We start from the raw sequence: 288,358 nt of genomic DNA, 5'->3' as shown, positions 1-288,358 counted from the left end.
TTGATTCTGGCCTCACCTTTGAGCCTCACATCCAGTATGTTGCCAGATCCTCCTGTAGATTCCATCTTAAAAACATAGCCCGCATCCGCCTCTTTCTTATGCAAGATACTACCAAGGAGCTTGTCCATGCTCTAGTAATTTCCCGCATGGATTATTGTAACCCTCTCCTGATTGGTTTTCCCAAAAGCCATACTGCACCGCTTCAGTCCATAATGAACGCTGCTGCCAGACTGATTTTTCTCTCTAGTCGGTTCTCTCACACCTCACCCCTCTGTCAGACCTTACATTGGCTTCCTGTGTACTATAGGAGTCAATTCAAGGTACTAATTCACACCTGTAAAGCACTGAACAACTCTAGCCTCTCTTATATCTCTTCACAGATCCATAGGTATGTCCCTTCTCAGTCTCTCCGCTCTGCCTGTGACCACCTCCTGTGCGTTGTTCGCACCCGTACGGCCACCTCACGCTTGCAGGACTTCTCGCGGGCGGCTCCCTTCCTATGGAATAGCCTGCCTACCGCCATCAGACTCTCCCCTAGTCTTGCATCTTTTAAGAAGTGCCTTAAAACCAGGGCTCGAGTCCTGCAGGAACGCGTGGGAACGGCATTCCTGCACTTTTTTAGTGCAGGAACGCCGTTCCCGTTTATGGTCCTGCAGGCACTCAGGGGGCGGCAAAAAATGCCGCCCCCAAATGCCCCCGTGTTCCCCCTGTCATGGGGGGGGGGCAAGAGGTGGCCTAATGGCCACCTGAAGGACCCCCCTGTAGCGAAAGCCACTTCGCCACTGTGGTTTGGAGGGGGCTGCTTGCCCGCCTCTTACCCTGTGACTACGGTCCCTGGGCGATTTGGCCCTTTATGCACGGTATTTGGGCATACTGTGGGTTATTGGGCTGCCCCAGGATTATGGGCCCTCTCATCAGCCCATACGAAACTTAAACCCCATGGCGTTTGAACTGTGTTTGTGGCATCTAAACGCTGTTTGGATATGTTGAGCGCTCAGATCCAAGCCATCTGGGGATGGGTTGAATGTGGGGGTTCTGTTTAGTATAACAGGAGTTATGTATTTTTATGTCTTTTGGTGGTTGCTGGTAACATGTGCTTAATGGAGGCTGTGTTTGTCCCTGGATATAATTAAATCAGCTTCTCCATTGTCTCCAGGATAGAGGATTCTGGGGAACTAGTTTGAGCTTCTAAAAACCATGCTTCCAGAAGGTCAAATGCACATTTGTACTAACTTTTGAACCCCTGGTCCAATTCGTATGATTTTTGAGTATGTTGTTCCCCCGAATGGATTGATTGTGTATATGTATTTTTATGCGAATGTGATGTATATTTTGGGAGTTATGAATGTTGTGTAAAAACTGTATTTTCCCTACCTAGGATAATTGTATTTTCCTGTGTGTACAGATAATTAGTTTACAGGTAGAGGGGAGGGCTATGTGTGGGATGTAACTATTGTGTGATTGGTTTATGTACGTTACTGTGTGTGTCCCTCCCCTTCATGGGAGCACCTAATAAAAAGGGCTGCAAGCTAGCAGCCAGAGAGTTCTATTTTTTACCCTCAACTTGAGTCCTGTCTCTTATTGGGGGAATCTGCTACAAGGGATTGCTATGCTAGGCATATTCCCTTGCTATAATCACTGAGCTCTTGTAAGAGCTTGTTCCTGCTTCGTTCTGAAGGGAGATAGCTGCAGCCTGCGGTGCTTATGGTGTCTGGTGGAGTGCTTGGAGTCCTCTGGAAGCGCTAGGAGCATCCTTTAACGGAGGTACCAAGTCGGGGTGCCAGGCGATCCGTTACATTGGTGGCAAGCGGTGGGATGGCGTCCTAGTGCGAGGAGAAGCAGCTCAGAGACACCGGTAACGTGTGGAGTTGTGCAGCGTCCCTATCTTCAGCAACATAATGGAACCAGCAGTGGCTACAGCAAGCATGGCGTATAGCTACTCCATACTAGAGTTTGGCACGATGGTAGGGTTGCGCCTGAAGTTTTACGGACCCAATCCAGAGGAGAAATACGTGCGGTTCGTGTGGGACATGGTGACCCGGAACCTACAACACAGGGCGTTGAGGGAAGGCCAGTGGGCACGTTGGGAGAAACTCCAGCCACAGGTAGAGTGGGACGAGGAAGAAACCGAGGTGGCCGGTGGAGATGGGACCGAGGTCTCTCTACCGGCCCTACAGGGATGCTGGGCACCCGGCCCAGATCCCCAGCGGCAGTATGTTTTACAGGGAGGGGAGACAGTCGGTCTCACTCCCCAGCGGCAGAATGTGTTATTGGAGGAAGAGACAACCGGTCTCCCTCCCCAACAGCAACCAGAGGTACCCGAGGTAGAGGACCTCATAGACTGGTCCTGGGAGGACCCCCTGCAGGCAGGTGGAGATGGGACCGAGATCTCTCCACCGGCCCTACAGGGATGCTGGGCAACCGGCCCAGATCCCCAACTAGAGCTGGAGTTACAGAAAGTGGAGAGCATCGACCTCCCCCCCCAGCAGCAGCCGGAGTACCAGGGGGAGGTAAGTGATATTTCTCCTCCCCAGTCAACTCCTTTGTTCCCTGACCCCCCAGCAGAAGAGCTGGCAACTGGGCAGAGCGCCGCTGGCCTCTGTCCTCCCTTGTTTCCTTCCCCTGAGCCTGACTTTCTACAGGCTGCCTCAGCGGAAGAGCTGGCAACTGGGCAGAGCGCCGCTGGCCTCTGTCCTTCCTTTTTTCCTTACCCTGAGACTACCCCAGCTCTGACCCCGGAGCAGAGCACATCGGGCATCTGGCCCCCAAGTACTCACAGCCATTTGCCCAGCAAGGCCGAGGGTGCCACAGTTTCACCCCACAACTTGGGACCTACAGGCCAGTATGACTTATTGTTGGGGGGCTATTCTGTGAATTCTTTATTGTGGGGGGGCTACACTGCTAAATTTGTTTTGTGGGTTAGACCCTCTGTGAACTATGTACCGTGGGTGGGCCATTCTGTGAATTCTTTATTGTGGGGGGGCTACACTGCTAAATTTGTTTTGTGGGTGGGCTACTCTGCTAATTTTGTTTTATGGTGGGCTGCCCGACTAATCTAGGTACTGACCGGCAGAAGGTCAGGTACCTGGTTAGTCTACCCCCGAATGGGAAGATATGTAGCGAAAGCCACTTCGCCACTGTGGTTTGGAGGGGGCTGCTTGCCCGCCTCTTACCCTGTGACTACGGTCCCTGGGCGATTTGGCCCTTTATGCACGGTATTTGGGCATACTGTGGGTTATTGGGCTGCCCCAGGATTATGGGCCCTCTCATCAGCCCATACGAAACTTAAACCCCATGGCGTTTGAACTGTGTTTGTGGCATCTAAACGCTGTTTGGATATGTTGAGCGCTCAGATCCAAGCCATCTGGGGATGGGTTGAATGTGGGGGTTCTGTTTAGTATAACAGGAGTTATGTATTTTTATGTCTTTTGGTGGTTGCTGGTAACATGTGCTTAATGGAGGCTGTGTTTGTCCCTGGATATAATTAAATCAGCTTCTCCATTGTCTCCAGGATAGAGGATTCTGGGGAACTAGTTTGAGCTTCTAAAAACCATGCTTCCAGAAGGTCAAATGCACATTTGTACTAACTTTTGAACCCCTGGTCCAATTCGTATGATTTTTGAGTATGTTGTTCCCCCGAATGGATTGATTGTGTATATGTATTTTTATGCGAATGTGATGTATATTTTGGGAGTTATGAATGTTGTGTAAAAACTGTATTTTCCCTACCTAGGATAATTGTATTTTCCTGTGTGTACAGATAATTAGTTTACAGGTAGAGGGGGGGGCTATGTGTGGGATGTAACTATTGTGTGATTGGTTTATGTACGTTACTGTGTGTGTCCCTCCCCTTCATGGGAGCACCTAATAAAAAGGGCTGCAAGCTAGCAGCCAGAGAGTTCTATTTTTTACCCTCAACTTGAGTCCTGTCTCTTATTGGGGGAATCTGCTACAAGGGATTGCTATGCTAGGCATATTCCCTTGCTATAATCACTGAGCTCTTGTAAGAGCTTGTTCCTGCTTCGTTCTGAAGGGAGATAGCTGCAGCCTGCGGTGCTTATGGTGTCTGGTGGAGTGCTTGGAGTCCTCTGGAAGCGCTAGGAGCATCCTTTAACGGAGGTACCAAGTCGGGGTGCCAGGCGATCCGTTACACCCCCCCCGGCCGGCTCTTGTCTCTCTCTGTCAGACGCAGCGTGGGAGCTGTGTCCTCTCTGCTCCCTCTCGCCGCGCCGTTTGCCGATGCTGGGTGCCGGAATATGATGTAATTTCCGGCTCCCGGCATCAGCAGACAGCCCGCGCGGCGAGAGGGAGCAGAGAGAGAGGACACAGCTCCCTCGCCGCGTCTGACAGAGAGAGACAAGAGCCGGCCGCACTGAAGCCCCACTGGACCCCAGGGACAGGTCCACGCCAGCTCTCCAGGTAGGGAGGCTGGGTGGACATTTTTAAATTTTAAAAAAATATACAAATTATTTTTGTGTATGTGAGTGTGTGTGTCTGTGAATGTATGTTTGAGTGTGTGTATGTGTCTGTGAGTGTGTGTGTGTCTGTGAGTAATACAAAGTACTATGAAACACAATTGGCCTTAGATCAGGAATAGAGCAGAGATTTATAAAATATACTATACATTAAAGGACCACTCTAGTGCCAGGAAAACATACTCGTTTTCCTGGCACTAGAGTGCCCTGAGGGTGCCCCCACCCTCAGGGACCCCCTCCCGCCCGGCTCTGGAAAGGGGAAAGGGGTTAAATCTTACCTTTTTCCAGCGCTGGGCGGAGAGCTCTCCTCCTGCTCTCCTCCTCCGATCCGCCTCTTCTCCTCCCCGTCGGCTGAATGCGCACGCGCGGCAAGAGCTGCGCGCGCATTCAGCCGGTCACATAGGAAAGCATTCATAATGCTTTCCTATGGACGCTGGCGTGCTCTCACTGTGAAAATCACAGTGAGAAGCACGCAAGCGCCTCTAGCGGCTGTCAATGAGACAGCCACTAGAGGACATAGGGGGAAGGTTTAACCCATTCATAAACATAGCAGTTTCTCTGAAACTGCTATGTTTATGAAAAAATGGGTTAACCCTAGAAGGACCTGGCACCCAGACCACCTCATTAAGCTGAAGTGGTCTGGGTGCCTAGAGTGGTCCTTTAAAGATATATTCTCAGTATAAACTTTAGAAGTCGTATGTCTTACCTAATGCCATAACATATCCAATACCTAAGAAATTGAATTCCTCCATCATTATTAAAAACAGCTGTGTCCTCTCTGCTCCCTCTCGCCGCGCCGTTTGCCGATGCTGGGTGCCGGAATATGATGTAATTTCCGGCTCCCGGCATCAGCAGACAGCCCGCGCGGCGAGAGGGAGCAGAGAGGACACAGCTCCCTCGCCGCGTCTGACAGAGAGAGACAAGAGCCGGCCGCACTGAAGCCCCACTGGACCCCAGGGACAGGTCCACGCCAGCTCTCCAGGTAGGGAGGCTGGGTGGACATTTTTAAATTTTAAAAAAATATACAAATTATTTTTGTGTATGTGAGTGTGTGTGTCTGTGAATGTATGTTTGAGTGTGTGTATGTGTCTGTGAGTGTGTGTGTGTCTGTGAGTGTATGTGTGTATGTCTGTGAGTGTGTGTCTGTGTATGTGTCTGTGTGTATGTGTGTGTGTCTGTGAGTGTATGTGTGTATGTCTGTGAGTGTATGTGAGTGTATGTGTGTGTGTCTGGTAGTGTGTGTGTGTCTGTGAGTGTGTGTGTGTGTGTATGTGTCTGGGAGTGTGTGTCTGTGAGTGTGTGTATGTGTCGGTGGGTGTGTGTCTGTGAGTGTGTGTGTGTGTCTGTGAGTGTGTGTCTGTGAGTGTATGTGTGAGTGTGTGTGTGTGTGTCTGTGAGTGGATGTGTGTGTGTGTCTGGGAGTGTGTGTGTGTCTGGGAGTGTGTGTGTGTGTATGTGTCTGGGTGTGTTTGTGTGTATGTGTCTGGGTGTGTTTGTGTGTATGTGTCTGGGTGTGTTTGTGTGTGTGTGTCTGGGAGTGAGTGTATGTGTCTGGGAGTGTGTGTCTGTGAGTGTGAGTGTATGTATGTATGTGTGTGTGTGTACGTGTGTGTCTGAGTATGTGTGTGTGTGTGTCTGTGAGTGTGTGTGTGTGTCTGTGAGTGTATGTGTGCACCTGAGTGTGTGTGTACGTGTTTATATATGCATGCAAGTTTTTTTTTCTGGTGGTGGGGTGACGGGGGAACTCGAGTGAGTTCCCACACTTTATTCCCCAGGACTTGACCCCTGCTTAAAACCCATCACTTTAGGAAAGCTTATGGCCTCCCAGACTAACCTCTACCTCACATACCTGTCTCCTGTGCTCTCCTAAAGGGCAGCACTCTACTCTCTCCTCCAGCTCTGCTTTACTCCCACCCTATTTGACTATATTTCCTGTCCTATTGTGTTTTATACCCCACCCCCTATAGATCGTAAGCTCGTTTGAGCAGGGTCCTCTCCAACCTATCATTCCTGTAAGTTTTTTGTAATTGTCCTATTTATAGTTAAATCCCCCATCTCATAATATTGTAACGTGCTACGGAATCTGTTGGCGCTATATAAATGGTAATAATAATAATAATAAGGGACAGGAGAGCACTAAGGGACAGGATGGGAGGAGAAAGCACTAAGAGACAGGAGGGAAGGGGACAACACTAAGGGACAGTAGGGGAGGGTGAGCACTAAGGGACAGTAGGGGAGGGTGAGCAATAAGGGACAGGAGGGGAGGGGAGAGTTCTAAGGGACAGGATGGGAAATCTCTAAAGGACAGGGGGAGAAGTGGAGTTAGGACCACTAAGGGACGGGGGAAGTGGAAGAGATAATTAAGGAATGGGGGGAGTGTAAGACACACAGAAAGGCTGAGGAGGAGGTGAAAGAGAAGCACAGAATGGCTGGTAGGGAAGACAGACACACAGAGGGGCTCAGGAAAGAGACACACAGAGTCGGTTGTGAGGGAGACACACAGAGAGGCCTGGGGGGAAAAGAGACACACTGATGTTCTGGGAGGAGTAAGACACAAAGGGGCTTGGGGAAGTAAGACACACAAAGGGGTTGGGAGGATGTAGGAGACATACAAAGAGGGGGGATAAGAGACACACAAGGGGTTGTAAGAGATACACTAAAGGGGAGTGTAAGACACAAAACTTAAGTCTCTCCCACTTCCGCCGTGTTACACATGTTATCTTTTTTTTCATCTTTAGCTTCAATTTAAAGGAACACTATAGGGTCAGGAACACAAGCATGTATTCCTGACCCTATAGTGCAAAACCCACCATTAAGGTGGCTTGCACCCCATTCACTCCCCTTAAAAGCATGACAAACTCACCTTATTTCCAGCACTGTGCTGGTCCGTCGGACTGGTCCCGCCTCCTTGGTGACATCATCAGAATTGCTGATTTTTAGCGGGAAAGCATTGGATTTGCTAAAACCTGCAAGGGGGTGGGGCCAATTTGGCCAATCAGCACCTCCTCATAGAGATGCATTGAATTTTATGTGTTTGCTTAATAAATGCCTGCATATAATGATTATACTCACCAGAACAACTACATTAAGCTGTAGTTGTTCTGGCCACTATAGTGTCCCTTTAATATTGTTGGATAAGCTTTTCAAATGACGTAATATTTTTGGATACATTTTTTAAAAACATTTTTTTCCAAAATATTAAATATAATTTTTTTTAAATACATTTATCAAAAGTATCAAAATATCACCCTATATAAATAATTTTCATAATATTAAATAATTTTAATGGTTTATGCTAAATATTACATCACTTGGTCCGACAATATTATATTGAGGTCTTAGTTGGTTAGTCTATGTACAGTATTTATTTAACCCCTTAACGCCGTTACGGCGTTCTATGCCGTCGCGGCTTTAAAGGGCTTTAAAGCCGTTGCGGCGGCATAGAACGCCGTAACGGCTGAAGCCCCCAGGAGGTAAGCTATACTTACCTCCGCCGCGATCCTCTTCTGGGGGTCTGCCTGAGAGCCCAGGCAGCCCCCCTCCGTTAAATGAGGCCCCCGGGGGCCATGTGATCGCTCTCAAAGAGCGATCACATGGCCCCCTATAGCTGGCTATGGATCTGCCAGCAGGGGGACTGTCTAAAATATTAGAGAGTCCCCCTGCTGGTAGGTAGTGTAAAAAAAAATTAAATACACATGTTAAAATAAAATACAAGTATTTATATATATATAATGTATGTATATATATTATATATATAATATATATACATATTATATATATGTAACGTCATACGTAATGTATTTTAATATTAATATTAGTATATATATTAGTATTAAAATACACTTAGAATGACGTTACATATATAATATGTATATATATATTATATATATAATAGATCTACATATATATATTATATATATATACGTATAATTACAATAATAAATAAATAAAATAATAAAATAAATAAATAAAATATTGAAACAAAATTTAAAATAAATTATATATTCATATGTAATTTCATTCTAACTGTATTTTGTTATTAATATATATATATTGGAAACAGAATACACTTAGAATGACATTCTATATATATCTATCTATATATAAAATACAAATAACCGCAAATATATATAGATAGATAAATACATATAATTACATGAAAGATTACATTAGTATACACGTAGAATTTAAATACCTATAAATGCATATATATTAAAATTCTACGTGTATATTTAAGTAATTTTTTTAACATAATTATGTCATTTAGTTAATTAAAATTTGATTGACATGCCTGACAACACAGGGAGAAAGTGCAGAGAATTTAATTCGCAAGCACTATATTTGACCCTGTAACTCTCCAAGACACCATAAAACCTGTATATAGGGGGTACTGTTTTACTCGGGAGACTTCGCTGAACTCAAATATTAGTGTTTAAAACTGGTAAATTGTATTACAACGATGATATTTTAAGTAAAAGTGACGTTTTTTGCATTTTTTACAAACAAACGGCACTTTTATGGACTATATTATTGTTGTAATATGTTTTACTGTTTTAAAACACTAATATTTGTGTTTAGTGAAATCTCCCGAGAATAACAGTACCCCCCATGTACAGGTTTTATGTTTTTTTGGAAAGTTAGAGAGTCACATATAAGGCTTGCATTTCATTTTTTTGACATTGAAATTTGCCAGATTAGTTATGTTGCCTTTGAGACCGTATGGTAGCCCAGGAATAAGAATTACCCCCATGATGGCATACCATTTGCAAAAGTAGACAACCCAAGGTATTGCAAATGGGTTATGTCCAGTCATTTTTAGTAGCCACTTAGTCACAAACACTGGCCAAATATTAGTATTTTGCTTTTTTCACACAAAAACAAATATGAACGCTAACTTTGGCCAGTGTTTGTGACTAAGTGGCTACTAAAAAAGACTAAACATACCCCACGTTCAATACCTTGGGTTGTCTACTTTTTCAAATGGTATGCCATTATGGGGGTAATTCTCATTCCTGGGCTACCACACCGTCTCAAAGGTAACATTACTAATCTGGCAAATTTCAATTTGAAAATGGAACGTTCTATATTTGACCCTGTAACTTTCCAAAACACCATAAAACCTGTTAATGGGGGGTACTGTTGTACTCGTGAGACATCGCTGATTACAAATATGTGCATTTTGTTGCAGTAAAACCTAACAGTATTATGACATTTACAGCTAAAATGTGAGGCGGAACTACAAATTGAAAAAAAAAATTCTAATTTCTTACAGTTTTTTTTTATTTTATTCATAATAAAATGAAAGCCCTGTTTCTCCTGAACAAAATGATATATAATAAGTGTGGGTGCATTTAATATGAAAGAGGTGAATTACGGTTGAACAGACATATAGCGCAAATTCCAGTTTTTGTTTACGTTTTGTTTTGATCAGAACGTGCACTATTGACTCCGTCCTGAAGGGGTTAATCACCACATCTGTCTGGATTTCTTATCTGTGTACTATCTCAATTGGTTAATCTATGTACAGTATTTTATTAGCTTGCTCTAGCCTTGACTACATGTACAAAAGCAAATGTCCTGAGATTGCCCATTACTAATGTCTAAAAATAACTAATTCTCCCGACCCTGAATTCTTGTAAAAAAGTTGCCAGATGTTGTAACAGAGGTAATATTCTTGTATAACAATTATTGCAATCATTTAAAAAAAATTGAAGAGCACTGTCACTTATTAAATATTAGCACAGCCTAATAGCAAACTAAAATTATGTGTGATAGGTTTTAAAAAAATCTTTATGGTGCATTTTATTTTATTAAATGTGCAAATTAGTTACCTCTTCCAAGGGTGTACAGTATTTTTTCACAAGATGCCTAAGCATGTACACATGTACCAAAGGCATCATGGAAATGCAAGACAGCACTGTTGTGAGTTTAGGGGAAGTACGGTAAGTAGTCTTTTCACTTACCTCTGCTACATGACTCAGATTCAACTTTATTATCACTGCACAGTATACATACAAAGTACTATGAAACACAATTGGCCTTAGATCAGGAATAGAGCAGAGATTTATAAAATATACTATACATTAAAGGACCACTCTAGTGCCAGGAAAACATACTCGTTTTCCTGGCACTAGAGTGCCCTGAGGGTGCCCCCACCCTCAGGGACCCCCTCCCGCCCGGCTCTGGAAAGGGGAAAGGGGTTAAATCTTACCTTTTTCCAGCGCTGGGCGGAGAGCTCTCCTCCTGCTCTCCTCCTCCGATCCGCCTCTTCTCCTCCCCGTCGGCTGAATGCGCACGCGCGGCAAGAGCTGCGCGCGCATTCAGCCGGTCACATAGGAAAGCATTCATAATGCTTTCCTATGGACGCTGGCGTGCTCTCACTGTGAAAATCACAGTGAGAAGCACGCAAGCGCCTCTAGCGGCTGTCAATGAGACAGCCACTAGAGGACATAGGGGGAAGGCTTAACCCATTCATAAACATAGCAGTTTCTCTGAAACTGCTATGTTTATGAAAAAATGGGTTAACCCTAGAAGGACCTGGCACCCAGACCACCTCATTAAGCTGAAGTGGTCTGGGTGCCTAGAGTGGTCCTTTAAAGATATATTCTCAGTATAAACTTTAGAAGTCGTATGTCTTACCTAATGCCATAACATATCCAATACCTAAGAAATTGAATTCCTCCATCATTATTAAAAACATTAACAGCCTAATAATACATGTAGACATTACATAGTAGTGCCACCAATATTATTATTATTATTATTATTATCCCAGTAAACTCTGAAATAGTTTCCTGGGGTGAAGGAACAAGAAACTGACAATTCTATGGAAGTAGCATGTGCTCTTTCATTTTACTGCTCAGAAATGTAATTTTGAGAATGCATGAAAAAAACAAAAAAGGGAAAAGGCCCTTTTCAAATTGAAATAAAATAGGTATGCATGAAATTCTAAATGAGTATTAACTGGTAGAAGTCAAGATAAAGAAAGAAAATCATGCATTCCTGATTTGCAAAGTGGAGATTTGGTGAGAGAGGATATACATTTTGGGTACTATTAAAAGCGAAACAATAGTGCAAAAACAAAATGACCCCTTAATTTTAAGGGTTAAATATAGATGCAAAAAGAAACAAAAAAAAAATAATTAAAAGTAAAAATAGCAAAGTACAATTTCCCTAGCAGCAGTTCCACTCATCATATTGTAACTGCTTTTTATATTAAATTATTTTCAATATGCCTTTTAGCATTGCGTGTATATATATATATATATATATATATATATATATATATATATATATAAAAAGGTGGAGCCTGTAGTTGTGGGGGGGCGGGGGGGGGAGGGTTTACCCGGCCTATAAATTCACAGGCCTCCCCTTCCTCTGGACTGAGACTTCCTGGTTCAAAGGTCATCAACACAAACTACCTGAACAAACAAACAAACAAACAAACAAGCTAGCTAGCAAGCTGGTCTTGGCCTAGTGAGGCCAATGCAAATATTCATTTTACCTAATTCGAGTAATAAAACAGCCCTCCCTCAAAGCTCATGGGGCACTGCCACATCCGGCCCAGCCTCAGCTTTTCCTATTGCTGTTCACATGTTTTTCAGCAAAACTGTAAACACGTATTCAGCCCACATTTGGCCTTTCACTAAGTATTAGCATTTCAGTCGGTATTCGTTCCTCATTCGGATATGGTGAATATTTCACTACTAACGCAAATACGGCTCACTTCAATCACAGCATCACAGTGATCATTTCATTCAGTTCATGCATTCTGATTACTGTAATCGAACATATCGTATTTTATAATATGCAATTCAGTTAGTCACCCTACGTTCTTTTGTATTATAAATGCTATGCCATATTCCATTTTCATATTTGCAGCTTTTGTTACTTATTTTCACCAGGCCTCAGTACCTATGTATTTTTCATGGTTGCCCTCTTGGTATTCAGGTACTCATTGGCCTACACCAGTGATGGCGAACCTATGGCACGCGTGCCACAGGTGGCACGCCGTGCCCTCTCTGTGGGCACGCGGCCACAGGTCCGCCATCACTGCAGAGTAGGCACCTGCCTGCCCGAAACGGCAGGCGCCTACTCTGCTTCCGTGTCGGGAGGCAGGGGAGGGATCTGTGATGCTGATCCCCTGTCCTCCCGCGCGATGCTGTGTGGAGTGTTGCCGAGCGTTACCATGGCAACGCTCCACACAGCATCGCGCGGGAGGACAGGGGATCAGCATCACAGATCCCTGCCTCCCGACACGGAAGCACTGCCTGCCACCACTGGACCACCAGGGATGACGGTACCACCACCGGACCACCAGGGGTGGCTGTATCCCCCCCCCACTTCATTAAAGGTAAGAAGGAGGGAGGGGGGGGGGATACTGACACACAGCACCCCTACCCCCCCCCCCAGAAGTACCCTTACCCCCCCAGCACCACCCCTATCTCCCCAGCACCACCCCTACCCCCCCAGTACCACCCGTACCCCCACAGCACCACCCACCCCCCCAGCAGCACCCTACCCCCCCAGCACCCATACCCCCCAGAAGTACCCTTACCCCCCAGCACCACCCCTATCTCCCCAGCACCACCCCTAACCCCCACAGCACCACCCCTACCCCCACAGCACCACCCTACCCCCCACAGAACCCCTACCCCCCCAGAAGTACCCCCCAGCACCACCCCTATCTCCCCAGCACCACCCCTACCCCCCAGCACCACCCTACCCCCCCAGCAGCACCCTACCCCCCCAGCAGCACCCTACCCCCCACAGCACCACCCCACCCCCCCAGCAGCACCCTACCCCCCACAGCACCCTACCACCCACAGCACCACCCCAACCCCCCCTCAGCAGTACCCCTACCACCCCCAGCAGTACCCCTACCACCCTCAGCAGTACCCCTACCACCCCCAGCAGTACCCCTACCCCCCACACACAGCACCCCTTCCCCACACACACACACAGCACCCCTTCCCCCCACACACAGTACCCCTACCCCCCCACAGCAGCCCTACCCCCCACACACAGTATCCCTACCCCCCACAGCAGTACCCATACCCCACCAGCAGTATCCCTACCCCCCACACAGTACCCCTACCCCCCAGCAGTACCCCTACCCCCCACAGCACCCGTCTCACACACACAGCACCCCACACACACACACAGCACCCCCCTCACACACACACACACAGCACCCCCCTCACACACACACAGCACCCCCCAAACACACACACACACAGCACCCCCCTCACACACACACAGCACCCCCCTCACACACACACACAGCACCCCCTCACACACACACAGCACCCCCCTCACACACACACAGCACCCCCCCAAACACACACACAGCACCCCCCCCCCACACACACAGCACCCCCCCCCCCACACACACACAGCGCACACACACACACACAGCACCCACACACACACAGCACCCCCCCCACACACACACACAGCACCCCCCCACACACAAACAGCACCCCTCATAAACACACACACAGCACCCCTCATACACACATACAACACTCACACACATGCACCCCCACACACACGCACCCCCCCACACACGCACCCCCCACACACGCACCCCACACACACACACACGCACCCCCCCCCCACACACACACGCACCCCCCCCCCACGCACACACACACGCCCCCCCCACACACACGCACCCCCCCCCACACACACACACGCAATTGCCGTGTTGGCACTTTAAGGAAAAAAAAGTTGGCATGTATTGCGGTTTGGGCACTCGGGCTCAAAAAGGTTCGCCATCACTGGCCTACACTGTCTAGTAATTATGTGCGTAAGTATTACTACTGACTGTCTAAATTCATGTCAGGCCAAACTTGGGCCAATACATGTGTTCAGCATTTATGGTACTGGCGGTTAATAAGCTGTCTTATTTCACTGTCTGTCAATACTTACATAGAAATAAAGAAACATAGAATGTGACGGCAGATAAGAACCATTCGTCCCATCTAGTCTGCCCAATTTTCTAAATACTTTCATTAGTCCCTGGCCTTATCCTATAGTTAGGATAGCCTTATGCCTATCCCACACATGCTTAAACTCCTTTACTGTGTTAAAATAGAAAGCATCATATTCTGGGCTGCGCACGGGCATAGTCAATCGTACTTTAAAATTGTCGGTCATAATTATGTCTGTTATGTGTTTTTTTTGTTTTTTTTCAATGTCTAGATTTTTATTGACATTTTTCCTCATATTCAACATAAAATGGGAGATATTGGGGTACAGAAAGAAAGAAGGGAGGGGGGGGGGAGGGGATACAGCCATATATTAAGACCAACGTTGATTCTTGATAACGCAGATCAAGTATTCAGAGTGTGTGCGAACCGTTGCAGGAGGCACCAATCGAGTCCAAAACATGTAAATATATTACAAGACAAATATTGTAACAGTAACAGATATTGTGACATTAATCCTTAAATCTGTGGGCAGATCAATACATGCAGTTAAGACTTAAACAACATATTCTGTAAGTGAAGGAGATTCGTCTGCCCAGTTCGGGGTAGAGATCCACCTGTAGAGCGACTAGCTACTGGTGTGTGGTGGTATGCCCTCGGAAGGCTCCTGTTGAGCTCTGAATTGAACCCATCTGTGCCAACGTGCAGAGTATGTATGTTCCCTACTGTCAAGGCGGCTGGCCATCTGTTCATACCTACTCGATGTCTGTTATGTGTTAACCAGTGACTCTGTCTTATTAACAGCCTAACTAATCGTTAACCATAGAAAGAAAAGGAAATTGGAATATATAGGGTAATCCAAAGCAGTAAACCCCAGGCTGAGAAACTATAACAGCCAGGAAACCAACAATTGAATATGAAATTGCCCCTAGTATATTATCCCTTAAGCCAAGTGCTGAGAGCCAATATGACAATATATAGATGATAGACAAGTATGCAGACCTAAATTGGTCCGCTCATAAGTAAAGGAACAAGTAGTCCCATATATAGGATACAGAGATTAGCCAATAGTATAGAAAAGATAGCTAAAACAAATCTGTAAATAACTGCTTCAGGGTAACCCCACATAAACTAGATATAGCCAGTGTGAAATAAGCTAAACACTGCTGCTTAAAGACAGCCTATCAACTACCTAAAATAGCCAATTCTAACTCATCTACTACTGCCTAAAAATAGAAGCTGCCTATTTGCCCAGGGAGATCGTTAAGATTTATAGTAATAGCAAGTTGCTAAAGTATGCAAAAGCTGTCCAAGTATTAAAAATGACCAGCATTTTGGCGCTTATATGTGCTTTTGTCAAGAGCTAAGATCAGACTGAAGTAGACTTTTTTTTTTTTTTTTCAGTGTCAGCTGCATATACAATTGGGCAAAAAAAGACGATGAGGGTAATTAGAAGCAACAAATTAACCCCTCCGATGCCAGAGGGTCATGAAAGCAAACAAATTAACTCCTCCAATGCCAGAAAGCATGTAAAGAATTCAGTCAATCTTAAAGTATATATCACTAATAGGGAGAGGAAAAATATTAAGAAAGTCTTTCAAAATTGGATGTCACCTGATCCCAGCCTGCATCATATGTTGCAATCATACGTGGTGAATTTGTGGATTGATCAGGAGGGCCTCTAAAGCCTCTAAAGCTCTCCTGTAAGCTTTTTTAAAGGCATTTGTTGAGGTAGCCCTTATCCTTAACTTGCTGCCTTAGGACCCTAGCTTTATTTTTTAAGTCCTCAATAGTGCTGCAATTTCTACGGACCCTGAGGTATTGGCAAGTGGGTATGCCCTGCCTCAGGGGTCTAGGATGAAAGTTATTCCAGTATAGGAGGCTGTGGGCTTTTTTAAAGGGGTAGTTTGAATAGTTCCTTGACTTGTTATTGATGTTGTTAAATCAAGGGAGTTCAAAGTTGAACTTCCGAATTCAGAAGTTTAAATCGTTGATATTGAGAAGTGTTACAAACAGATTAGAATCCTCGAAAGTACCTTTCCACAAAACCAGAATATAATCTATATAGCTGACCCAAAGGTGTTTTATGGGGATGTATGATGAAAATTTGTCTGACTTAATAATCACCTCTTCCCACCAACCTAGGTGTATACGATGGGGCACAAGTTGTCTCCATCGCATTGCCCCACACCTGGTGGTAAAATTTGTTGTTGAAGAGAAAATAGTTGTGTGAAAGGATAAACTCGAGGAGCTTCAAAATGAAGCTTGACTGTAATTGGTAGTCTGTCCCCCTTTATTCGGGGTAGAATTTAACATGTTGGATACCTCCTTCATGAGGTATTGAGGAATACAGAGATTCCACATCCAGACTGCAAAGTGCTGCTGATTCGGGCACAGTCAGATCAGAGAGAAGAGCCAGGGTCTGCTTAGTATTTTGGATGAACGAGGGTAGGGATTCTACATATGGTCTTAAGATTCTGTTGATGTAGATACTCCCATTCTGCGAAAGGTTATCAACCCCAGATACATTGGGGCGTCCGGGGGGATTTTGTAGATACTTATGTATCTTGGGCAAGCAGTACAAGGTTGCTATCATTGGATTACGATTTAAGATGAATTCATATTCATCTTTAGATAGCAACCCTCTACTGCGGCCCATATATAGAATTTATTTATTTATTTATTTATTTTTGACAATCTTTATTTTGGATAGCATAGCAAGAGGTAATATAACAATAACAAGCAAAAACATGCCATGAGTACAATTCACCAAGCTTATAACAGGTGTACATCAGATATTCCAGGGTAGAGAGTTTTAGTTAATAGGATACTGCATAAGATATTGAATGCGCGATATATTCACAACTGCTATACATATTTTGTTAACCCCTAGTACAGTCGAGGTGGTATGACTTTGTAGAACTCTCGTTTGAGATCACTGTAAGACATATCAGGCTATCTGGATTTCTGTGCAATGTTTAGTGTTACAAAGTTATACTGTTACGAAGCTACATGCAGCTCTCAACCTATTTCTCTCCGAGTCGATTTCTCATCTCATCCCTTTAGTTCCCCCCAGTAACATGTGGGACTTTCCGTGTGTCTGAAGTCAAACTACATGCCATCTTCGCAGGGATACAGGGCCACAGTGGGGTATCCATGGCTAGTCCATGTGATCTAGAATAGGACACTAGGTGTTAGAAAGTCATGTCGGTGGAGGGGAGAGTGTCTACCCTCTAACGGGTCTGTGAGTTCGTCACTCGGGACGGTCGAGAGCGGCTCTAGGCCGTACCCAATACGGTTCATTACAGTGTGGAAATCAGGGGGGGTGTCTCTACGGAGGAGTTAAGGAGTCTGACTGTCGGGGCTAAGGGGAGGGGAGGAGGGGAAGAGGGAGGGTGAGGGTGGAGAGGGTCGGGTAGCCCGTCTCCCGCCCCCCGCCCCGGCGGCCGATATGTGCCACAGCCATGGCGTCCAGACATGGGTACATTTTTCTTGTCTATCCTGCAGGGCCGCCGTAAGGGATTCCATAGTCCATCCACTGCCGGAGTGTAGGCGCATCCCGCTGCTTCCACATCGTGGGGATCAGTGATGTGGCTGCCGTCAGCAAGTGTTTTATCAGGGATTTTTTATAGGCAGTAAGCGACATGTCTGTGTGGTGTAGGAGCATGGAGAGGGGTTGGAGCGGTAGTGTAACATCCGTGATCTGTTGAATGGAGTCTCTGACCGATGTCCAAAAGGGGATAATCTCAGGGCAGCTCCACCAAATGTGCAGGTAGGAGCCGTCTGAGGCTCCACACCTCCAACAATCTCCAGGTATCTCCGCGTCCATACGGTGCAGAGTGTCTGGTGTCCTGTACCAGTGCGTAAGGATCTTAAAGTTCATCTCTTGGAATTTGGAGCTGATGGAGCATTTATGTGACAGAATGAAAATCTTTTCCCACTCCTGGTCTGTGAGTGTGGTCCCCGTGTCCCTTTCCCACCTGGAATCATATCTCGGGTGTGACAGGTGTTCGCTAGCTAGAAGATGTGCATATAGCCTAGAGACCCCCTTATCCGGGTGTGACCTGGCCGTGCAGAGAGTTTCAAACTGTGTGACGGCTCTGTGTAGGCATTGTTTGGCTGGGAAAGTCTTGTAGTATGCTTGAATTTGCAGGTAATGGAAGGTGTCTAGTCCCGTGGGTACCTTGTCCCCTAAGATGTCCGCCAGGGGTTTAAGTCGGTTCCCTTGTGTGAGATGATGAAAGCTGAGCCAGTCGGTGTTGGTGTATGTGCTGAGGTCTGCAGGTGTGAGTCCCCCACCCACCCCCGGGTTGTGCGTTATGGGCGTGAGAGGACTGTCCGTGGTCGTAAGTTGGTGTGAGTATCGCAGTGTGTACCAGATTTGCAGTGTGGCGTCGATCAGCGGGTTGCCAATTCGCAGGGCTCCCAGCGTTAGAGTGCTTAACCAGAGGCGTGAGGGAAGAACGCCACCCGCCTGCGCAAGTTCCATGGGGACCCACAGCTTGTTGGTTGGGCGGGCGTGCCAGTCCACTAGCCTGAGTAGGTGGGCTGCTTGATAATATCTCAGGAATGACGGGAGCCCTGCGCCCCCTCTTGTTTTTGGGCGTTCCAGTATCGCCTTGCTTACCCTACTCTTTCTCCCGTTCCAAACGAAGTCTCTCACCGCCGCGGAGATCGCTTGGAAAAAGGTTCTTGGCAGTGTAACGGGGACCGCTTGGAACAAAAATAGCAGGCGGGGTAGCACATTCATTTTAACAACGTTTATCCGGCCGAACCAGGAGACATAAAGGCCCCTCCAGCGCCGGAGGTCATTCTGTAAGGCCGAAAGGATGGGGAGGAAGTTTAACTGGTACAGTAGGGTCAAATTAGTAGGTAGCCAGATCCCGAGGTATTTGAGTTTATCGGTGCACCATGAAAAGCGGAATTGTGAGTGTAGGTGTGCGATCCCCTCCGCTGTGAGTGAAATCGGTAGGGCCTCTGATTTAGTCATGTTCAGCTTGAGATTGGAGATGTCTCCAAACTCCCTGAAGGCCCGAAGCAGGTTGGGGAACGACACTATGGGGTTGTCTATAAAAAACAGCATGTCGTCGGCGTAAGCCGCCACCTTATGCTCCACTCGGTGCACGTTGTACCCCGTAATACCCCCGTCCCGTCTGACCGCCTCCAGGAAGGGCTCCAGGGTGAGGGCGAACAGGAGGGGGGACAGGGGACAGCCTTGCCTGGTGCCGTTGCGTATGTTCAACGGGGCCGAGAGCGCTCCGTTGATCCGGATACGTGCCGTGGGGTTAGTATACAAAGCTAAGATCCATGAGCGGATGTTGGGCCCGAACTGCATATGACGTAGGGTAGCTTCTAGGTACTTACAATCCACCCGGTCAAAGGCCTTTTCTGCGTCTGTGGAGACCAGCACCATATTTTTGTTGGTCGACCGGGCGGAGTGGATCAGATTGAGGGCTCGGATAGTATTGTCCCGTGCCTCTCTACCAGGGACAAAGCCCACCTGGTCCGGGTGGATCAGCGCGGGGAGTATGCGGGAGAGTCTCAGGGCCATGGTCTTGGCAAATAATTTTAAATCTGCATTGAGCAGCGATATTGGTCTATAACTCCCGCAGTCAGAGGGGTCCTTACCATCCTTGGGTATTACCGTCACCGTCGCGTGTAAAGTGTCTACAGGGAACCTGCCACCTTCTAACAGGGAGTTGAGACCCTGCAGCAAATGAGGCAGCAGTATATTTTTGAATTTGCGCAGGTACGTGGTCGGCAGGCCATCGGGGCCTGGGGCTTTGTTGGACTTAGATTGTTTAAGGGCTGCGGCAAGTTCCTCCTCAGTAATCGGGCGGTCCAAGTCCTCGGCTACGTCCACTGGGACCTTGCGCCCCACGTACTCAGAGAGGAACGCCTCTATCTTATGCTGGTGTAGGGAGGTGTCCATGCGGTGTGAGGTAGCGTCAATATTGTACAGATCTGCGTAAAAATGCCTAAAAGCTTGTAAGATGTCCGGAGGTGTCCGTTTCACCGTCCCATCCCTGCCCCTTATCTGATGTACGTGTTGCTGTCTATGCCTCTGTGTCAGGGAGCGGGCCAACATTTTCCCGCATTTGTTGGAGAATTCGTAAAAGTGTCTATTAGACTTCCGGATAGTGTGTAACAGATTCTGTGAAAGCAAATCCCTGAGCTGTCTACGTTGGTCGGTGAGAAGGCGGTAGGTATCGTCTGTATGGTCTTTTTTATGTCGCGTCTCGAAGTCCGCTATCGTTCGTGTCAGTGTCTGGATCTGTGTGGCGTGGTCTTTCTTGCGTTGGGTGCAAAGTTTGATAAAATGTCCCCTGATCACACATTTATGTGCCTCCCACACCGTGAGGGGGGCCACGTCGGTGCCGTAGTTGTCAGCAAAGTAATGCGTCAAGGTCTGTGCTATTTGGGTGGTGAAGGTAGTGTCTCCCAATACACTTTCATTGAGTTTCCAACAACGCTCCCGGGGTTTGAAGAGTGGGGACTTAAGTGTGATGAGTACTGGGGCATGGTCCGAATCATGTTGTATCCCAATGTTGGATGTGAGGAGGAAGGGGAGGTATTCTTGGTCTATCCGGCTATATCTATTGTGTACTGCGGAATAGCATGTGTAGTCTTTAGCGTCGGGATGCGCCACCCTCCAACAGTCGACCAGACCTGATTTTCCCAAAGCTTGTTTGGCTTGCCTTAAGCAATGTGCGGGGATGGTACTGGTGCCCACGGATGTGTCCATCCGGGGGTCCAGCGGGATATTAAGATCGCCGGCTAGTATCAAAGTTCCCTCTCGGAACCTCTCCAGTTGTGTCAAGGTTTTCGTCAGGAATCGATGTTGTCCCTTGTTGGGGCAATAGATCGTGGCAAATGTGTACTTATGCGCTGCAATTACTCCCTTTACAAATAAAAACCTCCCCTGTGGGTCTGCTTGCGAGGTAGTGTTCTCGATTGGGACCGTATTAGCGAAAATAATGGCCACGCCTGAGCGTTTGGACTCCGGGTTGTTGGCGTAAAATCCCAGCGGGTACGTCTATCCCGTATCTGGGGGGCCTCGTCGCCTTTAAGGTGCGTTTCCTGCAGAAACGCTATCGAGGCTCTGTGTGACCACAAGGTTCTCAATAATTGTCGCCGTTTTTCGGGGGCATTAAGACCTCGAATATTATGCGAGAATAGGGTCAGGGAAGCGGGGGTGAAAGTGGTCGCCATGGCTGTTCGGGGCGGAGGGGGGGTGAAGAAGGGGAGCTGGGAGGGGAGAGGTAGGGGTACTATCCCTGTATGTGGGTCCAGGCCCGTCAGGGACTTCGGGGGGTTAGGCAACTAAGACCCTAGGTCGTGAGAGGGTGACCTGATCTACAGGTGGGTCGGTTGCGGGGGGATGAGAAAGTCCGGTAGGAGAGGTTCGTCCAAAGAGAACGGTGCCCGCTCTCCCTCGACCCACGTTGTGGGGCGTACGTCCCGACTATTAGTCGTCCGGGGAATGGGAATTCACGTGGTGGAGCGCCAGAGCCAGCATGTAAACAGGGCAGAGGGGGGGGGGTACCGTCCGGGTTGGGGCGTCTGGGTACTGGCTATGATAGTGTTGCCACCTCGCGTCATCAGCATACCCCGTTAACCTTAGACTGTTTGCTTATATCTCAACAGTGCTTATTAAGGTGCACGGCCCCGGGGTCCCTCCACTGAGCCATACCCCACCCACCATAAAATTCCCTTCAAGGGTGGCGTTCGAGGCCTGGAGCCCCATGCAGCGTCAAGGCCTATAAATCTGCTAATTCAATCGATGGGGAAGGGCCATATAGTGGCTCCATACTGTTGGTGCCATGCCCCGAGAGGCTCGAGAAGGGGCGATATCTCCTCCTAGTGTGAGGATCTACTGGTGCCCGACTCGCACCCGAGGGTCGGGGGAGTTGCTAATTTGACGTGGGGGGGCCAATGTGGAAAAGGTACTTAACTGCGTTGGCCGCGAGGAGACCCCGAGGCCGTCGTAAGAGGTCAGGTTGAACCCCGCCATTCCCGCCCCACCAGTGCAGATCTATAATTCAGTTATCAAAGTTATCCATAACAGAATAAAACAACAAAGGACCAAACATAACTGCTGTCATATATCATAACCGTTGACATACATTAACCTTTAAGAGCCTCGTGTGTTGGGGAGGAGCTACCCCGGGGCCGCAGTCCAAACCGCCCGCCACGGCATTGTAGAGACACCGCACACAGTATAATCGGGGGACAGCACGTGGCGCGAGCGGTTCAGCGCGGCCCCCGGGCCGCACCCGCCGTAATAGACAGACAGCCAGACCAGGTCGTCATTTAGTGCCGCCAGACCGCAGGCGTCGGCCTAGCGGCCCACCGCCTGCCGTGGGGCGGCATGTGCATCTAAGTCGGATAGGGTGACACACCATGGTATAGTACTAGCCCCCGCCCTCCAGCAATATTCATAAACTGCCCAAATACAACTACAGAACGTTTCTTCTGCCCCGTGGATGCCCCCTTGCCAAGTGTGGGCCAAAAGTTCAGGCTGGCAGGCCTTCGTAGGCAGCGTGTGAGGGTGGTTCCTAAACTGGTCCTTAAACTGCTGCCTTAAGTTAAGTTGGCCGCTCCCCAGGCGGAGGGGTACTATCGATCAAACTGAGCCTGCCCGCATGGGGTGGTAGGGGGTATGGAGTCTCAAATGCCCCAGGAAAGAAGGTGTTGGCGTTTACCCGTTCCCCACCCAAAATCGGCAAGGGCCTAGATGTAGCTTTGGAAAAGCCGCTACTGTTCACATCGCAACAAGTATGTAGGGAGGCCCTGCCGGCGGACTGTCCCGGTTCCCACCCATGTTATAAGCTAAGTGTTCTAGTGTAAATATAATCGTGGCAACTTATCTGTTATCGACGTCGCCTGGGGAGGCCTCCTCAGGTCGGCTCCTGCTGCTGCGGGACCAAGACGACGTGTTGCTTAACTGGTGACCAGTTGTTATTCTCCTGGGCCTGCTGGGCCCCCCCAGCGGACGAGTTGCGCATCTCTCCTAGGTAGATTACGGAGAGCCTCAGGACCTCGGGGTGGGATGGTCGCGGTGGAGGCTGGTCCAGGATCCAATTGCGGACAGTGACTGGCGGTAGATCGAGGGCTCTCAGAAAGCCGGGTATATCGTTAGGCCATCGCAGGGAGCACCACGTGTTGCCCTTCTTAGCCTGAAGGCTAAAAGGGAAGCCCCATTTGTATGGGATGCGCTTTTCCTGAAGGATGCCTGTCAAGGGTCGCAGGGCTCTCCGCGCGTCTAAAGTGAGGGCTGAGAGGTCTTGGTATAAGGAAATCGGGGCGTCCAGATAGGTGACTGTCTGCGTGCGAGCTGCCCTCATAATGGCTTCTTTGAGCTGAAAGGAGAGGAGGCAGCAGATCACATCTCGGGGCAGGCGATCCCTTCTCGGGGGCCGCAGGGCCCTGTGTGCACGTTCGATGTGGTAGTCATCCTGAGCTCTGTCGCCCAGTATACGAGTGAAAAGCTGTGCGAGGGCAGTACCCAGGTCTTCAGTTTCAGCTTCGGGCATACCTCTGATCCTGATATTGTTCCGCCTGCCCCGGTTGTCCAGATCCTCCACCTGTCTGCGGAGTTCTAGGAGTACTGAGCACCTGCGCACCTCCAGAATCTCCTCACGGATCGCCGCTCTCAGTTCCGCTACCATGGCAGTTTTATCTTGCTTGGTGAGCATATTAGCCGATATGGCCGTCAGTTCTGCAGTGATATGTGTTAATGTTTCCCCTCTTGCAGGGCTAGGCTCCGAGCCTGCTCCGCTCTCAGCACCAGGGGATGCCGCCGCCATTTTGTCTGCCTGCCTCGTGGCACGGTAAGCGTCGGGTGTGGAGAGAAAATCATCCATCGGGCCGGCCTGTTTTCTCGATGGGCTAGTACCCGATGGTCCTGGGGTGCCCTGGCGCCTAGTTTTCCCCATTTCACCTGCATGGTTTCGCTAATAATAGGGGCTATGTGGGTCGAGATCGCGGAGCTCCGAAAAGCACGTCTCACTCCATGCGCCGGCAAGCCACGCCCCATAGAATTTATTTGTATTCATATAAGAATACATTAGTGGGATCAGATTTTAAATATATATCCCTGTCCTCAAGAAACTTATGAGCCATCTCAACATAGTTTGCCGAATTCATGACAACAATGTTATCGGCAGGTTTTATAATGATTCCGTTGTCTTTTATGAGGGCCTACAGAGCTTTGTTTTCATGTTTGGTTACATTCATGTTTGGATAGAATTGCAAATCAACAGTTTTAATGTTCTCAATTTCAAATTTTACTGCCTCTAGAAATAGCTCAATATTTCGGAAGCTGACCATATTTGGGGTGAAACGGCTCTTAGGTTTCAGATCTGTGTGTCCATGAGTAGTAGTTTCATTGTTTTCTTCTAGAAGAGACATTAGACCATCATAGTCTCTACTAGGCAGGCCTAGATCGCTGGTCCTTCTCTCTGTCTGAAGTTTGTGGTATTTGTGTAAAGCAAGTTTCCTGGCAAACAAATGTAGATCTTTAATCCATACAAACTTATTAAAAGCTGGGACCGGTAATGATAAGAAAGGAGCCCTTTCTCTTCCTTTTATTTGCATATTTACTCTCACCCTCACCATATCTCCCCTATAATTATTGAATTTAATCCTTTTGTACTCTTCCCTGTCCCTTCCTTCCCTTCCTTCCCTTCCACCATGAAGGGGAGAGGGGAAGAAAATCCAAAGAAAGGAGTGGCTCCCTACAAAATAAATTCTACAAATTGTTTAAAAGTTTCTGATTGGAGAAACTTTTCGCATATGTGTCAAAATTAAGTTTTCTCTGAGCAAATGAATATCTCTGAGGTTGACCTATCTTCCAATACTTTAGAGTCTTCAACTTTTCTAACCCGTTCCTTTTACCTTGGCTGATTCTCATTTCTCAAATATAGACCTTGATTTAATATTGCTGAATATGTTTTTATTTCACATTTTTGGATAAACTTTGAAAATGATTTAATGTTATGAAAAATATTTTAATTTTGTAATATGTTAATATTTTCTAGATTTCTTGACTTTTTTTTATATATGATATATTTTTGATATTTGTATATGTTGAAAAAAATATTTTAAAATGTTATCCAAAAATATTAAAATGTTTGAAAAGCATATCCAAAAATATGAAATAGTTTGAGAAACTTCATCCAACAATATTAAATCAAGGCAATAGTGACATGAGAGACACTGCTTTTCAAACTGACAGAAGCCATACCATTGTGTCTCCAGAGAGGAGAGGGATATCAATCCAAAATGTGCATATGGCACACGTAAACTGCATGCACAAATTTGATTCAGGAAGCCAGATAGAAATTCTGACTGTCTTAAAAGCCACTATATGAGCTTCAAGTAAATGCATGATATGCTCTGCATCATAATTGTTGCAATAATGATAATTGGAATAACTTTTTAATCTGTACAATGTACAAACAGATTCAGAAAAACTTTAACCTGAGAATGTCCCTTGAGCCTGCATCAATGAGCCAATCTAAGGTGTTTGCATCCATTGTCACATTTTTTCAACTCTCTAATATCTCCATCTCTCCCGGGAGCTGGCAGAATGAAAACGCATTGGAGACTTGACAACGCTAATGTTGGCCTAGCCTGTTCAGCAAATGTGGAAGCTGTAGAAATAGCATGTAATGTTTGGGTATTGCATAAATAAAGATTGAGCTAAATAATACATTGACAACTTGCTTCAACTGCACATGACTGCTAATCCTTCTTCTTGTAAATGTTTAAATCAGTGTTTCCAACAACTATCTGTATTGTAGATATTGATGAGTAATATGTCTGTTTGCACCCAAATCCTCCATCTCCCAACATCCGTAATTATGTTGTCCAGCTATGGCAGAGGCACAACTATGATGATACTACATAAGGATGTCCAAGCAGTATGGTAGCTTTGTTCTCCGTTACGCACTGGAAAACTTACTCTAGGCTGTATTAGGCTTACTGTGTTTCTTGTTGCCACTACTACCCGAGGACCTACTCACTTATAGCAATGTCTACCTGTCCTAATCCCTAGTCTACTTTCTGGCCTGATCCCCCTGAATCCTCTATTGCTCCTTTACCATACAATATACAGTATAAAACCCTCTTCTTGGATGGTGCAACTGTGAGCAACACATTTATATGCCCTGTCACTGGAATTGTCTTGACTAAGAACTTTGTAGCACCAGTGACATGATGATACCTGATTTTTCTCTTACTATTAAGTCACAATAGGCGTAGTCATACAAAAAAAGATAACAGTCACAAACCCAATGTGTATTAAAACATGTCCAAAAGGGAAGGGAGTACAATTGTATAGTATTGATTGAGAAGTTAAAATTAGAAAAATAACACTCAATTAGTCAAAACTCAAGTGCAGGCATTAGATTTCTTGGTATAAAATTTGTGCTGGAATTCCAGAAACATGTATATTTTTATCTCAGGGACCTTCTTTTAATAGTTACATAATAATATAAGATGAAAAAAGGTTAAAGTCCATCACGTCTGGCTTTTTAATCTGCTGTTAATCTACAAAAAGATGAAAAATACAATTAAAGGCAATTTCCATTTTTGCCATAAAATTGGAAAAAATAATTTTGGATTTAAAAATGTAAAAGAGATTTCTTATTTGATCAACAAGTTGTTACTTGTAGCGGATCGCGGGTAACCCGGTGGGTTACTTCCGCTAATTCCCTTCCTTTAGCCATTCAGGAACTATTTCAGAATATCAGGAGACCCATTCCCGTCCCCCCAGTAACTGGACGACACACACAGTTCTGGAGGTACAACACAATTTTATTAAGCCACACTCAACTTTTATGCATGTCCCCGTGCAAGGGGTTTTCCTCTCAAACCAACAGGGGTCATATCCCAGGAGGATTCGTACCTGGGAGCCAAAGCGCGGGAAAGGGGGTCATTGTCCCTTTGTCTCCCAGGTACAGAAAGCCCACCACACATACAAGGGGTCTTCCACCCCAACGGACAGGGGGTCTTCATCCCAGGATCCCCTGTGTCTGAAAGCCAAGGCGCGGGAAAAGGAACTATTCCATTCTCTCCCAGGCACAGTAAAGCCAGCCAAAGTAGCCACACCAACCTCAGGTGTCCACACCAGGGCACCTTCTCTGATCAAAATCCATTCACAAGACTCCGGTGCTGAAATCTGCAAGGAAAGCGTCTCCTTTTGGGGTACAAATGCTACCCTTGTTAGGCGTTCGTCTATACGAAAGGCGGCCACCCAGGGGAGCATTCATTAATTACTTCCCTTGCGGTTTCTCACTATGTTGCCAGTGCGAATCTTGCGGTTTCACACTTATGTTGCAAGTGCGAACACACACAATATGGACGGGTCTTCACGAATAGGCATTGGTACTGCCATATGACCTATTAAAAGATCCCTGATGTTGTAGTTGTACCTTCCAAATGTTGATTTAGATTTTATTTTAAAAACTAGGTGGAAAATTCCACATCTTTCTTTTTTTTCCTGCAAATAACTTTTCCCACTGGTGTTGATGAAATCTCTTTTATTATACTCATAAACATATCAAGATTGTAACATGACCAATGACTACACTTATCACTTTTGTCCAACTTTATAACTCTTCTCTGCACTGTCTTAAGCCAATGTGCAAATTATGAACAATAATTTTCATCTAAACCAATTGCTATGAATTTGTACATTAACTATTTGTGTGGAATCCAAATAGACTACATAAACCACTGTAAGAACCTGATCTATACTTCTACTGACTTCTTTATAGCAAGCAAGCAAGTTAGTTTGACATGATGAGCCTTTAATGTTTACTAGTTATGACATGTTATTCCCAATAAATCCTGAATAGTATGCTTTAACAATGTTTCAATGACAGATATTAAGCTCACAAGTGTATAATTTCCTGACAGACATCTTTTCACACCTTTTCAATGGGGTCACTAAAATGGCTTTGGATCATTTAGCAAACATTGATAAAATGAAGGCTACTTAATAAAGGAATGCAGACGAATTTGACTTAGCTTAGGTTATTGGCACACAAGTGTAAAGGGAATCCTCCAGCATGTAAGTGTTAAAGGGATCATGTCTGGGAACAAAATCACCTTTGAATTAAATACTGGAAATAACCTATAATTTCTGTTAACCTTTTTCGATGTGATGCTCCATTTTCTTTTAATTGTATTAAAGAAAGTTTATATAAACAAAACTCCAGGGCCTGACGGTATCCATCCACGAGTACTTAAGGAACTAAGTGTAGAACCTCTGTTTTTAATCTTTCAAGATTCTTTTCTTTCAGTGTTCCGGAGGATTGGAGGAAGGCAGATGTGGTTCCTATATTCAAAAAGGGTTCAAAATCCTTGCCTGGAAATGATAGACTTGTGAGCTTAACTTCTGTGGTTGGGGAAATATTTGAAAGGATATTAAGGGATAATATTCAAGAATTCCTTGAGAAGAACATGGTTATCAGCAACAATCTGCATGGTTTTATGAAGCACAGGTCATGTCAAACTAATTTGATTGCGTTCTACGAAGAAGTAAGTAGAAGTATAGATCAGGGTGTTGCAGTGGATGAAAACTATTTGGATTTTGCCACGGCATTTGATACAGTTCCACACAATAGATAAGTGTTCAAACTCAAGGAAATCGGTCTAGATCAGGGGTTCTCAACCTTGTCCTCAAGGACCCCCTACCAGTCCAGGGTTCAGGGATTACCTGGGTGTGTCTAAAGTGTTTAGAATAAGAAAAGAAAACAGAGTCTAAGGTGTTTTTTTTCCTTTTTCTAAACACCTTAGACACACCCAGGTAATGCCCAAATCCTGGACTGGTAGGGGGTCCTGAGGACTGGGTTGAGAACCTCTGGTCTAGATGAAAATGCTTGTTCTTGGGTAGAACATTGGCTTCAAAATAGAGTACAAAGAGTTCTCATTAATTGTACATTTTCAAGCTGGACAGAGGTGGCAAGTGGTGTCCCTCAGGGTTCTATGCAACAATGTGCAATGTCAATCAGCAGTGGCTAAGGCCAGTAAGGTATTGTCATGCATGAAAAAGGGCATTCATTCTCGGGATGAGAATATAATTTTGCCTCTTTATAAATTACTGGTAAGACCACATATTGAAAATGCTGTGCAATTTTGGCCACCTGTTCTAAAGAAGGATATTATGGCACTAGAAAAAGTGCCGGGGCAGACTACAAAATTAATAAAAGGAATGGAACATATCAGCTATAAAGAAAGGTTAACAAATTTAAACCTCTTTAGTTTAGAAAATCGTTGCCTGAGAGGGGATATGATAACATTATACAAATATATTTGGGGCCAATACAAACCATTGTGTGGAAATCTATTCACAAACTGGACTTTACATAGGACACAAGGTCATGCGTTTAGACTGGAAGAAAGAAAATTTTGTCTAAGGCAAAGGAAAGGTTTTTTTTTGCTGTAAGAACAATAAGGATGTGGAATTCTCTGCCTGAAGAAGTGGTTTTATCAGAGTCCATACAGATGTTCAAACAGCTACTAGATTCATACTGCAAAAACAGAATATTCAAGGATATAATCTTTCAATGTAGGGTAATAACTGCTTGATCCAAGGATAAATCTGACTGCCATTCTGGGGTCAAGAAGGAATTTCTTTTCTAGCTTGTTGCAAAATTGTGCTTCAAAGTGGGGTTTTTTTGCCTTCTTTTGGATCAACAGCAAAAAACAAATGTGAGGAAGGCTGAACTTGATGGACACAAGTCTCTTTTCAGCTATGTAACTATGTATACTATAGATTTACTGATTGATATCACATCCAGGTTCAGACCTCCCAACTATGCCGATATAAGCAAATTTTAGGTCCTATCTCGCGATCCTGACTTAGTTGCCTGGTGTCCCACTTTTGGGGACACAAAGGAACTGTCCCCAACAAGCATAGCGTGACGGCACCAAAAGACACGCTCTCGCAATCTTCAGGGCACTAGGACACTAGGACACTGCAGAGAGCAAACAGTGGGCTGGCTTTAATGATTGGCAGGCAGCATGGTGTGTATTCACGCGGGCTGACCTGACACAGCCACAATCCACACTGCAGGATGAGAAGCAAATGAGATGTATGAAAGTGTTCTATTCTTAAAAGTAGTGCAAATATGTTATATATAAGTGAATAAATTACCAATGGAATGTGCCTGTTGGTCCTCTAGTTTCCATGGTGGGTGCCCTATTTATATTACTAATCATTTTTCCAAAAACAATCTCCTTCAATATTTTTGTTTCTCCTGATCTCACTATGCTCTCATTATGGTCACTATTCTTATTTTGACGATGATGACTCACATTTTAATTACGTAAAATGTCTGAGCTTATAAGAATGATTTACATGGAGGTGCCCAGTTACAAAGTAAAGGTATATATACTGGTATAAATGTCTTCATTTAATTTCCAACCTCAAGAAACATATTTGTAAGATATAGGGTTTAGCAAACATTACATTAAAATTCTTGTGAAATGATAGCTGCCTTTGAAATATTATCCTAGTTAATTTATATTGATTGACAGAGCTATGGGTTTAGGAGGGAAAGTCAATTTACCAATATGTTCATGCATGTTTTTCTTCAGCTCAATTTACTTATTTTGTCACTGTGAACAGAAGGCTGTGGAGTGAAGTGCCCCTTTAATCCTAGTTAAATCTAATATGCAACTGTTATGCATATACCAAATTCTATGTCAAATACCATCTATTCTTAAAAGTAGTGCAAATATGTTCAAGTGAGTAAATGTGAATGTGAATGTGTCTGTTGGGAAAGTGCACCGCCATGTTTATTATGAGGAAGATATAGATTAATGGGGCACGCATTGCACCACAACTACTTTAGCATCTGCAAGTCCCTTCATGTGGACAAGTTATCGGCGTGAGAACCAGGAGGTATAATTCCGGTATAATACCAGGAGAGATAATTCCATGCTCTCTGAGCTGTCAGTTTGACAAATCAGTTAAACAAAAAAGCGCAAGGACAGTAACCTGGTACTATAACCTAACAAACACATTTAAGTTGTTATAGTGTCTAGAATATTCGTTAAACCTTAGGCTCCTTTACTATTTCTAACAATTCTTAATGGATTTGTATTTGTGCATTGGTGCAAGGGATGGAGCTAGGCAGGTGCTTTCTGACCATATGATGCAGAACCAGTTTGACTTCTTAGAATGGGGATGGCAGTGATTGTGGTGTTTGGAGTGTTCCTTTAATGATATTTTATGGTGTCCGTTACATAGATGCCTTTATGTTTGGCAAATCCTGTACTATTATTATTGTTAGCATCCATATATAGCGTACGTTTTTATACAATGGAGATATTTAACAATAGCAGAGTTATTATTATTATTATTTTTATTATGATATTTATAGAGCGCCGTCAAATTTTGCAGCGCTTTACAATGGGTGGACGAACACACATGTAGTTGTAACCAGACAAGTTGGACACACAGGAACAGAGGGGTTGAGGACCCTGCTCAATGAGCTTACATGCTAGAGGGAGTGGGGTAAAGTGATACAAAAGGTAACTATACTATTAGACTAGTGACAGTTGCAGAAGAGGAATCAGTTGGGAGCTATTAAATTAACAGTTTAATTGATACGCTTTTATGAAGAAGTGGGTTTTTAACAATTTTTTGGAGGAGTGGAGACTGGGTGAGCATCTAACGGAGGAGGGAAGCGAGTTCCACAGGAACGATGCAGCCCTCGAGAAATCTTGAAGGCGAGCATCAGAGGTGGGAGTACGGTAAGAAGATAGACGTAAGTCTTCAACAGATCGTAAGGGCCTAGACGGGACATACTTGTGTATAAGGGAGGATAGATAGGTGGGAGCAGATAGATAGTTGAAAGCAAGAACCAGAATTTTAAATTGAGCTCTATATTTTATAGGAAGCCAATGTAGGGATTGACAGAAGGGTGAGGCATGGGAGGTGTGGGCGGACAGGAAGATGAGCCTCGCCGCTGCATTCATTATGGACTGTAACGGCGCAAGTTGGGAGCACGTAAGACCTCTGAGAAGCAGATTACAGTAGTCAAGGCGAGAAAGGACAGTGGAATGGACCAACACCTTAGTCGCATCTGGCGTTAAGTAGGGGCGGATGCGCGCAATGTTTTTGAGATGGAAATGACAGGAAATGACAGTTATTTATTAAAGTGAGCTAATTGTTCCAGTTTGGCTATTGTGATCTTAGATTTGAAATTCACCTTGAATTCTCACTTTAGTAAATAACCCTATTAAAAAATTGACAAATAAAAAAAGTATATAGTGATTAGTGCACATACGCTGCATACAGAATCAGCAGGCTAATAAGTCGACACGTGATTATAATGGCCCTGTTGTTCCAATATAAAATGTGTCCCTTTTTATTTTGTATTCACTTAGTCTTATACTTTTTGTGGGATCTGGGGAAATGGCGAGGGGAGACTTAAAGCGTTATTTTTAAAATCGAGAATTGTCTTAAATTCAAAGTAGATTCCAACGGAATTTCAAATTTAAGGCGAACATAGCTGAACTAGAAAGATAGCCGACTTGGAGAATTATTCCAGTGCATTTACTTTTTTCTTAAATTCCCTTTGAATTTCTGATGCTTCTTACTTTAGTAGAACTGTTTCTTGCTTACACAGAAAGATCTTTTAAAGGGATGTGTGGGACACACTACACAGTCTCAAGGATGCTTAATTTTGTGGACGCCTTCATCTACAAACATACACATTCTTTAAATACATACAGGGTTTTCCCCTAAACTGTGAATTGTAAATACAAAAAAAAATTTAAAAAACAGGCAAACAGTTGAACTTGAAAAATGTTGAAGATTAGCTATAATCACAGCGTAGTTATTTTAGTAATTTGCATTTTTTCCATTCAGATTTCAATTAAGTACGATTTAGAGTTTGTTGAATAAGTCAGATGAATATAAACATTTGAATAATAATGACATTACCCATATTGCGGAGGCAAACACTGACACACCATAAACAGACCATATACTGACACAGATACTGACACAAAGACAGGTCATAGTATATTTTTTGCTATTTTTACACAAATTACCCAAATAAACCCACAGAGTAATTCTGAAATTCTGAAAGGAGTGATACATGAAGTGGGAGAGATTGAGGGACTCCAGCAACCAGACACAAACCTATTTATATCCTGTGACAATAGGAAACTTGCAGTCTCTCTTTCAGCTCTAATTACCTTAAAAGGACAGGAACAGATCTGGACACAAAAGACAACACATCAGTCCTCATTATCCAGAGGATTAGTGATTGCTTCTTTGGCTTCATTGTCAAAGACACAAACAGGAATTCTGTAAGCCAGAAATCCTAGCTTTGTTTGTGGTTGTTTGCAATGTCCACTTTTATGCATACGAAGAACACTATAAATTTAAGCATTGCTTCTTTACATTAATGCTAGTACTGCATTAAAGGAACTCTCCCAGCACCATAACCACTACAGCACACTCCACTATGCCCTCTGTTAACTTTTCCCAGATCTAAGCCCTGCAGTGCTAAGCATCATCTAATTGCTGTCAGTTATTTAGTTAAATCCTGCTCTCTGTCTGATGTTGTGGATGCAGGGATGGGTGCCCAGCGGAACCCTAGGTAAGATGTAAAACCATTCTAAAAAAAATCTAACTTACTGACACCATAACCAATACAGTATGCTGTCCAGTATTGGGAATACCGTTTTTATGCACATTAGTCACAGAATGGGTCATTTAAGGAATATGATTTAACCCCTTAAGGACCAAACTTCTTGAATAAAAGGGAATCATGACATGTCACACATGTCATGTCTCCTTAAGGGGTTTTAAGGAATAGCAGAACAAAGTTAGATCTAGGCTAGGAAGCTATATAAAGTTAGGGATTAATTCAGTAAAATAGGAATTATGATGAATTGGTAATACTTGTCCAAAATAGTTGTTTTGAAAAATATATTCCAACTTGGCTTATATTTCACTCCAGTTGTTGTTGTCCTAGAATCTGCTACTGCCTTGTCAATTTTATTTTCCAGGGTCCCTAGTTTAGAAACATAGAAACATAGACTGTGACGGCAGATAAGAACCATTCGGCCCATCTAGTCTGCCCAATTTTCTAAATACTTTCATTAGTCTCTTATATCTAAGATAGCCTTGTGTCTATCCCACACATGCTTAAACTCCTTCACTGTATTAACCTCTACCACTTCAGCTGGAAGGCTATTCCATGCATCCACTACCCTCTCAGTAAAGTAATACTTCCTGATATTATTTTTAAATCTTTGCCCTTCTAATTTAAGACTATGTCCTCTTGTTGTGGTAGTTTTTCTTCTTTTAAATATGGTCTCCTCCTTTACTGTATTGATTCCCTGTATGTATTTAAATGTTTCTATCATATCCCTCCTGTCTCGTCTTTCCTCCAAGCTATACATGTTAAGTTCCTTTAACCTCACCTGGTAAATTTTATCCTGCAATCAATGAACCAGTTCAATAGCGCTTCTCTGAACTCTCTCTAAAGCATGGGTCGTCAACTTGGTCCCTACCGCCCACTAGTGGGCGTTTCAGGATTCCAGGTGGGCGGTAGGGATTTTCAATTTTTTTTTTATAAATTGGGCAGGCGGGCGGGCGCGAGCCGGCGGTACCACTGTGACTGGGTACCGCCATCACCACTTGCGACCCCGGCGGCAAACCGCCGGGGCCGCATATGGAGGGGTCCATCGGGTGGCCCATGCTGTCAGGGCCACCCGATGGATGTGGATTGTGAGGGGGCCCGGTCAGCGCTGTTAAAGCCCAGCGCTGACCGGGCCCCCTGTGATGACATCAAATCTGCTGGGAGGAAGTGATTCCCCGGTCACTCCTCCCAGCATACAGAGAGCCGCGCGGGAGGAAGGAGGAGGAGGGAGTCAGAGTGGGAACTCTGACTCCCATGCACCTGAGCCACCACTGGACCCCAGGGAAAGTCACCCTCCTGCACCTTAAAGGTAGGAAACAGGAGGGTGACTTAAATATAATGTGTGTTTGTTTGTGTATGTGTCTTTGTATGTATGTCTTGTGTGTGTGTGTCTGTATGTATGTCTTGTGTGTGTCTTATGTAAGTGTCTTGTGTGTGTATGTCTGTATACATGTGTCTTGTCTTTGTATGTATGTCTTGTGTGTGTCTTATGTGTGTGTGTATGTCTGTATATATGTGTGTCTTGTCTTTGTATGTATGTCTTGTGTGTGTCTTATGTATGTGTCTTGTGTGTATGTCTGTATACATGTGTCTTGTGTTTGTATGTATGTCTTGTGTGTGTGTCTGTATGTGTGTCTTATGTATGTGTCTTGTGTGTATGTCTGTATACATGTGTCTTGTGTTTGTATGTATGTCTTGTGTGTGTGTCTGTATGTGTGTCTTATGTATGTGTCTTGTGTGTGTGTATGTCTGTATACATGTGTCTTGTCTTTGTATGTATGTCTTGTTTGTGTCTGTGTGTATGTCTGTATATATGTGTGTCTTGTCTTTGTATGTATGTCGTGCGTGTGTCTTTGTATGCATGTTTTGTGTGTGTGTGTTTGTATGTATGTTTTGTGTGTGTGTGTGTGTGTGTCTTTGTATGTATGTCTTGTGTGTGTGTGTCTTTGTATGTATGTGTCTTTGTATGTATGTCTTGTGTGTGTGTGTCTTTGTATGTATGTCTTTGTGTGTGTGTGTGTGTCTTTGTATGTATGTCTTTGTATGTGTCGTGTGTGTGTGTCTGTCTGTATGTGTCGTGTGTGTGTCTGTCTGTATATATGTGTGTATGTATGTGTGTCTGTTTCTTGTGTCTGTCTGTATGTCTGTATGTGTGTCTGTATGTATGTGTGCCAGTCTGTTATAGTGGGATACCTAGCTCAGCCTTCCTACTGGGCATTGCTATAAGGAAGGTTAAAAAAAGGGGGGGGGGAAAGGTGGGGAGGGGAATTGAGGAGGGAGAAGAGGGGAGCTGACGCACAGATGAGAAATCATATTATGCGCAAACAGAGAAGTCGTCTGAATATCACCGAAAGAGGAGACCTTAGTTTGTTCCTTACAACCTCAAGGATCTCATTAATCACTAGTAAAGGTAATTTCAATTTACTTTATTGTTTTCTCATTAAACTTTTTATAAAGTTAAAAACATTATAAACATGCATTAATTGCAAATAAAAAGATAAATGTACGTACATTTATTTTTTTAAAAACACCCTCCTTTCGAAAAAAATATTCCGCACTTGCGCGAAAACTGGTGGGCGGTAAGGAAATTTTTTCAACCAAAAAGATGCATTAGTGGGCGGTAGTTAGAAAAAGGTTGACTACCACTGCTCTAAAGTATCAATATCCTTCTGGAGATACGGTCTCCAATCCTGTGTACAATACTCCAAGTGAAGTCTCACCAGTGTTCTGTACAATGGCATAAGCACTTCCCTCTTTCTACTGCTAATACCTCTCCCTATACAACCAAGCATTCTGCTAGCATTTCCTGCTGCTCTATATCTGCCTACCTTTAAGTCATCAGAAATAATCACCCCTAAATCCCTTTCCTCAGATGTTGAGGTTAGGACTCTATCAAATATTCTGTACTCTGCCCTTGGGTTTTTACGTCCAAGATGCATTAACTTACACTTATGCATATTAAATGTCAGTTGCCACAACTCTGACCATTTTTCTAGTTTGCCTAAATCATTTGCCATTTGGCTTATCCCTCCTGGAACATCAACCCTGTTACATATCTTAGTATCATCAGCAAAAAGACATACCTTACCATCAAGACCTTCTGCAATATCACTAATAAAAATATTAAAGAGAATGGGTCCAAGTACAGATCCCTGAGGTACCCCACTGGTGACAAGCCCAAGCTTTGAATATACTCCATTGACCACAACCCTCTGTTGCCTGTCACTCAGCCACTGCCTTACCCATTAAACAATATTGGAATCCAAACTTAAAGATTGCAATTTATTTATAAGCCTTCTATGTGCAACAGTGTCAAAAGCCTTACTGAAATCTAGGTAAGCAATGTCTACTGTACCACCCTGATCTATTATTTTAGTTACCCAATCAAAAAAAATCAATAAGATTAGTTTAGCATGATCTCCCTGAAGTAAACCCATGTTGTCTCTGATATTGAAATGCATGTATTTTTAGATTTTCAACAATCCTATCCTTTAACATGGTTTCCATTACTTTCCCCACTACTGAAGTAAGGCTTACTGGCCTATAGTTGCCCGACTCCTCCCTACTACCTTTCTTGTGAATGGGCACAACATTCGCTAACTTCCAATCTTCTGGGACTACTCCTGTTAACAATGATTGGTTAAATAAATCTGTTAATGGTTTTGCTAGTACACCACTAAGTTCTTTTAATAACTTTGGGTGTATTCCATCAGGTCCCATTGACTTATTTGTCTTTACTTTTGACAGTTGAAATAGAACCTCCTCCTCTGTAAACTCACATGTAATAAATTACATATTTGTCCTTTTTCCTAACTGAGGTCCCTTTCCTTCATTTTCCTCTGTAAATACTGAACAAAAATATTCATTGAGGCAGTCAGCTAGACCTTTATCCTCGTCTACATACCTTCCTTCTTTTGTTTTTAATCTAACTAATCCTTGTTTTACTTTCCTTTTCTCATTTATGTATCTAAAAAATGTTTTGTCCCCCTTTTTTTTTTACTGACTGTGCTATTTTCTCTTCTGTGTGAGATTTGGAAGCTCTTATAACTTGCTTAGCCTCTTTCTGCCTAATCTTATAGAGCAGGGGTTCTCAACCCAGTCCTTTAGGACCCCCTACCAGTCCAGGATTTGGGGATTACCTGGGTGTGTCTAAGGTGTTTAGACAAAGGGGGAAAAATACCTTAGACTCTAAGGTGTTTTTTTTTTTTTTTTATTAACACCTTAGACACACCCAGGTAATCCCTAAACCCTGGACTGGTAGGGGATCCTTGAGAACAAGGTTGAGAACCCCTGTTATAGAGCATTCTGTCTTCCTCACTCTATATTTTTTATAATTACTAAATGCTAACTTTTTCTTTTTTTACTATTTTGGCCACATCTGCGGAGTACCACAGTGGTTTCTTGCTTTTACTGACAAGCCTAATGAAATTTCCTGTTGCCTTCAGCAGTGCAACTTTTAAATAATCCCATTTCTCTTGGACTCCATTTAAATTGCTCCAATCTGATAATGACTCCTTTACACATATTCTAATTTTAGAAAAGTCTGTTTTATTAAAGTCTAAAACTTTTGTTTTTGTGTGGTGTGACTCAGTCACTGTTCTTATATTAAAGGGAAACTCCAGTGCCAGGAAAACAATCCGTTTTCCTGGCACTGGAGGGTCCCTCTCCCTCCCACCCCCCAATCCCAAGTTGCTGAAGGGGTGAAAACCCCTTCAGTCACTTACCCGGGGCAGCGACAGGTCCCACGTCGCTGCTTCCTCCTCCCCCGCCGCTCCTCCTTCTGGTTACGTCGGCCGGTGGGCGAGACTGATCTCGCCCGCCGGCCGAGGAGACCTAATGCGCATGCGCGGCAATGCCGCACATGCGCATTAGCGCACCCCATAGGAAAGCATTGAAAATGAATTTCAATGCTTCCCTATGGGGAATAGAGCGACGCTGGAGGTCCTCACACAGCGTGAGGACGTCCAGCGACGCTCTAGCACAGAAAACCTGTGCTATGAAGCAGGAAGTGTCCTCTAGTGGCTGTCTAATAGACAGCCACTAGGGGAGGACTTAACCCTGCAAGGTAAATATTGCAGTTTTAAAAAAACTGCAATAATTACACTTGCAGGGTTAAGGGTAGTGGGAGTTGGCACCCAGACCACTCCAATGAGCTGAAGTGGTCTGGGTGCCTGGAGTGTCCCTTTAAACCACACTGACTGATGATCACTGGATCCTAAACTTTCACCTACAGTAATATCTGATACCAAATCTCCATTTGTTAACACTAAATCTAGTATGGCCTCTTTACAAATTGGCTCCTGAACGACTTGTTTAAGAGACAATCCCAGTAAGGAGTTTAGAATATGTGTGCTCCTGGCACAAGCAGCTAATTTTGTTTTCCAATTCACATCAGGAAGATTAAAGTCACCCATGATGATAACTTCCCCCGTCATTGTCATTTTAGATATTTCCTCAACTAATAGATTATCTAACTCTTCTATTTGTCCTGGGGGCCTATAAATCACACCTACACGAGTTACTGTGTGATTACCAAATTCTTACGTAACCCAAACGGATTCTATGTTCGTCTCACTAACTTTTATTAGGTTGGATTTTATGCTATCCTTCATATACAGGGTCACCCCTCCCCCTTTCTTGCATTCCCTGTCTTTTCTATATAAAGAGTGTAACGGATCACCTGGCACCCCGACTGAGTACCTCCGTTAATGGATGCTCCTAGCGCTTCCTGAGGACTCCAAGCACTCTGGCAGACACCACAATCACCGAATCCGAGAAACCTTTAAATTCTCCCAAGCATATGAATGCTGTAGACCATTGAATAGGAACCATACGAATAGGCTTGTACTCCTAGCAGTCAACTGGAACAGCATGCAATAAATCCTTCCCCCAATAATGAGACGACACATCACTTTGAGGGTAAAACAGGAACTCTGGACTGGCTCATCCAGCCTGGCTTTTATTTCCATCTCACACATACAGGCCACACACAGGGGGAGGCATAAAATAACCAATCCGAGATATGGTACAACCCACACATCCCCTCCCCTTAGCCAGAGAGATAATCCACTTATTATACAGTTTAAAACATAACTTTTACACAATATCTGTAACTTCAAAACCATACATCACATTCACATAAAAATACATATCCACAATCAATCCATTCAGGGGAACAACATATTAAAAAATGGCATGGATCAGACCAGGGGTTCAAAAGTTAGTAAAGTATCTTTTAAAACCCCTAGCTTTCCAGGTTTACAGGGCCTTCTCTGTGCTGGAGAAGTAATTCAATTATCTCCCAGCACAGAGACAGACTCCATTAAGCACATGGGGACACAAAGACAGTAAAACACTTTAAAATACATAAATTCACCTTTTACACATAACACACAGACATTTCACCTATCCCCAGATAGCTGGGATCTGCGCGCACAAAACTACCGAATAGCGCGCAGATCCTACTCACACAGTACAATTGCCATGGAGCTAAAGTCTTTCCCATAGTCTTTCATTATATGAATAGGCTCCATGGTATAGCTATCTGGGGTATCACATTCCCATAAAGTCTGGTCCATAGTACAAAGGCAAGAGGCGGGCAATCAGCCCCCTCCAAGGACACGTGGCGAGGTCGGTTTCGCCACAATCCCAAAAAGTCCCAATATGTCCATCGATGATTTTAAAAGGGCCAGTAGCAGCAATATAAAGTACAATATGCCCCAAATAACCCAGGGGCCATAGTCAGCAGGTAGGAGGCTAGCAAACAGGCTTCTCCAGGGCCCAGTGGCGAGGTTGGTTTCGCCACAAAGAGTACCCTGGTATTGCTATGTCCCAGTCATTTTTCTCATTATACCATGTCTCAGTAACAGCGACTAAATCTACATTATCAGTTGCCATTATTGCCACAAGTTCATGGATCTTATTCCCTAAACTGCGAGCATTTGTAGACATGACTCTAAGCTTGTCATTTTTAAACACACTTGCTAAAGGCACCTTCTGTCCTTGTCTTGGGGGGCAATTGGATTGATGTTTTATCACCCTTTTGCCCCCTCCTCCTAGTTTAAATACATCCTAGCAAAACCTTTGAACTGCTCACTGAGAACATTAGGCCTCACCATAGTCTCCAAGCCTATCTCTACAACACCACTAGCCTGAGCCTGTCTCCACAACACCACTACCCTCAGTGCCTGAGCCTGTCTCCACAACACCACTACCCTCAGTGCCTGAGCCTGTCTCCACAACACCACTACCCTCAGTGCCTGTCTCCATAAAACCACTACCTTCAGTACCCGAGCCTGTCTCCATAACACCATTACACTCTGAAAGTGCAAAAAATGAATTATGTAGACTAACAGACTGTGCAATATGCCTTTTATCCACAACTGTAACTCTACCATATCCTACAGTAATCCATCTGCCACTCCTAGTACATCTCTGCGACAGCGGCTTTGCAGCAGTACCAGCCTGAGTTTGTTTACCAGATAATTTACAAATCTCAGACTTCAAAAATACAATCTCCTGATGCAAAATAGAGAACTGTCGAGGGGCGTGGCTTGGCGCCGGACGAGAATGGCCGCCTAAACCTCGCGCTCCGCTCCTGCCTGCCCAAACGCACAACTTACCAGCACAAACTGGCACCCATGGGACGCACCAGACGGTCCCAAATGACCCCCTCCACCCCGAGAACCCAGGGGAACAGCTCCCACCCCTCGATTAGGAGTTACCTCCACACGCCGGGCGACTTGCTCCCACAGGAGGAGGACTCCAACATGGCGCCCTCCTCGCCAGGCTCCACGATGTCGGAAGACGGCCCCAGCATGCGAGGAAACACACCGGCCCCACAAACACCGGACTGGTATACCCTCTTCACATCCCTGCCGAAAAAGGAGGATTTCCAGACCCTCATTGAGGAGGTTAGATCCACCCTGCGCACCGAAATTTCGGCCCTCGGCACCTCCCTCAAGGCACTGGAAGCGAGGGTTCAAAAGCTAGAAACCCAAGGCCCAGACCTGCATTGTCCTGCAATAACTGCCACTACAGCACAAACCAAGCAACTACAGGACCTGCGGCTCCACGTGGAGGACCTGGATAACCGCGGCAGACGGCACAATATCAGGGTAAGAGGCTGCAGGGAATCAGAGGCCCCAGAGGATACCAGAGCCCTCCTAGTGCCACTTTTCAATCGCATCCTAGGCCGGCCCAGGGAAGCCCGCATTCCAATAGACAGGGCTCACAGGGCATTAAGGCCCAAACCACCCCCGGGCGCCCCCCCCAGAGACATAATTTGCCATATACCTGACTTCCAATTAAAGGAGGACATCATGAGGAAAGCCCGCGCAGAACGCTCCTGGAGGCACGAGGGACAGGTGGTCGAGCTATACAACGACCTCTCCCACCTCACCCTGCAGGCCCGAAGGGCACTACGACCCATAACCGCCATGCTACAAGAAGCCCAAATCCGATATCGTTGGCAATTTCCCTTTGCCCTTACGGCCCGCCGGGGCAACACTGAAGCCACGATCCGCACACCGCAAGACACCCAGGCTTTTCAGGAGGCGCTCGGCCTCCCACAAATTCCCATCCCGGACTGGACTAGTTGCCCGGTCAATGAACGCTACGCAGGAAGACCTGTTGGCCGCTTCATACCACAAGGCCCTGACACCGACTTCACCCCCCCCCCAGCAAGCAGCACCTGAGGAATAAAGGGGACACTACCTACTCCCTACCACTCAAGATCAAGGATTGAGCTACGCATCAAAGGATCCGACCTACCCACCTTCGTTAGACATCAAAGTACCCCCCCCACCCCACTTCCAAGACTTTTTCATTCTGACCAACCCCCCTCACGCATTCTCTGGACACTGGACTTCATCCTGCTCCACCACCCCACCTGGACTGCCCCGATGATCTCACCAATGCCCAATTGGGCCCTGCAACATGGGCGTCTGACTCACCGCACCGAGCACCTCTAGACGGCCCATTGCCCTACCATTGCCAATACTGGCTCTTCCCACACCCCCCCATGGCGGGCTGGGGCACAAACACCCAGAGACTGAGCCCCATTTTCACGCCGGAGCTCATACCCGGTGCATTCCTGGACTTCCGTGGACTGCTGCTCTAACATCGCTCTTAACACCCTCTCGTAGAATGCGATGGGAGAATGTGACCAACGGTGCAAGTATATTACAGGGGATCATGGACACTGCAAACACACCACTAATCACACACACCCCATGAGACACCACACACAGCAACAACAACCTACTCACCCTTTGCTACATAGACCTACAATAGCATGACACACATCCACTCACCACACTTTTGCACACACTTTAAGGAACACTGACACTAGGGGGACAGGACACCGACACCTTGAGTCGCAATGGTTTCAATGTCACACTGCTAATGCCAATGTTTTTTATCTCTGTCATAACCTATGTACTTTCTTGAAAATGTAACATTTGCCCAAACAACAGCTCTAGGTTTGTTCACCGATACGAGACAACTGACCCTGCCTGACGAGAGGCCTGGAACAACACCACACAGTGCAAACGAACGACTAAGCTGACACCAGGGTGGGCAGGCAGACCACACAGGAGCATACGGGAACACGCAGACGACACTGTACGTACAAAGCAACGGGCTCAAGACGACCACACTAGAGACACCTAGAAACCCACAAGACACACACGAAAGGCAGACGCACCGACGTAAGTCATACCTCTACCAACACGAGACAGCCTAAGCTAACATAGTGTCAAGGCGAAAACCCAAAGGGTAAGAGGCGAATAGGCACACGTTTCCCCCTCCCCTCCTCCCCCTCATACCCGACTGGATACTCTCTGACAGGACACGCCCCCCACGACGCACACCCCAACCGACCGACGACGGAGGGCCATCTCACCTCCCGACATCACTCTGTATGGGCATGCTTGATGTGCTTAATCTGTTCAATCTGCTCGCCTAGCATAAACCGCCTGAAATGTTTGAATTGTTTGTATTGTTTAAAATGTTACTTAAATTCTTCCTGGGCTGATGTAGCCGAAAGTCCCCACCTCGCCCCACCCCACTCTCACGCCGCTCGAGGCACGAGACAAACCATCAAGGGGCTGAAGCGGACGCCTGCTCACACACTACACAGACCGTTTGCGCCCCCTCCTATGATCCTACCCTCCATGGGTGCCACATCAATTTACACCACAGAGCTACTGGGCAGCAGGAGACGGATGAGGGCCGACTGTGACCCACCTCTCACCGGGAAGTCACTAGTGGGCGACCATCCCTCACCCGACGCCACCAACCCCACGGGTGCACTGTCAACAAACCTGTGAGGCGGACCCACGGGACAACATCCCCGGACCTCCGCCTCCCAGCGGCACATTACCCCTACCTACTGTCGCCTTAGCGACCCAATCACACTCACTAACCCACACACCCCACTCCACTGCTCCCTCCCTTCCTCTCCCTTAACACCACCCAACCCGGGTCCGAGGGAGACCCAGCGGCATGGGTTCGCCCCCCCGCGCTCCCCGCGCCCCCGGCACAGGCAGAAAGGACAGCAACACCATCAACCTCTACACGATCAACGCAAGGGGCCTCAACTCCCCACACAAGCGGGCCAGAGCCCTACGGGAGATCAGGGCGCTAGGGGTATCGGTTGCCTTCTTCCAGGAAACCCACTTCCACGCACCCCAGGCCCCTAGGTTCTCCGACAGATACTATCCCACTGGACACTTCGCCCACAACCCCTTGAACAAATCCAAGGGAGTGGCCATCCTACTCTCGGCGGACACTCAGTTCCATCTGGAGGCGGAGATAAAGGACGCGGAAGGGAAAGGGAAAATAGGCGAATCGAAAATCACCCTGGCGAACCTCTACCTCCCGAACAAGGGACAGAAGCAGTTCCTAACCTCTGCCCTAAGAACCCTAGAAACGTTCGGAGAAGGCACCGTCATAGTTGGAGGGGACTTCAACGCCCCTCTGGACCCCAGAATCGACACGTCGAAAGGCACCTCCACGATACCGGACCATGTCCTCCGGGGCATGAGGTCCCTCCTCTCCGACCATCAACTCGCAGACTGCTGGCGCATTCTCCACGATACAGAAAGGGACTACACATACTACTCGACACCACACAACTCCTACTCGAGAATAGACTACTTCTTCGTCCAACACAGAGACCTGGACACACTGAGATCTGCTCGCATAGCACCCATGACCTGGTCGGATCACGCACCAATACTCTTGACCATCGATAACCCCAGGCCCTACAAATCGCAATGGACGTGGAAACTTAACGAATCCCTCTTGGATGACCCAATAATACAAACGGAGGTGCGCACCGCTCTGGAGCACTACTTCCTCACCAACAAGCCACCTGACTGCACACTGCCCGCCATCTGGGAAGCGCATAAATGCGTGATCAGAGGAATTCTCATCAAACACGGTACCCGCCTGAAAAGACAGCGCGCGCAAGAAATCTCACACCTCATCGACCAAGTAACCCAACTAGAAACGCGACACAAACGCACCCTCGACGACGCTACCTACAAACAACTCCTAGACGCCAAAGCGGATCTCAACACACGTCTCACATCGAAGATTCAATTCCAATTCCAACTCGCGAAGAAAACGTTCTATGAATTCGGGAACAAGAGCGGCAAACTACTCGCAAGAGCGCTGAGAGCACGGAGACTTAAGAGCCATGTCCAACGAATCTCCCTGAGGGGACAATCCCTGCTCACACCAAAAGCCATTGCGGAGGGATTCAGACAGTATTACTCCTCACTGTATAACTTGCCATACGCACCACCACATCAGAAGAGATCTTTGCAGCACGACAAAAAGCATATATTACACAACACATGACAACTAAGCTCCCGCCCGGAACCATATCCGCCCTAGAGGAAGATATCACGAGCGAAGAAGTATGCTTAGCCATTAAAAAGGCAAAACAGGGAAAGAGTCCGGGACCGGACGGATACACGGCAAAATATTACAAGATGTTCGCAGACGTTCTTACCCCACACTTGCTCACCCTTTACAACTCCATACAAAACGGAGGCACAATGGACCCAGCCTCGCTTCGAGCCCATGTCGTGATAATACCAAAGGAAGGGAAGGACCCGTCCTCCTGTGCTAGCTACCGACCGATTTCCTTGCTAAACACTGACCTCAAATTGTTCGCCAAGATCCTGGCCCTCCGCATCCAACCACTACTACCAGACCTAATCCATCCAGACCAGGTGAGATTCGTGGAAGGTCGGGAGGCCAGAGACAATACCACCAAGGCGCTCAACCTGATCCACGCGGCAAAGCAGGGTCCTTCGCCTGCTCTGCTGATCTCAACGGACGCGGAGAAGGCTTTTGACAGGGTCGACTGGTCCTTCCTGCGGTCCACACTGGAACACCTCGGATTGGGCCCGCACATGATGGCCTGGATATCGGCCCTGTACACTAACCCGACTGCCCGGGTACAAGTAAACGGACTTCTCTCCGACCCGTTTGAGATCAAAAACGGCACGCGACAGGGCTGCCCATTGTCACCTCTGCTCTTTGTCATCAGCCTGGAACCGTTCCTCAACGCCGTGAGAGCCCAACCCGACATCTCTGGGATCGGAGGCGGCTGGGGAGTCAGCAAAGTCTCCGCATATGCGGACGACCTCCTGTTCACGGTCACCGAACCACAGCGCTCCCTAAGAGAACTGATGCAGCAATTCGACACATACGGCACTTTGTCAAACCTAAAAATCAACTTCACTAAATCTGAGATCCTCAATGTGGGATGCCCTCAAATGCTGGTGACCAGCCTACAGACTGACTTCCCCTTCCGATGGTGCACAGGGGCGATCAAATACCTGGGGACATGGCTATCGGCGGACCTCGCGGACACCTTCCGCATCAACTTCCCACCCCTCCTCGACCGGATCACGAAAGACCTGGATTCCTGGCACCTCCCCCACATCACATGGCTGGGAAGGATCAGCGTCCTCAAGATGAATGTTCTCCCTCGTCTCCTGTACCTCTTACAGACCCTACCAGTACATATCCCCAAACCCTTTCTCGCACAAGTCCGAAGGACAATGGCAGAATACGTGTGGCACCGTAGACGTGCGAGACTGAACTTTGCCACTCTCACCAAACCCAAATTATACGGGGGCCTAGGATTGCCGGACCTGGCAAAATACCGGCAGGCGATCCACCTCCAACGGCTGATAGAGTGGACACATAACCCGAAAGACAAACTGTGGATCCCGATAGAGGCGAGCTTCTCGCGGACACCCCTCTCCCTCCTTCCATGGCTCCCGAGAGCAATGTCAGGTGAGCTGCCAAAACAACACCCAACACTGAATGTCACAATGTCCATCTGGAGGAAACTGGCACGGCAAAAAGACATGGCTCCGGAGCTCTCACCTCTCTGTCCCGTATCGCACAACCCAAGATTCCCCCTGGCGGAGGACCCCCGCTACACTACGGCGCTGGGACTACCGACTACCCCTGCAGATTGAAGGACGTGTACAAACAGGGCTCAATCACGCCTCTGGGAGACCTGGTCCCGAATAACCCGCACACCTGGCCACTCCACTTCAAATACCACCAACTAACGAGGTTTCTGAAGACCACACCCGGACTGGACTCAGCAGCCCGTGCACTCACTACTTTTGAGACGGTATGCACGAACCCTCCAAGCCCACCACACGCAATATCGTTCCTCTACCGCATGCAGATCACACCAACCACCGACACACCTCTCCCCTACTTCACTAAATACTGGGAACGGGACCTAGGATACACATTACCAGCGGAACAATGGACCACAGTGTTTACGCTCATACACAAAGCATCCATAGCCACCAAATTCCAGGAAACTGGGTATAAAATGCTATCACACTGGTACAGGACACCTGAGAAGCTATCCATAATGACAACCACCTGCGAACCCGAATGCTGGAGGTGCGGAAAGGAACTGGGATCCCTCTTCCACATCTGGTGGACTTGCCCACTTATTAAACCCTTTTGGACGGCGATCCACGCGGTAATAGTGACCATGACGGATGCGAACATACAACTCGTACCGGAAACCTACTTGCTCCAACTAACATCAATCCCCATATCCGGATTTAAAAGATCAGTGATACCACACCTCCTAAATGCGGCACGTAGTCTCATCCCGAAGCATTGGAAAAAACCCACGGCCCCGACACTGAGAGAATGGCTGGCCAGGGTGGAGGATATTAGGCAGATTGAGGAGCTGATCCTCTCGGCGGCGGGACGCACGCAGCGCTACCTTGACACATGGTACCATTGGCTCCGATGGCTCGCCTCCCCAGCCGGTACCAGAGACGACACGCAGCCCCCCGGAACGGCCGAAAGGCCCCCCCCTCTGACAGGACCAAGCAGGAACAACGGAACACCAGAGACAGGTTCGGACGAACATGCATCTGCCGGCTCCGGGGGCTGGGACGCGGACCCGGGCCCCTGAGGCCCACGCCTCACCTCTCACACCCCAGCCCACTCCAACCCTCTGCCACCCCCCACCATCACTGCCCCCCCCTATCTACTACCCCACACCGCCCGTAACCCCCTACCGGAGCGATGACTCCAAGAAAGAGAGCCTCTCTGAATACCAGACACACATGACCCACTCCCTCACCTAGACGAGGCCAGCACATACCACATCCCAAGCGGCTCCCAGGGGCCCCGTCGGGGACCCCTGACAAACACACACTACAGGCCTCCAGTGACGGACCCCCAGACACGCACCACAAAATGACCTACTACCCGAGGACCTCCAAGCCCACTCCCTCATGCGCCAAGCTAAAGCGACTGGAGGGATACCTCGACCCACATCTCCCTGCTGCCCACAGGCCGCCCCCCATTCGTTTTAGATGGAACTCACATTTTCGCCACAACTAGAACTGGCATACATAATGACATCACCTGACTAAATTTGGTGCTGTGAGCTTAGGGTATTCTCTGTTCTACAGTCATTTAATATGCTTGACCATGGAAATGTAAACCTACACATTATCCCTGAAGCACATATCTGCCCTCACTAATGTATGTACAAATACGCAACCAGGGCACTGTTCCCCACGGCTCACACTCGCTACAACCTCACTCGACCTTAGGCTGCTGTCTCTTTAATGATATAAGGCTACAGTTAAACCTGTTAACTATACTAGGAAACGTTTATATGACTAAAACATACGTAAGTTGTTTTCATGCCATAATTTTGTTCAAAACTCTGCGACCATCGCACCTGTTGAAGCTGTTGTGGCTATACAGGCAATGTTGTAATCTTTTATGCACAACAAAATAAAGGAAAATTTGAATAAAAAAAATAAAAATAAAAAAAAATAAAAAAAAAAATAGAGAACTGTCTACAGATTAGACAGCATCAAAATCCCCCAAAAAGTGGAACGTGAAACAAATGCATAACAACTATTACACTGAACTAAGTCTGCCATTTCAATGAGGTGAATAATTTAAATCAAACAAATCTTACATTTTTAGTCCTCCTGAATACCTCAGACTACTCTTAGAAGCAGCATTCTCCAGAATATCTCCAACCACACACACTTAGAAGCAGCACTCTCCAGAATATCTCCAACCACACACTTAGAAGCAGCACTCTCCAGAATATCTCCAACCACACACTTAGAAGCAGCACTTAGATGAAGCAACTAAGCTATATTAGCCAAGCTAATGACAACAACCCTTATATAACTCCTAAAAGCACCACCCACTAGGAATGTTTAACACCTTGGTAGGCCTATGCTTATTTGCAAACAATAGCTAATTAACTAGCAATCAATAGTAAGTATTTGGCTAATCAAAGCAAATGCCTTGCCATATTACCAACAGGAAATCAAACCTTGTACAATCAGTAACCTTATCCCCCAAAAAGTGGAACGTGAAACAAATGCATAACAACTATTACACTGAACTAAGTCTGCCATTTCAATGAGGTGAATAATTTAAATCAAACAAATCTTACATTTTTAGTCCTCCTGAATACCTCAGACTACTCTTAGAAGCAGCATTCTCCAGAATATCTCCAACCACACACACTTAGAAGCAGCACTCTCCAGAATATCTCCAACCACACACTTAGAAGCAGCACTTAGATGAAGCAACTAAGCTATATTAGCCAAGCTAATGACAACAACCCTTATATAACTCCTAAAAGCACCACCCACTAGGAATGTTTAACACCTTGGTAGGCCTATGCTTATTTGCAAACAATAGCTAATTAACTAGCAATCAATAGTAAGTATTTGGCTAATCAAAGCAAATGCCTTGCCATATTACCAACAGGAAATCAAACCTTGTACAATCAGTAACCTTATCCTACAGATGAATCTTACCTGTAACAGTAGAAAAGAAAACTCTTAGCAAACTCTTAGACAGTTGAAGCTTCTGTAAAATTCTCCAGAATATCTCCAACCACACACTTAGAAGCAGCACTTAGATGAAGCAACCAAGATAGTGAATAAACGCAGTAGTTGCAGGCATCACTTGCTGTGACTCTTTAATTTGACATCAGATATTTAAAGAAACACTCCAAACACCATAACTACATTATCTCTATTAAGTGGTTATGGTGTCTGTAATCCCAATGTGCAGTCTTACCTTTTAGCGTTGAACTGTTTTCAAAAGATTTGGGCTGATGCCAACTGAATGAGGGTGTCAGCCTATAAATGCCCAGCAATCGCAAGTACAGGTGTATGCACATTTACTCGCAATGGGTGGCCATTGATAAGCTGAAAGTGTCAGCTGGTGTTGTGGTGTCCCTACTACTTCTGTGTTAAACTGCCCAAAAATGATTTAACACTAAAAGTTAAGATGGGGCAATGTGGCACCAGGAACATTAGACATCATAACCATTTCATTAAGATGAAGTGGTTATGGTACTGGACTGTTCCTTTAATATCACCTGTCATTCTCAGAAATATGTGAATGAAAAGGCCCAGACCACTTCTGATTCAGCCTCCTTTTGTGATATAGACATAAGTGATATCAAATCCACTCATGTAAGGACCAAAGTTCCCAGTCATTGAATTTATTACAAATATGGAAAAAAATAAATCGATATATCTATAGCAGAAAAGAAACTTCCGTTTTAGGTATAGAATAAGTGGAGGTCGGACTGAAGGTACCCATATTGGCAGTCTGCAAAGCACTTGCTCTGACAGAATCAGCGGTATAGAGATCAGTTGTCAGACAACTTTTTCTTTAACCATATTTTCGCAGAAGATCAACCATGCAGAAATGTAATTGACTGGTACAGGGCATCTTCAGATATCTATCTCAGAATTCTGGCATTTTGTAAATCACGTTATTTGACAATTGATTATATGCAGATTATATTGCCTTAGTCAGACAGCCAACAGTATAGGATCACTTTGTTAAGTAACTATTTCTTTATACGTTTCTTTGCCAGGAAGGTAACTTTGCATTGTTGGAATTGATTGGCTTGGCCATCTTCAGATCTATAGGTTGGACTTCTTACACTATATAAATCACTGTGCTGGAAAACCATGCCTCTATAGATTTACCTGCCAGAAATGTACTTTAATGTTAAACTATTTGAAAATGATTTAACACTTGAATATAAAAAGGCGATAGCCCTAGTGATCACTGCCAAAGGTCTTTATATCTCCTCCATATTGTCAATATATTAGTTATTATAGGGTGTAGTAGCAGGTTTAATCTTTGCATATGCCAAGTGACCCATGGTAATGACTGAAGGGGTATTTCTGTAAAACTCTGCTCCAGAGAATACCATGGTCGTTGTTGTTTAAGGTTAGTCCTTTCGGGGGTGTGGCCAACAATCGCATGGAGTAGTCGCACGGGGTGAGAGCTCCGCGACCACCGAGCACACAGCAACACATTAAGAGCCGAAACAGCAAATTAAACTATACCTAACAGGAGCTACACCCTCTCTGCCACCCATGGCACCATCCAAACAACTCAAGTTAACGGATCCGATCCGTACAAGCAAAAAAGAACGCCCGCGGCAAAAACAAGATGGCGCCGATCCGGATGCACACTCACAAGAGACGGACAACATCACAGAAGAGGACACTGTCCAGCTATCTCAAGATGATGCCCCAGTCACAAACCATAGCCTGCATCTTATGTTACAAGCACTGAAGGAATCCCTGAGAACGGATTTCAGACAGATTACAAAGGAAATCCGTGAAGAAATTCAAGACTTAGGTGAGCGTACAAACCGCTTAGAAAACAAAATGGAAGAACTATGTTCAGCACATAATGATGTTGTAGACCAGCTACACAAAATGGAAGAAGAACAAATGAACATGAAGGTAAAAGTAGCTGACATGGAAGACAGGGCAAGGAGAAATAATCTCAGATTCAGGGGCATCCCGGACACAATTTCCACAGAGGCACTACCACAATACTTAAGGAACATGTGCGCCGTCATTGCACCGCAGCTTGAGGCCTCAGCCTGGGCACTAGATAGGGTCCACAGGCTTCCCAGACCAGCTAGATTTACGGCGGATACACCTAAGGACGTGATAGCACGTTTTCATTATTATACATCAAAAGAAACTATCCTCACCTCTACAAGAAAAATGGATCATCTACCAGAGCCCTTTCAAGGCATCAGTATCTATGCTGCCCTGTCCGCGGCGACCATGGCAAAACGTAGAGAGCTTATTAATGTCACTAAAACGCTGCGAAACCATCAAATACCATACAGATGGGGATACCCAACCAAACTGATGATATGGTATAAAGGCAGAACTGAAGCGATCTTGGAAGCAGAAGTCGGCATGGCGAAACTTAAAGAATGTGGCCTGCACCACAACATGGGCCACAGCTCCCCGCAGAAAACACAACCGAAAAGGATGAGAACCGAATGGTCCATGATAGGCTCCCCTATGAAATCAAACTAGCAAACTGCGGACTAAATCCTTACGCTCATCACAGCTCGCCGGACCCGCTGAACCCACTTAAGTATCACCCTTTAGTGTCTGCTTTATGTTGCCCTAATTTAACACGCAAATGTCAAACTATTGTGTATATAATTCCAAGATGCATATATGTACGCACTTGCACGTGCTAACGCTGCTAGATATACCTAGAAATATTGTGACTAACGCTGCCACTAAGGTGCCAAGACGAAAACGTGTAAATAATTTAATGCTACTCTGACATTTTATGCCACATGCTCTAACGTAGGGACTCGCAGCTAGCCTCACATAGCACTATTGTGAACAACACAACATAAGAATATGTCGCACTGTACCATGTTTTCGGCAGTACATAAAGAAGCACGCACACACATGCACACACGAGAGCCACATACTAACTAATCACGCGCCACCAGCGGCGATACCAAATCGTACCCAACTGGATACATGCCCAGTACACATTACAAACGGCTATGTACGCGTATAACTCCTGCGCTGGCTACATACACTGCATACGACCACACAAATGTATGATATTAGCCTTACAAGGTCCTAACGCACGTACTATTGGCCATAAGGATAACTGTCAGGTTCTTGTGTAAATAATTTACTGTTATATAGAAAGCATGTAATGCACTTTACAGCCTGAAACTACGAAGCTTGATTTGTGCAGGCCTACTATGTAAAATTATCTATTCAGCATATGTTTAACTGATAATCGTAACAAATGTTGTGTTAAGGTTCGCACGAACACCTGAAAACACACGGGCTTACTATACTCTAAATACCCTCACGTAACACCGGTAGTAGGGACAACTCATGCCCCAGCAATTAACCACGTTCACTGTCCCCAACACCACATCTTGAAGTGTGGCAGTGAACATAGCTCAAAGGCTGTTCCTAATTTAGATGCCTGTTGGTATCAATAACAAGGCTAGCTATTTGCAGCGGAGTTATCCACGGAACTCTAGTGTCGACATACTACCATGTTCGAATACACACATTGCTGACGACCGACAGAGAATTGTTGTAAAAAACAAAACCACCCAATACCAAGTTGGCAGCTACAAACACTTAAGGGCACGCAACATTTACAAGTGGTTCGGTGGGCTGTCCGTGAGATGACACACGGTTACCCATCTCTAAGAGAGCACTAAACTCCTACAGCATAGGATGGCTCGTTAGAACGACCTTCTCACAAGTACTGGTCGGTGGCCACTCTCACACCACCCTCCAATGCCCGTATGATGAGAGAAGACGTCTCCCATCTGAGGTAGAATTCACCCCTGCACTATATGCAGGTCTGTTCCAGTTTCCCCCTCCTACGTTTCACTCCTGCCCCAATTCCCAGGTTATTACGTCCTATGTTTCGCTTAAACGCTACGTACGACACTGTGTCTCAATCACGCAAAACACTTGACACACGAATACATAAGTCACAATCCCAGCCCAGACACCACTACTATAACAGTATCAACATAATGATTAAGAAGGTACTCCTGATAAAATATGTACACCCTAATGGGGAGATGCAAAAAAACCTAGGCATTACCAGGGACAAGGAGATGACGAAATGCACACAAACTAACCTTGAACACACCTACTATGACGGGCACAACATTTAAAATATTTTCCTTAAATGTGAAAGGGCTGAATAGTCCACATAAGCGACACTTGGCAGTCCAATCCATGAATACGTCAAAAGCTGCTGTTGTATGCCCCCAGGAAACCCATTTCTGTATTCGCAACCCACCCCGAATCAGCTCAAAACAATATCCCCAAGCATTCCACGCATACTCCCCCCCACAAATCTAGGGGAGTAGCCATATTCTTCCACAGAGATTGGGTATTCCAGGAAACTAAAATATATGAGGACCCATCGGGGAGACTCCTGATCTTGGTTGGAAGCCTTAATGGCATGCAGGTTACAATTGTATCCATATATGCACCAAACGAAGCCCAAATTTCTTTCATTCGTAAAGCTATGAAACGAATAGACTCCATAAAACAAGGTCACACAATAATATGCAGGGACTTTAACTGCACACTAGACCCAGACCTAGATATCAAAAGAGAACATAACAAACGACCTACTTCATGTGCTGTCTCCAATTGCACTGAATTCAGCAAAATCCTATTCACCCATAATCTCTATGACACTTGGAGAACCACATACCCAAAAGAAAAAGACTATACCTACCTATCACAAGTACACAATACTTACACAAGGATCGATCTATGCCTGGTGGATAAAGCCACCTTGGCAAATGTTGACGAGGTACAGATCGGTCAGCGTACATGGTCGGATCATGCACCATTAAGTATCACCTTCCGAACCCTGTACCAAGCTAGGGGTAGAGGCAAATGGAGACTCAATGAGAGTCTACTTGACAACCCACAGGTACTTGATACGATCCTAAAGGAAGCATCAGAATACTTTCTAAATAACGTGACTGACCTCATCCCAATACAAACCGTATGGACAGCTCATAAAGCAGTCATGCGCGGAATATTCATTAAAGAAGGGTCGAAACAAAAAAAACAGACAACTGGAACCCGCAACACACTCCAATCAGAACTACAGTCTTTAGAGACTCTAAATAAAACAAACCCAACCAAAAGCATCACAGCACAAATTACCGAAATTCAGAACAAATTACAGGCTCTAGACCTTGTAACCACTGAAAGGTGGCTAAGAACTCTGAAACTTAAACACTACACATATGGTAATAAAGCAGGCAGAGTGCTAGCTAATAGACTTAAAACTAAACAATTACAGCCCAAAATCCCATACATAGACTCTCCTACCAAGGGTAAAATATACAATCCCCTGGATATTGTGAATGAGCTATCTTCGTATTACAATAAACTATATAATCTGAAAACCGATGCCAACATACTACAACCAAATGCCACACATATAGAAGCTTTCTTGAAAGACATACCCATGCCCCGACTAACACTACAAGCGAGTGCACAATTAGATGACCCATTCACTGAAGAAGAAATACGTAAGGCCATAAAGTCCCTGCCCAAACACAAAGCACCTGGTCCAGATGGTTTATCTAACTACTATTATCATAGAGCGGTGGACATACTCACACCCCATCTAACCAACCTATTTAACACTATCAAACAATCTGGGGACCTCCCTAAGGAGATGCTAGAAGCCCATGTGGTCACCCTACCCAAACCAGGTAAACCACCTACACAATGTGAAAATCTCAGACCCATCTCTCTACTAAACGCAGACATAAAATATATTCAGGATGAGGAATGTTGAAGGAGTCTTTGCTAAGATGCTTACAAGGTCTACTCTGGTTCAGTGGCGACTTGAGAGATGCAGGTAAAACTGTAATTGGTGATGCATCTGGAATAATTTGTATCAGAGGCATCAAAGGGGGGAATGTGGTGGAATTTCAGTGAAATGTAAATTTAGTAGGCCAAGATTTCCATGTGGCATATGTGTGTCGTGTCAGTTAGTTAGCTACACGTAGCTAGGATACTGTCATCAATGTACTGAGCATGTGCAGGAATGCAGGAACTGAAATTGCACTTATTTCCTTTGTCTTGGATGAGCCATGTGGTTTGACCAGATGTACAAGTCTATATTCTGCTCATTGATTGGTTAAAGGTATATGTGGGTGTAGCTATTAATGGGAGGCGTTATAGTGCTATATAAGGAATGTACACCATGTGTTGGTCTCTCAGATATTTTTGGAACAGGAGTTCATCTGAGGCCCGATCGTGTTTGGCTTCTGCTAGTTTACTCGGTAACATTACTTTAACTACTACTGTTTTATAACTCAGGCATGACAGTTCAGTTGTTTAATATTAGGCCAAGCACCAGAACTATCAACCAGATTTTATTATATGTTAAAAAAAAGGGGTTTGAACCTTAATTAATGACGGCACATGCAACAATTCTGTTATGTTCCACTAGCATTCTATTGTGCATTTTATTATGTTTTGAAATTCTCTTTGTCTGACGTTTGTTTTTACCAGCACATGATGCAAACTACCCTGCTTTACAAACGTCACTATTGTAATGTCATTATTAGCAACATTCACGAAAAACTAATCACATCTTCACTGATCTAATTGTCTTTATACGTTTTACTGCTCTAAAATACTCATATTTGTGTTCAGCGATTTGTTACGAGTACAACAGTATCCCACATGTATAGGTCTTGCAGATTAGCTTGTATTTTTAATTATATATTGGTGGATCTACCTGACAACCCAGGCAGTCCTGCTGCAGCCAAATCTTGGAATCAAGCCAATTTGAGTCATGACTGTGGTGTCATTGCAATCACTATAATTACTGAAAGCAGAGCTGCGTGGAATAGGCATAGGGGGGGGGGACGATACCTGCCTGGAAGGAGAGCTTTGACCACTGGAAGCTGAACCCAGGACCCTGATCCAGGGTGGGAAGTTACGGTGAGACCCCGACCACGCTGCGGCGGCTAGGGGCTGAAGTGCTGATGGTGTCCCAGCGATAGCTAGGAAGCCTGTTTGGTGGGGGTACCCAGTCGGGTACCAAGCGGTCCGTCACACCATCTCATGCATCAATATACAAATGCTTTAATAATTGTCACTTAGAGTAAAAGAGCCCAAGGTTTAATGGATATTCTCAAATATTGCACTTTTTATCATTCATTTCTTTGTTTGGATTAATAAACTTTAGTCAGTTATACAAGACGAGCAATATTCAGATTATTTCAGTAATATCTACATCCATTGTAATACATATTTGCTCTATTCTGTATACATTGTCATGGTTTTTAAAATGTCCTTTTGTTAGATTATCCCCTCTGTTTAAGTTTCCTGCTCCTCTTTCACCACGTTCACCTGAGCCTATGCAGTTGAGATTGATGAGATTATCAGGGGCTGAAAGCAGTACAGACGTAGGGAGAGTTTATGCCTGTATCGTGGGAAAAATGGCTATCTAAGGATTGCCAGTACTTAAACAGTCCTGAGTGTGGTGGTGATGATGATGTTTTCTAAACAGTATCTCTCAAACTTGGGGTACTACATGCCACCAAACCTTTGCTTGGTGAATTTTGCCTGATTTGCCAACATTGTTTCTCTTCCTTTTAAGAGTAGGGACATAGATCATAGAAGACATAGATGGTAGACCCTTCTAGGGCTTAAAATTTAAAGTCCGATGCTACTAGCCAGACCTTAAAATTTACTTGCCAATGCATGCTTAGAGGATCCAAAATACACTCATCGGGTGAATTTCTACTCAACGGGGCTACATTTTTACTCTCCCATGTCTATTTTCAGTCCTCCTTACACAATCTTAGTACTGCACAGACCTTCATCATAGGTCCCAACTCTGGCGTCCAGAGAATCAGAAGGCTGATGGGAGGGGGATAAAGCAGGTGGTTCAATGGCACAGTTATGTCACTGGCTCCACCCCCAAAGGGGGGCTGACCGACAGGAACCCATTACTGACAGGTCTTCTGTCTATCTTTTAAGGCCAGCATACTGAGGGCAGACACTGCAGGGAGCACTATTTCAGGTGGTTTGGTTTCCTGGTGTCCTCAAATGTGGGACAACAGGATTCAAAGTTGGGACAATAGGACAGGACCCAAAAATTGAGACTGTCCCACCAAAATCGGGATGGCTGGGAGGCATGTATTATGATTGTGCCTTAGTAAATATATATAACAAAGACACTTAACTTCAGAGCTCCTGCTAATTCTGCTATCAGTATAAGCAAAAGTAGACCAGGGCAGGAAGGGGCTCCATTATTAGAAGCTGGTCTATTTTTTATGGCATATGTAAACCAGCCATAAGCTGCAGTTCCAATCATCAGATATGATGAGTAACTGTAATGAAACCTACTCTAACCATATTAAAAATAGTATATACCTTGTTTTATATAGATGATTCCAAATTGCATTCTATGAAGAGTTAGTAGAAATATAGATCTGGGTGATCCAGTGGATGTTATCTACTTGGATTTTGCTAAGGGATTTGATACAGTTCCACACTAAACGTTACTAGTAAAACTGAAATCAGTTGGTAGATGAAAATGTGTGTTCTAGGAAAGAACACTGGCTTTAAGATAGCGTGCAAAGAGTAGTTGTAAATGGAAATTTGTGGACAAAAGTGGCAAGTGGAATGCCTCAGGGTTCTGTCCTGGGTTCACTTTTCAATTTATTTATAAATGGTCTGAAAGTGGGCATTAAAATTAAATTGTTAGTGTTTCCAGATTACACAAAATTTGGTAAGAAAATACAGTCTGAACATTATATAACTTAACTACAGAAGGATTTGGATAAATTGGGGTGCTGTGCGGAAAAGTGGCAGATGAGATTTAATACAGATAAATATAAAGTAATGCATTTTGGAATAGGGAAACCACAAGCCACTAACATTAAATGGGGTTGAGTTAAGGATAACATTAAATGAAAAGGAATTGGGAACCAATATAGTTCACAAACTAGGCAACAGTATACAATGCCCGTCTGCCGTTGCAAAAGCTAGTAGGGTGCTTTTGTGTAAAAAAAAAAAAAGAAAAAGGGGGGAGGGGTATTGATTTATGTGATCCAAATATAATTTTGCCTCTTTACAAATCAATCATAAGACCCTACCTTGAATATGAGATGCAATATTAGACTGCAGTTTTAAAGAAGGATATTGCAGAACTAGAAAAAAGTGCAGATTCTAGCTACAAAATTAGTAAGGAGGGTGGAAAACATTAGTTATGAGGAAATGCTAGAAACACTGAAACTGTTAGCAGGTTAGCACATGAAGCAGGTTAGCACATGTACTGACATATATATATATGTGTGTGTTACATCCCCTGATATATCCTGTCCCATCTCACCTCATCAGATCTCTCTCCCCTTGTCTTGTGCCTATCCTAACACACATCTTTAACTGCTCTCTCTCTTCTGGCACTGTTCCTGCTGACCTTAAACATGCCACTGTAATACCTATCCTGAAAAAAACATCTCTTGACCCGTCCTCCCCCTCTAACTATCGTCCCATATCCCTGCTCCCTTACTCATCAAAGCTTTTGGAAAGACTTGTCTTTACCCGTGTGTCTCACTTCCTTAATTCCAACTCTCTCCTTGACCCTCTTCAGTCTGGCTTCCGCCCTCTCCACTCTACTGAGACCGCTCTTATCAAAGTGACTAATGACCTAATCTCCGCTAAATCCAAAGGTCACTACTCCATATTAATTCTCCTTGACCTCTCTGCTGCCTTTGACACAGTTGATCATGCTCTCCTCCTTCAAACTCTTCAATCACTCGGTCTCTGTGACTCTGTCCTCTCTTGGTTTTCCTCCTATCTCTCCCAACGCTCATTTAGTGCCTTTTCCAAGGATACCTCCTCCCCTCGCCCTGTCTCGGTTGGAGTTCCCCAAGGCTCTGTCCTTGGTCCCCTTCTATTTTCTCTTTATACTGCCTCTCTTGGAAAACGTATTGCCTCTTTTGGATTCAACTACCACCTGTACGCTGATGACACTCAGATATACCTCTACTCACCGGACCTCTCCCCCTTCCTGCAACGTGTCACTGCTTGCCTCTCTTCCATCTCTGACTGGATGTCGTCACGCTTTCTCAAACTTAACCTCTCTAAAACTAACCTCCTTGTCTTTCCTCCTCCTAATACTGATCCTCCTCTCTCACTCTCCCTTCAAGTCAGTGATATCCACATAAGTCCATCCCTACAAGCGCGCTGTCTTGGCGTCATACTTGACTCTGGTCTCACCTTTGAGTCTCACATCCAGTTTGTTGCCAAGTCCTGTAGGTTCCAACTCAAAAACATAGCCCGCATCCGCCCCTTTCTTACGCAAGATGCTACCAAGGAGCTTGTCCATGCTCTAGTAATTTCCCGCATGGATTACTGTAACCCTCTCCTGATTGGTCTCCCCAAAAGCCGTACTGCCCCGCTACAGTCTGTAATGAATGCTGCAGCTAGACTGATTTTCCTATCCAGTCGGTCCTCTCACACCTCGCCCCTCTGCCAGTCCTTACATTGGCTCCCTGTATCCTATAGGAGTCAATTCAAAGTGCTAACCCATACATTTAAAGCACTGAACAATTCCAGCCCCTCTTATATCTCTTCACTGATCCAGAGGTATGCCCCTCCTCGTACCCTCCGCTCTGCCCGCGACCACCTCCTGACCGCTGCTCGCACCCGTACGGCCAACTCACGCTTGCAGGACCTCTCACGGGCGGCTCCTCTCCTATGGAATAACTTGCCTACTGCCATCAGACTCTCCCCTAGTCTTCAATCATTTAAGAAGGGCCTTAAATCCCATCTCTTCAGGAAAGCGTATGGCCTCCCAGAGTAATCTCTCCCTTACATACCTGTCTCTTGCTCTCCTATGGGATAGTGCTTTGCTCTCTCCTCCAGCTCTGCTTCACTCCTACTTGATATTTCCTATCCTAATGTTTCTAATACCCCACCTCCTATAGACTGTAAGCTCATTTGAGCAGGGTCCTCTTCAACCTCTTATTCCTGTAAGTTTTCTTGTAATTGTCTTATTTATTGTTACATCCCCCCCTCTCAAAATATTGTAAAGCGCTACGGAATCTGTTGGCGCTATATAAATGGCAATAATAATAATAATAATAATAATATATGTGAGATATATTATATATATATATATGTGTGTTACATCCCCTGATATATGTGAGATATATTATATATAGAAGGCGTATGCCTGAAATTGTGGGAGGGATTTTATGGCTATTTAAACCCAGCAAATCCCCTTACTCACCTGTCTGCGACGATTTCGGAAATTCGCTTTCATTTCCGTTTTCACAGACCTCTGACGTCAATCTGCCGCGACGCTCGTACGCAGCCCGCCGGTTTTCGTGAGTCTCTTTCATCCACATGGAGGCCGTTCGGCGGTTCGCCCAAACCGTGAGTCCTTTCGAATTTATCCTCCTTTTACACGTACGCTCCGTTTCGCTTTATCATTCCACGACGTGGAATGTTCTGTATAGCTTCCCGCACACGTTTCATTCTCTCTAGCCGGCTGTTAAAACTGCAACCCCTTCGTGCTAGGTTATATTCTGTTTAAATATTTTGGAGATCAGTCATACTTAGAAAGCCAGCGAGCATAAAAGAAAATAGTCTTCCAGTTCCACGTGGCTAAAGGGAAGATCTTGATCGTCAAAAGAATTTGCATTAGAATAATGGTTCACATGTAACTAACTTTAAGAGAAAATGCAGCTATAAATATTGGATTTTGATGATTCCATGAAATCAATATCCTAGATCAAGAGAATTAATTGCATAAATTATAACTGCCAATCAATGATCATACCGTCCTCGGGCTGGGCGTGTAAAGGGAATGCATGGTTTAACTTACCGGCTCCGCTGGCCCATGGTGTTTTTTCCTGCCGAATTCACCCCAAATCTATACACACACACACATATATATATATTTACACACACACACATGCATATTACTAGAAATCACATGTATCGAGTGAAGCCATTTCCCTGACACACACATACTGATACACACACACTGTGTTTTGCCACTGTCCCCTATGCACACCGCAGTGCATAGGTCTCAGTACACCCCAGTGCAGAGACCAACCTCATACTTTGCCATTCCTCAGCCACCTGTGGCACATGGAGTACCTAGTGCCCATATGCACTAACGGCCCCAGGTATTCCAGCACTGTCTTTGGTTTTTCTTTATTTCTACAATGTAAAACTCAGCTGTTCAAATATCTGTTTATTTTCATGGCGTGGTTTGTGCTGCTATTGTGCTGAAGTGAATCCACTAATGGGCTCCCTACTTACATGTCATTAAACACATTACTGATGTGATTCCAGGTCGACGCTAAAGCCGTTAACATTACACTACAGCTCACTTCTGCCTCTACCCAAGTTTTCCATTTCGTCCACAGTTTTGATTTTATTTCCCACTATTCAGGGCTGCATTACACAAAATGCATAATTAAAGCTCTCTACACTGCTCACTCACAGTGAATAGCACCTGTTAAAAAAAAAAAAAAAAAAAAAAAAAAAAAAATTTGTAATGATATAATGATTCTGTAATTATATTAATACATTATCCCTGATGTTCACGTACGCACGCATGAGCAGATATAAACACTGATATACTGATATACAGAGACTCGCATTGGCGGTTATGGAAATTTGCCTGCTCGTTTGGTTATGGCTGAATTTTTGGATAATTGGCTATTCTGACTTTCTTTAACCTGCTCATCATTGTGAGGGTCTTTTGAGCGATGTAGGTACACAGCACACGGAGCGTGGTCTGTACCAGCCCTAATTCATCCTCAGTCAGTGAGGCAATTTGTGTTACGTGTAAAACCCGGCGTACTCCTACGCAGACAAGCACACACGTTACTGGACAACTGCATCTACTTTTCACATTGCAGTTCCTGTGAGCGAGCCTCGGCTACGACAAGTACGCGTTTAACAATACTACAACTAGATCTGCATATATATATACATATAATATCAAAAGATATACACGTCTATTCATTTTGCATTTCGAACCGAGGCCACGGTCTGGCACCACGAGCCCCGAGGGCCATACATACGATCGTACACGCATCCTTGTTCATACGTCCCGACCATCCGGACCCCACATGCTCTCTGGGCACTCCAGTTTCAGTCAAACCATACGATCATAACTCTTTGCTACCCACGTTTCGTTCTGTAGTATGTCCTCTCTCACTAACTACCCTTCCTTCTTAGTTAGCAACTGCTGGCTGTTAGGTTCCTAGGTGTCCACTAGTTGTTATTCTCCCCGGCTTCTTCGCCATAGGTTAGTGGTCCCGCGAGGCCAACACCCATCCTCATACTCGGAGGTACCATGCCCCTCGGGCCAAATCATAGTTAGTCGCCTCGCATTGTGGCATAGAAAGGGCCTCATCCGTCACTCCCATTCTATCTTATGTTTAACTGTCACCGAGAGGCCGACACCCCGCCACCTCATTCAGTGGCCACGCTACCCCCTCACGCCAACGCATAGATAGAGCCTCTCAAGCCGCTTGGCAACTAGCAGGGCCTCACCCGTCACCAACCTAGTGTAATTGTTTCGCCGCATTGCGGCACTAGCTAGTCGGCCAGCACACACGCACTCACGCTCGCGCTCCTAGTAAACTGGGGGGGGGGGGGCGGCACACCCCAGGCCCGTCAAGCATAGTCACTATGTTTTAGATCCCTTAACCGCTTCAGGTATCCTGGCGCTTTATTTCCCGCCTTAGTTTCGATCGTGCGTTACATACTCCTACATTGATGTATAACGGTATTTCAGAACTATCGTTCTCGGCTACTCCGGTGCTTTCAATACGTTATCTCTTACGGGCAATGGGTCTGCTGGACGCTTAGTGCTAGCTGTTCGAGGATACCTATATATATACATGTATATTTATATATACATATATATGTTACCCCAACCTGTCGCTCACTGGCGATCCTTAGGTTCCACGTACACTACGTGCCCAGACCGAGCTTGGAGACTCCGAGACCAGCGGTTCCTCCAACAACTTGTTTCAGGCATTTCTTGCTTATGTTCAGTCGAATTGGTAAGTTGGGTCTCACGTTGCCCTCCGCGTTGCAAGTCGTACAGATTTGGCCTCGTATCGGACCATCGTCGGGTCCTCCGGGCGCTGTCGTGACGTACTGTGACTGCTTCCGGACTCATGTATCACGGATATACCGTTTATTTCTTCGCAACGTTTTGGGGACACTTTGGTACATTGAGTTCTCAATAACCATTCGTCGACTCATACTATCACTCAATTCTCACGTCGGCGTCGCTTATACAAGCAATGCAGGATAAGCTTTAACGATCTGATGGGACCGGGTGAACAGTATTCCCACTTGTTTCACATCGAACATCGAGGCATCACTCCGCCTCCATTTTTGGCCAAACAAATACCATTCGAATCCTCAATCTACTAATTAGGGACTTGTCTGCACGCCTGACATTCACAGGGTCCTCCATGCGCAGTCAATTCATTTGTCACGCATTTGTCGTTGTTCACGCTTCTCTCTATGTAAGCTTAAGTAGTCCATCGGAAGTTACTTTCGGTCATGCTGGATGTTTTAATTTAAGGCGTTACACCTTATGCATCCTGTTGTACAATCTTTCACGATCTCATGCCTACCAAGTAACTGCTATAGGGTACTTGCTATACGAACACATATCGTCTTCAAATTTTGTCAAAGCTCCTCTTCAGGTTCCTCTCTCGTGCAAACATTTCCCTACGGTGGGTCACGGTTTTGCATTCTATTCTTCGTTTCACGTCACGGCAGTTTCTTCAGGCGCCGGTTACAGTCCTTTTTCGCTATGGTTTAATGCAGGTAATCGCACGTGTTCGGTCAGGTTAACACTTTTCCACAAGAGGTTATACCCTGCCGCGCTTAGATGGTACAAGTCCACATGGCCTAAATCGTAGGTAGGGCTTCTCTCAAACACAGGGCTACTGGCACGGCCTCAACTCTTACGGGATAGTCCTTATCTTCACCTATTGGTTCCCATTAGCTATTAGCTCTACTACACGAGAAAGCTCAATGAGCTTCTGAGTTTTGCATAATTTAAACCTATTACGTTTCCTTCCTCCTCACAGCACGCTACAAGAAATAGCTCCAGGTATCGTATTATCTTTAATAAACGCTAACCCTGACGTCTCAAGTTCCCCTGCAGTTTCCTCCGCTTTAGCCACTTCCGAAGTCCTGAAGTCGGACCTTGCTTAAACGTAACGGTTGAGATAAAAGAACACGCAGTCCAGATTTCCTCTGCAGGTCAAAAAAGGTATCAATCATGCCTGTAGTTAGAGTCTATGCAGGTAAGATTTGTCCACTAATACTAAGCAAACGTACTCTACGGCTTTCGATATGTGTAAGTATTGTATGTGGTTCAAGATGCTAAATGCGTTCCGATTATAATGGTTGCTCGTACAATTTTTGCCACATCTCTCAAACAGTTCATGCTATACATTCGCTCCTTGTTTGTTAGTCTTGGCCTCAATCCAAAGTTCCTTCTCGGTACATTCATTCCGTGTTAGGGCCGCCACAGCAGCCTCAAGTCATCCAGTTCCAACTCATCTTGTAGAGTAGATGGGTCGCTGGTAGTCCTCGGCATACAACCGGTTCATTCCAAATCTAGAAAGAAATCAGGCTCGCTTTCTATAATATGTCTAAATGTTTTGTTATGTTTAATAAATGTCACACACTTTTTGGCCCTCTTTTGCAGGCCTAACCTCACGTCGGTTTCGGCACACCTCAACCGACTTTCATATATTAAAATTACACACAGTTTAATGTGCGCCCCTTCCATAATCCCGTACACAAATAGAAGGCGTATGCCTGAAATTGTGGGAGGGATTTTATGGCTATTTAAACCCAGCAAATCCCCTTACTCACCTGTCTGCGACGATTTCGGAAATTCCCTCCCACCACACCCTCTTCATATATCATTATACCTGGGTGGGCCCTCTTTTGCAGACCTAACCTCACGTCGGTTTCGGCACACCTCAACAGACTTTCATATATTAAAATTACACACAGTTTAATGTGCGCCCCTTCCATAATCCCGTACACAAATATATATATACAGGGTCAACAGACAACAAATCACAATGTGCCCTGTTCATTAGCAGGAATATACAACAGACAAGAGGTCACCCGTTGAGAATGGAAGAAGGGTTCTTTACAGTAAGAACAATACAGATGTGGAATTCTTTCCCTAAGGATGTTGTCTTGTCAGATTCTACAGATATTTTTTTTTTTTTTTTTTTTTAAACTTGGATGCTTTTTTTGCATGAACAGAATATTCAAGGATATACCTGTAATTGAGTAAACAGGCTGATGATCCAAGTAGAAATCTGATTGTCATTATGGAGTTGGGAAGGATATTTTACCCTTTTTTGTGGCATAAATGGAAATGGCTACAATTGGGATTTTTGTCTTCTTTTCAGAACTTTATTATTTTAGTATTTTCTCAACCTAGCCATTTATGCAACTATATAATAATCTTCACAATGTAAATAATAAAAACAATAGTGTAAATAATATTGCCTACTTGTTTTATTTTTATTTTTTCCACCAAAATTAAAAGGTAAACTAAAACAAAATACTCACAACTTTCTATCTGGCACTCCTAGTATTTTGTGTTGGATGCCAGCCAAAGCCTGTACTAAAATCAGACATGCCCAGTCTAGCACCTCATATAAGTACATTAATCATTGAACTGATTTTGCTATGGAACACTGCAACAAAGCTGTTTTCTCATGTAATCATTTAATTCCTGACAAGCTTCCTGCGTGCATACATAATTAAAGAGAGAATATAGAGAGGAACCTTAAGGAGCCACTTCAGAAGCAATAACAAGTCATGAAAGTGAAACTGTCCCTAGTGGGGATCTTGTACAATCCAATAACTAAACGTTAGCTATGGGCTTGGCTTTTTCTTTTTTTTTTTTTTAAAAAGAAAGAACTGTATTTGATCACCTATATTGTACTCCAGGGTGTCCTGGCACGGCCCAGTGTGTCATGTACATGGGCGCCATGGTAGTATATGTTCGGATACAGCACTATACTATAGACAGAATGCCTTACATCTGTTCATAAGCCACATTCCAGCTCAGATGCCCAAGCGTTGATGAGCATGCCCTAAGCATCCTGGAAGTGTGTTTCACAATTACTTCCCTTGCATCTTGCACTTTAGCAAATACTTCAGAAGATTCCCCACTTCCTCCGTTTTTTTTATCTGGAGAGAAGGCTGTTTTTAGGATTCTCTTTGATATTAAGTGCTGTGTGTGCCAATAGAGAGGGATATGGCATATTGTTCCACAAAGAACCTGACGCCTCACATGAAGATTCCCAAAAGTGTGGTGACTCTCAGGACTCAGCCTTTCAAATGATGTATGCAATCCCGTACGCAAGGATACGCATCCTTTGGCACTCCAAATCTTGTGAACTACACCTCCCTTAATGCTTTTACAGCTGACAAAACATCATGGGAGACACAAGAACACAGATATACCAGCACAGAAAAGTACTCAGAAACACAAATGTACATAGACACATGTAGGCACACACACACACACATATATATATCTCAGCAAGCTTGATAAAGACCTCATTTGAGGCTTAAGCGTTGCTGCTGTTACTTTATGCACTGATCTTCATTAAATCTACTTTTTGATGATTCTTCAGTGCCCAGATCAATTTTGTTTTTCCATTGACATATTGGGATTTGCCAGCCTCAGGTGCAGATTTGCACCCTGGAGTGCGGTTTCCTTCTGTTTCATATATAATGTGTTTATTTTATAAAATATTTGCTCTAAAAAAATGCATGTTATCTCTGCAGACACACATTGAATTAACTTGGATTAATGGAATTCGTTACCAAAAATGTAAATACTGCATGAAAATACAACCTCATGGTACATAACTAATCCCTATTTTATACTGAATAGCCTTTGGACTGTTATGTATCTTAAACAGAAAACTATCTTTGGACAGCCTTTGCTCCAAAAGCATTTTATTAAAAGACATTCAATTTAAATTTAAAAGACCCCCATGAGCAGTGGGTGGGTGCCTAAAATGACAATGGGGGGGAACATACTGCCTCCCCCCGGCCCCCACCAGTGAGCAGTGCGTGGGGGCCCAAAATGACAATAGTGGGGGACCTATTGTCCTCCATCCATGAGCGGCAGGTGGGGGTCCTAAGATACAATAGGAGGGGGACCTACTGCCTCTCCCCCCTCGGCCCCCACCAGTGAGCAGTGGGTGGTGGCCCAAATTTACAATAGGGAGGGACCAATTGTCCCCCCGGCCCCTCCCATCCATTATATTTTAGGGTCTCCACCCGCCGCACAATAGCTCATAGGTGAGGTCTGGGGGGGACGGGGCAGTAGGTCCCCCCCTATTGTTACTTAAGGTCCCCCCTTATTGCACTAGCAACTGGGCAGCTATCACTAGTATTTTTAACTGACAGCGAGCAGCCACTGGCTCGTGTTTAGGCGATATGCCCCTACTCACGGCATGCGGGAGGATTTAACCTCCATTTTATTAATATTTAATGCAGGAGGGGGTAGGAATTGTTTATATTTTTTACAAGGAGGGAGCTGGTCGCCCTGCTGGTTCCCTCCTTGTTTTTTTGTTGTTTTTTTCACATGCGCAGTGTTATTTTTGTCCTAATGTATGGAAATGAATTATTTTTTACTGAATTTCGTCCGAAAAACAAATGTTTTATGGACTAAAAATGGACGAATTAAATTTTTATTTAGTACGAATTAATTTGTACGAATGTAAAATTTCACCGGTGCTCTTGTCTAGTTAGTATCAATGAATAAAGAAGAAGAACCAGAAGATATGACGAAAATAGCTTCTGGAACAGAAAGGAATTTGATTACCGTATATACTCGAGTATAAGCCGAGTTTTTCAGCACATTTTTTGTGCTGAAAAACCCCAACTCGGCTTATACTCGAGTCAATAGTCTGTATTATGGCAATTTGCATTGCCATAATACAGACTGGGGCTGTGGGGGCTGCAGAGAGCGTTACTTACCTCTCCTGCAGCTCCTGTCAGCTCTCTCCTCCTGCGCGCCGTCCGTTCAGCACCTCGGTCAGCTCCCAGTGTAAATCTCGCGAGAGCCGCGGCTCTCGCGAGACTTACACTGTGAGCTGGCAGAAGAGCTGAACGGACGGCGCAGAGGAGGAGAGAGCTGACAGGAGCTGCAGGAGAGGTAAGTAATGCTCTCTCACAGCCCCCACAGCCCCCCACTGAACTACCAATGCTGGACCACCAGGGAAGGAGAGCCCCCCTCCCTGCCATGTATCAAGCAGGGAGAGGGGACGAAAAAATATAATAATAAAATGAAATAATGAAATTAAATAAAAAAATAAGAAGAAGAAATAATAATAATAAAAAATATTAACATAATTAAAAAAATTATAATAAAATTGCCCACCCCCCACCAAGGCTCTGCATCACACACACACACCACATTCATACGCACACACTGCATTCATACACACACTGCACTCATACACACACACACTGCACTCATACACACACACACTGCACTCATACACATACTGCATTCATACACAAACACACACTGCACACATACACATACACACACTGCACTCATACACACACACTGCACTCATACACACACACTGCACTCATACACACACACTGCACTCATACACACTGCATTCATACACACACTGCACTCATACACACACTGCACTCATACACACACTGCACTCATACACACACTGCATTCATACACACACACACTGCATTCATACACACTGCACTCATACACACACTGCACACATACACACACTGCACTCATACACGCTGCACTCATACACACACACTGCACTCATTATACACACACTGCATTCATTATACACACACTGTAAATAAATATTCAATTAATATATTTTTTTTAGGATCTAATTTTATTTAGAAATTTACCAGTAGCTGCTGCATTTCCCACCCTAGTCTTATACTCGAGTCAATAAGTTTTCCCAGTTTTTTGGGGTAAAATTAGGGGCCTCGGCTTATATTCGGGTCGGCTTATACTCGAGTATATACGGTAATATCATTCTAAGTTTAATTATTATATTTGTATGACCCTGCAGAATTAGTACTTTTTTTAACAAAAGGCAGATAAAATATTTAAATAAATGCTGTCAAATCATGTTTCCACATTTCTGCTTTGAGGAATGAGATTCTATCTATTATTATCTCATCTTTACAACTGGAGTGTATTGGTAGCTCCATCTTTGGGAAGGGGATAATTAGGACAAATTAGGGGACTGGGCAGTCAGATGAGCCAGGATCAGGAAAACGGAGAGCAGCGGAGTCAGGAACAAGGCCAGAAGTCAGGAACCAGGAACACTGTAAACAGGGAGTATTCTGGGAAACAGGAAACCACGCAAGGGCAAGAGGTACTGGGACTTTCTGCTTAAATGGACACTCCAGGCACCCAGACCACTTCTGCCCATTGGAGTGGTCTGGGTGCCAACTCCCACTATTCTTAACCCTGCAAGTGTAATTATTGCAGTTTTTTATAAACTGCAATAATTACCTTGCAGGGTTAACTCCACTTCCTGGTTCCTAGCACAGGAAACCTGTGCTAGAGCATCGCTGGACGTCCTCACGCTGTGTGAGGACCTCCAGCGTCGCTCATTTCCCCATAGGAAAGCATTGAAATGCATTTTCAATGCTTTCCTATGGGGAGCACTAATGCGCATGCACGGCATTGCCGCGCATGCGCATTAGGTCTCCCCGGCTGGTGGGCTGGATCAGTCTCGCCCACCGTCCGACGCAGTCAGAAGGAGGAGCAGCATGGAGGGAGAAGCAGCGACGTGGAGCGAGACATTAATGAAGGAGCTGATCGTTAAAATCATCTGAAAGCTCAGACACAGAGAAAGGAAGGGTTGCTGTTTAAAACAGAAAATAAACCCTGACACACAGTTATTGAAGAGGAGTGGACCAACATTCCACAGGCCACCATCAACAACATTATCAACTCTATGCGAAGGAGATGTGTTGCAATAATACAGTAAAACTGCACATTTTAGAGTGGCCTTTTATTGTGGCCAGCCTGAGGCACATCTGTGCAATAATCATGCTGTCTAATCAGCGTCTTGATATGCCACACCCAGGCCCGGACTGGCCATCGGGAAAACCGGGCAAATGCCCGGTGGGCCGCGATGGCCATGGGCCGACAGGAAAGATCAAGAGATCTCCCCTGCCGGCCCATGCGCAGCAGCACCGGCACCAAGATGGAGTTCTATCCCATCATGGGCCGGAGGGGAGATCGGGAAGTGAGACGGTCACCCTCCGCACACGGCGAGCAGCTTCCTGTATCTTCTTCTCACGAGCTCCGAGATTATCAGAGCGGTGCCATGGTAACCCGCGGCAACGCTCTGAAAAAACGGCGCTCGTGAGAGGGAGAGAGACCTTGTCTGTACCCTACGGGGTACAGACTGAAATTACCTGCCGCTGGACCACCAGGGATCGGTGTTTGGCGTAGCCCCCCCTCACTGGACCACCAGGTATGTGAATGCTCCCTCCCCGCCTGCAAAGTTGAAAGGGGGAGTAAATGGATTTTTTTTTTATTAATTTTTTTAACTTTTTAATAATAATAACAATTTAAGGCCATATACACACATACAAACACACTACACATACTGCACCCTTGCACTAACACACACTGCACCACTAACACACAAACATACTGCTCCCCTGCACTAACACACAGTGCACTAACACACACTGCACTAACACACACTGCACTAACACACAAACATACTGCTCCCCTGCACTAACACACTAACACACACTGCACTAACACACAAACATACTGCTCCCCTGCACTAACACACTAACACACACTGCACTAACACACAAACATACTGCTCCCCTGCACTAACACACACTGCACTAACACACACACATACTGCTCCCCTGCACTAACACACACTGCACTAACACACACTGCACTAACACAAACATACTGCTCCCCTGCACTAACACACACTGCACTAACACACAAACATACTGCTCCCCTGCACTAACACACACTGCACTAACACACAAACATACTGCTCCCCTGCACTAACACACTAACACACACTGCACTAACACACAAACATACTGCTCCCCTGCACTAACACACAAACACACACTGCACTAACACACAAACATACTGCTCCCCTGCACTAACATACTACACACGCAGCACCCCCTGCACTAACACACAAACACACTGCATACACTCTATACCCCTACATACACAATACAGCCCCTGTATTAACACACAATACACACTCTATACCCCTATATCCACACTGCACCTCCTGCACTTACACACAAACACACTATACACACTCTATACCCCTTATATACACACTATTCCCCTGGCACTCACATACACACACCCTATACCCCATAAACCTACACTACTCTCCCTGCACTCTCATACGTTATACCCCTATAAACACACACATTACACCCCCTGCATGCACCCACACTAATTTATATCCCCTATAAATACATATTCTGCACCCCCTGTACACACTACACCACCTATGCATACATTACCCCCCCATACGTGCCCCCCATATGTGCTCTACAGCTCCTATATGCATACACACACTAGAGCCCCTAGATACACTCACAAACACACAGTACAGCTCCTTAGACGCACACACTCCACAGACCCTATATAAATACACACACGCAAACACACATACTTTACAACCAAGAGACACACACACTACAGCCCCTAGCCACATGCAATACGCCACAAACAGACCCCTTTACACACACAATTGATATACACACATGCAACGTTCAAACATATACAACAACAAAGGAGCATCCCCACACATGCACAACACTCTTTAACAGCCCGGTTCCTGTTTTGATCTCTGGTATCCCACTATTGAGGACACCAGAGACAAATCACCAGCAAACGTAGCACAAATTCAACCCCCCTACCCTTCCCCCCCTCAAAAAAACCCATGGCATTTATTTCAGCCAGGAGCACTGGATGCTCTGGAGGAGCGTCACATTAACATACTCATTTGGTGGGGGGGAGGGGGTGTGCGTGTCAATGGTGGTGACATGACATGCCCCCTTTCTGGCCCCGCCCCTAATAGTGGGCTGCTCTGCCTTTAATTGCCCGGGCTGAATTGTTTGTCCCAGTCCGGCCCTGGCCACACCTGTGAGGTGGATGGATTATCTCGGCAAAGGAGATGTGCTCACTAACACAGATTTAGACACACACACATATTTACACAGAAGCACACAGACATATTTATACAGATACACACTCACTCTCACTCTCACACACACACCCTAACACACACTCACACACACCCTAACAAGTGTTTTTTTTTATATCTCCAGCCACCCTCCTGTTAGCTTACCTTAATTTAAACTGATGATTCGAGATTGATCACAAGAAACCACTAATTAAAGAATGACTTTATGATTGACTTTAAAAGCATTGCAGATTTGCATTATCTATTCTAATAACTATTGCAAGTTATATTGAGATTATTCTAAAGTAGTGGCTATGCTATGCTAGTGGATGGTGTAATCCCTTAATAGCTGAATTAGCAATAAAATATATCATTTCTATGGTGAGCAATAGATGTATTTGTTTAGGGGTAGTAGTTTGTAATTGAAATGAACCTATCATAACACCAATAGACATGTGAAATACTTTTATCTGTTCCTTGTAAATATTGCTGTTCAGGCTAATATTCCACAACTATGACAGTGGTACATAAAAGTACATTAAAAGAGAGAAAAAGGGTGCATTTGAGAATATATGAAGAGAACTTCACTGGAGCTTGTCAAGAACAGAATGAAGCAAGCTCTTCCCACCCCACCAAGAGTTATACACAAGTCATATTGTACAATTGTTTGAAAAGCATGACATTGTGTAACCCTCATTTCACATGGAGAGAAATATTAAAGGGACACTTTAATTTTAGGGGTGTGATCAGGGGCGTAGCTGTTTTGAGAAATTTTAGGTGACTTACTAATAAGAATTTATGTATCTAAAATGTCATTAAGAGCAGGTACAGCGTATCTTATTTACAAAAACTGATATCGAAACACATTTATTGGAGCTTCTAGAAAAGAGGGACATTAGGGTAAAAAGAGGGACTTGGATCCAGAATAGTGATTGCCCCTCTTATGTATAGACACTTGGGAGTTTTGCCTCGATAAAAGTGGGTCTTATGAACAATATTTTTCTGTGTAGACACTCCAATCTCAGAAGATCAAGTTTTGAAAAGAAGAAACAGTTGTTGACACCCTACTTTGTTTACAGTCAACTTAGTAAGAATACATCAGTTTGCTCAAGTATAGGTGGTTGGGGATCAGGTAAATTGGGTAATTTTAGACAATGCTTGGCAGGCTAAGCTCACAATACATTTTCATGTGTGGTTGGGAACATTGAAAGATATAGGACAATAAACAATTCTTGCTGCTACGGTTTTCCCCTGTACTACCGTTATCTTTGTGTGGGGGTTGAGTAATAGATCTGCTGACAAACCTTTGTTTTGCGTGCCATGAGTCCCAAAGGGTAAATGGTTAACTTTTCTTCGTATGAGTGTATTGCGGCTCAATGGGGCTCACTGAAGCAAAGAAAGAGCATCTGCTCTTATAGACATAAAGGGATAACATGCTGTTCTTGATAAGGCTCTATAATTATCATGTGACTGTGTCAATTTATCAAATGATTTGTCTTCGACTTGTTACATATGCAGCAATGAGCATATGTCACTTGATTCTCAAGTAGAAAGGATGTATACGCATTGCTTAGTATGTAATTGTTAACAGCAGTTACATTTCTTTCAATTGTCCCTGACTTTACCCGTAGCTATTCATTTATTCAGTAAAGGGACAATGCAGGATGTTGTCTATTCACGATTTTAATTCCATAATTCATTAAAAACATACAAAAAAAAGGAAATAATTTGAAAACAAGAATTAGAAATATATTTGCTGAATTTTCAGCTATTTTCAAGTCAGTAAGCAGTTAAAAGTGTCCATGGACAGTCTTTAAATGGTTGTTTGTGACATATGTAGTTCAGAGCGCAGTAGTCTGATACATGAGTAACTCCGTATTACCAACCTCATAATTGCATTTTAGAACAGATTTTTATTTCCCGAGAAGAGCATGCATGCATATAATTGGGATTGTAATAGGAGCTCTTTGGGATAGACCAGCCCCTGCTCCTATATCTGAGGCATTAACCTCAACAATTGTAAATTGACACACACTCTCAATGACAGACACACACTCTCACTGATTTAAAACACACACACTGACAGAAACAAACACTCATAGACACACTCACAGGCACATATACACACTGACAGGCACACACTCATAAATTAATTATATATATTTTTGTCCATGGGGTCCAGTGACTCCTGCGAACTTCCAGTGCTCTTTAGTGATGCCAGCCGGTAGTGATGTCATATTCCGTCTGGAAGTGACGAGCAGTTAGGAACTGGAAGAACATTAGCACTCTTTTGCCGCCTCCTGTCGGCTGCCGCCTCTCTCCCTCCCCCTGTATATTATGTGTGAGTAGGCTCCTGCTGTCCAAATAAGTGCCCTGGTAGTTATGCTACTGCCCTTAACCCTGCAACATAAAACATTGCAGTTTTAGAGTAACTGCCATGTTTTCATTGCAGGGTTAAGACTCATTGTTAGGAATATTGCTTTGTATTCCTAACACTACACCATTCCTTTAATTGAGACTTTATAGAAGGACGAAAAAAAAAGGGGGAGCAGCACAAGAGAAAAAAAAAACATGTCTATGTAAAATCCATAGCCCCTTATAAAAGAAGGGTGTGAATGTAATACCGCCATGTTGATTAAAGGAACTCTGCAAGAACACTTATAGGGAAGCATTGGAGATCGAGCGGCAGCACCGAGACCAGAACACCAAAAGATGTAAAATACATGTTTGTGGTTCTTTGACTAGAAAAATAAAAATATGTATGGAAATTATTGTCCTTAATCCTGATCATAACATGGCAGCATTAACCAAGGATAACACCAACACAATATATATAGTGGAAGGGACAGAGTTCAGATACTACTAATAGATACAAGAACCATTAATGTGCAACAAAGTCAATGAACTTGTTTGAAAAGCCAAATGAGTAATCAATGGGACATCCATACTATCTGCCTAGACCAGGGGTAGGCAACCTACGGCACTAGTGCCATGCACGGCACTCGAGGTGCCTTTGCACGGCACTCAAGGCTGCTAGAGAAAAACAGGCTCTGGCCTATCAGGAGTCCCAGTAAAACTTCAGATATCTGCTAATCCGAGAAGGTGGTGAAGGACAATCCTCAATTTATGCATTGCAGCACGTAGAGGTAGTGATCTCAGAGCACTTGTGAATAGGAATCCACACTGTAGTAGAGCAGCCTGCAGCTGCTGTTGCAGCTCCTGTCCTTGACCTGTACCTTGCCAGCCTGGCCCCCACTGGAACCCAGGGAAGCCACCCACACTGCTAGATATACACAGAAATGCAGAATAACCCTCCCCTCATACAAATAATACGGACAGCCCACACACAAACATACACACAATCCGCACAAACGAAACACCACTAACAATCCACATACATGCACACAACCTCACATGCAATACCCCAAAAAGCCCCCACACACTACCAAACACACACTGTGACATATCCATCCACACACACACACACAATTGCACAAGCGGCCCCCATACACAGCCCACATTCATATGTATCATACACAATACCATAAACTACTCATGAACATAAACAATATAATAGCTCATATACGCAGGGCCATCTTTAACGCAGGGCAAACTGGGCAGCTGCACCGTGAGCCCTGCTGGCCTCAACTATTTCTAACCCTCTGGCCGGTAATCTGCACACTAAGGAGGCCAACCGGGTGGCCCATGCACAAAGGACCACCTGGTGGGCTTCTGTCAGCAGGGGCCCGCCGCACGCTGAGGCGCTTTACCAGAGCGAGCGGGCCCCTTGCTTTTCGGCAGCAGGCTGGGAGGAAGTGACGGCCGCGCATTACTTTCTCCCACAAAGAGAGGAGCACGCGGGAAAGAAGAGTAAGCAGATTGGAGGGGGGCTGGCCGAGAGCGCTAGACCCCAACTCCCAACACCTTCAACCACCAGCAGGAAAGGTAGGAAACTGGAGGGTGGGTTTTAACGTGTATGTCTGTGTCAATATGTCTGTCAGTGTGTGTGTGTGTGTGTGTGTGTGTGTTAGTGTGTCTGTATGTATGTGTGTCATATCTGTGTGTGTCAGTATGTGTGTCAGTATGTCTTTGTGTGTCAGCATGTCTGTGTGTCAGCATGTGTCAGTATGTCTTTGTGTGTGTCTGTGTGTCAGTATGTCTTTGTGTGTGTCAGTATGTCTGTGTGTATGCCAGTATGTCTGTGTCAGTATATCTGTGTGTGTCAGTATGTTTGTATGTCAGCATGTCTGTGTGTGTGTCAGTATGTCTGTGTGTGTATCTGTGTGTGTGCACGCATTTAAGTGTGTATATATCTCTGTGTGTGTATATGTGCATACATCTCAGCATTCACACACTAACACTAAACACAAATACACCTCTGCATTCAAATCTCAACACTACGTACAAACACATGTATGTGTTAAGAAGAGTAGGCAGATTGGAGGGGGGCTGGCAGAGAGCGCTAGACCCCAACTCCCAACACCTTCAACCACCAGCAGGAAAGGTAGGAAACTGGAGGGTGGGTTTTAAAGTGTATGTCTGTGTCAATATGTCTGTCAGTGTGTGTGTGTTAGTGTGTCTGTATGTATGTGTGTCATATCTGTGTGTGTCAGTATGTGTGTCAGTATGTCTTTGTGTGTCAGCATGTCTGTGTGTCTGTGTGTCAGTATGTCTTTGTGTGTGTCTGTGTGTCAGTATGTCTTTGTGTGTGTCAGTATGTCTGTGTGTGTGTCAGTATATCTGTGTGTGTCTGTATGTTTGTATGTCAGCATGTCTGTGTGTGTGTCAGTATGTCTGTGTGTGTATCTGTGTGTGTGTGTGCGCATTTCAGTGTGTATATATCTCTGTGTGTGTATATGTGCATACATCTCATCATTCACACACTAACACTACACACAAATACACCTCTGCATTCAAATCTCAACACTACGTACAAACACATGTCTGTGTTACACACCAAAATTATATGTAAATACACCCCTGCATTCAAAAACCAACACTACACAAATACATGCTTGCAATCACGCCAACACCACGTACAAACAAATTCCATACAAAAACCTGTTTACATTCAAACAAACAAAAACTGTTTAGTGCTAAATACAGACCTGCAAACATGGGTAAATGGTAGAGCCCCAGCTATCAATGCATTTCTGGAGTTGCACGACAGATGGGGATCTACCTTTTAATCACCCGTGCAACAGGGAGACCCCCAAAAATTCTTGCACCTCTCTACTTAAGGTCCGCCACTGCGTTGAGGTGGAGGACGTGATTGCATGCCTGGGAAGGAGGGACAGGGTCCAGGGGGCCCTAAGCAAATGCTTTGCCCAGGGTCCAGTCACTATTAAAGAAGGCCCTGCATATACGCACAAATACAACAATACAAAGCAATTACAGTAAAAGTAACACAAGCAGAATACGGCAGCATACACATCTTGAATTAAAAAAAAAAAAAATAGGACCGGCACGCTACAGGACATCACAATCCTATATCGGCACAGTGCTGCTAAAAGGTTGCCTACCCCTGGCCTAGACAAATGAGTGTACTCCATAGGCTGCACATCAGCAACCCATGGTATTCAATCACTGGGATAAATAATGAGTTAGGCAGGAAGTAAGTACAAGATAATCAGACCTATATAAGAACAAACATATTTTCCTGACAGCAATGCAAATTGACAGTGTAGGACGTACCTAAGATGTTTTGCCTTGACGTGGCAGGGGAGCTTACACTTAAATGGTCAGGGAGTGGTAATAATAAAAAAAACTCCAGTTATTTAAATGTGCATTGGGATTTGGGATAGTGTACAAGAAACCTTTTTCTTTATATAGACATTGCTGCTGCCCAGGAGTAATGGGAGTTTGAGCACATGGCTTAAATTTGTATGTTTGTATTTGCTTTCGTATTGATACCGGAGAAACTGACGGAAGCCAAGCACAGAGAGATGGACACAGGTTTCTTCAGGAAGGAAGAGATTCTTTATTCGGTTCACCGATCGGGACTCAGAGGGACTAATGTCACCAAAATACAACAAGTTCTGAGCCCAGGACAATAGTGTAGGCTCCTTATATAAGCATGTAACTCCACCCATAAGTAGCTCCACCCACACATTCTCTTACCCAATCAATCGAATAAGAACTAACTTCCTGTTTGACCGCATGGCTTGCCCAGCACAATGGAGGAGGGGAATACTACATCCGGTATTCTCGCACATGCTCCGTACACTACTGATTGTATCTTTGCCACGTGCAACCAACCGACCGATACACCAGTATATGCACGTACACATGCCACGTGGTAATCTCGGCCTACTAAATTTATTTTTACCGAGATTCCACCACAGTATTACACAGCTATATGGGAACTAGTCTACTTATTGTCTTGGCTAATACAAGTTAAAGGGTCACTATAGGCATCAAAACAACTGTAGATTAATTAAGTACTTTTGGTGTATAAATCATGCCCCTGCAATCTCACTGCTCAATACTCTGCCATTTAGGAGTTACATTTCCTTTGTTTCTGTTTATGCATCCCTACTTACACAGCCTGCATGAAAACATGGTTTTATTTCAATCAGATGTTAACATACTTTAGAAATTTTTATCTCCTGCTCTGTAAATCGAACTATAGTCAAGCGCATGAGGCTCCTGTAGGATCTGGGAGGCTATTGAAAGAGCAGAAGATGAGATTCTAAAATAAACAGTACGACAAAGGAAGCTTAAACAGTAGATCTCTCTTTACAGGAAGTGTTTTGGGAAGGCTGTGTGAGTCACATGCATGGAAGAGTGACTAGACTGATTTAACAAACACATTTAACTCCTAATTGTCAGAGAATTGAACAGTGAGATCTATACACCAACACTTCTCTATTGAGCTAAAGTTTTTAAGCCTTTAGTGTCCATTTCAAGTAATGAAACACAGTTGGTTGCAGGAGGTTTCCATGCACTATGGTGATGTAGTAAAAATGTGATTTACTAAAGAACTATCTTCCTAAATCTAAAACACAGCCTGGAAACAACTGTAAAAATATATTTTTTATTTTATTTTATTAGTTGCGTTAGAAATTATAAAATTTTAATTGGCTTTTTGGCGGGTTGAAGAGAACATGAAATATAAGACAGAAGACTTCTGATGGTAAGTATATATATTTATATATATACACACCGGTATATATATATATATATATATATATATTTTTTTTTTATTTTTTTTTACCAGGTATTAGATTTATTGCCCTGTCTCACTTTTATTGGAATGTGGGGCTACAGGACTGAGGACCTATAACCACCAAGAGGGGTGGGGAGGAATGGGCTTGCCATTATTTGGGGTAGTTGGAAACTGCATGTTCACCCCTCTTTAGTAGTTACCCCATGGCCACCCATGGTCCTCCACCTTGAATATTATAAATAGGGCCCAAACCTGGTGCTAGTGGTTAAGACATTAGGTCTTCCCTCCTTTAATATTATTAGTGCCCCATCTGCTGATCATGGGTTGTGGCTGGAGGATGGATATTAGGTCCTCCTCCCCTGATATCATTAGGGCTCTCACATGAGGATGCCCCCCCCCCCCTCTTTTTTATAGTAAAGACAAAGAGGAATTGGGGGCACACCCAGAACATTCATTTTACAGGAATGGTGCTGCCGTAGTGACCAAAATTCATACATAATACAAATTCAGGAACAGCACACACATAACAATACATATTTCAATTTATGAGGCTACTTAAAATTACCTATCCTCTTTATTTTATGACATAACCCCACCCTGGCCACAGGTAAGAACAGAGAGTAATCAATCTGTCCATCCCCCATTACTTATTTAAAAGTCGCCCACTCGATGCCCACAGGTGGGGGCACGGGCAGGAGAACGTTATTTCACAGGCCCTATACCCATGGGATGTGGCCTTTTCTAGCAGCTGTGATACCGGAGAAACTGACGGAAGCCAAGCACAGAGAGATGGACACAGGTTTCTTCAGGAAGGAAGAGATTCTTTATTGGATCACCGATCGGGACTCAGAGGGACTAGCGTCACCAAAATACAGCAAAGTCTGAGTACTGAATACATAGAGTACATTCCTTATATAGCACTGTAGCTCCTCCCACAATTAACTACACCCACACATACCCTTAACCTATTTAATAAATAGAGTCTAAACTCATCCATCCGGTCTAACCACGTGGCTCATCTGATACAAAGGAGAGGGACGCGTAATTCCAGTTCTTACATTCCTGCACCTGGTCAGTACAGTGATAACAGTATCTTAGCTACGTGTAATTAACTAACTGATACTACAAACACATATACATACATATGCCTTGTGGCAATCTTAGCCTGCTAAACTTGTATTTTACTGGAATTACATCACATTCCCCCCTTTGATGCCTCTGATATTTCACAATTACTTGAGGCATCACTTAACCTTGGTTTGCATATACCTCAGGTTACCATGAACCAGACCAGACTTATCTTATGATGTGAATCTTTTAACACTCATCTTCCTGCATTGGTTCTCCTTGATCTAGAGCCTTATACTTATATATCGCCATTATCTGTGCAGCAGCCTTCCTCTCTGCTATACTTCCTATCAGGCTTTGCACAGACCTAACTACTAAGGGTATAAGACACGGTAGGAGTAGACACAACAGTAAAATCAGTAGGACTCCACCTACCACTGCCTTAAGCCCTCCAAACCACTCATACCAGCTACCAAACCAACTACTTGGATTGTACCCTTTCCATACCTGAGTAGGCACATGCACTAGTTTAACCATATGGCTAGTAAGCTCAGCTATTGCTTGCCCTTCGTCATCTATTTGAAGACAGCAATTGCTCAGGTTAAACTTCCCACATACACCTCCCTCTACTGCCAAAAGGTAATCCAAGGCTAATCTATTTTGGTACACTGCTGTCCTCATCCTGGTATTATGCTTCGCTAGAAGATTGAGTGCTTGTGAGGTCTCATTAGTAATAATCTCAACCACCGCCTGTAATCTTATAATACGGTTGAGCATATAAATTGGGGTTCTATAACCAAAGGTACCATCTTCTGCCCACGTGGCTGGCCCATAATAATCTATGATACGCTGGGGAGGCCATTCATTATCTTCCCAGGTGCCTATCTCTAAGGGTCCCCTTTTCTTCCTATGATTCACATCATACACTTTAACACCTAAAGTCTCACCTGTTTCAATCGGTAACAAGAAGAAGGATGGTTTGAGCATACCCAACACACATGCCCCTTCCCAGTCCTGTGGCAACTCCGAATAGGCTTTCTTACCACAGATCCAGTACAAATTTGCTGGGGCTCTCCAGGTAGATGTGATGGATAAATCAAACCACACATCCTTTAAACTGGCATATCTAGCAAACGGGTTAGATGGTTCTGAGACATTTGAAGCCGACCACCAAGTTGTATTTTTAGTATCATCATCATAAGCTTTTTGCCCTAGACAAGTTAATTCTCCTACAGAAGTATTATACATTATTCCTTTCCTTGCTATGCAAACATAACCTATGATGGAGGTCTTTAATCTCCACTCAGATTTACCTCTAACACTCAAATGATAATCGGCTTGTGTAGATATTAGTTGGTCAACTGCCTCAGAACCGGACATTACCTCCTTTGCTTCCCAAGGCCATTGGTCTCCCATGTTAGTACCTCCACACACATAGCAGTTGGTAACATTAAGACTACCGGCAATACTTTCAGCTAGGTCAATGAACAGGTTTTTAGCGTTATGGGGGATCTTATTATCTATACTCATCTCTTCATAAAAGGAATGGTATACTTGATGAGTCTGGGAGGATACCGTATCAGTCTCTATTCCTATAAACAATAATGTCCCAGGATCTAAACCCGTCCCGTATATCTGAAACCCAAATAAATTTCCATACTTATCTAGGAACTTGTCGGGGTTATTAATAAGTATATGGACTGGGTTGCATTCCATAGACTTACAATAAGGGCTAGTCGGCAACTTAGTCACTATCATGTCTTTATCTACTGTCTGTCCCCAAGTCGCCCACCCCACACAAGACCAATATGGACAAAAGTTATAGTCTTTATTTGGGCATCTAGGACTCACATATTTATTTTTACTACTGGGACAAATATATTTATCATTAGACCCATACGTCCTCTCCCATCTAAGATCCCCACATACATTCCACGGTTTTCTACCACTTGATATCGCCTTACATGCATCAAATAGCAGAACACCCGAAGAATGTACGGATTCTAACACCGTCTTATTAATTAGGGTCCCCTGAGGATCTCCATTCCTGAGAGTCAACCAAATTGTACGAGGTTGATACTCTGGACTGAAGCACTTAGGTTCTCCTACTCCTAAATGGCACACACTATAGTCTATATTTAGGTATCTACATCTTGATACCTCTCCTTTACATTCGTATTGTGAATGCCAAATTAGGGTTTGGGAAATATGGTTACCTGTTCTCGTAGTCTTAATGCATACCTCACAGCTAGGAGTGTCGGTACCTCTACCTTCCTGAATATAAAAACACATATAAATAAACACAATCAAAAGCACATCTTTCGCCGTCATCCTCAGTCTTCGTCCGTGCGATGGAACCTCAGCTTCCAGGATGTGAGGGCTGCAGGGAATGGAGTTCTGCTCGTCTTCACAGGTGTCCCTTCGAGACTTTCCTGGCTTATACACTATGTGTTGGTAAGCGGACAGGCTTTATTATGGCCTTCTCACTCACACCTGTAACAATAAAATTTGTAATCCACAATAATTCCTCGTTACTCCGACTGAGTAGTGCGTTTCAACCGGATCTTGCAGGGATTCTCTGGATCTGCTGTAATTTGCCAAGAATCGACTGCTGCTGGTTTAACCCTGGAGTGATGTATCCACGGAGTTACTTCGGCTACTTTTATCGCTGTAGGGGTAGACAAAAGAACAACATAAGGACCTCTCCACTTGGGCCCTAACGGTACATTATTCCACTCTTTAATCCACACTTGGTCTCCTGGATGATAACTATGAACAGGGGGATAAATATTCACAGGTAATCTATCTTGTACCCATTTCTGTACCTCCTCCATAGTCTTACCCAACTCTACAACCTGCTGCCGGGTAATTCCTTCTCCCAACTGACTCAAGTCCCCCCTTAAGTTACCAAGTACGGGAGGTGGTCGCCCATACATGATTTCAAAAGGAGAGAGGCCCATCCTTCTGGTAGGGGTACTGCGGATTCGCAATAAAGCTATGGGTAAGAGAACGTTCCACTTAAGTTGGGTTTCCTGACACATTTTAGCCAACTGGTTCTTTATAGTTCTATTCATTCTCTCTACCTTACCAGAACTCTGGGGTCTATATGCAGTATGAAGCCTCCACTTTATACCAAGCATATGAGTCAGTTGTTGTAGGCACTGATGAACAAAAGCTGGACCATTGTCCGATCCTATAGAACAGGGTAGTCCATATCGGGGTATTATTTCTCGTAGCAGGAATCTTACAACTTCTCCTGCTTTCGCTGTACGAGTAGGACATGCTTCTACCCAGCCTGAATAGGTGCACACAATTACCAACAGGTAACGATGTCCACCCGATTTAGGCATTACTGTAAAGTCTATTTGTAGATCGGACATGGGGAGTCCCCCCATAAACTGGACTCCTGGTGGCTTTACTGGTCCTTGTCTTGCATTATTCTTAGCACACGTTACACATCTGCGTACAATGGCCTGAGTCAAGTTGGACAATCTTGGTATGTAGAAATGTTTCCTGAGAGATTCTTCAGTACTGTCTCTCCCAGAATGTGTCCCGTTGTGATAATTTTGGACAATTTCTACCGCTAGTGATGCTGGTATGACTATTCTTCCATCTTCTAGCTGATACCACTTGTTCTCCAAATACTTTCCCGGTTCAGTCTTTAACCACTCCTCTTCTTGAGCTGTATAAACTGGAGTCCATTGGGACAGTGGAGTTGGTATAAGAGCAGCTATATGCCCCACATACTCCTGTCTTCCTGATTCAGCAGCACGCTTAGCTGCACTATCTGCCATCCGATTTCCCTTGGTTACATCACCATCTCCTCTCAGATGCGCTCGACAATGTATGATACCGACTTCTTTCGGCTCCCACACTGCTTCCAATAGTTGTAGGATTTCAGCTGCGTACTTGATTTCTTTGCCTTCTGAATTCAGTAGTCCTCTTTCTTTATACAAAGCTCCGTGGGCATGAGTGGTTAAAAACGCATACTTAGAGTCCGTATAGATATTTACTCTTAAACCTTCAGCCAATTGTAACGCTCGTGTTAGTGCTATTAATTCTGCCTTTTGTGCTGATGTTCCTTTCGCCAGTGGCCGAGCTTCTATCACCTTGTCTATTGTTGTCACTGCATATCCTGCATAGCGGATCCCTTCTTTCACATAACTACTGCCGTCGGTGTAATATTGAACATCGGGGTTCTGGATGGGAAAATCACGAAGATCTGGTCTACTTGAAAATACTTCATCCATTACTTCCAAACAATCATGTTGACTTTCAGTAGGTTGCGGCAAAAGGGTAGCTGGATTTAAGGTGTTTACAGTCTCTAAATGCACTCTTGGGTTTTCACACAACATTGCTTGATACTTGGTCATACGGCTGTTACTAAACCAATGATTTCCTTTGTAATCCAACAACGTCTGTACTGCATGTGGGACTCGTACATAAAGTTCTTGACCCAGAGTGAGTTTATCGGCTTCAGCTACTAGCAGGGCGGCTGCAGCTACGGCTCTTAGACAAGGTGGAAGTCCGCTGGCCACTGCATCCAGTTGCTTAGACATGTAGGCAACAGGTCTTTGCCATGATCCCAAGTACTGTGTCAATACTCCCACAGCCATTCTTCTTTGCTCGTGTACATATAAGTAGAATGGTCGTGTGTGATCAGGTAGACCTAATGCTGGGGCACTCATCAAAGCCTTCATCACATCTTCAAATGCCGTTTGCTGTTCTTGGGTCCATAAGAAGGGGTCGTGCTCTGTACCTTTGATGGCTGCGTACAGAGGTTTTGCCAGTATCGCATAGCTGGGAATCCATATCCTACAGAAGCCTGCTGCCCCCAAGAATTCTCGCACTTGTCTTCTATTCTTGGGTATTGGTATTTGGCAGACAGCTTCTTTTCTCTCTGGCCCCATAATCCTTTGACCTTCAGAGATATGGAATCCCAGATACTTGACAGTTGGCAAACACAACTGAGCCTTCTTCCTGGACACCTTGTATCCGGCCTTCCAGAGAATATGTAGTAGATCGTGCGTTGCTTGCTGACATTTTTCTTTTGTAACTGCTGCTATCAACAAGTCATCTACATATTGTAACAATACACATTCTCCTGGGATAGACTCGAAATCCAGTAGATCTTGACTTAGAGCTGAACCAAATAGGGTAGGTGAATTTTTAAACCCTTGGGGCAGTCTTGTCCAAGTCATTTGGCGTTTTGAGCCCGTTACAGCGTTCTCCCATTGGAAAGCGAAAATACATTGGCTTTCTGCGGCAATTCGGAGGCAAAAGAAGGCATCTTTGAGATCTAAGACTGTGAAGTAAGTAGCCCCGCCCGGAATTAAAGCAAGCAGGTTATATGGATTGGGTACAACTGGATGTATGCTAACAACCGCATCATTGACTGCTCTTAAGTCCTGTACAGGTCGATACTCATCTGTACCGGGCTTTTGAACAGGCAGCAATGGGGTGTTCCAGGGGGAAGTACAGAATTTTAGGATACCATAACGTATGAACTTATCCAGATAGGATTGGATGTTCTTCTTAGCCTTCTGCGGAATGTGATATTGTCTTAGGCTCACTGGATAAACCCCATGTTTCAGTTCAATTTTTATTGGTGGAATATTGCGGGCCAGTCCTGGTGGGTTGTTCTCTGCCCAAACTCCTGGTATGTTAAACAATGTCTCATCACTCCTAGGGTTTTGGCTAGTCAACACTGTATAAAGTCGCCACTCTTCTTCCTTTGGTACGGATAAAGTCATAATACCTGAAGGTCCATTAAACTTTAAGGATGTTGTTCCATTTGGTAGGAACGTAATCTGCGCTTGTAATTTTGATAGCATATCACGTCCCAGCAATTGGACTGGACATTCAGGCATATAAAGGAATTGGTGTTTTACTACGTGGCCTCCCAATGTACAGAGTCGACTTTTAAGAACCGGTTTTTCAGCACTTCTTCCAGTTGCTCCTATCACAGTAATAGTCCTTCCAGATGGAGGAGCAACTAGATTAGTCACCACTGAATGTTCAGCACCAGTGTCGATCATGAACGCACTCCTTTTCCCCCCTATTGATACATCGACCATAGGCTCCGCTCGACCAAGGGGGATGGAGCCCGGTCGGTATCAATAGTCCTCCATGACAGTGTCAGCCAATCCTACAAAGTCCCTACCTTCTCTATCGCGGGACCTTTGCGCTGCTGGAATATACCTGTCTTCCCTAACACTTCCTCTGTTCCCATTACTCCCTCTATAACCATTACTCCCTCCGGGGCCTCCTCTACCTCTCGCTCTACCTCTAAAGTTTCCGTAGCCTGCCCTGGGTTGGTCTCTCTCGTACTGCTCTCTTTGCGGACATTCGTTCCTCCAATGCCCTTCTTCCTTGCAATACGCGCATTGATCCCTACTCAAAGGCTCCCTACTCCATCTATTATTGCCTCTATCTGGGCCCCGTTTATCTACGCCTGCGATCGCTACCGCTAGCATATCAGCCTTTTTACGCATCTTGCGCTCTTCCTCTTTCTTACTTTCTGTATCCCTGTTCATATAGACCTTATTTGCTACCTCCATTAGTTGGGTGATGGACATACCTGCAAACCCTTCTAACTTTTGTAGCTTGCGCTTAATATCTCCGTATGCTTGGCTGACAAAGGCGGAGTTAACCATTCGGGAATTGTCTGCGTCTTCCGGATTAAAGGGGGTATACAAGCGGTATGCCTCCAATAATCGGTCATAAAAGACACTGGGCGCTTCATCGCTTTTCTGGATCACCTCAACTGTCTTCGACATGTTAATGGCTTTCTTTCCTCCGGCTTTCATGCCAGCAATTATAGCGTCTCTATAGGCTCTGAGTTGAACCATATCAGCACCATTTACGTTCCAATCGGGATCGGTGTTGGGATAGTGTGTCGCGGCCCATGCTGCTGGATTGGCTTGGTTCAAAGCACGGGCTCTATCCTCTAATGCTTTAATGGCTGCTTGATTTATTCTTGTCCTTTCCTCATTGTTAAATAAAGTCATTAGTAACTGCTGGCAATCAGCCCATGTCGGATTATGCGTCTGTACTATTGAGGTGAACAGATCAGTCATAGCTTGTGGTTTCTCAGTATACGAGGAATTATGGGTCTTCCAGTTTAAAAGATCGGTTGTGGTAAATGGGACATATACGAAGACTGGGTCAGCGTGTGCCATTTGACCTGCGGCATCGATATAAGCTGACCCGGGATTCAGACGAAGAGGCATCTGATAGTGCTTTAATTGTTGGGCACCAGTCAACTGTCGGGTTTGGATGGGGCTACGTAGAGAGGCGTCAGTCATGGGTTCCGGTCGGGGAGAGATAGGGTATGGGGATGTGGGAGGTCGGTTTTGGGAAAAGGTCGTAAATAAAACACTTCGAGCCGAGCTAGATGAAGCTTGACCGGAAGTCTGAAGTGGCGCCAAATCAGGATATTCGTTTCTAATGGGGGTGGATTCTGGTTCCGGAAGGGGAGATTTAGTACGAGGGGGGGTGGATCCTGTACTGGAGGAGGAAGCGGAAGTGGATGAGGGTAATGAGGGGAGGGGTGCAGGACTTCCTGCGTTTGCGTCACTTCTTCTTAACGGAAAGTAAGGGGGCGGCAAAGGGATCTCGGACTCAGGGGGCGTGTCCAAAATGGGCCTAACACCAGTCCTAGTGGACGAGCAAGTCCTAGCTACCATGAGGCGACACTGCTCCTCGTGGCATGTCTGGAGCCATTTTGGCGAGTCATTTACGGCCTGTCTCCAACAGTCAATATAAGGAAACTGGCCGTAAAGTTCAGGCCTACCCGATACAGCCACGTGTAAGCGCTGTACCAGAGTTGGATCCAAACTGCCACGTGGCGGCCATGCCGCAACCAAAGTAGGCCACTCCCTAGTACACAAAGTGACCAAACGTACAGGAGACATCTTTACCCCAAAATCACAAACTTTGAATCCCTTTTTAAAATTCTTAACCATACATCCTAAGGGATCCGGAATCGTTGACTGCGACGCACCCATACTTAACAATGGAACGTCGTCGACAACGAATACTATACACGCGTACTATTCAACAGTCACACCCGTTTCCTCTGGCAACAGCACCACGTGGTACGGTTACCAAGTGAAACGTACACAATAACAATAAACACTCAGGGAATTCCCGTACACACACAGCTGTTACACCAGTCACTATATAATCAATATTATGCCCTTTGGCGTAACTATACAGTCACCCACGCTATAATTCTCTATATACGAATTACCCGTCTATAACACACCCCAGTAACATCGTCTTTTACAAATAGCGGTTACAGTACGGTTAGCATAGGTCAAAGCACAAGTTAAGGTCACAATACAATTATTAGTGGTTATGGTGTTAAACATGCAATGGACGACAATGATTAGTACTTATTATATAATGTCAGTAAATATACAGGGTTATGGTACCGTGCACTATAATACAGCAACACACTATTAACACTCTCGCTAGACGGCTGAGCTCGCGCTATCTAACAAGATATACACTTTACTAAAACAATCGTTAACACATTTACAATTCCCAACTAAACTATTGGCCAGTACCTTGAATGGACTACCTAAAACTATATACACCCGTTTTGGTTAGCCACACTGCCCAATCACCACATATATAGCGAGCTAGAGAACCGAATTTACACAGGCGCCTCTTAGTCGCACTATCAAAAGTCTAGTGGGTTCCAAATTTACACGCCTTCCCACTTAGCCCAGATAGGATGAGAACTAGCGAACCGAATTTACACAGGCGCCGCTTAGTCTCCCGGTCCCTCCGACCTAGCGAACGTAATATACACCCTAGAACGCTAGTCTAGACAAGACACCGGTGTCCGGCTAGGGCTATTTACACCAGGACCCCGCCTGACTAACCAAATCAAACGGTCTGACTAAAGAGCGTTCGATCGAGCGGTGCGCCTTCGCTCCTTCCCTCCGACAGAGGGGGCAGATACACAGATTCAAAACCCCTTTGGGCCTACCGCACAATCGGTATACCCCTAGTGGGTCCTGCCGTCTAAAACAGCAGTTGTCTTACCTCCTCGTTCCTGAACCTGAGTTCACACTCATCGACGGGGACACCCCAGCACTTCTCACGTAGAGGCCGATGATCTCCTGGACAACAGACCAGTGGCGCCGAGACGAAGGGAGGTCCACGCAGAAGTTCAGGGGTGCAGCCGTAGAGAACGTGGGCAAAGATAGACCGTCTCACGCCTCTGCCTCTCAGCTACCGTTGAACGATGAGCTTCCCGGCCAATGCACCAAATGATACCGGAGAAACTGACGGAAGCCAAGCACAGAGAGATGGACACAGGTTTCTTCAGGAAGGAAGAGATTCTTTATTGGATCACCGATCGGGACTCAGAGGGACTAGCGTCACCAAAATACAGCAAAGTCTGAGTACTGAATACATAGAGTACATTCCTTATATAGCACTGTAGCTCCTCCCACAATTAACTACACCCACACATACCCTTAACCTATTTAATAAATAGAGTCTAAACTCATCCATCCGGTCTAACCACGTGGCTCATCTGATACAAAGGAGAGGGACGCGTAATTCCAGTTCTTACATTCCTGCACCTGGTCAGTACAGTGATAACAGTATCTTAGCTACGTGTAATTAACTAACTGATACTACAAACACATATACATACATATGCCTTGTGGCAATCTTAGCCTGCTAAACTTGTATTTTACTGGAATTACATCACAGCTGTGCTACCTTTTAATTTTTTCTATGTGGTGGCTGGCTAGCATTGGTCAGCTGCCACATAATGGTTTATCATCTATAGGGCAACTAGTACTTAAAATTATCATTTACTTGCATGAATGCAAGTGAATGATAATCTGTGAACATGCGTACGGTCCCAAATACTATTAAGAGCAGTGCTTTGTGAATCTTCCGAATCCTATAGTTTGTATTGGATTCATATGTGAAACCAGACAATAAACGCATCCCGGTAATTGCTGCAGATTTGGCCAGGTTGACCGAATCCCGACCACACTTTAGTAAATATAAGAATTACCAATGTTTTAGAATTCAGTCATTTTCACTGGGTATTGTTCATCTGGAAAAAATCCGGTGTTTAGTGAATGTCCCCATTGAGATCTGAACCATTATTTATTGGCTTCAGATAAGCATTTAACAGAAGGATGTGAATTGATCCAAACCGATAAAAGGCTTATAGGGAGCTGATTAACTGCTGATGTTACATATCTGCAGGAATGAAATCAATATACAAAAAAAGCACCAATATTTATTATATTTATTTGTTGGAGGGCAGAGGGGGTTCCTTTAATTTGATTTTAGAAAAAAACAAACGTGCTTATATTTTTTATGCAGCTTATATTCTATTCTAATATTATGGGAGTTTTTTGTGAAAATATTTGTAGAGTTTTCTCTAACACGTAGTGATTTTTACATGTTCCAGAAACAAACTGTGTTTTATCTTTGTCTCTTTGGCCTAATAAAATATAGTTTATGTTCTTTAACTCAATTATAATCTTTTAGGCCTTATAACAAGTCAGAAATGTCACAATAGCCACAAGGATTAGCTTTATCGTGTTCCCGAACTAGTTAAAGAACTGTTCGTTGTGGCCTACCTGTAACAGTGATAAGAAATTCTAAAATTGGAATAACTTGCTTCTGTTGGGAGGGCTGTCATCTTTCTTCAAGCTTTAATCAGTCTGTTCCTGTCTACACAATTCTAGTATTTTCTTTTTGGTATCCTGGGCCAACTCTGTGGAATCTTTCAATAACCATTCTTTCAAACTTTCTTCGAACTTGTTTTTTGCTGTAACAGTGTTAATAGCAAGTCCTGTAATATTTTCTTATGTTTATTTTCCGTGGAATGCCAGATATTTGTACATTGTTTATTTTTACTGTGCTTGCCAAATTATTTATCCTGATATCCGCTGATTATAGTGTCTTTTTTTTCTATCAAATTTTCCATGTGAACATTTTAACATCTGTGCCTGTATGTTCAAAACTGTAGTGAAAAGGGTGAAATTTATCGAAAAGCCAGGAGGTAGAAGGTGGCAAGTAATGCGAATCATGTCACTGGCAGAGCCCAAAGGGGTGAATTGGCAGATCAGCCTGGTGTGAATGCATGCCAGGCTTCTTGCCATGCATGCCAGGCTTCAAGGAGGGCGGCTCACAAAGGGTAAACCATGCATGTGCCCGGAGCATAGAACCATTATGCCTAGTGATGCACTTGCACTACACTTTTTGGGGGACAGTCCATTGATGTACTGCTTTTGTTGTCCCTAAAAGTCAGAATGGCGAACAGGACAACGAAATCGGTACTGTCCCGCCAAAATCGAGAATGTTGTGAGGCATGCATTAAAGAGACAGAAAAGTTTTAAACTTGAGTCCGAACGAAGTTTCCTTTATTTCAGGATACTACATGTCGTCCCATATTGTGCCTCTTCCAGCATTTCTTGACAGGTTACAACACTGTCAGAGTTGATATTGGGTCATACATGTGACGCATTGGGAGCAAGCTCAATAAAAAGTCTACTCCACCTCATCCGATCCATTCTCTGGCATTGACGGTGACATCACCACTTGTGGTCTGGGTCTGAGATAACTTACCTGAACCTGCCGTCACGAGTGCCGTCATCTTTCTCGCGCTGCTCCTCTTCAACTCCTGTCGCTTCAGCTGATGTCACTGCTGTACTATCGTGTACATGCAAGAGTACAGCATTGAGGACTATGGATGATCTCGTGAGACAACTGGATCTTGTATAGACACAGCCAGTTCCCTGCAGTTGTCACTCCGTCTAAGAAAGTCAAGTGAAGGAGAAATTCAGAGACAAAGTAGTCCCTGTTTGTCTCTGTATATCTCTTGACTGGGTTGGAATTTCAGTGAAAATCCAATACAGTTAAAATGAGTATTTCATAAATATTTTATCTTACTCGAGGGGCCAGAGCCTAACTGCCAAGCAGACCAGACGTGTTTTCCTGTAGCTCCTGCAGCTGGTACCGACAAACACTGATTGATCCCGCACCACTTGTTTCTTGGACCGCTGTATGCGATTCACAAGTTAACGGAAAACTCCAGTGCCAGGAAAACAATCTGTTTTCCTGGCACTGCAGGTTCCCTCTCCCTCCCACCTCCCAATCCCCAGTTGCTGAAGGGGTGAAAACCCCTTCAGTCACTTACCTGAGGTAGCGACGATGTCCCTCGTCGCTGCCTCCTCCTCCGCGCCACTCCTACTACTGACTCCGTCGGCCGGTGGGCGAGACTGATTCCGCCCACCGGCCGAGGAGACCTAATGCGAATGCGCGGCAATGCCGCGCATGCGCATTAGGTCTCCCCATAGGAAAGCATTGAAAAACGATTTTCAATGCTTTCCTATAGGGAATTGAGCGACGCTGGAGGTCCTCACACAGCGTGAGGACGTCCAGCGACGCTCTAGCACAGATAATCTGTGCTAGGGACCAGGAAGTTCCCTCTAGTGGCTGTCTAGTAGACAGCCACTAGAGGTGGAGTTAACCCTGCAAGGTAATTATTGCAGTTTATAAAAAACTGCAATAATTACACTTGCAGGGTTAAGAGTAGTGGGAGTTGGCACCCAGACCACTCCAATGGGCAGAAGTGGTGTGGGGGCCTGGAGTGTCCCTTTAAGGGGACTTTGCTGTTTTAGGGGATCCCTCTTGCAAGCTTCCCCAGCTCTGAATCACCTGACTCAATTTCTGATGCCTACTCGTGTTGGAGCAGAGGAGAGGTGGCCGCTCTCCGCGCTCTTTAGCCGACTGCAGGGACTCTATATTATGCTGGATCCCCTCCCCCCTGTGGACCGGTGTGCGATATCCAGTTCCTAACTGCCTGGCTTGCTTCACTTAACTCTGGAGACAAAAAGTAGCTGATCCTGCACAAGTTCTCCTCAGAGCCGACTACCCCAAAATGAATGCGCTACCTCCTTGTGGACATGGACCAACATTCCTCAACGGGGCCCCACAAGGCGCAACTGAGCATATACTGGAGTGGCTAGATCAGCTATGCGTCAGCTTCTGGGCAAAACTAGAAATTTTCCTTGCAGCTGCACATAACCAGAACTGGGAGAGAGGAATGTTGGGGGACTAGGGGTGAGCAGGCCCCCTTCTGGGAAAAAAGTACCTTCAAGCACCTGTGCCTCCTGACATTAACCTGCCTGGGCTTAACATCACTAGGGACTCAGTCTCATTGCATCCACCACAGAGACAAAAGACCCGGCGCAGCTTGTGGCGACGGACCACCAGGCACTTCTGCTACCGCCCGATAGGGTGGGACTTGGACTCTGCTATAGGTATCCGGGTCCGGTGACTGGGGATGTTGGACCTTATTCCTGCCTGGGGCTGGAAGGGATCCCATAACTCAATCCTGCCTTGTCATATTACTTACTAACTTTCCTCCATTCCTGACTCTGGGTATCGGCTGATGCTGGACTCTGCCATCTACCGTGATTTCAGTTTCAGTTTCTTTTTCATTTTCTACGTTTTTCAATGCAGTGACCTATCAGAAATCCTAGCCCCAGTGGTAACATCACTTTGAAACTCTAGCTTGTCCTGCGTTATCATTTAGTCTCTATCTACATGTCTAGCCAGGTGTATTCCATTATGAGTTTAGCTGCTGTCCTATGTTCAGAGATGTTAGTTTAGCCCATTATTCTTCTTTTACAAAAAATAAAAAATTAGGTATTATCAAATGTCAATGTTGATGTCGTGCAACACAATTTATACGTATTTATACGTATACGTATCGTGTCGCATTACATTTGATATTAATGAAGGTGCACACGAGGCTGCACCGAAACGCGCATCAGGTTTCTCTGCCTTTTGATTTATTTTGGTTTGGGCACGTTAGTTCACAGTTTGTTTTTCACAAGTTTAAGCATGATTATTTAAATCATTTCTTACCTCCTTAACCTATCTAGCTAGATTAACAGGGAGAGAGGCCTTTTCTCTATATACCTATCCTATTCCTCCTTTCACTTTATAATGAATCTTGGAACACATTAAGTATGATGGAACTGTCTGGATAACCTATGTATGTGATTCCATAACCCCATCATAAGAGAAAATTAATACTTTTAATCTCAATCAGGAATAAGGATAGGAATATTGTAATACTTAATTTATAGAGATCTGTTGAGCCCTCTCACTGTTGAGCAAATATTAGACTTTTTAGCAATATATTTGGCAGTATATTAACAGAATTGATTTGTCGACAATATTGCTAAAAATAGACTTAGTCAATAAAGTCCTTTTTGCAATTTTAAGCATAGAGCTGATTCTATTATACACTTCATAAATGGTTTAACTGGTAGTTAGGTTTAAGAGTAGCCTTATGCGGCTAGTCTCACAGTGGGACGAAGTGCCCTTCGCCACTTGGGCCTGGAGAGGACTGCTTGCCAGCCTCTTGCCATGTGATTATGGTCCCTGGGAGATTGGGCCCCTTAAAAACAGTATTCGGCCCTAACAGAGTGCATGTCACTCATTCTGTCCCTTTAAATACAGTGGCCATTCGGTACTTGCCCTGTGTGAGCAGTGATACCCCAGATAGCTATGCCATGGAGCCTATTCATATAATGAAAGACTATGGGAAAGACTTTGGCTCCATGGCAATTAAACTGTATTTGTGTGGTCTGCGTGCCATTCACCTAATAATGTGCACGCAGACCTGAGCTATCTGGGGATATGTTACATGTCTGTGTTTAATGTATAAAAAGTAACTTTGTGTATTTTAAAGTGTTTTACTGTCTTTGTGTAACCATGTGCTCAATGGAGTCTGCCTCTATCCCTGGATAATTGGATTACTTCCCCCCATTGTCTCCAGGATAGAGGCCTCTGTGAAACCTGTGTGAGCCAGATTTTGCCATGCTGCCAGGGCTTTTAAAAGATACTTTACTAACTTTTGAACCCCTGGTCTGATTCATGCCATTTTTTAATATGTTGTTCCCCTGAATGGATTGATTGTGGATATGTATTTGTATGTGAATGTGATGTATGGTTTTAAAGTTACAGAGTATGTGTGGAAACTGTATTTTTACTGTATGTAATAATTATGTTAATTGCTTATCTGAGGGGAGGGGATGAGTGGGTTGTACTGTTACTTGATTGGTTGTTTTATGCCTCCCCCTGGGTGTGTCCTGTATGTGCACAACTGTAATAAAAAGCAGGCTGGGTGTTCCAGACCTGAGACCACTGCTTGACCCTCAACACGGAGCCTTGTCTCGTTCTTGGGGGGATTCACTGTATGCTGTTGGAGATTGATTGCTAGGAGTGTAAGCTGATGTCTGCTTTTCCTGTTCGTCTGCTAGCAGCTATTCGTGAGGTTCCAGTTTGGAGTGCTATTTTGTATCCAGTTCGGGAGTTTGGTGTTCTGCAGTAGCTGTGCCTGTCTCTCAGGAAGGGGCATATCGCCTAAACGGATTTTAACCCCTTGTCTGCTGAAACGGTCCGTTACACACAGTAATTAATATTATGTTGGTATTTGATTTATTCTGGTGGAGATCCTCTCCAGTCCGATTTATAGGAGTCTTTGCTACGTTCCACACAGCATAGGATACTTTCAATAATTCCAGGTTGCACCTATCCTGGTGAAAAGGAAAAGTGCCTATTTTTTCTAAGTTTATCATTAGGGTGAGACCATGAGACACCCCTGGAGTGTCTGACAGGTGTACAGGTTCCGGGTAATTTGTTGATCCCAGTCCCTGCATTAGTGTGTGTCTGTTTGTTTTTCTCAATAAAATATAAATTGACCAAAAATAAATAAATTATATATATATATATATATATATATATATATATATATATATATATGTGTCTTACTCATTAATCAGGGGTGATGACAGTGGCACTTTATGTTTATTTTGGGTTGTTATACACTTGTTTTGTTAAACATTCTTTCCACCGGATTATTCTACACCAGATGCTACTGTCCCTAGCAAAACGCTGCACACACATACTCCAAACACAATGACCACTTCAAATCACTGAGATGGACATGGTGCTTGGAGTAATACTTTAATTATTTGGTGGTCCCTACCCCGAAGAACAACACCTCAATAAAATTACCGTTTTGCAGTATGTAATCTTGCCCCTGTTCTTTATTACAATTACATGTGATCTTTTTTCAACTAGTCTATAATAAATCGGTAGCTTAAGGTTACTAAATCCAAATAATTTATTTAAATCTCCTTTTAGCAGCTTTGAGGTTAATTAATGTCAACATACAGCACAACGTAAATGCTAGGAGCCGAGACAGTAAAATGCATTGTAAATATTGTGCGAGGAAAGTTTACATGAAATTTAGAGGCGGATTTGTCCATAAACATGACACAGGTTCACTTCAAATATTTATTTTTTAGAAGTCAGGCAGGCAAACGGTTGCTGACATGTGTTTTATATTTTATACTACTGTTCTAAATATACTTATAGTTGTGACGTCTTGTACAGTATTGTACCGTATACATAGTCAGATCAAGAGACAGGGTGTATTGAAAAAAAGGGCAAAATTAGGCATATGAAAGAGTGTCTATTTAACCAAATGTACTTAGTACAATGCTTACAGACAGAAAGGTCAATACGACAGTCGGATCGTTCCTGCTTTAATGTATTTGTTTTCCAAACACTCTTCTTAGAATGGTCTTGTTGATGGGTGAAAACTACAAAACGTCAACACCCAGGAGAAGACAAATATATAACATGACGCATAAATAAAATTGTCAGGTTAGTGAAAACAATATTATCAAGTGAATTGATCTTCCATTTAAGAAAGGAACAATGTCAGTTTGATAGCCAGAGGCAGATGGCAAAGTAGTATATTTTATACTACGGTTCCAAATAATGGAAGAAGCAAAGCAGTAACAATAGTTAACAATAGTTTCTGAGTGTTGCACTACTTGTACCAGTTATTGGAGAGGTATAAAAAGATAACACGTAAAAAAAACTCATACAGCAGTCTACTTCAGCAACTCATACAGCAGGAAACACTCTTGACCTCATCTTCACCAATCTCTGTACCACCTCTAATCTCTCCAATGTTCCATTTCCTTTATCAGACCACCATCTGCTGACCTTTGACATCGGCATACCCCGTACCCAAATTTCACCACCCTTAACTCTCCAATCTCACAGAAACCTCCACTGCCTTGATCTCCAGCATTTCTGCACCAAACTCTCCTTTTACCCATCTCAAATCTCACTTGCCCTAATTCTGCAAACTCAATCTACAACTACACTCTCTCCTCTCAACTAGACATCATGGCACCTCCTACATTTAAATGTAGCAAGTGTTCCCAATTACACACCAAGCTAACCCAATATCTAAAAAAATGTTCCAGAACTGCTGAACGCTGTTGGAGAAAAGCTCACTCTGCGCCTGACTTCCTCCACTATAAATGTATGCTGCGCTCCTACACTCTGGCTCTTTCCTCTGCAAAAGTAAATTACTTCAACACCCTCATAAGCACACTGTCCAGCCAACCCAAATGCCTATTTCACACTTTTAATGCTCTCCTTCGCCCTGTTGCTCCCCCTCCTCCTACCACCCTGTCCACCTCAAACTTTGCAACTCACTTCACTGAGAAGATTTTTACAATCAGGGAAGATATCTCTAGCCTCTTTCCCTCCCCTTCTAATACATCACCCAACCCCACTAACTCCACTGTTCTATGCTCATTCGCACCTACTACAATGGAAGAGGTTTCTGCTCTGCTCTTGTCCTCCCGTCCCACCACCTGTTCCCTCGATCCTATTCCCTCATATCTCATCCGCACTCTGTCTCCCTCTCTTGCTCTTCCTCTCAATAACATTTTCCTTCACCCGTCAATCATGCAACAATAACCTCAATTCTGAAAAAGCCCAACCTTGACCTAAACTCCCAATCCAACTACTGCCCTTTACCAATACTGCCATTTGCTTCCAAGATCCTTGAGAAAGTTGTGTATGCGAGATTGACAGATTTAATCGGATCCAACTCTCTGCTTGACCTGCTTCAGTCTGGATTCCACGCTCGTCACTCTGTTGATCATCAACAGCTTCTTCTCATTCTCAGTAATCTCGGTCTACGAGATACTGCTCTCTCCTGGTGCTCCTCCTACCTCTCTCAGCGCTTTTTCAGTGTTTCTTTCTCTGACCCTGACTCTACTCCCCAACCCCTCTCTTTTGGCATTCCCCAAGGTTCTGTCCCTATTCCCCTACTTTTCTCCATCTATACTGTCTCCCTTGGTAAAATCATTAGCTCCTTTGGCTTCCATTATCATTTATATGCAGATGACACACAAATCTGTCCTCTCCTGATCTCTCTCCGCTCATCTTGACTCGTGTCTCTGACTGCCTCTCCGCGATTTCCAACTGGATGGCTGCTAACTTCCTTAAACTCAACCGGTCTAAAACAGAACTTCTGGTCTTTCCTCCCTCAAGTGTTGCTACTCCTGTGTCTGTGTCCCTCTGTCAGGATCGGGACAGGGATCCAACACGCAGAGTACAAAGAGTGGAAAGGTACGTATACCGGGCCTTAGAATGGCCGGACTAACGTACCGAGAGTAATAGAGAATAGTCAGAGACAAGCCGAGGTCGAGGGAACGAGAAGACAGATGAGCGAGAGACAAGCCGGGTCAAGGGAGAACAGAGAAGCAGGGAAGTACAACAAGCCGAGTCAAAACCAAATAGAGCAAACTAGAGTACCAGAGCACTGAGTGACTAGACAAGCTAGAACCACGACAGGGCAATGAGCTGAAGAGAGAAGTAAGCTTAAATACCCTGGCTCCGGATGGTAAGCACGCCTCTGACAAGTGCCGATTGGATATCGGACACTTGAGTGGCAGGTCGCTCGTGATAGCGTCATGACGTCACGTATTGAGCGTCCTGCTAGAAAAGGACGTGGATTCCTCGCGGCCGGTGTTTAAGTGGCTGGATGAACCGCGAGGAACGGAGGAAACAGCTCGCCTGGACGGATAAACCACCAAGTCTCTACCTCCCTTAGAGGTAGAGGCCTCAGGTACCCTGACAGTACCCCCCCTCTCAGATACGCCCACCGGGCGGAAGGAACCGGGGCGAGATGGGAAGCGGAGGTGAAATGCTCTGCGAAGGCGAGAAGCATGAACGTCCTCCTGAGGTACCCAACTCCTCTCCTCAGGACCATATCCCCTCCAGTTGACCAGATATTGCAATTTTCCCCTTGAAATTCTGGAATCAACGATGGAGCTGACCTCGTACTCTTCCCGACCCTCCACCTGAACAGGACGAGGCGAGGAGACCTTAGAGGAGAATTTGTTGCAAATAAGAGGTTTCAATAAGGAGACATGAAAAGAGTTAGGAATGCGTAAGGCAGGTGGCAGAGCAAGGCGATACGCAACCGGATTGATACGAGTGAGAACCCTGTAAGGACCTATGTAGCGAGGAGCAAATTTCATAGATGGAACTTTTAGTCGAATGTTCTTAGTACTTAACCATACCCTATCCCCAGGAACAAAAACAGGAGCCGCTCTTCTATGCTTGTCAGCGTGTTTCTTGAACAATGAGGAACTATGTAACAGAATTTGCCGAGTCTGATCCCATAATTTCTTCAGGTTGGCGACATGATCATCAACCGACGGTATCCCCTGAGAAGAGGAAACCGAAGGAAAAATCGAAGGATGAAAGCCATAGTTCATGAAGAAAGGGCTAGAGCGAGTTGAATCGCAAACAAGGTTATTGTGTGCGAACTCCGCCCAAGGAATCAGACCGACCCAATCGTCCTGGTGTTCGGAAACAAAGCAACGCAGATACTGTTCGATCTTTTGATTGGTACGTTCAGCAGCTCCGTTAGACTGAGGGTGATAGGCCGAGGAGAAGTTCAATTTGATGCCCATTTGAGAACAAAAGGATCTCCAGAAACGTGAGACAAATTGAGAGCCTCTATCAGAGACAATCTCCGAAGGAATCCCATGTAGGCGAAAAACCTCTCTTGCAAAAATCTCCGCCAATTCAGGAGAAGTCGGAAGTTTAGGTAATGGCACGAAATGGGCCATCTTAGTAAATCTATCCACCACCGTGAGAATAACAGTCTGTCTCTTGGAAGCAGGCAAATCAACGATAAAGTCTATGGACAAACAGGACCAAGGTTTCTCAGGAATGTCCAAGGGGTGTAACAGGCCACATGGAGATGCATGAGGTAGTTTAGTCTTGGCACAAGTTTCACAAGCTGCGACGAACTCCTCAATATCTTTTCGCAGTGAAGACCACCAGAAATCCTTGGATATCAAAGAGTATGTCTTGCGAATACCAGGATGACCAGCTATTTTACTTTCGTGAAAACATTGTAAGAGCTCCAGTTGAAGTTCAGGAGGAACAAAGTTTCTTCCCTCAGGAGTGTCTCCGGGAGCTAGATGTTGTGACTTCAAGATCTGGTCAAGTAGCGGAGAATGAATTTTGAGACTGGTATTAGCAATAATATTGCATTTGGGTACAATGGAGGACATAAGTGGTTCAACTGAAGCAGAGGGCTCATATTGGCGAGATAGCGCATCGGCTTTAGAATTCTTTGACCCAGGTCTGTAAGTCAGAACGTAATTGAAATGGGTAAGAAACAACGACCAACGAGCCTGCCTGGAGGACAACCGCTTAGCCTCTCCGATATAAGACAAATTTTTGTGGTCAGTTAGAATGGTAACAGGATGTAATGTACCTTCCAATAAATGTCTCCACTCTTTCAAAGCCTTGATAACCGCTAGTAATTCTCTGTCACCAATGTCATATCTGCTTTCAGTACCGGTCAATTTTTTAGAGAAAAATCCACATGGATGTAATGGTTTATCAACCCCCAACCTTTGAGATAGAACAGCACCTAAACCAGTCTCTGATGCGTCTACCTCAAGTAGAAAAGGCAGAGAAGTGTCGGGGTGAACTAAAATTGGAGCGGAAGCGAAAAGCTCCTTGAGGGTCTTGAACGCAAGGAGAGCTTCAGTAGTCCAATTCTTAGTATCAGCCCCCTGTTTGGTCATATTAGTGATAGGTGCGATAATGGAAGAATAGCCCTTAATAAAGCGCCTATAATAATTAGAAAAACCAATAAATCTCTGTACGGCTTTAAGACCTTTGGGTAAAGGCCACTCTAGAATGGATTGGAGCTTATCCGGATCCATCTTAAATCCCTCCCCAGAGATCACATAGCCGAGAAAGGTTACCTGGGTTTGATCAAAGCTACATTTCTCCAACTTGCAGTACAAGCCATGCTGGAGAAGCTTGTGCAAAACCCTCCTGACTTGCTTGTGATGAGTCTCAATCTCACTAGAATGAATGAGTATATCATCTAGGTATACAATGACGCAATCTTGCTGAAATTCCCTAAGAACCTCATTTATCAGATCCTGGAATACAGCTGGCGCATTGCATAACCCAAAAGGCATAACAGTATATTCATAGTGACCATATCGAGTATTGAATGCCGTCATCCACTCATGTCCCTGCTGGATTCTCACCAAGTTATATGCCCCTCTGAGGTCTAACTTGGTGAAAATTGTAGAGCCCTTCAAACGATCGAAGAGTTCGGTGATCAAGGGAATCGGGTAGGCATTTTTAATGGTTATCTTATTCAAGCCTCGATAATCAATACAAGGTCTCAAAGAACCATCTTTCTTTTTAACAAAAAAAAATCCAGCCCCGGCAGGGGAGGAGGACCTCCTGATGAATCCCTTGTCTAAATTCTCGTGAATATACTCCTCTAGAACTGAGTTCTCTTTAGTAGATAATGGGTATACATGACCTCTGGGAGGCATGGTACCAGGGAGTAGGTTAATTTTGCAATCAAAGGACCTGTGTGGAGGTAAGGTATCGGCTTTCTTTTTGTCAAATACTGCCTTTAAATCTAGATACTGAGGCGGAATTTGTGTCTCTGTAGGATTGTCAGAGGTAGTCGATGTGTTAGTTAATCCGAGAGGTAAGACCTTCCGCAAGCATTTTTCTTGACAATTCTTTCCCCACGAAACTATCTCCCCAGACTCCCAATTAATAATAGGGTTGTGTCTCCTCAACCAGGAGTACCCCAGGACTATGGGAATAGACGGAGAAGAAATGAGCATTAAGGATATATCCTCTTTATGTAGGATGCCAACAGTTAAGTTAATCGGTATGGTCTCATGGAAAATAACAGGCTCAAGTAACGGTCTACCATCGATGGCCTCAACAGCCAGTGGTGTCTCTTTTAACTGGGATGGGATAGCATGCTTGGCAACAAAACCCTGATCTATAAAGCTCTCAGCAGCTCCAGAATCGATTAGTGCCATAGTCTTTACTACTCCCTTCTCCCACCTCAAAGAAACGGGTAACAGAAGCCTGAACTCTTTGTAGTTGTGAATAGAGGACAAAGTAGAAACACCCAAGGCCTGTCCTCTAGAGAAACTTAGGTGCGAGCGTTTCCCGAACGATTAGGACAATTTAGGCGTAAATGTCCTCTGACTCCACAATACATACATAAACCCTCCCTTCTTCTGTACTGTCTCTCTCTCTCTGTGAGATGAGTACTGCCTATCTGCATAGGTTCAGAAATACGTAAGTCCTCGAACTCAGAATTTTGAAAGGTAGGCGCTAGTTTAAAGGAGGGTCTACGGTTCCTATCTCGAGTGTTCTGCCTCTCTCTTATGCGTTCATCAATACGAGATATAAAAGAAATTAAATCCTCCAAATTCTCAGGAAGTTCTCTAGTAGCGACCTCGTCAAGAATTACATCTGATAACCCATTCAGAAACACATCTATATAAGCCTGTTCGTTCCACTTAACTTCTGCCGCCAAGGACCTGAACTCTAGTGCATAGTCCACAAGTGTTCGATTGTCCTGTCTAAGGCGCAACAGTAATCTAGCTGCATTGACCTTTCTACCAGGAGGGTCAAAAGTTCTTCTAAACGCAGCTACAAAGGCATTATAATTATAGACTAGTGGATTATCATTCTCCCATAAAGGATTGGCCCATCTCAGAGCTTTCTCAATGAGTAAAGTAATAACAAATCCAACCTTCGCTCTATCTGTAGGATAAGAGCGGGGTTGTAATTCGAAATGGATGCTAATCTGGTTCAGAAAACCACGGCACTTCTCCGGTGACCCGCCATAGCGTACTGGTGGGGTAATACGGGAAGAAGCACCTACAGTGGCTACCTCTAGACCTGAGACTGCAGGAGAAATAGAAGGAGTACGTGTCTCCTCAGGTGGGTTACTAGCACGAGACAAAAGTGCCTGTAGGGCTAATGCCATCTGATCCATCCTATGTTCCATGGCGTCAAACCTGGGATCAGAAGAACCAAGCTGACTGTTTGTACCTGCAGGATCCATTGGCCCTGTCGTAATGTCAGGATCGGGACAGGGATCCAACACGCAGAGTACAAAGAGTGGAAAGGTACGTATACCGGGCCTTAGAATGGCCGGACTAACGTACCGAGAGTAATAGAGAATAGTCAGAGACAAGCCGAGGTCGAGGGAACGAGAAGACAGATGAGCGAGAGACAAGCCGGGTCAAGGGAGAACAGAGAAGCAGGGAAGTACAACAAGCCGAGTCAAAACCAAATAGAGCAAACTAGAGTACCAGAGCACTGAGTGACTAGACAAGCTAGAACCACGACAGGGCAATGAGCTGAAGAGAGAAGTAAGCTTAAATACCCTGGCTCCGGATGGTAAGCACGCCTCTGACAAGTGCCGATTGGATATCGGACACTTGAGTGGCAGGTCGCTCGTGATAGCGTCATGACGTCACGTATTGAGCGTCCTGCTAGAAAAGGACGTGGATTCCTCGCGGCCGGTGTTTAAGTGGCTGGATGAACCGCGAGGAACGGAGGAAACAGCTCGCCTGGACGGATAAACCACCAAGTCTCTACCTCCCTTAGAGGTAGAGGCCTCAGGTACCCTGACACCCTCCAAGTCAATGGCGCCACCATCACCTCTACCTCGCAGGCTTGCTGCCTAGGTGTTCTCTTTGACTCTGACCTCTCCTTCACCCCTCATGTCCAGTCGATCGCCAAATCCTGCTCCTTCTATCTCAAAAACATAACTTGCATCCGCCCCTATTTAACACCAGACGCAGCTAAGGTGTTGGTCCATGCCGTTGTTCTTTCTCGCCTTGACTACTGCAAACCCTTTTTCAGTGGTCTTATGTGTTCCCAGATTGCACCGCTGCAATTTATAATGAATGCAGCGGCAAGATGCGGTGGCATCTTCCTGTCCGCTCACACCTCCCCCCTCTGTCTGTCAATACATTGGCTTCCAGTTAGATTTGGGGCTCAATTTAAGAATCTGGTGCTTGCTTACAAGTCCCTACATAATGTTGCTCCAACCTACCTATCCTTCCTAGTACACAAGTATGTCCCATCAAGGCCCATGCGCTCTGCCGAAGACCTACGTCTATCCTCTGTCCGTACGCCCACATCTGATGCTCGCCTCCAAGATTTCTCCAGGGCTGCACCTTTTCTCTGGAACTCCCTTCCCTTCTCCATTAGACTTTCAGTCTCCACTCCTTCAACAAAATTTTTTAAAAACACACTTCTTCAGGAAAGCATATAATTTAAATTGTTAGCGAGTTTAAACCCCCCCCCCCCAATGACTCCTCTCCTGCAACAGTCAAAAATAACCAAAGTTCTTAGTGAATACTTTTCTACCAACCTACTTCATTACCCCTATTTATACCCTTTGTGTCACTATACCCCACTCCTTCTAGCATGTAAGCACATTGATCAGGGCCCTCAACCCCTCTGTTCCTGTGCGTCCATTTGTCTGGTTACAATTACGTGTCTGTTAGTCCATCCATTGTACAGCGCTACGGAATTTGCTGGCTCTATATGAATATAATAATAAAAAAATGATAATAATAAATGTGACTTGATGGGATTGAAGTAGGACTTAACTTGGCAAAAACTGGAAACCAACTTGGCAGAAACAATTTACTCCTTTAACCCCTTAAGGACCAAACTTCTGGAATAAAAGGGAATCATGACATGTCACACATGTCATGTGTCCTTAAGGGGTTAAGAAGAACGAGGATACAAGATACATGACTTGATTTTGTAAAACTGTGATTCGACTGGAATCAGTCTTAATTGACTAAAACTGGGCTGATACTTACTGGACTGACTCAATGGGAGACAGTTGTAAATTATAAGAAATTCCAGTGTATCACTCTCCCAGTACTGACTGGACTTAGACATGACATGCTGAAACAGAGTCGTGAGCATGGAGTGCTTAGACAAGAACTGGTTAAGATCAGGAGAGCCAGAAAATTAAGAGATGTTGACAGAATTATAGTACAGAGGAACACTGTTCTAAATATGGCACATACCTGACTTGAGTAAGACTGTGTAACAGTTTGAAAGTCCCACTATAGAGAATAACTTCAGTAAACATGTTTCAGATTGATTTTAATTATAGTCCACCGATTGCACAAAGAACAAAAGTTTGACATTAATTACAGTCCACAGAGCAAGCACCAACGCACTTGAACAAAGTATGACATTTACTATTTATCATAACTCCAAATTGCCTGGACGCAGGAATTTGTGATATTTGCCCACTAGCTCATTCAAGATCAGCCAATGGGCCAAGGTCTGCATAGATAAATACATCTTCAAAAAAAAACAAAAAAAAAAAAACAGTCCCACTTTTGGCTGGACAGCGCTGATTTTAAGGTCCTGACTCTGTGTCCACATTTGGGGACACCAAGGAACTGCCCTTAGGCAACACAGCGCAAGTGAATCGTTGAACTTGCTCATGCTGCACAGTGGGCTCTAAGCCCATATAGATAGAGCTTTAGCAGTGCTCAATGGCATGGTCCTGCAAGTAGAGGGCCAGCTGGGAGGCTGTATGTTAGTCTTGTGTGCTTGACAGCACCACTCTGTTTAGAAGGCATTTATTTTGTCCCTGAAACACATCACACAACCAACAGTACACATTCCTTTTGTGCTTATTCCCTCTCACTATTCCCTGGTTACCGTATATACTCGAGTATAAGTCAGACAAAGCTGCATCCACACACATGCAATTGATGGTTAATAAACCATTGCACAGAGTCTGGTTAACAAAACTACGAAACAGACTGTAGACTGTATAAACTAATATCAATCAAGCTATTTAAGGTATTAAATATTGGGATTACATTCCATCCCATTTTTCACTTTAATCAAAATTAAATAATAATCACTAACTAAAAATAAAGTTTAATAATGCAACACGTTTTTTTTCCAAGAGAGATGTGACGGTCATAAAGAGGAAGCTATGTTGGATCCTTTATCCAAACATTTAGATTACGTGAAGAAATGTTTAGCCCATAAGGCCCAAACGTCTTAAAGCATCTGTAAAGCACCTTGACAAAGTATATACGTGCTAAAAAATGGAAGCAATCCATCTTCTTAAGTCATGCTCAGCTCGTTAATAGGCTGGTTGAAATTTAACAAAAGCATTGCTGATTTGCTCTGACTTTACTGCAAGTCTTGACCTCATGTGCATTCTAGCAGTTCCTGCTCTATGGATGTATAACTGGCAACAACAAAATATGTCATCAAATGGTAACCAGACATAATGTCCTACAGGGTTATTCACTAACGTGAGCATTCAAAGTGAATTTCAAATCCAAGGCAAAATAGCAGAACTGGAAAAACGACCTTGGTCCTAGATGTGAAATTCAATTTGAATTCACTTTGAATTCTCTCCTTAGTGAATAACCTTGATTTTTCAAGAATTATATCTCCAACTAGGTTTTTGCACAGTTCACAGGTTTGCACTGTAGTTGGTAAAAAATAACTGTGGCATTTACTACTCTACTGAAGCAATTACTGCACTCACATTTACTTTCTGAAATAGTGAAAAGACCAAGTGAGTATTCACAATGAATTAAAAAGCAGAAATATATAAGTTTGGGAATATGCAAAAAATATCCAACACTTTACACAACAGCTTCATGCAGCACTGGTTATTCCTTTGAGGATTCTGATAGTGTACGAGAAGCAAATCATATGGTAAGTCATGTCCAAACCACCAAGAAGAAACAGAACACCCTATCAAAATCAAGCAAAGGAAAATAGATAAAATAAAGGAAGGCACTTGAAGTATAGCCAAGGTACAGGCAAACATGAATTCTCACCATCCCAAAAATATTGAATTTTACCAAGTAAGCATGTGATAGTGAAAGTCCGTAACATATAGTCTATATCAGTGTTGGCCAACATTCGGCACTTTAGATGTTGTGGACTGCATCTCCTGAGATGTTTTGCCAGCAATTATAAGTAATGACAGTGTAATATGTCATACATTGTTCATCTGAGGTCCTATTTATCTTATTTTAAGACCTGCTAAGGAACAGATGAGTGTTATTATGTCCTGATTTGTAAAGCCATAATACTTTGTTTCCCGTGACTGTATATATCTATGGGCAGAGATTATACAGAGAATATATAGTTTCTCATATGGTCTACTAGACAATTTCTTGGTTTTTCACCCAGACAGCATGGGTTCAATTTCTGTTATGGGAATAAAACCTATTTTTACATGGTTTTGTAAAATAAATCACATAGACATTCATTAAATATATATTTTAAAAAGACAGATTTAGACATAAACCTATAATTATCATTGTAGTTTGTTTAATTTTCAATGAGAACATTCAATGAAATATAAGAATGGAAATATAATATAAATATGCTCATTACAATACAATTGTGGATGCTATATAAAGACCTGACATTGAAAACATCTATAAGCAGAAAAAAAAAATCAGAGTTCCTGTTAAAGACTTCTACCTATTAACCTCTTAAGGACTGAGGCAGTTGTACAAGTAACCTTCTACCTATTAACCTCTTAAGGACTGAGGCAGTTGTACAAGTTGTGATCAAAACAAAACCTTGAATTTGCGCTATATGTCTGTTCAGGAGTAATTCACATCTTTCATATTATGTGCACCCACACTTTTTGATCATTTTGTTCAGGTGAAACAGGGCTTTCCTGTCACAACAAATATTTGTAAATTAAACATAATTTAATATGAATAAAATATAAAAATAAAAAAAGTTATTTTTTAGTTCTGCATGGCCTTTTAATTGTGAATGTCACAATACTGTTAGCTGTTACTGCAATAAAGTACACATATTTGTATTCAGCGATGTCTCACAAGTAAAACATTAACTAAAATGTACAGGTTTTATAGTGTTTTGGAAAGTTACAGGGTAAAATATAGCACTTTACATTTTTCAGCTTATACACATTGAAATTTGCCAGACTGGTTATGTTGCCTTTGAGAGTGTATGGTAGTCCAGGAATGAAAATAAGACAACCTTAAGGTATTACAAATGGGGTATGTCCAGTTTAATTTAGTAGCCACTTAGTCACAAACACTGGCCAATGTTGGCATTTATATTTGTTGTGTGTGACAAATTAAAAAAACTAATAGATCAGGGTGGTGCAGTAGACATTGCTTATGTAGATTTCAGTAAGGCTTTGGACACTGTTGCACATAGAAGGCTAATCAATAAACTGCAATCTTTAAGTTTGGATTCCAATATTGTTGAATGCTTAAGGCATTGGCTGAGTGACGGGCAACAGAGGGTTGTAGTCAATGGAGTATATTCAAAGCATGGGCTGTTTACCAGTGGGGTACCTCAGGGATCTGTACTTGGACCCATTCTCTTTAATACAGTTGCAAGAAAAAGTATGTGAACCCGTTGGAATGATATGGATTTCTGCACAAATTTGTCATAAAATGTGATCTGATCATCATCTAAGTCACAACAATAGACAATCACAGTCTGCTTAAACTAATAACACACAAAGAATGAAATGTTGACATGTTTTTATTGAACACACCATGTAAACATTCACAGTGCAGGTGGAAAAAGTATGTGAACCCCTAGACTGATGACATCTCCAAGAGCTAATTGGAGTGACATGTCAGCCAACTGGAGTCCAATCAATGAGATGAGATTGGAGGTGTTGGTTACAGCTGCCCTGCCCTATAAAAAAACACACCAGTTCTGGGTTTGCTTTTCACAAGAAGCACTGCCTGATGTGAATGATGCCTCGCACAAAAGAGCTCTCAGAAGACTTACGATTGAGAATTGTTGACTTGCATAAAGCTGGAAAAGGTTATAAAAGTATCTCCAAAAGCCCTGCTGTTCATCAGTCCACGATAAGACAAATTGTCTATAAATGGAGAAAGTTCAGCACTGCTGCTACTCTCCCTAGGAGTGGCCGTCCTGTAAAGATGACTGCAAGAGCACAGCGCAGACTGCTCAATGAGGTGAAGAAGAATCCTAGAGTGTAAGCTAAAGACTTACAAAAGCCACTGGCAAATGCTAACATCCCTGTTAGCGAATCTACAATACGTAAAACACTAAACAAGAATGGATTTCATGGGAGGATACCACAGAGGAAGCCACTGCTGTCCAAACAAAACATTGCTGCATGTTTACAGTTTGCACAAGAGCACCTGGATGTTCCACAGCAGTACTGGCAAAATATTCTGTGGACAGATGAAACCAAAGTTAAGTTGTTTGGAAGAAACACACAACACTATATGTGGAGAAAAGAGGGACAGCACACCAACATCAAAACCTCATCCCAACTTTGAAGTATGGTGGTGAGGGCATCATGGTTTGGGGCTACTTTGCTGCGTCAGGGCCTAGACGGATTGCTATCATCGAAGGGAAAATGAATTCCCAAGTTTATCAAGACATTTTGCAGGAGAACTTAAGGCCATCTGTCTACCAGCTGAAGTTCAACAGAAGATGGGTGTTGCAACAGGACAATGACCCAAAGCATAGAAGTAAATCAACAACAGAATGGCTTAAACAGAAGAAAATACGCCTTCTGAAGTGGCCCAGCCAGAGTCCTGACCTCAACCTGATTGAGATGCTGTGGCATGACCTCAAGAAAGCGATTCACACCAGACATCCCAAGAATATTGCTGAACTGAAACAGTTCTGTACAGAGGAATGGTCAAGAATTACTCCTGACCGTTGTGCACGTCTGATCTGCAATTACAGGAAACGTTTGGTTGAAGTTATTGCTGCCAAAGGAGGTTCAACCAGTTATTAAATCCCAGGGTTCACATACTTTTTCCACCTGTACTGTGTATGTTTACATGGTGTGTTCAATAAAAACATGGCAACATTTCATTCTTTGTGTGTTATTAGTTTAAGCAGACTGATTGTCTATTGTTGTGACTTAGATGATGATCAGATCACATTTTATGACCAATTTGTGCAGAAATCCATATCATTCCAAAGGGTTCACATACTTTTTCTTGCAACTGTATTTTTATTAGTGACATTGCAGAAGGTCTTGATGGTAAGGTATGTCTTTTTGCTGATGATACTAAGATATGTAACAGGGTTGATGTTCCAGGAGGGATAAGCCAATGGCAAATGCTTTAGGTAAACTAGAAAAATGGTCAGAGTTGTGGAAACTGACATTTAATGTGGATAAGTGCAAGATAATGCATCTTGGACGTAAAAACCCAAGGGCAGAGTACAGAATATTTGATAGAGTCCTAACATCTGAGGAAAGGGATTTAGGGGTGATTATTTCTGATAACTTAAAGGTAGGCAGACAATGTAATAGAGCAGCAGGAAATGATAGCAGAATGCTTGGTTGTATAGGGAGAGGTATTAGCAGTAGAAAGAGGGAAGTACTCATGCCATTGTACAGAACACTGGTGAGACCTCACTTGGATTATTGTACGCAGTACTGGAGACCGTATCTTCAGAAGGATATTGATAGAGGACATAGTCTTAAATTAGAAGAGCAAAGGTTTAAAAATAATATCAGGAAGTATTACTTTACTGAGAGGGTAGTGGATGCATGGAATAGCCTTCCAGCTGAAGTGGTAGAGATTAACAGTAAAGGAGTTTAAGCATACGTGGGATAGGCATAAGGCTATCCTAACTATAAAAGAAGGCTAGGGACTAATGGAAGTATTTAGAAAATTGGGCAGACTAGATGGGCCGAATGGTTCTTATCTGCCGTCACATTCTATGTTTCTATGCCATTGTACAGAACCCTGGTTGAGACCTCACTTTGAGTATTGTACGCAGTACTGGAGACCGTATCTTCAGAAGGCTATTGATACTTTAGAGAGAGTTCAGAGAAGGGCTACTAAACTGGTTCATGGATTGCAGGATAAAACTTACAAGAAGCATGTCAAACTCAAAGTCTGGCACGGGCCACATAAACAAGGTTTAAGTTTATGTGGGCCGCAAAAAAAAATACCTCACATTTTCATAGAATTGTAGGTTTATTTTTAAAAGTACAGTATAGAAAAAAAAAAACAGCTTCCCCCTCTACTAAACCACAGCACCCCCTCTGGTAAATCCCAGTGCCCCCCTTCTACTAAACCACAGCACCCCCTTCTACCACCCTGTGCCAAATATGATACTCCCGCTACTTCTTGAAACCCTGTGAAGGTGGAGCATGTCAATGTCACGTGGCGTTGCGTGCCTCCATGCACCTCCAGGTACTCCACTATCCAACACACACACTCACTGACAGACACACTCACTCCCTGGCAGACACACTCACATACTTACAGACAGACACACACAAAGAAACACACAAACACAGACACTCACAGATAGACACACATACTCACTGACAGACACGCACACAGACACGCACCCAGACACACAGATACAGATATACTGACAGACACACACACACTCACTGACAGACACACACACATACTCACTGAAAGACAGACACATATAGACACTGACAGACACACAAACACACATACTCACTGACAGACACAGACACACACACATACAGACATACACACATACTCACTAACAGACAGACACACATACAGACACACAGACACACTGTAGCGTTACTTACCTTATCCAGGGGCCGGCCGGGGTCCTCTCTTCGAGCCGCGCGCGGTCCTGCTGCTGCTGCACGAGCCGCGCACGGCTCATCCGACGGCTGCAACAGGAAGGCGGGCAGTGACCGCGAGAAGCGGCGTGTCCCGCCTGAATCTAAGAGCGCGCCGCGGGTCTCGGGCGCGCTCTTAAAGAAACAGTGGGAGCCTAAATTGGCAAAAGGCTCCCATTGGCCCCTGACATGCCACACGCCCCATACACTTACCTTTTGGGGGTGTGGATATGACAGGAGCCAATCACATTAATTTAGAAGGTATTTATACTCACCTTTTTCCCTTAGTCCTTGCCCTATCGTGGTTTCTGTTGCAGTTCCCTTTAGCGCTTGTGGTGTTCAGTTGTGTTCCTTCGTATTCACCTTGGCTTTGTTTCTGACTACGTTATCTCTTTATCCTTATCTGTTATGTTTGCTGGCTTGCTGTTTACGGTGTACCAGACCCCGGCTAGTCCTAGTTTACGCTGTCTCTCTGTGCCCTTGACCTCGGATCGTTCCTGACTCTGTCTCCTCTCATATACGTCGAGTCCGGCCATTCTAAGGTCCGGTAGATGTATCTCTCCTCTGTGTTGTCTTTTGTTGAGTTGAATCCTGCGAGTTGGGTATATTTTCGTTACACACACACACTCACTGACAGACACACACAGACACACACACACAGTTGCAAGTAGCTGATCTTGCCTAGAATCAATCAAGACGTGAAATTATTCCTGATTTTTGTGACTTTGCTGAGCCACCAATGACATCATTCACTAATGAGCACCAGATAGTGGGACAATTTAGGGTGTAAATTGCTTATTATATATACCGTATTTATTCGGGTATAACGCACATTTTTTTAAACCGATTTTTAATTTAAAATTAAGGGTGCGCGTTATACTCGAATAAATATACCTTCCAGGACCGCCGGGCTCATTACAAGCCCGGCGGTCCTGGGGGGGTGGGCAGCAAGCATTTACTCACCTCCGTGCAGCTCCTCCAGCTTCCCAGTGTAAATCTCGCGAGACCCGCGGCCAGCTCTGACGCTCTGACGTCGTCAGAGCTGGCCGCGGGTCTCGCGAGATGTACACTGGGAAGCTGGAGGAGCTGCACGGAGGTGAGTAAACGCTTGCTGCCCACCCCCCCAGGACCGCCAGGCTTGTAATGAGCCCGGCGGTCGGTATTATTGAGCACCCACTCGAATATTTATTCGAGTATAACAAGCACCCTAATTTTAGATTAAAAATCGGTATAAAATTTTATACCGATTTTTAATCGAAAATTAGGGGTGCGCGTTATACACGTGTGCGCGTTATACTCGAATAAATACGGTAGTTATATAGTTACATAGCTGAAAAGAGACTTGCGTCCATCAAGTTCAGCCTTCCACACATTTGTTTTTTGCTGTTGATCCAAAAGAAGGCAAAAAACCCAGTTTGAAGCACTTCCAATTTTGCAACAAGCTAGGAAAAAAAATCCTTCTTGACCCAGAATTACAGTCAGATTTATCCTTGGATCAAGCAGTTACTACCCTACATTGAAATATTATATCCTTGAATATTCAGTTTTTGCAAGTATGCATCTAGTAGCTGTTTGAACATCTGTATGGACTCTGAAAAAAACACTTCAGGCAGGGAATTCCACATCCTTATTGTTCTTACAGTAAAAAAAACCTTTTCTTTGCCTTAGACAAAATGTGCATTCTTAATTCCAAAGTGCAGAACTTTGCATTTCTCTACGATAAATTTCATCTGCCATTTTAGTGCCCAGTCCCCCAATCTATCCAAATCCCTCTGCAGCAAAGCAATATCCTGCTCACATTTTATTACTTTACAAAGTTTTGTGTCATCTGCAAACACTTCAACGTGACTTTCAATGCCTCTTTCAAGATAATTTATAAATATGTTAGATAGAAGCAGTCCCAAAAAAAACCCCGAGGGACACCACTTACTACTTTTGTCCACAACACAAATGAAAAACCTGATGAAAAAAAAAATTCAAACTTAACCTCAATCACAGCGATACTGCAGACGCCGCACCAATGTTTTCCAAAGGAGACACCGGGAAACGCTGGACCTGTCCCGGGGAGTGAGGGAGATGGGACAAGGGCTAAGGACCGCCCCCCCAATCTACCTTCTCCTCCCCTCATCCTAACCCTATCAGTCTTGAATCACCTCCCACCTCATCTTTCCGCACCATTTCTTCCTCCATCTGCTTATCTCATCCCCCCTTCCCTCTCACCCCTCTCTACCAATCGAATTGCCGTCGCAATTCCCTCTCTATCCAACCCAGCAGCAACAAAACTGAAATGCAACACAAGATTATACAGAGGCACCCACATACGCATCCCCTCCCCCCTCCTCAAGGAGGAAACCCAACCAACACTACACACACATAGGCACCTAAGACTATCTACGGGCAAAGAGTAAAACAAACTAACCTGGTAACGCCTGGGTCTGGCAATCAGACCTGGACACCTCACAATACAGGAAAACCGACCTGCCAAGTACCTGACCAACTTCTTAATATTTGGTGCTATGGTTTTGCACTGCTGACATAAGCCCACAACTGTGCAAGGTTATATAATTGTAACACGACCCAGACGTTTGCAGGGCTAGCCTTATTTTGATATTCCTATTGTTTTACCTCTGTTACCTTTACCAACTCCGGATATGCGCTACTGCTCCAAACAATACCGTTGCATCATTATGTTATCATACGAAGAAAATGAAAAGAATTAACCTAGGGCCAAAATTTAGATATCACAAGGTAGAAGGCACAAAAAAGGGGGGTAACCCCTAAATGGTGAATATCATAGAGAATAAACAAAAAAAGAAAGAAACACATTTCATTCTACCTGTGTATGATTTACTGAGAAGATTATAAGCTTAAAAAGTAACTTTTAATAAATAAATCTAAAATAAAAATATATTAAAGAAAACTAATAATATGAACAGCAGGAGTGAGTGGAGACTATACAGCGAGTAAAACTCTCTGACTACTTATACAAGCTGTAAAAGTGTATACATAATAACACTAATGCTGAAGCAATACGGTTTTGCTATAATATAACATCAGGGTATTCCCAAGTAATAAAGGTGATACTGTATTAAATATCACTAATAGCTGTAACAAGAGGGGGGAGATAAGACGACTGCTAAACCAGTGCTGTCAATAGTTAAAAGATTTATGGATAAGTAAGTCCCTACATGATAATATAACTAGCGACATGGGTTAACTCCACATACAATAATTGATAATGTTCTATGGTACTTAACCTCAGAAAGATCAAAAATAATGGTTCAGCTAAGACAGATTTCTGACAGACGGCGATTAGCCAGTTAAATATCACAAAAGCTGCCTAGATCATAGCAGCGTATTTAATAATTAATAAAGGTTTCTGTCAAGCAGTGAAGTGAAAAATAAGGGGTTGCTGACCTGGCTCCGTTTTTTCTGCAAGATACCTAGCAGTATATTCTAGTGTAACAACGGCTGCCTGCACTGAATGATGTTATCTTATGCTTGACCACAGTGGAGCACAAAGTAGTAGCTCACCTGTGAAGGACTGCTGACAGGCAGCAGTTAACTGCTTAAAAGTCACACAAGTAGCCTAAGTGCTAGCTGTATCTAAATAATAGGTCAAAGTGTAAAGAGAGGGTTTGTAAACAGTTTTGAACAGGTTGCCTTGGTAGTAGAAAATATACAGACAGTGACAGAGGAAGGCATATAGAATAAAGATTCCTGAGTCTTGTGCCTTCGAGGGCACCCCTTAATAAAATGCCTGGTCTTATCAATCTCCCCCCATAAACATCATAAAGGAAAAAGAAAGAGAAATAAAGTATGTACAGAGTACATAAAATTAGTGTTAAGAGTCTCCAATATGCACTCCTGAGATGCTGGACATGAAAGAACTTGATGTCGGTAATTTAGCAATTGATAAGCAGAGAGTTAGGTGCCGACACCAATAATGTGTCAGTATGTGTCCAGAGCCCCTGACGTGCACGTTTCACCAGTGAAGCTCATCAGAGGGGAACCAGATACAGGCAAGTATAGGAGTATTTAAATCATACGCTCTCAATTGATTGGGAGATTATCAGGATTCTGACCAATAGTAGCTTGGGGAGGGAATCTCAACCATTAAGAAATAATTGACTAATTAACCCTATGTTTACCTGAATCTTATGTTTTTTTTACTGAATATTAAAATGATTGATTATATAAAAAGAAAAAAAAGGGGAAAAGTGTAAGTAACAGTGGTTATCAAAATGACAGTAATGTCATTATTTTAACTTATATGTGATTAACAATAGTGACATAGTTAGTTGAACGAACATGGCAACGTTTATCTGCTAAACTATTTACTGATTAGTGCAGATATATTAGTGGATTCCCAAACTTGTTGACTAAAATGTAACATTAATAAAAGTTTTTAGGATTTTAAGATTTTAGGAAAGAGAATGCTTGTAATAGACCTAAATTAATATTGATAATGAATAATTATGCATTTATTTGTGAATGAAGGGGGTAAAATTAAATTCTTCATTTAGTCCTAAGGGGGATAAGGTCTTACATTCATGTATCCATCTGGATTCTTTCCTTAATAGGGTGAGATTAAAATTACCCTTTCTAGTGTTCATGTGGATACGTTCTAAAACCTGAAACGTAAGATGAGATGCATCCGAGTTATGGAAGTTCCTTATGTGATTGGAGACAGGAGTGGAAATGTTTAGATTTGAGACGGAATTCACATGTTGTAGGATTCTCCTTCTCAGTTCTTGGAAGGTTTTTCCTATATATTGTAGTTTACAGCTACACGTAATGATGAAAACTACTTTTGTGGTGCTGCAATTAACAAAAGCATTAATCAGATGTGTTTTCTGCGTATTGGTGCATAAAACTGATTTTGATGGTTTGATAAACCTACATTCAGAAAAGCGGTAGAAATCGAGAGTAGCAGCATAAGGGAAAGGCAAATAAGAAAAAAGATTTAGCCTCTGTGAAGCTGTTCCTAAACATGCCTTTGAGGGCGCCTATGTTAAGTCTGAAATCCCAGTCCCGCTGCTGGCTAAAGGTTCCTTGCTTGACAAATTAGACATCGAAAAAACAGATGACAGGTATTGGGAGAAAAGGTAAAAACTGCCAGGTTCATCAATGATACAGTCCATCTGTGCCTATTACATCCAACTATTTGAACTGAAATTAAAGGCATAAATCAATCTTCCTTTTGAACACAAAAGTTATATAAAAGTCAAATCAGGAGTTATTGGGAATTAACTATTCTAAAATAATATGCTGAGCAGAAATTAGTCCCACGTGGATTATGCCTTTTGTCACTTCACAACAGGGTTCAAACTGATGCTTAGACCCAAGAGTGACAGAGCATACTATTGGATTGTTTATCCAGACTCATGCAGTCTTCAATTAAACTTGAACAGGAAAATCTTGAAGCGACTAATACTAAATTGGAAACGGAAATTATCATAGCTATGGTTTTAAAGAGTAAACGAAAGAGTAACTTTCCTCTATGGAAGTAAAATTAGAAAAAAGTTAAAAGATCTGAAGGAAAGAAAACATACAAAATCCTGAGAGATTTTAGAGGTTTTCAGGAGGCAAACATTTTCCGGAGATGTTTTTGCAAAAAAAGTGACTTACAGCCCTACTCCCTCTTGTGAAGTAACTGGATGGTCTAAGATACTGCTTCAACACACAGTCCTGCCTCAGAACAAAGCTCTACAGGACCCAAATTAGGTACCTCTCAAAAAGAATATCCCTCAACTAACCCCAGTAGGGGGATTCTAAAACTATCCTGAATCCTTCCACGACACCCCAACTAACCCTTCCTGTGCAAATGTTTTAGAATGGGACTAGCCTTACAAGGAATGCCTCAGAGATAGAGGAAAATGAGGTTACAAGGCACCAAGTTCACAAAAATGTGCAATAGGTTCAAGGATGTCAGACTGCTTGGCTGAAATTTGGCATTGTATGTAACACATAAAAAAGGATGTGAGACTGGCTAATCTCAAATTATCATTGGAAGATTTTGGAAACTTTATTTTCAAAAAAGGGCGCGCGTTAGATTCGAGTAAAAACTCTGCTGGAATTATTAGACGAACAAGAACAGACGCAGCCATTTACATATCTCAAATCACTAAGCTGGTTCACCCCTAACCTTTAATCCCTTAGTGACTTCGGACGTATAAGGTACGTCCGACAAAAACTGGTGGCTAACAACCTCGGACGTACCTGATTCGTCCGTGGCGAATTAGAGTGCTGGAAGCGATCATGATCGCTTCCAGCCACTCTGATGGTATTGCAGCGATGCCTTAATTTTGAGGCATCCTGCAATACACCCCCTCACTGCCAGGCCGCTGGGTGATCATTTCTCTGGAGCGATCAATTATGGGTTGCTCTACGTAGTGCACGGCAGTAAGGCAGAGCATCGGAAGCCATCAGGCAGGCTTCCGATGCTCTGCCTGTGCTGAGTGCCTCGAGGGGTTGAAGCACTCAGTGAAGAATAAAATAGTTTAAAAAATAATTTTAAAATAAATTTTAAAAAACGAATTAACCCCTTCCCTCTCCTTCCCTCCCTCTCCCTGACCCCAAGGGCCATGTGATCGCTCTGAAAGAGCGGTCACATGGCCGCAATAGGCACCCATGCATCTGCCTGCAGGGGAACTGCCTGAACTGACAAAAAAAAAGTTTAATAGATTTAAAAAATATATATAATATATATTATATCTATATATAATATGTATATATCATATAAAATATACATATAAATATACATATAAAATATCATATAAATATACATATAAAATATCATAAAATATGTATAAAATATACATATATTAATATAAAAAGTAAAGTAAAATTACACACGTATACATATAATATATGTAATAACTATATATCTTGTATATATATATATATATATATATATATATATATATATGTATGTTATTATAAAAAATAAATAATAATTAAAAAAATTAAAAAATGGAAAAATAATTACAAAAATAAAAAACATATATAATTTAATTTTAATTAATATACTGTATATACTCGAGTATAAGCCGAGTTTTTCAGCACATTTTTTGTGCTGAAAAACCCCAACTCGGCTTATACTCGAGTCAGAGTCTGTATTATGGCAATTTGCATTGCCATAATACAGACAATGGGGGCTGTGGGGGCTGCAGAGAGATGTTACTTACCTTTCCTGCAGCTCCTGTCAGCTCTCTCCTCCTCCGCCGGTCTGTTCAGCTCTTCTGTCAGCTCACAGTGTAAATCTCGCGAGAGCCGCGGCTCTCGCGAGATTTACACTGGGAGCTGACCGAGGTGCTGAACGGACCGGCGGAGGAGGAGAGAGCTGACAGGAGCTGCAGGAAAGGTAAGTAACATCTCTCTGCAGCCCCCACAGCCCCCTCCTACACAGTGCCCATCCACTGGACCACCAGGGAAGGAGAGCCCCCCTCCCTGGCCAGCTAGCAAGCAGGGAGGGGGGACAAAAAAATGTATATATATTAATAATAATAAAAAAATAAAAAATAATAAAATTAAAATAATAAAATAAAAAATAATAAAATAAAAAAATAATAATAAAAAAATTTAATGAAACAAAAAAAATATTAAAATAATAATTACAAAATAAAAATGCCCACCCTCACCAAGGCTCTGCATCACACTCTGCATTACACACACACACACACAGCATTCTCATACACACACAGCATTCTCATACACACAGCATTCATACACACACACAGCATTCATACACACACACAGCATTCATACACACACACAGCATTCATACACACACACAGCACTCATACACACAGCACTCTCATACACACACACTGCACTCATATACACACTGCACTCATATACACACTGCACTCATATACACACTGCACTCATATACACACTGCACTCATATACACACACTGCATTCTCATACACACACTGCATTCTCATACACACACACTGCATTCTCATACACATACACACTGCATTCTCACACACACTGCATTCTCACACACACACTGCATTCTCATACACATACACACTGCATTCTCACACACACTGCATTCTCACACACACACTGCATTCTCACACACACTGCATTCTCACACACACTGCATTCTCACACACACTGCATTCTCACACTGTCACGGTAATATACCCCAACACGCAGGAATAGTTCACAGTCAAGAGACAAGAAACAGAGTTCGTCTTACCGGACCTTAGAATGGCCGGACTAGGACGAGAGAAAGACAGAGTCAGAACAAGCCGAGGTCAAGGGAACTGAGAGACAGCGTAACGTAGAACAAGCCGAGGACTGGTACACAGAGGACAAAACAGCGGATAAGCAAGCAAGGATAAGGAGAGAGCGGAGTCAGGAACAAAGCCAAGGTCAAGCACCAAAAAACCAACTGAACGATACAAGCACTAAAGGGAACTGGACAGAAACCACGATAGGGCAAAGAGCAAGGGAAACAGGTGAGTATAAATACCCTTAAGGTTCACTTTGATTGGCCCCTGTCATATCCACGCCCCCAAAACGTGAGTGTATGGGGAATGTGGCCTGACAGGGGCCAATGGGAGACTGATTCTAATTTAGTCTCCCACTGTCCCTTTAAGAGCGCGCCCGAGACGCGCGGCGCGCTCTTAGTGTCGGGCGGGACATGTGACCGCTTCTCGCGGTCACTGCCCGCCTGACTGATCCCATCGTTGGCTAAGCCGCGCGCGGCTCGTGCAGGAGCAGGACCGCGCGCGGCGAGAAGGGAGGACCCCGGCCGGCCCCTGGAGAGGGTAAGTACCGCTACAGTACCCCCCCCTGAAGACACGCCCACCGGGCGGGGAGGAGCAGGCCTGGCAGGAAAACGAGCGTGGAAAGAACGCACAAGGCGAGGAGCGTGAACAGCGTCAGCGGAAATCCAACTGCGTTCCTCAGGCCCATAGCCCTTCCAATGTACCAGATATTGGAGGCGACCCCGAAGCAAGCGAGAGTCAATTACAGCCGCCACTTCAAACTCCTCATGGCCCTCCACCGAAACCGGAGGAGGAGGGGGGACATGCCGAGTAAAACGGTTGCACAGGAGGGGTTTTAACAAGGAGGTATGAAACACGTTAGGAATGCGTAAATTTTTTGGAAGATCCAATGCATACGAGACAGGATTAACCACATGCAAGATACGAAAAGGACCAATAAAACGAGGGGCCAACTTCATAGAAGGCACACGAAGACGAATATTGCGAGTAGAAAGCCAAACCCGGTCTCCCACAGCATAGGATGGAGCCGCCCTGCGATGCTTGTCAGCGTGAACCTTCTGGCGAGCAGCTGAGGCCACCAAAGAACACTGAACCTGCTCCCAAGTATTACGTAGACTAGCCAAATGTTCGTCCAGAGCTGGCATGCCCTGTAAGGAGAATGCAGCTGGAAGAACCACGGGATGCCGGCCATAAACAACGTAAAAAGGGCTGTTACCAGAGGATTCATGAGCAGCATTATTACGAGCAAACTCAGCCCAAGGAAGCAGGTCAGCCCAATTGTTCTGATGGTGGGACACGAAACAGCGAAGATACTGCTCCAGAGATTGGTTGGCACGTTCAGCAGCTCCATTAGACTGGGGGTGGTAGGCTGAAGAAAACGAGAGGGAGATACCCATCTCTGCACAAAACGCTCTCCAGAATCTGGAAATAAACTGGCTACCCCTATCGGACACGATCGAAGTGGGAATACCATGCAACCGAAACACCTCCCCGGCAAAGATAGAGGCAAGTTCCTTGGATGATGGCAATTTGAGAAGAGACACAAAATGAGCCATCTTAGAAAAACGATCCACAATCATCAGGATGACAGTTTTACCATTAGAGGGAGGTAATTCAACAATAAAATCCATGGATATATTGGACCATGGCCTCTCGGGTATGGGCAACGGATGCAACAACCCACAAGGAACTCTGTGGGAGGACTTCATACTGGCACAAGTGCTACAGGCATTAACGTAATCGGTGACGTCCTTGCGCAAGGAAGCCCACCAGAAATATCTAGAAACTGCTGAGACTGTCTTAGAAATACCAGGGTGTCCAGCAGTTCTAGTGTCATGATATAATGACAAGATGTCTCGTCTCTCTGGTATATCAACGAATAGCTTATCAGCAGGCCTCTCCTCAGGAGCCAAGTTTTGTTTAGCCTGAATAGTTTGTAAGAGAGAAGACGAAATAGAAAGAACAGTAGTCGCTATTATTCTGTCAGGCGGAATGACAGGGGTAACATCGACCTCGAGTTTGTCAGTAGTTTCGAATTGTCTGGACAGAGCGTCAGCTTTAGTATTACGATCACCCGGTCTGTAAGTGATTATGTAATTAAAACGAGACAAAAAGAGAGACCACCTGGCCTGCCTAGAAGACAATCTTTTTGCTTCACTAAGGTATGAGAGGTTTTTGTGATCCGTTAAAATGAGGATAGGATCCCTGGTACCCTCTAGCAGATGTCTCCATTCCTTGAGCGCCAAAATGATAGCAAGGAGTTCACGATTGCCTACATCATAATTCCTCTCTGCTTTGGACATCTGTCTGGAAAAGAAGCCACAAGGGTGTAACGGCTTTTCAGGTGAATCTCTTTGAGACAAGATAGCACCTACCCCTATCTCAGAAGCATCAACCTCAAGAATAAAGGGCAGTGAAGGGACAGGATGCTGTAAAACAGGAGCAGAGGCAAATGTAGCTTTCAAGAATTCAAAGGCCTCGAGTGCTTCTGGTTTCCAGACATGAGTATTACCATCCTTCTTGGTCATTCTGGTTATAGGCGCTACAATGGCAGAAAATCCTTTAATAAAACGCCTATAATAATTAGAGAACCCCAGAAACCGCTGAATGGCTTTCAAACCCTGGGGCAGAGGCCATTCCATAATGGCAGACAGTTTCTTGGGATCCATACAAAAACCCTTGGCAGAGATTATATAACCCAAGAATTGGACTTCAGATTGATCAAATGAACATTTTTCGAGTTTGCAATAGAGACCGTTAACCAGAAGAGTTCTCAACACTAATTTAACATGCATGTGATGAGTCTGTAAATCATTAGAATAAATTAATATGTCGTCCAAGTATACTATAACGAATGTATGTATAAATTGACGTAGGACATCATTAATAAATTCTTGAAAAACTGCTGGGGCGTTACAAAGACCAAAGGGCATCACAGTGTACTCGTAGTGGCCACTCCTGGTATTGAAAGCAGTCTTCCACTCGTGATCCTTTTTGATACGTATGAGGTTGTAAGCACCCCTAAGGTCCAATTTAGTAAAAACTGTGGCCTGTTTAAGCCTATCAAAAAGTTCTGTGATCAAAGGTATGGGGTACGCATTTTTGACGGTGATTTTATTAAGGCCCCTATAGTCAATACAAGGCCTTAATTGCCATCTTTCTTAGACACAAAGAAGAACCCAGCCCCTGCCGGGGAAGAGGATCTTCTTATAAATCCCTTCTCTAGAGATTCCTTGATATATTCCTCCATAACCAGATTCTCCTGAGGAGATAAAGGATATATTCTCCCTTTGGGAGGCATCGTACCAGGTAATAAATTAATTGCACAATCGTAAGGCCTGTGAGGTGGCAATCTTTCAGCCTCCCTTTTATCAAAAACAGATTTAAGAGACAGGTACTGAGAGGGTATGACCGTAGGCACGGGAGGAATATGAGTAGAATTCAAAGGGGTGACTTTAACAACACAAGACTCTTGGCAAGAATCACTCCAAGAAACTATTTGTCCTGACTCCCAATCAATGGAGGGATTATGAGTACGTAACCAAGGATACCCTAACACGAGGTGAGAGGAAGGAGAAGTAATGATCTGAAACCGAATGGTCTCAGAGTGTAACACCCCTGTAGACATATGTAGGGGAACAGTCTCATGTGTGATAATTGGAGAGCATAATGGTCTACCATCTATGGCCTCAACGGCCAAGGGTGTCTCCTTCTCTCTGGTGGGTATGTTATTCTCCTTGACAAAACTGGAATCAATAAAGTTTTCGGCCGCTCCGGAATCAACCAGGGCTAGTATATTCCCTGCTATGCAGTCACTATCAAGGTGCAGGGAAACAGGAAGAAGTAACTTATTAAGAGGCAAATGTGAGGACTGTGATGTCACACCCAAGGCCAGTCCTCTATACGGTCTTAGGTGCGATAGTTTCCCGGACGCACGGGACATTCTTGTCTCATATGACCCCTCCTACCACAATAAAGACAAAGTCCCTCCTTTCTCCTATAAAGCTTTTCAGCGTCGGTAAGTTTAGCAACCCCTAACTGCATAGGTTCCTCCTCAGAACCTTTAGATCCCTCGGGAATCTCAGCTCTAGGGGAGTTAAAGGGAACAAAATGTCTATTTCTGGACCTGGTATATAACCTGTCACGGATCCTGTTATCTATATCGATAAGATAGTCAATCAGGTCCTCCAGGGGTACAGGGAGGTCCTTAGCTGCTACCTCATCTAAGATAGTATCAGACAGACCTTCCATAAAGGCAGTAGTAAGGCCATTATTAGTCCAATCTACCTGTGAGGCAAGGGTCCGGAACTGAATAGCATAATCGGCTACAGATTTAGATCCTTGCTTTATTCTCATTAATGCCCTGGCGGCATTTTTTGACCTTTTAGTCGTGTCAAATGTTCTACGGAACGCTGTGAGGAAGCTATTGAAGTCGTGTACCATAGGCCCATTAGCCTCCCAAATAGGATTTGCCCATTCTAGTGCCTTATCCGTAAGCTGGTGCATAAGAAAACCCACCTTAGATCTGTCAGTGGGAAATGAACGTGGGTACATTTCGAAGTGGAATTCCACTTGATTAAGGAATCCCCTACATGTCTTAGCGTCCCCTCCATACCTAGGTGGCGGGGTTAGATGTGCAGAAGCATTAGACATATTAGCTGTGTCCGGTATAGGCTAAACCTGCGGGGTCCATGGCCCTATCGTAATGTCACGGTAATATACCCCAACACGCAGGAATAGTTCACAGTCAAGAGACAAGAAACAGAGTTCGTCTTACCGGACCTTAGAATGGCCGGACTAGGACGAGAGAAAGACAGAGTCAGAACAAGCCGAGGTCAAGGGAACTGAGAGACAGCGTAACGTAGAACAAGCCGAGGACTGGTACACAGAGGACAAAACAGCGGATAAGCAAGCAAGGATAAGGAGAGAGCGGAGTCAGGAACAAAGCCAAGGTCAAGCACCAAAAAACCAACTGAACGATACAAGCACTAAAGGGAACTGGACAGAAACCACGATAGGGCAAAGAGCAAGGGAAACAGGTGAGTATAAATACCCTTAAGGTTCACTTTGATTGGCCCCTGTCATATCCACGCCCCCAAAACGTGAGTGTATGGGGAATGTGGCCTGACAGGGGCCAATGGGAGACTGATTCTAATTTAGTCTCCCACTGTCCCTTTAAGAGCGCGCCCGAGACGCGCGGCGCGCTCTTAGTGTCGGGCGGGACATGTGACCGCTTCTCGCGGTCACTGCCCGCCTGACTGATCCCATCGTTGGCTAAGCCGCGCGCGGCTCGTGCAGGAGCAGGACCGCGCGCGGCGAGAAGGGAGGACCCCGGCCGGCCCCTGGAGAGGGTAAGTACCGCTACACACACACACTGCATTCATTATATACACACACTGTAAATAAATATTCAATTAATATAATTTTTTTAGGATCTAATTTTATTTAGAAATTTACCAGCAGCTGCTGCATTTCCCACCCTAGTCTTATACTCGAGTCAATAAGTTTTCTCAGTTTTTTGGGGTAAAATTAGGGGCCTCGGCTTATATTCGGGTTGGCTTATACTCGAGTATATACGGTATATAATTTTATATATTTATATCAAAATACACTTAGAATGAAATTATATCTATGTTTATATAAATAAATAAAAATAATACAAAATATACATGTCCATATACATCATTACATAAATAATTTCATAAATATACACGTAGACTTCAAATATATAAATATGTATATATATTTAAATTCTACATGCATATTTATGTAATATTTTTACATAATTAAGTCATTTTATTGGTTGCCATTTGGGGGACCTGCCTGACAACCCAGGTCGAAAGTCCAGAGAATTAAATTTTCTAGCCCTATATTTAACCGTGTAACTTTCCAAGACACCCTAAAACCTGTACATGGGGAGTACTGTTTTACTCAAGAGACTTTGCTGAACACAAATAGTAGTGTGTCAAACAGGAAAACATCACAGCAATGATATTGTCAGTGTAAGTGACTTGTTTTGCATTTTTCACACACAAACAGCACTTTCACTGATAAAATCATTGTTGTGATAAGTTTTACTGTTTTGAAACACTAATAGTTGTGTTCAGCGAAGTTTCTCGAGTATAACAGTACCCCTCATGTACATATTTTAGAGTGATTTTAAAAGTTACAGGGTCAAATATAAGGCTTGATTTTCAGTTTTTCACATTGAGATTAGCCTGATTGGTTATGTTGCCTTTGAGAGCGTATGGTAGCCCAGGAATGAGAATTACCCCCATGATGGCATACCATTTTCAAAAGAAGACAACCCAAGGTATTGCAAATGGGGTATGTTCAGTCTTTTTTAGTAGCCACTTAGTCACAAACACTTGCCAAATTTAGCATTCATATTTGTTTTTTGCATCTTTAACACACAAACAAATATAAATGCTAACTTTGTCCAGTGTTTGTGGCTAAGTGGCTACTAAAAAAAGACTGGACATACCCCATATTGCATACCCTGGGTTGTCTACTTTAAAAAAATATGTACATGTGAGGTGTGATTTAGAGATTTATGACAGATAACAGTGTTACAATGCTACTATTGATACATTTAAAAAATATGTCCTACTTGTACGTATAGCCCTATAACTTCCCAAAAAAAGCTAAGAACATGTTAACATTGGGTATATCTAAACTCAGGATAAAATTTAGAAACTATTTAGAATGGGTGTTTTTGGCAGTTGTAGTTGCGTAACAGATTTTGGGGGTCAAAGTTAGAAAAAATGTTGTTTTTTTTAATTTTCATCATATAATTTTTTTATAGTAAATTATATGGTATGATGAAAATAATGGTATCTTTAGAAAAATGGTATATAATATGTGTGGGTACAGTAAACGAGTAAGAGGAAAATTACAGCTAAACACAAACACAGCAGAAATGTAAAAACAGCCCTGGTCCTTAACAGTAAGAAAATTGAAAAACACTCTGGTTACTAAGGGGTTAAGAAGTTACAAACATAGATATGTTTGTAAAAATTTTCACAAATGACTTAGAATCTCTGTCAGTCCACTTCAGGAAAATCTAAATTCTTCAGGAAAAATGTTGCAGAAAGCAAGTGATGTGATTGTAAAACCCTCAGACAAGAGTGGAAATTTGCATTGCAGCCTTCCCCTTGAGGCTGCCACTCTCCTTGATTTCTACCGCTTTTCTTAATGTCTGTTCGTACAAAAATAGCTTCAAGCGATTATCGATTTAAATGCTACTTTTATAGGATATTTATAACTTGAGCTTGAAAGCCCTCTTCTTCTCTGCTACATATACTTTTTGACAATGGATATTCATATGACAGGATAGGTGTAATTACCATATTTACTCAAATCGAATGCCTCACCTCAGTTTGGAAACCTGGAAGCTAAATAATGTTTTTGCTGGCGAATGTAATGCAAATTTATACTTAAAGAACCACTATAGTGCCAGGAAAACATACTCGTTTTCCTGGCACTATAGTGCCCTGAGGGTGCCCCCACCCTCAGGGTCCCCCTCCCGCCCGGCTCTGGAAAGGGGAAAAGGGGTAAAATTTACCTTTTTCCAGCGCTGGGCGGGGAGCTTTCCGCCTCCTCTCCGCCCCGTCGGCTGAATGCGCATGCGCGGCAAGAGCTGCACGCATTCAACCGGTCGCATAGAAAAGCATTTACAATGCTTTCTATGGACGCTTGCGTGCTCTCACTGTGATTTTCACAGTGAGAATCACGCAAGCGCCTCTAGCGGCTGTCAATGAGACAGCCACTAGAGGATTAGGGGGAAGGCTTAACCAATTTATAAACATAGCAGTTTCTCTGAAACTGCTATGTTTATAAAAAAATGGGTTAACCCTAGCTGGACCTGGCACCCAGACCACTTCATTAAGCTGAAGTGGTCTGGGTGCCTAGAGTGGTCCTTTAAACTTATATTTATAAGATACTACTATACAACATTGTGCTACAATGAAAATGTTTATTGCCATATACCATAGTAACATTGATGGTAGTTCAATTTTAGTGTTACATGTAAAGTCTATTATTTCTCAAGCTCTCTTTGAGGAAAAAAAAATGCCTGTGTGAATTCGCCAGTTTTAATTTGCCTGTGTGAATGCGCGGGGATAAAATTTGCCGCAATGAAATCCGCCAGAATTCAATTCGCTGGAAAATTTCAACGTTTGCTCCGAATGTAATGAGCAATTGAATCTAATCCGCATTCAAATTTTGGAAACTTTATTTTCAAAAAAGTGTGCGCATTAGATTAGAGTAAATACGGTAATAATTTATTACGGTGTTACCCACCACCAGGTTTTTACTATTCCCTTTTTACATACATTTAAAATAAAGGAGAAATTTGAATTCTTTTTTCTCTAGGGTGCCTTTACATTTTTTCTATAACACTTTGGAGAATGAAAATCCAATTTAAATTCTTTTGCAGAGTGTGTTCAGTCCAGTGTGCTGTGCAATGTGTGAGTACTGTGCAGTATTCCATAGCGTCAAACACAATAACATCATTATAGTAATTCCACCAAGCACCAAATCATTTCGCTGAATACAGTTATGTTAGTTTACACAATACAGAATATTTCAATTGCCTAATTTATTGTACTTAGAAAAACAAAACCACCATCAATATTAAAGGACCACTCTAGGCACCCAGACCACTTCAGCTTAATGAGGTGGTCTGGGTGCCAGGTCCTTCTAGGGTTAACCCATTTTTTTTATAAACATAGCAGTTTCAGAGAAACTGCTATGTTTATGAATGGGTTAAGCCTTCCCCCTATGTCCTCTAGTGGCTGTCTCATTGACAGCCGCTAGAGGCGCTTGCATGATTCTCACTGTGAAAATCACAGTGAGAGCACGCAAGCGTCCATAGGAAAGCATTATGAATGCTTTCCTATGTGACCGGCTGAATGCGCGCGCAGCTCTTGCCGCGCGTGCGCATTCAGCCGACGGGGAGGAGAAGAGGAGGATCGGAGGAGGAGAGCAGGAGGAGATCTCTCCGCCCAGCGCTGGAAAAAGGTAAGATTTAACCCCTTTCCCCTTCCCAGAGCCGGGCGGGAGGGGGTCCCTGAGGGTGGGGGCACCCTCAGGGCACTCTAGTGCCAGGAAAACGAGTATGTTTTCCTGGCACTAGAGTGGTCCTTTAAGTCCAAGACTAGTGTTGAGATGCAAATGCAAATCAACCTGCCAAGGCTAAAAGTTGGGGATAATATATTGTGCCAAAGCATAGTTTGCCGTTACTTTGACATCCTCCCAGAAGTGTGAATTGCAAGGTGCAAATTGTGCAGCAAGGAAGTGAGTATGGAGAGAGTGAAGTGCTATCTTGTTAGTGCAGGTACATACAAACATCTGAGAAAGCACCACAAGTCGGTATTACTGAAGGAATAAGCAGAAAGAAAAGATACTAGGGCAAGCAGCAGGTTCGGTTCACCATTGGTGTCTCCTTCACTACTAGCACCCTTAGGCAGAGCAGGGGGAGGTTTAGCATAGTGACAGCAGGGACACACTGTCACGACACTCCTTAGTTAATATGCCCTTGTGCAGTACTCACACTCACCACTGTTTCTGTTTGGCACTGTTTCTCATTTCTTTTCGTTTAGCACTACATCTGGCCCTTGTTTAGCACCTATATATTCTGGTTTCTCCCCTCACTCCCTGTCAGATCATTATCCTTCATCCTGTACCTGCTGTCTCCTGGTTCCCGTGATTCTGACTCCTTGCTCCTGTGTCTTGTATCCTGTGTATCCTGATCCTGTGTTCCTGTTCCGATGTCCTTATGGTCCTGTGTTCTCGTCTCTACCTGGTCCTGTGCCTCCCGTTCCAGTGTTCGCTTGCAGTGTTCCTGCCTAAACTCCATTTCCAGTGATTCTGACCTTGCTGCCTTATTTTCGTGTGACCTGCTTTGGGCTTTCCTCCTTGGTGTTTTTTTTAGTGCTTGGTGGCTTAGGATCTATGCCCCACTTATATTCTGTGGTGGCTGCACTATCCTGACTAAGGCCTTTACTTTTGCCTACGGACTATCACGTGTACTCTGCCTGCTCTATTGTATTTATATTGATTTCTTCTGTATATATATTTGTGGCATTGTATATAATTTGTTTTGTTTATATTATCCTTTTGGTTTTCTTTAATACATTTTCTTGATTGCTCCATTCATCGTGTCCTTGCATTATTTCTCTGCTAAGTTGGTTCCCACATTTAAAGGGACAGTGCTGTCGCAGGGCAGCACCCCTTCATGTCCTTACACACACATAGTTACATAGCTGAAAAGAGACTTGCATCCATCAAGTTCAGCCTTCCTCACATTTGCAGACTCTCAGTCCACATTATCCCAGGGACGTGTCCACCAATCCCAGTTTGTTGGATTTCATGCCGGGGGCAGGTCAAAACAGCAGGTTAACAAGATCATCCATCTGATTGCCCAGCTGATCAATGTAGGGGAAGCGCCCTTTTCCATGATAGAAGAAGAGACCTTTGAGCAGCTAATATGGGTCTTTGCCCTGCAACATGTCCTTTAATCAGGAATATAGTCTCATCACTGTACTGTTGATGTACTAATTCTACTATTGAAGGAGCAGCTGGCTAAGGCTATAGTACAGTTGGACCACTTAATCACAGATGTATGGAGTGCTCATAGTGGACAGCATGCTATGTTCTCCTTAACGGCAAACTGGTGGACAACCCCTGGTGCCTGGGCATAGTGTTGGCAGTAGAATAGGTCCAACCTTAACATTATGTCAACCTGGAAGTTAAAATGTAGTGCAGCAGGGCTACACTTCAGCAAAGTTCTTGCAGACAGTTAGACGAATAGTGGCAAATTGGTTGATAGAGCAGGCAGGCAATCTGCCAGTGGTTTCATGGTCACCAACACAGCTGCTAATATGGTCAAACCTCTTCGAACTAGTTCCTTTTTAGATGTGCACTGTTCCACAGACATCCTACATATTGTGTATTTCAAAAAGCCAAAACAAAGGTGCAAAACATACTAGCATTTCAATTGCAGGGTGAAAAGTAGCCAACTCTTAAAGGGAAACTCCAGTGCCAGAAAAACGATCCGTTTTTCTTGCACTGGAGGGTCCCTCTCCCTCCCACCCCCCAATCCCCGGTTACTGAAGGGGTGAAAACCCCTTCAGTGACTTACCTGGGACAGCGGCAATGTCCCTCGCCGCTGTCTCCGCCTCCGCGACGCTCCTCCTTGTGATTACGTCGGCCGGTGGGCGAGACTAATCTCGCCCACCGGCCGAGGAGACCTAATGCGCATGCGTGGAAATGCCGCGCATGCGCATCACGTCTCCCCATAGGAAAGCATTGAAAAATAATTTCAATGCTTTCCTACGGGGTTTTGAGCGACGCTGGAGGTCCTCACACAGCGTGAGGACGTCCAGCAACGCTCTAGCACAGGTGCTAGAAACTAGGAAGTGACCTCTAGTGGCTGTCTAGTAGACAGCCACTAGAGGTGGAGTTAACCCTGCAATGTAATTATTGCAGTTTATGAAAAACTGCAATAATTACACTTGCAGGGTTAAGGGTAGTGGGAGTTGGCACCCAGACCACTCCAATGAGCAGAAGTGGTCTGGGTGCCTGGAGTGTCCCTTTAAAGCAGGACCAAAAGATGTTTATCTTCCCACCACTCCAATTGCATTGGCTTTCCACCGGGATATGAGGATTGGACAATAACAGGGCAGCTAGTGTTAGTTCTTATTCCACTTACCATGACAGAAAATGTGAGCCACAGTAATGCCAGTTTAGGACAGTGACCCCCTGAATTTCAGGGAATTTGTACCTGGCAGCAGAATCCACACCAACGTAGCAGCAGTGGTCAGGAAGCTGAAAGATCGACCCAAAACTTGTGTGTGCAAACAAATTACTAATTGCCCGAAACTGATACTAGTTTCCCTGTGTGATCCTAGGATTAAGGGAAAAGGATCACTAATACAACAATCTGACATATGAGAGGGATAGACTTATTAACATTGTGATCTGTGAAAGGGAGATATGCTGGTTGAGGTAGATCTGTGCATTGACCCTACCATTTTTCAACTGTCTACTACTCTCAGCAGCAACACCAGCAGCAAAACCCCAAGATAGAACAGCGAAGCAGGTAGAAAGGGTAGAACGTGAATCACCAAATGGCCAGTAGGACAGTAGTGCCTCTGAAATGGTCAAAGATGACCTGTCTGAAAATGCTTTACCTGCTAATGTTTGTAAAAATAAAAATAAGGGCTGCACCAAAGAGAACAGGGTGCTAACTGAGCTAGGGTCAGCACTCCCCACAGACATGTAATACAAAGACAAAAATGCTTAGGCACTCGATGTGTTAAAATTCAGGCAGCAACGGTTCGACCTGTACTCAGATGTTTGACAAGCTTGACAAAGACCTGGGTACAGGTTGAAACGTTGCTGTGCACTTTCATGTTCCATTAAACTCTGCCTGAATTTTAACACCGTGAGTGTGGCAGAACCAACCTCGCCACTGTGAACTGGAGAAGCCTGGTTGCTAGCCTCCTGCCCTGCGACTATGGCCCTGGGGTGTATTTACCCTTTAAGAAGTGTATTTGGGCACAATGGATTTTTGTATGCTGTTCCTGGCCCTTTAAATACTTGGGAGCAGTGTTACAATTGTTAAACTGGCACTTTGAATGCAGTCGAAGTGCCGAAGTCGTCGAAGTGGCCGCCATTCGACAAACGAACATGTGGCGGCGGCCATTTTAACTTAGTCGAACGCGGTCAGCGGTGTGTGCAGCCAAATCTATGGAACTGTTTGCGGCTACCCAATTGCACGAACACCATTGACCCGGACCTTCTTCGACACCGCGGCTGGAGACTAAGTCCCGTTCGAAGATTCGAACGCCCGTTCGAATGGGACTTAGTCGTTTTCTCTGTGTAATATAGACCGACTGCACAGCCCAAATCCATGGAACTGTTTTGGGCATGAAAATGTGCCTGCGGTCGGTCAAAAGTGACTTATACTTATCTCCCGAATGGCTGGACGGATTCGTATGATTTTGGGGTATGTTTGAGTTTGGAAGGTGCTGATTAATAATATGTAACATATTCAATATATAAATATGTAATATATTTATATATATGTAATAAATTTAAATTTACAAACTCAGAAATAGCATTGTAAAAATGCCTGATATTACGTAGTCATTAGGCAGGGCAATATTGCAGCCGTGTTTCATGCCAGCACAATATAGGCACCTTTTATTCAGCTGTTGTGGTAACTGAAAAGCTTCCCCGAATTGGTTTCAGTACCAAAATGTGGTACCAAACAGCAGCATGAACAAAACTCTGCTGATCCCCCCAAAAAGTCTGCTGAAATGCTTCAGGAAAACTAAAATTGTTCACCCTGCATAAATCATTAATAGCTTCTAACAAGGTGTCGAATCAATTACAATCTCACTTTTCCAATACTTTTCGAGAACACTTTTACCATTATCAATTAGCCAAAAAGGAGCCCTCTTCTTTATACTGTATTAAGCAGTCACATGTAACAGAATGATAACAAATCAAATTCAACATCAAAAGTGACTTCATAAGCCACCGAAAACACTTTTCTAACAATTAAACAATAGTCTTAACGTTTTCAGTGTTTGCATATAAGCAGAACACCGTAAACAACTTTTACAGAGTTTGTGATGTATGCAAACAATGTCACCATACCTAATTAAGCTACTCCTTGATAATCATTCAATGCAAATAAAGAGCAAATCCGTACTGTAACAATAAAATAACATATTGAAATTCATAACAAATGCACACATGCTATACTCAAAATGTCCATTTGAACATGCATAAAGAAACACACACTCATAACACTGTTGTGTTAATTTGGAACACAACAGACTAATGACACACAACATATTATCAACAACACTCTGGTATTAAATGGGTTAAACAGACAGGTCGCATTAATTGATTTTGTCTGCTAAAAAACTAAGTGATCTTCGAATAATTATCTTAATAGCGAATAATTAATGCGACACTAACTTTAAAAATTAATCATTTTGAGGTTAGTGTTCCTGAGGTTTCACTTAGCGGCCCTCCTCACCTCATAAAATAAAATAAATTTTAAAAAAATCTGTTTTTAATAATGCTTAATCCAGTAAGAGGCTGTCAATCCCCCTCTCCTGAGATTAGCCTGACTGATGATGCCTAGTACAATACAGTGCACTACGACAAGCATTCATAACATTAGACAACATTGAAAAATTGGCTGTTCACAAGGAAGTGCTTCTGTCTGGATAACAGCCACTGAAGGCATTCTGACTGACAAACGTACAAACGGTCGTTTCTCAGGAAAAAAGGAAAAGTTTACATTTGTCATGGTGCAAATAAAAAAAAACTCTGCATCATGATGTAGTGCTTTGGGTGCATAGAGTGTGCCTTTAATGACAATACACCATTTAACCTCATAATGATTTTGTAACTTCAGCAGTTTTACTTGACAACACTTATTTGAAATTGGCAAAAAATCTGAAAGTGTAATCGACTTAATAGTTAAAATAGATTAACTAAAGAAAACAACATTCCGATTCAAAGTTTTGTATCACAAATATTCCATTCCTTTTATAATATTAGTTTAAGAAACAGAACAGATATATTGGGTGTTGCATCAGTGCCAATCATGTGACATCATACCAGCCATCCTTACACGATGACTGAGAGGCAGATACAATTAATTCATGCCATGTAATACACTGTTCAAAGCATACTTATCTGGATCCAACTCTTATCTCTGTAAATAAATGTTGCCTTCATAAATGCCCTTCACACACAATCACTCAAACAGGTCACTCAATTATATAATAAAGTAACACAGACACACACCTGCTACTACTACTACTACTACTATATAACAAAAATAAATAACACAGATCAGTTATTTTACAAAATTGATTTTTAAATGTAATACAGTCTAAATTACACAACGTATAATACACAGAAGTGTCTGTGTACATTAAAATGACCAGCTGTATGTAAGTGTACTTGAAGCAGTGTCAGTAGCATAATGTAGATCTGTATTCTTAGTTATGTACACCAAGGCTTGCAAATGATGCTGGTATCTACATAAGCAGTAGTTGTGCCTGTGTTTCTGAGTACATTAGATCTAAACATTACAATGTTAAATGCATAATGGGATAAATCTAGTTTAGCAATATGATCGCTATCAAAATAAAAAAGTAAGTCTGATACCCATACTTCAAACTCACCCAGCATCCACTTAAAGCATTTGATATAGTAAACTTTCCCTGTGTGAAGTATCATACATTAGCTTTATCTCGACATAGAGAAAATAATTAATGTAACTTGAATTTCAGATACTCACAGAAAAAAAGTGTATCTGATGCAGAGTCCCAGTGGAGAAGGTAAGAGGAGGGCAGACACTGCTAGCAATCCATACTAGAGTCCCTGTTTAATAGATCCATGGAGGTTCATCGGGGAGAACTTGGCTTCAGCTCTCGCTCTACGCTCCAAGTGTTTGTTCTTTAGAACACAGTCCCCAGACAGCTGCAGGGCTGCTTCCCTTCCACGACGCTGAGTTGTTAGATACAATATCTGGAGACAGAACGGACGGTGTGTGTGGTTGATATAAAACGTGATTCAGTGTTGCTGGTAGAAGGTCGTGTGTTACGGGATACAGAGTTCTAAACTCACGTCTGCTCAGATGGGATGAAGCAAAGTGTAAAATCTGGAAAACAAAAGTCAATATTCCCCCGGAAGTTGCTTTAACCCCGCTGTAGTAATCTTCATCTCACACTAAACTATAACCCATAATAATGGTCAATTTCCGAAAAGTAATTCTGGCTACTGTTTCCCTAGAACTCCTCCCTTAACAACTCCAGTAAGAATAGTTACTGTAATCATGCATTCTAGTTGTGGAAAATGAGCACGCACAAATAATTATTTTAAAACTAAAAAATAAATATATATATACATATTTATGCATAACATATTATTTTTATGTTGAAAAAAAGACTAAAGCCAATCAAGTATATCATTCAATTTAGTAAATACAGACAGTCTTTATATTTACAGAAGAGTATATTGTTTACAGGGTTATATAGGCAACCTTCGGCACTCCAGATGTTTTGGACTACACCTCCCATGGTGCTTTGCCAGCATTATGGGTGTAAAAGCATTATGGGGGATGTAGTCCACAACATCTGGGGTGCCAAAGGTTGCCTACTCGTGCACTTGACACTTGTCTAAATCTGGTGAGAATGACGGAATGTGGTCGATCAAAGTGAATATGCATCTTCAGGGTCCGGATCGAAATCCGGAAGATTCACAAAGGACTGATAGTAAAGGGACACTACTAGAGTTTCTGGAACAAATATAGCTTTAAAAAAAAAAAAAAAAAAAACGTAATGTAGTTCTGGAGTCTATAGCCTTCCGCTGCAGGCTTTATAATGTAAACACTGACTTTTCAGAGAAAAGGCAGTGTTTACATTGCTGCCTAGTAACACCTGCAGTGGCAGTCACTCAGACGGCCACTAGAGGTGCTTCCTGTGTCTGTGCAGCACTGGCGTTCAGCGTTTCTGACTCTGCACGAACGTTAATGCAGCTGTATGAGGAGATGCTGACTGTCGCAGGGCAGAGTTTTACCGTTCATGCGCAATACCTTCCTAATGCTTTGGCTGAGATCATCAAGTTTGAGGATCTCAGCTACGGAGGTGGCGCGAGGCGGGGACAGTAGTGGCGAGACTGGCACAACGCAGGAGAAAAGGTGAGTAAAGTCACCTTTCCCTAGGGAGGCAAGGGCGATCAGAAACTTAAACAGTGGTTTTACCACTGTAGTGTCAGGAATACATGTTTAAAACTAGCAACAGGGCAGCCATTCCACATCTCATGAAGTGGCGTGAGTGCAGCAGTCCTGCCATGTTAACCAACCTTCCAGACAGCCACTAGAGGCGCTTCCACTGTAAAGGCTGAGTAAACCTTAGTCATGTGATGCAGCCACCATAGAAAAGCATTGATTCAATATTTTGCTATATGGAGGCTTGGGTGAGAGTGCAGAGTAGAGGTGAGCAGTGCCGAAACTCCCTAAGCCCTGGAAAAAGGTGTGTAAAAAGTTTTATTTTAGAATTTCTATGGGAGACACTTCATGGGGAGCACTATGACTAGGGACAATTTTTATTTATTTTTTTAAACAGTGAGCAGCCACAGGCTGCTCACTGTTTATTAGACATGCCCCTACTCGCGGTATGGCGAGTAGGGCCAAAATTTACTAATACTAAGTAATTTTTACTTAGTATTAGTAAATTTGGCTGAAAGACCAATTTAGGTCTTTCAGCCTTTTGGTAGATAACTCCCTAATACCGTGGGAATTAGGGAGTTATCTACTAAGCAGCTGCAATAGAAGTTCCGAAGAGCCGAAGTTGCCGAAGTTCCGAAGTTGCCGAAGTTCCGAAGTTGCCGAAGTTCCAAAGTGCTGAAGTTCCGAAGTTGCCGAAGTTCCGAAGTGTTGAAGTGCCGAATTGCCAAAGTCCCGAATTGCAAAAATCCAGATTTTCGGAATGCCGAACCGAAAATTTTCCCCATGCACATGCCTAATCTCAGCTAAGGAGACGCATCAGGGGCAGCAATAAGGTATGTTTTTATTAGCTTTAATGTTTTGCTATATGGAGGCTTGGGTGAGAGTGCAGAGTAGAGGTGAGCAGTGCCAAAACTCCCTAAGCCCTGGAAAAAGGTGTGTAAAAAGTTTTAATCATCATCTCCTCATAGAGATATCAATGCATCTCTATTGGGGAAAGTTCAGCGTGTTGTGCAGCACAGACCCAGGGAGCACCTCTAGTGGCTGTCTAATTGACTGCCACAGGAGGTGTCCCTAGAGAGCAATGTAAACACTGCCTTTTCTCTGAAAAGGCAATGTTTACATTAAAAAGCCTGCAGGACCTCAAAATACTCTTTAATTGTTTATTCCTAATATATAACGACACAGATGTATACCATGTGTTTAACTCTAATAAAATATAATATATATTTTTTAAAAAGCCTGCAGGGACTCACTATATTCAGCAGAATAACTACAATAATCTGTAGTTGTTCTGGTGAGTATAGTGTCCCTTTAACTGTAACTCTAACCATAAACCCTAGCCTGGGGTCCAGTCAGAGAGTATTGCTGAACTGCCTCATTTTAAAGCAGTCTAACAGTAGTCATTTGACATCTGATCCCAGCAAGCCAGGGATCAGCTGTCAATCATGCAATAGAGCCACTGTAACAAGCTGTCACAGCAGTCCTATGACTGTAATAGCCACTTGAGATTGTTACTTGAAAGCCTCAGGAGTGAAACTGTCCAGTAACAGCATGTACCCAATCCCAACACATAATAAAATCATGACCGTGAGATCTCCCTGTAATGCTGATCTCCATCATGTTCTATCTGCTGATCACACTGTGATCAGGGCTGGGCAGCTGGAAAAAGCCCAGCACCGATCACAACTAGCAGGTGTGCAAGCATTGAAATCCTGACAGGGCTTTAAAAGTGTGAAGCCCACGGAACAACGCAGAGGGGGAGTGGGCCTTGACAGGGCCAGAGAGTGGGCAGGGAAAAGATTTGGGGGTGGGCTTAGGTTAATGCAGCGTGGGGGTGGTCTAAGAGCAAGTTAAATAGCGGCCATCTTAGAGAGGAGCCATTTTAACAGAATTTCACTCACCTGTTCTTTGTCAGGTCTGTGGGATTCTTCTTTTTTCTCGTTTCTGCAGGTATGGCGTCGTTGGAAGAGATCCTGGAGGGAGTCCGAGCGGCTGTCAGAGACCGAGGCATGGCGTGGCTGCATCAGCAGCTCGGCGCTGCTGCAACATCCCAGGAGTCGGAGCGGAGGCCTACACGGAGGACTAGGCCGCCTCAGCGCCTAAGCCCGGGTTTGGCACCCGCAACTCGGCGTCGGAGGAGCCCATCGGTCGATGACGGGGTGATGGTGACTGGTTCCGGCAGAGGTTTGGCGAGGCGGGCGGCGCCGGTCACTGGGACGGCTGGCCAGGCGAGGAAGGCCGCAACTAAAGGAGCACGCGGGAAGATGGCGCCCCGCGGTTCTGCGGCTGGCAGGAAGGCGGGAGCGGAGCCGATGTCCAGGACAGCGGTACAAATGATCGGGTCGGGAAGCGGCCAGGAGGCCAGGGAGGCCGGATTATCTGGATTCGGTGAGTCGAGCACCAGGGGGGGTTCGGGGAGTCAGAGCGAGAGTCTTGCTGCTGGCTCTTATTTAGCGGTCCCGCCACAGGAGCAGGGGGATGTGGACAGCGGTATACAGAGGGCGGCCTTACCGAGGGCCAGGTCAGGGAGCATGACGGAGGGAGGAGAGAGGGGGCGCAGCAGGGTCAGCCACAATATGAAAAGAGCGGCAACAGCCACGGATGCTACTGGTAGTCAGTCGGTAGTGGTCAGCAGAGGACAGGAGTCGATGTGTAGTGGCCAGCCGGTCGGGGAAGGGCGAGGGACCACGGCGGCAGGAGGAAGCAGGCAAGGCAGAGAGGAGCGGGAGGGCCCGTCAGGCAGCTCCCAGGGGGGTGCGAATAGAAGGGCTAGCGCTTGGAGGGGAAGGAGTGAAGAGCGGCGCAGCGTTAGCGCCGGGCACAGCAGAAGCAGGTGTATGGACAGAGGTCGGATGAGTGGAGGTAGGAGCCCGTCGCGGGACAGGCGTAGCGACTCCAGGTCCAGTGGCGGAGTTAGGCAGCGGAGGTCAGTTTCCAAGAATTGGAAGGGGAGTAGTCGGCTGAGTGCATCCGGTTCGTCTGACAGGAGTGGCCGGGAACGGAGGCGGAGGTCTGTCAGCGGGGACAGTAGGGCGGCGAGGAAGAGCCGGGATTGGGACAATAGAGAAGAGCGTAGGGAGAATAGGCGGGCAGGGGACCGATCAAACAGACTGCCCAGGTTGCCTTCTCCTTACAGGTCGCGGAGTCACACGCCTGCGGTTTCGAGGAGAGACCAAGAGTTCAGGAGTTGGCGATTCACGGAAGCTCCGGGGCCTGACAGGGCTGGAGGAAGGTCGGCATCCCCTGGGCCTGAAGCGGCCGGGGGCAACGGCGGTGAGTCGAGCTCTGCATTACATACAGGAACACTCATAGGCTGTTTGAAATCTTTATTGGACACGTGGGAAGAAGGTAGGGAGTCACAGCAGTTTGGTAGAGTATGGGCCGCAGACGGGGACCAAGGTAAGGTTACTACTAGTAGGGGTTCGATATCGGGAGGGGTTGGTAGTGGAGACGCGGGTGACGTGCCTCCGCTTATAGAATCGACCGAAGGGGTGTCGGAGCAGGCAGCGGGGTTTGGGGACATTTCGGAGGCCGCACGGCAAAACGTGCACGTGTCCTTCGCGGGGCCCCTGGGTTGTCATTTGAAAGGGGAGGTGAAAGAAAAGATATGGAAAGGTGAGTTCGTAGAAATCTTTTCCCTTCTCCCCCTAGAGGAGTTCTTAGACCTCAAGGAAGAGGACAAAAAAGACGCCAAGAAAGAGGCGTAAGTATAGGAAGATCCCGAAAACTTTTGGGAATTGGCTGAGGGCGTTTTGTATTTTGGCCAGCGTTATAGGCGAAAAGCGTCCGGATTGCTGCTCTCAGCTATTTTGCTATCTCGACGGGATAGGAGATGCGTACCGGACTTATGGGGGGCTGGCGTGGTGGAAGTACGACGAGCAGTTTCGTCAGCGGCTGGCAGCGAATGCATCCATGCGGTGGGACCAGATGGACTTGCCGCTATGGATGCGGCTGATGATGGCGCAGAAATCTGCTCCCTTTCCAGGGACAGCCGGCACGGCCACTGGGAGCGCTGTGTCGGCGGGTCCGAAAAAAGGTTTTTGCTGGGCGTATAACGAAGGCCAGTGTAAATGGGGGGCTTCATGTAGGTTTAGACACGAGTGTTCGGGTTGCGGCGGGAGCCACGGGGTCAATCGATGCTTTAAGAAAGGTAAGAGTAGCACAGGGGGAGGTACGACAGGATCAGCAGCTACAGCGACTACCGCTGGGGCGGTCCCCAGTGAAAGTCGGCGCGATGTTGCCATGGCTAAGGCAATACGATAGTCGGCACGATGCAGAGTTTTTGTGGAAAGGTTTCACGGAGGGCTTCAGGATTCCCTTCAAAGCAAAAGGTCCGAGTGGGGTGTGCGCGAATCTTAAGTCAGTGCAGGAACACCCGGGGGTGGTGGGGGAAAAGTTGTTGAAGGAAGTCTCCTTGGGAAGGATGGCGGGACCGTTTGCGGTCCCGCCATTGGCGGATCTGCGGATATCCCCTTTGGGAGTGGTTCCCAAGAAGGAACCGGGTAAATTCCGTATGATTCATCATTTGTCGCACCCAAAAGGGGGTTCGGTAAATGATGACATTGACGCGGACCTGTGCTCGGTCTCCTATACATCATTCAACAAAGCCGTCGAGCTGGTACGGAGGGCGGGTCGGGGGGCATTAATGGCGAAGGTGGATGTGGAGGCAGCGTTTCGGCTGCTCACCATTCATCCGGATTGTCATCACCTCTTAGGTTGTCATTTCGAGGGCGGGTTCTTTGTAGATTTGTGCTTGCCTATGGGTTGCTCTGTGTCCTGTGCCTATTTCGAAAGGTTTAGCACGTTCTTGGAATGGGTGGTGCGCAAAGAGTCGGCGGGGGGATCGGTGGTGCACTATCTAGATGATTTTTTGTGTGTCGGCCCTCGAGATTCGGGTAGGTGCGGTCAGCTGTTGGGGATTCTGCAGTGGGTGGCGCATTCATTCGGGGTGCCTTTAGCTGCGGATAAGACGGTGGGCCCCACTACGTGCATTTGTTTTTTGGGTCTGGAAATTGACTCGTGTGCTGGGGAGTGCAGGCTGCCGGTAGATAAGCTGCAGACTTTGCGACACGTGGTAGGCACGGCCAAAGGGGCAAGGAAGGTTACGTTACGGGGCCTGCAATCACTTCTAGGGAGCCTTAACTTTGCATGCAGGGTCATTCCTATGGGGAGGATATTCTGTAGGAGGTTAGCTCAGGCAACGAGCGGGGCGCGGCGGCCGTCTCACTATATTAGGGTGTCTGCCGGTGTGGGTGTCTCATGTCTGCCGACATGAGAGAGGTGTTTTTTAGGAAGCTGTCTGTGTCGTCTGAGGCTATAGGGTTGTTTATAGACGCGTCGGGCAGTATTGGTTTTGGTGCTTATTTGGCGGGGGACTGGTGCGCGGAGGGGTGGCCAGAACAGTGGTTGTCATCCCCGCTTATCAGAAACCTGGCGTTTCTGGAACTGTTTCCCGTGGTGGTCGCGGTATTGCTCTGGGGAGGGGAACTTGCCAACAAAAGGGTCACGTTTCATTCAGACAACATGTCAGTAGTGCAGGCGATTAATAGCCTGTCTGCGAGCTCGCCACCGGTGGTGCGTTTGTTGCGGCGGTTGGTTTTGCTTTGTATGTCATCTAACATTGTGTTCAAGGCTAGGCACATTCCGGGGTGTAAGAATGTGGTGGCTGACGCTCTATCTCGTTTGCAGTGGGAATGTTTTTGGGAAGCGGCTCCTGGTGCGACGAAGGTGGGGCGGGCGTGCCCAGTCGAAATGTGGCAACTCGGGATGGCCTGCTTGGGGAGTGCATAAGGGAGTCGCTGGCGCCAAGCACCTGGTCGGCGTATGTTAAGGTCTGGAAAGTATGGGAGGAGACGGTGAATCAGGTAGGGGGGGAGCTTTCCGTGGAGCGGAGACTGGATGTTTTGCTATGGATTCTTTGCCAGTTATTCGTTAAGCAGGCCTCTCCGGCCATGGTCGACAGACACATGTCGGCCCTGGCGTTTTTATTTAAGTTTAATGGGTGGGAGGATGTTACTAAACATTTCTTGGTTCGGCAGGCTATCAAGGGCTTCAGGAGAGGGAAGAAAACGGCTGACTCAAGGCGGCCGGTGTCTTTCGGGATGCTTCAAGGGTTGGTGGAGCTGCTGCCCTCGATATGCCGCTCGCCATTTGAGGTTGAATTATTCGCAGGTGCATTTGTGTGGGCCTTTTTTGGGGCTTTTCGTGTCAGTGAACTGGTGAGTGGGAACAAGGCGGGGGTTGGGGGTTTGCAACAAGAAGATGTGGTGATCTATGCTGACAGGGTGAGTATCAGACTGTGCAGGTCAAAAACGGACGTTTTTGGAAAGGGCTGCACGGTGGTCTTGTATGGGTTGCCAGGGTCCAAGGTGTGCCCGGTGCTACGGGGAGCAAATTATTTGGCGCTCCGGCCAGAGGGTAAGGGCTGTTTTTTCATACACGCTGACGGGTCAGCGTTGTCACGTTTCCAGTTTACCAGGGTCTTCCGGTTAGGTCTGGGGAGGATGAGTTCGGTACTCATTCGTTCCGTATTGGGGCCGCAACGGAGGCGGCGAGGTTAGGTTTGGGTGACGATAGGATTAAAAGGATTGGTAGATGGGAATCCTTACGTTTCCGATCGTATGTAAGGCCCGACAGGTTGGTGTAAAATACACCTTGTATAAAAAAAAAAAAACGGTAACGGGACTGTAAGTTGGAGGCCGAGGTACTAACTTTTGTTTTGTTACAGGTTGGAAAGTGTGGGTGATCGGCCATTCGTTTGTGTATTGGGCACAGAAGAGAGCTGCAGCTAGAAGAAGCGGAACACAGCTGGGCTTTCCTCGGGAGCGGGTGGCGATCTCATGGTTTGGTTTTAGGGGATTTAACTGGCAAGGTTTGAGCAGTGTATTGTTCAGGAAATTGTATGGGGGGGCGATGCCTGATGTGGTAGTGTTGCATGGTGGGGGGAACGATTTAGGGCTTGTCCCTCAGAGGGAGTTAGTGAGGCGGATGAAGAGGGACATGGATCGGCTAGTGGGGCTGGTCCCTGGCGTGGTAGTGGTGTGGTCAGAGATGGTTCCCCGCTTTGCGTGGAGGCACGCTAGGGACCTGGCTGCGGTGGCCCGCTGCAGGGGCAAGGTGAATAGGGCTATGTCAGTATTTATTAGGCGTCTGGGAGGTGTAGTCGTCCGACACAAGGAGTTGGAGGGCATGTTGCCCGGTTATTTCAGGAGGGACGGGGTTCATTTGTCAGACGTAGGGATTGACTTACTGAACCTGGGCTTTCAAGAAGGTATTGATAGGGCCCTGTTTTTGTGTGGTGGGGGTCGCGCATGTCCTTAAGGGGTCAAGGCATGTGCTATGGCGGAACAGGGCATGGTAAAGTCGGAAGTTGGCTGGAATTGGAAGTGGATAGGCCAAGGCCTAGGCCGGAGTAGGCCAGATGGATAAGATTGTTGGTAGGTTCAAGCTCTTCGGTGGCTACGAACCTAGGGGGTAGGGGTGTCTGGGTACACCCCTACAGTAACGTTTGGTTGGGGCCTCTTTGGTAGGCCGTGTGTTAGAAGTTAAATGTTATTGAAATGTTATTTATTGTTTAAGTGCTAGGGTCATTGTCAGGGGTATTGTACGGGGGGATAGTAACGAAATGTCAGAAATGACAATGACCCTAAATTTGTTAATTTGTTTAAGATTTAATAAAAGCTGTGGACGTTATACTCCAACAGAATTACTGGTGTCCGAGTTATTAAAGGTAATTTAAACTAACACCTGCCGAATAACGACAGTGCCTATGTCATGCTGGCAGGCTTACAATCACAGTGGTTGAGTGCAATCTCGCTCTGCCTCTGTGAATTAAAAGATATAGAAGGCTGTAGGCATACAGCTCATCTGTAAATCTGTGACAATTTAAAGGGACACTCCACAGCACAAATATAAAATAAATAAAAATCACTGTTTAGTAGATATAGCCCAAATGAAAGCTTGCATTTTATTATGTATTTGTTTCATTTGGGATATATCTAAAATCAGCTTGCAAAACCTACAGTTTTCTTTTCTGCTGCCTTTGCAAGCCCTCCCTTTCTAACTCAGCCCAGACTTTCTGTGACTGTCCAATCACAGACTTCCCAATGCAGCTCAATGAGAAGTCTTTACAAGGCAGGTACCCTGGGCAATTGCTGCCTATTGAGGTCAGCTGACGAAACCAGGAAGTAACAGGAATGGTTGTCTGCTTGAAAGCCAAGTGGGTGTAACCAGGTTAATTTATAAAAGTGTACATTTTTATTGAAATCTGCACTTTTTGCAAAAGAAAAAAAAGAGGTCACACGTTTCACACATAAAGCTTTTCAGCAAGCTAATGTTGTTTAGGGGTCTGGAGTGACCCTTTAAATATGGCCCTAGTATTCAAAGGATAGACCCAGATATCAATTGCTACCTGGTTCTCCATGGTGCAAGCAGGGATTTTTAGAGGGAGTAGGGTAAAGTGACACAAAAGGTAGTATTAGACTAATGACAGTTGCAAGAAAGGAATCAGTTGGGAGCTATAAACAGTTTCATTGATACGCTTTTATGAAGAAGTGGGTTATTAATGATTTTTTTGAAGGAGTGGAGATTGGGTGAGCATCTAACAGAGGAGGGAAGTGAGTGCCACAGGAACGGTGCAGGCCTCGAGAAGTCTTGAAGGCGAGCATCAGAGGTGGGAGTACAGACAGAAGATAGACGTACGTCTTCAGCAGAGCGTAAGGGCCTAGACGGGACATACTTGTATATTAGGGAGGATAGATAGGTGGGAGCAGCATTATGTAGAGATTTGAAAGCAAGAACCAGAATTTTAAATTGAGCCCTATATCTTACAGGAAGCCAATGTAGGGACTGACAGAAGGGTGAGGCATGGGAGGTGCGGGTGGACAGGAAGATGAGCCTCGCCACTGCATTCATTATGGACTGTAACGGCGCAGGTTGGGAGCATGTAAGATCACTGAGAAGCGGATTACAGTACTCAAGGCGAGAAAGGACAGTGAAATGGACCAGCACCTTAGTCACATCTGGCATTTTGAGATGGAAGTGGCAGGATTTGGCAATAGACTGAACATGAGGCGTGAAGGAGAGGTCAGAGTCAAAGAGAACACCTATGCAGCGAACCTGCATGGTAGAGCTGATAGTAGCACCGTAGACTTAGAGGGAGACAGACACAGGAGTAGCAACACTTGAGGGAGGAAAGTCCAGAATTTCAGTTTTGGTCAAGTTGAATTTAAGGAAGTGGGGAGCCATCCAGTTAGAAAGAGCTGAGATGCAGTCAGAGACACTAGTCAAGAGGGACGGGGAGAGATCAGGAGAGGACAGATAGATTTGCATGTCATCTGCATAGAAATGATATTGGAAGCCAAAGGAGCTAATGAGTTTACCAACTTTACATATGGAGAACAGTAGGGGACCAAAGACTGAACCTTGGGGGACACCAACAGAGAGAAGTTGGGGAGAAGAAGCAGAGCGAGAGAAAGAAACACTGAGTGCTGGGAGAGGTATGAGGAGCTACAGGAGAGAGCAATATCTTATAGAACGATATTGTGGAGGATGAGAAAAAGCTGTTGATGATCAACAGTGTCAAAAAGACGCATAAAGGTCAAGAAGAATTAGGATAGAGTAGTGACCACGAGATTTTGCAGCGAGTAGATCATTGGATACTTTGGTCAGTGCTGTTTCCACAGAGGGTTTAGCGTGGAAACCAGAGGGAAGTGGGTCTAGCAGAGAGTTGGACTCGAGGAAGTCTGTCAATCTTGCATACACAACTCTTTCAAGGATCTTGGATGCAAAAGGCAGTAGCGAGATAGGACGGTAGTTGGACGGGGAGTTAGGGTCAAGGTTGAGCTTCTTTAGAATTGGGGTTACAGTTGCATGTTTGAAGGGCGATGGAAATATGCCAGAGGAGAGAGAGAGATTGAGAATTTTAGTGAGAGGTAGAGAAAGAGAAGAAGACGGAGTACAGATGAGATGCGAGGGAATTGGATCAAGAGAGCAGGTGGTGGGGCGGAAGAACTGGAGCAGAGCAGAAACCTCTTCCACTGCAGCTGGTGGTATATAAAGGTATATATTGCGTTGTTGATATTGCAGTGCAGTATGAGGTAGCGTCCCTGGGCGTCTTTTTTGTAAAAGTTCAAAGGTTAGTTATTTATGAAACAGGAAAGAGACACCTCTTGTTTTAGAGGAGTGAGTGGCGTGATATTGGGTTGTATATTCCTGTTTCCCAAACTCTGGGACCCTGCCATGTGCAAAGTGTGTTTCTTGGAGACAAAGAATGTCTACGCTGTCCTGTTTAGCACCTGCTAGTAGAATCCTGCGTTTGTGAGGGGCATTTAATCCCCTAACGTTATGTGATTGTATTTTCATATGTTGTTAGTTTTGGGGGAGCATCAGTTGTGGTTTCGTTTTGCGGTTTATGGTGCCTTTTTTTGAGGTGTGGGGTAGGTTGCTTTGATTGGGTGACCTTGTCATTGTTTCTCTCGCCTTGAGTTGTACAGTGAACCTGGGTCGGGTCGGTGAAACTTTGGTGGGGTTTTCTGGGAAGGGGAGAGGAAAAATGAAACTGGGGGTAAACATGAACTAGAAAATAGTAATATTCTTAATAAAAACAATAGGTTGTCTAGCAACTTCATTTCTTAGCCACCTAAAAAAGTATTGTATAATATATATCAGAAGAGACTAAAATCCATACATTTCCATATCTTGGATCAGAGAAGGCATAGGTTGACATGATAGAATATCCAAGAATTTAAAAAAGTACAACTTATTGCAGAAATCTAGTTAGTAAAAAAAAAGTTATAATGAAGAATTGGGAAATGGTAAGAATATACATAATATTAGGATTTTTATTTTGTTTTAAATCGATTTAAGGTTGTGGAATATTCCACAAGATGATATAAGCAACTAATACATGAACCAAGTTCAAGATAACTCGACATACTACAGTCCCACACAAAAAACAACCAGATATAAATCATCTGTATTTATTTTTGAAATGGTCAACCAGATGGCTTTTGTCTGCTGTCAAAAATTGTTTCTACAAGGTCACCTAAATCAGTAAAGCTGCATGTTGCTAATTCAGACTTGAAGGTAGTCATCCTAAAAAGAAAGGAGTTCCTCTTTGGCTATTTGACATTATGTGACTTGACGTAGAAGTTCTTATTTACAAGACAAAAGGTCAGCTGACCTGACTTGTTAGCAAACTGATTTAGTAACCTTCAGACTCCTGGTAACCAAAGTGACTTAGTTGTGCAGATACATTTACAGAGTTAAAATTGCAAAGATCTTCTTACTGTAATGAAAGGTTCAAATTCACCCACGAGTACATGGGCTAACTTCACAATGAGCTGAGACAATCCGTCATCTAAACAATGGGTATTAACAGACAGTTGCTTAGCAATGTGTGACATTGAAATAGTATCCAGTTAAACAGATATTTAATATTTTACTCTTGTCCACATTTTTGTGTTGTAAATGTAATATATTTTGTTTTATGTTTTAAAATGCAAACTGCAGAATTTCAGTTTGGTTGAACACAATATAAGATAATGATATTTGTTGAACATACTTCCAAATAAATAACAATATTGTACAATTTTTCTAATATTTATAGGTATGTTACCACATACGTATTCAAAAGAGCACTTTACCATATACCGTATATACTCGAGTATAAGCCGACCCGAATATAAGCCGAGGCCCCTAATTTTACCCCAAAAAACTGGGAAAACTTGTTGACTTGAGTATAAGACTAGGGTGGGAAATGCAGCAACTACTGGTAAATTTCTAAATAAAATTAGATCCTAAAAAAATTATATTAATTGAATATTTATTTACAGTGTGTGTATATAATGAATGCAGTGTGTGTGTGTATGAGTGCAGTGTGTGTGTGTGAGCGCAGTGTGTGTGTGAATGAATGCAGTGTGTGTGTATGAATGCAGTGTGTGTGTGTATGAGTGCAGTGTGTATGTGTGTGTGTGAGCGCAGTGTGTGTGTGAATTAATGCAGTGTGTGTGAATGAATGCAGTGTGTGTGTATGAATGCAGTGTGTGTGTGTATGAGTGCAGTGTGTGTATGAGTGCAGTGTGTGTGCATGAATGCAGTGGGTGTATATGAGTGCAGTGTGTATGTAGGAGTGCAGTGTGTGTGTGTGTGATGCAGTGTGTGTTTGTGTGTGTGTGTTGCAGAGCCTTGGTGGGGGGTGGGCATTTTTATGATTATTTTTTAATTATTATTTTAATCATTTTTTTGTTAAATTATTTTTTGTTTTATTAATATTTTTTTATTATTATTAATTTTCTTTTTTTTATTATTATTATTTTTAATATTGTATTATTTATATAGATTTTTTTCGTCCCCCCTCCCTGCTTGATACATGGCAGGGAGGGGGGCTCTCACTCCCTGGTGGTCCAGTGGCATTGGCAGTTCAGTGGAGGGGGCTGGCAGAGAGCGCTTACCTCTCCTGCAGCTCCCTTCTCCTCCGCGCCAATCCGGTCAGCTCCCAGTGTAAGTCTCGCGAGAGCCGCACTATGACCCCGCGGCTCTCGCAAGACACTGGGAGCTGACCGGAGCGGCGCGGAGGAGAACGGAGCTGACAGGAGCTGCAGGAGAGGTAAGTAACAGCTCCCTGCCAGCCTCTTGTCTGTATTATGGCCGAAGGGCTGTGGCGATGCGTAGGACTTAAAAAGCTCTGCATGTCCTCCATCAACAACACGTCTTTAAAGCGTCCTGTCCTTGCCGGCGTGGTCGTGGGAGGAGGAGGATTACTTTCACCTCTTCCCCTGTTAGATTCCCGTTGTGCTGTGACATCACCCTTATACGCTGTGTAAAGCATACTTTTTAATTTATTTTGCAAATGCTGCATCCTTTCCAGGTCGTTCTCCATCAGCCTTTTTATACAAGGGTCCCTCAACAGGCACGACAGCATGAAAGACCCCATTTGCACAAGGTTGGATGCCGAACTACTCATTTCCTGTTCCTCCTCCTCAGTGATCTCAATGAAGGTATGTTCTTCCCCCCAGCCACGCACAACACCACGGGTACCAGATAGGTGACAACGAGCACCCTGGGATGCCTGTTGTGGTTGGTCTTCCTCCTCCTCCTCAATGCCACATTCCTCCTCTGACTCCTCTACCTCACAATCCTCTTCCAGCGTTGCCGCAGGTCCAGCAAGCGATGCTGATAAGGCTGTTTCTGGTGGTGATGGTGACCACAACTCTTCCTCTTCACACTCATCTCCGGCCTGATCCAGCACTCTTCGCAGGGCACGCTCCAGGAAAAAAACAAATGGTATGATGTCGCTGATGGTGCCTTCGGTGCGACTGACTAGGTTTGTCAGCTCCTCAAAAGGACGCATGAGCCTACAGACATTGCGCATGAGCGTCCAGTAACGTGGCAAAAAAAATCCCAGCTCCCCAGAAGCTGTCCTAGCACCCCGGTCATACAAATATTCATTAACGGCTTTTTCTTGTTGGAGCAGGCGGTCGAACATTAGGAGTGTTGAATTCCAACGTGTCGGGCTGTCGCAAATCGAGCGCCTCACTGGCATGTTGTTTGGCCGCTGGATATCTGCAAAGTGCGCCATGGCCGTGTAGGAACGCCTGAAATGGCCACACACCTTCCTGGCCTGCTTCAGGACGTCCTGTAAACCTGTGTACTTATGCACAAAGCGTTGTACGATCAGATTACACACATGTGCCATGCACGGCACATGTGTCAACTTGCCCAACTTCAATGCCGCCAACAAATTTGTTCCGTTGTCACAAACCACTTTGCCGATATCCAGTTGCTGCGGAGTCAGCCACTTTTCCACCTGTGCGTTCAGGGCGGACAGGAGTGCTTGTCCGGTGTGACTCTCTGCTTTCAAGCAAGTCAAACCCAAGACGGCGTGACACTGCCGTATCCGGGATGTGGAATAGTACCTGGGGAGCTGGGGGGGTGCCGTTGATGTGGAGCAAGACGCAGCAGCAGAAGAGGACTCAGCCGAGGAGGTTATGGAAGAGGATGGAGTAGGAGGAGTAGAGGAGGTGGCAGCAGGCCTGCCTGCAAGTCGTGGCGGTGTCACCAACTCCTCTGCAGAGCCACACATTCCATGCTTGGCAGCCGTCAGCAGGGTTACCCAATGCGCAGTGTAGGTGATATACCTGCCCTGACCATGCTTTGCAGACCAGGTATCAGTGGTCAGATGGACCCTTGCCCCAACACTGTGTGCCAGACATGCCATTACTTAGAAACATAGAAACATAGAAACATAGAAAGTGACGGCAGATAAGAACCGTTCGGCCCATCTAGTCTGCCCAGTTTTCTAAATACTTTCATTAGTCCCTGGCCTTATCTTATAGTTAGGATAGCCTTATGCCTATCCCACGTATGTTTAAACTCCTTTACTGTGTTAACCTCTACCACTTCAGCTGGAAGGCTATTCCATGCATCCACTACCCTCTCAGTAAAGTAATACTTCCTGATATTATTTTTAAACCTTTGTCCCTCTAATTTAAGACTATGTCCTCTTGTTGTGGTAGTTTTTCTTCTTTTAAATATAGTCTTCTCCTTTACTGTGTTGATTCCCTTTATGTATTTAAATGTTTCTATCATATCCCCCCTGTCTCGTCTTTCCTCCAAGCTATACATGTTAAGATCCTTTAACCTTTCCTGGTAAGTTTTATCCTGCAATCCATGAACCAGTTTAGTAGCCCTTCTTTGAACTTTCTCTAAGGTATCAATATCCTTCTGAAGATAGGGTCTCCAGTACTGTGTACAGTACTCCAAGTGAGGTCTCACCAGTGTTCTGTACAATGGCATGAGCACTTCCCTCTTTCTACTGCTAATACCTCTCCCTATACAACCAAGCATTCTGCTAGCATTTCCTGCTGCTCTATTACATTGTCTGCCTACCTTTAAGTCATCAGAAATAATCACCCCTAAATCCCTTTCCTCAGATGTTGAGGTTAGGACTCTATCAAATATTCTGTACTCTGCCCTTGAGTTTTTACGTCCAAGATGCATTATCTTGCACTTGTCCACATTAAATGTCAGTTGCCACAACTCTATCCATGTCTACTGCACCACCCTGATCTATAATTTTAGTTTCCCAATCAAAAAAATCAATAAGATTAGTTTGGCATGATCTCCCTGAAGTAAACCCATGTTGTCTCTGATCTTGAAATCCATGTGTTTTTAGATGTTCAACAATCCTATCCTTTAACATGGTTTCCATCACTTTCCCCACTACTGAAGTAAGAGTTACTGGCCTATAGTTGCCCGACTCCTCCCTATTACCTTTCTTGTGAATGGGCACAACATTCGCTAACTTCCAATCTTCTGGGACTACTCCTGTTATCAATGATTGGTTAAATAAATATGTTAATGGTTTTGCTAGTACACCACTAAGCTCTTTTAATAGCTTTGGGTGTATTCCATCAGGTCCCATTGACTTATTTGTCTTTACTTTTGACAGTTGAAATAGAACATCTTCCTCTGTAAACTCACGTGTAATAAATGACTCATTTATCCTTTTTCTTAACTGAGGTCCCTTTCCTTCATTTTCATCTGTAAATACCGAACAAAAATATTCATTGAGGCAGTCAGCTAGACCTTTATCCTCATCTACATACCTTCCTTCTTTTGTTTTTAATCTAACTAATCCTTGTTTTACTTTTCCTTTCTCATTTATGTATCTAAAAAAAGTTTTGTCCCCCTTTTTTACTGACTGTGCTATTTTCTCTTCTGTGTGTGATTTGGAAGCTCTTATAACTTGCCTAGCCTCTTTCTGCCTAATCTTATAGGTCATTCTGTCTTCCTCACTCTGTTTTTTTTTATAATTACTAAATGCTAACTTTTTGTTTTTTACTATTTTGGCCACATCTGCGGAGTACCACAGTGGTTTCTTGAATTTTTTGCTTTTACTGACAAGCCTAATGCAATTTTCTGTTGCCTTCAGTAGTGCAACTTGTAAATAATCCCATTTCTTTTGGACTCCATTTAAATTGCTCCAGTCTGATAATGACTCCTTTACACATATTCTAATTTTGGAAAAGTCTGTTTTTCTAAAGTCTAAAACTTTTGTTTTTGTGTGGTGTGACTCAGTCACTGTTCTTATATTAAACCACACTGACTGATGATCACTGGATCCTAAACTTTCACCTACAGTAATATCTGATACCAAATCTCCATTTGTTAACACTAAATCTAGTATGGCCTCTTTACGAGTTGGCTCCTCAACGACTTGTTTTAGAAACAATCCCAGTAGGGAGTTTAGAATATGTGTGCTCCTGGCACAAGTAGCTATTTTTGTTTTCCAATTCACATCAGGAAGATTAAAGTCACCCATGATGATAACTTCCCCCTTCATTGTAATTTTAGCTATTTCTTCAACTAGTAGATTATCTAACTCTTCAATTTGTCCTGGGGGCCTATAAATTACACCTACACGAGTTACTGTGTGATTACCAAATTCTAACGTAACCCAAACGGACTCTATGTTCGCCTCACTAACCTTTATTAGGCTAGATTTTATGCTATCCTTTACATACAGGGTCACCCCTCCCCCTTTCTTGCCTTCCCTGTCTTTTCTGTATAAAGAGTACCCTGGTATTGCTATGTTCCAGTCATTTTTCTCATTATACCATGTCTCAGTAACAAATCTACACTATCAGTTGCCATTATTGCCACAAGTTCATGGATCTTATTCCCTAAACTGCGAGCATTTGTAGACATGACTCTAAGCTTATCATTTTTTAACACACTTGCTACAGGCACCTTCTGTTTTGGGGGACAATTGGATTGATGTTTTATCACCCTTTGCCCCCCCCCCCTCCTAGTTTAAATACATCCTAGCAAAACCTCTGAACTGCTCACTGAGAACATTTGTTCCCTTTTGAGAAAGATGCAAACCATCTTTTTTGTACAGTTTATTTCCATTCCAAACAGAGCTACCATGAGCAATAAAGCCAAATCCTTGCTCCCGACACCATTCACCAAGCCACAAGTTAAAGTCCCTAATACGCATCCGCCTGTCGTTCAGAGTGTTATGCACAGGCAGAACTTCAGAGAATGACAGTGTGGAAGCAACCTGCCGTATATCATTGGCAAAAACACTAAAAACTTCCTTAACCTCTGAAACCTTATTGCAAGCCAAGTCATTTGTCCCTAAATGGACAAGTACATCCAATTCCCCTTCCTGCTTTGCTTGCTTAACAATATTACAGATACGTCTCCTGTCTCTGTGAGCAGTAGCTCCGGGAAGACACCTCACAAGACCACCATTGTCCATCTCCACACCTCTTATGATGGAATCCCCCAACAACAACTGCTTTCTATTAGGCCTCACCATAGTCTTCAAGCCTCTCTGCACAACACCACTAGCCTCAGTGCCTCTCTCCACAACACCACTAGCCTCAGTGCCTCTCTCCACAACACCACTAGCCTCAATGCCTCTCTCCACAACACCACTAGCCTCAGTGCCTCTCTTCACAACACCACTAGCCTCAGTGCCTCTCTTCACAACACGACTAGCCTCAGTGCCTCTCTTCACTTCCTTCTGCACAATCGAGTACAGGTTGGGGATTGCCTTTTGTGAAAAGAAATTTCGTCCGGGTACCTTCCGCTGCGGTGTCCCAATAGCCACAAATTTTTTGAACGCCTCAGACTCCACCAGCTTGTATGGTAAAAACTGGCGGGCTAATAGTTCAGACAAGCCAGCTGTCAGATGCTGGGCAAGGGGGTGACTTTCTGACATTGGCTTCTTACGCTCAAACATGTCCTTGACAGACACCTGACTGTGGGCAGATGATCGGGAACTGCTCAAGGAGAGAGACGGAGTGGTGGATGGTTGAGAGGGGGCAAGCAGGACAGCAGTGGTTGACGTGGCTGAAGATGCTGGACCAGGAGGAGGATGGTGGCTTTGAGTTTGTGTGCTGCTTGTACTCATGTGTTGATCCCATAGGCGTTTGTGATGTGCGATCATGTGCCTACGCAAAGCAGTTGTACCTAGGTGGGTGTTGGACTTTCCACGACTCAGTTTCTTTTGGCACAGGTTGCAAATGGCATCGCCGTTGTCAGAGGCAGACACACAAATAAAATGCCACACTGCTGAGCTCTGCAATGACGGCATTCTGGTAGTGGACACAGCATGCGTTGATTGGCGTGCTGTCGGGCTGACCCCGGGTGGCAATGCATGCTGTCTGCTGTGCCACTAGCTCCTTGCGGTGACCTCCCCCTGCTTCCAACTCGTCTCCTCCTCCTCTCTGTCTCCCCATCTGAACTTTCGCCCTGTTCTTCTTCTTAGCGAGCGGGCACCCACGTGACATCCATGGACGCATCGTCATCATCAACCGCTTCACTTGTATCTGACAACTCAGCAAAGGAAGCAGCAGCGGGTACAACATCATCATCATCACACCGTACGTCCATGTGTGTAATGCTGCCTGACTGAGACATATCCCTGTTATCTACATCCTCTGGCAATAATGGTTGCGCATCACTCATTTCTTCAAACGGATGTGTAAATAACTCCTCTGACAGATAAAGTGAAGCGGCTATGGTGCTAGTGTTGGTGGTGGCGGCAGGCGGGTGAGTGGTATCTTGAGAGGTACCCGAAGCTAAGCTGGAGAAGGATGATGCGTCAAGGTTCCGAGTGGAAGCTATAGAAGATTGGGTGTCCTGTGTTAGCTAGTCAACTATGTCCTCAGAACTTTTCAAGTTCAGGGTACGCGGCCTCTGAGAATTGGGCATTATTCTAGGGCAAAAGGGAATCACTGCACCACGACCATGACGGCCCCTGCGGGGTGGCCTGCCTCTGCCTGTCATTTTTTTTTGGATTAGTGGTACTATGCAGTAAAGCTACTGTGAGACCAGGTATGAGTGGCAATGTGCACTGGCAGAGGTTGGCAGAGTACACGCTGTAGGCCTGACACACCCGCTTGAAGACAAGTAACTGCTATTCAATCTATAACTGTGAAAAAAGTTTTTTGGTTTTAAATGCACGCTATTGTGACACCAGATATGAGTGGCAATGTGCACTTGCAGAGGTTGGCAGAGTACACGCTGTAGGCCTGACACCCGCTTGCAGACAAGTAACTGCTATTCAATATATAACAGTGAAAAAAGTTTTTTGGTTTTAAATGCATGCTATTGTGACACCAGATATGAGTGGCAATGTGCACTTGCAGAGGTTGGCAGAGTACACGCTGTAGGCCTGACACCCGCTTGAAGACAACTAACTGCTATTCAATCTATAACAGTGAAAAAAGTTTTTGGGTTTTAAATGCACGCTATTGTTACACCAGATATGAGTGGCACTGTGCACTGGCAGAGGTTGGCAGAGTACACGCGGTTGGCCTGACACACAGACACTTGCAGACAACTAACTGCTATTCAATCGATTACAGTGAATTTTTTTTTTTTTTTAAATGCACGCTATTGTGCCACCAGATATGAGTGGCACTGTGCACTGGCAGAGTACACACTGTTTGCCTGACACACAGACGCTTGCAGACAACTAACTGCTATTCAATCTATTACAGTGAATTTTTTTTTTTTTTAAATGCATGCTATTGTGCCACCAGATATGAGTGGCACTGTGCACTGGCAGAGGTTGGCAGAGTACACGCTGTAGGCCTGACACACAGACGCTTGCAGACAACTAACTGCTATTCAATCTATTACAGTGAAAAAAAAATTGTTTTTAAATGCAAGATATTGTGACACCAGATATGAGTGGTGGCACTGGGCAAGTGGGCACAGTATCCACTGTGAGCCTGACACAGAAGCTGGCAGGCAACTGCAATTAGATTAAACAAAAAAAAAAAAAAGCAGACTGATGTTCTAGCCCTAAAAAGGGCTTTTTGGGGTGCTGTCCTTACAGCAGAGATCAGATGAGTCCTTCAGGACTGTAGTGGACACTGAATACCCTAGCCTAGCTATACATTTCCCTATCAAATGAGCAGCAGCTACACTTTCCCTCCTCTATCTAAGAATGCAGCTTCAGAATGAATCTAAAATGGATGCTGTACAGGAGGTGGGAGGGTCTGGAAGGTAGGGTCTGCTGCTGATTGGCTGGAATGTGTCTGCTGACTGTGAGGCACAGGGTCAAAGTTTAGTCAATGATGACGAATAGGGGGCGGATCGAACAGTTCGGTACATCACTACTTAGAAAATGGCAAATAACACGTACACACAAACACACACACAAACGCATACACATTCCAGTGAATTGTCTAGCAGGAAGTTAGACCTATAGAAAGAACTAAGTGTTTTGCAACCTTTACCTCATCTACTTAGGTACAGAATTTAAATGGTAAGTCTAAGCACCAATGCCTCTTCAGCATAATTAAGTTGTTTTGGTGCATAGATTGTCCACCCACAGTCTCTCTGCTCAAGTCCCTGCTGTTTAGGAGCTAATTTATTTTTTTAGTGCGGCTGTTACCTTACACCTATCCTGGCTACATAATTTCTGACAAGACATTTATTCCAATTTTATTTTACATTCAGTCAGCAGAGTATTTTCTTGTGTGATGGTGACAGAGAACTTCTTATCTCCCTACTCAGAACTATGAAACTGTCAGCTACTGCTGGCATAAAGCTTTGCCTATTATGTATGGGATAAGATATGTATCTTACAGGATGACTGAAGAACAACCTATACACAAAATCCTTTATAGAAAAAAATCAATGTATATATTTTTTCCATTTAATTTGTAAAAAAAAAAATCTATTTATCATTATTTGGATAGCTATTCAAAGTATTCTTCCCAAGCCCATACTGCTTCGTTATGAAGTATTTTATTGGTTACAACCTAGAACACAAAAACAGGTAAAATGAGAGCAGGTCAGCATAGCTACAGAAAGCTAAGAAAATGTAGAAATGTTGATAGTTAGGAGGGGAAATTTGAAATGCAAATAAATGTGTATTGTTCAAATGCATTGAAAAATATACTTTGCAACCTCTACTTTTGGTTTAATGCTGTACTCACTGATCCTATATATATATATATGTATATATATATATATATATATATACATATATATACACACACACACACACACATATGATAGCTGTCCAGAAGAGGTGTGAGAAAATTATTTTTTATGTATGCAGTTATGTACTGCTGCCCCCCTCTCCACTCCCCCATATCCCCCCAAAACCCTTTAGTTTACTAATTAGGAAGCTTCAATCAATGACTCCAAGCCCTCTGGGAAGGAGAGCCGGGATCTTAATTCCCAACTGTCATACCATAACATACCGTGTTGTCACAGTCGGCCATAGAGGATAATTATATTCAAATATTCTCTATGGCAGAATTTTATGCTACTCCAAAAGAAGGTTAAAAAAAACGCGAAGTGCCGGCCAGTTGTGCCACAAAAAAGGGGAAACAAATCCTCCATAATGACAATCAGATTCATCCTTGAATCAACAACCTGTTTACAGATATATTATATATATTAATTATTTCCTTGGATACAAAAATGGAAAGGTAAACAAGAGAAACATATTTGAATATGCAGAAGCACTAGCAGTGTGCTGAAAAAGGAATCAGGCTACAGTCACCTGTTACTTTAAAACAGCTTGAAAATGGTTAGACTTAGAACCAGGGGATAGCACTAGGCTAGGGGCATGTTGGTGCCATAACCACTACAGAGGTATGGTGCTTAGAATGTTTATTTTAATTTTCCTTTTAAAATACAGCTATTCAATATGTTGCACTAGTTTGCCTTTCAATTTTATTTCTGGATTTCCATAGAATTGAATGTCGAAGCCTTTGCTTTCACGCATGCTCTACAACAAGATGTTATCGTTGAGATTTTAGAGCACACCTAAGTCATTTCAAACTTTTAGCATTACACTTTGTGATACTAGCTTGTCATTTCTTCCATTAAAGGGACACTTTAGGTACTCTATCTGCTTCATCTTATTGAAGTGGTTATAATGTCTGGAGTCGCCTTGAACCGCCTTTCCGTTCAGTGTTTAACCAATGGTTTTATGCTGAAGAGAGTCCCTGTCAGTCCATCCCCTCTTTGATCCTCAGGCTAATAGGGAATCAATATGCTGAGTGGCAACGCTTGGAGTTGATTGGCCGAGTGTGAACAGGCTGCTTTTAGCCTATAACACTCGCCCATTGCTAGTATGAAGGAGGAAGTGTGTAATCTCTGCGTTAGCCTGTAGGGAGCTGTGCTGTGGGCATTCAAAGAGCCTAATTTAGTGGTAAACTACACCAAAAAAGTTTAACACTGAATGGCAGATCCTCACCAAGGGACTACAGGCACTATAACCAATTCAATGTGATTAAATGTTACAGTGCCGATATTGTCCCTTAAGGAAGTTTGCTTCCTTGATAGACTGTCACATATTTAAAGAGGGCAAGACTATAAAATAATGCATTATAATTGGTTCTATTTCTCGTCAGCTTGGTACTAGGTGAGATTTTACTCAATCAGCCTAGCTGTGGCCAAAAGGGATATCAATCTGCAAATAATTTTTTCCAAAAGAAAAATAAGAACTTAATCATTGTCTGGATTGTGTAGAATCCCTGTGTTTTTCAAGTCTGTTTAGTGTTTGCGCAATACTTGCCAGAGCCACTTGCTCGCTGGGGTGCTTATGCAGGCTTTTGGACTTAGGTTGTTGAGATCTGATCCTTCAGGCATCTTGTTCTGCTTAGTCAATTAGCTACTAGTTAAAGATCAGCCTATTGACCTATTGACTGTTTTTGACTCCCCAAAGGCTCTGTATTCACACTATCCACAGCACAAGGGCCAGCGGTGGCCTAACCCAAGAGATCCACCACGTGCAGCAAAAGTGGTGGTTGATGCTAAAACTCAGCTTGTCTGTGTGCGAGTCTGCCTTGTTTCTCAATTCTTGGGAACTCAATAGCCATTCCTGTTTCCTGAGTATTTGTTGCTTTCATCCTGTTTACTGAGTATGCGTAGATCCCATCTTGTTTTCATAGTATCTATCTGTAGTTTCCTCTGTTCTTGTGTGTCTGCATGATGTTACCTTTTTGTTATATTGTGCTATTTACTAAAGCAGTTTTTGCATTATTTAATCAGTTTCCAATTATACCATTACTTGACTTGATTTAGCTGATACGTCTTGTTGTCTGTTTTATTTATAATTTGTACTTTGTTTCACTGTATATTAGGCTCCTATTAACAACCTCATTGTTGAGGCATCTTGGATAAAGGAAGATATTACAAAAGAGGATTTTTAGTATTTAATCCAAAATGGTAGGTCTTTATGTTCATCTCATTCTTCCATTTCCTGGTTAAATCCTTTTAAAGTGCACTTAACTGCATATAGGGACTATATATAGGGACTTAACTGACTATAGGGACACTATAGTCACCTGAACAACTACAGTTTAATGTAGTTGTTCAGGTGAGATCTATAGCTCCCTGCAGGCAATCTAATGTAAACACTGTATTTCCAGAGAAAATACAGTGTTTACATTGATTGATAGGAATACCTCCAGTGGCCGTCACTCAGACGGCCACCAGAGGGACTTCCTATCATGCAGGGCCTGAAAAAGGCCCTGTATACGTCAGACGTATTAAAATACGTCTGACGTGTGCAGGAGAGAGAAGGCACTGTGTGCGCGCCTTCTCTCTCCAGCCTGTCAGCAGAGGAGGGGGGCAGGCAAAGACCGCGAGCTGAGCTGTCAGTCAGCTCAGCTCGCGGCGGCACACACGGCGCGCATGCGCGGTAGTGCGCTCAGGACTTCAGAGCGCGGCATTAATGCCGCCCTCTGAAGTATGTGCGCATGTGCGGCGAAGCCGCGCATGCGCACAAGGGAGCAATGATGCTTCCAAATGGAAGCGTCTGATTGCTTCCTGCTCGTGACCGCCTATTTCGTCATTTTGGCTAAATAGGGGGCGCGGCTTCACGAGGCTCCCGACGCTGGAACGAGGTGAGTAAAAGACTCTGCCTCGAGAGTCCCTTTAACAAACAATGGCACTTTTAAAGATTATGGTTTTGATAACAAACTTTAAAGTGTCACAAGTTCATATGTGGGCAATAGAAACTAAACTACAATAAAGCATCCACCCTTATCCATCATGACAGCTATTTGGGCGGAAGCAGAAACACGCATCACTTAACTTTATCTTTTAATCTATATATTTGCTGAAGATTCCACACATTTTGTTGATAAGAGGACAACTTTAAAAGGATTTGTGTTAAAATGTTAAATAAACCTTTTGTTTTCTCATAATGATTTAATTTTGCATGTAGCATCTATTACCATTATGTCATGATCTATTAAGTTGGTAATACCTTACAAAAAAAAAGAATTATGGGTTTAATTCTTGCAAAAACAAGGTTAACATAGCGTTGTAAGTATGCAATTTAACTTAACCCCTTAAGGACCAAACTTCTGGAATAAAAGGGAATCATGACATGTCACACATGTCATGTGTCCTTAAGGGGTTAATTACTACTGATTTAAAGAAAATAGATTTTCTTTGAAGTTGATAAACTGTTAAACAGACAGAGGCTCTACTATTGGAAGACAAGTACAAGAAGCAATGTGGATACATTTTAGAAGTTCTGATATGCTAACTCCTAGCACAAAGCTATTTTTTCAAATAAGCGAAATTGGCCTCTAAAGATTAATTTTTTTTAACATACGGTATATATAACTACTGTCACACACAAATTATTTTGCTTCCCCAATTGTCAGCAATCAAGGGTCATATACAGAAAACCCCAAAGAAGGGCAAATGGGCATGCACCAAATTGTGTTCATGAAAAACCTATTTCACCTATTGTGAAATTGTGTTCATGAAAAACCTATAACATATACCATTAAATATATAAATATTTGGATTAAGTTAAGTGGCATTTTTGTGGATTTTACTAGGGTCTCATTATAGGAGGAGTAGATGTTGTGAACAGTAACTCTGGCTAAGTAGCTAATTTGATGCCATTCATTCTCAGTTGCTGAGTGAGGTCTGCAGAGATCCTGGAAATACCATCATTAATTAAAGGGACACTATAGTCACCTGAACAACTTTAGCTTAATGAAGCAGTTTTGGTGTATAGAACATGCCCCTGCAGCCTCGCTGCTCAATCCTCTGCCATTTAGGAGTTAAATCCCTTTGTTTATGAACCCTGGTCACGCAGAAACAAAGTGATTTAACTCCTAAATGACAGTGAATTAACTATAGTGTTCCTTTAAGTGGTCAATTTCTCCAAATGCTGTCATCAAATTGGTCAGGATTATTTAGACATTACTGAGGTGAGATAGTGAGTCTTGTTCCTTGTTGCCCGAGAGTGTATTTTTGAGTTACTGTGTATTTTCAGTTTTTTTACTATTCTGTTTTCTGAAATGCTAGAATCCTAGACCTTGGTTTTGTTTCTCGTTTATCTGTACCTCTCTACTCCTTGACCTTGGCCTGTCCCTGTTTATCTTTGTCTGTTCTCAGACTGTGTTCTGAATTAACTCACTTAAGCACAGCCACTCTCAGAGCTGAAAATGTTTTCTTTAGTTAGTACAGGACATACTGTTTCTTAGGTTTGCTTGTTGGGGTCTATCCACTCTACCCTGAAATATTTTTACTTGATACTTGACAATTTTTTGATGTCCTAGAACATATATGATTGTGTAGACTGTAATTTTCTTATTTTACTAATGCAGTGCTTAAACCAGATTGGCTCCCTGCTACCTTAGTACACTTATAAAATGTAGCTCACTACTTTTTAATGTCTGTTCTGTACGATTTGACTTTTAAAACTTTTTAATAATTTAAACTTGTAAAAAAAAAAAATTACTTCATATGCATAGCAATACCTTTCAATAAAGTACAGTCAACAAACCAGACACTATTAAAGTATAATACAAGGAATGTCTAATTACTGGGTAAGTAAATTGTAACAATGCTTTCACACAGTTAACTATTTCATGGCAGCAGATACCCTTGCACATTACTCTTGCTTGCATAGGTCATGAAGGCAGATGAATAGGGTATGCCCCCCCATTAAACCCCATATCAAGTTTCGCGAATAATGTCAATAGTAAGGATGTCCGATAAAAGCCCTTCTCAGGCTGGTCAAGCCCTGTGGAAGCACATGCATTCATTGGTGCAAGTCAGTGGTGGGACTAAAGCACAGAGGGCCCTGGTGCAAGAAATTGCGTGGACCCTGACCTATCACAAGAATGGCCATCTGTTGTACAACTCCCACAATGCTCTGCCAGCTGGATATCTACCATTTGCCCATTCTTGCCGGGTTTTATTAAGCACTGATCAGTGTTTGTACGTTTAAATGTAAGCATGTTTTTGTATGGTGTGTGTGTGTGAATGTAGTGTGTAGTGTTGTGTGTTTTTATGTACTGTTGCCACTTGGAAGCAGTGTTTTATGTTTGTAGTGTTTGTCTTTGAATGCCGATATAAACACTGTCACACAGATACACACAATGAAACAAATGCAGAAACACAGAATGACACATATAGAGATACACAGACACACAGATACAACCATTGACACTTGTAGTTACACAAATACATTGACCACATAAAGATACACAGGTACACAGGGATACACACTGACACACATACAGATACACAGACACACAGATAGATACACAGACACATGCAAAAGGTACAAATTTTTAGCCACCCTTCTGTTTCCCTGGGGTCCAATCTCCTGGCTGATGTTATTGAGAGTCAGAGGCACTAGTAGTCCACTTTTCCATCCTCTCTGCCTTCTCCACCTGCGCAGCTCAGTGTTAGCCGGGGGGAAATAAACACCGCTCACTTAATCCCAGCGCTGCCATTTTTAAAGGAACCCTGTTGCACTGCTTAAAAGCTACAGTGCACAACTGGACCCCTGTAGACACATGTCTTTTGGGTATAGTCCCATCACTGGTGCAAACAATTACAGAGTTATTTACTAAAGTTCCAATTCAAAGTGAATTCTATGCTATGAGTTTCAAAGTTGTGCAGCTTTGTAGCTTTTTTCTATAGCATGACTGCTGACCCATATCTCGGACCCACAGTTGTCCCCCCCCCCAGTCACACGCAGGATACCTTATTTAGTGGATAAGGGCAATGGCCACAGCTTTATTAAACCATAACACAATATTCTTAAACCCTGTCAGCTGTTGGGTGAGAGCCCAACAGACAGTTCTCCAACCTAATCTCCAAGAGCCCAACACAGCCATCACTAGCCATCAGCATGTGCAGACTGTAGTCTCCCGAAGGGGACACCGCGTCTTACTCCTTGTTTCGTTTATGCGGTCCAGGAATCCCGCCAGCTGTAACAATAGTAAAAAAACAAAGAGAGACCTCACAAACACACCAAATGCAGAGAGGGTGTGTGGGAATTTCAGTCAGAGTCCCTCAACTGATCCTGCTGACTGGTTTGTCCCCTCCTACTGACTGGTAAGTCCTGATCCACTTAAAACTCCACTTAACACCAGCCCACAATACATGGGCAGCAGTCGTGCTCCCTCTTCCCCATTTGTCCAGGGGAAACCTATTTTGTTGAGTCTCATCATTACATAATCTGGTGATACTATCTCCACATTAATGCATGTTTTTTGCTATTTAGCTTAGTGACGCTGACACATTTTGCATGAGGCTCTATTCCATGTAACAGTGCAGTTGGCTGTGGTTCATATGGCAGCCCTGCATTCACATATAGATCCTGAATTTATTGCATTAACTCAAACAGGACACACTTTGCAATTTTCCGCTTTCTCACAGTCATACTCTCTGAAGGGGTAGGCAAACTTCGCACTCCAATAATTGTGGACTATGTCTCCCATAATGCTCTTACAGTCATAATGCTGACACAGCATCAAGGGAGATATAGTCCACAACTATTCAAATGCAAAGGTTGTCCACCCCTCTCTATGATAAGTTAATACAGGCTGTTCAGGGGTCAAGTCCTGGGGAATAAAGTGTGGGAACTCACCCAATATTCCCCCCCCCCAAAAAAAAATTATATACACTTGTGTGTGTGTGTGTATATATATATATATATATATGTGTGTGTATATATATATATATATATATATATATATATATACGCGTGCACACACGCACACTGACAGGTGCACACACACATGCTCAGACACACACACACACACACAAATACACACACTCATACACACACACTAACAAACACACACATACATTCACAGACACACACACACACATACACACTCACACACAGACACTTACACACTCACAAACACACTCACACACACTCACACACACACATACACATACTCAAACACATACCACTCACAGACACACACATAACACTCACAGACACACACATACTCAGACACACACACACATGCTCAGACACACACACTCACAGACACATACTCACACAGACACACACACTCACACAGACACACACACACTCACAAATTATTATTATTTTTTAAATAAAAAAATGTCCACCCAGCCTCCCTACCTGGAGAGCTGGCGTGGACCTGTCCCTGGGGTCCAGTGCAGTGGGCGCCTGTCTCCCGGTCAGACGCGGCGAGGGAGCTGTCTGCTCCCTCTCGCCGTGCGGGCAGTCTACTGATGCCGGGAGCCGGAATATTCCAGCTCCCGGCATCAGCAAATGGCGCACGGTGAGAAGGAGCAGAGAGAACACAGCTCCCTTGCCGCATCTGACCGGGAGACAGGTGCCCGCCGGGGGTGTGGAGGGGGGGGGGGGTTGGAGGATGGGGTCTGTGACGGTACAATCCTTTACTCCATCAAGCATTCCCTTTATCCCATAAAATAAAATCACCAAGTAATCCACAGAGTAATAAATCGCTGGCATCGCCAAATAATCCACACATGAGCCAAAGCTTAATGCTGGAACAAGACTGATTTACTGGAAGCAACAGGCATTCAATTTAAACAGTAACAGACTCCTCCTCTGGGCCAGGCTAGATAATTGAGTTTCAGCAACATACTAAACTCAATTATCCGAAGGCACACAGGTAAATACATACAAATCCTTCACAGGGTCCATCAGGTAGCTATCAGGCCACCTCTTGGCCCCCCCCCCCCCCATGACAGGGGAACACGGGGGGCATTTGGGGGCGGCAATTTTTGCCGCCCCCAGAGTGCCTGCAGGAACAGCGGCCCCACACGTTCGTGCAGGACTCGAGCCCTAATGCTGTTTTGCTTTTTGTGCAGCTCTGCCAGGGTCATTACACAATCATGCATTTTTGAATAGACTTGTCTTATGGCTATACCTATTGCACCTTGCTGTGAGCTGTGTCTCTGCACATGGAACATTCTCCATATATCACTACACGTTTCTTTGTCATAGCGATATGTGATAAACATTACACAGTGCATGTTACTATCAGTTTTATTGCCACAGGGCTCTTACACTACATGTGACTCTTGCTGTGTAGGCCGGTCATCAAATATTCACACTGCACTTTCTCCTGCTCATTACCTGGAGTTTTATTGCAATGCCACTCTGTTATAAAATCTAGATCTGTGAAATCAGTGGATTTTATTGTAGGCAGCTCTATTTACACTTATCCAAGTGACATTAATTATGGCCAGTTTTTCTTACATATACATACATTGTTGACATTTATTACTATTTACTTGTGTTTGAGATATGAGTGAAAATATATATATTTTTTTTCATGTTGGCTATCTGTGTCAAAGCGAGGGGTGAAAGTCTTTTAATTCTTAAACTGAGCAGCGTGACTGCATGTGCATGATCTATACATTAAAACCGCTTCATTAAGCTAAAGTTGTTTTGGTGCTTAGAGTATCCCTTTGATGAAAAATTCTGCTTTCATTATTTGTGATCTGTTTATTACAGAGACATAGCGAGGGGAGGGAGGGGGGACGGACAAATGGGGGCAGCTGTCAAAGACAGACATCCGGCAAAAGGTGGTCACAATGGTAGCTAGGGTGCTTGCTTTCATGTGCATAGTTTCTTGAACTGTTCTCCCTCCTTCCTATAACAGAGTATTGCTGTGCATTACCCAGGCCGACCGGAAAGAAAATGTCTGCACCCACTGGGGGTGCGGCAAGAAGATTATCCCACTGGACCATCAAGGATTTCCCCTTCCCTGGAAGGGGGCAATGAACGTTAGTTTAGTTTAAAAAAATAAATAAAATTCCACACATATACTTCAAACCCCCGTTAATGCCCTTATCCCCTATAACAGCACCCATCCACCCACCAGCGAAAAACTATTTTGTGCCCTAGGCAAGACCAGCTACTTAAGACATCCCACCCAAAACCAAACAAAATTGGCAACTTTGTGCATTGTTTTCTTCCCCTAGTCCCTTTGTGTGCCTCTTCCCCAGCCCTCTGTGTGCCTCTCCCTTCACAGCTCTCTGTGTGCCTCTCCCCCCACAGCCCTCTGTGTGCCTCTTCCCCCCAGTACTCTGTGTGCCTCTTCCCCCCAGTACTCTGTGTGCCTCTTCCCCCCAGTACTCTGTGTGCCTCTTCCCCCAAACAGCCCTCTGTGTGCCTCTTCCCCCCACAGCCCTCTGTGTGCCTCTCTCCCCACAGCCCTATGTGTGCCTCTCCCCACACAGCCCTCTGTGTATTTCTTCCTGCCCAAGTTCTCTTTGTGCCTCTTCCCCCAGTACTCTGTGTAGTGGAGCTCCCTGTACCCCGGCTGGGTACCTCGCCAAGGATTGCTTCCTAGCTGGAACTGCTAATGGCGGCTGGGCAGAGTAACTCCCAAACAGGGTCTCAGATCTGGACCATAGTCGGTGGGCAGGAGGCCGGCTCCACACTCCTAAAAAGTTTGTCACATTACTATAAAAAAAATCTTCTGCAAGGGACCTTCAATCAGTTTTTGGGGGGGGGGGGCTGAAATAATGGACTTGACCCCAGGCACCACATGACCTTGCAGTAAGGAAACAACTGGCTAGACTTAGGCAACAAACACCAGGTATAGGGGATACCCTCAAACCCTAAAAATAGACAGAATAAATTAAAAGAAAACAGGTTGCGCCAAAAGGTGTAAAACAATAAAATAATATAATAATAAAAAAATATATTTAAAAAAACTTTCAAATATTCACAGTCCAAATATCGCAGTCCCAGCTGTTTCTTGATTCTGGTGAATGTTGGTTCTTGGTTAAGATGCTTGCAAATGTATGTAGGGAGACACAAAGTGACAAATAATAGTGCAGACTGTTTTGGCAGGATAATAGGACTCACAACAGTGGTATATGAAGTAGCACTCACATGTTATGGAGCTTAAACTAGCTCTAAGTAAGATTGCTTGTAGCAGTACAATAACTAATGAGGTGAATATCTCGATATGCAGGTAGCTATATGAAAGAAAAAAAATCCAATAGTGCTCACTGTAAACATAAATATGTGATGCAGTACAAAAATGTATTATGAGTATAATACATTTGATAGAGCGTCAAGTCGCTCAAATATCAGCTTATGGGTGGTATAATCCCCACCAGGCATATGTTGGTTAATAGTTGTCCAGATCTGAAGTTAGGTGTGCCAGGAACTAATAAGATTGTAAATTGCATAAAAAGTGTAATAAATGGTCTATCACAACAAAGTGAATTAAAACCAAATATACTTTAATGCTTAAATGAAATAAAACATAAATGGTACAATATTACACAACGCGTCTCACCAATAAAGGCTTTTTCAAGTGTAAAAAAAACACATGACCTTGCGATGCCTCTGGTTTGTTAACCTTCATACCTATTAGTGTGTTTCTGTTTTGTTTATTTATGCGGTTATATAATTGATATAGTTGACATTATGTTATATTATAATAGTGTTTATGTTGTTAGCTGATTGCTTTAATAGACATGCTGTTTGATAATGCATCCTACATTCAGTTTAGTTTGGACTATAGTAAAACTGATACACTTCCAGGTGAGAAAAAATAATTGGATATCTTCAAGCTGTCTACAACTATCATTGCAAAAGCCAACATTTCAAATTAATCCATTTGCTCAGTTAACTAAGCCATTTGCTCAGAATTAAGCATCTTATGGCACTTATGTTTCTACAGCAGAACCATTCCTTTGAATCCATTCTGGGTGTGCCCCCAATTCCCTCTTTGTCTTTACTATGTAAGTTTGCAATGCAGACCAGATTACTTTTAGGTTGAGCACCCCGCCAAGCCCCCCCGCCCCCCTGGCCCCCCAGCTTCAGAGGCCCCTTTGGAGATGACCACAGGAAAGTATAAATTTGAGGAGATTTTGGATAGTAATGTCACTTTAATTATAATTTTCATTTGCTCTAGAGCGGACATATGATATGCATGGTGGGTATATACATCAAATTACTATCACTTTTATTGTTTAGTTTAGAAATTGATTTTTTAAATTGCGTTTATCACATAAATTATGCATTATACATATATTTATTCACAATGCTATTAAAACAGATTTATTAAAATACACGTTGGCTTATTTAGCACTAGCAATATTAGTGTAGGACCAACTAATATTGGGACACTGTGAAGTAGTGGTGGGCTTAACACAATATGGCCATATGGTGGAACTGAATCACCATATTTGTTTGCTGAGATAGGCGATTTTAAGTTGCTTCATACAATTTAGACTGTATTTTTATGTGTGTGCTGTTCGTTAATCTGTTTTATGTATGAATGACACCAAAGGCTGCCAACTATGAGCTTAGGTGCCAATATGAAACACTGCCTGGTGGAGGTTTGAATCCGCTCTGACCTCTACAAATGAGAGAGTTGTCCAATCTTGTGTGTGAAGACTCACCTAGTAAGCGCAGAGTTTCCTTGAGGAGAAAGCAGAAAATTCTGGCACAGCTCCCCCTTGTGCTGAGCCCTAGGCAAGTCTTTTATTGTCTTTGTTTTAGTGCCAGCTCTGTGCGTGTAGAATTAATTTACTGGAAAAGTGGAATCTGTAATTAATTACAGGAGTTTCCCCGAATCAGAGATGTTCTTGGAACTATCATCTTATGTAAAGCACGGTTTGAAATCTGTCTTTACATTGTGTTGATAATTTAAACCGCACATTGTAAATAAATATTTCTAGCTGTGGATTTCCTCATGGCACAAGTGCCTTTAGCATCAGTGTTCAAACAACCATTTCCTCTATTCTGTGCACTGAGGATTCTTGGAACTAAATTAAATCTAATTTCAGGTTTCGACTCATTGCTGACATCACTTGCTCATAAAAGCTTTTTTTTTTTTAACCCTTTAATGATTTTTTTTTTTTGTGTATTAAGGATTAGGTCCATGCACATTGAGAAGGTTTTTAGGTGGTGTAACTGGGGAGATAGGGTGAGGGTGATATTGGATAAGGAGAAGGTGACACAATTTATCTTTTTTTTTTTTATATATACAAAACAGATGATGTTTATTGCACTAATTGGCTAATAAGCCTAACAGCCTAATTTTTACCCACCTTATTATTTTTAATATTATATTGTGTCTACTTTATTACAGACTCTGATATAGGATCTAGAAGGAGGAATTATGTTTTTTTATATTAAAGAACAGCTTTATAAATTAATGCATAGATTATTCTTATTCTACATAAAGCTTTATTTAAGTACATTGTTTGAAAGAAGAAGCCACCCAGGCGAAACGCGTCATCACGTTGTCAGACACACTACGCACGACGTACAACGTCAGGACGCACCGAGTGAGCCCGCATCCTTTGGAAGTTGTGTGCTGTGTCCCAGTGCCCGAACATACTGCAGACGTTCAACAAGGGTTTGAGGACTGGCCATATAAGGACGGAGCCAACGTGATTTTTATTGTATGCTGCTAATAAAGGTTTGGAAAATATCCAACTGTCGTCCTGCCTATAATATCGTGGTCCTGCATTCTGATATTTTCTGGGCTATTACAGTGAGAGCAGACTATTACTGCTCCACTTTTGTGAGTTGATTGGTTTATTTTTTACAAATTTTTTTTGCTTTTTTGACAGTTTTACACTATGTATTTCTCTTTCTCTTTTTATCTCCCCTGTTTTATCTCCTGAGTCATACTACATCTGGGAAGATATATGTCCCCTCCCTTTTTCAAAAGTTGTCTCTGTAAGTGCTTTGTATTTCTTGCACTTTATTATATCGCTTGGTCACTTTGTTAATACACTATATAGTGTATGAAGTTTTCACATTTATAAAACTATTTTGTATGAGTATATGCACATCAATGTATGCACTAATCACTTAAAGGCATAGCGCACTTTTTTCTTTTTTATTGGTATATAGAGTGTTTTCTTGAGCTATTTTACACTTAATTAGTGCTGCTTGCCTTTTTATATTTTCACTTGTAATTTTTCACTAGCGCCTTCACTTACTTGATATTTTTTGCACTTTGAAAGAAAAAGTATACCTGATGTAGCCTTAAATAAAATTGCATTAATCAGTAAGGTAAATCCTCCTGATCCCTAAACACATATACTTATGGATTTTAACATGATCTATTTATTATCAGTCTATATAAAGATAAATGTAACTCAAATAAACATATGTTACACTACTCAAATAAAATATAGACTCCTTAATGCAGCAAAAATGGTAATCCCCATGTTTTGGATACAGCCATTCATGCCCCCACTCAGGCGATGGGTGGAAGAGGTGGAAGAAAATTGGAGGGCTACAACAGCGAAATACAGAGAGAATTACACACAGATATAGTTTTACTTCTTAGAACACATGATCTCCGGGTACATCGAGCACCTTCTAACCCCAGCCTAATGGCAGGGAGGTCGGGACTACCTAGGACCTAAAAGTATGGAGCCGTGAGGGTACCCCGGGGCGGTCACCGCAGGTGGAGGTCATCCATGCCCCCTTCTATATATATATTTATTTTTTTATTATTATTATTCAATTTTTTTCCCTGGCTCTCTTATCCCCCAACTCAAGATTTGGCTTCATCTAACCAAACTCTTTCTCTTCCCTATACCACCTTTGGGGTCTCTGTATGCAAAGAATTGCCCAGGGTGAAGATCCTTCTTCCCAATGGAAATAAGAATAGGTTAGTTTATGATAGACCTGACAAGATTTCCCTTGGTGACATAGCTAATGAATATACTTTTGCTATACCTAACAGGCAGCAAGTTTTTTTTTATTTCCAATACTGTACTATTCTCTCAAACATTCATGATTAAAATGATCTAATCTTTGCCTCCCCTGCAAGGGAAGGTTGACCTGTTCTTCGGCAAGCACTTACATAGTTGTAACATGATATGTTTTTTCCTCCCCTGCGTTGGATGGCTATTCTTTTTGGATTGCAACAATAATTTTTATTGTTTTTTACAAAAAATTTAAATCCCTGTTTACTAGATATAGCCCAATAGAAATGTTATGTATTTTCCATTTGTTGCATGTCTAGAAACAGCTGGCAAAAGCTACAGATCTATTATCTGAATGCTTTGCAAGTTCTCCCCATCTTCCCCTGCCCAGACTTTCTGTGGCTGTGCAATGACAGACTTCCCAATGCAGCTCAATGAGAAGTCTTTACAAGGCAGGCGATCTGAGAAATTGCTGCCTCTTGAGTTAAGCTAAAAAAAAAACATCAAGTAACAGGACTGGTTGTCTGATTGACAGCCAGGAGGGTGTAACAAGGTTAATTTTAGAAAGTGCCACTTTCTTTTAAAATGAATAAAGAGGACACCAACCTTACCACATAAAGCACTTCAGCAAGCTGGAAAAAATCCTTAAACCCACTAAATAATGTTTTGTCCTTTTAAGTGCCTATTACATTGTCTGCCTACCTTTAAGTCATCAGAAATAATTACCCCTAAATCCCTTTCCTCAGATGTTGAGGTTAGGACTCTATCAAATATTCTTTACTCTGCAGTATTATAGTCTTCATAAAATTCATAAAAACCATCAGGATCCACCAGGGAGACCAATCATATCTGGTGACAACAATCTAATGCAAAATGTGAGCATATATGTAGTCAGAATTTTGCCCCTATTCGTGGAAAACCTGGCAACGTACCTTCGTGCCAAAGACACTTTGAAACAGTTGAATACTGTGAGAGTCCATGAGTGAACCCTACTCTCCAGTTTAGACGTTGAAGCCTTGTACGGTTCCATCCCTCATAAGGATTGTTTAGAACATAAAAGGTATTTTTAACAAAAGAAAGGCAAGAGTTACACAACATAGTGCATTCACTCTGAACCTTCTTCTGTTAATTCTTACACACAATTACCGGTATATTTCTCTTTGATGGTAAAATCTATTAATAGGTGCAAGGCACTGTGATGCTCATCTTTTACCAACCTGCCCCTTCGGTGGTTGGAAGAACAAATTATGAACATATTTACCCCCCACATCTATATGTCGAAACATTTTATTGATGATATCTTGGTCATATGGACAGGTTCCATATTTACATTTACATTTCACATATGCAATCCAAACACAGAAACAAATATTTTGGGATGTTTCTATCATCAGGTCTGATTATGGAAACACAGCTACTTCCCTTTACAGGAAATCAACAACCACCAACAGCTTTTTAAGCTGAACAAACTTCCACTCAGCGTTGTTAAAAAGAGATAGTCCAATAGGACAACATCTGCAGCTGCACCGGAATTGACCCGATGTTGAGGACTTCGTAATTAAGTAAAAAGCATCACAACTGTTTTCAAAGAATGTTGATACCCAAATAGGTGTCGGAAGGAAGCGTAGCTTAGTAGGAGAGTACTCTTGGCAAATTGTGAAGATTTAATGGAGAACAGTGAAAAATCTGATACCTCAATGATTAACCATAATGCAGATGGGATTAAATGTTACAGTATTCTCAAGTGCTTTTGGACAATCTTAATGCAGGATCGTCATTTGAGGGAAGTTATTTCTCCAAGAGTAAACATTACAGCACGTTGTGGAAAAAAACACAATAGATGGAGTGGTCTCAAGTCACTATGGCTATAACTTACTATTGTTGGATAAGCTATTTTTTCAATGTATTAAAATATATATATGATGTACATAGAGTGTTAGTTGTTGCAATTCTATTTTATTTTTAAGTGAGAGAACTATATTGGAGCTTATTATCATAATAGCTACTTCATACTTTTTCATTTTAACTGGACAGATAAACAATCTAAGCACCTGCCCTATTGGGTATTAGCATTGGTCATTAGAAAATCCATAGCTGTGCAATGTTTTTTAAATGAGGTGTGAAAATCAAACAAATTTTCTCGAAAGATGTCTTATTTGGTCTGCCCAACATAGGTGGAGTTACATATTCCATATTTATCTAATCAAGGCAATTAGGGGGATGGAAAAATCAATTAATACACGCCCACAAGTCCTATAAAATAGCCTTTCTACAGAGACTCAGAGTCTCTATACTATGATAGGGTCCTGTGGAAGCTGGTTGTAATAGGAATGCGTAATATAAAAGATGTAGAACGGTCCAGGCACTCCAGAATTAAAAAAAAAGGCAATTTATTAACCCACAGCCAAATCACAACGTTTCGACCTACATGGTCTTTATCAGGCTCAATAAAAGCTTTTCGAGTTTTAGCTTTAAAAGCGTAATTTACTCTTTGCAGTGTTTGTTTTAGAACTTGTAAAAATGTATTGAAATCTTAGATATATTGGATATTTTAACAAGCAGGACTGATTGGTGAATCTGTATTGAATTAGTTTCTTTTTTTTTTTTTTTTGACAATCTTTATTTTTGATGTGCCAGGATGAACAACAAGCTTGTAATGCCACTACAGCGATTGCAAGCTATTCATTAACATATTTAATAGAACAGTGTCATGGATTTCAGAATAAATGCACATTTTCTGTATATAATAAGTCAAGCAAGGTGTAACATTCTCGATAACTGTAACATACCAGTGAAATAAGAGCAAATATGAACAGTTTGCTAATCATAACGTGACATGTGGAGGGTATGCGTTTTATATGATGAAGTGAACACAGGAATAGCCTGACGTGTGTGTAGGAATATTTACATGACTAGATAAACAGCTAAGCATAGAACACACTATCTAGGCTAGAACAGGTTAGTAAGCCACTGGTATCAGGATCTGCATTATATGACTACTGCATGTTGTAGGAGTATGGCAGCGATAATAGAGGAAAACAAAGCAGTAAATTCAACTGGATAGAGTCAGCATCGTATAACCCTCAGTATAATCATGAAGGACCGTCTGCGGTTGTCATGGGGGTCTAAGTACTGAGCCACAACTACTGCAGCGGGAGGCAAGTCCACAGTTAACCAACAGGTAAGTGAGGTATTCCTCCAGCCCCAGGCCTTTGTGAAAGCCGACATCCTCTGTCCACAGACTTGGTACCTTTTTTGTTTGAAATTAGCATTTTCTTATTTTTCAAAGTAATAACGAGGGGGGGGGGGGTACAGAAAGGAAAAGGGGGGGGAATCACTTTACATTTTATGCGTACAATCAGTTTTTTGGGTGTACATTTAATTAGTAGACACATAGTACATCACAGTTACTCTGTCCATTTCCAGCTAACACATTGTATTCTAGTCACCTCAGTACCCTGTACTCTATTGTCAGGTCGCCAATTCCTACTTTTTCTCTAGGATCCTGTCTGCCCGGCAGTTGCCATCTCTCTCTAGTGTCCTAGCTCTCTGTTCATGGACTGTCCCTTTCTGTGTTGGTCTATGGCGGTGTCGTGGCTTGTATGCCCTCTCTTATGTCGGGGGGGCCTGGCGGGTTGGGATGACCCTAGGGCCAGTAATTCTCTTTTGTTGTCTAATGGTCTGTGTTGTCTGCTCTCCAGGAGTGCCATAATTCCCATGTTCCCAGGAAGCGTTGTGGTTGTGGGTGCGTTTTAACGAAGTGTGTTTCGTAAATTAGTTTTTTGTCTATTTCTTGTATGAGGGACTGGATGTTGGGGGGTTTGTTAGATTTCCAGGATCTTGCTATCAGTTTTTGTGCGGTTAGTAGGACATGGCATATCAGTTTCTTCGCACCAGTAGGTACGGCAATTGGGAAGTCTAGCAACAAGAAGGTCGCGGGTTCAAAGAGTATATCAGTGTTGGTGGCTTCTTTAACGAGCTTGTGCACCTCTTTCCAAAATTTAACTAGGCGGGGGCACCCCAACCAGATGTGCATAACTGTTCCTTGGTCCCCTTTGCATCTCCAACATGATGGAGACGTGTGAGGGTATTGTTTATGTATACGGGTTGGGACCATGTACCACCTATATAGCGTTTTCCGGTGCTGTTCCAGTAGCGGGGCTGATTTAATCAACTTCTTCGTGGAGGATATAATGTGTTTCCATTCGATTTCGGGAACTTTGGTACCTAGGTCCGAGTCCCAATGTAGTGCTTGTGATGATTTGTGGAAGGGTGTGTATGTTTGGAGAGTTTTTAACAGTCTGAGAGTGGTCTGAATGTGGGTGGCGTTTTCCCCGATATGCCTATTTTCTCCCAGGTAGAGGTTTCCCCCGGGATCTGGTGGAACAACGTTTTCGCCTTGGTTCGTGTGTTGAAAAGGGATTGGAGTTGGATGTGTGAATTTTGTGATGTTTGTGGGATGTTGTAGGTGGATCGGAGCCTTGTGAAATCTATTAGCTTACCTGCTTCACAAACTTGTGACAGGTGTGATCAGCACGGTTTTATGAAGCACAGGTCATGTCAAACTAACTTGATTGCGTTCTACGAAGAAGTAAGTAGAAGTATAGATCAGGGTGTTGCAGTGGATGTGATCTATTTGGATTTTGCCAAGGCATTTGATACAGTTCCACACAAAAGATTAGTGTTCAAACTCAAGGAAATCGGTCTCGATGAAAAGGCTTGTTCTTGGGTAGAACATTGGCTTAAAAACAGAATACAAAGAGTTGTCGTTAATGGTAAATTTTCAAGCTGGACAGAGGTGGCAAGTGGTGTCCCTCAGGGGTCTGTTCTGGGACCCCTTCTATTTAACATTTTTATAAATGATCTTGAAGACAGCATTGAAAGTCATGTTTCAGTGTTTGCAGATGACACAAAACTTTGTAAAATAATACAATGTGAGCAAGATATTACTTTGCTGCAAAAGGATTTAGATAGACTGGAGGACTGGGCACTCAAATGGCAGATGAAATTTAATGTTGAAAAATGCAAAGTTATGCACTTCGGCGTAAAGAATACACAAGCAACGTATACCCTTAATGGAAGCGAATTAGGGATAACAACACACGAAAAGGACTTGGGAATTGTTATAGACAACAAACTATGCAACAATGTGCAATGTCAATCAGCAGTGGCCAAGGCCAGTAAGGTATTGTCATGCATGAAAAAGGGCATTCATTCTCGGGACGAGAATATCATTTTGCCTCTCTATAAATCACTGGTAAGACCACATATTGAATATGCTGTGCAATTTTGGGCACCTGTTCTAAAGAAGGATATCATGGCACTAGAAAAAGTGCAGAGGCGGGCTACAAAATTAATAAAAGGAATGGAACATATCAGCTATGAAGAAAGGTTAACAAATTTAAACCTATTTAGTTTAGAAAAACGTCGCCTGAGAGGGGATATGATAACATTATACAAATATATTCGGGGCCAATACAAACCATTGTGTGGAAATCTATTCACAAACCGGACTTTACATAGGACACGAGGCCATGCGTTTAGACTGGAAGAAAGAAGATTTCGTCTAAGGCAAAGGAAAGGTTTTTTTACTGTAAGAACAATCAGGATGTGGAATTCTCTGCCTGAAGAAGTGGTTTTATCAGAGTCCATACAGATGTTCAAACAGCTACTAGATGCATACTTGCAAAGACAGAATATTCAAGGATATAATCTTTCAATGTAGGGTAATAACTGCTTGATTCAAGGATAAATCTGACTGCCATTCTGGGGTCAATAAGGAATTTTTTGTCCTAGCTTGTTGCAAAATTGTGCTTCAAACTGGGGTTTTTTTTTTCTTCTCTTTTGGATCAACAGCAAAAAACAGGTGTGAGGAAGGCTGAACTTGATGGACGCAAGTCTCTTTTCAGCTATCTAACTATGTAACTATGTAACTATGTGGGTGATCCCCGTGACCTTCCATGGTGTCGCATGGAATGTTGGGATACAATGGCTTCTATTGGGGTTGCCATTGATAGGGGGTATCCTGTCTCAAAATGCGCTCTGTGTGTTTCCTAGACCTGCAGTGCTAATGAGAGTTGGGCGGGCAGGAGTGGGGTGATTGGTCTGTCCTTCTTATGTAACCACAGCAGGTTTGGGACTTGTAAGGGTATGATGGCCATATTCTCCATCGTCACCCATTGAGGTTGGTTGTCCTTTATCAAATGTGACAATAAGGAGGACAATACTGCGGCTTGGTAATACGTTTTGACATTAGGGAATGCCATTCCCCCTTGTACTATCGGGGCCAGGAGCACGTTTTGTGAGATTCGTGCCCGTCCCTTTCCCCAAGTGAATTGTAGTAGTTTAGCTTGGATGTTTTTGAAGTACGATGGTGGCACTCGTAGGGGGAGGTTTCTAAATAAATATTGAAGCTTCGGTAGTATGGTCATTTTTAGCGCTACTATCTGCTCCAACCAAGTTAGAAATAGCCTGCCCCAGCCCCACAGTATTTTAATACAGTCCTCTCAAACCCTGTTGTAGTTTGCTGGGAACATATCTGTGGCGTTTTTGGTGAATGTCAGGCCTAGATATTTTATGTCATTTTTCCTCCATTTAAATTGATAGTCTTTGTGTAGTCTTGCCAAGACGTGTGGGTCTAGGCGTAGACCCAATGCTTGTGTTTTGGAGGTATTGAGGGAGTAATATGACAGTTTCCCATATTCATGTATGAGTCGCATTATATGTGGTAGAGATTTATCAGGGTGGGAGATGTACAGCAAGATATCATCTGAGAACGCCCCTACTTTTATTTGGCAGCCATGCCAATCTACTCCTGTTATTTCTGCTTGGGTTCTAATCCCTGTGAGTAGTGGCTCCAAGGCCAACACATAAAGCAAGGGGGACAGGGGGCACCCCTGTCGCGTGCCATTAGTTATTTTAAAAGGGTTAGACATAAAACCCGCTTGTAACACCTTCGCAGTGGGGTGAGAGTATAGAGCAAATATTTGTGTAATGAGTTGGTGTGGAAAACCATACCTCTGCAACACCCGGTGGAGGAAGGGCCAACCCTGGCGGTCAAACGCTTTTTCGGCATCCAGTGCTAATAGCAGTCCACCTGGGCCGGACCTCCTCATCCTCTCCAACACGAGAGCCAGCTTCCGGGTATTGTCCAGGCCCTGTCTCCCCAATACAAATCCCGTTTGATCTTCATGTATGAGTGTTGGTAGTATTTTCCCTATTCTAATCGCTAAGATCTTGGCGTAAATCTTAGCATCCGTATTTAACAACGAAATAGGTCTGAAATTCTTACATTGGTCTGTGGGTTTCCCCGGTTTGGGTATGGTCACTATCGTTGCCAAGAGCATCTCAGGTGGGAGTACCCCTGTGTCCGTGGCCTTCTGGAACACCTGTACTAGTCTGGGGCCCAGCACGTCTGCAAACGTTTTGTAGTATATATTAGTAATCCATCTGCCCCTGGGGATTTCCCTGTAGGGAGATGTTGTATAGTGTTTAGGACTTCATTTAGGGTGATGGGCTCGAGTAGGGCATTCATTTGGTCCCTGTCTATACTGGGGAGAGGGAGCCGGTCCAAATATGCTTGGATAGCGTTCTCATCTAAGGGGTGATCTCCCAAATTATACAGGTCAGAGTAGTATTTTGCGAACTCTTGGGTGATATCTAGGGGGTTTTGTATTTTGACCCCATCTGGGCCTTGTAAGTACGTTATGTTTGACGCAGCCAATTTCTCCCTCAACCGGTTGGCCAGGTGTTTTGTCGCTTTCCCGCTATGGTGGTATGTGTTTGCCTTCATTCTATGAAGGAAAGATACAGTTTTGGCTGCCTGTAGCTGGTGTAGTTGGTTGGTCAGAGATTAAATTCGGTTTGCGAGGGTTGGGGAGGGGGATTGTTTGTTTTCGGCAGTGAGGACCGCTAATTGCTTTTGGCACTCAAGCATAGAGGTTTGTCTTTGGTTTTTGAGGTAGGACAAGTGCCTAATAAATAGGCCTCGTGCTACGGCTTTGTATGCTATCCACACCGTCTGTTCTGATACCTCCCCAGTGGAATTCGTCTGAAAGTAAGCATTGAGCTCAGTTCTCATTTGTTTCGTGATGTCATGGTCTTGAAGCAACGAGTCATTCATTCTCCAAGTCCCCCGCCCCTTAAACTGAAAAGAGTCATGTAAATCCAAGTATACCGGGCTATGGTCTGACCAAGTGATTTCACCTATAGAGCAAGTAGGGACTTGTGCTAATGTGGGTTGATCTACGTAAGAAGTATCTGTACGAGTATACGTGTTGTGTGCTGTCGAGTGAAAGGAGTAGTCTCTTTCCCCCGGGTGCAACACCCTCCAACTATCATAGAGGTTGTGAAGCATGAGCAGTTTGGACACTGCCTTGCACATGGATTTCATGGTTGTCTGTCTCATCCCCTGAGGTAGAGCAGTCGTGTCGACTTCTGGAGAAGTGAAAAAATTAAAGTCTCCGCAGAGCACCAGCCTACCTTGTCTATATTTTTCTATTTCTTGTAAAAAACGTCTGAGGTATTTTTCTGTCCCAGTGTTTGGGAAGTAGGCAGATACCAAGGTATATTGGGCATTATTAAAAAGGCCTACTAGTATGACATATCTCCCTTGGACATCTACTAACTTCGTCTGTTCCTGAAACGCCACATCTTTGTGTATTAAGATGGAGGCCCCTTTTGTTTTACTCTCTGATAGAGCATGATATTGATTTGGGTATAATTTGGTAAAGATTTCAGGGGTCCTGGTGTTTTTAAAGTGCGTCTCCTGGATACAGGCGATATCAATCCCCTGTTCTTTTAGTTCCTGTAATTGTAGTCTTCTTTTACCTGGGGTGTTCAGCCCCTTGACGTTATAGGTCAGTAATTTCATTCTGGGGTGTTAGTTGGAAACAGTGTGCTTTGTCGGGTCGGCTTTTGTCTCTCTGAAATTGTGTTAGGTTACTGCCATTATTCTTAATTGGGGGGTGTACACAGTGTGCGCTGCGATGAAGTCGTAAATTGTGACCAGTCAGGGGGTGAGGGGAATAAGTAGAGGGGAAAATTGGGGTTAAAAGAACAAGTGGGTAGGTTACCCATTTCGGCTCCATGGAGTGGGGCCGTACCCCGCTGCCTAGTATATAGGCGCGGCTATCGGGGGGGTGGAGGTGAAGTCGGCTATTCTCTAGGTTGTTCACCATAAAAAAACGTGAGCAGTATTAACTTACAACTGCGATAACCAACAATATGTGTAAAGCATTTCTAACATTCCATTCGCTACCCTCTACATACATGTACTCTATAGTAGCATAGTTTATGAGGTATAGTTCTTATTACTGTTCAGCCCCCGGTAGGGGGTTTAGTACCGCTAATCGGGCAGAGTAGGTTCTAGCCAGCAACAGCGCTGCTTATTATGCCTTGCGCATGTTCTCAGGCAAATATCAACTATTAGTACATATCATATATGAGAGTGTAAACAAGTATGCTCTTGGGGGCGTGGCCGAACCGTCGATGAGCCTAGACGTGCTTCAATAGAGCTCCGCACCCATCGCGCCTTTAAGCCCACAAAAGCGACCTAAATCGACCTTAAATTACCCCACAAAGGGTCCCCCAACATGGAGAGGAGGATCCCCACGAAAAAAGGGAAAAAAAACGCGGACTCCGGGGGCTCCGTCCTCGACCACTTCGCCATGCAGCGGCATGGTCGGACGGGAAGCCAAGATGGCGACGGAGGATCCCCGCGCACCCCGACTCGGGCCGACACTGAAGCATCGACTATTGAGCAGGATACAGTCCTGGCCAAACTGGCTGAAGTCAGGGCTTTCCTGGCTGGCGAAATAGCCAAGTCGACGGCCGTGCTTCAGGCGGACATAGGGGCCTTGGGAGAGCGCACTGCAGCCCTGGAGGACCGCATGGATACCACCGCACGTGCCCACAACGATGTAGTCGACAGGGTGAACCGGATGGCAGCTCATATGGTCGAAACTGACCTGGCACTGGAGGACATGGCAAACAGATCCCGGAGGAACAACCTCCGCCTTAGGGGGCTCCCTGAAGTGAGGGACGAAAATCTGCGGGAGATCCTGCTTTCCCTCCTCCGGCCTCTCCTCCCTGGCCTCCCTGAAGAGCAGTGGCACATCGAGCGGGTGCACAGAGCCCTGCGAGCTCAGAGGGCTGACACTAACACCCCGAGGGACGTCATCGTGCGCTTCCTATACTTTGGCACTAAGGAGGCCCTTATGAAAGCAAGCCGTGATGGGCCCATCCGGCACGATGGGGCAGCTATCTCCCTCTACCAGGACCTGGCACCATCTACGCTGCAACGCCGGAGGGAGTGGCGGCCGATCACGGAGGCCTTGAGAGGAGCAGGCCTGAAGTATGCCTGGGGCTTCCCTTTTAAGCTGCTGGTGTTCCGGGGAGACCGGGCACACGTTTTGTCACCGGGTGGCGACCCTCAACGTTTCCTGCGGAACCTTGGAGTGCAACCGCCCCCAGAGCTCCCTGATGTATCCCTGTACTTCGATGATCTCCCTCAGCTGCCGAACGACTGGAGTGCTGCTGGATCCAAGGGCCACCGCTGACGACCGGAGGGTATTGTATGTCTCTCACACCATACTCTGTGGACCCCAGCCTTTTGGGACCGGCCCCGGAGGGATGTCTTTTTTGCATCCCACTTGGGGTGGGGGCCTCGGGGGGGGTCTACATGGGCCGGGGTGGTTGTCACCTCCCAGTTGGGTCGGGGAGCGGGATGTGGGGCTGGGGTCCTTGCAGAGCGTTTGAAGCTCTGGATGGGTCCGGATCCGAAGTGCTTCCCTTACACCCCTTCTGTTTTTAATTATCCCTATTAACCTGCTGGATTCCTTCTTACGACTACTTATTACCCCCAGTTGACTGTTCGTTCTTAGTTTTTTGATCGCCACTTCTGTCACGGAACGGAGGGTTTTTGGCCACCCGGGAGCCCCTCACTTGGTTTGGGTGGGATTAGGGCAGGGTGCTTCCCAAGGCGCGATTTTCTACAGCGGACTTAGTGTGCTGGAAAGTAGGCACAAGTCTACCTTGCAACTCGCTACAGCCCTGACTGTCCCTATATAATGCACCACCGGACTGGTGCTGTACCGGCTATGAGTATTGTGAACGTCATGCCAATGTGTTGCTAAGTCGCCTATGTGATGTATTCACTGTATCTCCCCCTTTGCACTCGCCTCCCCCCCCTCTCTTCTCCCCCCCCTCTCTCCTCCCCCCCCTCTCTCCTCCCCCCCTCTCTCCTCCCCCCCCTCCCCCCTCTCCCCCCTTTCCTCCCCCCTCTCTCCTCCCCCCCCTCTTACCCTCCCCCCCTTTCCTCCCCCCTCTCTCCTCCCCCCCTTTCCTCCCCCCCTCTTACCCTCCCCCCCCTTTCCTCCCCCTTTCCTCCCCCCCTCCCCTTTCCTCCCCCCTCTCTCCTCCCCCCCTCTTACCCTCCCCCCCTTTCCTCCCCCCCTCCCCCCCCTTTGGATTCAATGTATGTATGCTTCAGAACAGTGTTCATGTACACTTCTCCTCCAACATAGTCGTACATGCCTCTGGAAACATAGAGGACATGTAAACTGTAGTGGTTAAAAAAAAAAAAAAAAAACAACAAAAAAAAAAAACATGCATATATACATATAATGACTTGAAAATCCCACAAAAAAAAAAAAAAAAAAAAAAAAAGAAAAGGGGAAAAATAATAATAAAAATGGAAGACAAAAGTTAAAAAGGGACTAACCAGGGGGGCTTCACATCTATAAGTTTATCTCCACTATTGCAAACCGCTCAAAGTCTTTATGTTTAATAGTTAATCAACGTAAGAAAACGAAATAATAAAAAATAATAAAAATAAAACAGTAAAACTCAACATAAAATTAAGAAAAAAAAAACAAAAAAAAAAACATAAAGGGGTACTGATATGAGTAGGATGAGGAAATCTGTGGATAGACATCAAGAGGATTAAAACTAAATTTTGTATATGGTTTCTGTCATTGCCTTACGTTGTATGGTGCTCTAGATTTCGCGTAATTATAGAGTCTGGGGGACGTCATAATATCCCTTCGAATTACAGTTTTTGTAAATTACTGATGCATATCCTTTTACTGCTTTCTGGTAATCGGGCTAGACTCGGCCTATATTAATAATGTTGACATGAACCCTAGTGGTGCCTCTGGCGTGTGGGGGGGTGGGCGCCTTGCCCCCATTTTTATTTTTCACTCCTCCGCACTGCTGGGTTTCTCCTTTGGGGGTTGTGGCCGCCCATGGGATGATCTCGACGCTGAGTGCCCTGTTCCCCCCCCCCGCATGGCAGTGGTACTTCTTTCATTTGTAGACCGCGTTGTGCGGTTGATTCCTCCGATTCACCAATGTTCTTCCGCTATATTCTCTGTCCCCATTGTCTGGCCTATGTGTATATCTCTGTTTTGTGTTTTTATTTCAACTGGGTATTCTGTTTTCAATTTTAAGTATTACTTGCGGTGTGATTCCTGTACATGTTGTTATGCTATGGATACTACAGGATTGGGGATGGTTTTAGGCTCTATCTCCAGGGCTCGCAGTCAAGGGCTGGCCCGACCTGACATAGCTAGGGTCCTGGACGGGTGGCGGACGGACTCAGCTTCCTAGGCCCCACTTACGGGGGGGTGGAACGGTGGCGAGTCAAGGGCCCCCAGTGGTGGATCTGCCGATTTTCCTAGACCTCTAACCGGATGGGGTCCTATCTAGGTCTATACAGATTCTAGGGGGCGCGAGGGAGCGGGAGCTCAGGGATCCTTGCTCCCTTATCGCGTTGATCGTGGTGGGAGATGAGGGAACACGCTACCCACAACACACTGGCTACTAGTGAGACCAGTGCTTCTCTGCATCCGACTAGATTTGGATGTCTTGGTTCTTCTTTTTCTTTCCTTCTTTTCTTCTTCTCTTTCCTTGTTCTCTCTCCAAGAGGCGCGGATCTGGGGGGCGGGGGGTGCGGGGGGATCTCGGCGGGGTCGCGTGATTCGGAAGGTCCAGGTGCCCGGCAGCGGGGATGGCCTGATACATGATGGCACTTAAAATCACTACATTGAACGTTAAGGGCCTCAACGCTCCTAGGAAGCGTCGACTCTTATTCAGGGAACTAAAGAGGCTACACACAGATATAGCATTTATACAGGAAACACACCTACCTAAGCAGGCCAAGTTTGGTCTGAAGGACCATGTCTTCAAAGGATCCTATGAAGCTAGATCGTTTCGCAAACGCAACGGCGTGGCCATTCTTGTCAGAAACAGCTGCCCTTTTAGGAAAGTGGTCCAAGAAGCAGACCCGGAGGGTCGGTATATCATAGTCTCGGGCGTCTTGCACTCGCATACAATTCATCTCATTAATTTATATGCCCCGAACCAGCCAGATCCGGCCTACTGGAAGACTATCCAAGAGAAGATAGCGGCATTGCCCTACGGTATGATTTATGTTGGAGGGGATTTCAATGCGACTCCGTGCCCGGCCGTGGACAGGAGCACGCGGGACGGAACCCCGAGATCCCACGGCAGAGGGAGCCAAGACCGACTGCTCAACCGGTTTTTGACGGACACTGGTTTGGTTGATGTTTGGCGCGCTCACCACCCGGGAGACACAGAATACACGTACTACTCAGCGCCGCATGGCACGTATTCTAGGATCGATCTCTTCTTAACTAATGTAGTGGGAATGCCCAGGATACTCGACTCGAGAATCGGGGATATTTCATGGTCGGACCACGCAGATTTGACCATTTCCTTGGGCAACCTCTGCGTGGCCTCTCCATGGAACTGGAAGTTAAACGCGTCCTTATTACAAGACCCCGCTTTGAGGGAGCAGATCCGGCAGGAAATACTGGAATATTTTGAAGCAAACGATACCCCGGACGTTCATGTGAGCACGATCTGGGCAGCACATAAGGCTGTGATCAGGGGATCTCTCATCAAGTTGGCTACCAGACGAAAGAAACAGAAACATTCTAGATTGGAAACATTGCTGGGACGGCTGAGGACCCTTGAACTAAAACACCAAACGGCCCCTGACACAGAGACTTACGAGCGATTGGAGGCGGTTAGGAGGGATATTCGGACTTTACTGCTAGATGATGCGGCACGCTCCATGGTGTGGTCGAGGCGGACTTTTTACGAAAAATCCAACAAAATGGATTCACTCCTAGCCAGGACTCTGCGTCCCAAACAGGATCGTACGCACATAACAGCAATAAGACACCCAGATGGCACGACCAGAACAAGGCCAGACGAGATTGCTCGGGTTTTTGAGAACTTTTATAAGCAATTATACAACCATACTCCAGATAAACAGACATATGATGAAACTGAAGAAAGGACCATACTCGAATATCTCGATAAGCTCGGGATGACTAAACTCAAGAGGGAAACAGTGAGTGTTCTTGCTGCTGATATCACCGAGGAGGAAGTTTATAAAGCCATTTCCGACTTGAAAGGCAACAAGGCACCGGGACCAGATGGCTTCGATGGCTCCTATTATAAAATTTTTAAGGAAGAACTAGCGCCTCCACTGACTAGGCTCTTTGCCGCTCTCAGGCAGGGGGATCAGCTGGATCCGACCATGGCCCTCGCTACTATCGTTTTGATACCCAAACCAGACAAGGACCCCCTTGCACCTGAACATTACAGACCTATCTCACTGATCAACCATGATCTTAAGATCTTAGCGAAAATACAAGCAGAAAGACTGAATCCGTTGCTGACCTATCTGGTCCACGCCGACCAAGTGGGTTTCATTCAGGACAGACAGCTATTTGAAAATACTCGGAGGAACATCGACCTGATCTGGAAGCAAGCTACCTCAAAAATGCCGACGTTAGTGGTAACTATCGACGCAGAAAAGGCTTTTGATAGGGTGAGGTGGCAATTTTTGTTCACGGTGCTGAAACATCTGGGGTTCCCGGACGAATACATAACAACCACGAAGGCTATGTACCACGACGTACGGGCACAAGTACAGATTACAGGAGCCCCTATGACGCCATTTCGGCTATATAACGGAACCAGACAGGGTTGCCCACTCTCCCCCCTTCTATTCGTGCTAGCACTGGAACCACTACTCCAAGCTATAAGGCAACATCCGAACATAAGGGGTGTGCGGGTGGGAAATAGTGAATTCACTGTATCGGCGTACGCCGACGATGTCCTCCTTACCATCACCAACCCCTTGGATTCTATGGCTGCTCTACAAGAGGTCATAAGGGAGTATGGCGCGAAATCGGGTTATAAAGCCAACATGGAAAAGACCAGTGCAATGCCGATTCACATGCCAGATACCGACGTACACCGCATCCGAGAGACCTACGGACTTCGAGTGGAAAGGGAGGCCTTGAAGTACTTGGGCATTCAACTTACGGCTGACCCACTACGCCTATACTCCGCTAATTATGACCCCATGCTTCGAACATTGACTGGAGATTTAGAGAAGTGGACGGACAAGCCAATCTCCTGGATCGGACGGATCAACTCGGTTAAAATGAACGTCCTCCCACGTATTCTGTTTTTATTCCAGGCTTTACCTATTCGAGTTACAAAAACCCAATTGACTCCGTTACAAAGATCAATAGGTGAGTTCATATGGCAGAATAGGAGACATAGGATATCTAGACAGGTCCTATACAGACGTAAGGATAGAGGGGGATTGGGCCTACCGAACCTATATTTCTACTATTTAGCTGCCCAGTTGACACAGGTAGCGATGTGGCACTCTTCGCCGGAAATGAGGCGGTGGGTGGAGATAGAATCCGAGATAACGGGGTGGGACGTCCCCCATTTTACCATGTGGGTCCCGAAGGACCATAGGCCTCGGATACGGGCACTTTGCCCGTCCATTCAAAATTCACTCCGCATTTGGGACGAGAACGGTCGCAAATACGGACTGGCATCATCCCCCTCCCCCTTAACCCCGATACTCCGGAATAGGGAATTTCCGCCGGGAATGGCTCCTAGAGAATTTCAGAATCTGGAAAGATTAGGGTTGCAGCGGATTCATCAACTTTACCATAATGGGCAGATAGTCCAATTCGCAGACCTTCAGCGAGAATCCCACTTAACACCAACGGACTTCTTTCGCTATCTTCAGATTCGGGACTTTGCTAGAAAGCCCCACATAAAGGGAGCTGCGCAAGCAGGGTTGACATTCTATGAGAAATTATGCCGAGCTGGAACCGTCCCCAAGGGTATGATAACACACTTGTACGCCCACCTTAGCACGGAGAACAAAGAATGGGGCCGTTTGGCCTACGCTGCCCAGTGGGAGGCGGATCTGGGAGAAGTTTTGGAAGGAGTGGAATGGCAGGAAATGTGGGAAGCTAACAAAAGTTCATCCGTTTGCGTCACCCTCCAAGAACAAACATGGAAGACCATGTTCCGCTGGTATACCACTCCTGTCAAACTCTATAAGATGCGCAAACTGGATACGGATGATTGCTGGAGGGGATGTGGTACCAGGGGTACGTATCTCCACATGTGGTGGGAATGCCCGAAACTACGCAACTTCTGGAAGGCAGTTGAAGGCCTATTGACGCAGACCTTTAACAAGCCCCTACTATTAGACCCGTGGGTATACCTACTGAACAGATCCATTGACGGATGGACCAAAAGGGAGCAGACTCTTGTCCACAAAATAACCCTTGGGGCTAGACGAACTATTGCCACAGCTTGGCTCTCTCCTGCAGGGCCGGAGATTTCGGGAGTGATATCTAGGATTCGAGACTGCCGACTGATGGATGATCTGACAGCACGAGTGAAGGGGACGACGGAGAAATTCATAAAACTTTGGGAGCCCTGGGATAATAGTTTAGCAGGATCTACGTAGACGGACCATATACATCAGTATGATGGGGTTTGGAGAGCCCTGGGGTTTTTTCCGTCCCGCGCTGGCCCAGGCTGGTCGTCCCGCTCTTGCCGCGCCCCGGTTCCGGCGCCTCGCCTCATTTCTCTCTTCTCTCTATCTGGACTTTTTCCTTTTCTCCTTCTTCTTCGACCACCCTTATTTCTCGGTTCTCGAGCGATGGGGGTGGGTCTCTCTTTATAACATAGGTCTAATTCTATCTTATTCCTTATTTTGCCTGCCTTACCAACATCTCCTCAGGTGCGATCGGTGTGATAAGGGAAGGTGGAGACCTGATATTATCCGGTTCCCTTTCCTACTAAGCCCCTTAGGGGACGACTTAGAATTGCCTGAGACTTATAAACAACCTTCATTGAGAGCCAGTTGACTTAGATGACCCAAACGGGGAAGCCAGGGGTGGTTTTGCATTTGCTATCAGTTCGCTTCTCGAATCACCACCGTTAGCTACTACCCACCTGACACGTAGCTTTATGTACTTGTGCCTCCTGTCGAATCGAACACCGGGGACTTAAACCAAAACATATTAGACTGATACCGAATCCCCGATGGGAGGCGGGTGGAATGGAAGTTAGGGTTAGGCGTGTCTTGTAGACAGATATCGATTAAGATTGCTTCTGGTTAAGAATGCTCTTTTACGCTCAGGCTTCTGCGCAGGCCACACGGTCATATTGTTTCTGTTTTGACAACTGCGGGCAAGAGTAGGGAATTTGAATACTGAAGCCATATAAAAAACACAAAATCCTCGATGGGGAGCAAGTTGTATAGCATTTACAAGGGGGCTTGTGATATGGGCATATTTTCATTATTACGTTCACAAAACTGTTCTTTTGTACTTTGGCTTCTGCGCAAGCCTTCGAATTGTCTAATTCTTGCCTTACCCATCGTGTGCAAAAATAAAGAATTAAAAAAAAAAAAAACAAGTATGCTCTTGCAATAACGACTCTAACGGAGCTATTCATCTATCTATCAACTGTTATATACATTGTATAGTTACGTATGTCGTTAGGAATGTTCAGTTCTCATTGTGTTGTCCACTCCGGGGACATCTGCGGAACTTTAGCTGCTTTTGCTGGGTGCAAGTTCTGGATCGGGATTCCCCATTCTTTCAGCTTTTGGACACCTTGTGCCACTGTAGTGACGGGGTGTATTGCGTCATGGTGAGAAATTAAAAGTTTAGCTGGGTAGCCCCAGCGGTAGTTCACATTGTGTTCCCGCAGGGCGGAGGTAACCGGTCCCATTGTTTTCCTGAAGTGTAGCGTGTCCGCTGAGAGGTCCGCGAACATCTTTATGGAGTTGTAGGCTTCCGACATATCCGCCTTTCTGCTAGCTTTCATTTCCTCTCTTTGGCGTGGAAAAAATGTATCCTCGCAATTACATCTCATGCTGCTGTTGTGGGCAAGTGTTTCGGTCTGCGTAGCCTGTGTGCTCTATGATGAGCTGGTCCGGATGGGTTTCTGGTGTGAGGCTCTGGAACAGATCCAACAAGTAGTTATGCAGTTCCGTATTTGGTACAGATTCCGGGATTCCCCGGAACCTGAGGTTATTCCTCCGAGCTCTGTCCTCCATGTCTGCTAATTTTAATCTGTGTGTTTCTAGGGAGTCATCCAGTTCCTGCTTTTTATCAGCTAGGCTGTTGTGTGCTACCGCATACTCATCCATCTTTGTTTCTATCTGGGAGGTGCGGTTGCCAATGTCTTGTATGTCCTTTTGAAGTTCAGCTGTCAGTGCTTGGAGCTGTTTTTTTATATTTTGTTGGATAGTATCCGATAATTCTGCCATCATTTCACGGATTGCTCCCATTGTCAGAGGCTGTTCGTTTGCTGTATGCGCTGGGGATGCCTGAGGTGAGGGGGAGTGTTCCCACCTGTTTTGTCCGCCGCCATCTTGCTCCTCACTCTGCTTGGAGGCCGCGGTCTCTGTGAGGAAGAATGAGGCTCGGTCTGTCTTCCCAGCCTTTGTTTTTTGGCGCTGTGACATGGTGGGAGGTTGCCCAAGAGAATTTGTGCGGTTCTCGCTCGGTGTTCCGCTTATCTGTCGCTCTGCATGGTTTTCTTGCCGGGAGCTGCTTCTACATGCGGCTGTTCAGCTCTGGCGGTAAGCCACGCCCCCAACTTTGTACCTTTTGAGTTAGTTTTCTTTACTTGGACCTGGAGTACCTGGAGTGTAGGAATTACCTGGAGTGTAGGAATTATTACATGTAAAACTGAGAAAAAAATCTGTTTCCTTTAGCCCCCCCCCCTATTTTAAAAGTATAATCTTCCTCTTTATTGTTGCGTTAAGTATTCTGATAGGTATCAAAAAAGAAAGCCATATTTCTCCTTTAAAAATTTATTTATAATATATATGGATGTACTAAAACAGAAAGGGGGAAATTTTAGCAGAAGGCATGGCAAAAGTGTCAAAGGCCTTGGACACACAAATGTTGCATCTCAAAAATGCATTAATGCTATTGTGTATTCAAGTGCAATTTCCCTCTTTCTCATTTATTGCACCAAGCAGCACTTGGAACTCCCGAAGTGGTTCAAAGAGGCACTTCGAATTCCTGAAGTGGTTAAAAGGGGCACTTCGAACTCCCGAAGCGTTTCGAAGCACCATTCGAACACGTGGCGACGGCCATCTTAAGCCGCGAGCTCAATGAGCTTTTTTTTGGTTGTCGAGTACATGGAACTTAAATCAGACACTCGACGGCACGAACACCGCTAACTATTTACCTTCCACGAATGTTCGGCTATTCGAGCAGGAGTCGAACAGTGTTCGGTAAGACTAAACTCCTGAACGAGAGACATAAACTGAGACTACTCCCGAAGCTATTCGTTCGGTATTTTATATTTCACTTCGAATCCCCAAAGTAGACCGACCGCACAGCCTGGTTCTCTAGAACTGTTTTGGGCATGGGACCATGCGTGCGGTCCGTCAAAATGTGACTTCCATAGAATTCCTGAACCCCTAAACGGATCTGGGTGATTTTTGGATATGTTGGTCACCCAGATCAGGGCTATCAGGGGATGAATCAGGCATTGGTGGGGATATTATGTGTTTTGGGTACTATTGGGATTTTATAAAAATGTGTTTTTTTTCTGCCTGGAGATAATTGAGGTTAATACAGTATCTGACTCAATTATCTACCAGGCAGAGGGGAGGGATTGTATTTTTGTATATGGGAGTGTCATGCATTTAATCACTATTGTTATTGGTCTGTGATTTTGTGTTGTAGTCCCCCACAAGGTCCATGTGGGAGCGCCTCTTGCATGGGTACATGCATATAAGGCCAGTTGTGGATCCCAATAAATGAGTTCCAGTTTACCCTCAACACAGAGCCTTGTCTCATGCTTGTAGGGGAAGCTATGCCAGCTATAATCCCTGCTCTTGGAATTGTTCTTTGGATTGCTATAATCACTAGCTCTTATAAGAGCTGTTCTGTCTATAGTCTCTGGAGTAGGAGAGCTTCCCCCACTGTAAGCTGGATCCTGGTGTTGGGTCCAGGGTGGGTGGAGGATGGCGAGACCCTAGCCAAGCTGTAACGCTGGAAGTGGGGACTGCGGTGCTGATGGTGTCTGGTGGAGTGCTTTGAGTCCTCTGTGAGTACTAGGAGCATTGATTGGTGGAGACACCCGGTCAGGGTGCCAGGCGGTCCGTCACACATTCCTTCCTTTGTTAATTGCTTTATTTATTTATTTTGGACATGGAAGGCAGGTGTATGGGAAAACCCCTTGCCACCTCTTTACATAACATACTATCCATCTCTCTGTCCCTCTCCTAGTTTCATTCCATTTATCTGGATGAGAGACCCTCTATGATACTTTTATTTTAAAAATTCTAAATTATCGATCCAAGTATCCCAATATTCTATTTGCGTGTAACGGTTTTCTAAGCTCACTAAAGTGCCTCTTATCATTTTTGCTTGCCATATTACTTGTGCTAACACTTCTCTTGTGGATGGAATTTGTACATTTTTCCAATTCCGTGCTATCAATAATCTGGCTGCTGTAATGATGTGTAAAATTAACATTGAATCCTATATCTTAATTTCTGACTTATTTAAATTTAATAAAATTATTCCCAGATCCATTGTTAATTTATTTCCTGTCATAGTCAATAAGTGTAATTATATATTTCCAATAAATATATATTGGTTGGCAATACCACCATATATGTAATAAAGTGCCTTTATCAATATTGCACCGCCAACATCTATTGGATGCATTTGGATATATTTTATTTATAGGATTCGGTGTCAAGTACCATCTATCCGAAAGTTTAAACTGTAAATTTGTCAAATTTAAGCAGTGGACGTGTTTGTATAATTTATAAAAATAACTTTTCCAAACTTCCTCATCTATTTGTATATGAAGATCTTTTACCCAATTTTCAATTCCTCCGGTAGGTTTATCATGTCTTAACTTATATAAGACTTTAACAGATTTAAACAGCATATTTTTACAGTTTTTTTGTTCGACAAGTTGAATAATCCTGTCTATTTTACACTCTCTATTCTTCATCATATAGAGACAAACCCTTTAATTCTAAGGTAGTTAAAGATATCCTTCGTTAGGATACAGAATTCCTCACTTATTTGTTGGAAGGGCTTGATTTTATAATCCACTGTAATTTCTATGATTTTATTTATTCCCTTGTTCTTCCAAGAGTTGATTTTAATATTATCTAGCATGTCATTAATCACTGAGATTGGTAGAGCATCTATTATTCTGTTCTTTAATCCAACTTTTTTTCTAAATATATCCCACCAACCTGTTAAATCTCTAATTACATGTGATTTGGATCTTGCCTCAGTTATAAAGTTTTTGTTGAGATCTAAAATCCAGAATAGAGAGGATAGATTATCTACCCCTGTACAGTCTTTCTCTATTGAATACTATTTTTCTTTTTCTGCGGATGTATTCTGTGATAACATTTTGTGAAACAGTCTACTGGCCTGATAACATTGATGGATTTCTGGGCAACTGAAACTTCCATCTTGTCTTATCCTGGCTACATTTTTAATTTTTGCTCTTGGTTTCTTTCCACCCCAGACGAATAAAAAAAAAAAAAAAGAAGATGCATGTAACATTAATAACCAGTTTTCAGAACAGTTAAGAGGGATCATTCTCAACAAATAGAGCCATTTTGGTAGATATAAGCCCTTAGTATATTGATTCTGCCCAACCACGAGAATCCCAACCCCCTCCAGTCCTGTAAGTTTTTATTGGTTTGTTTTAATAAGGGTAAGAAATTAGCTTCTATTAACTTTTTTTTACGTCTGATGCAATGGTTATACCTAAGTATTTCAAACAATTTGTTTCCTTTGGTAGTCCAAAACTTTTTGTAAGGAGATTAACTGATCTCTTACTCATATTCTTGGCTTTGACTGCTGATTTGTCTAAAATTATTTTATAACCCAATGTTCTAGAGTACCTATTTATATATATATATATATATATTTATATTTATTGTTTTATTATGTGGAAATTTGTAACATTCATGTGTGAGATACCCCAAAGGCAATTCTCCAACATGGTGAAACCATTAAACACAAGTTAGAACATACACATTTTTCAAATTTATATCAGAAGGAAAAAAAGAAAATAAATAAATTAATTCATTAAATAAATAAATAATATATACCGAAGAGGAAAAAAAAAAAGAAATACACATCAATATAACTACTTAAGCAAAAGCGTACTGGCAATATATTCTAATATAGCCATTGTATAGCGTTAAACACCGAGAGGTTCCACATAGAGTACAACACTCAGTAAAAACCATCCTACACGTGGTGTGTCCTTCAATCACGCTACAGTCATCTAATGCTAGCCGCTATCGAAATAGTTCATGCTAAGGATTCCCAGAGTATAGCTGTTACATTGATAGACATAATCCCAAGAGAAAGGAAAAAAAAATTATAATAAAAAATAGATTACATTTCTGAGACTCGATATGGGTCACAGTCTTTATTGTCATGTATACTGTCTATTTGTCCAGGCTAACCATAGTTTAACCATATTTCTAGTAGCAAAGAAGGGGTTTGATTCCATCTTATGCTGATATTCTATTTGCTCCATAATATTATGCCATATTAATGGGATTGAGGATTTCCAAGCCCTAGCTATACATATTTTAATGGCAAAAAATATGTAAGTCAAAAGGTATTATTAATATTTATCTTGTGAAGGAAAACCAATATTGAAGAGGAAAAGTTGGGGGCTAATTTCTTTTATCTCCTTGAAAATAGAGTTAACGAGACCAAGCATTTGGGTTTTTATGTTGTTAAGACCCTGACACTCCCACCATATATGGTAAATAGTTTCTAGAATATACAGATGATATTTTGTAGAGTCTAGCCGGTACCATATACCATCTATATATTATCTTTAGATGTGTTTCATAGAGAGAGACGATGTGTATACAACGCTTCACTAGGAGTGTAGCTTTAGTCCATTCCAAAAGTGAAAAGGATTCCCCAATATCTCGTTCCCATTTGGTAAAGGAGGTAACATGAAGATCTTGTTCCATTGATTCAAACAATTTAATAAATCTAGAAATCCCCCCCTTCTTTTTATATAATACAATAAGAGGATTAACATTGTGATCTTTAAGTATAGTCCGAGATAGTAAAAAAAAATTAATCCTTAAATATTGAAAAAGATCTCTAGGGGAAAGATTATATTTTTCTTGCATTTGTGTAAATGGGATGGGTTTAAATCCATCCCATAAATCAGAGATCTTCAATATGCCTAGGTGTATCCAAGATTGAACATTTATATTGTCCATTGCATGTTGTAGGACCACTAATGGAACTCTATATAATAATTTGTCTTCCAACTTCAATTTTTTATTTAGGGATTTTGAGGTATTAATCATATCCACCAAAATTCTATTCAAAAATATGTTTGGTATCCAATTCACCTAAATGTAACATACCCATCCAAAAAAGAACAGACAATTTGTGTATGGGGCTATCCTCCTGTTCTAGAGTAAGCCATGATTTATTTCCCTGGTCCTTATCTAACCACTGTAAAAGGTAAGTCGCCATACATGCTTCATGAATTTTATCAACATCTGGAAATGCTATTCCTCCCTTCTGGTAGGTTCTTCGAAGAGTATCAAACGCTATCCTAGGTGGTTTATTTGCCCAGGAAATCAGGATTTGAAAATGGTTAAGAGTACTTTTCCCCAATCTATAAGGAATCGCCCTGAGATAATATATAAATTTAGGTAACAAAAATGCCTTGATCATGTATAATCTTCCCATCCATGAGGCCTCAATCTTCCTCCATTTATCTGCCTGGTGTTGCAAATTTTTAATAGATTTTAATAGATTATCATAGTTTCTTTGTATCATCCTCTCTATATCAGGATATATATATATATATAGGATATTTTGATCCCTAAGTAGCCAATAGTATCTTTTGCCCATAAAAGTTGGAAACGTGTAGTCAGAAGATCTTTCTGAGCCTCAGATAGAAAAGAGGCTAAGATTTGTATTTTTTTCATATTAACCTTATAGTTGGAGAAACTACTATAAATAGATATAACATCCAATACTGACGGAATTGAGACTATCGGATCCGTCAAGATATGGAGGACGTCATCTGCAAAAAGGGAAACCTTGATTTCCCCGTTGAGAGACTTGACCCCCTTTACATTGGTATTCTGTCTGATCAGAGTGGCCAAAGGTTCAATTGTAAGGATATATAACAGGGGAGCCATAGGTCAACCCTGTCTAGTACCGTTTTTGACCTCAAAATGGTCAGACTCAGCAAATGAGTTAATTATTTTGGCTGTAGAACTCCTATATAACAACATAGTTTTGTGTCTAAACTTACCCTCCAGGCCAAATTGGCCCATGACAGATTCAAGGAATCTCCAATTGACTCTGTCAAAGGCCTTCTCAGCATCGAGGGCCATAATGACGGATCCCCATTTATGCTCATTTATTCTGTGTATTAAGTTAAATATCCTACGTGTGTTATCAGTAGTACCTCTACCTCTCACAAATCCAGACTGATCAACATCAATCAGTTCTCCAATTACCTCTCTAAAGCGATTGGACAATATTTGAGAGAATATTTTCATATCTAAATTAATAAGATATATGGGTCTATAGTTAGCAATAAGTGTTAGATCTTTCCCTACTTTAGGTAAAAGGAATAACTGAGGCCAACAACATCTCATTAGGGAAGGGAGTATCCGCGGATACCTTCGTAAACATCTCTAAAAGGATAGGGGAAATACGTCTAGAAAAAGTTTTGTAGAACATTGTTGAGAAACCATCTGGGCCCGGAGCCTTGTTCAGTTTTAATTTATCTATTGCTTCGGTTACTTCTGATAGAAAAAAATGGGGCATTCAGCATTTCCAACCTCCTTTGGTTAATTTTTGGTAGATTAAGATTACTCAAAAATGTATCCATTTCTTCTCTACTCTTCCCTACCTCCTCTAGGTTATATAGGGATTTATAAAATTCTGCAAATGCATTAACAATGTAATTTGGTGACGTCAAGTGTTTATCTCCTACGACGATTTTCTTTATAGATGTATCTTTAAGGTTATTTTTGATTATATTAGAAAGGTCTTTATTTATTTTATTGTTATTATGATACCATCTTTGCTTAAGGAATAATACATTTTTATTGACCGTGTCATAAATTCTATCTTTGATAGTTTCCCTTAAGTTAGCTATTTCTCCAATTAAATCTTTATTCACCATATTTTTATTTTGACGTTCCTTATTTGCCAATTTTATTCTTAATTCTTGCAAAGATTCTTCCTTCTTCCTTTTAACTTCAGAACCTAGTTTAATCAATAATCCCCTTATATAACTTTTAAAAGTACATCATACCATTGCCGTGGTGACTTCTCCATTATCATTAGTAATCAAAAAGTTTTCAATTTCAGAAGACAAAAAATCAAAGTTACACTCTGATTTCACCAGGCTTTCATTAAGTCTCCACCTTGACCTTGATCTAAGACCACCTTTTAACTTAACCTTAATGAATACTGGTGCATGCTCAGACACAACTATAGATCCAATATTGGATTTAATCAGGGCTCGAGTCCTGCAGGAACGCATGGGAACGGCGTTCCTGCACTTTTTCCAAAGCAGGAACGCCGTTCCCGTTCCCAGTCCTGCAGGACCTGCCCTGCTAACTGCACACAGGGGCCATCACACGCGGTGTTTTTTCTCCAGCTCTAATTCTCGCGAGACCCGCGGCTGTCAGAGCGTTGCCACGGGTTACCATGGCAACGCTCCGCACAGGCGAGTCTCGCTAGAGTTAGAGCTGGAGAAGAACACTGCGTGTGATGGTCCCTGTGTGCAGCGGCTGCTTCCCTCCACCGGACCACCAGGCGATCTCCCCCCTCCCTGACAAGGTAAGAAGCAGGGAGGGGGGAATAAAGTAAAAAAAACAAACACATAAAGGTTAAAAAGCAAATGCATCCCCCCCATCATCCAGCACACACACACACATCATCCAGCACACACACACACATAATCCAGCACACACACACACATAATCCAGCACACACACACATCATCCAGCACACACACACATCATCCAGCACACACACACATCATCCAGCACACACACACATCATCCAGCACACACACACACACACACACATAATCCAGCACACACACACATCATCCAGCACACACACACACATAATCCAGCACACACACACACATAATCCAGCACACACACACACATAATCCAGCACACACACACACATAATCCAGCACACACACACATAATCCAGCACACACACACACACATAATCCAGCACACACACACACACATAATCCAGCACACACATCATCCAGCACACACACACACACATAATCCAGCACACACACACACATAATCCAGCACACACACACACATAATCCAGCACACACACACATAATCCAGCACACACACACATAATCCAGCACACACACACACACACACACATAATCCAGCACACACATCATCCAGCACACACACACACACACACACACACACACACACACATCATCCAGCACACACACACACACACATCATCCAGCACACACACACACACATCATCCAGCACACACACACACACACATCATCCAGCACACACACACACACACACACACACACACATCATCCAGCACACACACACACACACATCATCCAGCACACACACACACACACACACACACACATCATCCAGCACACACACACCATCCAGCACACACACACACATCATCCAGCACACACACACACATAATCCAGCACACACACACATCATCCAGCACACACACACATAATCCAGCACACACACACATCATCCAGCACACACACACATCATCCAGCACACACACACACACACATAATCCAGCACACACACACACATAATCCAGCACACACACACACATAATCCAGCACACACACACACATAATCCAGCACACACACACACATAATCCAGCACACACACACACATAATCCAGCACACACACACATAATCCAGCACACACACACACACATAATCCAGCACACACACACACACATAATCCAGCACACACATCATCCAGCACACACACACACACACACACACATAATCCAGCACACACACACACACATAATCCAGCACACACACACACATAATCCAGCACACACACATAATCCAGCACACACACACATAATCCAGCACACACACACATAATCCAGCACACACACACACACACACACATCATCCAGCACACACACACACACACACACACACACACACACACACACACACACACACACATCATCCAGCACACACACACACACACATCATCCAGCACACACACACACACATCATCCAGCACACACACACACACACACACACACATCATCCAGCACACACACACACACACATCATCCAGCACACACACACACACACACACACACACATCATCCAGCACACACACACACCATCCAGCACACACACACACATCATCCAGCACACACACACACATAATCCAGCACACACACACATCATCCAGCACACACACACATCATCCAGCACACACACACATCATCCAGCACACACACACATCATCCAGCACACACACACACACACATAATCCAGCACACACACACATCATCCAGCACACACACACACATAATCCAGCACACACACACACATAATCCAGCACACACACACATCATCCAGCACACACACACACACATCATCCAGCACACACACACATAATCCAGCACACACACACATCATCCAGCACACACACACACACATAATCCAGCACACACACACACATAATCCAGCACACACACATCATCCAGCACACACACACACATCATCCAGCACACACACACACATCATCCAGCACACACACACATCATCCAGCACACACACACATCATCCAGCACACACACACATAATCCAGCACGCACACATATCATCCAGCACACACACACATAATCCAGCACACACACACACACACATCATCCAGCACACACACACACATAATCCAGCACACACACACATCATCCAGCACACACACACACACATAATCCAGCACACACACACACATAATCCAGCACACACACACACATCATCCAGCACACACACACACATCATCCAGCACACACACACATCATCCAGCACACACACGCACATAATCCAGCACGCACACATATCATCCAGCACACACACACATAATCCAGCACACACACACACATCATCCAGCACACACACACACATCATCCAGCACACACACACACACATCATCCAGCACACACACACACATCATCCAGCACACACACACACATCATCCAGCACACACACACACACACATCATAGCCCACACTGACATCATAGCCCCCCCACACACACACACATAATCCAGCAAACAAACACACACACTTCATCCAGCACACACACACTTCATCCAGCACACACACACACACACATCATCCAGCGCAAACACACACACACACATCATCCAGCACACACACACACACACACATCATCCAGCACACACACACACTTCATCCAGCTCACACACACATCATCCAGCACACACACCCACTTCATTAAGCACACACACACACTTCATCCAGCACACACACACACACTCATCCAGCACCCACACACACACACATAATCCATCACACACACACTGCATTCATTATACACAATCTGCACTTACTACAAACACACTACATTCATTATACACACTCTGCACTCATTACAAACACACTACATTCACTGCACACACTGCATTCATTATACACACTCTGCACTCACTACAAACACACTAAATTCACTGTACACACTGCACTCACTACACACACTACATTCACTATACACACTCTGCATTCATTATACACACTCTGCATTCACTACACACACACTACATACACTGCATTCATTATACACACTCTGCACTCACTACAAACACACTACATTCACTATACACACTCTGCATTCATTATATACATTCTGCATTCATTATACACACTCTGCACTCACTACACACTACATTCACTATACACACTCTGCATTCACTACAAACACACTACATACACTGCATTCATTATACACACTCTGCACTCACTACAAACACACTGCATTCATTATACACACTCTGCACTCACTACAAACACACTGCATTCATTATACACACTTTGCACTCACTACAAATACACTGCATTCATTATACACACTGCATTCATTATACACACTCTGCACTCACTACAAACACACTATATTTTTTATTCACACTGCACTCACTAAAACACTCTACACTCACTACAAACACACTGCATTCATTATACACACTCTGTACTCACTAGAAACACACTGCATTCATTAAACACACTATCCACTCACTACAAACACACTACATTCATTATACACACTCTGCACTCACTACAAACACACTACATTCATTATGCACACTCTGCACTCACTACAAACACACTACATTCATTATACACACTCTGCACTCACTACAAACACACTACATTCACTATACACACTCTGCACTCACTACAAACACACTACATTCACTATACACACTTTGCACTCACTACACACTACATTCATTATACACACTGCACTCACTACACACACTACATTCATTATACACACTGCATTCACTACACACACTACATTCATCATACACAATCTGCACTCACTACAAACACACTACATTCATTATACACACTCTGCACTCACTACAAACACACTGCATTCAGTATACACACTCTGCACTCACTACAAACACACTACATTCATTATACACACTCTGCACTCACTACAAACACACTACATTCACTATACACACTTTGCACTCACTACACACTATGTTCATTATACACACTGCACTCACTACACACACACTACATTCATTATACACATTCTGCACTCACTACAAACACACTACATTTATTATACACACTGCACTCACTACAAACACTTCATTATACGCACTGCACTCACTACACACACTACATTCATTATACACATTCTGCTCTCACCACAAACACACTACATTTATTATACACAATCCGCACTCACTACAAACACACTGCATTCATTATACACACTCTACACTTACTACAAACACACTACATTCATTATACACACTGCACTCACTACAAACACACTAAATTTATTATACACACTGCACTCACTACAAACACACTACATTCATTATACACACTGCACTCACTACGAACACACTACATTCATTATCCATACTCTGCATTCACTACAAACACACTACATTCATTATACACACCCTGCACTGCACTGTATGCATAGGAGTGTCATTTTTTTTTATGGGGGGGGGAGGCGGAATCTTGGGTGAGTTCCCACACTTTTTCCCCCAGGACTTGACCCCTGGATTTAATAATAGAACTTAAAAACACAGCTTTCACCAGAAACATGTCTATTCGAGAATAGGTCTGAACATGTGAAAAAAAGGTATAATCTCTCTCACTGGGTTCAAGGTCCTCCAACAATCAAATAAAGAATTCCTGTCTAGAAATTCAGAAAAGTCAGAAATATGGGTATTTGCAGATTTATAATCTCTAGTGTTTTTGTGACTTTTTTTTTTTGTAATTCTTTATTTTTGTTGCGCAGGAGGGTACATAAGCATTGAAAGACGCCACAACAGCGTACAAGTAAATTTTTAAAACAGGCTAAACTGTGGCATAGATAATAGCGCATTTTTAGTATGTAGATACAGGCTATTTTGCAGATAAGCATACAAGATTAACAGGTTCAGGCTTAGACAATAGGCATTGTGAGTTTGATCTTTTATATCTTTCATATAGTGTAGTCGTGTTTAAACTATAGAGATATATTCGTTTAGCTATCCTGCGCATTGTTAGCTGCCTCAACTGATGTCTAGAGAGGCTTTAAGCAGAGAGTGGGTGCGTGAATGGTTGTGTAGGCTAGCGGCAAAATTTCAAGAGATTCAGAGTAGTGCATAAGTTATGCAAAAGGTTTCGCCACTTTCTGTAGTTATGTCATGTCTATCTAAGCCGCTGCTCTGTCATAGTATGATCTAGTAGGCTAGGTGTCATGCATGTAAGTGTAAACGTGTCTACGGCCTATCTCTGTATGTACAATACACACATAAGTTATGGTTAGCTAAACATGTTAGACTACATTAAGTTATCTAGAGGCTAGTTAGCCTTAGATGTGTCACAGAGTAAATATTCACTGTGGTCTGGGGATCTCTCAAGTGTCCTGCTGCCCGGTACAGTCCATGGTTTTGGTAAGTGGCGTGGCAAGGTCGAGGCTGTGTAATGCCCGGTTCGCAGCACAATTAGGATGCCTCGGGTATTGTCTCCGTCATCCGACGCCCTCTCTCAGAAGGCAGCTGGGGTTCGCCAGTGGATCTTTGCAGGTTGCCGCGATGTAGGTGCGAGGGAGGATGTCCCTCCAGCCCCAGGCTTGCGTGCAGTCCGGCATCTCTTGGCCACTTACTCAGTTGCCCCTTGGGTTCGAGTAATCTCCACTTGTGAGAGGAACGGAGGATCTGACAGCTGCTCGTGTAAACGTGTCTACGGCCTATCTCTGGATGTACAATACACACATAAGTTATGGTTAGCTAAACATGTTAGACTACATTAAGTTATCTAGAGGCTAGTTAGCCTTAGATGTGTCACAGAGTAAATATTCACTGTGGTCTGGGGATCTCTCAAGTGTCCTGCTGCCCGGTACAGTCCATGGCAGTACAGTAAGTGGCGTGGCAAGGTCGAGGCTGTGTAATGCCCGGTTCGCAGCACAATAAGGATGCCTCGGGGATTGTCTCCGTCATCCGACGCCCTCTCTCAGAAGGCAGCTGGGGTTCGCCAGTGGATCCAGAGGTTGCCGCGATGTAGGTGCGAGGGAGGATGTCCCTCCAGCCCCAGGCTTGCGTGCAGTCCGGCATCTCTCGGCCACTTACTCGGTTGCCCCTTGGGTTCGAGTAATCTCCACTTGTGAGAGGAACGGAGGATCTGACAGCTGCTCGTCGCTTGGAAGGTTTGGTCCTCCGCCTGTGTGGGCGATGCCTCTGGGCTCTCGGCCCTGTGGTCTGCAGCCTGGGTGGGCCAGGGTGTGGGTGGAGCGGCTGGTGCGGCGGTCGTGCGCCCGAGGGTCTTCGCTTCACCTCCCGTATCCTGCGGCTCTGTTTCCAGGCTGGCTGTGGTGCGATCAATTCGGGAAAGGACATCTGTTGCCGTCCCTTCAGCTTGTCCCAGAAACTGGCGAAGATGGCATCTAGGCGCTGAGATAGGTCTGGTAGTCCCTGTGGTACATGCGACCTGTGCTGGGTAAGTGGAATGCCGCCAGTCGCCATTTTGCCTGCACCACGTGGAGTTGGGTCGCCGGGGACGGTTTGGTTGGTTGCCCCAGATGTCCAGTGTGGACCGAGATGACCCCCGCCGGGGGGGGGGAATAAGCAGGGGGTTTGCTGAGGAGTCTGTCCCAGGCTTCACCTTTATGGAGAGCGTCCGCCTCTCCTCGGCTCGACCGTGGGTAGGCCTCATCTGCTTGCTCGGGTTCCCGGGCATTGTAAGTCTTGAGTCGGGTGTCTGTAGATGCCCCTGGGTTTCCCTGGTTGTGTGCCTGCCTCCTTGCTGGCGTATCTTTTGATTTTTGGGGTAACTACCCCGTTTATCGTCGCTTGTGAGCCGGAGCTGTGTCTCGGCGTGTCTATCCAGCTTGGCGGCTAGGCTCCGCCCACCGTTTTTGTGACTTTTATCTTGTGTTGGGTCCAATACACAATTAAAATCTCCCCCAATTATAATATTACCACATGCTAATATGTCAACCTTTTCCATGATTTCATCCAAAAATGTCCCCGGGCACGAATTTGGTGCATAAATGTTGACCAAAGTATATATAATACCATTAATTTTTGAAAAGAGTATCACATATCTTCCCATTAGATCCCCAGTTAGATGAATCATTTCAAAATTGATTCTACTAGAGATTATAATTGCAGTGCCTCTTTTTTTTTTACTCCCCTCCATATTAGAAGAAAATATTAACGGGAATTTCTTAAACTTCCAGAGTCTCTCTGGAGAATTAATACAGTGTGTCTCCTGAATAAAGGCAATGTCTATATCGTTTTCATTTAGGAATTTATACACCGCTCCCCTTTTCTGTGGTAAATTCAAACCCTGAACATTCCATGAAATCACATTAAGTGTCATCATAACACCTATTGTCCTGATTGTGCCCCAGGTCGAGTCTCAAGGAAATAAAAAAGAAAAAAACTAAGAAGAAATAGTAGACATTTACATTATAAAATACATAAAACATAAAAAGTATTCCAAGATGGGGAACCGACCCCTCTTGGTAATCCAGTGGCGAGACATATACACATGTGTAAATATATATATGTGACCCCCTGAACAAGACCTGCCTATGGTTGCAGGAATAAAGACCCTAGCGAGAGGAGGAAGGCCTCCAAACTCTCCAAAAACAAAGCGGCATTCTAAGTATCCAACCTAAAGTCCATCATATCAATCCGTAAAGCTATCGACATTGTCTAGAATATATAACCACGCTAGCCCCTAAGGGCTTATCACCTCAAGTTACTGATCTAACTCTACTTAATATATTTTACAACTATCAATAATAATATTGCAAATCTCCCTCTCTTCTCTCCTCCCTCAGTCATTATGGTTCAAAAATATACTGTAGAAGGGAGGAACATATTCCAAGAAAGAGGCAAAATGAGGGGACCTATGTATTTATAGCCTCCTGAACAAAGCCTACCTATGATTACCAAACTGGGAACACTAAGAAGAGGGGAGAATCTCCAAACCTCATCAAAAACCCAATAATATTCCAAATATCCGGCCTATATTAATCACTATAACTATCAGTAAGTCAGTTAGTTTTGTCTGGGATATTGGATCACATTAATCTAAAAGACCATGTTACATTAAATTGTTATTCTAGATTTGTTCAACATGCCTCTCCAACTCTAAAGTATGATAGAGCAAGTCCTCCCTATCCTTCCCCTTCCTTGATCATTCTATCTGCTTGTTTCCCTAATGTACCCAGAGCCCGACTCCCCCTACCTATTGTGATCAAAATGTAATTTTACCTCTTGTGTATTATCTTACTATTGTCAGAATCTCTAACCTCATCCACCCCATTGATACCCACGTAGTAGCCATAATCTCTGAACTCATTCACCCCCTTCATATCCATGTACTAATCATAGTTTATCATCAAGTGAATAAACCCTTACTATGGAACTGTGCTTATTGTCACTCGTGTATGGATAACTTACTTCCGTTCTTATTAATACTAATAATATCAAATCATAACTATTATAATCAAAGCTTGTGTTACCACAAGATACAAATATAAAATCTCTTGAAAAATTCCTCCGTGTCGAACTCCATAGTTGGAGAAATGTACTGAAAATATCCCGTTATACTTATTGTGATCAAAACAGTGTTAATACAAACTAAGTGAGAAAAAAAATATATAAATATGTAAATCCATTAAATTGCACTTGTGCTTTGTGCCATTCTTATATATAATCAATATACCACCTTCAAATACCCAACATAGATATAGTATGGCATTTACTGATCTCCTATATAATTAAATATATCAGGAACGGAGAAAAATAGGGGAGAAAAAAGGCCTTAACAAAAAATTATATAAATGGCTGTATATTGTGGCGTATTTACAGAACTACCAACTTTATGCCATCCAGATTATTTAAATTGCAAATATTACCAGATACCCTTATCCATATATATATTGCATTCTTATCTTTAGACATAACTCTGCTCACTATCTTCACAATTAATTATTGTAGACTTCAGAGGCAAGGGAAAAAAAAAAAAAGTCTTTATCTTGTTCCAGATAGGTGATCGTTATTTGATCAACTTAGTAAATAGTCATTGTCTTGTTCCAGGTAGGTGGTCAATAATTTGAACAACTTAGTAGAAAGTCATTATTTTGTTCCAGGTAGGTGGTCATTAATTGGTCGATTTAAGAAGATAACTATTGTAGATTCCAAAATTGAATTTTTTCTTGGGCCGCCGAGGTTTCTTTAAAAAGAAATAGTTGATTTTGAAAAGATACCGATAATGCTGTAGGGAAACTCCATCTATATTTAATTCCATGTTTCCTCAAAGTGCTGGTCTGAGTGGCAAATTTTGTCCTTGCCAGCTGAGTCGCCAAAGATAGATCTGAATATAACTTAATATCTTTATATTGGGGATCTGTTATAACATTTTTTTGTGCCGACTGTATGATTAAATTCTTAATATAGTTGTTAGAAAAACAGACAATGATGTCCCTAGGTATATCTGCCGACAAATTCTTTGGTCTATGTAGTCTGTGGTGTCGTTCAAATGGGAATTCTCAAGTGGCAGATCAGGAATTCGTTTTTGAAAAAAGGATTTTAAAAATTGGTCTAAATGATCGTAATTAATAGTTTCAGAAACTCCTCTGAATTGTATATTATTCCTACGAGATCTGTCTTCCAAATTGGTAACCTTTGTCTCTAGTGCTTTAATCTTCTCATCCAGTTGATTATACTTTAAAGTTAAATCTTCATTAGATTTTTGAATTTCCTGGAGGGTATCTGCCTGATTTTGCAATATAGAGGATATATTAGCTATTTCCAGCCTTAACATATTAGAATTATCACCCTGGGGCTGCCCAGGGAATGAAACTGGGAACTGACCCATACTCGCAATGAACACTGCTGACCGGGTCTTGGGGACCAACTACTCTGACTGGGCACAATTAGATTACTGGGGCACTGTGACGAACCCTGAGGGCCAACGTAGGGGGAGAGGGATACAATATGCTACAGGGGATTGGACGGGGTGATGGGAAATGGGGGGGGTCGTTCTGGCGGGTTCTGTGGGGAGGGGTGGCGAAAAATGTTATGACCTTTAACTGTTACTGTTATTTGCCATCTACTCACGATCTCTGATATGTTTGCATGTTTTCCTAATTGTTTGCTCTTACACAGGTTAAGTCTCATATGACTATACACACTTGGGCTGGGATTCGTCCGGAGCGGCACATTTCCTTGCTTACCGTACTCCGACACCTATACTACACCTATCCCGGCTCTGACTACAACCACGACTCTACACTTTCACTTGCGTGATTTTCTCGGCGGAGCCACAGGCCTGCGTACCCACTGATCGGGTTATCAGGGTAGCACCTGGTCACTCCGACCGAGACGCAAGTAAACCTCCTCTCTTGGAGGCTTCGGGGTACTCACCCCGCTGGGAACACCACCCAACGGGGCGGACTACACGGCTCACCCCCCATTTTATTTTATATAAGAATATCACTCACATTACCATACACATACTCTGATCCTATACACGGAACCACACACACTCCCGACTGCTCACATACCCCCTCCCACGGCCACGGTACACGTTCTATTTAGCAATTGATATTGCGGCACGGTACACACACGGACGTTTGACCATAACAGAACCCCGAAGGGACGTCCCCTATAGACGCGCACACCGCACGACCCACACGGGGCAACACATCGGGTACAGGGTTGACCTACCTGGCCCACGTAGTGGGCTAAGCTCCCGTCTCCATACGGCACATCCCTAGCTGTCTCACGCCCTCAACCACACCTTATGGCATACAACCGCACCCCTCTGTCCGTCTTGACTCTCAACTGCAGAGGTTTAAACTACCCGGAACGCCGCTCACAACTACTGAGGGACCTTCACAGCAGGCGCATAAAAATAGCAATGCTCTAGGAGACCCACTTTCAAGAAAGTGCTGCCCCCAAACTCCGGAATACACGCTTCCCGCTGAGTTACTGCAACAACCACCCGACGGCACGTCGAGCGGGGGTAGCGATCTTGATCGCCGCGGACCTGGGTTTCCGGGAACTAGACCGAATGACCGATGATCAGGGTCGCTTTCTCTTCTTGAAGGGAATGATCGTGGAGAGGATATACACACTAGTGTCCGTATACGCCCCCAACTCCAACCAGGCACTATTCTTACGGGGATGTTGAACAAACTGAGGGGTTTTTCGGAGGGTGCACTGATCGTTGGAGGAGACTTCAACGCCCCACTGGACCCCCTCCTAGACTCCTCCACAGGCCACAGTTGCATCCCCCAATATTGCATCAGATCTATCCGCAAAGCACTAGGGGACCTGTCGCTGGTGGACTGCTGGAGGGCACTTCATCCAGCCGACAAGGACTTCACTCACTACTCGGCACTCCATGACCGCTACTCTCGAATAGATTATGTATTCATTAAGCAAGATGGACTGACCCGATTGCGAAAGGCGACTATTGAACCCGCCACCTGGTCAGACCACGGACCGGTTAGAATCGACCTGGAATCCCCACTATTCAAGCCGGCAACATGGTCGTGGCGCCTGAACGAGTCCTTACTCCAAGACCCAAAGGTGAAAGGGGAGATAGCCCAGGCACTGGAAACATACTTCTTGGAAACGGAACACAAAAGATCACAACTCACTGAAACATATGGCGCATTGATGGAGGCTCGCCGTAATCTGACGGCCCTCATCACGAAGAGATACCACCGCTCCATTCAAAGATCAAAACATTTCTTTTACACACATGCGAACAAAGGTGGGAAATTCCTAGCCCGCCTTTTAAAAGGCGACACGCCGCGCACACAAGTGCGAAAATTACGCCTATCGTCTGGCAGAGTATCCTCTCACCCAGAAGACATAGCTGAAGAGTTCCAGGCCTACTACCGCTCTCTCTATAATCTACCTCAACCGGATGCCACGATACGGGACGGAGATATACCCCACGCCATACGTATGTACCTTCAAGACAATACACGGAAACATATAGACCCGACAACGGCATCTGCACTTGACGAACCGATAACCACAGAAGATCTTGCAGCGGCATTAAAAATCACAAAAACGGGACGTGCTCCGGGACCGGACGGATTCTCCACGGGATATTATAAACAATTCGCCCTGATACTGCTCCCTTGGCTGACAAAGGCTATCAATGCAGTGTCGGATGGAGGACGCTTTGGTGGGGAGTCCCTGACTGCAACCATAACGGTTTTGCTCAAACCTGGGAAGGACCCGGAACAATGCGGCAGCTACCGCCCGATCTCTCTGCTGAACGTGGACACAAAGCTGTTAACTAAGGTGCTAGCTACCAGGCTCCAACGGATTTTACCGTTCCTAGTCCATGCTGACCAAACGGGATTTATCCCAAGCCGGGAAGCCCGAGACAGCACGCTACGCCTTTTTTCCATATAACATCATGCGCGGAAATTCCAGAAACACCTTATGCTGCTGTCCACGGATGCAGAGAAAGCATTCGACCGGGTCAACTGGGATTACATGTTCCACACACTCCGGTGGATGGGCTTCGGGCAGAGAGTTATGACTTGGATTACGGCTCTATACAGCACGCCGAAAGCAACAGTCCGCGTTAACGGAGCATTAACCACAAGCTTCAGAATTGCGAATGGCACCAGACAGGGATGCCCCCTGTCACCACTCCTATTTGCGCTATCCCTAGAACCGTTATTACAGGCCATTCGGGACAGCCGTGACATCCGAGGCTATACGTGGCAGGGTACTGAGCATAAGGTAGCTGCGTATGCAGACGACCTCCTGTTCTTTGTTTCCCAGCCCCGGACCACTCTGCCATGCCTACTGTCCGAGATCGATAGATTTGGTCGACTCTCCGGGTTTAAACTAAATCTAGCGAAATGTGAAACACTGAACGTCACCATCCCAGCGAAGGAATACGAAGCCCTCGGTCCGCTCTTCCCATTCCGATGGTGCATGGGAGCCATGAAATACCTCGGCATCTGGATTACCACAAACCCCCAGGACATTTACCAACGTAATTTTGTGACATTACTACGTAACTGTCAGGGTACCTGAAGTCTCTACCTCTGAGAGAGGTAGAGACTTAGAAGTTTATCCGTCCAGAAGGGCTGTTTCCTCCGTCCCTCGCGGTCCTTCCGGTCATTTACAGGCCGCGAGGGATCCACTTCCTTTTGTAACACGACGCCCAGCAGTCGACGTCATGACGCCAACCTGGACCGACCTGTCACTCAATTGTCTGGAAACTAATCAGGACTCGTCGGAGGCGTTTCTACTCTCCTGAGCCAGGGTATTTAACAGTGCTTCTTCCATTTGCTCATTGCCCTGTCGTGGTTCTAGCCTGTCTAGTCACCCAGCGCTCTTGTATTCCAGTTATCCTTTTGGTTCCGACCCGGCTTGTTTGTATTACTCTGCTTATCTCTGTTACCCTTTGACTCGGCTTGTTCCTCGCTTACCTGTCTTCTCGTTCCCTCGACCTCGGCTTGCCTTTGACCATTCTCTCTATCTCCGTACGTTAGTCCGGCCATTCTAAGGTCCGGTATACGTACCTTTCTACTGTCTGTACTCTGCGTGTTGGATCCCTGTCCCGATCCTGACATTACGACAGGGCCAATGGATCCTGCAAGTACAAACAGTCAGCTTGGTCCTTCCGATCCTAGGTTTGAAGCCATGGAACACAGAATGGATCAGATGGCCCTAGCACTACAGGCATTATTATCTCGTGCTAATAACCCACCAGAGGAGACGCGTACTACTTCTATTTCCCCTGTGAGTTCAGGCCTAGAGGTAGCCACTGTAGGTGCCTCTTCCCGTATTACCCCACCAGTACGTTATGGTGGTTCACCTGAGAAGTGTCGTGGTTTTTTAAACCAGATCAGTATCCACTTTGAATTACAACCTCGCTCCTATCCTACAGATAGGGCGAAGGTTGGATTTATTATCACCTTACTCATTGAGAGAGCTCTGAGATGGGCCAACCCATTATGGGAGAATGATAACCCGTTAGTATATAATTATAATGCCTTTGTAGCTGCCTTTAGAAGAACTTTTGACCCTCCTGGTAGAAAGGTCAATGCAGCTAGATTACTTTTGCGCCTGAGACAAGAGAACCGAACACTTGTGGATTATGCACTAGAGTTCAGGTCTTTGGCGGCAGAAGTTAAGTGGAATGAGCAGGCTTATATAGATGTATTTTTGAACGGGCTATCAGATGTAATCCTTGACGAGGTTGCTACTAGAGAGCTTCCTGAAAATTTGGAGGATTTAATTTCGTTCATTTCTCGTATTGATGAGCGTTTAAGAGAGAGACAGAACACTCGAGAGAGGAACTTTAGACCTTCCTTTAAATTAGCTCCCGCATTTCAAAGTCCTGATTCCACTACCTCACTGTTTCCTGAACCTATGCAGATAGGCAATACTCGCCTCTCAGAAGAGGAGAGACAGTACAGGAGAAGGGAGGGATTGTGTATGTATTGTGGAGTCAGAGGTCACTTACGCCTGAATTGTCCTAATCGTTCGGGAAACGCCCGCACCTAAGTTTCTCTAGAGGACAGGCCTTGGGTGTTTCTATTTTGTCCTCTACTCATAACTATAAAGATCACAGGCTTCTGCTACCAGTTTCTTTAACTTGGGAGAAGGGAGTACTAAAGACCATGGCTTTGATAGATTCCGGAGCTGCTGAGAATTTTATCGACCAGGTCTTTGCTACTAAACACACTATCCCATCCCAGTTAAGGGATACACCCTTGGCCGTTGAGGCCATAGATGGTAGACCTTTACTTGAGCCTGTTATCTTTCGTGAAACCATACCCGTTAACTTAACTGTTGGTATCTTACACGAGGAAAACTTATCGCTTATGCTTATTTCGTCCCCTTCTGTTCCCATAGTCCTGGGTTACCCATGGTTAAAGAGACATAACCCTATTATTGATTGGGAGTTAGGGGAGATACTCTCATGGGGCCAGGGTTGCCAGGAGAGGTGTTTACGGAGGGTTTCTCCATTGGGTGTAATTAACACCAGGTAGTTCTACCCAGTCTACAGATTTACAGATACCGCCTCTGTACCTGGATTTAAAAGCAGTATTCGACAAAAGGAATGCTGATACTCTACCTCCACACAGGACTTTTGATTGTAAAATTAATCTACTACCTGGTACCATGCCTCCGAGGGGCAATGTATATCCTCTATCCACCAAAGAGAATTCAGTTCTAGAGGAATATATTCGGGAGAATCTAGAGAAAGGATTCATTAGGAGATCTTCTTCTCCTGCCGGGGCTGGTTTTTTTTTTTTGTTAAAAAGAAGGATGGTTCTCTAAGACCTTGCATTGATTACCGAGGTTTGAATAAAATAACCATCAGAAATGCCTATCCGATTCCCTTGATTACCGAGCTGTTTGATCGCCTAAAGGGCTCTAAAATTTTCACCAAGTTGGATCTCAGAGGGGCATATAACTTGGTGAGAATCCAGCAAGGACACGAGTGGATGACAGCGTTCAATACCCGTTATGGGCATTATGAATACACAGTCATGCCTTTTGGTCTTTGTAACGCACCGGCAGTATTTCAGGATTTGATTAATGAAGTTCTCAGGGAATTTCAACATGATTGTGTTATTGTGTACCTGGACGACATACTTATACACTCTAGAGAGATTGAGACCCACCACAGACAAGTCAGAAAGGTATTACACAAACTTCTTCAACATGGGTTATACTGCAAATTGGAGAAATGTAGTTTTGACCAGTCTCAGATAGACTTTCTTGGTTACGTGATTTCTGGGGAAGGCTTTAACCCCTTAAGGACCAGACTTCTGGAATAAAAGGGAATCATGACATGTCACACATGTCATGTGTCCTTAAGGGGTTAAGATGGATCCCGACAAACTCCAGTCTATTTTAGATTGGCCATTGCCTAAGGGACTCAAGGCTATTCAGAGGTTTATTGGTTTCTCCAATTATTATAGGCGCTTCATTAAGGGATACTCTTCTATTATTGCGCCTATTACCAATATGACCAGACAGGGGGCTGACACTAAGACTTGGTCTACTGAAGCTCTCGTTGCTTTCAAGACTCTCAAGGAACTTTTTGCCTCTGCTCCAATTTTAGTCGACCCTGATACGACTCTGCCGTTCCTACTCGAGGTCGATGCCTCTGAGACAGGCGTAGGTGCTATTCTCTCACAAAGGTTAGGGGTGGACAAACCACTACACCCTTGTGGTTTTTTTTCCAAGAAACTGTCTGGCCCTGAGAGCAGATATGACATCGGTGACAGGGAATTATTAGCGGTCATTATGGCTTTAAAGGAGTGGAGACATTTATTGGAGGGGACCTTACATCCTGTTACCATTTTAACGGATCACAAGAACTTGTCCTATATTGGGGAGGCTAAGCGACTGTCCGCCAGACAAGCTCGTTGGTCCTTATTCCTGACCCACTTCAATTATGTGCTTACTTATAGACCTGTTTCTAAGAACTCTAAAGCCGATGCTTTGTCTCGCCAATATGAACCTTCTACTATATCTGAACCTGTTCTTTCCTCTATAGTTCCGAAATGCAATATTATCGCTAACACGAATCTCAGGATTCACTCTCCGTTACTTGCCGAGATCTTAAAGCTGCAACATCTAGCCCCTAAACAGACTCCCGGGGGTCGACATTTCGTTCCTCCTGCTCTTCAACTGGAACTGTTACAATGTTTCCACAACAACAAGGTGGCTGGACATCCTGGCATTCGCAAGACGTGTGCTTTGATCTCTAAAGACTTCTGGTGGCCTGCTTTACGTAGGGATATCAATGATTTCATCGGTGCGTGTGAGGTTTGTACTAAGACCAAGCAACCTCATACGCTTCCATGTGGATTTCTGCATCCCTTAGAGGTTCCAGAAAAGCCGTGGTCCTGTTTGGCTATGGACTTTATTGTCGATTTACCTATATCTAAAAAACAGACTGTTATCCTCACCGTGGTTGACAGATTCACCAAGATGGCTCACTTCGTTCCTCTGCCCAAACTTCCGTCTTCTCCCGAGTTGGCAGAGATATTCGCAAGGGAGATTTTTCGTTTACATGGGATACCCTCCCAAATTGTATCTGACAGAGGTTCCCAATTTGTTTCTCGTTTTTGGAGATCCTTCTGCTCTCAACTGGGTATCAAATTGAATTTCTCTTCCGCCTATCATCCTCAGTCTAACGGAGCTGCTGAACGCACCAACCAAAAGATTGAACAATATTTACGTTGTTTTGTTTCCTAACACCAGGACGATTGGGTCGGTTTGATTCCTTGGGCGGAGTTCGCGCACAACAATCTCGTTTGTGATTCTACTCATTCAAGCCCCTTCTTCATGAATTATGGCTTTCATCCATCCATTCTTCCCTCGGTTTCTCCTTCCCAAGGGGTACCGTCGGTTGATGTTCATGTTGCCAATTTGAGGAAGTTGTGGGATCAGACTCGACAAATTCTTCTGCACAATTCTATGCTGGTTAAGAAACACGCTGATAAACGTAGAAGGTCGGCTCCGGTTTTTGTTCCAGGCGATAGAGTATGGTTGAGTACTAGAAACATTCGTTTAAAAGTGCCTTCCATGAAGTTCGCTCCTCGTTATATTGGACCTTACAGGGTTCTGACTCGAATTAACCCAGTTGCGTATCGTCCAGCTCTCCCATCTGCCTTACGCATCCCTAACTCCTTTCATGTTTCATTGCTGAAACCGCTAGTCTGCAACAGATTTTCCTCCACGGTATCCTCACCTCGCTCTGTTCAGGTGGAGGGTCAGGAGGAGTATGAGGTCAACTCTATCATCGATTCTCGAATCTCCCGGGGGAGAGTACAATATCTGATCGACTGGAAAGGATATGGTCCTGAGGAGAGGAGTTGGGTACCTCAAGAGGATGTTCATGCTCCTCGCCTCCGCAGGGCGTTTCACTCCCGCTTCCCATCTCGTCCCGGTTCCTTCCGCCCGGTGGGCGTATCTGAGAGGGGGGGTACTGTCAGGGTACCTGAAGTCTCTACCTCTGAGAGAGGTAGAGACTTAGAAGTTTATCCGTCCAGAAGGGCTGTTTCCTCCGTCCCTCGCGGTCCTTCCGGTCATTTACACGCCGGAAGGGATCCACTTCCTTTTGTAACACGACGCCCAGCAGTCGACGTCATGACGCCAACCCGGACCGACCTGTCACTCAATTGTCTGGAAACTAATCAGGACTCGTCGGAGGCGTGTCTACTCTCCTGAGCCAGGGTATTTAACAGTGCTTCTTCCATTTGCTCATTGCCCTGTCGTGATTCTAGCCTGTCTAGTCACCCAGCGCTCTTGTATTCCAGTTATCCTTTTGGTTCCGACCCGGCTTGTTTGTATTACTCTGCTTATCTCTGTTACCCTTTGACTCGGCTTGTTCCTCGCTTACCTGTCTTCTCGTTCCCTCGACCTCGGCTTGCCTTTGACCATTCTCTCTATCTCCGTACGTTAGTCCGGCCATTCTAAGGTCCGGTATACGTACCTTTCTACTGTCTGTACTCTGCGTGTTGGATCCCTGTCCCGATCCTGACAGTAACATTGCGACAGACCTGACACGGTGGTCCTACCCACACATCACCTGGCATGGCCGCATCGCAGTCCTGAAAATGGATATCCTCCCAAGAGTTCTCTACCTGTTTCAAACCATACCAACGGCCCTGCCGACACTATTCTTTTCGACTCTGAAATCGGCAGTCATAAAATATGTCTGGAGAGGGGACCGATCCAGGCTGCGACACGATATACTCTGTATGCCTAGAAACAGGGGAGGTCTAGCCCTACCAGATTTTAGGAAATATCACCAAGCTGCGACGTTACAACGAATCCTGGAATGGCATGAATCGGACACCACCAAACAATGGGTCACACTAGACAAGGAGGGAGATGCGGCGAAACTCAAGGCGGCAGTCTGGATGAGACGAACAACTAGAGGCAGCAGACGACATGAGGAAGGACCTGTGGCACAGACGCTACTCTCCTGGGAAAACATCAGGGAACTGCCACAGGTCTCTCCATCCCCCTGCCCCCTGCTCCCGATCCCGCACAACCCCAACATCGGAGGTGGATTACCAACGGAGACTTGGGCATTCCTAGGCGAAGCAGACTATATACCGATATACAAGGTTACACACGATGGCAATCTAAAGACTCTGGAGGCACTGCTGGAGACGTGACCACGATCTTTGATGGCAACCTTTAGATATATGCAACTACGACACTACTATAACTCACTCCCTCACTGGGAAAAGCTACACAGGGACCTGACACGATTCGAGACCCTCTGCCTTCGTGGCGCATCACTCGGAAATACCATCTCGCACCTCTATCAGTACTTACTAACTGATCCGACCTCGGACAACAACGCCTTTAAACATAGATGGGAACGAGCTATGGGCACGACATTCACCTCCACGCAATGGGACAAAGCCTTGATCTGGCAACACAAAAGCTCACCTAGCTCCCATTATCAAGAGGTAAATTATAAGCTACTTTCCATGTGGTATAGAACCCCAGCAATGCTCCACTGCATATTTCCCAATACCTCACCAACGTGCTGGAGATGCCAGGAGGACAGAGGGACCCTCATACACATCTGGTGGGAGTGTTCGCATATCGTCCCATATTGGGACCAGATCAAATCCGACATTCAACAGATTCTGGGGACTGGCATAGTCAAACAGATCTCGGCTATTACGCAACAGGCAGCAACCTGAGGAAGCCCCGGGGAACGATTTAATGCCCAATCCAGGACTTACCCCGACTTAATAATCAGGAACATCGGGCTAACCACTGGACCGACAAGCCACGAGACGTACCCAACTTAGGTAACTCAAAGTCTAACATAAGAACGTGTACGGTGGCAGGTGGACTCCCCCCCCCCCTCCCCTCTACCACACACGCATACAACACCCTCCTACTTCCCTCCCGAACATATCAATCTCTGAACTACCCCCTCCCTGACCAAGCATGGCAGATCATATAAATGCATCTCATACCCGTTAACCCAGACACACGGGACCATGTCGACAATACTCTGCACTGGGGACTAGACCCGGACACTACACTACATGATAGAACCCAGACTAAGACTACCGCCAAAGAAGGGCCATGACCCACATCAACCACTCATAACGGCCTCCACAGGCCATGAGAGACCCAATTCCCCTGTCTCCCCCCCCACCAGCCCCACACAACATTGGGGTCACAACACACCATGATACATACCTGCTACCCTGCAGGACTCACCATACAACCCCACTCACCACCTCAAGCACCTACCATAAGACAATAGTAATGTGAAAGAATATCACACTCTTCAAAGATTTACACACCCTACCACGCCCGCAGTTTCATGTATACTAAATAGATGTATATATACATAGGGATCCTTACAATATTCACACAAAGCTTTAACTTGAAGGAAACAACTACGGTTTATGTTTATTATCACCGGATGTAAGCAGACATTGCATGGTACTAAGAAAAGTATATAAATAAGCCCAACATATGTATTTGCACTGTTTCTCTGTTATACCTGTTTTATATAACTATGTTGAGAAGGGCCTGCATGCCCAAAATGTGCTCCATCATCTTGACAAAACCCAAATAAAAAGATTAAACAAAAAAAAAAAAACATATTAGAATTATCTTCCAGATCTTGTTTTAATTTCAAATATAGAGCTTCCAAAGCTCCATTAAGTGTTTGCTGTGTGGTATATTGGGGATTTGCCGAAAAGGAATCTGGGATTAATGGAGCTGATTATCTGCGATCTCCCAGAGATGATCTTTTGGTTAGTGATCGCTCTTGAGATTTAGGTGAATAGAAAGAATTTATATTTTTATTTTTCTCCCTATTAGCCATTGTTACTTTATCTTTATCTTTATCTCTTTTGGGAGACATTACTGCTTTCCTTTCCCTTCTGTTTTCCTTTAAGGCAACGCCCAGAGGTAAATAATAATAACAGCAGTTTTAACTAAGGAGAGTATTTAATTGCAATCCTGTTCTCCTTAAGTCAGCGCCCAGAGGTAAGTATTATTGAGAGCAGTTTTAACTAGGGAGAGTATTTAATTGCAATCCTGTTCTCCTTTAAGGCAGCGCCCAGAGAGTGTTTGATTACTATCCAAATTTCAAACCTCTCAGATAAATGGAGCCTTATTTAGGTATAAATTTCTGCCTTCCCAAAACATAAAAAAATAAAAAAAAATAAAGCAATTTAAATCAATCTATCGATCTGTCTCACCATTGAAACTGTTGCAATTATGGCTCTCTCACAAAATTTGTATGAATCTGTCTCACTATTGAGAACAGTTAGAAATGAGGCTCTCTCACAGCAACAGGATGCTAAGTTCAGCATATAATATACAATATCAAAATCTTTGCTATTTAATTGCAGACAGTTTCCTTCCTCCAACTCTCCTGCTATATTTTCGTTCCAATTCCCAGCAGTCCTCTCAATTAGTATCCCCTCTGCAATCAGAACTCCATTTGCAGCGTTTAAACATTAGACAAAAATGTCCCCAATAGTCTTTGTGGCTTTTGAAATATTTGCAGCACAAATGTATAGTTTAAGAGCTCCCCTATACCTTAGACCGTAGGCAGTTCGGCAATCAGTGTTCAACAAACAGCAAAAACAGACGGCATACCGCTTGCGTCTTCATCATGCTGCAGCATTAAATCTCGGCATTTCGCTGCTCTTATGTACTAGACGCAGTTTCTCCTCCTCACACCAGAGTCTCTCAGCCGCGGGAGCGTGCGCAATCACGTGTCACGTCATCACCCCGCCGCCCAGCCCCAATTTATATATTTTAACACTTCCGGAATAGAGCTCTCTGACTCTTCAAGGATCAGTAGTATATCATCCGCATAGATATTTAATTTCAACTGCCCCAATGAATATCTATAACCTATAATTTATGTATTTTGTCTTATAGCAATGGGTAAAGGTTCTAATACTAATGTGTATAACAATGTGGATAGGGGGCATCCCTGCCTTGTCCCGTTGTTGATGTTGAACATTTGAGAGGTAAATCCAGATCCCATGAATTTTTGCCTGTGGAGAGTCATAGAGAGCAGATAGCACTTTTAGAATTGGACCTGTAAGTCCAAATTGTTTTAATGTAGCTTGCATAAAGGCTCACCCTACCCTATCAAACGCCTTCTCTGCATCTATTGCTATTAGCATGAGTGGGATCCCTTTAGTCTCTGTTGCCTCCAAAATGTCTATTACTTTCCGGATATTGTTAACTGATGACCGACCTCGAATAAAACCAATAAGATCTGGTAGGAAAACTTTCAGTCGTTCCGCAAGAATCGACGAGAATATTTTGATTTCTGTGTTTATCAATTAAATCGGTCTAAAATTACTTAACAGTTCTGGATCTTTATCTGGTTTTGGAATTGGAACAATATTTGGTCTCAATAACTCTCCAGGGCATCTTCCTGTATTTATCATGTAATAAAAATATTTGTGAGTTCTTCTTTTAATTGATCTTTCATAGTTTTATAAAATGTATTCGTAAAGCCTTCTGGGCCCAGGGCAGTTTTTTCTTTAAGCTTATCTATTGCTTTAATAACTTCTGTTTCTGATATAGGTTATTTTATTGTTTCTAATTGGTCGGGCAGAATTTTGGTAATCTTTATATTTTCAAAGCCACTAGTCGTACCAAAGTTACTTTCACCTGCATAGCATGATCACCTAAAAAGGCCACACCCGACTTTACAATTGGCCTTTTACATTGATTGAAGTTTGTGGTCTGATCCTACAAGACTTCTGATTCTGGCTCCAACTGTAAAATCCTACTAAACTCTGAATAATATTGAAACAACCTGATTAATCCTTTTCAACCTGCTACATTCCAAAACTGTTTACTATCCATATGCTTGGAGAAAACCTGCTTTCTATCCATACGCTTGGAGATAACATGATCTTCAAATTCTACCTGCATTATTCAATACTGGACTTTGATTTATTTTTGCTTTGTTGCTACCTTACCGAAAATTACTTAAACCAAAGTGGATATTACAAACATCCTTGATAATTACAATTATCCTAAAGGACCCTGATACATCTATCCAAAACCTGCTGTACATCTCCAAACCGAAGAGGTTGATTTACTAAACGTCTAACTTATCTATATTACTTTATTCCTTTATATTTGTTTATTTCTGACTAGTTGTATTTTGTTTTACCTGTAACCTATAAATTTCAGTTATAGGTTTTCTTCTCTATACTTACCTGTCATATCTCTTCTATATTATCCTGTTACTGAATAACCTGCCTGGGGCATATTGCCTAAATCTTATATTTCTGTAATCTGCTGCTAATTTATCTATAATTTCGTTTATAGGTTCTTATCAATACCTAGAATTTCATTTATAGGTTCTCATTCTTACTACTGCCTAAATATCTTATAGGTTCTTCTTCTACCTATTTCCTATTAACCTGACTAGGACTTATTGCCTAAATCTATATTTTATTAGCCCACAGAATACCTATAATTTCATTTTTAGGTTCTTTTTTTTTCTCCATTTGTCTTTATTATTTCACTTCCTTTAAGTCTTGCTACTCTTATTGTTTTCAAGACAAATCATGTCTAAGATCACAAATAAAGAACCTAAAGTTGATCCCAGTTTCAGTCTAATATCCAACCTGATCAGAAGCATGACAATTAAAAACCAAAAACACTAACAGAGAAAAATAAATTTGGATCAAAAATTTTAAATTCATCACTTCCTCCCAGTCGATGATGCTCTGTGTTATAGATATAGATACACGTCACTATTCTTGCTGTGTTCGAACATCAGTGTCATCACTTTCCCTCCCAAGCATCTTCACACTGCTTTGCTTCTAAATTACTCTCTCTCCAGCTTCTATTCAGCCTCCTTCTCAGCTTTGGTCAGGTTACTTCATCTTCCCCAGGCACTAATCACGTCTCCATTCAAGAAACACAAATGATGTTTTTTGTATAGCATGTAGGGCTTCCCAAAACTTTTTTAGCAGCAGCAGCAGCAGCAGCAGCAGGAATAGTAGCTTTGCCACTAAGACTCATACTAGTCCACCATTTAGAAAACAGGAAATGGAAACAAACAAGAGCAGTATGGTAGGATGTCCCAGTAGAAAGCTGCACCATTAGGTATGAAGAAGGTGCTTACTGACTCCATTCGCAGGAGGAAATCTACTAGCTTCACAATAGCATCTATTGCTTAAACAAGCGTTGCCTTCTGTGATTTATGGTTGAAGCTAGGGCTCTGTTAAACAAGTCCCAATGATATTCACTATTCCATGAAGGGCCCCCCAAAGTCAACGAAGGGAGATCTCAGCAGAGTCCAGTTTACTGGTGCCATCAGAGACAACCTTTACTGAAGAGTTAGAGCCGAGTACCAAAGTAGCGTGCTCAATGTCTGATGTTAGTGGTGGGGATGAATCTGGTGATGATATCTCTCTTTCCCCCACCACTGCAGACCTACTTTGTTTAACTCTAGCCGAGGAAAAACTCGACCAAGAACCAGAGGAATTACAAGTGGAGAGTCTGGAGAGGACAGACAGCAGTCAACTGGTATTTTCTTCAGCTAGTGTGCACTCGCCTTCAGCATATTCTCCCCGTTGTCTAAGTCCAAATCAGCTCCTACAATTGAAACAGCTGAAACATCATATGCTACCAGCAGTCATTGGTACTACTTGTGGGCCTAGCTGACCCTAGGATGGTGACTCTTGTGTTTTGGACATGTTAGTCCAACTATCCTGAGGCTGAATTTGGGCAGATTAGATGGGCTCAATGGTTCTTTTCTGCTGTCACATTCTATGTTTCTATGTTTAATACTGCTCCTTATAATCATGGTGGTGGTGGCAGAGGTGTGAGCAGTCATGGAAGAGGTGTTAAGAAGTTGACACTATTATACTCCCTTAATTAAGTTTTTCGGACTAGAACATACCATCAATGATTGATATATTTGTATTATTAATATAAATAGGCATATGGCAGGCCCTTACCTCTAAGTTTCAGGCATTCCAACAGTCCCAATTTTGATGTAACAGTCCCAATGTTAGGGTGCCATTTGAGTGCCCAGTCCCGCAGTCTATCTAAATCCCTCTGCAGCAAAGTAATATCTTGACCACATTGTATTACTTTATAGAGTTTTGTGCCATCTGCAACCACTGAAACATGGCTTTCAATGCTTTTAAAAGATCATTTATAAACATGTTAAATGAAAGGGGTTGAAATACTTATTTTTATTATGACATACATCTAATTGGTATTTTATTTTTGTTGTGTCTACTGAGTTTTGATGATTTTTCTACAATGCAATTCCCTTTGCAATATATTTTTTTTTTGAAATCTTATTTTTTTTTCCTTTCAATTGTTTTAGACATTTAACGAATTGCAATACTTCTATTAATAATTTGTACTTCTACAGTCAATATTCAATTCATATAAATTTTACGTATAAAATGAAGGCCTCTTTAAAATATAGAATTTAACATTACGTAACTAATAGTACATATATTATACCAATTTTCAATATAACACAAGACAAAACATTGCAGCAAAATAGGACATTTTGAAAATTCTCCTTAAGTAGGGTAGGAGGAGCTTTAGATATGGCTTATATATTTTCAATGTTCAAGGTATACACAGTTGGTTGGTATTGCTTTTGATTAATAGAGATTTACTTATCTAGTATTTTCTGTGTTAATCAGTTCGAAACATTTCATCCAGACAGATACTTTTTTACTTAATTTTTGTTTACTCAACATCAACTCCAATTTTAACTGAAACTCGAGTTGGTTTTTTACTTTCTTCCAAGGGACCTCTAAATCTTTTTTCCACCATCTCGTCACAACTATTTTAGCAGCTAAAAAAAGATGTATGAGAATTGCTTTTAATTCATACGCCATAGGTGGCCAATCTAAATGTAGCAAAACGACCTCTGGGGAAATTTTCAACTCGAGTTTTAGATTTTTAGATATAAACTTTTGTGTTGACAACCAAAGATTTCTTAATTTATAACAATCCCACCAGATATGTCTAAAATTACCTCTTACATATCTACATCTCCAGCAAACTGGATTAGTTGAGGGACATATTTTATTTAATTTATCCGGTACCAAGTACCATCTGTTTAGAACTTTAAAGTGTGTTTAATGAATGTATATTCTTCATGACGTCCATCATTGAAGAACCCCATTGTTTCATATTGATATCGATATTTAAATATTTTTTCCATGCAAATATAGCTGTTGGATTTATATCCTTGACACTTGCTTTAGAAAGAGGTTTATTAATTTTTTTTGAAGTAAATAGTAAATCAATCAGATTGCTCAAATTAGATTTTGATGTAATTAAATGTGTAGTCATGTAGCTTTTAAGTCTTAAAAAATTAAACAACTCCCTAGATGGAAGGTTATATGCACATGTTATTTGAGCGCCCTATGCAATATTTTTGTTTATAATTACTGAGGAGTGGATTCCCTTAAATTTTAATGTGGGATTGGCAAGCTTTAACAAACGGAAAGTAAAGCCTGGCTTTCCAAAATAGTGTTCCTGTAAAATAAATAAATTAAAAAAAATTAAAAAATAATGAATGAATTTGTATCTGCATCACTGAGCTAATACAGTTATTCCAAACTAAATATTTTGAAGTAAAAAATAAAATTAAAATAAAAGCAACAGAACTGAAGTACTCTAGAGCAAATACAAAATCGGAGGGATTTTTTTAAAATACTGAACTGCTCCTTCTTTTAATGGGTTCACTGGGCCTGAAAAAGGACAACCTGTATCTGAAATCTTATGAGCGTCAAGTCATCCGCTGTAATAACACTTCAATATCAAGTTAAAGATTAACTATATTTAGAGAGAAAAGCAAATACTGAACACGAAACTCAGGTTATACCTGCTATTACCTGCTATTAGCCATTTATTCTGACTCACAGCCTCCATACACAAAAAACGTTGACATGATAGTGTTTCCTATTTAATGGTTATCTGTAAGGAAGGAAATGAATTTGAACCATTAATTCATAGAAGAATCATTGCTTTACTTAGCAGAACGGATATTGCATGCCCTGCTTTAAAAAGACACCTTAACTCTTCTCTGAGAGATACTGAAACACTTGTTAAGTTGTATCCTACACCAGAAATGATACAATGAAATTAAGTGTACATAGTTTATAATAGTATTTAGGATCTGAGATTAGGGCTGTGAACCCGGCACCAGGTGCCGCGGCCCAGTCCAGCCATGGTTACTGGATAGAAGAGGTTGTGAGATGGGTAGCTTAGGGGAAATGATGACTGAGTGTGGGATAGCCACACCAATGGTTTAGCATAATTTAAGGGTAAAGGAGCAGACTTTTAGAGGCTCACAGGGATTGGGCACAGACTACAAATAAATAGGCAGAATCTCATAGTGTCAGGTTGAATAAAGAGAATCTCTACAAGTTTAATATTCATGATGATGTTTCATGTATTGAATGCACAAATGCACAATATATTACATTTGCTTATCTTAAATTTAGAAATGACTACTATACTTGGTTATACCCAACTTGTATCCTAGTCTCACCCTGCATATCAAATAAACCCTTTGGTTTATACATTACTTTGCAAAAATCTTTAAAAGTATATTTGACTACACTGTGGATCCACTTATTAATCTGCCTTTTATTCTCTATCATTCTATTGTGTATGATTATTCTTTGGCAGGGCCGGATTAAGAGCCCAGTGGGCCTGGTGCTGATAATTATGATGGGCCTAATTACAAAATCATATTGACCAAAAACACTAAAACAGTCCTACCTCCTAAGCGTCATGTATCTGATGGAGATGATGCTGTAGGGAAACTCATAGGATGCAACTATGAGAAAACACATACCCTTTGCTAATCTCATGCTTTCATCTTTCAAGTAAACCCATACCCCCTAACAGCAGTGTCCAGTAAAGCAGGAAGTCTATGGATGCGGTAAAAGGGTGGGCTACTGACACAAATCACATAACCAGAACGTCCGAAAGGGCGAACATACACAAAAAGGGGGAATGTCTGTGTCCCTATGTCTCCCAGTCCCTTAGTGTTTGTGTCCTCATGTCTCCCAGTGTCCCCATGTCACTAGGGGACATTGAGAGACATTGGGACACTGGGAGACATGGGGACACAGATACTAGGGAACACTGGGAGACCTGGGAAATCTGAGACTCTTGGGGACACTGGGTGACAGACACGAGGGGACACAGGGAGACATGGGGCACTGAAATACTGTGATATATAGGGGACACTGGAGACTTGATAAAAACCTGGGTACAGGTCAAAATGTTGTGGTGTCCAATAAACCTGCTTAAAGCTATCACAGTGAGTGCCTGAGATTTTTTTCTTTTATACTAGGGGACACTGAGACACTACGGGCACAGAGACACTACGGGCACAGAGACACTACGGGCACAGAGACACTACGGGCACAGAGACACTACGGGCACAGAGACACTACGGGCACAGAGACACTACGGGCACTGAGAGACATGGGGCACTGAGACACTGATACATAGGGGACACTGATACATAGGGGACATTGGAGACTTGATAAAGACCTGGGTACAGGTCGAAACGTTGCGGTGTCCAATAAACCTGCCTAAATCTATCACATTGAGTGCCTGAGATTTTTTCTTTTATACTAGGGGACACTGAGACACTAGGAGACATGGGGACACAGAGACATTGGGAGACTAGGGGACTTTGGGAGTCTAGGGAACACTGAGACACTAGGGACACTGGCACACTACAGACACTGAGAGACACCAGGGACACATGGCGATACTGAGATACTAGGGACACTGGCTGGGAGACATGGGAACACTGCCATGTCTCCTATGTCTCAGTCGCCCAGTGTCCCCATGTCTCCCTGTGTCTCCATGCCTCTCAGTGTCCCCATGTCGCCCAGTGTCCCCTAGTGTTTGTATCCCCATGTCTCCCAGTGTCCCTTAGAGTCTGTGTCCTCATGTCTCCATGTGTCCTGATGTCACTAGGACACTAGGGGACACTTAGAGACATGGGGACACTGGGAGACATGGGGACACTGAGACACTAGGGACAGTGGCTGGGAGACATGGGGACACAGACTAGGGGCCACTGGGAGACATGGGGCCACTGTGTCCCTAGTGTCTCAGGGTCATGGGCATCCCAATGGGGGGGTAAAGGGGGTACTTGGCCCCCCCGGATTTTTCAGCTTGTGCTGCTATTTTTCGTTTTAGTGTGAGAATACAGTGCAATACCAGCGCTGGCCAGTAGGTGGCGCTGTGAATGGAGAAAGGCAGGAAGCTACAGCTTATCCCTGCCTCTCTCTCATGACTGAAACCGCAGGGGAGCAGCACAGAGGCAGCCTACAGAGCAGGTAAGTGAGGGATGGGGGGTGGGGGAGACCGCATAGAGGAAGGTAAAGTAGAAGGAGCAGAAAGGTTCTGCAAGGGGCAGGAGGGGCCAGCAAGGAATAGAAAGGGGCAGCAAGAAGCAGGAAGGGGTCGAAAGGTTTTCAAGGAACAGGAGGGTAAAGTAGAAGGAGCAGCAAGGAGCAGGAGGGGTCAGCAAGGAGCAGAAAGGGTCTGCAAGAGGCAGGAGGGGTCAGCAAGGAATAGGAAGAGGCAGCAGGAAGGGGTAGGGACGGTCTGCAAGGAGTAGGAAGGGTCTGCATGGAGCAAGAGGGGTCAGCAAGGAGTAGGAAGAGGCAGCAAGGAGCAGGAAGGGGCAGCAAGGAGCAGGAAGGGGCAGCAAGGAGCAGGAAGGGACAGCAAGGAGCAGGAAGGGACAGCAAGGAGCAGGAAGGGGCAGCAAGGAGCAGGAAGGGGCAGCAAGGAGCAGGAAGGGGCAGCAAGGAGTAGGAAGAGGCAGCAAGGAGTAGGAAGAGGGAGCAGGGAGGGTCTGCAAGGAGCAGGAAGGGGCAGCAAGGAGCAGGAAGGGGCAGGAAGAATCAGAAGGAACAGAAAGGATCAGCAAGGGGCTGCAAGAAGCTGGAAGGGGCAGAAAGAAGCAGGAAGGGCAGTAAGAAGCAGGAAGGGTATGCAAGAAGCAGGAAGGGCCATCAAGAAGCAGGAAGGGCCATCAAGGAGCAGAAAGGGATCAGAAAGAGAGCAGAAGGGCGCAAAATAAGCAGAAAGTAGCAGAAAGGTAAAGGAGCAGAAGGAGCCTCAGAAGGCAAAGAAGACTGTGTCAAATGAAGGAGAAGAAAATGAGATTGGATCACTTCATTCTGGACACCACATCATTAGGCGTTGGTACCTGGGCCTGGCAGGGAAACTTTGGACCTTCTCATCTCCCCAGGTAAAAACAAACAATATCAGTTTTAATGTGTTCACTTTTATTTACTGAGTGTCAGGAAACACAGAGGGCCGCTGGGTAGGGGTGCCGCTGATTGGCTAGATGGGTCAGCTAGCACTCTAAGCCAATCAGTAGCTCCCCATTCATAAAAACGTAAAACATTTTTATGAATCGGGAACTAGCGATTGGCTTAGAGGGTCAGCTGACCACTCTAGCCAATCTGCAGCACCCATGCCTGACGTCAATCTGCACTTCCTGACACTCTGTTTCAGAAGTTGAATACCACTGAGCGACCTGGAGATCTGGAGCTAAAGGAAGCCTTTGGGGGTAAACCATTTGAGAGCGGTTTAACCCCTTCAAAGAAAGAGCACCCAGGGGCCTCCTTGCATCACATCATTTTCATTTAGATAAAGTTGTTATGGTGACCAGAATGTTCCTGTAATTTGATGAAAGGAACACTATAGTGTAAGGAATACAAACATATATTCCTGACACCATAGTTGTGAAAACGCTATTCACCCTGGCTTTATGTGAAAATGACTATGCTCCTTCCCTTTCATGACACTGTCAAAAAGGGGCCAAGCATGGATGTCATTACAATTATGTCCCCCCCCCCCCGGAAAAATTCCTGCGGACGTCCATGCTCAGGGTCCCCATGTTACCCAGTGTCCCAATGTCTCAGCGTCCCCATGTCTCGGAGCTGCTGTCTGGACTCTCTGTGCAGAACTGGTCCCCGCGGATCAGTGAGTAGAGAGATGCAGGGAGGGAGATGCCGTAACTTCTTATCACTGCCTCTCTCCACACAAACAGCGACCCCTACTGGCCGGCGCTGGTATTGCAGAATAAACTATGTTTATACAAAGACAGAGACAGACATTTGTATTGCCGGTATTACTGCAATACCGGCACTGGCTAGGCAGCCTCAAATACCTGAGAAATACTTCTGAGAAATACCTGGCAACCCTAAGAAATACATGAGAAATACCTGGCAACCCTAAGAGTAGTGTGTAAAAAAAAAAAAAAAAAAAGCAAATGCCTTTGAGCAAATGCAAGGATTGCTGCATGCCATAGGATTACTGGAGAACGGATACTTTGCTACTTTACAAGTGGACCATATCTCTGAACTATTACTGGAGAACGGATACTTTGCTACTTTACAAGTGGACCATATCTCTGAACTATTACTGGAGAACGGATACTTTGCTACTTTACAAGTGGACCATATCTCTGAACTATTGGAGGACTACCCATATTAACCTTAAGTATATCTTTCAGCTAGTTGTCTACAAAATCATTTATTAATTTACTAATACTTGCTTACTCAAACCTGCATTGATACAAGTTACTAATCTCATAAAGGACAACTCCCATCATGCTTATTCACTATGAACTGTTTCTTGCTTTGCAAATACATTCAGTGCTTCAATCTACTAATTACATGAAGGACAGCTCCCATCATGCTTATTCACTATGAACTGTTCTTGCTTTGCAAATATTCTTAGCTACTTGATTATTGTTCCTATTGAAGATTATTCTCATGAACTTAAAGAATGTTACTTAATGCATCTCTGAAGAAATACTTAATAATGAACTTTGTGTTGTTGATTACTTGCACTTCTTCTTATTGGATTATTGCCTAAATGCAATTCATTTAAGTTTAACACTTATTAAAACTTCGGTTGAATCAAGTTACCAGAGATTCTCTCTTTTCTTAAAGCTACAGTATTGATACTTAAGGATTCTCAATTTCTTCACTATTGTAATTAGGGAGTTTACAAGCTGCAGTTGAGTTCCAATCCAAATCACCCCTAGTAGCGTAACAGAATCATAACTCTAGTTAATTGGAATAGATATGATTTATCTGTTAATTGTTATTACTTCCGCTAGTATCCAGGTGTTTACCATGCTTTCTATGAAGCAGTACTACCTCACATTAGAAACATAGTATGTGACGACAGATAAGAACAATTCGGCCCATCAAAATCTGCCCAATTTTCTAAATACTGTCATTAGTCCTGGCCTCATCGTAAGTCTAAGATAGCCTTATCGGGCATCCCTCCAATGGCCATTGGAGCAACTAAATGACCTCCATTTGTCTAAATATACATAGGGATTAAGGAAAAAGCGCAAGTAACATTTTCTTTTCTAAGATAGCCTTATGCCTATCCCACGCATGCTTAAACTCCCTCACTGTGTAAACCTCTACCACTTTAGCTGGAAGGCTATTCCATGCATCCACTACATTCTGTGCAAAATAATTCTTTCTGAAAGCAATACTTAGTCTTCAGTCAACACTCTCTCTCTTGCCGAGTTATTAACTAAGGGAGAATCGCTGGGAATTCAAAGTGAATTTCTGAATTTAAGGCCAGAATAGCTAAACAAACACGAATATAGCGTGTGTGCGGGAAAGGTTTGCCATTTCTCCCCCCGTTTTTGTTTTTTTAGGTTTGCCGACTTATTTTGCTGTGTTTTTATAATATCTGTCTGCACATTATATGCAGTCTGAATTCAAAGTGAATTTCAAAGTTAATGAAAAATAGCTAAACTGAAAACAGAATGGGCAATACAGTTGAGCAATGGTTGTGACCACACTCACACAGCAGCAGCTGCTGAGAAAGCGTTAGCATGACGCGTCCACACCCGCTAACTCACTCGTTTTTTTCAGGTGTGCGGGCTTTTTGCATTTAATATAGTTGCTAAAAAGTACATATTTATTGAAATAATATATACATAAATTGGATTTTAAAAAAAAAGGGGGGGCGGGGGGGGGGGGGGGTGGTGGCTAAGTGCCATACATAATCAGTACTGATTATAAAAGGTGAGCAGTTCTATTTATTGATCATATTCTCCATCTGTATATCAAGATATTACACTATATATCTCGTTTATACCTTTTTTCCATCCTGGATTTATTGGGAGTAACTATCGAAGAGGATGGTGTTACACTATCTAAAAAAGTACAGAAGCATCAGAGTTCAGAACAAACCTATAGGCTCTGCATATGTGAGTATGAGCCTGAGCACCCTTATACTCTGCATATTTATCTACTAAAAAAAAGTTGCACTATGTATATATTAATTTTTTGTATTTCAACATTTGGAAAAGGTGAGTGTTGTTAATCATCTTTGACACTTAACTGTGACACTTAACTGTGTTAACTAGAATGCTCCAGGATCCATAGCTCGGTTTTCTTAAACAGTTTGTTTTTTCTTACATGATTTTTCTATTTTGTCTCTTCCAATGTGTCCATTTTATAAAGCTAAATTATTGGTGTAATTATATCATTTACAATAAAAAAAATAAATTAAAAAAAAAATACAAAGGAAGGCAGAAAACAGTTTGAACCACTTTTTTGCCACAAACTTGGAAAAAAAGTCCTACCTGACCACAGTCAGATCTCTCTTTGGATCAAGTAACCTCATTCATCATAAATTAGCGTATTTGCCAAATTGATAGTAGGTGGAGCTGTAACAAGCAAAATAAGGTTTATTTACTGCTGTATGTATAATGGAATTTATCATTTATGCAACGTTCATCCATCTTACCTGTGGGATGTTTTAGTACAAAAGCATAGGCCTGGTGATAAGCCAACGGAATAGGAAAGAAAAAATCCCACTAAAAACTAATTATAAAATAGTTAGTAGAAGATAATCCAATCACATTACATTAACTGCATGAGCATTTAACTTTAAACAATAAGCTGTATCCGATAAGAAAACAACATTGTATAAGGATAAAAAAAGGGCCAATACCTATAGCTATGCTAGAAACTGATGAAAATCTAAATGCTGATGGGGAACATATAAAGGCCAATCTTGTAATGACATTATTGTTATGCAGTTTTTCTAAGTCATTTAATGCTATATAATCATATAATCCTGAAACCATACCGAAATTCGGCATTTACAATAGAGTATGCTAAAGCCATAATGGCCTTAATACCAATCCTCCATCAGTATTTGATTGATAAAATGTTGTGTTTTTACCAGTATTGAGCGAGTGCTCTCATTGTGATCACAATTGTGGCTGTTAAAAGTTGTGAACAAGCAAGTAAAAATGGATATGAAATAAACAAGTAAGGGAAGGGAAGCACAAAAAGAGAGAACAATTGGAGAAGGGGAGTGTTATGGGGAATAGGGCATAATTGGGAAAAGATGGGGAGGAACACGTGTGTAGGGGACATAAATCAATAGAGGGCCAGATAGCGCTCGGTGGGTGGCCTGGGCGGAGGTGTGATGGGGTTTCTTCCGTCCCTCCTCTTCCCCAGGTTTCCCTCCGTATGCACCTTAGCGGGCTCCCCCCTGCCTTTTTGCCCTTGACTGCGCTGGTCAGAGTATACACCGCTGTCTCATGGTAGTGTTCCCGCCCCTATGGGTGAATTTTAAGCGGTCATGGGTGCCAGTGGTTGGGACCCCAGGTGTTTTGAGTTCGACAGGGATCTCACTGGGAGGCCAGTTTGGGGTTGCTGGGAGATGGCCGGAGTCGGGGTTTCTAGGGTAGTATCCCTTCCCTAAGGGCGAGGGAGAAAGGTGGGCAGGAACTCTGAGTTTCAGTTCTCGGGCCATTTTGCAGTGAACACCGCAGTTATTTATACCGTAGTTTGGTTCCGGGATGGTTGGGGGGATGACGGATAACTAATTTTCAAGGTCACCTTAAATTGTTGAGGGCGTGTGGGAGGTGGGGCTTTGGGAATCCTCAGTTTCCTCCGCACGTTGATCGTGTTCGGGAAGGGGCGCACGCTACCCACTACCTTCTGGCGATTTGTAAGTCCAGAATTTTCACCGTATCGGACGGTGTCTTAATGCCGTCTCTGTTCTTTTCTTGCTTTTCTTTCCTTTTCTCCCCGCTTTATCCTTTTGTTCTCCTTCCCTTGGGGGCGGTGGAGGTGGCCGAGTGGTTAAATCCAGGGGGTGGTCGCATCACCCAAACGCGTCAATGCATCATACCCCAGGGCAGGTTAGTCTTAGCAGTATCCGACATGATTAGATATGGAGATTAAGCTTACCACTTTGAATGTTAAGGGCCTTAACGCTCCTAAGAAGAGACGTCTTATGTTCCGGGCCTTGAAAAGGATGAAATCGGAAATAGCGTACCTAAAAGAAACTCCCCTTCCCAAACAGGCTAATTTTCTACTGCGGGACCATACATATCCGACCTCATTTGAAGCTAGAGCATACCGTAAACGAAATGGAGTGGCTATTGTTATTGGCCGTACTTGCCCTTTTCAGATGTATGCCCAAGATGCTGACCCGGAGGGTCGTTACATCATAGTATCGGGAACTCTGCATTCGCATACCATCCATTTAATAAATGTTTACGCCCCAAATCAACCGGACGCTGGATTCTGGAATACGTTACGAGGCAAGATCGCGGCACTACCGCATGGCATTATTCTCATGGGGGGAGACTTTAACGCAGCCCCGTGCCCGGCGGTTGACAGGAGCTCGAGAGACGGGGGCCCGAGGTCGCAGGGAAGGGGGGGGCAGGGCCGTTTACTAAATTTTTTTATAGAAGATACGGGTTTAGTTGATGTCTGGAGGGCACACCATCCTATGGAACGGGATTATACGTTTTACTCTGCCCCTCATGGAACCTACTCCAGGATAGACTTCTTCCTGGTCAATGCAACGGGCTTGTCCAGGATTGTTAGTTCGGAGGTTGGTAGTATATCCTGGTCAGACCATGCAGACGTCTCCATTGTTTTGGGTAATCTATGTGTGGCGAGTCCCTGGTCCTGGAGACTGAACACGTCACTGCTAAGGGATACGACGATAACTGACAACATTCGGGAGGCTATAACTGATTACTTCATAGAAAACGTCACCCCGGACGTGACCATTAGCACGGTTTGGGCGGCACATAAATCTGTGATAAGAGGGGACCTGATCAAATTGGCTACACGGAAGAAGAAACAGAAGCACCGCCAGCTGGAAATTTTAATGAAACAATTACGGAATCTTGAGCGGAAACACCAAGCAGCCCCGGACGATTAATTACTCGGCCGCCTACAGGCGGTTAGGAGGGATGTTCGCACCCTTTTGTTAGATGACACGGCCCGGGCCATGACGTGGTCCAAACGTACGTATTTTGATAAGGCCAACAAAATGGATACGCTTCTGGCCAGGGCATTGCGACCCAGGCCGAATAGGCCTCACATCACGGCAATCAGACACCCCGATGGCTCGATAAAAACGAAACCGACGGATATCGCGCAGGTCTTTGAGGGTTTCTATAAAAACCTGTACAATCACACACCGGACGGACAGGCCCGGGAGGGGCAAGAGGAAAACGATGTTTTGCGATACCTAGAAGGTTCGGGCTTGAACAAACTGACGGGGGAGGCAGCGGAAAGCCTTGCAGCGGAAATTAGTGAAGAAGAGGTCGGCAGAGCAATTTCTAATCTGAAGGGTAACAAAGCACCAGGCCCGGACGGATTTGACGGGACGTACTACAAGACTTTCAGAGAGGAGCTCACACCCAGCTGGTGGCACTCTTCAACCATTTGAGGCAAGGGGGACGCCTGGGCCCAGAGATGGCTTTAGCTACAATTGTACTGTTACCCAAACGGATAAGGATCTGCTCTGCCCTGAGAACTACAGGCCCATATCGTTAATTAACCATGACTTAAAGATTCTGGCTAAGATACAGGCAGCTAGGCTGAACCCGCTTTTGCCTTCGCTTATTCACGCTGACCAAGTCGGGTTCATACAGGGACGACAATTATTCGAAAACACCAGACGGAATGTGGACCTCATCTGGAACCAAGCTACGACTGGGACACCATCTTTACGACTGGGACTCCATCGACGCGGAGAAGGCCTTCGATAGAGTTCGGTGGCAATTTTTGTTCTCAGTGTTAAAACACCTCGGCCTTCCGGAAAGCTTCATTCAGGTCACGAGGGCGATGTATCATGATGTGAAGGCGCAGATATGGATTGCAGGGGCCCCGTTGACTCCTTTCAGTCTACACAATGGAACCAGGCAGGGATGCCCTCTCTCCCCACTCCTCTTCGTAATGACTATGGAACCCTTACTACAGGCGATCCGCAAGCATCCGGACATACGAGGGGTGAAGGTTGGTGGGGAGGAATTCACTGTCTCTGCCTATGCAGACGATGTCCTCCTCACTGTCACGAGCCCGTTGGAGTCGATGGCCGCATTGCAAGGAGTTATTCAAGAGTACGGGGGCCTGTCCGGATATAAGGCGAATATTCAGAAATCTAGCACGATGCCTGTGGGCTTACAGGCGGCTGAGGAATCCCTGATAAAGGACACGTACCGAATACGGCTGGAATTGGACTCCTTAAAATATTTGGGGGTCCATCTGACGGCAGACGCAGGTCGTTTGTTCTCTAGCAATTACTATCCTATGATGCGGACCCTGATCGGTGACTTGGAAAAATGGTTGGACAAACCTATCTCTTGGCTTGGACGCATTCACTCGGTGAAAATGAATATCCTCCCGCACATATTTCTTTTCCAGGCTCTCCCTGCCAGGGTCACGAAATCTCAATTGATACCACTACAGAGGGCAATATGTGACTTTGTGTGGCACAACAAGAGACATAGAATAGCCAGACAAATCCTATATAGACGCAAGGATAGAGGGGGGCTGGGCCTACCGCACCTGTATTATTACTACTTAGCGGCCCAACTGTCACAGGTGGCTATGTGGCATTCCCCTGTTGGGGAAAGGAGATGGGTGGAAATTGAATCTTTGCTGGCAGACCTCGACGTCCCTCAATTCACATTGTGGGTGCCGAGAGCACATAGACCCATGTTACGGGCGACATGCCCGGCTATCCTTAACTCTCTTCGAAAATGGGATGAGAACAGTGTCAAATTTGGTCTTGCTTCCTCTACTTCCCCTATGGCTCCGATTCTTAGAAACAGAGTTCCCACCAGGTATGGCACCTAGGGACTTCCATAACATTGAACGGTCTGGGCTGCAACGTATTTACCAACTGTATAGAAATGGGGAGATCTTACCGTTTGAAGACCTTCAGCAACATAACCACATGACTCCTGCCGATTTTTTCAGATACGTTCAGATCAGGGATTTCGCCAGGAAACCCTGTATTAAAGCAGCGGCACAGGGACAGTTCACTTTCTTTGAAAGATTATGTAGGGATGTTTCTGCCCCTAAAGGTATGATTACTCTCCTATATGCTCATATCAGCACCAAAACTAAGGAATGGGGTAAACTAAAGTACACTGATAGATGGGAATTGGATTTGGGAGAGGAACTGGAAGGGATTGAGTGGCAGGAGATTTGGGAAGCAACCAAGAGCGCTTCCATATGCGTCACACAACAGGAACAGGCGTGCCTGATCATATTGGAGGAGAATTGAGGGAGCCTAAATTACAAGCTTACAGGGTCAGCGTTTGGGCCCCCTCTTAGGTCACATGGCCTGGTTATAAAAAACACAAAATCCTCGATGGGAGGCAAGTGATACAGGATTTATAAAGTGGCTTGTCATGTGTGCTGATGTCAATTATTATGTTTACACAATTGTTTCTTTGTATTTTGGCTTCTGCGCAAGCCTCACAGTTGTATTCTTCTTGCCTTACCTATCGTGTGCAAAAATAAAGAATTAAAAAAAATAAAAGAACAGTGTATGGAGTTTAACTCATAAATGTACCATCAACCATTTAAAGCACAGATATGGAAAGGTTTAAAACTATGTAATTAAGAAAAATGATAAACAACTTTTGTATTGATAGAGTGAAGGTCCTAGATTGGGGCACCTTGATCATACCTTTGCTGGTCTTCCAAACGGATGTGATGTGTCTTGACTATATTGGTATGCTGTGGACCCATTGAATAGTTGATTGAATGCTACCTTCACAATGAATTGAATTGTCATGTTCAAATAGCCATATATCAGTTTCACAAGTGAATATTTGTGATCTTAAAAATCAAACAAAAAGCTTAGCAAACACAGGTCAAACGGTAGTTGCAGATAATGTTTTTGTCACTTTTATACTAAATACACTAATGTCTGCCAATAAAAAGGTTTCCATGTAAGGTATGACAGTAAAGTATTTGGTTCATCAAGGTTAAACTCATAGACAAGCATTGATCTCGCAGCCCACAGAAACTCAGAATTCCTACTTTTAGCATTGACGAAGATGTCAATGGTCTGTTGTCAGTCTCAAAAATCTTTTGCTTCTATTAATTTCGTACATTCCTCTAGCCACCTTCTTGAGGCATTTGTTTCTTTTAAAGAAATTGGACATCCTTGTCTGCTCAAACATCTCTCAAGAATTCTAAACAAAAGCTTCAAAGCCAAGAGACAGTAAGTAAACAAGGGGTAGAGTGTTATACAGGGACTCACGTAGCATAATGATCATCATCTCCTAAAACCTAATTAATCAGACTATGCCTTATAACATCTGCTGTTCTTTTAGATGTCCTGTCTCCTAAAACAGATGTTTACTGAGATTACACCTCTTTTGAGAGCCAGTTTGTGATGATTTCAGAGAGAGATAATTTCTGTACACTTCCTCTAACATAGGAAAGGAGAGGATAGTGTGGATATTGCTCTTTAGCAAGCTATTGAGATGAAAGGAGTACATGCAATATTGGTTTTGTCTCTGGACAAAAATATCTCCATATAAACTTTGTGCAATACATACTGTATCTGTAAAGATAAACATAGCAACAACAACAAAAAAAGAAGTCTGCACATACAGCACATGTAGACAGTCACAACTATAAGACAGTAAAAAGGCAAAAGAAAAAGAAAGAAAATACAATTAATGAACTATTGTTTCTCGGATAAATTAGCATCATAAATACCTTCGACAAGACACCAAACTTTTACGGATTTCTGTTCTTGTATTCATTACCCGGCAACAAAACAAAAACCGGTTCAAAATCTTTGAAAAATGTCATCAGTCATGTAAAACGAAAAATTAGAAATACAATTAAAAAAATTGTGTCAAAAAATGTTTGTTTTTATCTCTGACACTTTAAATTGATAAGTTAAAAATGTATAAAAAGAGCGCTAAAATAATTTCAAAAAATTTATTAACCCTTTATGGATGGAGGCAATTGTACAAGTTCTGATAAAAACAAAACCTAGAATTTGAGTTATATGTTTGTTCAACCAAAATTTACCTCTTTCATATTAAGTGCACCTACACTTATTACATATCATTTTGTTGAGGAGAAACAGGACTTTGCATTAAATATTTATATATGGAACATAATTTAATATGAATAAAATCTTTAAAAGTTTGAGAAATTAAGAAATTGTTATTTTACAAGTTCTGTATGATATTTGTAACTGTAAATGTCATAACACTACCTTCTACTGCAATAAAATACACATATTTGTGTTCAGTGAGGGCTCACACGTACAACAGTATCCATCATGTACAGGTGGCTTTATGGGGTCTGGGAAAGTTATAAGGACAAATATAGGTCTTTCCCTTTTTCAGTTTTTACACATTAACAATTTGCCAGATTGATTTGCTAGGCTTATGTTGCCTTCAAAACCATATGGCAGTCCAGGAATGAAAATTACCCCCACCATGGCATAACATTTGCAAAGGTAGACAACCAAAGGTAATCAAAATAGGGTATGTCCAAGTTATTTTTAGTAGCCAACTAGCCACAAACCCTGTATTGACGAATTACAAAACAAATTAAATGGACAAAGGATGAAATGGTTTTGTGATTTGGAGTTCTGTACATGGTGCCACAAAAAAAAAAAAAAAAAAAAGAAGATTTATGGTTGGGGATAACCATTAAATGTTGATTTTATTCATAGATCAAAAAAGACGTGGTCAATAAAAGTTTTGACTGTGTGTATTTATTCTTCATTTAGAGCCTGATATGGCTTGTTATATTGTGAGTGAGATTTCTTTTATATGTATCACTTTAAAAAAAATTTTTTTACAGATTAAATTGTATGTTTTTATCTTATTACATTATTATTATTTTATTATTTATAGCGCTGTATTATAATCGACGGTTCCAGTTCTCCAGCTATGCATCTAAAACTCATTATGCCAAATGCAAACCAGAGGTCTTCCTTTTTTTTTTTTGGATCAATGACTTTTATTAAGTTTACACAGGGAGGCACTGTATATATACACACACAGCTGGATGAGTTATTTCTTGCTGTACTCCTCTTCCTTTGACAACGTTTTAATAATCTCTCTTGGCATGAAGTCTTTCTTCACAGTGCTTCTTTGCCTCCTTTATCTCGGACCTCCGTGCCTTGGCCTGATCAGCCAACTGCTTCTTGTGAGCTTTGTCTGCCTTCAGTTTTTGAATGTGCTCCATGAGGATACATTTTCTCTTAAACGCATTACCCTTCACTTTCAGGTAAAGGCTGTGGTACATGTACCTGTCAACAGGGGCGTATTAGCCGCGAGGCAAACAAGGCATTTGCCTTGGGCGGCATTTTCCAGGGGGCGGCAAAAAAGCCGCCCCCAAATGCCCAAGGCAAATGTCTTGTTAGCCTTGCGGCTAACAGACATGCCGGCGGGCTGCTGGGCGATCGGGCGGCACTGCCGGGCGGGCGAGGGAGCACTTCCCCTGAGCTGTCTGCTCAGCTCCCTCGCCGGCCGCACAGTGAGGCTGGGAGGCGGAGCCGGAATATGACGTCATATTCCGGCTCCCAGCCTCACTCTGAGGCGCGCAAGGGAGCTGAGCAGTCAGCTCAGGGGAAGTGCTTCCTCGCCGGCCGGCCGGCCGCCCGCCCGCCCGCCCGGCAGTGCCGCCCGATCGCCCAGCAGCCACTGGACCACCAGGGAGGAAGAGACACCCCCCCTCCCCAGCATTCCCAAAGGTAAGGAGGCTGGGGGGGGTGTTAAATTAAAAAAAAAAAAATGTGTTAAAAATAAATTTAAAAAAATGTGTTAATGTGGGTGGGTGAGTGTGTATCTGTGTCTGTTAGTGTGTGTGTCTGTTAGTGTGTGTGTCTGTTAGTGTGTGTGTGTCAGTGTGTGTGTGTCAGTGTGTGTGTCTGTTAGTGTTTGTGTCTGTTAGTGTGTGTGTGTGTGTGTGTGTCTGTTAGTGTGTGTGTGTCAGTGTGTGTGTCTGTTAGTGTTTGTGTCTGTTAGTGTGTGTGTGTGTCTGTTAGTGTGTGTGTGTGTCTGTTAGTGTGTGTGTGTCTGTTAGTGTGTGTGTGTGTCTGTTAGTGTGTGTCTGTGTCTGTTAGTGTGTGACTGTGTGTGTGTCTGTTAGTGTGTGTGTCTGTTAGTGTGTGTTTGCCTGTGAGTGTGTGTGTATGTTAGTGAGTGTATGTGTCTGCTAGTTTGTGTCTGCTAGTGAGTGAGTGTGTGTCTGTTAGTGTGTGTCTGTTAGTGAGTGTGTTTGTCTGTTACTGAGTGTGAGTGTGTCTGTTAGTGTGTGTGTGTTTCTGTTAGTGAGTGTGTGTTTCTGTTAGCTAGTGTATGCGTATCTGTCAGTGAATGTGTGTGTGTGTATTTAGAATGCAGGGCGGGGGGAAAGGTTGGGTGGGGGTGGCGCGGGGGGAGGGGGGACGCCTGAGTTTTGTCCTGCCTAGGGCAGCACAAAACCAGGATACACCACTGCCTGTCAATCTTCTTGGATTCATGGTAATGACTGAACAGACAACGCAAGATTCTCATTCTCCTTCTCAGGAAAGTTTCTCCGGCATACTGGTATTTTCCTTACCCTTTCTCTTACCGACACCTATGTGTCTGCCCTTTCTACGTGCAAGGGTGTTCTTGCAATAGCGAGCACGAGAGTGGACAGTCACAGGCTTGCGGATGATCAGACCATCTTTAACCAACTTTCGGATCTGCTGACAAGAGTTGGCATTGGCAGTTTCATTGGTCTCATTGTGATCCAGCCATACTTTCCTCTTGCCGCATCACATCAAGCTGGAGGCGAGCCTTTACTGCAGTCTGAGCATGCTCACGGCGGCTGCTCGGCTTCAGCTCGGAAAGCAAAGTAGGTCTTCCTTTCTTGTGTACAATAAAAGCAAACAGGCAGCACTTCTACCTTGAAGATCTAGAACAGGTTCTCCTCCTGTGTGTATACAAAAAAGAAAAGTCCTGCGCTCACTCCCATCACTACTGGGCCGGCAACAATGACTACAGTACACATCAGCCCCAATATATAGTAAAAACCAAAGAAAAGAAAAAGTTACCTTTGCTCTCTCCTTAATCCCTATCAGGGCTGCCATCAGAAATTTTGGGGCCCCTGACAAAGCACAAGGTCTGGGCCCCCCCTCCCCCGCCCCCTCCCTCCCGGGCCCGCCCACGCCCTACCTAGTCTGCTGACAATGATGCGGGACTGAATGTGGTGTGTATAGTGGAAGTGAATTAGAATGTGTGTAATGGATGTAGTGTTTGTGTGTATTAGATACTGTTTGTGCAGTGAATGCAGAGTGTGTGTTTGTTTAGCGGATGCAGTGTGTATAGTGAACGCAGAGTGTGTTTGAGTAGTGGATGTAGTGTGTGTACAGTGATGTAGTGTGTGTTTGTGTAGTGGATGTAGTGTTTGTATGTACTAGATGAAATGTGTTTAGTGGATGCAGTGTCTGTAGTGGATGTAGTGTGTGTATTAGACGCAGTGTCTGTGTATAGTGAATGCAGAGTGTTTCAATTTGTGGTGGATGTAGTGTGTGTACTGTGAATACAGGATGTTTGTGTAGTGGATGCTGTGTGTACAGTTAATGCAGAGTGTGTGTCAGTATAGTGAATCCAGAGTGTGTGCATAGTTTAGTGAATGCAGAGTGTGTGTTAGTGTGTAATGAATGCAGAGTGTGTGTTAGTGTGTAGTGAATGCAGTGTGTCAGTGTAATGAATGTAGTGTGTGTGTTAGTGCAGTGAATGCAGAGTGTGTGTAAATGTGTAGTGAATGCAGAGTGTGTGTAAATGTGTAGTGAATGCAGAGTGTGTGTTAATGTGTAGGGAATGCAGAGTGTGTGTTAATGTGTAGGGAATGCAGAGTGTGTGTTAATGTGTAGGGAATGCAGAGTGTGTGTTAATGTGTAGGGAATGCAGAGTGTGTGTTAATGTGTAGGGAATGCAGAGTGTGTGTTAATGTGTAGTGAATGCAGAGGGTGTGTTAGTGTGTAGCGGATGCAGAGTGTGTGTTAGTGTAGTGAATGCAGAGTGTTAATGTGTAGTGAATGCAGAGAGTGTTTGAGTAGTGGATGTAGTGTGTGTATTAGACACAGTGTCTGTGTATAGTGAATGCAGAGTGTTTCAATTTGTGGTGGATGTAGTGTGTGTACTGTGAATACAGGATGTTTGTGTAGTGGATGCTGTGTGCACAGTTGATGCAGAGTGTATGTTAGTGTAGTGAATGCAGAGTGTGTGCATAGTTTAGTGAATGCAGAGTGTGTGTTAGTGTGTAATAAATGCAGAGTGTGTGTTAGGGTGTAGTGAATGCAGAGTGTGTCATTGTAATGAATGTAGTGTGTGTGTAAATTTGTAGTGAATGCAGAGTGTGTGTTAATGTGTAGTGAATGCAGAGAGTGTGTTAATGTGTAGTGAATGCAGATAGTGTGTTAATGCGTAGTGAATGCAGAGAGTGTGTTAGTGTAGTGAATGCAGAAAGTGTGTTAGTGTAGTGAATGCAGAGAGTGTGTTAATGTGTAGTGAATACAGAGAGTGTGTTAGTGTGTAGCGGATGCAGAGTGTTAATGTGTAGTGAATGCAGAGAGTGTGTTAGTGTGTAGCGGATGCAGAGTGTGTGTTAGTGTAGTGAATGCAGAGTGTGTTAATGTGTAGCGAATGCAGAGAGTGTGTTAGTGTAGTGAATGCAGAAAGTGTGTTAGTGTAGTGAATGCAGAGAGTGTGTTAGTGTAGTGAATGCAGAGAGTGTGTTAATGTGTAGCGGATGCAGAGTTTGTGTTAGTGTAGTGAATGCAGAGAGTGTGTTAGTGTGAGAGTGTAAAAACCAACGTGTGGTTAGACCTGTGTTGTGTCAGTGTATGCAGTGTGTGTGTGTTGTGTCAGTGTATGCAGTGTGTGTGTTTGTGTTGTGTCAGTGTATGCAGTGTGTGTGTGTTGTGTCAGTGTATGCATGTGTGTGTTGTGTCAGTGTATGCAGTGTGTGTGTGTTGTGTCAGTGTATGCAGTGTGTGTGTGTGTGTTGTGTCAGTGTATGCAGTGTGTGTGTGTGTGTTGTGTCAGTGTATGCAATGTGTGTGTGCTGTGTCAGTGTATGCAGTGTGTGTGTGTGTGTTGTGTCAGTGTATGCAGTGTGTGTGTGTGTGTTGTGTCAGTGTATGCAATGTGTGTGTGTGTGTGTTGTGTCAGTGTATGCAGTGTGTGTGTGTGTGTTGTGTCAGTGTATGCAGTGTGTGTGTGTGTGTGTTGTGTCAGTGTATGCAATGTGTGTGTGTGTGTGTGCTGTGTCAGTGTATGCAGTGTGTGTGTGTGTTGTGTCAGTGTATGCAGTGTGTGTGTGTAAATGTGCTGGGGTGTGGGGGGGGGGGCATTTTAACATAATAAAAAAAAAAAAAAAAAATTGTTTCTCCCCCCCTCCCTGCTTACCTGTGTCTAGGGAGGGGGGAGATTCCATCCCTGGTGGTCCGGTGGCATGGTGGGGCCCCCCGGCTTCCCAGTTACCGCAGAGGGGGCCCAGGCAGCACACAGCCTCTTCTCTTCTCTCCTCCAATAACTCTCGCGAGACCCGCGGAGCGTTGCCATGGCAACCGGGTCTCGCGAGAGTTATTAGCAGAAACGAGAAGAAGAGAAGCTGTGTGCTGCCTGGGCCCCCTCTGCGGTAACTGGGAAGCCGGGGGCCCGGGGCTGCACACATAGATAGCGATATTCGCTATCTATGTGTGCAGAGAGGGAAAGTGGGGCCCAGGACTGCCAGAGCAGTCCGGGCCCCCCAGGGCCGCCGGGCCCGTGACAACTGTCACGGTTGTCACCCCCTGATGGCGGCCCTGATCCCTATGTATATTTAGACAAATGGAGGTCATTTAGTTGCTCCAATGGCCATTGGAGGGAATGCCGCCTGCCAATGTCAAGGCAGACCCCCCTAAAGCGGGTCTCCTCCTGTGTGGCAACTTGGGATCCAAGATAACCAGCTCCCAAATGGTACAAAACACATTACAGTAAATATGGGAATTTAAACGAACTTATAGGCATAACTGATTTTAGCAGAGGCATAGCTATTTATGCTGCTCAGTAAGTTTATGTGTGTAATAAAAGTGAAGAATTAGTCTAAGTAAGCAAATTTTAGCATTTAAAAAAAATGGGGGCCAAGTTTGGGTCATTAACATAATTTGAGTAATTGTCACTAGTTCTTAAGAACCACTGTACAATGCATGCAACCTAAACTATTATTGAAGTATTATAGCATCGTGTTAATTAAGTACATATGCTCAATTTCAACTATGAAATAATTATAAATTAAGTTCAATGAAAATGCAAAATAGAGCAATAAATGAGAGAAGACTCTGGACTTTTTGACACTGGAGAATTTTTTTTGGGAGTAAACCTGAAACTTTGAGTCTTAGATCTGGAAAAGATTGTCGAGAGTGTTATTTTCCTTCAAATATAAAAAACAGCTATCCTGTGCAGTGGAGTGGCACAGCCTTAGGGCAATGAGTTTAGTGCCATTTTCTGGCTCATTAGTTCAAAGCCATTGCTGCCTTTTGACCTTTTACCAGCGATTTTTTTTTAACTCATATCCTCTCAATGGTTTACATTTGGTCATATACTTGAATGAAACAGCTTATTAAAGGAATACTAAAAGCACCTTAATCACTACAGTACCACCACTAAAATGACAGCAATGTTTAGACTTTGCAAGGGGGGCTTTGTTAAGCCCAGATCAGCCTGCAACTGACAAACATTACATCACGGTTACAGTGCATTAATTATATACAATTTAAAAAACGAGAAACAAGAATATGAAAAGGATTGCTAATGTAGCTCAAATTGCTAAAAAAACTTAATGTTGGCCATGATAGAAAGGTGTCAGAACACACAGTGCATCACAGTTTTCTGCATATTGGACAGCGTAGCTGCAGACCAGTCAGAGTGCCCATGTTGGCCTCTGTCCACTGAGAAAATGCCTTCAATGGGGACATGAGCGTCAAAACTGTACCATGAAGCAATAGGAGAAGGTTGCTTATATATAACATTTTCTTTTAGATCAGGCGAATTCCAGGTTGCATGTGCATCATTTACCTGGGAAAGCGATGGCAACAGGTTGTGCTATGGGAAGAAGTCAGGCTGGCAGAGACAGTGTTATGTTGTGGACAATATTTTGCTGAGAATTCTTGGGTCCTGGCATTCATGTGGATGTTATTTTGACAAATACCACCTACCTAGAGATTGCTGCAGACCACGTAACCCCTTCATGGTGTACCTTGATGTCCGCGACCTGTTTCTGCGGGATAATACACACTGCAAAAATTGTTCAGGATTGGTTTGAGTAATATGATAAAGAGTTCAAAGTTCCCTTGGCCTTTTAATTCCGCAGATCTCATTGACCATCTGTGGGGTGTGCTGGAACAAGAAATCCAATCCCTGGAGGCCACACTCAGGGCCGGCGCTTCCTATAAGGCGAACTAGGCGCCATATGGGAGGGGGCGCCCTGTGCCCCCATCGCCGGCCCTTTAAATGCTGCAGCCGCCTGAGCGCTCTATTGAGAGCGCTCAGGCGGCTTCCGCACTGCCTCACCTCCCCTTCCCTGTAGCGTGGCCGAGCTCCTCTCCGGTCCCCGACCCGGCCGGACTGACAGGAAGTGCACACTCAGTGTGCACTTCCTTTCAGTCCTGCCGGGTTCAGGAAACAGAAACTCCTGTACCGCGGACCGGAGAGGAGCTCGGCCACGCTACAGGGAAGGGGAGGTGAAGAAAACAGGGGGGGAGAAGAGATTACAGGGAGGGGGGGAGAAGAGATTAGAGGGAGGGAGGGGGGAGAAGAGATTACAGGGGAGGAAAGAGATTACAGAGAGGGGAGGAAAGAGATTACAGAGAGGGAAGAGAAGATATTACAGGGAGGGGGAGAAGAGATTGCAGGGAGGGAGGGGGGAGAAGAAGAGGAGATTAGAGGGAGGGGGAGAAGAGATTACAGGGAGAGAGGGGGAGAAGAAGAGGAGATTAGAGGAAGGGGGAAGAAGAGATTACAGGAAGGGAGGGGGGAGAAGAAGAGAAGATTACAGGGGGGAGAAGAAGAGATTACAGGGAAGGAGGGGGGAGAAGAAGAGAAGATTACGGGGGGAGAAGAAGAGATTACAGGGAAGGAGGGGGGAGAAGAAGATACAATTACAGGGGGGAGAAGAAGAGATTACAGGGAGGGAGGGGGGAAGAAGAGAAGACTACAGGGAGAGAGGGGGGAGAAGAAGAGAAGATTACAGGGAGGGAGGGGGGAGAAGAAGAGAAGATTACAGGGAGGGAGGGGGGAGAAGAAGAGAAGATTACAGGGAGGGAGGGGGGGAGAAGTGAAGATTGCAGGGAGGGGGTGAGAATAAGAGAAGATTACAGGGAGGGGGAGAAGAAGAGAAGATTACAGGAGAACACAAGGGAGGAGAACACAGGGGTAGAAGAAGAGGAGAACGGGGGGATGAGAACACAGGGAGGGGGTTGAGGAGAACGTGGGGAGGGAGAGACCACTAAAGGAGGGAGGGGGTGGTAGAGAGACCACTAGGGGAGGGAGGTGAGGAGAGACCACTAAGGGAGGGTGGGGGGAAAGCAGAGAACACGGAGGGAGGGGGTGTCTGGAGGATAGACCACTAGGGGAGGGTGGGGGGAGAATAGAGACCACTAATGGAAAGGGGGCGTGAGAAGAGACCACTTGAGGTGTGGGGGAGACCACTAATGGAAAGGGGGGGAGACGAGAGACCACTAATGGAAAGTCGGGGAGAAAAGGAGACCACTAAGGGAGGTGGGGGGGAGGAGAGTAGAGACCACTAAGGGACAGGGGAGGAGAGGAGAGACCACTAAGGGGCAGGGGAGATCTCTAAGGGACGGAGGGAGAGCTCTATAGGACAGGGGGCAGGACAGGGAGATATTTCACACTACGCACACACACACACACACAATGCATCCCTATACATACTCAGAAACACACAATGCATCCCTACACACACAGAAACACAACATGCTTCCCTTACACACAGAGAAACACACAATGCATCAATTACACACACACACACACACACACTGGAACCCTTACACATAAAGACAATGCATCCTTTGCACACATACACAGAAACACACAATGCATCCCTTACACACACATTGCTTCTCTTACACACACACAGAAACACAATGCATCTTACACACACTCAATGCACCCCTTACAGACACACACACACTGCATCCCTTACACACATATGCAAACACACATTGCTTCTTTTACACATACACAGAAACACAATGCATCTCTTACACACACTCAACGCACCCCTTACAGACACACACACTGCATCCCTTACATACACAGAAACACACTTTGCATCCCTTATGTACACAAACACAGATTCACACAATGCATCCCTTACACACAACGAGAAACACACAATACATCCCTTACACAAAAACACACTGCTTCCACTACACACAAACACACTGTATCACCTACACAAACTGGTATCCCTATACACTACATTCCATAAGCAGACATATTAGATCCTCTACAATAACACATCCCCTACACACTCCACTTCTTGTGAGCGAACATATAGGTGGACTTATGGGTGGACCTTATGGGCATATTCACCGTCAGGCCCTGGGGCCCAGACCTTGAGCTGTGTAAGGGGCCCCAAAAAATGGAGCTGCTTCCCGTTCTCCCAGAACATTGAATTTTGTGACCACAGTTACAAACAGCCTCCAGAGATCCTGTTCTACACCAGACCAGTGGAGCCAGACTGCAGCCAGAGCCCATCACCATCCTCATCTGGTTGTAAGTAGGCAATCTAGTATATTATTAGTGACACTAATCTCTAATTTAACTCACATTAAAGGGACACTTTAGTCCCCAGAACCACTGCAGCTTACTGAAGTGGTTCTGGTGTCTATAGTGTGTCCCTGCAGGCTTTTTAATGTAAACACACACTGTGTGCAGCACCGGCGTTAGTTCATATGGCAGATCATATGGGTAGGGCATTGTGATGTCACTCGGGGGGGGGGGGGGGGGGGGGAAGGCAAATCTTTCTTTTGCCTAGGGCGGCAAAAATCCTTGCACCGGCCCTGGCCACACCTTGCAACTTGCAGGACTTAAAGAACCTGCTGCCTTAGTTCAATAAACTATTTATTTATTTTTTATTATTGGCATTTATATAGTGCCAACATATTCTGTAGTGCTTTACAATATTATAAAAGTGGGAGATTTAAACAATAAATGAGACAATTACAAAAACTTACAGGAACAATAGGTTGAAGAGGACGCTGCTCAAACAAGCTTACAGTCTAAAGGAGGTGGGGTATAAAAACACAATAGGACAGGACATAGCAATCAAACAAGGTGAGAGTAAAGCAGAGCTGGAGGAGAGAGTAGAGTGGTGCTCTTTAGGCACAGGTATGTGAGGTACTCTTGAAGGCCATAAGCTTTCCTGAAGAGGTGGGTTTTAAGGCATTTCTTAAATGATTGAAGACTAGTTGAGAGTCTGGTGGTGGTAGGCAGGCTGTTCCAAAGGAAACTTATTCAGTGCTTTATAGGGATGAATTAGTACTTTGAATTGACTCCTATAGGATACAAGAAGCCAATGTAAGGACTGACAGAGGGGTGAGGTGTGAGTGAAGTGACTGGAGAGGAAAATCAGTCTGGCTGCATCATTTATTACAGACTGTAGCAGGGCAATATGGCTTCTGGGAAGACCAATTGAGAGAGGGTACAATAATAAATGCTAGAGATTACTAGAGCATGAACAAGCTCCTTAGTAGCTTCTTGTGTAAGAAAGGGGCGGATGCGGGCATGTTTTTAAGGTGGAATCAACAGGATTTGTTAATAGACTGGACGTGAGCCTCAAAGGTGAGGCCAGAATCAAATATAACGCCAAGACAGCGCACCTGCAAGGATGGGCTGATGTTGGTGTCACTAACTTGAAGAGACAACGAAAGAGGAGGATCAGTAGTAGGAGGAGAAAAGACAAGAAGATCAGTTTTGGAGAGATTGAGTTTCAGAAAGCAGAAGGACATCCAATCAGAGATGGAAGAAAGGCAAGCAGTGACACGTTGCAGACCAGCAGGGGAGACAAGCTCAGGCACTGAGGGTAGTGGTGTTGTGGAGACAGGCTCAGGCACTGAGGGTAGTGGTATTATACCCTGTTCCAAATTATTATGCAAATTATATTTTTCTCATGTACCTAAATAATTGATGTAAATAACAGTCAGCATAATTTTTTGGACAGTCTCTGTTTGAATTTGTTTGCAAGATGTCAGAATAGCCTCCCAGAGCTGCTGTTTGGATGTAAACTGCCTCCCACCCTCATAGATCTTTTGCTTGAGGATGCTCCAAAGGTTCTCAATAGGATTGAGGTCAGGGGAGGATGGAGGCCACACCATGACTTTCTCTCCTTTTATCCCCATAGCAGCCATTGATGCAGACGTATTCTTTGCAGCATGAATTGTCATGCATGAAGATTATTTTATTATGGAAAGTGGTCAGTCAGAAACTCCACATACTTTACAGAGGTCATCTTTACACCTTCGGGGACAAACCAGCTCTCTTCCCATGATTCCGGCCAAAAACATGACTCCACCACCGCCTTGCTGACATCGCAGCCTTGTTGGAACAGGGTGGCCGTCCACCAACCATTCACAACTCCATCCATCTGGACCATCCAGGGTTGCACGGCACTCATCAGTGAACAGGACTGTTACAAAATTAGTCTTCGTGTATTTTTCTGCCCAATGCAGCCGTTTCTGCTTGTGAGCATTGGTTAGTGGTGGCTGAATAGAAGGTTTCTGGAGGACTCTACACCTTGATGTACGTGGGACTCCAGAGGCACCAGCAGCTTCAAATATCTGTTTGCTGCTATATAATGGTATTTTAGCAGCTGCTCTCTTGATCCGATGCATGGATCTGCCTTTATCTGCACAAACCTGTCTGTGCTCTGAATCAGCCACAAATCTCTTAATAGTGCGATGATCACACTTAAGTTTTCGTGAAATATCTAATGTTTTCATACCTCGTCCAAGGTATTGAACTATTTCACTCTTTTCGGCAGCAGAGAGATCCTTTTTCTTCCCTATATTGCATGAAAATGGTGCTCTGCTTAATAATGTGGAACACCCTCCTTTAGTAGTTTTTCCTTAAATTGGGCTCACCTGGCAATCTAATTATCACAGGTGTCCGAGATTATTTTCAATGTTTAAAAGAGCCCTGAGACACAATGCCATTCATGAGTTAAACTGAAAAACAAAATATTAAATCTTTGTGACACAAATAGAATTTGCATAATTTGGAACAGGGTGTATGGAGACAGGCTTGAAGACTATGGTGAGGCCTAATAGAAAACAGTTGTTGTTGGGGGATTCTGTCAAATGAGGTGTGGAGCTGGACAATAGTGGTCTTGTGAGATGTCTTCCCGGAGCTACTGCTCACAGAGACAGGAGACGTATTTGTAATATTGTTAAGCGAGCAAAGCAGGATGGGGAATTGGATGTACTTGTCCATCTAGGGACAAATTACTTAGCTTGCAATGAGGATTCAGAGGTAAATTAAGTTAGTGGTGTTTTAGCCAATGATATATGACAGATTGCTTCCACACTGTCATTCTCTAAAGTTCTGCCTGTGCATAACACTCAGAACGACAGGCGGATGCATATTAGGGACTTTAACTTGTGGCTTGGTGAATGGTGTCGGGAGCAAGGATTTGACTTCATTTCTCATGGTAGCCCTGTTTGGAATGGATATAAACTGTACAAAAAAGATGGTTTGCATCTTTTTCAAAAATGTTCTCAGTGAGCAGTTCAGAGGTTTTGCTAGGATGTATTTAAACTAGTAGGGGGGGACAGAAGGTGCCTGTAGCAAGTGTGTTAAAAAATGATAAGCTTAGAGTCATCTCTACAAATGCTCGCAGTTTAGGGAATAAGATCCATGAACTTGTGGCAATAATGGCAACTGATAATATAGATTTAGTCGCTGTTACAGAGACATGGTATAATGAGAAAATGACTGGGACATAGCAATACCAGGGTACTCTTTATATAGAAAAGACAGGGAAGGCAAGAAAGGGGGAGGGGTGACCCTGTATGTGAAGGATAGCATAAAATACAACATAATAAAAGTTAGTGAGACGAACACAGAGTCCGTTTGGGTTACGTAAGAATTTGGTAATCACACAGTAACTCGTGTAGGTGTGATTTATAGGCGCCCAGGGCAAATATAAGAGTTAGATAATCTACTAGTTGAGGAAATAGCTAAAATGATAATGATGGGGAAAGTTATCATCATGTGTGAGTTTAATCTTCCACACATTCTAAACTCCCTACTGGGATTGTATCTAAAACAAGTCATTGAGGAGCCAACTCGTAAAGAGGCCATACTAGATTTATTGTTAACAAATGGAGATTTGGTATCATATATTACTGTAGTTAAAAGTTTAGGATCCAGTGATCATCAGTCAGTGTGGTTTAATATAAGAACAGTGAATGAGTCACACCCCACAAAAACAAAAGTTTTAGACTTTAGAAAAACAGACTTTTCTAAAATTAGAATATGTGTAAAGGAGTCATTATCAAACGGGAGCAACTTAAATGAAGTCCAAGAGAAATGGAATTATTTAAAAGTTGCACTGCTGAAGGCAACAGAAAATTGCATTAGGCTTGTCAGGAAAAGCAAAACAATTTAAGAACCACTGTGTTACTTTGCAGATGTGGCCAAAAAAGTAAAAACAAAAAGTTAGCATTTATTAATTATATAAAAAAAAAAAAGAGTGAGGAAGATAGACAGATCGATAAGATTAGGCAGAAAGAGGGTAAGCAAGTTATAAGAGCTTCCAAATCACACACAAAAGAGAAAATAGCACAGTCAGTAAAAAAGGGGACAAAACATTTTTTTGATACATAAATGAGAAAATGAAAGTAAAACAAGGATTAGTTCGATTAAAAACAAAAGAAGGAAGCTATACAGAAGAGGATAAAGGTCTAGCCGACTGCCTCAATGAATATTTTTGTTCAGTATTTACAGATGAAAATGAAGGAAAAGGGCTTCAGTTAGAAAAAAGGACAAATTAGTTGTTTGTTACATGTGAGTATACAAAGGGAGAGGTTCTATTTCAACTGTCAAAAGTAAAGACCAATTAGTCAATGGGACCTGATGGAATACACCCAAAGTTATTAAAATAGCTTAGGGGTGTACTAGCAAAATCATTAACAGATTTATTTAACCAATCATTGTTAACAGGGGTAGTCCCAGAAGATTGGGAGTTAGCGAATGTTGTGCCTATTCACAAGAAAGTAGTAGGGAGGAGCCGGGCAACTTATAGGCCAGTTAGCCTTACTTCAGTAGTGGGGAAATTAATGGAAACCATGTTAAAGGATAGAATTGTTGAACATCTAAAATCACATGGATTTCAAGATCAGAGACAACATGGGTTTACTTCAGGGAGATCATGCCAAACTAATCTTATTATTTTTTTTGATTGGGTACCTAAATTATAGATCAGGGTAGAGCAGTAGACATTGCTTACCTAGATTTCAGTAAGGCTTTTGACACTGTTGCACATAGAAGGCTTATCAATAAACTGCAATATTTAAGTTTGGATTCCAATATTGTTGAATGGGTAAGGCAGTGGTTGAGTGACAGGCAACAGAGGGTTGTAGTCAATGGAGTATATTCGAAGCATGGGCTTGTCACCAGTGGGGTACCTCAGTGATCTGTACTTGGTCCCATTCTCTTTGATATTTTTATTAATAATATTGCAGAAGGTCTTGAGGGTAAGGTATGTATTTTTGCTGATGATACGAAGATATGTAACAGGGTTAATGTTCCAGGAGGGATAAGCCAAATGGCAAATGATTTAGGTAAACTAGAAAAATGGTCAGAGTTGTGGCAACTGACATTTAATGTGGATAAGTGCAAGATAATGCATCTTGGACGTAAAAACCCAAGGGCAGAGTACAGAATATTTGATAAAGTTCTAACCTCCACATCTGAGGAAAGGGATTTAGGGGTGATTATTTCTGAAGACTTAGAGGTAGGCAGAAAATGTAATACAGCAGCAGGAAATGCTAGCAAAATGCTTGGTTGTATAGGGAGAGGTATTAGCAGTAGAAAGAGGGAAGTCCTCATGCCATTGTACAGAACACTGGTGAGAACTCACTTGGAGTACTGTACACAGTACTGGAGACCATATCTTCAGAAGGATATTGATACCTTCGAGAGAGTTCGTAGAAGGGCTACTAAACTGGTTCATGGATTGCAGGATAAAACTTACCAGGAAAGGTTAAAGGATCTTAACATGTATAGCTTGGAGGAAAGACGAGACAGATGGAATATGATAGAAACATTTAAATACATAAAGGGAATCAACACAGTAATGGAGGAGACTATATTAAAAAGAAGAAAAACTACCACAACAAGAGGACATAGTTTTAAATTAGAGGGGCAAAGGTTTAAAAATATTATCAGGAAGTATTAGTTTACTGAAAGGGTAGTGGATGCATGGAATAGCCTTAAAGCTGAAGTGGTAGAGGTTAACACAGTGAAACAGTTTAAGCATGCGTGGGATAGGCATAAGGCTATCCTAACTATAAGATAAGGCCAGGGACTAATTAAAGTATTTCGATTTTAATGAAAGCATTTAAATTGAGCAGACTAGATGGGCTGAATGGTTCTTATCTGCAGTCACATTTTATGTTTATGTGCTTCGCCTCCTTGGTTGAGATCGCCAAAAGTTTTTGGGAGGCTATCAAGCATGTGTGGCAAACCACAGTGCTGCGCCAATCAGCATCTTCTCATAGAGATGCATTGCATGAAAGCATCTCTGTGGGGAAAATTCAGAGCCTCCATGCAAAACATGGAGACACTCAATATCAGTGTGTAGTACTGTGTAGCACTGACCCAGGAAGCACTTTTAGTGGCCGTGTGAGTAAATTCCACTATAGGTGTTACTAGGCAGCAATATATACACTACCTATTTATGAAAAGGCAGTGCATACATTAAAAAGCCTGCAGGGGCATACTATACACACCAGAACAACTACACTAAGCTGTAGTTTTTCTGGTGACTATAGGCACAAGGTGTCCCTTGAATTTTCAACAAGTCAGTCACAACTGTTTATTTTGCAGCCTACCTTTATTTTCCCCATATAGTCACAGTGGCACAGAGGGGAACCTGACATCACTGGCTAAATGAAGGTTTCTCAAATGTCCCCAGAAGCCTTAAAATGAAAATCATAAAATTCTCAACAGTTGATGGATTCTGTGGTTGGCAATAAATACATTTAAAACACAGTTTATAATAAAAATAAAAGTCATGTACTGCACCTTTTGTACTTGAAATAATGCCTATTTTTCCAAATGGAATACAGCAAATGTTGTCCCTTTGACGGCTGACTTTGGAGATGTATGTATACATGCATTATATAACTTGTGGTCAACTGTTTATTTGACTTTTTTGTAACTGCCTTTTGTAGGTCTATGATCTAAAAAAAAAAAAAAAAAAAAAAAAAACAACATGAGACTTGCTGAAAAAATAAACAGAGTCCAACTTTTTTTTCCCACGATCAGAATAGCTCCAGGAGATGCAAATTTCTCAAATTATTCAATTTACAGCTATTTGCATGATTTAAGTGATCATAAATTCTGAGAGACACGACTTTTAGGTCATGCTCTGCACTTTGATTAACTAGCTTTTAACCACCATTTAAAAAAAAAAAAAAATATCTACCCGTTTACCATTTTGTTATTGCAGGGTAGTCAATTTTCCAGTACTGTTAATGACGGGGTGAAAAGGTTTTCTTGGCCATGCTAATGGCATGTAAATTAGTCACAGCAGATTGAATCAGTACTTATTTTGGTTTTTAAAAAAACATTACATTCGTGATTCATTGGAAGACTTATTAATTATATATATATATATATATATATATATATATATATTAAAAAAACTTTAATTAAAAGAAATTGCTTAGACCCATATGCAGCCCATCCAAAATGTAGTCTTTGCAGTTGCATTTGAATACTGCTAATGCATCATTGAATCATAATGTTTCACACTGCTCACTCTTCCCCCCCACTTAGTTTAACTCTCTCTCTCTCTCTCTCTCTCTCTCTCTCTCTCTCTCTCTCTCTCTCTCTCTCTCTCATGCAAATCCTGCTGCTTTCAGCTTTGAAGAGGAACAGTCAATTCTCTGAAAAATGCACAATTGAATAAAACATTTAAAATCACCTATAACTTGTGTTAAACGTTTAATGAGATGTTACATTTATAGAACAGATTTAGCAAAAGGCATTACAATGCAGTTCAGAGAAGGCAAAGCCTGCACAAACATTGCAAAAGATGAAGGGAAATAGGAGTTTATATCAATGATTGGCAGGGAACCAAGATGGATGCTCTCAGTTGCAGAATAAAGAGGTGTGCATTTCTATATATTTCACACCTCACAAATAAACATATTAAAGTGGCACTCTGGCAACAATAACATCAGCTCTCTAAAGTGGTTATGGTGCCTGAAGTCCCCTGACCCATATTCACTCTCAGGTACCTTCCATTCCCCTTCTTAACTTTAAAACTCGCCTCTGAATTTTTCTAGTTCTATAAAATTCTCCTTTAAAATGGGTGCCCAAAATTGTGCCACATTTTCAATATGGGGTCTTACTGTTGATTTATAAAGAGGGAATATTGCATTTTCATCCCATGAATTATTTCCCATCTTTAAGCTAGGCAATACCTTGCTGGCCATAACACCTGTTTACAGATACTACACATTGTTGCCTAGTTTGTTGTTTATAAATGTTCCCAAGTCCTTCTCATTTATTGTTTTCACTAACCCAATATCCCATTCCTTAAGGATATATACAATGTTTGAGTCATCCTAAACTAAAAATGCATAACTTTGCATTTATGTACATTAAATCAAGCACTTGATTAAATATTTCCATAATTAACCAAGTTACTCTATACTAAAGTAATATCCTACTCCCACTTTATTATCTTTTTTAGTTTTGTATTATCTTCAAATACTGACCTGTGACTGACCTTTCCATTTAAAAATCATAAAAAAATAAAATAAAGAGATGTTAACTCAGAACAGATCCTAAAAGGGCTCCCAAGTTTCCATTAAAGGGCAACTATAGTGTCAGAAAAACAATGTTGTTTTCCTGGTACTATAGCTCCCTACAGTGACCCCAACTTCATGCCAAGCCCCAATCCCTCCCCCCTTATGGTGCAGAAGGGGTTAAAACACCTGTCACTTACCTGATTCCAGCACTGATGTCCATTGGCGCTGGTTCAGAGTCCGCCTCCCCTCCTCCCCCAGCCGACATCAGCCAGCAGGGGAGACCTAATGCGCGGTGGGTGGGGGCCATGAAAATAATGAGGTGGGGGACCTATTGTCCTCCCCCGGCCCTCACCCCTGCGCGGTGGCGGGAGCCATGAAAATAATGAGAGGGAGACCAACTGTCCTCCCTCCGGCCCCCACCCCTGCACGGTGAGTGGGGGCCATAAAAATAATGAGGGGGGGACCTACTGTCCTCCCCCCCTGGTCCCCACCCCTGCGCGGTGGTTGGGGGCCATAAAAATAATGAGGGGGACCTACTGTCCCCCCCCCAGCCCCTATCCCTGAGTGGTGGGTGGGGTCCCTAAATAAAAATCCCCCCCAATCAAAGGTGACTAGGGGTCCCCTAGTCACCCACCCCCCACCCCAAAAGAAGTTACCCCCTACCTACCCCCCTTACCCTAAAAAATAGTGAGGGGGGAGTAAAATAACTAACCTGTAAAGAAAAATTCAACTTACCATTTGACGTCTTCTTTTTTCTAAAATCTTCTTTTTTCAGCCCCAAAAAAGGCCAAATAAAAAGCCATAAGAACCGACGCAATAAAAAAAAATAAAAAAACGAGCGCAAAAAAAAATAATCCATCTTCACCCATGGAGGGCTCCGCGCAGACTGAGCTCTGCAGGGCGGGGGAAGGCCTATAAAGCATTGCCACGCCCTGCAGTTCGGCTAAGAACACTCTGATTGGCTGGTTTAAGCCAATCAGAGTGCGCTTTGTCATTTTACACAGCGTGGGGAAATTCCAAAAAACTTTCCCACACTGTGTAAAATGACACAGAGCACTCTGATTGGTTAGATTCCAAGCCCACCAATCAGAGTGCTCTTTGTCATTTTACACAGCGTGGGAAAATTCCAAAGAACCTCTGAAGACTGATTTAAATTTCAATCTGCTTTAATCTGTAATGATTGTTGCTTCTGTTAAACATGTCAGCTATGTTTTAGCTCCAGATTTTCACTGCAGATGAATTAGATTGCCAGCTGCAAAGGTAATAAAGAGTCTATTAGTATCCTGCTGCTTTAAACATATGTACACTGTGTGCTGAGAGCTAATAGTGAGTCAGGAGTTCCTGAAATCATTGGAGTCTATCAGTATGTTGAGGCTTTAACCATGTGTGCTATGTTTAGCTGATATGTTTCAGAACAGCAGCAATATTTAATAGAAAGCTAAGGTTTTCACAGCAGAAGCACTACTGAAGATAGATCATGTAAGGGAGAGCTGGAAAGAGGGGCGAGTTAATGCATTTTACCAAGACATGTACGGTGTGGGTATCTCTGTATTGTAGCTCTGTGTAATCCATCACAGTGATCCTGGCTGTGTGGGATAGTTATATGTATCTCCTTATTATGCCCAGCTCTGTGTGTTATTTCCCTGCATTTTACTCAGCTCTACCTATTGTATGGGTATCTCTGTAGTCTACCCAGCTCAATGTATTGTATAGGTATCTTGTATTGTACCGAGCTCTGTGTATCATATCTATATTGTATGGTTGTATATGTATTAGTTCTATGCATTATGAAGATATATTTATGTTATGCCCAGCTTGTTTTAATTATATAAGCATCATTTAAAGGATCACTATAGTGTCAGGAAAACAAATCGGTTTTCCTGACACTATAGTAGCCTGTGGGTGCCCCCACCCTCAGGGTCCCCCTCCCGTGGTGCTGAAGGGGTTAAAACCTCTTCAGTTACTCACCTTCTTCCACCGCCGGTCTCCCTTACCTCTCCTCCCCCGCCGACGTCAGCTCCCCCATCTGACGTCAGCGGAGCGGAATGCGCATGCGCATTCAAAGTGTCCATAGGAAAGCATTTTTCAATGCTTACCTATGGATGCTCAGCTATCCGGAAGACAGCCACTAGAGGCTGGCTTAACCCCAAATGTAAACATAGCAGTTTCTCTGAAACTGCTATGTTTACAGCAGGCAAGATTAACCCTAGAGGGACCTGCCACCCAGACCACTTCATTGAGTTGAAGTGGTGGGTGACTATAGTGTCCCTTTAATTATATAAGCATGTATTATGCTCAGCTCTCGGTATTGTACAAGTATCTCTGTACTGTATCGGGAAGAGTAAAATTTGGTGGAACAGGACTATATCTGCAGGATTATATTCCAGAACATTCAGAACTTTAGGATAGTTATGTGCAGGGGTATCTGCATTGATCTTCTTGTTGTTGTTCCAGGACATCCTGGAGATGCTCAATCTGATTAAGATCTGATTAAGATCTGGGGAATTTCGAGACTACGGCAATACCTTGTTCCTTAAACTATTGCTGAACATTTTTTTGCAGTTTGGCAGGTTGCATTATCCTATTGAAAGAGGTCAGTGCCATCAAGTATCTACATTCCCATAAAGGAGTGTTCTAGGTCTGCAAAAATCTCTAGCTAAGTGGTACATGTCAAAGTAACATCCACATAAATACCAAGACGCAAGCTTTCCCAGCAGAACATTGACCCTCTGGGCAGATAACACTGGCTCCATTGGTCTGTCGTCTTCTTGCCATAGTGCATCCTGCTGCTATCTCTTTCTCAGGTAAATGATGCTCATGCACCCGACCATCCCCCTGATCTAAAATAAAACATGATTAATCAGACTATTCAACCTTTTTATGGTAAAGTATTGACATTCATGTTTACATTGAAGGCGCTTTCACAGTGAACAGGGGTCATCATGGGAACTTTGACTGGTTAGTCCCAGCAAACTGTGATTCAATGTGCATTCTGATATCTTTCTATCATGGCCAGCATTAAGTTTTTCATCTATTTGAGCTACAAAAGCTCTTTTGTGTGATCAGACCAGATCGGCTTGCATTTTCTGCCCATGTGCATCAAGAGCCTTGGGAACCCATGACCCTGTTGCTGGTTCACCGGTTGTCCTTCCTTGAACCACTTTGGGCAGGTACCAACAACTGCATACAACAAAGCACCCCCTACAAGATTGAAGATGCTCTGACCCATTTAGCCATCACTATGCAGCCCTTGTCAAAATCACTCTAATATTTTCGCTTGCCCATGTTCCCAGCTTCCAACACATTGTCCAACACACAATTCAAGAACTTACTGCCAACGTGTTGCCTAATATATCCCACCCTTGACAGGTGCTATTTTAATAATATAATCAATGTTATTCACTGACTGTGGTTCAATGTTGTGGCTGATCACTGTATTTTAGTGTGTTGGTATACCTTTTTTCCTCTCTGTCTATGACTGCCTCATTCTACCCAAGTCAAGAACCCTCAGGTAAATTAATATTCTTGTTTATTTTAGGGCAACATGAGTGCTTCATTTATTTAGGAATTAATGCTTAAGCCCTTATGAAGCTTGTTGGCATGAATTCTGTATTAATTTAGGTAATTTTGGGACTGATTCAATTTTGCTATACACCCAGCTCAATTTAAAATGTAGAACACATTTGGTGAATTTCATTCTAATTGTCACAAAGGGTTTTAATATATTGCTACGGTCAACCGGTCAATAATTTTCTTTGCGTTTTCCTTCCCCACTGTCTTAAATTTGCGTTCCAATTCAAGCTAGATGTCACTGGACACAATTGTGCCGTGCATCTGTAAATTATTTGCACTTAGATGTACTTGTTATCCTTATTTTATATTATCTGAAAAAAAGATAAGACAAAGTTTAAATATAATGCCAATATTATTCTAGAATAAAAATATATTCATATAATGATAGGAAGCTTTTTATTTAATTACATTACATACATTTAAAGCATATTCATAACAAGCTTAGATAGGTGATGAATAGGTTTCAACAAAAAGCTAAGGAGAGTATATTGATGTAAAATCACAAAACAATACAAAGCAAATAAAGGACAGATCAGTGTGTAGGAAATCTAATAACATCTTTATCTAACAGCATTGTAAATATTAATTCCCAATATTTACAGAGCCCAGAACAGTTTGTGATACCTTGAATGGTATGGAAATCAAACGCATGGCCGTAATAAACCAAAGATGAAAAGTCAAGTACCGTATATGCAGAGAAAAATGAATAGTATATATGAAAGCACGTTCTCCAAAATGCTGTAAAATTGAAAAGATAACCTTCATTCTCTTGATGAAAATATATATTTTTTTATCTTAATAATCAATAGTAAAACCCATTTTAAACAGGAAATTATGAAACAAGAACAAGGTTACAAAATAAATAAAGGTTAGAAAAACTGTGTCCTGGAGGGGATACAATTATAGCGCCACTACAAATAGCCCTCTGACAAACTATTAATTAACAGGACTGTCCAAAGGGCAAGAGGTTATGTATTAAGACTTGACAAAATTAGATTTCACATACGGAGGAAATTATGCTCTTTAGACACCAAAATAGGTTTCAACTTATTATGGAAAAAAGGCATGGATATATGAAAGGTTGAATGTGACAGACCTGAGTTGTTTTAACATATATATTACTAGTTATCACCTAATATTGCTTACCGCCAAGCAAATTGATTGTCACATCACCCCCCTCCCATATTGACAGAACATATCCAAGTTCTAAAGGAGGATGTCCACTTATAGTGTAATGAATAGTGGGATAGTGTACAGTCCGGGTTCACACTGTGCTTTAAGGTGTGAAGGAAAAAGAGCAGCATACATACTTCTGTGGACTACTACACTTTGTTTTGGAAGTGTTACAGTGGATCAGTGGCATTATGTAGTGGAGTATACTGTAACTCAGCCAGTCTTCAAGAAGGAAGTCAAATGTTTACATTCACATTAAATTAATCTAAATATAAAATTCATTAAAAAAAATAATAATAATAAAAATATATATATATATATGTACGGCACATTTCGAGAGCAAATTCAGTTGAGGTGTGCCTAAACTGACGTGAGGTTAGACCTGTAAAAGAGGTACCACCTAGGTGATATGGGAATAAATAGAGGGTGCGGTGGGAGGGTCACTTCCGAGATGGTCGACGACAGGTAAGCAGGGGCTCACTGGGTTTAAGTAGGGTTCCACAATTACAGACCAAGCCTTCTATTTGTATACAGCACATTTTGAGGACATAAGGAACAATAATAAAGAAGCAATAGTAGTAAGAGCAAAGTCAGTTGAGGTGTGCCGAAACTGACGTGAGTTTAGACCTGTAAAAGAGGGCAAAAATATAAGAAGCGATTCTTACATTTATTCAGCAGATCATTATTTAGACATTTCACAGAAAGCCAATCTTATTTCTTTCTCAGGATTGGGGATGTATTTGTTGTATGCGGATGATTTCCCCCGACCCATATTTTAATGATGTGAGTTGGTACATGATTACCGGAGGCAGCTGTGGCTGCTCCAATGCGGAATAAATGGCCCGAGAAGGAATGAGGGTTATGTCCTAGTCGGAGTGATATCGTACGAATGTAAAGCATAAAACGTTTATTGGTGAGGGGTTTCCCTTGAAAAGCTTCTAGTGAGGAATCAGGGAGTGAGTTGAGATTCCAACAGATTATCCAAAACGTGGATAGGACCTGATTTGGTAGAGGTAGGATAATATTTCATCTCTACTGGAGGACCAGTATGGCTGGTTTGGGTATGAGTAATAGACAAATGTGTATGCCTGTGAAGTAAGGTTTGATAGTATTGTAAACTAATTTAGGAGAAAAGTGACAAAAGTTGTAAATGCGACCATAGTTACAAATAGAAACATTTATCACACAATAAACACGAACAAACCTTTAAACAACTGATACGCTCTTGGAATAGGCTTTCTTAAATTAAGGTATAAAGCAGCCTATGCGAGCGACCTACTATGGAGCAACAGAGTATTTAACGCATAATTAGGACTGTGAAGCTTGGAGGCTCCTTGGGCTGCGAGTTTGCTGATGGATGACCTCAGAATTTTTTTTCCTGAAAATTAGAGTGTGGGAGAGCGTCAGCTACGTTATCCTGAATACCCGGAACGTGAACATAAGTTATGCAGAATTGCCGCTAGCCAGGTAAGACTCCTTATCAAGTTCATAATCGTGAGGGACTGATAGCTGCCTTTTTTTTCATTTATTATGTTTTTATTGAATATCTTACTCAGAGCATGTTACAGACAGTTGGTAAAACATTACAACTTTCGGTCTAACTGTGAACCGTGTAGGAAAAAGTAAACATTATGTAAGTGTTAGCACATATAGATTGGCTTTCAGCCCATCCGTGCGTAAGCAGCGTGTCCCCAAAATGTTCCCACTTGGACGGGGTTCGTCCTTTGGCAGGTTGATAACCCTCCGGGCGTAATATGGTAGTGCTTAGGTACTTAAATATTTTTCAGATATGTAGCTCCTGGGTACCTGCTAGCAAGCAGTTTACCGGAGAATTGAGTACTTGAGTATTCATGTCAGTGTAAAGTATGGGTGTACATGGCATGAAGAAGGGGAAAAAAGTAACTGCGGCCTTTGTTAACGATATTACATGTCGCCAAGATATTAGAAAAGCATCTGACCGACTGCCCTCTCCACTCTTTGCCCCGTATATGTGTAGCTGCTATGATTGGGTAGATTCAAATAGTGCTGAGGTGGTATTGAAATTTACTAGTGAGGTAGACTCAATTGACCAAGAGACGTGTACCTATTTGTAACCAAAATTCCCTGCATAATCTACGGCACCTGATGCGTCAGTCTGGACCACAGGGGAATCGTCAGAAACAGGGGGAACCAGTAGTGACCTGCCATTCCAAGAGGACAGGAACAGACGCCACCTTCTTAATATCAGCTGTAGCTGGTATGTCTAAAAGAGCTGTGGAGTCTTCGACAGGGAGACCATGCAAGAGAGAGAGGATTCTGGAAATTAAAGACTTACCATGTGGAATTATTCTCCCCGCAAAATTGAGTGAACCGGGTAGTGACTGTAGCTGATTCCTGGTGCAAGTGTCTTGTGACGTGCAGATGTTGATGTAAGAAAGAATTCTATCTACTTACACTTGTGGCAGGTTGGCCTGCATAGAAATTGAACTGAGTTTAAACCCCGGGAATGATATCTCTGTGTTTTGTCCGGGCTACGGGTACTCCTAATCTTTGAACAGAGTAAACATGTGATTCAGGCTGTGTGGCGTGCTTTGGTGTGGTTCGATGGTGAGGAAGTTGTCTAAGTAGTGTAAGACTACTGGACATCTGCATTTGTCCTGTAGGAGCCAGGTTTAAGGTTTTTGGTGACGATATTGCATAACTTGGGCTACATATGGAGCCGAATGTTGGTCTGGTAACGAAATAGTGGCTGTCTTCCCACTTAACTCCATGCAGATGCCAGATTGACTGAAGAATGGGTAGTAATTTACACGTGTTAGTAAAGTCTGATTTACATAACCAGGCAGCCTTCCCGGAATGAATGATTGCTTGTATGGCCTCATCAATTCTGGCGAACTGAAGGGAAACTTATGACAGGGACAGTGTATTAAAGCTAGGAGAAGTGGTTGAGTGAGGTGCAGAAAAATCAAATGATAAGTCTCTTTAAAATGTAAAATTCCCTGAGGCGAATCCTAGGGGTTTGTCCTCCAAGAGGTGAAAAGGTAGTGTTGTGAAAGGCCATATCAAGAAACCGTTGGTGATTTCATTAAGTAAGAGTTTTGTACTCTGATGGGAACTGTGAGTGCTGTCTAAAATACCTATGTGAAGTGACACAAACCCTGTGTAAAACCCGTTCGTAGACGTGAGAAATTCTACCAGATATAAAGCAGGGTGAGTAGACAGGTATCGTTGTAGATTATGAAAGTTTTTTGGGGTGGAAGATTTTAGGGTACCGCCTGTAGGGGCACATTGTTTTTGGCGTGTGCACTGAAACAAAGTGAGCCCATGTGAAGAAGCCTACCAGCACTATAACTACAACCACCGGCATTGAAATTATTGCAGACTTGTGCTTCACCTAGAAAACAAATTGGCCTGCCTACTTTGTCTTAACAAAATCCCTCTGGGATGTGTTGGACTGATAATCAGCGTTGGCTTACTGGTAGAGGGAATAGCTACGTTTCCAGGATGAAATGGCGCAGGAACGTGTTTTGAGACCCGAAAAATGCCTTAGAAACCGTTCCGAGTGTAACTGACCCCAGTCGGTGTTTGTAAAGTACTCTCTGCAAGCCCGAACTGAGATGGGTGCTGGTAACTGACAGAACGTCTCCTTGTATAGAAGCGTTAGACATGCTAAGGAAGTGCGGCAGGTGACTTGGTTAGTAAGGTACCGTATAGATCTGCAGTGACCCAGCTTACTAGAGTAGTGCCTACAGGAGAAATAGTATTAACTAGCTTATGTTGGTGACAGGTGACACCCTTACTACTTGTCAAGTGGCTTTGAGAGGCTCTACCTATGATTTGACTCGTGGGGCCTTTGTGCCACTGAGGTGGGTGGCGGGGTGTTGGCCTCTCGGTGAAATGTAAAAGATTGTAAAATCGATTGCCCGTGACGGGTGAGGCCCTAACAATGACTTGATGCACGGCTATAACTATGCGTTGGGCCGATTGGGCTCGAACCTCTGAACGGAAGGCTGATTGTATGCCTTTCGGGACCACTTGACTTATAGGCGAGGAGGCCTACGGGACCATACCAAAATTGGCGAGAGCTTAAACCTTGTCCTAACCCCAACTGGTTTTATTTCGTTAACGTACCTGCTGATTGTCCTGTATAACGTATACTGTAGTGGAAAGAACGGTCCGTATCCTGATAACAGGTTTGAGCTTTTGGTGTTTAGCGGTCTTGTAAAAAGTGTGTAAAGTGTATAATTGCGCACAACCCCCTACCTACTGACTGACACCATAACTACCGACATTACATTGACGACACCAAAACTACTGTATGACATTATAATTATAACACCATAACCATTACCAATTGATATTGCAACTATAACACCATGATTATCTAACTGGACAATAATTACTAACTGTACCATAACTACTGACGGCAGAGACGAATTGTGGAACGTTATGCGATCGGTTGGTTTTTGTTTGGTTATTGTGTAGATAATTGAATGAAATGAAACACAGTTGTATTGATTATTGTATGGTCTTTGGAGGTTTTGATTTTGTTTTATATGTGGGCGACGTCGTATCGTACATTTTGTGCAATGTATGAGGATCCTGTGCGGCTTATCCTGGTAGGGTCATAACTTGAAACTAATGCGACTTATTTATTTATAGTACATGTTACCAGAAGGAAATACATGAAATTTAGGTAGGAATTTCCAAGGCCTACCTCTTTAAGTAATGTGGTGTATTTAACCCACCTTATTTAACATAAGGCCCCTTAGCAATCAGTAACAGTAATTGTACGATCTTTAACAGAAGGGAAAAACATACTTAATTGTCATCTTATTTATATACAGCCTAGTGTAATTAGGAACAGGAGATTCCGGAGACAGAAGTAGAGCATAATATAAACCTATTAACACACGTATATACCAATAAAACGCTTTAGCTATGGTTTAAGGAAAAATACACAGTGAAAGTATGACCTTAATTGCCATAAGACATCCTGATTAGGATATTGCTGTTCGTTTTTTAATTAAGACATAAATACCATAAAATGGATGACTTAAAGAAAGACTAGGTAATTTAAACGAAATGCAACATGCAATGCCGTTTCAATTAAAAAATAAAATGGTTTCACAATGCTGTATAAAGGGAATGAACTTGAACTGCTAGGTATGAGGCAGTTTATACAAATAAACGAAAGTTTGTGCGTAAGTGTGACTATGTGTATACTAATGGAAAAACATAAGCGTTTTATGCGAACGGATAATGCATACGAAAGTTTAACCAAAACGCCAGTTAGCAATGCACAAGACAGAATCTAAGCATAATCTTACCCTGATTAGCATACTTATATATGTATAAAACACATTAGCAATGCTTTGAGGACAAATACTTTAATAAAATTATACCTTAACTGCTGTCAGGACATACTAATTTCGTATATTTTAGAGAGTAGAAAAGCAAGGACGTTTTTAAAGAGTGACATAATAAATGCTTTGATATTGAAAGCTGTTTAAATTCAATGAAAAGCTTTATCAGCGCTGTTTCAACCGGAGTTTAACTTCTACTGCAAAGCTGTTAAAATAAAAGACAGTTTATAACTCCCACATGAAAGTAACAAACAGAGTTGCTGTTGAATGTTTTAACAGACAAGAAATAAAAATAAAAAGGACGGTTTAATGAACTTGTTAAACTAAACCAAAATTTAACATGGAATGCCGTTTAAATTTGAATGTAAAATGCTTTCATGATGCTGTAGTACCGAAATGAAATTGTACTGCTAGGTATGAGTGAGTTGACAGCATGGAAAATAAATGAAAGTGTGCATGAAACGAACCGATAGTCTAAACGAACAGAGCACAAGAAAGTTCATACTGAAACAAGCGGCAGTTTTTACGAATGAAGGGAAGTTTGTACGAAAGTGTGTTTGACACGAACTGCTGCTATGTGTATACTGATGGGTAAACATAAGGGTTTATGCACACGGATAACTTTAGACGAACACCGGCTAGCACGAATTGTAGCGGTATGTGGATGAAAGATTAACATGAGCGATTTAGCTGAATGAAATATTTTAAACGAACGTGTGAGTTTGATGACAAGTATGGGGTGCATACGAAATGATAGAGTATAACTTACGGTTAGCCGTTCGTATGTTGGCTTCCCTTGTTATACTCACAAACTCAGTAAGCAGAGAAAGTTTTTTGCAAACGGACTGCCGGCAGGCGGGAAAATGACATCAGGGTCCAGTGAACAGGAAGTAAACAGAATCACTTCCGAGATCGTCGACGACAGGTAAGCAGGGGCTCACTGGGTTTAAGTAGGGTTCCTCCCTCAATTACAGGCCAAGCCTTCTATATAGATATCAGGTCAGATTTATTCCAATAATAGGGGCGCCTTTACAAAGCGGCAAGCAAATTCTCTGTAAATTAAATAAACACTCCAATGTTAAAAGTTATTATATTTGGTTTTAACATTTAAACTGTTCCTTAACCCCTTAAGGACACAGCTTCAGAAGCTTGACTTACGCTTAATGACACAAGCAATTTTTGCATTTTCTTGCTGTTTGCGTTCAACTGCAATTTGCATCTCTCTCATTTATTGCACCGGCACATATTATATACTGTTTTTAAAGGACAGAAAGGGCTTTAATTTGATATGACATATATATATATAAATATATATATATATATATATATATATATATATATATATATATAAATGCTTACTTATTATAAAAAAAAATACAGAAAAATGCAAAAAAAATGAAAAAATTTTTTTTTTACAGTTTTTGCAATCATAATGTGTGCATAATTAGTGCAGGTTAAGGAAAGTAATTAAAAATAAATTCATTTATTTGTTCTGATTTACAGAATATATAATGTGTCTGGGATTTTAAGTTTTTTTTGGTAGTTACAGGTCACAAAGCACAAGGAGTAAAATAAAATTTTAATGTGGAGCGATTTTAGAATTTGGTATGTTTGTCTTGTAAGCCTAATAGCCATAAAAGAAAACAAAATTGCCACACAAAAGTATATATTTATATAAAGTAAACATCACAGGCTATTTACCTAAGGTGGTTTTGACACTTTCTACATAGCCATTTCACCGCCAACCTCTGCTAAATATTGGAGTAAAATTGTGTTTTTTTTTTGTTTTTGGCACACAAACTTATAACAATGAACTTCTCGTGTTTATTTTGTAAAGTTGGTGTGTGCTATTCCTGTACAAAGTTTTATCTTGTGTTCAGTTACATCTGCTGAGTAAAATGACACCCCCATTGTATGTCTTTGGCACTATTTCGTGAAGTTACAGTGCCATATAGGAGATCTATCCATTTCAGTATTCACAGTAGAATTTTGAGAGACGGATTTAATGAGCCTATGTGTCCATTTGGGGTATTATAACAGTTTGACTGTTCAAAAAAAAAACCCACAAAGGCCTACCATTTGTAAAAGTAGACACTCCAGGGTATCTCATAAGGTGCATATTGTGCCTTAACATGCCCCCATTATTTCACCAATATATGCCAAAGTATGTGGTAAAAAATTATTTTGTGCGTTTTTTACATATGGATTGCATTTTTGCTAGGCATTGTGTATATTTCACATGTGCCACTAAGTTCAAACCCCCCAAATTATGCTCAGCTAAGTCTTCTGAGTAAAATGACACCCCCATTGTATGTCTTTGGCACTATTTCGTGAAGCTACAGTGCCATATAGGAGACCTATCCATTTCAGTATTTACAGTACAATTTTGAGAGATGGATTTAATTGGCCTATGCTTCAATTTGGGGCATTATTGCAGTTGGAAAGTTAAAAAAAAAAACCATGAAGGCCTACCATTTCCTAAAGTAGACACCCCAGGGTATTTCAAGTGTCATATTTTAAACCTTAGCGTAGGATCATTTTTTTGTTAGTTTGTACCAAGTCTAGTTACAATTAGCATTTTTTCTGCCTTTTTTTTTTAATTCTTTATTTTTGGTGCAGTTTCAGCGAGTACATAGAAAAGTAGTCATGCCACAACATTAGATGCACAATAAAACATTCACAATACAGTCGACTTATGTGTTGGGCCGAGTCGAGTTATGCACATTTTGTGTTGGTGTGGGCTATGTGGTTGTAGCGAGGATCCGGACATGCCAGTGGTGTGTGTTTCTATGTGGCTGTTGTCGTCCCGAGGGGACTATACGACTATGTTAGAACACTGGCACAGTTTATGGCCTTGGTAATCATTTGGTTCCTTGTGTGGTTTAACGTGTGTCCTGGTGGGTAACAGGTAGGATCTAAGCCTTTATGTCTCGTCTAAGTGTGAGTGCGGGATGAGATGGAGTTCAGTTTATGTGATGTACTGTGGGGGCTCCTTAGAGGGCTGTGCCCTGTAACCCTGGGCATTCAGGGGGGGGGGATGAAGCACACTAGTTGAACCTAGGCCGTCGTTTCATCGTCACGGGTCCGTATGGTCGGTGTCACCCAGTGAGGGTGGGTCAGCGGACCAGGTTATGTGTGGTTTAGGTCATCTTCAAAAGAGATATCAAAACAGGGTGCAATATACATTGAATATAGATAGCATAAAAACATAATAACAGTAAATGAAAATAAGAGTAATAGTCTGGTGTGACCAATGCAGGTTTCAGGTTGCCGGTCCCGGCAAAGTTGTGGCTGGTGCCCTGGTGTTAGTGGACAGTCCCAGAGTAGTCAATAGAGCCGGTCCTTCTCCTACATTGGAGATCTTGTAATGTAGGTCATCTTTAGTCACCCATAGTGTCCTGGGAGTAGCCCATTTGTACTTGAGGCCCGCTGCTTGCAGGGTGGTCGTGATGGGTTGCATGCTTTTGCGCCAAAGGAGAGTGTCTCTACTCAAGTCCTGAAAGAAGGTAATTCTGTGTGTTTCAAAGTCTTTCATTGTTTTCTCTTTGATGGCCATCATCAGGGCTATCTTGTCTGTCAGGGATTGACATCGTAGGATGATGTCGCGCGGGGCTGCTTTCGGTGCCTGCTGCGGTTTTGCAATGCGATATACTCCGTCAAACATGAAGTGTTTCGCTTGTCTGTTGGGGAGGAGTGCAGCTACCAGGCGTCTGATAAAGTGGGGCAGTTCGTCCAGTAATACCACCTCTGATACCCCCCTGATTTTAATGTTCTTTCTCCTGCCCCTATCATCCAGTATAGCCAATTGCTTGATGGTGTTTGCTTGTGTGGATTGTATTTGGGAGACTGTGTCTTTAAGGGTAATGATGTCTTGGCGTATTTCTCTCACCTCTTGTTCTGCGGCCTGGGTTCTTGCCGTTACTGCCTGTACCTCTGCCGCCAGCCCTTTTAAGTCAGCTTGCCACATGTGCTGAAGGTTCTTTTGTAGACCGGCCAGCATGTCCTGGATGTCTCGTTTCGATGCCGGTGCCGTGTCATCCTGGGTGTGCATACTTGCGCTTCCCGCGCCTGCCTTAATCACACTGTGAGTGGAGTCTTCGTCCTCTGACCCCTCGGGCGATGTCGCCTCCATGTCTTGGGTCCGTGCAGGCGGAGGGGATTGCAGCATGCTGCATATGTCCCTTTGTGGCTTGGGGGTGCTCGGGATCGCTTTGTGGGTTTTCCGCCCCATTTCTTCCGTGGTGTGGAAGTCGGCGTCGTAGAGTAGTGAGTTCCCGCCGAGCCACGAAGTCAGCTCCCTGGTTAGGTGGCGTTCACTCGTGCGGTAGGCCCCAGATCCCTTGGTTCGGCGTTTGGTGCCCGATTTTTGAAAAAAAGGCATCTGCGAGATCCGCCGTCCTGAGAGTGACCCTGCGGTTCTTTTCAGTCGATGGGCTGTTGGTGCCGTGTTTGGGCCGGTTTTGCGCGCTGGCTTGTCGGAGCTGTGGTAAATGGCGACCGCTGCAGTGTGCCGATGGCTCCGCCCCCCCTTTTCTGCCTTTTTGACACACACTTGGAGATGTTACTGTATATTTTGTAATCCTTATGTGTGCTATGGCAGTAGAACACCTAATATGTTGCTCAGCTATGTCCTCTTAGTGCAACAATGTGTCACGGACAACGCTGTCACGGATTCCAAAACACAGACAGACCACAAAGAGAGAGAACACAGAGAGAGAAACTTGTAATACCGGTCCTTAGAATGGCCGGGCTATACAAGCAGAGAATAGTCAAGGTACAAGCCGAAGTCAAAGGGGTAAAGAGAAACGGAACAACGATAGGACAAGCCGAGGTCAAGGATCAGAGAAGACAGGATAAACGGGAGACAAAGCCAAGATTTGGTAACCAGACAGTTGACTAAAATCACACCCCAAAACGGGTCTGCTTATTCGGCCTGGGTGTGGAAAACTTTAAAACAATGGCCAATACATAGGCCGGGCAGTAATAGCTTGTCTCAACTCTTACGCCCCTCTTGTAACACACCCTGCACCTTTTCTGGGGGTTTTGTTTTTTAGGGGTTGGTGGAATCTTAAAGCAGAAGTGACCTGCCTCCATTCTTCTGCTAGGCTCCCCTGATGGTCCCCCTCTGTGGCACTCAAGTAACCCAGAAATGAGCTGAAATTGAAATGAAAGGAATGTGCATTTCAGCTCAGCATTTGCCTTTTTAAAAATAATAAAGGCATTGTGGACTGCCGTCTGCATTATATATATGCCCACTTTTTTATACCATGCCCTGGTTTTGCGCATGATTAGATACGGCTGCATTAGTTGATCGGATAGATCAACTCCCCCCATGTGCCGATTATATTGCTGAATGCAGACTGGCACCCGTTTATATTCCTCTCTGCCACGAACTGCGACCCTGCGAGTGTTTTCCCCATGGATCGTAGTTAGGATGAAAACCTCCTTTTTATCGCGGTACATGAGTGCCAGCAGTTCATTCTGGCAGAGAGCTGCAGTTTCCCCCTTTTTTAATTTTTTTTCTGCTAGAGCCTTTGGGAAACCTGTGCGACTCTTCCTGATAGTGCCACAGGCCACGGTCTCAAAACAGTACAGCATTTGTAAGAGTGGGATGCTGTTATAAAAGTTCTCGATGTATAAGTGATAATAATGCCATTACTCAACAAAGGTTAAGTCCCAGACAATTTTCCCACTTGTCCCTATTATATCTGGGCAACCTGGGGGATCAAGGTGGCTATCCCTTCCTTCATATACACGGAAGGTGTATACATAGCCACTGCCACTTTCACATAATTTATAAAATGTTATCCCATACCGGGATCTTTTGGATGGGATGTATTGTCTAAATCCCAGTCTTCCCTTATATTTCATGAGGGACTCATCAATTGAAATTTGTTTTTTGGGGGTGTAAATAGTGGCAAATTTTTCATTTAAGTGGGAAATTAGAGGGCGTATTTTATAAAGAATGTCATACTGCGGATGACCTTTTGGGGGGCACTTCATATTGTCATTAAAATGCATAAAACGCAGTATGTCCTCATATCTCTCCCTATGCATAGTCTGGGAAAAAATGGGGGTATTAAAAATAGGATTTTTAGTCCAGTACATTCTAATTGTGGGCTTTTTAACTACCCCCATTAACATGGTCAGTGCCCAGAATTGTTTAATTTCTGGCACACTGGTTGGGTACAATCTCTCTGTCCTGGCGATTCGGGAGTCTTGGTTGCGTGCAAGATATTGCTCCGCATACAGATTCGTCTGGGTAACTACCTCCCCCAAAAAATCATCCCCCCAAAACAGCTCCATACAATCCAGCGCATTATAGCCAGACAGGTCAGCCTGTATGCCAGGATTGGCAGTGAACACTGGGATGTCTGGCGAAAAATGATTAGGGGGTACCCAGTCATCTGCGCCATATTGAACATTAGGGGAATCAGCGATTTCCTCTGATGTTACTGCACTATCTGGCACATAGTCCCTGTCCCCTGCGTCACTCCCTGCGTCACTCTCTGAGGCAGAGTCGGCGGCTAACAGGGCATAAGCCTCCTCTGCGCTATACTTTCGCAACATTTTTAATACAGTTAACACAGCTAAGAAAACTTTAACTAAATAACTAAACTTTTTTTTTTTTTAACTCCCAACTAAATTCCCCAAATTACCACTAAATTCCACCCACCAACTAACTAAATCACAAATTAATAAAATAAAAGAATAAAATTGAACCCCTTAGGGTTACAAAAAAAAAAAAATTGAACCCTTAAGTGTAAAAAAAAAATAGATCACAGTAAAGTACTGTGACCTGTATATTGATCACTGCTAGCAGTGATCAAGCAGCAGGGAAAGGGTTAATATTTTTTTTAAAGGAAGGGGAAAGGGATTAGGAACCTTTTAAAGATATTCAGTATATTTCTGAGACACAATGTTGCAACGATCCGTCTCTCTCCACTTCACAAACCCACAAGAGGTGGAGGGAGGCGGATCAGATATCCCAGCAGTATTGTGACCGCTGTGACTGGCTGTCACAGCGATCACATGTGCTGGGACATCGCGATTTGCTGTTGCTGGTCTGCCCCTGACTCAGAGGGACCCAGCAACAGCGTTAACCCCGCGATCGCTGGCACTGCGCGATCGCGGCGTTAATTTTACCGCGTGACGGACGAGGTCCGTCACCCGTCGTTAAGGGCATCCCCAGGATGACGGACCTCGTCCGTCACCCGTTCTGAAGGGGTTAAAACCCTATATTATCCAGGCACCCCACCCACAACACCCGGATACAACATATAAATACATTTTACTTACCTGTTCCCCAGTGGTGAATTGTCTCTCTGACCCAAGGATGGTGTCCATGATGTCCTGCATGCCTGGTAAAAGTTGCACGGCTGACAATTGCCACAAAGGCACCAATTAAACCAATGCAATGCTTCTCATACAGAAGCATTAGAATAATGGAAACTAATTTCCTCTTTTGTATGGGTGTGTGTATGCATGTATGTGTGTACTTGTGAATACAGGTCTCATGTCTGTGTTGTTTAGAGTGTGTCTGTATGTAAGTTTCTATAAACATGTATATATGTCTGTTTTTGTTTGTGAGTGTGTGTATGTGTGTATATACAAGTATATTTGTCTGTCTGCCTCTCTATGAATGTGGTATTGAGTGTGTCATTAGTTGTGTCCCTGTATAGACATTTATGAATGTGTATACCATGTATGTGGGTCTATGAATATGTGTTTAATAAAAACAGAGTCAGCACGGCTCTTACCCAATTATTAATGTCCCAGCTCTATATGATTTAGTACGATAATGCCAACTATGAACTACTGCTTTACCATACCAGCTCAGGCTTGAAGAGCTGTGGTTGCCCAACAAAGACAGGTAAGTGTCAAAATGTTGTTAAACAGCTTGACAGTTTATGATAAGACAATGCCAGGGGGCTCTTGGCACAATAACCACTACAGTAAGCTATAGTGGTTATGGCACTTAATGTGCTCCTTTAAAGAGAAACGGTCATTTCTTTTTTTTTTGACATTCTTTATTTAACGGTTTTTCTTATTTTAGATCAAGTGGGGGGTACAGTAAAGAAAAAGGGTATAGGATGGGGGTTACAAAAGGGTTACAGAACACGCAATAGCTATGCTTGACAGATACATGTGCGTTTGAAGTTACACAGTAGGTTTTTGTTGGTTACATGAGGTTGGAGGACCAATGTAGTATTCCGTGTTTGTATCGGCATGTCGTAGTAACTCATATTAGTTGTGCAATTATTCATTTATTATTTGATTGTGGTCCTGGTGCATTTGTCAGTTAAGGTGTATGTGGCAGGTGTGAGTGCTTAGGTGGGTCGGGCGGGCGGGCTGTAAGCTACAGTCATGCGTGGGGTGGGGCCTGTTCTGGCCCAGCCCGCCTCGTGCACTTCCGTTTCGGGTACAGGTGAGCTACCTGGGCCGCTAGGTCTTGTCCATTCACTGCTGCTCGGTCGCTATGTGTGCCGTTCCCTCAGTCCTAGGTACTGCCGTTGGGGTCGTCTAGTCGCGTTTTTAAGTGTGTCTATCATGTCTGGATGTTGCCTACGTGTGGCGTGACTGTTCGGTGGTACCCGTGTACACAGGTCTATCGCGTCGCCTGCTGTGAGTCTGGTCATGAGCTATGGAGTATCGTACAGCGACCTGGGGGCTGGCGGTGTCTCATCCCGTCCGCGTGGGGTTCCGTCTGCCGGTTGTTTCTTTGTCTGTGTATAATCCATCACGCTATGCGTGTTCCAGTCCAGTTCTGGGTATGGTTCAGTCGTGTCTGTCTCGGTTCCGAGGGGGGAAGGGGAGGGGGGGGGGGAGAGTTGGGGGTGAAGCGAGGGGGGGAGGGAATAGTTGAGAAAGAGATGGGTGGGGGAGTGTGGGGGTGCGGGGCTGATGAGGGCTAAGGTATGTGCTGAGGTCTCAGGGGGTTGTCCTGTCTGCAGTTATGAACAGAAGCCAGGGGGTCCACGTCAGGTTGCATTTCTCTGTGCGGCCTTGGAGGGAGGCCGTCATTGCTTCCATGTTGCGTATTTCTCCCACCCTATCCACCCATTGTTGGAAGGTGGGGGCGGCGGCCTTTTTCCATAGAGTGGGTATCAGGGACTTTGCCGCTGTCAGCAGGTGTTTTGTCAGGGATTTCTTGTACGTTTTAAGTGACATGGTCGTGTGGTGTAGCAACATGGGGAGTGGTTGGAGCGGGAGCTCCGGGTCCGATATTTCCCGGATGTTGGTGTTAACCATCTCCCAAAAGGGGGTGATGGCTGAGCATGACCACCAAATATGAAGCATAGTGCCTCTCTCTTCTCCACATCGCCAGCAGGTCTCCTCGATGTCCGGGTTCATGCGGTGCAGCACATCCGGGGTCCTGTACCAGGTTGTCAGCAGTTTGTAGCTCATCTCCTGGTACTTTGAGCTAATTGAGCTTTTATGAGTGAGCTGAAATATTTGATCCCATTCTTGGGCGGTCAGGGTTTCCCCGGTCTCTCTCTCCCATCTGGCGATGAATTTCGGCGGTGGTCTGTTGTCTCCTTCCATAAGCATTGCGTATAGCGTAGAGATTCCCCGTTCTAGGTGACGACCGGCCGTGCAGTATTTCTCAAAGGGTGTGAGATCCCGATGGAATTGTCGCTTGGCTGCTGTTGTGGAGTGGTATGATTTGACCTGTAGGTATCGGAACCGATCAAGGATCGTCGGGGTAGTGTCCGGGAGCAGGTCTGTCAGGGCTTTGAGGGTGTCACTGCCGCACCATTGGCGCATGTAGACCCAGTTCGACTGAGTGAAGTTTTTCAGGTCCGCCGGTGTTAGGCCTCCCCCAATGTCTGGATTGTAAGTAAGGGGTGTTAGCGGGCTGGTGTGGGTGGTCAGCTGTTGTGGGTATCTCAGGGCGCACCAAGTCTTCAGGGTTGCATCGATCAGGGGGTTACCCGTCTTGAGGGCACTGAACGGGGTTCCCGTCCTCCACAGTTGCGAGGGGATTTTCCCCCCTACCTGGGTCACCTCGGCTCCCACCCAGAGCTTTTCCGTCGTGTGAGCGTGCCAGTCGGTGACCCTCAGCAGGTGGGCAGCTCGGTAGTACCCCAGTATCGAGGGGAGCCCTACCCCCCACGCTGTTTAGGCTGTTCCAGTTGGTGTTTACTTATCCTTGGTGCCCCTCTTCTCCACACGAATCCCCGTATCGCTGCAGAGATAGAGCGGAAGAATTCCCGTGGCAGGGAGATTGGGATCGTCTGGAAAAGATAGAGTAAGCGAGGTAGGATGTTCATTTTAATCGCGTTTATGCGACCGAACCACGAGATGTAGAGGTCCGTCCAACGTTGCATATCGGCCTGTAGGGAGGCCAGGATGGGAGCAAAGTTTGCCTGATATAGGTGTGCAAGTTCTTTGGTTAGCCAGATACCAAGGTATTTCAGCTTAGTGTCACACCATTTGAATCCGAATTGGGAGCGTAAGTGCGTTTCTTCGCCGGTGGGGATTGAGATATTGATTGCCTCCGATTTCTCCGTGTTGAGTCTCAGGTTCGAGACCCTCCCGAACTCACGGAAGAGGCTCAGGAGGTTCGGGATGGAGATCAGGGGTTGCTGCAGAAAGAAAAGCATGTCGTCAGCATATGCTGCGACCCGGTGTTCCACTCCCCCCATCTTATGCCCCGTTATACCCCCATCCGCTCTGACCGCCTCCAGGAATGGTTCCAGGGAGAGGGCGAACAGAAGGGGGGACAGGGGGCATCCCTGCCGTGTGCCATTTCGTATGGGAAACGAGGCAGAGAGGGCACCGTTAACTCGGATTCTGGCTGTTGGGGTCGTATATAATGCAGCTATCCAGGTTCTGATATTGGGTCCGAATCCCATGTGTTGCAGCGTTGCCTCGAGATAGGCCCAGTCCACTCGGTCAAAGGCCTTTTCCGCGTCTGTGGAGAGGAGGACCAGACCTCCTCCCTGGCCCCTGGCCGAGTGAATGATGTTAAGGGCCCGGATAGTGTTGTCTCGGGCTTCCCTGCCTGGCACAAAACCCACCTGGTCTGGGTGGACCAGCTCGGGTAATGCCCGGGCGAGGCGCAGTGCCATGACTTTAGCATAAAGCTTTAGGTCTGCATTTAAAAGGGAGATGGGGCAGTAGCTCGCACAGCAGGCCGGGTCCTTCCCTTCTTTCGGCAAGACTGTCACTACAGCTCTAAGTGAGTCTACCGGGAGCTGCCGACCCTCCAGTATCGAGTTTAGGCCCGTTAGTAAGTGTGGCAGTAGGATATCTTTGAAGGTGCGGAGGTAGCTTGCGGGGAGGCCATCTGGTCCTGGGGCTCTGTTGGGTTTGGTTAGCTTGAGTGCAGCGTGGAGCTCCTCGAGCGACACTGGGTGTTCCATGCCTGCGGCCTTTTCGGGTGTGAGTTTGCGGGTGACATGCGCGGCGAGGTAATCCGTTAGTTCACGTCTGCGTCGTGCCGGATCACACGCATTAGTCGGATCTGCCAGGTTGTAGAGGCCGGTGTAGTAATCCCTAAACGCCTGCAGGATCTCCGCTGGGAGTCGCGTTACTTTCCGCCCTTGGGTATTGATTTTGTGTATGTGGTTTTGCCTCCGTCTTTGTTTTAGGGTCTGGGCAAGTAGTCTACCACATTTGTTTGAGTACTCATAAAAATAGCGGTTGGACCTCTGGAGTACGTTGAGCAGCTTCTGGGAAAGTATGTCCCTGAGTTTTCTCCTTGCGTCTGTCAATCGCAGATATATGTCGTCTCTTTGGTCTCGTTTATGCGTGGTTTCCAGGACCGAAATCTGCTTGGTCAGTTCCAGGACTTGCTTGGCGTTTTCCCGTTTGCGCTGCGTACATAGGCTGATATAGTGTCCCCGAACCACGCATTTATGCGCCTCCCATGTAGTCAGCGGAGAAGCCTCGGGTGTGGCGTTGGATTCAAAGTATTGGGTGAGTATTTGCGAAGTCAGTGCAGTGCATTCCGCGTCAGTTAGCACTGTCTCGTTTAATCTCCACTGGCGTTCCTTTGGCTTAAAGAGGGGTGATTTGAGATGGACGGTCACCGGGGCATGGTCGGAGTCAACATGGATCCCTATATCTGCGGACATGAGCAAGGGGAGGAATTCCTGTGCCACGAAGATGTAGTCTATCCTGCTGTATTGGTTGTGAGGGGCAGAATAGCAGGTGTAGTCCCTGCCGTCGGGATGTGCTGCTCTCCAGCAGTCGACTAGTCCTAGTCTGGCGAGTGTTTGTTTGGCCTTGCGCACACAGTGGTCCGGTATGGCGCTGGAGCCCCGGGAAGTGTCCACCCGTGGGTCCAATGGGAGGTTTACGTCCCCCGCCAATATCAGGAGGCCCTCCCGGAATTTCTCTAGTTGGGATAGCGTCCGGGCCAAAAATGAGTGTTGGCCACGGTTGGGGCAGTAGATATTGGCCAGGGTATATGGGCGGTCTGCTATGGTTCCTTTCACGAAAAGGAACCTCCCTAGCGAGTCAGCCTGAGTGGCAGTGCATTGAAACGGCACCGTCCCCGCAAAGAGAATGGCAACTCCTGAGCGCTTGGAGTCCCGGTGATTCGCAAAGAATCCCTGAGGGAATCGCCTGTCCTTCAGTGTGGGTGCACCCCCGTCTTTAAAGTGCGTCTCTTGTAGGAATGCTACAGACACCCTGAGAGACCATAACGTCTTCAGGAGTTGACTGCGCTTTTCAGGGATGTTGAGGCCTCTGGAGTTATTGGTCCAGAGCTTGAGTGAGGCCGGTTGGAATCCCTGTGACATTGCTGCGGACTGTGTGTGTGGGGAAGGAGGGGGGAATGAGTAGGCAAAGAGGTGGTAGGGGAGTAGTTAGAAACAGTTAAGAAGAGTAGGGAGATGGGGGGGGGGCGAGGGCAGGGGTAGGGAGGATGTGTCAGTCGGTCAAAATCAGTCAACTGGTGTCGGGGTGGGTTGGAAGGGATGGAAACGTCGGGTGGTGTTAGACAACTATGACCCAAGATCGGGTTAGCGCACCAGGGTCTATGCTACCTGTCTGAGGTCAGCGGGCAACCCTGGGCCCGATCTAATATACAGTTCGGGTCTGCTGCGCGGGGTCGCGGTGACCAGGTAGAGTGTAAGGGGTTAATGGTCTTGAGGCTACTGCCTGTGACCGGCTCAACTAAGCAGCTAAGAGCTCCTGAGCCTGGTGGGGGAGCCAAGTGTGTGGTTGGTCCAATTGTGGACTGCGTGTACATAATACAATAAAGCTAGTCATATGAACAATATTCAACTTAAACATTTTTGCGAGTTATAATGTATCAGAAATTGCAATTAAACCGGAGAATAAAACAGAGTAAATCAGCAACTGTAAACAGATCAGCCACATTCTGAGGGCAAGTGGGAGGGTCTCCCCGTAGTCGTGCCTCCCCCCGCGGGTGTCCACCTAACTCCAGTCCCTAGTCCCTAGTCCTCCCTCCCGGGTTCCCGAGCTAGTCTGCTGTGCAGTTGGGGTGCGGTTGAGGTGGGGGGCTGTCAGGGGTGTGGTGTTTCGGGCAATGCCGGCTGTCTGGGGCGGAGGGGGTCCCAATCTCGTGTCTGTAATATCCATGGTGGTCCCTCTAGTTCCTCCCATGCGGCCTTCCCACGTCTCCCCTGTCAGTGCGGAGTGTTCCCTGTCTTGAACCTGCTGGTATCAGCCTCCCCTGTCTAGTGCGGTCCCCAGGCCTAATGTGGGGTAGTCAGATGGATTTGCAGGGGAGTCTGCATGGCATGGGTCGGAGCGTCCGGGGGAGGGGATTTTGCTGTCATGGGCTGCACTGGGGTTCACTGTCGGTCTCTTTCTCTAGTGGTCACTGTCCCCACATCTGTCTGGGGTCTATCCTCCTTCCATTGCCCTTTTCCCGTCCCTCCCTTCCCCGCTGCTCGTGGTAACAACTCTGGGCCCAGAAAGGGCCTTTCCGGGGTGTACCGGGGTTCGACCAAGCTTGAGAGTCCCTGGGTATAGCCGGGTCAGAGCCAGCATGAGTCCAGATCTCCGGTGACAGCATTGTCTCATGTCCGTGGGCTGTTGGAAATCCCCGGGGAACACATCCCCCCACATCACCGCAGGGCGGTACCAGAGTAAAGATATGCCCGGGGCCCCCCCGCCCAAACAAACCTCTCCCTCCCGCTGGTTGCGTTGTGTTAGCAATGTGAGTCTTGGGTTTAGGGTCTATGTTGACCGAGTCTCGTTGTAGACTAGAGTCCGATACAGGTGGGTTTGGGCTGAAGGGAGGCTACCTCGTGTAGCGGCCGTGCTGGGGGTCCCGGGGGGAGTGTGGGCTGGGAGTGCAGGTGTGTTTGCAATGTTACTTACATACCCCTGCTGGTGGCTCCGCTGCGGGGTCCAGGGCGTCGGTGCCGGGTCGGGCGGAACGCCGGGGTAGGCTGGCCCTCCGCAAGGTGGGGGCCCCGCAGTCCTCGGGGTGGGCCGATCTGGGTGTGGCGGGGGGTCATTCTTCCGAAGCGTCCGGACCCCCTCTCCTCAGGGGCCGATTCCTACCGATACCGGGGTCAGCGGGATGTTGTGGTGGCCCCATCAGTATCCAGTTAGGGACTGCCACTGCCGGTAGGTCCAGGGCTCGCAGGAACCCGGGAACATCGTTTGGCCATCTTAGCGTGCGCCAGGCGTTGTCTTTACGCGCCTGCAGGCTAAACGGGTGGCCCCACTTGTATGGGATCCTTCTGTCTTGTAGCAAGCGGGTAAGCGGCTTCAAAGCACGACGCGCTTCCAGCGTCAGGGGTGAGAGGTCTTGAAATAGAGATACCTGCGAGTCCATGAAGGTAATGGTCTGCGGCCTGGCTGCTCGCATAATAGTCTCTTTCAGGTGGAAGGATAGCAGGCAGCATATAATGTCTCTAGGCAGACCGTCATTCCTCGGGGGTCGGAGGGCTCTATGGGCTCTTTCGATGTGGTAAGTGTCTGGAGCGTCGTCCCCCAGTATTTGTGTGAAGAGCCCGGACAGTATGGCCACGAGATCTTCCCCTACCTGTTCAGTCAGACCCCTGACGCGTATGTTGTTTCGGCGTCCGCGGTTATCCAGGTCCTCAACCTGTCTTCTCAAGTCCAGAAGGACCGTGCCCTGTCTGGAGGTGGCGTTATCCGCTGCCTGGGAGTGTTGGGAGGCCTGTAGGCAGTCTGCTTCCAACTCTGTTACTCGCTGCTCCAGGGCAGTGACATCTCTCCGCACCTCTTGAATCTCCTCCCTGATTGCTGTGCGCATTTCTCTCACCATGGCTGCCTTGTCGGCCTTAGTCAGCATGTTGGATGCTATGGCTGTTAGTTCCGCCGAGATTTGTGCCAGGGAGTCTGTTTGCAGGAATCCCGCCGTGGATTCAGCTGTGCTGCTGGCGCCCGGCGATTCCGGCGCCATCTTGTCCGCCGGCCGCATGGATTTGAAGCCGTCAGGGGTGGACAGGTATCCGTCCATAGGTCCGGCTTGTCGTTTCGGGGAGGTAGTCCCTGCGGGTCCAGGAGTCATCTGGCGCCTCGGTTTCCCCATTTTAGGCTGCAGGAGGGCTGTGAGTACTGTGCTTTGTGAGCCAGGTTTGCAGAGCCTCACGAGCGTGCGGCTTACTCCATGTCCGGTCGGCCACGCCCCTCCCAGAAACGGTCATTTCTGTATAATTTACACCATTGACTTAAACATTGAAAATCAAATAAAGGCAAAGCATGGGAAATCATTGAAAATGAGGAGGCAAAGTTGAAACATTGTTCAACATCTACTTCCCCATGCTTTTTTGCCAGGTTTAAATGACAGAGCTTATAACAGGGAGCTCTGATAAGGGGACTAAGTACAGGATAAATACGTGTGGTTTATATATTACATTTTATTTTTCACACCTCACAAATAAAGGTTTAGATAAGCAAGGACAATATGCAATATCTTGAAAAGTGATAGTTTCCCTTTAAAGAAATAATGACATGCAGATTAATCTACTGTTTCTAGCTGAGCTAAGAAATGAAGGCAAGTCAGATTCCTCGCTGTGCCTAAATTTAATCCACTAATCCTATTTGGTCATTCTGCACATTCTCGCACAAAATTACTATGTATATTAGGAAACCAGTGAATTTGTTTTTTTTCCACATGCTTACATATAAGTCCGTTAAACGTCACGGATATTATTATTAGAACAATGATGGAAAGTCGGTTTGGGCTTGGCGCTGTTTGTATAATATATGTGCATGCAAGGTGAACTAAAGGTTTACTAATGAGATATAGGGGCAGTTGAAATAAAAAAGTAAAATATAAAAAAAAAAAAAAAAAGAAAAATTTTAAATAGTGTAAGAAATGTAGCAGTCATGATGAATTGTGGAAATATATAACTTGTTATAACAACATAGTGTTTTCACAAGCACGGTTCTCAGGAGATCATAGAAGATTGCTTAAGAGTTTGACTTCGTCAAACTTGACTTTGACCTTAACTTTCTAAAGTTGTAGCAAGCAGTTGTTCTTTTACAGCAAAATAGTATATAAACCACATATTTGAATATATCAAGTATATTACTGTATTAAAGGGACACTCCAGAGCCCTAAGTCATATTAGCTTGCTGAACTGCTTTATGCGTGAAACGTGTCTCCTCTTTTTTCATTTTATAGAAGTGAAATAGAAATAAAAAATAATTCTATAACTTAACCTTGTTTCACTTCCCTTGCTCTCAAGCAGACGACAGTTCATGTTACTAGTTTTTCTAAAGAGGCAATGTTTAAATGAAAACACCTGCAGGGACTAGCTATATTCACCAGAACAACTGCATTAAACTGTAATTCCTTTGATGACTATTGTGTCCCTTTAACTGATGGGAGCCATATATTCATATATTGGACCCTATATTACAGGCTAGGATAAAGGGGTGCTTTAAAGCCAACTTGCTGGTTTTGTGTTAAGCCGTTTCTGTTCGGAGGCAAAAGAGAAATGAACCAGGATCAATTTATTACTGATTAAAGGAATTATAGGTAAATCATGTAGGTCTTATTTTATGCTAGTGGTATCAATGAGCTGTTAATAGAATAAAAGAATTGCTGTTTTGCAATACCAGCAGCTGGGCATATAGTGTATAAAAAAAACTTTGTCAGTGCAAGGCTTAAGAGTGCAAGGGATAAGTTAATGGTGGCTGGCCTGCTATTGCTAGGCAGCCAATACAAAAAAGTAAAAATAAGCAAAAGAATAAATAAAAATATGTGGGTTAATCTCTCTTTTACCCCCACCAACATACTGAGAGTAGGGGCAGATCTAATAAATCGGATATTCTAGTAATAGGTATAAATGAAGACCTGTCTCTGATCTTATTCCCCTTCCCTGTCCACACTAGTAGTTAAAACTAGTTCAGATTTTAATAAGTCAGGCCTGTATTTTGAGTGTTGCATTCCAGATTTCAGCCTGTTTGGGTGCAACGAACCAAATGACTGGAATCGAAAGACAAATTCTTAAAATACAAAATCTTGGCTGATTCAGGGTCAGTATTGCAAAATTTAGACATTGTTAATAGTGTGAACAATGTCTGGATTTTGCTGTTCAAATGGCCTTGGTGTTTTTGGTTACTGAACCAGGGGCATTTGGACTTAATGAATAACGCTAACCATTATCAGATCAGTGAAAATAGCTCCTATGCCTTACGTTAAACAATTATGCTGGAGATGAAAAACTGACCATCAATAATTTAGCAAATTCAGCACATTAAAGGACTTGAAAAGGACTTTTCTGAGAAATAATGAATATCCCAAAAATGTATTCAACATATTTTGGTAGTGCATCAATATAATGAGCACCACAAAAACCTCCTCGATTTGATGACATGTGCAAGTAACGTTAACGCCTTCAATACCACAATCGAGTATAAACGTTTTTATTTTCATGTATTTTGCGGCATTAAATTTAGTCCATGATGCCTCACTCATCCTCATTTATATTTTAGTTATGACAATCAGCCTGTGTAGCCAACTGAGGAAGCCCATTTAAGGGCGAAACACGTTTTGGACATTTATTGGACTATTTAGTCATCTAGAGACATTTGTATCCGGTATTTATATTTATTTTATTTGCATATTTTTTTAAACATTGCATTTTTAGTGCATATTTATTGTGGATCACCAATAAAAGCAAATTGTTTTTGGAAACTTTGCTGTGGCATCCTATATACACATACCTAATACTGGGAATACTGAATAACCATCATCACTTTGAAAAGCAAAAGGAACCAGGTTCCCAGCAAAGTCACCATAAGAAAGGATTGGACATCCTTAAAGTGTCCACAAGCGCTTACCATCCGAGTCATATGTGGTTTATGACTCCTGACTTGTGAGTGACACTATATACGTCTTTTTATAGATTACTTCTGTTACAACAATATTGCGCTATTTCTGCTTTGTATTTATATTATTACAGATAACATAATTCTGTTGTATTGACTGAGTAAAATTTGGTCATGTGATGTGAACATCCACAGGAAAGCTTTGAATACAATGCAGATCACCAGGACTGCTTTGTTTTCTAATCCATAATTGAGTTATTCCTGAATAGTTTGTGTTATTTTTGCTACCATTTTTTCATGTAAAAAAATATCTTTTAATATGATGAGATTGTTATGCATATAAAGTTTTTAAAATCCACTTTTTTTACCTTTGTAATGTTCATAGTGTTGTCAAAAGAAAATTGATTTTACTTGCCAAACCTGATAACACTAAAGTATTTACAGGGGTTGATTGACAACACAATTTATTATGAAGCATATTTATAGATTACGTCATGCACAAATGATTTTGAGGCACTAGTTTTTGTTAAATGCATTTTCAAGCCTTTTTTAAGTTCTCTGAGATGTTGAGATTGCTACGATTATGATGGAACCGTTACCGTTATGAGTAAACCTGTCACGAGAGTTATTGGTTTGCAGTTTTCTAATCTGTATTGACTCATTAAAGGACCACTCTAGTGCCAGGAAAACATACTCGTTTTCCTGGCACTAGAGTGCCCTGAGGGTGCCCCCACCCTCAGGGACCCACTCCCGCCGGGCTCTAGGGGGAGGAAGGGGTTAAACTTACCTCTTTCTCCAGCGCCGGGCGGGGAGCTTTCCTCCTCCTCCTCTTCTTCCTCGCGACGTCATCGGCTGAATGCGCATGCGCGGCAGGAGCCGCGCTCGCATTCAGCCGGTCGCATAGGAAAGCATTCATAATGCTTTCCTATGGACGCTTGCTTGCTCTCACTGTGATTTTCACAGTGAGAAGCACGCAAGCGCCTCTAGCGGCTGTCAATGAGACAGCCACTAGAGGCTCTGGAGGCTGGCTTAACCCTCAGTATAAACATAGCAGTTTCTCTGAAACTGCTATGTTTATTAAAAAATGGGTAAAAGCTAGCTGGACCTGGCACCCAGACCACTTCATTAAGCTGAAGTGGTCTGGGTGCCTAGAGTGGTCCTTTAAGTGATTCTTCCCTTACTACTATTTAAAGCTCATATTTTAATTTATTTAAATGATCCCTATCTGCTGGGAGTATCAATCATGTTTTTAGTGGGTGTTACACTAACTGTAAGACACACCTCTCCTGCACACCCCTGTTTGGGAAGCATAGACTTTTCACAAAATTAAAAAGTCATCAACACTTAGTGTTGGCTTAGTCTAAATAAAAGCTCCTTGAATAAATCATTCTGCTTCTTTTTCTCCATGTTGCTGGAGCTGCTCTCACATAGAGCCTTCCCCTCCTACCCGTTGCACACATTGTTTTCCCTTAGACTGAAGGCAAGCAGGAGAGTCACCCAGAGGAGGGTTTCCCT

This window comes from Pelobates fuscus, chromosome 5, assembly GCF_036172605.1.
Source record: "Pelobates fuscus isolate aPelFus1 chromosome 5, aPelFus1.pri, whole genome shotgun sequence".
Lineage (NCBI taxonomy): Eukaryota > Metazoa > Chordata > Amphibia > Anura > Pelobatidae > Pelobates > Pelobates fuscus.
Note: the sequence above shows the minus strand (reverse complement) of the source record.